Source organism: Phyllostomus hastatus, unplaced genomic scaffold (assembly GCF_019186645.2).
Source record: "Phyllostomus hastatus isolate PE091 unplaced genomic scaffold, TTU_PhHast_1.1 phas_contig_495, whole genome shotgun sequence".
Classification (NCBI taxonomy): domain Eukaryota; kingdom Metazoa; phylum Chordata; class Mammalia; order Chiroptera; family Phyllostomidae; genus Phyllostomus; species Phyllostomus hastatus.
Window position 1 is genome coordinate 2,973,340 of NW_025333895.1, and position 266,765 is coordinate 3,240,104.

The 266,765-nt window shown below is 54.5% G+C and overlaps 1 protein-coding gene across 2 annotated transcripts; it reads left to right on the forward strand.

Annotated features, from left to right (window-relative positions):
* The first annotated feature begins 42,076 nt into the window (after nucleotides 1-42,076).
* On the forward strand, nucleotides 42,077-195,486 carry MVB12B (multivesicular body subunit 12B). 2 transcript variants are annotated; one of them, XM_045846354.1, is made up of 10 exons: nucleotides 42,077-42,246; nucleotides 55,090-55,212; nucleotides 84,879-84,986; nucleotides 90,361-90,457; nucleotides 97,510-97,639; nucleotides 100,958-101,080; nucleotides 125,871-125,965; nucleotides 173,872-173,927; nucleotides 176,493-176,552; nucleotides 193,601-195,486. In XM_045846354.1, exons 1-10 carry the CDS (start codon nucleotides 42,172-42,174, stop codon nucleotides 193,685-193,687), a joined length of 954 nt encoding a protein of 317 aa, XP_045702310.1. In that variant the 5' UTR covers nucleotides 42,077-42,171; the 3' UTR covers nucleotides 193,688-195,486. The 2 variants fall into 2 exon arrangements, with proteins under 2 accessions (XP_045702310.1, XP_045702311.1); XM_045846355.1 differs by lacking the exon at nucleotides 42,077-42,246 and adding an exon at nucleotides 49,609-49,716.
* Nucleotides 195,487-266,765: the final 71,279 nt, after the last annotated feature.

Genomic DNA, 266,765 nt, shown 5'->3' on the forward strand with positions numbered 1-266,765 from the left:
CGATCCACGGTGGTTTTTCTCAAGGCCTGCCCGCCACACCGCTGCCTTCCCATCGCCCCAGCTTTGCCTTTGGCCTTTCTGCTGGGTGTCATTCCCCGCATCCCCGGCTTTGGCAGCTTCTTGATCTCCTCCCTCACTTAGCTGTAGCGTGTCTCCTAGTAGCACCCTGAGAAGGCATGCAGAGGGGCTAATTATATACTGTTTTCAATCGTTCATGTCTGCAAATGTATTTACTCTCCTTGCACAGTTCAGGGATGACTAGGTGAGATTCAGAATTCTTGGTTGGACATTCTCTTACCTTATACTTTATAGATCTTTGAGCCTTGTTTTCTGGTTTCCAGGATTATTATGGGAAAGTTGAGTACTATTCTGGTTCCCAGTTCGTTGCATACAACTTGCTTCCTTCCTGGGAGTTTCCAGGGTGTCTGTTTATTCTTTGCGTTCTAAAGTGGCCTGATAATATGGATGACTGTGGGTTCTTTTTCACTGGGCCGGATTGTTAGCTTTCAGTCTGCAAATTCATGTCCTTTAACTGTGGGAGTTCTCTTGTATCATTTCTTCTGTAATGCGCTCCTTTCTTTTTTCAGAAGAGCTTTAGCATCATTCTCGACTTCCGTTTGATTGGAATTGATTTCATTTCTCCTCTCTTTCTTGATCCCTGGATATTTGGATGTTAGACCTCCTGGATCGATGTCGGAATTTTCTCTTTATTTTACTTGCTATTTTTAAAAAAAAATTCTTTCTTTCATTTTAGTCTAAATTGTGGGTTAGCCTGATTTTATCTTCCAACCCTCTCCTGTTCTCTCAACATCCCCTTGAAAACCACATAGAGAGCATTTTAATCTTATTTTATGGCTGCAAGGCCTTTTCTTATCTTTCAAAGGATATCATTTATAGGTGTGTGTATAAATGATTCCCTGCTCCCTGTGCTGCCTCTCTTTCCTCCTAGTTGCCTTTCCCTCTTTTCCTGCATCTTTGCTCTCTGTCTTTCACTGTAGACTGTCCCGCCCACGTCTGGTGACGGTGGGCTGTCGCTCATATTTCACATGACGTGAAGAGCTGCCTGGAAGCGGTGCACCTGGGCGGGGCTCAGCCAGGGTGACCGGGCAGCTCCTGGCTGTCTCCCGGGAGGGCCATAGATGGTGTCTGTTGAGCTCTTCACCGGTGCCCGCCCGTTCCCCTAGGAAGGAATTCTGTAGCCTCCTGACCTGGAGGGAGAGGAGGACAGAGGGAGCCCCAACGGCCAGCATCCTGTGAGCTGCCTAGGAGGACACCCCGCCCGTGAGTCCTTCCATTTATTCTCCTCTCAGTCTAGTCTGTGCCTCGCTCTTTCCTCGGCTAATGCCCCAAGTCCAGAGCCCCCCCGGTCCGCCTCCCAGAGCGTAAACTTCTCACCTTCAGCTGTGCTGGAAGGTGGCTGGTCCCCTGGCTGAGTGAGGCTCTAACCTGTTCTCTCATGTCCCCCCTCCAGCCCCTTCGGAGGTGCCCAGCCTGCCAGCCCCGAGCCCGTCCCCACTCCGTGGGACACACTGGTGTGCTCCCCGGGGGCTTCTCTCCCTCCAGGCCCAGGTTGCAGCTTCCCCGGCTCTGCAAGTCAGTGACCACCGTCTTGCAGGCTTCCAAAATTTAGTTAATAACACTTGTCCGTTTCACCTCCTCTCCTGTCCTCTTTATCCTGTGGCTGTATACATCCCTACATTCCATTAAAATTCATTTTGATGAGATTTCGGGAGTGCGTAGACATAAACGCGTAGGGTTCTGTACCTTCCTCCCCTGTGTGCTTGAGCTGCATCTGCTCGCTCTCTCTCTGATCATCTTAACACATTGTATGCGGGAAACGTATTTATACGTTTCACGTTGATTGGTAGTAGAGCGCGCGATAAAAACTACCCGCAAACAATGTGTTAAGTGTGCTGTGTTTCTTCCTGCCTCTGGGCCTTTGCACATGCTGTTCCCCCATCTCCTGGGATGCTCTTCCCATCCTTCCCCTGCTCTTCCCTGGCTCCCTGTGACTTTATCATCCATGTCTCCACTTGAAAGTCACACCCTCAGAGAGACTTCCCCAATCCTGGGCCTTCTAACTGCTTCAAGTACCTCCAGGGGCCCCCTCTGCTCACACCAGAGCTGCTTCCTCTGGATCTTGTGTGTCCTACCTGCTCCCTCTCAGACTCAAGAGGTTTTCAGAAAGAAGCAGCAAGGAGAGGGTCCTTCCCAGAGCCCCGAGCGTCCTGCTAGAAAGCCATTCAGGCCTGGCCACGGCCCCATCCACCCTGTGGCCACGTCTGCCCAGCTGGCGCCTGGGCTCCCTCCCCGCCGCCGGCCGAGAGCAAAAGGTCAGAAGTCACAAGGCCTTCCCTTTGTCCCCACAGCCTCACCGCACACGTGGGACGTTCTCCTCGCGCCCCGTCTTTCTCTGTCCTGGCCCTCCCTCTGCTCTCAGCCTTTCTCCGTGTTCCTCTGCCTCCGTCTCAGCGTCTTCGTCTCCCTCTCCCCCTCCGGGCCCCTGCTCTCTCCGCACTGCTCTGTGCTCCTCCCCTCCCGCCTTCTCCTCTCTCATTCTCCGGCTCCCCCTTCACGTCCACCCACCTCATTCTTCCCTTTGTCTGTCTCCACATTCCTCCTGCCCCCGCTCTGGCTCTGGCTCTGGCTCTGGCTCTGAGAACTCCTCTCTCTCCCTGGCACCTGCACGCGCAGAGGGCTCCTCGGAGTCCTTCCCCTGCCTCTCTTCAGGTGCGCGCTCGGTGGGGGCTTTCCCGCAGCAGGGCCCCAGGTGTGGTGTGGCCTGGTGGCCGGCCGGACCGCCTGCTGTCTAACACTCTTGTAAGGTTACTATTTATCTAGTGCAACCAGAGTTGGCACACACATCTGGCGCCTGGTACTTAGTGCAATTATTTATGATTTCCACCAAGATTTAAAAGCTCATCGCCGGCCTTGTAATGCAGTAACTGATTGCGCTGCTAATGTAATTAAGAAAAGATTATGATGTCCACGTGGCGTACCAGATGGTGGCATTCATAGTAATCGGCGTGCACAACTGGCAGACAACTGCACAAGGGCAGCCGAGCAGAGGCAGCTGGAGACCAGCGTCTTCCTCCAGCCACCGAGGAAGGAGGGGAGGCTGCTGGGAGAGCCGGACCCTGCAGGGCGGGAAGGGAGGAGGGAGGAGCCAGCAGCTCTGGAGGGGAGGCGAGGGGCCCATCACCCTGATCTGCTGCTCCTAAGTGGGTCTCCTTTTCATGGCTCCCGCACCACGCACCCCCCGAAAAGTTTTGCTGTACCCAGATACACAGAGACACACACGAACACCAGCTCTCATTCTGCCATAAACCAGGGACTCCTTCCTTCCTTAATTCAACAATTTGGATTAAGCGACTAGTTGTGCTCAGCCCTGGGAATGTACTGATAAATAAAGCAGATGTGGTCCTCTTCCTTGTGGGGCTCCACAGGCTAAGAAAAGGATTAAACACTGACGAAACAACCACAAGAAGAAATGTAAAACTAGACTGTGAGCAGTGTGACACAGGAGAATTAGGTGGCATTAGGGGGGCTTCTACAGCGAGGCGTTTGACCTGGTCTGGAGTTCCGGGAGAGCTGCTCAGAGGAAGCGGCGGCCGAGACAGGACCTGAAGAGGAACAGCAGATCTGGAGACGAGAGCAGGGAGGGGCGGGTGCCAAGGCCCCCCCGGGGACCGCAAGGGAGTGCGGCAAAGACATGCATCTGACAGGAGGCCCGTGCCCAGCAACAGCTAAGGAGTGGAACCACGAAGAAGAGAAATGCCCTCAGATGCCAAGATTGTTTTTTAAAAAGCCACAGCAATCAAGGTAGCGTGGTGTTGGTGCAAGGATAAACAAACTGAGCGACGGAACAGAGGACAGGGGCTGGGAGCAGATCCGCCCACGTGTGATTACCGTAGTTACAGCAAAGGCCACCTGGCAGTTCGGTGGGCAAGGGGTCGTCTTTCCAGTGAATGGTGCATATCCCTGTGAAAAAAATGCCTCTACTCCTGTGTCACACCACACACAAAAATAACTCCAGATGATTACAGCGCAACATGTAAAAGGCAAAACAATAACGTTTTTTAGAGGAAAACATAGGAGACCCGGAGTAGGCAAATATGTCTCAGAAACAGGATGCAAAAGGGCTAACGATGTGAGGAAGAACGCATGAAATGAACACATCAAAGTCAAGAAATTCTGTTTCTGAAAGATACCAGCCAGAGAGTGCAAAGTGAGGAAAGGAGTGGGCGGAGATGTTTGCAATTCACACACCTAACCAAGAGCTCGGATTCAGAATATATATATATATATATGTATAAAAAATGCCTCCAGATGAAAGGGAAAAGACAGGAGATTCAATTACTTTTTCAAGAGGGAGGAAGACTTTAACAGACACACCACCAAAGATCCTCAGAAGCCAGCGCACACGTGACAAGGTACCAGACGTCATGAGTCATCAGAGAAATGAACACTGCCATTACAAGATGCCACTACCACCCCCAGGAGCAGCTGAAAACAGGAAGAGAAAACCTCAGGTGTAGGAGAGGGTGTGGGGGACAGGAACTCGCGCGCTGCAGGTGGGATGCGTCTCGGTGCCTCGGCGCACTGCTTGGCACGGAGCTGGCTGCATCCCTCCCCAGCGACCCAGCGGTTCCACTCCTGCTTGGGCACCACCCTGTTTACCGAAGACACGGACTCGGGTGTTCAGAGTTGTGCCACCCACGACGGTCAAAGACCCCAAACTACCCAGATGTCTACAAATGGTAGAATGGCTAAGTTTATCAAAACAGATAAGTTGTGATATAGCCGTGCATTGGAGTACTATTCAAAAAAGCTATATTCAACATGGATGAATCTCAAGGATGTATTTGTGAGTGAAAGCAGACAGAACAAAAGCGTTGGTATGGATAATCCCACCTGTATAAAGTACAAAAACAGGCAAGACTAACCCCACGGTGTTAGCAGTCAGGAGAATGGTCACCCGTGGGAGATAGTGATGGGAAGGGATGCGAAGGTGGCTTCTGGAGTTGGTGATTTTCTGTTTCACGTTCGGGGTACTGGTTACACGGGGCTCTCGGCTTTTCAGGATTCCTTGAGCTGTGAACTTACGGCATTTTTCTCTGTGTATGTTGTACTTCCATAAAAAGTCAAGAGGAAGAAGAGGAGGAGGCCAATGTGGCCAGCATGTGTCAAGTGAGAGGGAGGGAGAAACACAGCAGAGCCCCCCAGGCCACGTGGGGTGGGGTGGGGGGCAGGGGGCATGCAAGGGCGTTAAAGGGCGGTGGGTTTGGGCGTGGTGGAGGGTGGAAAGGCAGTGCTGTGGCCTGTTTTGCATTTCACACACATCACCCTGGGCCTTTGTTTGCAGGTGACTCATTTCAAGGTGTACTTACCTCCTTTGTCTCCCGAAATGCCACCAAAATGCATGGGAAGAAAGAAACAGCGTACTCACCCACAGGGATGAGAACAGCCAGGAGAGGGGCCGATGTGAGCCACAACCTTGCACTGAGTGTCTGGGAGCCAGGCGGTGTGTGGGAGAAGGGCACCGAGCAGCTGCTCAGAGGGCGCTGCAGCTCCCCTGCAGTCCGAGGGGCTCCTGCTACAAAAGGATTTGCTCCCACAGAAGCTGGGAGAGGCTTGGTTTCAAAGGTGCCGTGTGCAAGGGAGGGAGGGCGGGACCTGCAGGGCTGAAAGCAAGGGGACGACTGGAAAGCCGGCGGATGAAGCCATCGACTCCCTCTGCCCCTCCACCCCGCTCCCACTCAGAGGATGCACAGAAAAAGAAGAGTAAGAAAGGACTCAGAAATTAAACCATGCATTGCTCAAATGAAAAATTCACTAGAACTGAAAAATAAATTCAAAGAAATCTTCCAGAACGTAAGATCAAGGTTAAGAGGCAGAACATAGGAGAAGAAAAACGATTTGTTTAGGAGTTTTAGTAGCTGACTAATGGTACTTAACAGAAAATATAATTCATTTAAGGCGGGGTGGGGGGCGGGTGAAGGAAAGAATTAGCAAAGAAATGATACGGGAGAGTTTCCCACAGCTGAAGGGTGCGAGTCTCCAGAGCAGGCAGACCCGCTGAGTGCTCGACAGCAGTGCGGACGTAAAGATCCACGCTGGTGTCATGAAATGTCAGGATGCCTCAAATAGAGAGAAGCTATTAAAAGCCTCAAAAAAAGAAAAAAAAATACGTTACCCAGAAAGGACCGAGTACCAAAATGGCATCAAATTTCTCCTAGCAACCCTGGGTGCAATCTTTTCAACAGCATCAAAATTTTGAGAGGAATGATTTTCGACTACCATTTATATGCCCAGCCACACTACTGATCCATGTGAGGTTGGAAGAAAGATTGTCTCAGAAAATTTACCTCCACTGCAACCCTTTTAAAGGAAATTACCTGAGAATGTGCTCCAGCAAAATAATAAACCAAGGGAAAGGAAGACATCGTGGCCGAGGAGACCCGGGGCAGCCCGGAAAAACAGAGAGGAACCCCTGAAAAGAAGGAATGCAGCCACAACCAGGAGCAGCCGGGCCCCGTGGGAGGTGGGGTGTCCCGGGAAGGGACAGTGCGCTAAGACACAACTGGATGGGCTGGCAGTGAGTGCAAATAGGACAATGACAAAGCACAAGAGGAAGAGGACAGGTGACAATTCCAGGGAGAAGATGGTATTCGAGGAGGAAGATATAAACAGAATACTCTACTTCGCTCTGTAATGAACAGTATTTAAATTGCATTTCCTAAACCCTCACCTGTCCCAGCAGGAATTCAATCGATGTCTAAGACACATAAATCAAGCAACAGAAATGGAGGCGTATGGTTGGAAGGGACCAGAGATATAATTAGCAAGCTAAAGGAGATGGAAGCTGGATGAAGGGACAGTGACAAAGGTGGGGATCCAGCAATGACGCTTCATGTCCTGCTCGGATATGTGACGGGAGCGATCCACTCAGGACCCTGGCGGAGAGCTGGGTCATGAGGAGAGAGCAGGGAGTTCAGCTGGGCGCATGTTGAATACGAGGCACTTTGGTGACACGGAAGAGGTCAGTACGCAGTTGTACGCACAGCTCCGAGCCCAGATCAACCACCCAGCGATGCGTCCATGCGCATGTGGTGTCCCAGGGGGATGGATCCGTGGCGCTGGAGGGATTGAGTCCACCAGGGAGAAGAAGTAACTGGTGGCGTGTGGTTGACACAAATCCTCACGTTAGATACACCCAGCACGTAGTTCCGGATAGCACAGCTATAACCATAGTCACAGTCACGATGTCCTTTATGGGCACTTTATAACCCAGACACCCAAGGACTACCCCATACTTTGTATTGAAACCTGATAGTTCAAGCTCCCATCCCATGGGCCATGGAAGATCCCCCAATGTCTCCATGGGGCTCCAGGCAGTCTCTCCAGGGTCCATTTGCACTGTAGCTGCCCTCACCACTATTCCTGGCCCCTAACAGTGGCTCTGAACTCCAGTTTCCGCTGTTCTCACCCACCCATGCCCTGTTGTTCTCTCCAGCGAAGGTTTGGGGGCAGTGGGGACAGGTCCACACAACCAGAAGCAAATTACAACTCAGGGGCAGGCGTCACCATCGCTAGGAGTGCGCTTGCTCTAACCACCACAGGGAATGTTGCCCTGGCCGTGCCCTTCCATGGAACTCGTGCCCCATTCCTTGTTGGGGTCCTCTTCCAGCTGCTGGCCTTCCCCCCACTTCCTGTTGTCTTGTCTCTGTGTCCCTCATTGTCACCACTGCTTCTCCTGCCCCGACCCCAGAGCCTCCCAGGCTGTTCTCAGAACTTCTGCTGAGAGACTCAGCCCTCTCTTGCTTCCATCCAGTGCAGCCCAGACCTTGCCAGGCCACTAACAACGCACGCGGGGGCCAACAATGTCCTCTTCAAAACAGAGAGCCGTTTCCCCTGGGATGAATCATGTTCTTCCCCTGGAATGGTGAACTGGCTTCTGTTCATCCCTTAAAAAGCGCTCACACACGTACACTCACGTGCAGATGTGCACACACACCTTGACATTCATTCATGCACACACCTGCTCGTGCCCTCACAACTACAACTGCTGCCTGGGTGTGCACACCCATAACTGCCTGCGTACACTGTATGTACACGCTTGCATTCACAAACCCTCGGGCATGCAGACTTCCAGGCTTTTAACAATAGCACCCAGGGGGCGGTCGGGACCCACTGCCTGAGGCTAGCCCCACCCACCCTGCTGTGTCTGTGAGCGTCTATCAGCGGCGAGTCTACGGTGCACCTGTCCTCCGCTGCTCCAGCCATCGAGCTGTCTTGAGAGAGTCTTCTGTCCTCGGACTGGTGCCTGGCACCTGGGGAAGAGGTGTGTTCTCAGCCCAGAGATAAGAACTGAGCTAGTGAGCCTGAGAGCAGTGGCAGTGGGCTCTGAAACATCACCTTGTCACAGCGTCACGATGGCAGCCCCACCCTGAGCACGCAAGCCAGCAAAATAAGGGTCCCCCAGAGATGTCCCCATTTTAATTCCCAGAACCTTTGACTATTACCTCACATGGCAAAGGGGTGCCGCCGATGTGGTCGGGCTAACAGTCTGAGATGATGGTGGGGCCCATGTAGCCACCGCAGTCGTGAGGGAAAGTGGGAAACGGGAGAGTCCAAGGCAGCATGACAGTGGAAGCAGGGGGCGGAGTGCCGTGATGCTGGCTTTGAGGGTGGGCGGGGCCAGGAGCCAAGGAATGCCGACAGCCTGCAGACGCTGCAAAAGGCAAGGCAAGGGTTCTCCCCCGAAAGCCTCCAGAAGGAACTGCCCGCACCTTGACTGCAGCCCTGCAGCCCTCTGACCCCCGGAACTGTAAAAAAAACAAATCTGTATTGATCAAGCCAGTGAGTCTGTGGTCATTTTCCATGGCAGCATTAGGAAACTCACCCAGGGCCCTGTGGTGTGGCCAGCCCTTGGAGGCCCTGGGTCAGGCAACGTGGGTGGTGGGGGAGGGAAAGTCAGGGTGCGGTCCTGGGGGCGGTCCCTGTAGCGGGAATCAAGGCCAGGCCGTCCTCACCTCACTGTGGCTGTGTGAGGAGTTCAGTCAAGACTCAGGGGTCCCACCACGGAGCAGCCCCTCCTCCAGAACCCTCCCGCTGGAGGTGAGCCTGGAGGTGGCGGCCTCCTTCTGGGACTGGCAGCCATGGGGCTCTGTGGGCCCGTGGCTGCGAAAGGGGCGCAGGCTGCGGTCCTGGAGGCCTTTGGCAGGGACTCCGGGCTCTTCGGCTGACTGATGCCAAGTTGCTGGCCCCCGACAGACCGGTGGGCCCCAGCTAGTGTTTGTGAGCGGTTGGGGCGCTCCTCAGGGGCGGGCGGTCCCTGGCCCACCTCTGCACCCCGTGGCCGGGCCAGCTGTCCCTCTGGTGTCTGTGAGCACGTGCCGAGGCAGCAAGGGAGGGAAGCCCCAGGCCAGGTTTTAAAATTAAAGCTTTTAGACACACAAACACTATTGATAATGTGATGAAGTCTCATGAAACCACTACTCAGCTTCACCCATGTCATCCTTTGATTGAAAGAAAAATTATTTTGAGTTATTTCCCAAAAATGTGTTCATGATTATTCAAATAACACAGAAATCTATAAAATAAAGTCTCTTGTCAATCTCCCTAGCCATTAAATTAGGAAGATTCATTGAAAAACTTACGAAACATGGAAAATATGTACAATATTGTTAGATGGAATTTTTTTTTTCTTAGGAATGTAAAAGTGGTTTTATTGGGGGTGGAAAGAAATGCAGTAAAGGAAACCTCACCTTGAACTGAGCCAAATTCAAAACATAGAAAGGACCGTAACAGACCCACGGAAAGGTGGGGTGAGTGAGTGTGTCCGTGCGTGTGTCGGGGACCCGGGCTGAGGTGAGGGAGCCCATCGGGAGAGGCAGCGGAAGGAGGAAGAGCAGGCGCTGGTGAGGCCCACCTGCTGGCTGACGGTCTCCAGCTTGACTATCTTTTTTGTTTTCTAAACAGTATTTGAAGTTATTGATCTTTATCTTTGAATAAAAATTTGCCCTTGAGCCCTGGCTGGCGTAGCTCAGTGGATTGAGTGCGGGCTGCGAACCAAAGCATCGCAGGTTCGATTCCCAGCCAGGGCACATGCCTGGTGTGCAGGCCATGACCCCCAGCAACCGCACATTGGTGTTTCTCTCTCTCTCTTTTTCTCCCTCCCTTCCCTCTCTAAAAATAAATAAATAAAAATCTTTAAATAAAAAAAAATTTGCCCTTAATTGAAACAGAGGTCGGTAGTTAAGGATGCAGGTGGATGGAAAACCTCACTATAAAAGTGTCCATTCTTCTGACACACGTGTATAAATTTTATGTAATCCCAATTTTAGTGCCATTTTAATTAGATGAAATGATCATAAAGTTTATGCGGGAAAATAAGTGTCTGAGAAGGGCCAAAAGTATTTAAAGGAGTCGGTGTTGCCTGACAGATATTAAAATCAACTATGAACCTGCTGGATCCAACAGTTCAGTGCTGGAACGGGATTGTTGAATTGACAGGAAACTGGCACAGAATAAAGATCCCCAAAATGTATCCCACTATATATGACAATTCAATACATAGTAAATATTTCACCTCAGCAAGAAGAATAAAGGTGAATTAATAAATAATGCTAGAAGAAAAGCACCTTATCCATTTGCAAGACAGTGAAGTTGGAGCCTCACTTCATATAAAACATAGATCCCAGTGGATTGATAGGACTCAAATGTAAAAATAAAATATAAAAACCCTGGAAGAAATTTAAGGTGAATGCATGTAGAATACAGGGATTTGGGGGGACATTTTACCCATGACAGGAAACCTAGAGTCGGTCAAAGAAAGAATCATTTTTTACTACGTAAAATTTAATCTCACCCGGTTAATATTTTATTTGATATTATACATCTTGGTTCTAGAACTCCCCTTTGCTTATTTTTATAGTCCATTTCTTTGCTGAGTTTTTCTATTTAATCATTCATTACTGGCATATTTTCCTTCATGGCCTTGAATGTTATAGTTACAATAGCTGCTTTAACATGCTTGCTTCTTAGTTCCAAGATCTGGGTCATTTTGAGGTTGGTCTCAATGATTACTTTTTTCTTTTTTTAAATGGTTTAATTTTTTCCTTTTTTAAAAAATACGGGTCACATTGTTCTATTTCTTCATATGTCTAGTAATTTTGGACTGTGTCCTGGATACCGCTGATGGTGAGCTATAGAGACTTCTGGATTCTATTATGTTCCTCTGGAAGACTGTTGATGTTTTAAATGTTACCAGGCCGCTCACTTGGCTGAACTGAGACCCCAGGTCTGGGCTCCCCGTGGGAGGCACGGCTGAAGTCTCTGTTCAGAAGGCACAGTTAGGCTTCTCGCGGTTTTCCCACCGAATCCCTAGTTCAGAAAAACAAACAAACAAACGACCCCTGAGGTTTCCGTGTAGTTTATCAGCAGGACCTGGAACCCTTCCCCCACCCCCATAGATTTCTCCTCCCTGTGATTTACTTTCTCCTTCACCTTGCAACTACTGTGGGAGCCCCCAATTTTCCCTCTGGTTCCTCGACAAGTAAGAATTCGGATTGCTGCCCAAATGTTTAGCAGACTCAGGTGGCACTGCCCTGGGCCCGCCCTCAGGCACAAAGATGTGAAAAAAAAACAAAAACCCAAAAAACTTACTCCACATTGTTCCCTTCTCCCAAGTGTCAGTCTCTCCAATTTCTGCCTACTTTGGATCACTTTCACTGCCTTCACAGCCTTGTAAATACCTAGGCCAGAGTTTATCGTTGCTACCTTTCGGGGAGAGCACCTTAGGTGGCACTTTCTGATGACGTACAATTTAAACTTGTTCCATGGCTAGAGATTCCCATAAACCAAGTTAAAAGACCAACACTAAGTTGGGAAAAATGTACTTGCCATGCACTCGATAGATACAGGGTTAATTCCTGTCTCTTACACATTGTTAAGAAAGAGACAAAGGATCTGGTAGAAAAATGTCCTCAGGATATGAAGAGGCTCAAAGAAGAGTGAACCCGAATGGCCGGTAAACACACCGCTCACCCTCCCGGTCCTCAGGGAGATGCAAATGCAAGTAACTCCTTGCCTGTCAGATGGGCAGAAATTCAAAAGAATGTTAACATCTGCTACTGAAGGGGTGAAAGGAAAAGTACATTTTCATATGTTACTGGTAAAAAAGAGAACTGATACTGCCTTGGTGGGAAAGCAATGTGGAAAAAAAAATCTATTTTAAAAATTCACATATACATTCCTTTCAACCCAACAATCTCACTGGTAAGAATTTGCCCCACAGATGTGAACAGGAGCACTGAAATGCAGACTATATAAAGGTGTTTAGTGCAGAAATATTTGCGGTGTCCAAAGAACTGGAAAGAGTCCATGAAGAGGACAGTGTTTCGGTGGCGGCACATTTATGTCGTGGAACAAGATGTAGCCATTAAAAAGAAGAGAGTCACCTGCAAGGGTTTCCACAATATTATTAATTGAAAAATTAAGTATATGTAATTTGATCCATTTTGACAACGACTTCAAGCTTTATATATATAAAGTGGTCTCTCCGGAAGAAGTCCAGCCATTGTTAATATAAGGAGAACAGTTTGCACAACAGCGATGTAACCTGGCAGCCGAGGGAAATGGACTGAAATGCGCATGTGTGAACAATGACGACTTCACTGCACTAGTCAGTGGGGGTGGTAGATGCCATTCAGTGAGCATGTGCACTGTGCGGCCGTCCCATTCAGAATGACTGAGCGAGTAGAGCAACAGATCTGCATCCAATTTTGCATTAAGCTTGAACATTTCTCCGCAGAAACTATTTGGATGATTCAGAACGTTTTCGGGGATGATGCAATAAGTGCAGTGCAAATAAAAATGTGGCACAAATGCATCAAAGGTGGTGGAGAACCTGTGGGAAGTGCCCCACGTTCTGGGAGGCCTGCAACAAGCAGACACCTGAGGATGGTGAACGGGTGCGGGCTGCAGTCAACAGAGACCGGCGACTGACAGGAGGGAACTACAAGCTGATCCGGGGATTCCAGAAACTACTATGTCCAAGATTTTGACGCAGGATCTTGGCATGAAACGTGTCGTGGCAAAATTCGTTCTGCGATTTCTGCTACCAGAGCAGAAGGAACGTGGTGCTGCAGTTGCTAGTGACCTGATTCAAACCGCTACCACTGAACCAGAGTTCCTCCAGAAGAGTCATAACTTTGAAGGGGACTGAGATGTCATTGTCCTGTGCACAACGTTTCTTGTATCTTCTATCTTCTTCAATAAATGCCTCTTTTTCATACTATGTGGCCGGATACTTTCTGGACAGCCCTCATAAATATGAAAGGGCATGGAGGGATTCCAACCAAATTTTAACGTTGGCTGTTGGAATATGAGGGAAGGGCCAGGGAGGTGGAAAAGGGGGTACGATAAGAAAAAAGCATCTGAAAACTGTTTTCAAACGTGTCCGTAAAAACACGCACGATTTGCTCCGTTTATGTGTGCACAGGTGAGTGAAAGCAGAAACACAAAGCGTGTGAAGAGTGATCTTCAGAATGGGAATCGTTACGTTTGGGGGATTGTCGATTCGTCCTGTGTACACTTCCACTTTTAAAAAATCTTTCAAAGTAAGTATAAATCACGTAATGTGACAATGTAAGCCATTTTTTTAAATGAAGAAAGATTTTAAAACTACTGCAGTTGAAGTCGACTTCCTCCCTAGACGATGTCACCTGGCCCGGGGCCACCCACACACTCGTGACCTGCACGTCCGTCTCCACTTCTCACCACCACGGTCAAGCGCTGCGGGTTCACAGACTAAGACGCCTGTCCAACAGCCCCCCTGCGTGGGCCTCTCACGCCTGCACGGCTCGGTGGCCCCCTCCTCGGTGGGCTCCTGCTTCGGTCTTTCCCATCGTAGCAAACGGCACCGCTGGGTAACTGACTGACCAAGCCCTGCATCTGGATGTTTGTCCTGATTCTTCTTGCTCTCTTCGATCCCACGTTCAACCCAATGTCAGGTCTACGTTCAGAATACGTCCTACGCCCTGGCCTGGTGGCTCAGTGGGTGGGAGTGTCGCCCTGTACAGGCTGTGGGTCGGATCCCCAGTCAGGGCACATACCTAGGTTGAGGGTTCAGCCCCAATCGGAGCACATACAGGAGGCAACTGATCAGTGTTTCTCTCTCATATTGATGTTTCTTTCTCTCTCTCTCCCTCCCCCTTCCTCTCTAAAAGTCAATAAATATATCCTCAGGTGAGGACTTGAAAAAAATTCTCAGTTCCTTACCAAGGTCTCCAAGGCCTTCCAAAATCTCACCCTCCCTGCCTTCCATCCCTGCCTCTTGCCCCCGCACCTGCACCCCTGCTCTGCTCCAGCGTCATCTTTTGCACGGCCCCCCCTGCCACGGGCACACACTCTTGTCCCAGAGTCGCACGTGGCTGCCTTCGTCTTACCACTCACCCTGGCGAAGCCCTCTCTGTCCCTCTTACTTAAGCCGCTTCCCGTTCTCGCCTAGTCATACGCGACCCCTGACCCAGCCTCGTCTCCTTCTGGGTGCTGGTTGGCTCTCTGCCTTCCCTGCTGGGAGGTGGCGTGCTCGAAGCAGAGACTTTGTTTCACACTGTATCCTTAGCACCGAGAACACAGTCTAACACAGAGTAGGTGCACCGTAAATACTTACTGAGTTAAAGTGATATTGACATTCACTGATACACAAATGCATAGAGGCGTTTGTACACACAAATGCACACTCACACGGAGGAATGCACAGACATGCTCGTGAGGTACATGCAGCCAGGCAAAATCACATAGGAACATCCATGACAGACATACAGTTGTGGTCCCTGTAGTTGGTACACACAGACTCATACGGGACATACAAACACAGATACACTCACATAACAGTCCACCCTTATCTTTAGACACATATCCACTAATCCATGTACATTCAAACACTGACATGTTGATGTACACAGACACAGACATTTTCACACAGTCTGTCTCTCACACACATAACACATACACAGAAATACATTCAAGCATCAGGGCATAAATGCCCACCCGCCACACTCTTGCACGTGTGCGTGGGTGCACACACTTTGCCTTTGCTTTCCCATCCTTGCTAAGCCTGGCTCGGGTGGGCACTGCTGAGCCACTCTGCACCCCGTGGCCAGGAGAGCCCCCCCAACCCGCCCTGCAGTGCCCCCCTCCCCAGAACAGGCGATCTGGGAGGGGCCGGGGCTGCTGGGCAGGCACCTCCTGATTTATGACTGCTTCAAGGCCACCGTTTGGAGCAGCAATGTCACAGAGGCCATTAGCTCTCTGGGCAGAGCTGTAAAACATGCCTTGCTGGCACCCTGTCCCCCGGCCGCACTCACCTCTGTGGTCACCCTGCCTGTCCAGGGTAGCGCCTGGCAGTGGCCTCTTGCAGCCACACGCTAAGGAGACAAAGGCCTCAGGGAGAGTCCCTGGGCTCCTGAGGTGTCCAGCCACCCAGCTGGGAGAGGATGACCCTGTGGGGTAGAGGTCAGAGTGTAATGATCCTCAGCACTGTGAGGCAAAATGGTTCATACTCTGCCCACAACCAGCTAGAGCAACGGCTGGGTCTGGAGAGGGCACCTGGCCCCCCAGGCGGGCTCGGCTGGGGCCTGGAATGCCCAAGGCCCACTCAGTGCCAGACACTGCGGAGCGGACCAGGCCCAGAACCCAGTAGCTGGTGCAGCCCACCCATGGCCGCCTGCCCAGTCTGCATAGGACTCCAGCCCGAGCTCATGAAGTCTTCAGGGGGCTGGGCGCCTCTGTTCCCTGCCTTGGCAGCCTCCTGTTTATAGGAGCCTCTGGGGGACACCCTCTGCTGGGCTCAGGAAGTGGAGGGGCAGGTCCCATAAGGGCCCCAACCCTATACTTCAGTCTAGAGGCTGGAAAGGGCAGTTTGTCCGGGGACCCTGTGACACAGCCATGAGCCGGCGAGCGCAGTGGAGGGCCGAGGTGGGCGAGGACTGTTGCATGCAGGACTCCAGAGGGACTTCCCATCCCATTCCACAGACGAGAAAACCGAGACCCAGGGAGGGAAACCTCCTGCCCAGCTCCTCACAAAGGGTCCCAGCCCCAGGCAGCAAGGCCTCGGGGAGAGCGAGAGAGAGAGAGCGGCCTGAGGTGCTTCAAGGGTAATTTTCATCCTTGTCTCCGGGCCCAGCGAGTTTCTGAAGTTCCCAGAAAGGATGAGACCCTGGAGAGTTGGACCGAGGGCCCGGCGCTGCCTCCCCCTCGGCCCGTGATTAATGCCTGACAGTCCTTCCACTCACAGGGAACTCATCAGACTAATATTTCCTGATGTGAACTCCGCGTCGCCCCAGAATGAGAAATCCCAGCTGCTCCTCGTTCCGGGGCCCAGATGAATGGGCTCCCGTCCCGGGCCCGTGAGTGATGCGGCGGGGGCTCGCGGAGGGAGGTCGATAAAGGCCCTTCGTCAGCGGGACTGCGGCCTCGGCCTCTCCCGGCAGGTCGCGGGCGGGCCCTGGCTCCCCTGGCCGTGCTTGTCCCCGGGGCTGGCCCTGAACGGCCTATCAGACGCGGGGTCAGAGAGCTCTGGGCGGAGAGGGACAGGCCTTCTCCAGCCCTGCCACTGAGGTCAGGGCCCTTGGGGATCAGAGGGAAGGGGCAGGGCCTGCTAACATTTCGCCTTGACTTTGAAGCCCCAGGGAGCCCAAGGAAGGCTCTAAGCATGTAGTCCAAGGCTATGAGCAAATGCCTGTGTAAGAAAACAAAGGACCTCGAGGGCTGCGGAGGATGCTGGACCCAAGGGATTCTAGAAATAGAAACACTGGTGGCTGTTGCTGTAGCAAGACAAAGACAGAGACAATAACCAATGCCATGCATGGAGCACCTACCACGTGCCAGGCGTGGCACCAACACTGACATTTATTTTTGCATTCAACCCTCCCAGAGCCCCGTGGAGTCAGGTGGTATTAACCTATTTCACAGATGAGAAAAGCAAGGCCTACGGCAGTTACATGATACTCTAGAGGTGTCAGGATTCAGCGCTAGATCTCCCTGCCTTCGAACCTGCGCTTTCAGCCGTCGTCATCCAGTCGTCCCACTGACCTTCCTAAAGTGGCGTCTTCGTCCTGGGCATGGCCAGGCTTCGGAGGGGATGCACCAGCCAGGCCCCGCCCCTGCCCTCTTGGAGTCTGTGGTCTCTTGGGGAACTGACATCAAACAAGGCGGCCGTGTTGCCTCATGGGCAATGTGGGTGGGGACAGGGCGCTCAAGGAATTTCTTGCCCGGAGGAGGGCAAGTATCTTGCTTCCCACAGGGAGAAACCAGTCACTCCCAAGTAGGGGGCCTTGAGGACAAGTCCCCTTGAGGTGGCCAAAGGGGGACAGAATCCAGGGCTGAAGGTCAGAGCACTGACAACCGAAGCCAGAGCAAAGAGGGTGTCCCTCCAGCGCAGCCGTGGCAGAAGCCGGGACTCGGGGTGTGCATGGTGGGAGGAAGCCGGGGTGCCCTGCGCCGTGCAGCACCTGGCTGGGCGGCAGGATGGACTGGCTCAAACGTGGGGTCAGTAAGGACAGCCGTCCACACCCGAGAGGGGAATTTCCTCCTGAGCGTGTCCCTCAACAGTAGGGGACACTTAGGGTCAGGTTCCAGAGCCAGGACGATTGGTCTGGGGGAGGCTGCCTGCCAGCGACCAGAAGCTCAGGGAGCAGTTGTGATTTGGGGGATGGGAGAGGGCATGAGTTGTGCACCCAACCGAGTAGGATGGGTTCAGGGCAGGGTTCAGGGTCCAGCAGGAAAGATGAGGCTGAGGGTGGTGGCCAAATCGGGTGGCCCATCCCGAGTCAGAGCTCGGGCAATAAGGGTAATACTGGAGGCCACCTGCTGGTGGCGCTGAAGCCACCAACCTGCTCTCCAACCAGTCAGGATTGGGTGGGTAGGGAGCTCCAGTGGGAGGGGCAGTGGGCAGGGAGGCGGAGCCACTCCACGCCCAGGGCTGCCAGGAGTGGGGAGGATGGGGAGGGAAGCAGCCTCAGTCCTGGCTGCAGAGAGCTTGTCCTTCCCTACATTTTGCTAGTGATTTGGCCCCAGGACTTCAGCTTCTTGCATCCTAAAGCTTGACTCCACCAGGGCCTCTCACCCTCTCCCTCCCTGAGCCCCACCCCCCACATGGCTCCACCCTGCTTCTGCTCTTGAACTGAACCTGACCCTTGGTTCATCCTTGACCTTCATCCTGGCCTTGTGTCCCATTCCTGAGCCTCACTCCAGTCCTGAAATTTCTTCCCTCTCTGAGCCTTAGCTCCTCCCTGACCCTCCACCCACTGCTCATCCCACTCCAGCCCCAGCTTCCCCTCCCCCCCCATTCAGTTACCCCATCTCTGATTCCCGCCCCACCCTGCCACCTCATAGGCATCCCAGATTCCCCCTCCTCCCCCACCCTGCCTCTGAATTGGGGCCAAAACCCTATGGGAAGATGAGATGGGGGGGAATCTTGCTCATATTCTTTATATATTATTTCAAAAGTGAGAGCTTCCTGTTTTCTTTGGGGGGACAAAATAAATAAGGTGGGAACTTCAAAATGCCCTCATTAAAATGCCACACGCAAAATCAACCCACAGCCTGAGATATCAGAATAGCCGTCACCTTGGTGGGTGGGGGGGGGGTGGAGAAGAGGATGGAGGGAGGGCACAGAGGGGAGGGCGGGGGTGGAGGGCTGCCTTGGGGGGGGGGGGCCTCTGGGGGCTCTGCTCCATTTCTTGACCCGGGTGTGGGGCACACTGGAGTATTCAGTTGGTTACGATAAGTCATGTGATGCACTTATGACATGTGCACGTTTCTGCACGTGTGTCATAGCAAGTGCTTTTAAGGCCCTGCAGCCTGGGTGCTCTGGGTCCTCGCAGCAATGGAGCTGGCTGCAGGGTCCCTGTGTCATCTGGTTCTCGGTGTTCCCCGACAAGCTTTCACCCCAAGGGGATGCTGACAACAAGTCCCCCCCACCCCCCGCCTATACCCCACTGTCCACAGGGACTGCCTTGGTGCCAGCTGCCTCTCCTCCCCTAACAGCTGTATTTTTCAGGTCCAATATGACAGGCTCAATCTATCCCTGTTATATATTTCCCAGTAAATGGACAAGGTGAAAACAGTGTCAGTTCAAATCACTATCATGACACTTAATTCTGATTTACTGTACCTTTTGCTGCAATCTTGAAAGTGCCTGTGTCTGTGCCGAGCTGGATTGCCCAGCCAGGCCCCACGGGGTCGATGTTAAGATCAGCTTCAATAAAAGAATTTAGGGTAAGGCAGCCCCGGTGGGCAGGGGGCAAGCTGGGGCCCAGAGGACGAGCCGGCAGAGACGCCAAAGCTGCAGCTCTCCCACACCTCCCTCCCCGAGACGCTCTGTCCCCAGCCCTGTGTTTGCAGCAGCTGGGAAATTTATGGAGGCCCCATAAACGGGTTTTACAGACAGCTGTTAGAGCGTGTGGAGCAAGGCTGGGCTGTCGGGGGACCTAGTCACAGGCTTACAGCCAAGACACTTAAATGTTATGGCCCCACATATATATAAAAAGTGTGCTGTGCACGTCCTCCGCTCCCTCCCTCCGCCTGACCCAGGAGCATGGGCTGCGGCCAGAGAGTAGCAGCCACTTCCAGACACCGGCTTGCCAGGGACAAAATGCCCACAACCCCTTGCTTCAGTCCCTGCAACCAAGGCCAGGAGCCTCTGGCTGGGCTGGCAGCGGGAAGATGCGTCCAAACAGCAGCGCCAGGCATGCGCTGGCCTCCTTCCCCTACCCTCCTGGCCCGGCTCATCTTACCACCTTCTTCCAGCCTCAGGGCCTGGCTCCAGCTGTTTCCTCTGCCTTGAGAGCTCTCCCTTCCCCCCACCCCCTACTCCCAGCCTTGTCTGGCCCTGGCCAGTTTCTATCTACCCTACCAAGACTCAGCTGAAACACGGCTTTCTCAGAGGCGTCGTCCCATCCTCCTCCAGAGTCAGGTCCCCTGTTATAAATGCTCGGATCCCCCCGGACCTCTTCATAACGTTTCTAACCATTGTAATTAAATAATTAGTGGTGTCGTTATCTGTTTAATGTCTATCTCCCCCACTGGACAATAAACTCCGTGAAAGCAGAGACTCTATTTGAATGTATCCCTAGTGCCTTGCACAGGGCCTGGCGCTCAGTAACTGTGGAAGGAAGGAAGGAAGGAAGGAAGGAAGGAAGGAAGGAAGGAAGGAAAGGAAGGAAGGAAAGGAAGATGCAGAGATGAATCCCATATAACCCTCAGATGTAGCACAAGGCAAAATGTGCTTAGATCCCAAGTGCCAGAGAAAGGTTCAGGAAAGAGAAGCCACTTCAACAAGGGGAAATCAGGAGAGCCTTCCAGGAAGAGGTGCCAACAGACCTCCTGGTATATAATGACTGGGTAGGACTTTGAGTTGCTTGCTTACGAGTGGACAGGTTCTGCCCTGGCTGGTATGGCTTAGCAGATTTAGTGCCAGATGGAGAACCGAAGGGTCATCGGTTCGATTCCCAGTCAGGGCACATGCCTGGGTTTTGGGTCAGGTCCCCAGTAGGGGGGCATGCGAGAGGCAACCACACATTGATGTCTCTCTCCCTCTCTTTCTCTTTCCCTTCCCCTCTCTCTGAATGTAAATACATAAAGTCTTTAAAAGAAAAAGAAGTGAACAGGTTCCACGTGTAGGCAACAAGGGATTGGACATGCGGTGACCCTAAAGGTAGGCTGGTGGATTATGTCATTGGACACTAACACCCCAGCCCTTTGAGGTCAGCCTTGGCCACACGACTTACTTGGGCCCATGAAATGTGAGGGCATGAGCCATATTGCTCTAGGCAGAAACTCTTAAGAGCTGGTATGTGCTTTGCCACACACATTCCTGCTGAAAGGATGATACAGCCAGCGGCGTTCCAAACAGAAGATGCTCCGGAAGCCTGTGTCCTGGAAGGAAGAAAAAGTGTTGCCCAGCCAGAGCCGTTGTGCCTTCCGCCCTCGACAGGTAGCGTAAGCGAGAAGTAGATGCTGGCAGTTGTGAGACCCTGGGATTTTGGAATTATTTGTTCCTGCAACGTAGCTTGACTTATCCTGACTGATAAGGTGCTGTGCAAATAGCTTCGCACAGAGCCTGGCTCAGAATCAGTGCCATCATTATTTTTTTCCTGTCCCTTGAAAGCCAAAGAGTCAGACTCGAAGGCTTGGAGGCAGAAAGTATGATTTTGGTTTGGTAAAGAATTCAATGTGACTGGAGTGAAGGTCACATGAAGGCGAGGAGTTGAGCTGAAAGGGAAAAGGGGAGCCAGATCATAAAGAACTTGGGCTAGAAGCCGTACACCTGGCTTAACCAGCACAGGGGGTATAAAATCAAGTCACCTTTTAACATCTAGCGACTCCAAGACCCCATTTTCCCATCGAAGAAAGAGTGTCTTTCTTCTCTCTTCGCAGCGCCTGCTCCCTGAGTCTCCCCCGCTCAGCCCGAGTTAAATCTGAGGTCCCCAGCGGGTGTCCGTTGGAGTCACTGTTCTCTCGGGGACAGGAGCAGAAAGTCCAGTGCGTGCTCCGGGGAGAGGACCCGCGTTCCTGGCTGAGGTTTCCCTGCGCGCAGCTGCGCAGCTGGAAATGGTCCGACCGGAAGCAAGCAGCACAGCAGAAGCGGTTGATAGATCTCACCACACTCAAATGTAAAACTCCTAAGTGACAACAGACACCATAAACAAGCTAAAAACAAGCAATAGCCGGGGAGGAAATATTTGCAATTTATATAACAGATAAGGGATTAGCATCCAGAATATATAAAGAATTCTAACAAATCAATAAGAAAAAGACAAATGGCCCAATAGAACACTCAGCAAATAATAAAATGTGTCGATTTATGGAAAAGGAAATTCAAATGGCCAATAAACTTGAGGAATGTTCAGTTTCACTAGTAATCAAAGAAATAAAACATTAAAGCACCCTGCACTGCATGTCACTCATCAGGTTGGGACACCCACGAAATTAAAGTTTGATATGAAGCGTCAGTGCTGGCGTGTGGAGAGAGGGACTCTCGCACACTGCCGGTGACAGTGCAGGTTGGCACAGCCGCTTCGAAGGACAACAGTTCCACTCCCTGCATCGCCCCTAGGGAAAGTGTGGGCGCGTGTGCCTAGGGAGACGTGTGTAAAATGGGGAAAGCCTAAACGCCCGTGAGTGGGGGGTCAGCTGCACACACCGTGACGCAGCCAGGCCGTGTAGCGCTGTGCAGCCGTGTGGGGCAGTGAGGTGCACCCGTGACGCAGCGTGAAGAAATATCCCTGTGCGAATAGAATCGGTGGCGAAAATACATAGAGCAGGACACTTTTATGAATAGGCACAGAGCAACAGAAACATGCACACTTATTTCAAAAATTGTAGAGATACAAATGTGTAAGAGATAGTAGGATGGTTCCGAGGGGAGGGAGAGTAGCCGCCTGTGAGAGGGCGGGGACGGGCCGGCTGCGGCGGTGCAGGTAGTGGTGCTGGACAAGGGGGAGAGCGGAAAGGGGTCCAGAGGACGTAGCTTTATTATTGTTTCTGCGGGGTTTTTTTGTTTGTTTGTTTGTTTTTACAGAAGAAAGGAGAAGGCATTTAGGGACTGCTTGCATGATTAGAAGTGAATTATTTATAAAGAGGAAAACAGGCTGTCTGGCTTAGGAGTCCCCTCCCCACTGACAAACCTTGGGGACCCAGGGGGAACACACATCGCCACCTCGGGGGGGGGCAGTCATGCTTCAGGGGCAAGGAGGGCAGAACTGGGCATTGGCACAAGCGGCCAGCTCTCCCTTCCACCACCGGCGTCTCAGCGCCTTCACACGAGACTCTGTTCCTCTGCTGTGCCACATTTCAGTGTGCACGGGGTGGGCGGGGGGCTCCGCTCCACGGAGTCACGCAGGGGCCTGGACCCCTGCCGCGCCGTGGTCCTGTCATCTCATGGTTTCCTCCTCTGCCTTCGGCTGGTGAGTGGGAGAAACAAGAGAGCCGGGAGGATTCCTCAGGAGCTTTTTCGGGGCCGGGCTGGGAAGCAGCCATACCTGACGGGCTGCTAGGCACAGCTTCGTCCCAGGGCCCCGCCTAACTGCGAGGGAGGCTGGGACGGGTAGCCTGGCTGTGTGCTCGGGAAGGGGACGGGCTCCGTGCTGGCGTGGCTGTCGCTGCCTCTCTCAGCTCTGGCATCTCCAGCCCCTATTCACACAGCTGTTTGGGGACACACCTTGGCCCCCTTCTCTCAGCACCTGTCCCACCTCCCCGCACCGTGCCATTTCCCGCAAGGTGCCTGCCTTCGGTCAGCGTGTGAGGGGTTCCCGACTTTGACCCTCCTCTGAATTCACACCCACCCTCCATTCCCCCCTCCCTGTGCCTTGGGCCTGGAGAGCGGAGGAATCCCACCCCGCATCCCATGTCCAAATAAATGCCCACCCTATTTTTAGTCCACAGGGCACTGTTTTTTTCCAGGAGGAAAATGTACTTGGTTACTTAGGGCTAAGGAGTACAGATTTCACCCAGAAGCAACGGGAAGCTCTGGTTCCGAGATTCTGAGCAGGGTACCTGATGAAATCCGTGGTGACTCCACGTTTCAGGCAGGTGGGCAGGGTGGGCTGGGGGAGGAGAAGGTGAGGCGGGCTCCTGCCGCGGTCCTCGTGAGACCTGTGCCGAGGCGGCGGCGGGGACGCAGCGCCGGAGGGAGTGCCCGGAGTGGGTGCGGCCGGTCTTACGGAGGTAGGCTGCAGGACGTGGGGCGTGCGGCTCCCGGGTTTCAGGCGGACAGCGACCCCAAGCACTGAGGTGGGGAACGGGGTTGAGGCAGGAGGTGGGTGAGTAACTCCAGGCCTGAGAAGTCTGTGGACATTCGGACTCTCTCTCTCCTGCAGAGAGCTGGGCGAGCGCATCTGGAACTCAGAAGCAAGGTCCGGGCTGCAGGGCGCGATTTGGGGATTAGAGGTGGCACCGGACGTGATTGGATCCCAGGCGAGTCTGTGTTGGGAGAAGACGGAGACTCTCAGCTCCCCTCAAAACAGGCACAGAACGTGTCCTGGTGACTCCGGCATCCTGGAACTAGGTCAGACGAAGGGATGGGCTTCCAGACACCGAGCAACCCCGGCCCCAGGGCCCAGAGCCAGACCACGTCCGGGAAGCACCTGGCAGCAGAGGGAGTCCTGGGAGGGCCCCAGTCTTTCTGAGAAGGAGCAGCCAGGTCTAAGGGAGAAGACGCTGTGAGCCCAGGCCATCGTGGGTGCAGGAACGTGGCCAGGGCAGGCGGGGCTGGCGTCGCAGGCAGGCAACTCTGCCGTCACACTCACGCCCCAAGGGGCTGTGAGCTTGCTTGAGTGCTTTGCTGTTGTCATTTTAAAATTCTTAATAGTTTTATCTTTTCTGAAGTTGAGACGTAATTGACATATACCATTATGTTAGTTCCAGGTGTACAGCATGATTCCGTATTTGTATAAATAATTCTATCTTTGAACTTGTGTTCTGCAGGTTGAGGTCAGTGGGTCGATGAAGCATGCACACGCACGCTGGGCCAGCCCACTGTCCCTTGCCTGCCCGCTGGCGTGCTGTGTCTGCAGCGTCCCCCGAGCACAGAATTCCAGGGGACCCCAATGCCCAGGGACCCAGTGAGGCTCAAAGCATTTGGACGGCAAGTGTGTTATTTCTACAGCTCAGTGGGGCACCCACAGCCCCAAGAGGCCACACTTCCCCTTCACATAAGAATTTGCTTGGAACTTAGAAGATAATGGTGTTCCAAGACATCCGAGCTGCCAAGCAACCCTATCATCTCCTTTCTTTCTTTTTTTAAAGATTTTATTTATTTATTTATTTTTAGAGAGGGAAGGGAGAGAGAGAGAGAGAGAGAAACATCAATGTGCGGTTGCTGGGGGCCATGGCCTGCAACCCAGGCATGTGCCCTGACTGGGAATCGAACCTGCGATGCTTTGGTTCGCAGCCCGCGCTCAATCCACTGAGCTATGCTAGCCAGGGCTCATCTCCTTTCTTGTTCATGTTACTTCCTGGTAGCCAACCACTCCAAGTTGAAGACCATGACACAGGAGGAAAGAAAATGCGAGAGCAGCCATAGTTCCTTTCCCTCGCGGCCCTTCCTCGCTCATCAGTAAGCCACAGGTAGCAGTGGTCGGAGAGTGTGCATATATCAGGGAGTGAAATAAACACAGCTGAGTTAGTTTTATGCAGCCTTCCCACTGTTCCGAAATACCTGTCTGTGGGCTACGAAATATGTGTGTTTTTGGTGAGTCTGCGTAGGAGTTCAATGCTCTTATATTTGCATTTAAAACTGGCATTGCAAAATAGTAAAATTCATGCCAGTAATTTAAAATTGTATTATTTCTTTACTTAGTGTGGCATTAAATAGCAAATAAAAAGTATTATGATAAGTTGGGAAGGAAACCACTGAAGAAAGGAAAAACTTTATATTATAATATTTTTTTATTGCACGTTTTCCCTGCTTTTCGAACAGGGGATCTGTGTGCTCATTTTGCACTGGGTCCTGCAAATTATGTTGCCGGTGCTGAGTGCAGGGTTTCACTCAAGGCAATTCTGTGCCCTGGGGAAGGCGTCTTGGCTCATTTCCTTCTTGACCAAGCATTTGACCTCTTCTGGAACTTGGCCCTGTCTCTGATCCTGTCGGCAGATTGCTCCGCGGCTCAGAGCTGAGCCCGAGCCAGGCTGCCCTGATTCAAGTGTCAGCTCTGCTTTTGCTGGCTGTGTGATCTCAGGCAAATTACTTGACCTCTCTGGGCCCTGGTTTTGCCGTCTCTTGAATGGGGATTTTGATAACGGTACCTACCTCAAAGGGTTGTTGAGAACGTAAGGTGAATCAAGCATTTTCCTCAGTTTCACTGTCCAGTCAAGGGAATCCCTGGGTGCCTTCTGCTCTTGCCGGAAGAGTGGACACAACTCAGCTGCTGTGCGGAGGCAGGGGCCGTGGGGGAGGGGAAGTGGGGTGCACCGGCAGGCCCCGGGCTTCGGGTCTGTGCGTGGGGGTGCTGCCTGGGGGCTGGCTCTGTGCGAGGCTGCGAAGGAAGCGGTGGGTTGTGTCCCTCGGTCTCCGGGTCTCTATGAGTCCGCCAGGGCTGCCACACACACCGCCGTAGGCTGGTGGCTGAAGCGGCAGAAGTGTGTCGTCCCACGGTTCTGGAGGCTACAAGTCTGAGCTCAAGGTGTTGGCATGGTGGGTTCCTTCTGAGGCCTCTGCCCCTGGCACGTAGATGGCCGTCTTCTCTGGGTCCTCACAGGGCCATCCCGCTGGGCATGTGCCTGCATCCCAGTCCCTCCTTATAAGGACTCCACTCGTATTGGGTCAGGGCCCACCCGCATGCCCATCATTTCCCCTTTGAAGGCCCTGTTTCCAAATACAGTGTCATTCTGAAGCCTTGGGGGGTTAGGACGTCAACCCGTGGGTTCTGGGGGACACAGTTCAGCCCGGTGCCCGTGAGTGCATGGCGGTTCTGTGGGTCCCTGTGACCACGTGATCGTACACCAGTGTTTCTGTGTCTGTGTCTGTGTCTGTGTTCTTCTGACGGCCTGACCTTTGGGGACTTGGTCCTTGTGAGTGACGCCAGGGCTCCTGGGTCTCGGCGCGCCTGTGTTCATGAGACCGTGGCAGCATTCTGTGTCCACCTCACTGGGCTGGGAGGGGGTCTGAGTCGATCTGTCACCCAGGATGTTGCAGGTCTGGGAGTCGGGGGATCTGCTCACCTCTGGTCCCTGTGCATGTGGGTCCTCGTGTGCACATGCCGTGTCTGTGTGTGTGTGTGCGCGTGTGTGTGTGTGCACGCGCGCGCATAAATCTGAAATCTGCCCAGGCATGCGGCTGGGAGGCAGGATTTGAAAGGAGAGGGGAAGGGTCGTGTTGATCTGAGATTTGAACGAAGACAGTGTGTTTACGGAAGCGCGGGAACAGCGGGTTAAACATATGTTGGCGACGGCGGTGAGGACAGCAGCTGAGGCCGGGCTGGCTCCAGTCTGAATTCCGTGGCTCGTCGGTGTCTTTAAAACTGTCACAAAACCAGATACAGAAGCAAAACAGTGAGGCTGAGCGGAGCCCACGGTGGGGGCGGGGAGAGGAGGGCCTGGGAAGTGGCCTCCTCCTGAGAGCCGCTGTGTCCCAGCCCCATCGGAGCATCCGAGGGGCCACTGCGACGCCAAACCTCCTCTCACCCCCCACCCACTTCCTTCCGGCTGACACAGTCTGCACCCTGAACCCTGGAGCGGCGGGGTGGGCGCGACCCTCACACGCTCAGCTCCCAGGATGGTCTCCGTGTTTTACATGGATTTGCTTTATTCTTCCCTACAAGCCTGCAAGAAGGTCATTATCATCTCCAGCTAAGGGTTGAGAAAATTGAGACCCAGACAGACACGGGGGCCTTCCTTGGTCAATGCTCTAGCAGCTGGGATTTGAACTGAGGTCCGCCTAGCTGCTCTCGGGATTCTTGGGATCGTGTTTGGTTAAAAAAGAAAAACAGAATGAATGAATAACAGAACAAATGAAATGAAAAACTATTCCTTGTGCTCGGAGGTAGTCCAGACCCTAGTGAAACCCCGAAGGGCAGCAGCTAACCCTACCTCTCCCCACCTCACACCTATTGGTCCCGTAATAAATGGGGTTGATCCCCTGGACCTGATCGTTTTGGAAAATCAGCGTCATTCGAGAGACAGTAAGTAGATTGGTGGCTTCTAATGCAGGGAGCAGACTTTCCCTTGGGAAACAAACAGGAAAGGGTTGGTCGGGACACAGATTCCTTAGTCTCCCGCCCCTCCCCCATCACACTGACTCTAAGCACCGGCATCGGTTTGGCTCAGCTGTGGACCCGGGTTTGAATGTCCGCTCTGCCCCGCACGAGCTTGTCCATTCTTCTTACACTCTTCACTGTCTGTTTTATTCCTCCTTTTATTTCACTGAACAGATTGAAACACGCAGCTCTTTCAGGCTGTTCTTTTATCTCCAGGTCTTGGGGTACAAATGGCCCCTTGCATGAACCTGGTTTCCTTAGTGCTTTGTCATTGCTGTCCCCAAACTCACACTGAGCAGCGCTGGTTTCCCCGGGGCCGGGGGGGTGGGGTGGGGGCGGGGGTGGGGGGACAAGCCCTGGGTTGCGTCTACAGAGCAGTTTGAAGCCTGTTTCCGCCGGGGGTCCCATCGGCAGTCTCGGGTCCCAGATGAGGTTGTGTGTTCATCTCCCAGGATCAGTCCCCACCACTTGAGGTTCTCCCTGGAGCACATTTTGCCGGGTACAGTCCTGGACTCGTGTTTTCCACCCGTGGCCCAGGTGGATGGCAAATCTTTCGGCCTCTTTTGCAGACAAGTGGGCAGAAGTCCCCCCACCCCCATGAGTTTTGATCGGTAGAATCTCTTTGTTCATTTGTAAGTATGGCGCTTTCTGACTGCCACGACGTGTCTCCTTGGACCCATCGTAACTGGAAGTGTCTTCGTGACTGGCTCCTTCTTCCTTCTCCATTTCCATTGTTTGCGTTCTCTGTTTTCTTGCCTAAGTCCTGCTGTGCAGCCTTATTGGCAGCCTGCTTCTCCCCCAACAGATGTCTTTCAAGGTAAAAGTCCCCCGGTAACCGGTAACTGTGACTTGGGCTCACAATCTACAAATTTTGATAAGGAGTGTTTTCCAGCCCTAAGGACCCTTCACTGATTTACAAGTGCCTTGTTTACTTTCCAAGGTTTCCTTCTTCTTTATCTTCTGTCAGTTCTAACTGACTTCTAGAGGAGTTACCTAGGAGAAAGGACAGCCAGAGGTGTCTAGAGATGGTTTATTTAAACTGTCTGGTGGTCAGCACACGGGCAGGGAGTCACGTGAGCGGGTTGGACCCCGGCCCCGATCCCGACTTAGCCGCGTCGTCACTTGGCTGTTCCAGCTCCGATGAAGGTCTGGAGGCCTCTGGCTGCCCGTGGGGAATGGGCTGCACAACAGCCCTGGGCTGCACTGTCCTGGTGCCCCTTCCTGTCAGCGGGCCCTTCCCTGGCTTTGGGCACATAGCTCAGCTCCAACCCCCTGCATTCGAGGGGCCACTGCTCCCCCGGCCCAGGGAGCCCCTCAGCCTCAGATCCTGGTCACCTTACCAGCGCGAGTTCCCTCTTTGTCTGGTTCCTGGGACATCCGCTTTCTTGGCTTTGAATGCTGCTATGCATTTGCACTTGGGTTTATATTTTATCTAGTATTTTGATGTGTATAGAGTGGGAGAGGGGGTTTCCCATATTGGCTTAATGTAGCACATTAACTAGAAATTTCTGGCATGATTACCTATTTAGACTTTTGAGCAAGACGCTTAAACTTCTCTGAACCTCGGTTTCTTCACCTATAAAGTAAGCAGGTCCTGTAATAGGAACATCTACAGAATAAGTTGTTATATAAGGGTTGGGTGAGACAGGTGTGCGAGGAGTTTAGCGTATATGGAGCCTAGAACACAGCAGGTGACCAATGAATGCTAGGTGTCATTTCTGGTCCTATTTGGCATATAAAGATCTGGGGTGCAGGGAGATTAAGGAGCTTGCCTGAAGTCACACAGCTGATCAGTGGAATGAACCCCAGACAGTTGAGCCTTCCTAGCCCAAGAGCCAGATATGTGAGTGAAGAGGTCTTTGGAGTGACCCAGGCCCCAGCCCCCATCTAAGTGCCCTCACGGGACACCCCGAGTGAGGACTGTCTAGCAGAACCCACCCAACCCCCAGACTCATGAGCAGAGTCAACGACTGCTCTATTGGAAGCCACTGTCGGGGACGCAGCAGGTAACAGGAGCCCCCGTTCCATTGCTTCCCAGGCACAGTTACCCCTCTGGGCAGCCGGAGGGGACCGTGCCGGGCCATCTGTTCATTCACCCACTTGGGCACCAGACACGTGTCCTTGGAGCCCCGCTCCTGCCCCAGGCTCTTCGCTGGGCACTGGAGGTTCCGTGGTCCACCAGACGGGCAAGATGGGCAACAAACACACCGTTAAAGAAAAGGGGAAATACCAGGTCATGATAAGTGCCGGGATGAAAATGAAACGTGATGAGACAGAGGGACAAACGGAGGCCTTCCAGCCTAGGTGATGGAGGAAGGCTTCTCGGAAGTAATTAGGTTGACATGAATGTCCAGAGTGAGAGGGCGTGGCAGCAGAGCACTGCAGGCAGAGGGAACTGCTGGAGGAAGTGCCCTACGGCGGGGGGGGGGGGGGGGAGCGTGGTGTGTTGGGCGTCCTTCCGTGGCCGGTGTGCCTGGAGCAGAGTGAACATGGGAGCCAGGGACAGGAGGGGAACACCAAGGGGTAGGTGGGGCACGACTGGTAGGGCTTCGTAGGCCAAGGAAAAGATTTTGGATCTTTCTCTGAAGGCCCTGGGAAGGCGCTGGTGGGTATGTTAGCAAGGGTGTTTGCCAGTCAGAATAGGACAGACCGTGCTGCAGTAACAAATAAGCACTCGAATCCTGGTGCCTTTCCACAGTAGTTTATTTCTCTCTGTGTCACAGTCTACTGAGTGTCTGGAGCATTCCCTCTAAATAACTCAGGAGGTCAGCCTGCTTCCATCCTGTGCCTCCATCATCTTGTAGCTTCAAGGTCACCCTGATGTCCTCTCCCAAGGGACAGGTAGAAGGAGAAAAGGGAATGGGGAAGGCACACCTGTTACTTACCCACCTTAGCCTGGAAGTAATACAAATCACTCTACTCACATCCCATTGGCCAGAGCTAGTCACATGGTCAAGCTAACCACGGGGCGGCTGGGAAATGTAAATGAGCACGCCGATACTTTGGCAAGCCCCAGTAGTCACCACCGCCAATAGGAATAGAATCTGCTTTATATTTTAAGCTGGCGTTCTGGTTACTGTGTGAAAAATGTGAATCATGCATGACAGCAGCGGGAGTCCCAGCTTTGACGAGGCTGTGAAATTGTAACCCAACTCCTTCCCTTTTGAATCTGTCACTTGTGGCTTTAAATGCTATGCAAATTTTACCTCTTGGAAAAAAAAAACACACACCGAGTGTTACATCCCGGAGGGATGCTCAGGTCAGAGCTAGAGTCCAGAGTTTAGAACTGAATGTTTTATCAGGGAGGCGCTGATTCCCAGACTTGGGGATCGTGGATGGGTACATTCCAGAAATAGTTGGGAAACTCACAAAGAGCGATTTTGTCTCAGAAGTCCACACTGTCATCATCTTTTCATAACATAAAGGAAACCTTAATATTTATAAGCTGGAAGGAAATCAGGGCATAATGAAGAACATTCCTTTCACAGAAAAGACGGTTGTCAGCTTTACGCGGACACACACACGTGCAAACACCAAGCACATGCGTGCACACGTTAGCCGGGCATACGCAGGAGCTATACTTTGGTTGGCTTCCTGGACTCGCCCATGAGCCTCTGTGATCATCATTAACTAAGCGAGTCTGTGGCGTGACCCGCCATGGACCTGTCTTGGGAGTTGCCTGTGTGAGAAGCCGCTTGAGGCAAACGACCACTTTTCATTCAGAGAACAACGCCGAAACTCTCCATTTGGGAGGCACATTTGAAATCGCGGCTTGTCTTCTTTTACTGTGATATGTTAATGCTCACAGCACGTCCCTCTCTATGGGTAGCCACACAGGCCTCCTGTTGTAATAGCCGCTGACCTGTTGGAGGTGTCTCTCCCATCAGCACCCCTGAAGTGGATTTTGTGCTCTCCGGGTAGCTTCGACTCTAAGCCGGTGCATTCCAGGCATTCCGCTCACATTCAGTGTGTCCAGCCCTTCCCCTGTGATGTGGTATCAGGCAGATGGAAATGCAGTTCTGCTTGTATAATGCCACATCGTCCTTGTTTCTCTCACTTGCCTAGTTGCATTTTTTGTTTGTTTGTTTTGCTGACAAGCGTGGGTCCACGAACTGGTCCTTGAAGGCTACAGGACTGGATGAAGCATAGCAGCCAAGGTCCAGAGCCACACACGGAGGTTTCGGGGCCAGGGTGCCTCCGAGCCAAGGGCAGCCAAACTGGCAAAGGGCAGACGTCTGGGTGAATGCAGGAGGGGCGGGCGCACGCCTTGGTGGTTGGTGACATACTCGGAAGGGGCCAACAAGGTGAGTGGGGGACACCTAGAGAACTCCGGTCAGGACCTGCAGGAGCTGGCCAGACTCGGCCTGCTTTTCCATCTTACTTCACCTGCCCCCTCCTGTCACACTGACCTCCCTGCCATCTCCGCACAAGACCCCCTTCTATTTTTGTGTGTGCTTGCTGCCCGGAGCAGCTCCTTCCTGTGCCCCGACCCCACCACTTCCTGCCTGGCCAACTTACACGCGTCCCTCCGGTGGAACATGCTCTGCCTTCTCCCACGGATCAAAATAAACGCGGCGCTCCGTAGAAGCCCCGCCTTCACTGTCCTGAGCCTTGAGGCTGACATGGTAGATACGATGCGTAAAAGAAAAAGGGGAGGCAGAGGTGGGGGGTCCAGGCGTTTGGCTGAGCACCCGGAAAAGAAGGCGTTTCCAGCGGGTGAGCTGGAGAAGACTGAGGGGGGAGGGGGTTTGGGGGGGCATGCTCGGGAGCTGAGCACCAGACGTGTTACACTGGAGATGCCACCAGGCAGTCAAGGGCACGTCAGGTAGGCTATTGGCTGTGCCCGTTTGGAGTCTAGGGACAATCTGGGCTAGAGACATGCATCTGGGAGTCCTCAGTGCGTGGCTGGTATTTAAAACCGATTTTTGGGGGATGAGATTCTGTGGGATGTGGCTCCCAAAGACCCTCACTCTGGGTCACCAGAAGCGTCCGTCCGGCTGGCCCTGCCCACCACTTCACCGCGCTTGTTTCCCTGCCGGCCAGCTATCCTCCTCGCATTTGCACAGCGTCCCTCCCGTGCCTGCTGCCCACTGCTCCCCACTCTTCAAGGGCCAGCGTGTCCATCCTTTCGCTCTGTAGCTGCTCCCTGGAAGAGTGGCAGTTTCTCTTCTCCCCCGCACGACAGCAGTTGGCCTCTGTGTGTGAATACCCCTGAGCGGATCACTTCACGCCCTATTGCAATACCTGTGCCATTCATAAATATTTTGAAAGATTACCCAATGTGTTTTTTTATCCCCCGCAGTTCCTTCTAGCACCTCACCCTGAGCTGCTTGCCTCTTTAAGGCTTCCTTCCTGAGGCTTAGCACCTCGGGGCAGCGATGATGTGAAGCAGAACCGAAACACGAACACACAGTGAACACAAAGGGTGAACTGCTTGGCTTCCCGTTTTCAGGTTTCACTGTTCAACATCCACGGCATCGAGAGAATAAGGACACCAGACTCGGACTGGGAGGAAACCCTGGTGGATGACAGGGCCTCCTTGCGCGTGGAGGGGGTGAGTAGGTGCGGTCTCCCCTGCATCCCAGTTTATTGGGTCCGGGGGAGACCTGACCATTGCTTGGCCTGTCAGGTTCTCTCCCCCTGAAGCTGGGGCGCGGAGATGTTTGCCAGTGTCCGCAGGTCCCTGGCACTGGCTTGATATTGACAGGGGCTGGGAGCACCCTGGGGGCTGCCGGGTTAGGTTGTGGATGGGGAGGAGGAGGAGGGTAAGGGGTCTGTTAGAAAGGCCAGAGGACACAGGCAGACACACGGGGAGCAGGAGCAGCAGGAGGGCATGGGGCCCTGGAAAAGCCCTGGAATTTTCCTGCCTCATGACTGCTCCCGTTGAGAAGCCTGTTTCTTCCACGAATTCCCTTGTGCTCACCCTGGTTTGAGCGCGTTTCTGTTCCTGATGACCGAGTGATTGTGGACCAGCAACATCGAAATCCCCTCCAGACTGAGAGCACCCTGAGGAAAAACGGACTCTGCTCATCCCCCTCCACGCAGGAGCCTGGCCAGGGTCCCTGCGAGCGGCTGAAGGGGCACTGTTAGCTGTAGACTGTCATGGCTCCGCCCACCGGGAGGTTCTCCCCGACTGTGGAAGTCATGACGAGAGTTTTGCATAGCAAAGTTACAAGCCGTCACTTTGGAGTTGGATGCCTCCAACCCTAAATCACCAGGGCGACTCGGGAAGCCCCGATTTCCATAATTGTAGTAATGTGGGGGTCACCCTCCTGCTTCACAGGACCAATGTCAGTCGTGAGTGAACTGATCTCTGCAGGCAGGTCTAGCCCAGTGCCTGGCATGGAGGAAGTGCCTTGTGCAAGGGAGTTACCGTGATTTTTAACAACTGCCGTGGAGAACTGACGTCAGTCACTCAGGAAACGTCTGTCGAGTACCCACTGTGTCCTGGAGACGAGACTCGTGGGGTGCCTGCCCTCACAGAGCTCACAGTCGGGGGGAGAGGAGGTGGCTCGTGCAGAGCCCACGGACTCAGGCAACAATGTGGTGGAGGCTGGCGGTGCGGGGGGGGGGGGCGGTGCTAGGTGGAGGGGGACCCAGCGGGGGCCGTGGGGGTCATCTGTAGTAGTGTCAACGATACAAGAAAAAAGAAAAGAAAAAAGAAGCCACTTTTCTTTAATGCCTTCTTTTTTTAAAAAAAATGATTTTTTATATTTTAATTACAGCTGACACACGGTATTCCATTAGTTTCAGGTGCACAACCCAGTGATTAGACATTACATGACTTACTAAGCGATCCCCCCTGTGGATCCTGCACACGCCTGACACCCCACACGGTTATCACAGTGTCCTGGGCTGCGTGCCCCGTGCTGTCCCTTACCTCCCCGGGACTGTTCCGTGACTGCCCGTGTGCACCTCCTCACCCCTTCACCTTTCACACCCCCCCACCCCCCCACCCCCCGCCCCCTCTCGTCTGGCAGCCATCACACCGTTCTCTGCGTCTGCAAGTCTGTTTCCGTTTCTGCTTGTTCATTTATTTTGTTTTTCAGATTCCACATGTAAGTGAAGTCGTTTGGCGTTTGTCTTCCTCTGTCTGACTCATGTCACTCAGCACAGTGCCCTCCAGGTCCGTCCGTGTGGTTACCGATGGCGAGGTTTCACGCTTTTCGTGGCTGAGTCTCATTCCCTCGTATACACGCGCCACTTCTTCACCCACTCATCTGCTGATGGACACGGGGGTTGCCTCTATATCTCGGCCACTCTCCGTAATGCCGCAGTGGCCGTGTGGGCGTGCGTCTCCGGTGCCTTCTCCCTGCCGGCTCTCCAGGTCGCGCTCCTCTGGGTGAGGGAGGGGATGGAAAGAATTACAATCTGGGTCTGTCATTACGTGGCGTCTCCTGGTCAGGAAGGCAGTTCTGCACGTGGTTATGGTTTCTTAGTTTCAGCAGCACCGTTTGTGGTCGTTCTGTGTTTGCTTTTCACATCTTGCCAGTCAGACGCTCCTGAGAAAGAGCCAGCCACACTTACACACCTGCCCCATGAGCACGCTAATCCCACCCGCCTGCCTCCTGCTCCCGCGGGCGTCTGGGTTCAGCCTGAGAGCACAGGTCGCGTCGGGAAGGCTTCAGCCCGGGGAGAAGCTCTGTTTGGCCGGCGAGGCTGACGGCGGATGGGATTTTACCCTCGCGTCTCAAGGCAGAATCTATCCGTTCTGGTGGCCACGGATCAATACCAGAACGCAGCCCTAGGAGTGAGGACGTGTTTATTACGGGAGAGGGCCCCGCACAGAGGGCCGGAGAGGACAGACGCCAGAGAGGACAGACGTGAGCAGTGGCGATCTCAGGCTCAGGAAGCTGCCCGAGGGGGTCCCTGACCCGCGTGGGCGAGGCCTGGAAAGCAGGCCTGCCCTCCCAACCGTTGGCCGCCCTTACCCACTGTTTTCGGAACAAGCGCTATAAAACAATGTTTAAAATCTTAACTGCCTTCCTCCCTGATAAGGAAACAGTGATTCATTTTATTTTGTTTTTTCTTTTCTTTTTTTTTGTTTTTTGTTTTCAGCTTATTGAGATGTAACTGATACATGACATTGTGTAAGTTCAGGGTGCACAGCGTGATGATTTACTATTGCACCACTGAGATGATGACCACGATAAGGTCAGCTAACACATCTGTCACCTCACTTAGGGACATTTTTAAATTTTTTTGTGGCAACAACTTTAAAGGTCTACTCTCTGAGCAAGGTTCACGCATACGATGCAGGATTACTAACTGCAGTCACCATGCCGCAGGCCTCTGGATCCCACACACCTTGTCACAGGAAGCCCGGACCTTTCGGTACCCTCGCCCGTCTGCCCGCGCTCCCGCCACCTCCACCCCTGGCAACCGCCAGCCTCCTCGCTGTTTCTGTGAGTTTGTTTTCCCAGATTCCACCTGTAAGCGAGCTCCTGTGGTATTTGTCTTTCTTCGTCGGGCTTACGGCACTTAGCATAATGTCCTCGAGGGTCATGCATGTTGTTACAAATGGCAGGATTTCTTTTACTTTTATGGCTGAATCATGTTCTGTGGTTTCTACACCCAACGTTTTCTCTATCCATCCGTCCATCAGCCGACACGAGGTCGTTTCCGTGGCTCGGCTCTTGTGAATGATGCTTCAGCGCACACGGGAGTGTGGGTATCTCTTCTCTCTCCTGCTTTCCTTCCCTGCAGAGATATACCCAGAAGAAGAGTTGCTGGGTCCAAGGGTAGTTTTATTTTTAATTTTTTTTGAGGAACCTCCACATTGTTTTCCAAGGCAATGGTGATTTTTTTTTTTGGCCTGGCAATATGGCCAGACTTAGGAGGTGACCGTAACTGACAAAGCCAACTTCCCAGGCTCCCTTGCAGTTAGGAGTTCCATGTTCCCCATTTCTGGCCCATGAGATGTTAGCAGGTCTGTGGGGAGTTTCTGGGGAAGATTTTGCTCCCCTCCCGCTCCCCTGCCATGGAAGAGGAGGCCATGACTCTGAAGCTGGGGGAGTTACCTGTCCCATGAGGCAATACACGGAAGCATGAAAGATGGGACCATCTGAGGATGTCAGCAAAGGATGGGAGGACGTGTGTTCTTAATGTCTTCATTCTCCTGTGACAAGAAGACTGAGGCAGATGGATGCTGGCCTGTCCAGTCAGTGTCTGTGGTTCAAGCCACCACTGTTGGGTGTTCTGTTACTTGCATTAAAGTTTCTAAGATATACTAAAATGTAGATATAGATATGTTGAAATAGAAGATGAAAGTCTCTACCCTCACCCTGGCTGGTGTGGCTCAGCTGGTTGGAGCTTTGGCCCATTAACTGAAGGGCCGCAGGTTTGATTCCTGGTCAGGGTACATGCCTGGGTTGTGGGGTTGGTCCTTGGTGTGGGCTCCTGTGAGAGGCAACTGATTGATGTTTCTCTCTCTCTCTCCCTCTCTCTCTTTCTCCCTCCCTCCCTTCCCATCTCTCTCTGAAGTCAATAAGCATATATTAATACATATAAATAATCACAATTAAATATAAAATTAACAGGCTGGTAGAATAAATACATTCTGTTCTATAGCCTGCTCTTTCACTTAACAAAATATGTGGTATATTTCTATGCTAATACAGCTTTTTTTTTTAATGACTCTATCTTCTATTGCTAGACATTTAGGATATATCCAATATATTCTCATTATCAGCAATGCTGAAATAATTATCCTTGAACATACATCTGTGTGCACTTGCCTGATTGTTTACTTTGGATAATTATTAGACATGGGCAAAGGGTATGCACATATTACGTGTTGACACATCTATCTGTTAAGCAAATGTTTACTGAGGGGCTAGTATGTGTTGCCCATTTATGCTTGATGAACAGATACCTTGGGGGAGCTTTTAGTCTGGCGGAGAGACTGACAGTTGAACAGATGAACAAATAGTAGGTAGTTACGAACGGTGATGAGTGGTAAGCAGGAAACGAACTCCTGTGGTATGAAAACACCAGGGACCTCCTTAGACAGATGACCAGTGATGGCTTCCAAGGAGGTGACATTGAAGTGGCGACTTTAAGGGTGAGGGCAGGCCCTGTTAGGATGGAGAGGAGGTAAAATTTTACCTCTCTGGGTAAAATCCCCAGCAAAGAAGCAGCGTTGATATTTAAGGATCTAAAAGGAAACCAGTGGGGCTGGCGTAGCTGAGACGAGGGTGGAGTGGCAGGCAAGGTCCAGATAACACGAGATCTTACAGGTCATGTTGGAGCATTTGAATTTTATTTTATTTTATGGAAGGTCACTGGAGGGCTTTAAGCAGGTGAGTGACTTGCTGCATTTCATTATTTTTTAATGATCATTCTGGTGGTTGTTTGCCATTGTTTGGATGGAGGCAAAGCCAGGAGACTAGTAAAGAAATTGAAGTGGTCAAGGCAAGAGAATATAGTTTGGAGTGGGGTGTTAAGAATATATAAATATGCCCTGGCCAGTGTGGCTCAGTGGGTTGAGTGCCAGCCTGAGAACCGAAGGGTCACTGGTTCGATTCCTGGTCAGGCCATATGCCTGGGTTGTGGGCCAGGCCCCCAGTAGGGGGCGCATGAGCCACAACTACACATTGATGTTTCTCTGGCACATTGATGTTTCTCCCCCTCTCTTTCTCCCTCCCTTCCCTTCTCTCTAAAAAATAAATAAATAGATAAATAACATCTTTAAAACAAAGAATATACAAATAGATCAGTGGATAGAAACAAAACATTTATAAACAGGGAATTTAAAATATGATCAAAGTGTATGTTCCTACACATAATACTGCTGTAACAGATCTTAAAATATAATGTAAAGCTTACATTATGTTTTACATTTATTATTATTGTAATCTTACCATAACATTAATATAATTATTCAATTTCAAAAATTTCCTGGCTTTTTTTCCTATATTTATTTATCAAGATAAATTTTAAGAAAACTTTTTGTCGCATTCCATAGTATCCCACCCCCAATCATGTTGGGTCTTTGATTTGGATTACACTCAATTCATACATTGAGTTGAGGAGACAGGACATCTTTGCAACACTGAGACCTCCTGCCCAGGGATTTGTCGTGACTTTCCATCGATTACGGACCTCTTGCTTGTCCTTGTGTAAGGCTTTTTAGTTTCTCTGTGCCCTCCCATTTCTTGTTAAGTTTGTGCCTAGGTGTTTTCTTGTATACATTACTAATGTGAATACAAATTTAAAAAAAACGTACTTTTTTAAAGGAAGTTACTAGTATTTAGTGGCTTATTTAGGGGCTCCTATAAGTAGTACCTTGCTCCCTCTTTTTCTTTTGGAAGAAACTGAGGCATAGATATAGGAAAGAGACATAAGATAAACATGCTTCTTTTATTACTAATAAAGTTGACCGGAAAATGTAGCTTTGGGTCTGTAGCCAAGTGGGCTTCCTATATTTCCCCTTGAATTGGATAGATTTACCTCTATAGTATCAGGCAGTGCTGGGCAATACTATCTTTCTGCCCCAGAAATAGGTCCACTTACCACACGGTGGAGAGTGCATGAAAATATTCGCTCCCTGCCATCAGCCAAAGCCAAAAAGAGAACTCCGAAGCGTCTGTTCTTATCTACTTCCTTCTCCCAAACGCACTAATCGGCAAAGTCACTCATCCCTCCGCGCCCACCAAAAGTGGAGAGAGACCAAGAGCCTTTCTTTGAACTTTATTTTTTTTAAGATTTATTTATTTATTTTTAGAGAGGGAAGGTAGGGAGAGAGAGAAAGAGAGAGAGAGAGAGAGAGAGAGAGAGAAACATCAATGTGAGGTTGCTGGGGGCCATGGCCTGCAACTCAGGCATGTGCCCTGGCTGGGAATCGAACCTGCGATGCTTTGGTTTGCAGCCCGCGCTCAATCCACTGAGCTACGCCAGCCAGGCCTGAACTTTATTTTTATTGTTTACACTGTTACGGTAGTCCCTATTCCCGCCCCCCTTTGCCCACCTCTACCCAGCCTTCACTCTCCCTTCCCTCATGCCATCGCCACACTGTGGTCTTGTCTATGGGTCTCGCATCTGTGTTCTTTGACTAATCCCTTCACCTTCTTTCATCCAGTCCCCCTGCACCCCAGACAGCTGTCAGTCTGTTCCATGTATCCAGCCCGAGAGAAGCCAAGAGTCTCATTCTAATGGAAGTCCTTCTATATGGAGATGATTTTCAAAAACCCTTAGCATTTAGGAAAGCCATTGATTTTTGCTTACCTTATAACTGGCCTTTACCAGAACCTCTAAACTTTTCAGTTAATTCTCTTCCATTTTTATTTTTAGGTATGCACATGAATAAATAACGACACATTTGTCTCTTCCAATATTTGTATTTCTTATTTACTTTTCTTATTGTATTGCATTGGCTTCAGTTTTTAGCAATTATAGTAGGCATCCTTGTTTTGTTTTTTACTTAAATGAGAAAAACTTTAGTGTTTCACCATTAGAAAGTTTGTTGATGGCTTTTCATAAGCTTCGTCATGCTAAGAAGTTTAAATTTTCTTCCTAGTTTACTAAGAGTTTTTTAAAATTTTACAACTGGCTAAAGTTTATTAAATACTTTGAAAGCATCTATCCTGTTAAGATCCTGTGATTTATTTTCCTTTAACAATGTGGTGAATTTACAGATTCCCTAATGTTGAATCATCCTTGTACTTTTGGAATGAATCTTGCTTGATCATCGTGGGTTTTGATTTGCTTTACTGCAATCCAGATTTAAATTGCTAAAATTTTGTGTAGTAGTTTTTACAACTACTATGTGCTTGAGTGGGTTGATCTATAGCGGTGATTTACATATGGGAGATTAATTAGTGGACTTCTTTTCCAAGTTCAGATGCGTTTGAGAAATGCCAAGTTAAACAGGTTGCTCTACTCCTGGGCTTCACATGGACCTTAATCTACTAACACTTATTGCGATTCTCCAAAAGTTAGATTATAAATGGCGTGCAACATTTTCTCAAATTATCTGACTGCGGATAATATGCGATCTAGTGTTCTGTAGAGGTCTGCGCTTCTCTTTTTGGTGTTATCTCTGATTTTAGTATCTGGTTAGGCTAAACTTGGGAAGTGAAATTAAAAACTTTCCATCTTTTGTGTGTGTGTGTGTGTGTGTTTAACAGTTTAAATAACATAGTGGTTGTCTATCCCTTAATGGTTTGCTAGCACGTGCCCGTGAGACCTTTCGAACCAGTGGCATTTGAGTGACACATGCACTTGGAACGGACACCCTTGCCCGGCTTCCCCACAGGACCTTTTCTTCGGCAGCCAGCTCTGCTTGGCCCCGTTTTTCTTTAGGAACAGACAGCTATTTTGGAAAAGCCTGGAATGTGTGAAAAGGAGACTTGATGCATTAGCAAATTGATGCATATTCACTCCTACATGGTTCTCAGCTCCAAATGCTCCAGCCTTCTGAAAAGAATCCTTTCAAATAGCATGCTGGCGTCTGCTTGGGGGGTGCCTTGCCCGGGCTGGGTAGGGTATATGTGGCTTGTTCCTTTCCCTAAATAGTGTAGGGTAGCACCTCTGCTTAAACCTTTCCCTCTGGATGCTTCCCTGAGGCAGACCCCATAACTTTGGCTCTAGGCCTCTGTGGGTGCAGCAGCATATGGGGAAGTGGGAATTTGCTAGGAGATTGGGTCAGTTTCAGAGGCCTGGAACTAGCCGTGGGTTCTAGGGTCTAACCAAGCTTGTATTGGGGCAGGTGGGGCAGTGGGGTCCCCTGAACTGGAGATGTGCAGAGGAATTGGCGTGGGCTTCAGGAAAGCCTAGAAGGGCTGTGTGGGCCAGTGTCCCTGCAAGAGGCATGTGTAGGCGTGTGTGTGCACGTCTGACGGTTAGCCGAGGCTCCAAGAGGCCTGGGGGCTTCCAGGGATCTGAGGCAGTGCGTTACGACTGGTCAAGGATGCAGTGAGGCCTATGAGAGCTGAGTGGGCTGCTGGTCCCTGGAAGAGACCAACTTAGGGGAGGGGATACTGGTGTCCCAGGCTCCAAGAGGCCCGGGGATCCCGGGGGTCTGAGGCTCGCACTGAGGCCGCCTGCAGGCTCCGTGAGGCCCGGGTCGGCGGCGCGGCCGTGGGTGAGGCCGGGGTTGGGGGCAGGCAGGTTAGGGTTAGGTGGCAGCACGGGCTCCGGACGCCAGGGTCTCGGGGTTCCTGCTCCATCCTCTCGCCCGAGCCAGCCCGGGGCGCCGGCTGCCACCCCCGGAGCCAGCGCCAGAGCCAGGAGGCCCGGAGCCCGGCCCGCGTCGGGAGCGCCGCCGCTGTTGTCGCCGCCGCCGCCAGGCCGCGCCCCGCCCCCGCCGCCGCCGCCGCCGCTCTCGGTGAGGCTCGCGCTCGAGCTGCGGCGCCGGCCCCGCCGCCTGGGCCCCGGGCCCGGCCCCTCCCGCGCCGCCCGGGCGATGAGAAGCTGCTTCTGCGTGAGACGGAGCCGGGACCCGCCGCCGCCGCAGCCGCCGCCGCCCCAGCGGGGAACAGTTAAGTGAGGCCGCGCGGGCCGGGCGCCGCGGAGGCTTGGCCGAGCCGGCCCTGCTGCCCCGGCGGGCGGGCGGGCGGGCGGGCGCGGGCCCCGGGCCGAGGGGCGGGCGGGCGGGCGGAGCCGAGCGCGCCGAGGCCTGCGGGCTCCGTGCCCGGCCCGCGCGGCGGGGACAGGCCCGGCCGCTTCTGCCCGGCCCTGCGCGCCGCGGCTTCCCGTCCGGGCTTGGCCTTGCGGCGGGCAGGAGGTAGGGAGCTTGGGGACCCGAGTGCAAGCAGCGCCCCCAGGGCTGGGACAGGTGATGGCCTCCCGAGAGCCCCCTCCGCCTGTCTGAGAGGCGAGGCAGCTCACCAGTGCCCAGGACGCCCGGGCACACACTTCGGACAGACATTTGACTGGCCTGGCCTGGGGTCCAGCTCTCTGTAATCACGTGGGTGCAGACCAGAGTGCACCTGAGCCTCGGGCATCATCTGGGGTGTGGCCTCATCTGCGACCTGGCCGCAGCCAAGAGGAAACCCAGTAGCCAGGGCACCTGTCTGCAAGATGAGGCGCCTGGCCCGGGCACCTGAGACTCAGGATACTCATCCTGGAAGGATGGTGGCTGTGTTGATGAGCACCCCACAGGGACTCCAGCTCAAGTGGGGCTCAAGGGCAGGGGTTGGGACAAGAGCTATGGCCTAGCGCCAGGAGACATCAAATCCTGAGAGACAGGCCCAGGTGAAGAAGGCTCATGAGCATCTTTGTCCTCTTTGTTGTCAACACATAACTCTTCCTAAATGATCAGCCTTTCTCGCCATAAAAAAAAATATGTCTCTTCCGTTCCCTGCTCCTCAGCAGCCTTTCAGCAAGGCACAAGGGAAGGCCACGCCAGGGCAAAAGGCAAGTAGCTGTTGCCCCTTCTCTGCTCCCCACCCCCACCCGAGGAGCAGCGCCCACTCAGATTTCTGCCACAAAAGCAGACAGCAGGCCATGCCTCCTCTGCGGCCTTTGTCTCTGGTGGTTCCTCCTCAGCGTAATCTCATTGTACATTTCTCGACAGCTGGCTGGATCTCATCTCATTGTAACAGGGCCAGAAAATCTTATCGGTGGCACCAGAAAAGCCTCAGCAAAGTTAGGAGATAAGCTCTGCGGAAGCCTAGGCTAACTGAAAAACTCAGTGTCCTCGGAAGATTAGTTACAGGAGGTGGGCGACACCTTCCTTGCTCTCCGGAAATCGTGCAGGGTACTAGGAGATATTGTGCCACGTGTAGGAAGTTTCAATGGGGCCTCTGAGAGATAGGGCCTGTGCTGGGGCCGGGGCACCCAGACTCAGGGAAGCGGTTGGCGTGGCAGTTACTGGTTCATCTGGACCTAGAATTCGTCTTCGCTCATGCACAGTTTTCATCCCTTCCTTCTAGCATCTTTGGCCGCGCTCCTTATTTGTGTGGAAGGCATTCTCCCGGCCCTCCCACTGTCCCCACTGTAGCTGGAATAGTGCACATGGTTGTGAAATGCAGGGGCTCTAGAATCAGACCTCCGCTGAAGCCTTGGCTTTCCCGCTCACTGTGTGTTCTTGGGCAAATGAAGGAACTTTTCTGAGCCTCAGTTGCCTCGCCTGTAGAGTGAGGCTGATGATAACCCCTCTCTCGCGTAGAACTGTGGTGGGAATTCGATGAACTGTTGCAGGAGAAGCGCTTAGTTCCGTGCCTGCCACGGGGGTGAGTGGTCAGTAAAAGTTCGTGGTTATTAAGGTTTGCTAACTGATTCATCAGGAGAGTAGCCTCATTTTTTATTTATTTTTTTAGAGTGCCTTTCTGTGGTTATTATTTAGCTGTTCTCGGGGCAAACGGGAAGGGAAGCTGGAGCAGAAAGAATGCTGGGCTTGAATTTAGGGGCTTGGATTTGAGTCTCACTGAACCTCCTGGAACTCGGGTCACTCTAGGCAAGTCAGGGAGCCTCGTGGAACCTTTCTGATCCCCTACTTCCTTATTCGTTAAAGTGGCTTAAGAATAAATCGTACCCCGTAAGTCCGACTCAGCTGATGTAAGGACATGTGTATGACGTCGTGGAGGATGAAGGGGGGTGGTCCTCACTAAGTTGCAGTGGGATTCAGGGACAGACCCCAGTTTGGTGGGTCTGCCGTCTAGACACTGTGTGTGGGAGGGGTCGTGGCTCTAAGAAAAAGATATAGAAGAATGTCTTGCTTCAGTACATTTCCCAACACTGAACGCCCAAATACGTTCCTGGATCCCTTCTCAGGGCCTTGGAAGGGGTGGGGGCGGGGGCTGAGAGCTCCTCTCTGTCCCTTTCGGAGCAGGTCTGCTCCTGGGGGCGTGCACATCCAGGTGTCCTGGGCCCCTCTGCCCTCGCAGGTTGGAAGTGCCCCATGCCTCACGCTCGGAGAGCGACCTCCTCGCCACACTGGAAAATAATGATGGTGCCGGCGTCCACAGGGGAAATGTCAAAGGTGGTATTACAATGGCGAAGATAACAAATGAGTACATGGCTGGATGTGGTGGGCTGAGAACACTGTACTTAGTGGGCTGCGGCTGAGTGAGCAGAGTCTCCTTCGCTCGTTAAGGCTGTGGGAGGGGAGGCCTGGGTTCCTTGAGCGAGCCGCCCGCCTCTCTGCCAGGCTGTTCTCGCTCGGCTCCGAGGCCCTCCCCGGTGCTCCCGGGTCTCCCGCTCCCCGGGCCGCCCCCTTGGGACTTGCGGTTCCCCTGCCTCGTCTGCTCCGTTTGCAGCGGGGCTGCCTGTGTCAGGTCTGCTCTCCCCGGCTGCGTGGGAGGCAGAGACACTGCCGGGTGCGTCTGACATTGCCTCCTCGCCGGGGCATCCTGCGGGCATGTGTTTGGTTTACTTGACACGCTGCTGGCGAGATGCAGGGCTTGTCCAGGCTGAAACTCGAGAGGCCCGTGGGCCTGGAGCCCAGGGGCCCGGCGTCGGAGCTTTGTAGCTCACACGTCCCTGCGGGCCGGATGGCCTTCTCATGGAGCCCGTGGCCAGAGTCAACAGCTTGGGGTTGTTCCACACACGCATTTTTAAATTAAAAAATGGGCACTTATCAGCAAAGCAGGCCGTTCAAAAGAGGATCCCCTGATCCTCTAGAAGAGACACGTCAATGAATACATTCTTCCCTAGGATGTTGATGAAAATGAGGGTGCCGGGACCTCACACCCAGACCGGGACTCAGAGTATCTGAGGAGGGGGCCCCGGATCTGCATGGTGAAAACCCTCTCGGGTTGCACCTCTGCTTATTGACATAGAACCACAATGGTGGTAGATACTTCTAAAAAAACAAGAGTTGTAAAATTCACATAACATAAAACTTACCATGTTACCCACGTTTAACTGTACGGAGCGGCGGCACTCAGTGTGTTCCTGCCGTGTGAGTAATCTCCGGCACGTCTTCATCTTGAGAAACTGAAACTCCGTGCCCTTTAAATAACTCTCGTTCCCTCCTCCCCCAGTCCCTCAGCCCCTACCACTCTCCTTTCCATTTCTATGAATTTGACTAGTCCTCTAGGTACCTCATCTACCGTATTTTTAGGACTAGAAGACGCACCTAGGTTTTAGAGGAGGAAAACAGGAAAAAAAAATTTGGAGCAAAAAAAGGGTAAAACGTTTAATAACCTGTGACCCCTCTCCACCGCCCGCGCCCCCGCAGCGAGCCAGGGAAGCTACATTCGAACTATAAGACGCACCCCCATTTTCCTTCCAAATTTTGGGGGAAAGTGTGTCTTTTAGTCTAAAAAATACGCTAAGTGGAATCCTACAGTAGTTGACCTTTTGTGACTGTTTATTTCACTTCGAATAATGTCTTTAAGGTCATTCATACCGAAGTGTGCTATGCGCTAGAGTTTCCTTGCTTTTTCAGACTGAATAATACTCCATTGTACGGATGCGCCACATTTTGCTGATCGGTTCATTTGTTTACGGACACTCGGGCTGCTCCCGCCTTTCAGCCGTTGTGTGTCATGCCCCTGTGAACGTGGACATACAAATCTCTCTTCAAGACCCTGTTTTCAGTCCTTTTGGATGTGTGCCCAGCGTAATTGCCAGATCGTACAGAAATTTTATTTTAAGTTTTTTTGAGGAATCGCCGTACTGTTTTCCGGAATGGCTGCATTTTCGTTCCCACCAACGGTGCACCAGGGCGCCACTTCCCCCACACCCTCGCCCACACTTGTTTTTCGTTTTCGGAGAGTGGCCGTCCTGCAGGGTGTGAGTTGGCATCGCGTTGTGGTCTTGGTTTGCATTTCCCTAATGACACCCTGTCTTTCCGGTGCTGGTGGGCCATTCGTATGTCATCTCTGGGGAAATGTTCAGTCACGTCCTCTGCCCGTTTGTCATTTAATCATTTCAGTGTCTTTTGCTGTCGAGTATTAGGGGTTCTTAGTAGGTCTGGATTTTAATCCCTTATCAGAGGCTATCATTTGCCAATGTTTCCCCCATCCCGTGGACTGTCTTTTCCACCCTGTGGATTGGATCTTTCGAGGCAGGTTCTGCAAGTTCTTTACACGCATGATAACCCTGTGGAGAAAATAGTATCATCTCTTATTCCAACGCTACAGGGGTGGAAACATGCGCCCAGTGTAGGCAGCCTGCCTGGGGTCGCACAGCTGTGCTAAGTGTCAGGGCCGGCGTTCAAGCTTGGGGCCCTCTGACTCCAAAGCCTGCAGCACTTCCGCCCCTCTGCTTTCCTTTCCTCCACCCCCCACCCCCACCCCCACCCCCACCCCCACCTGTCCCGCCCCGCTGAGCTGGTGGCGTGAGCAGGCCCCATGGGGGTCTGCAGCGAGTGGCGTGTTGGTCTGAGAAGCATTCAGTTACAGGAGAGGAACTGCAAACGGAAGGAAGACTTGGGAATCCCTCCCTTCCGACCAGTGGGGCGCCCCTTCCTGTAGACCGACGTCGTCGCTCGGCCCTTAGAAAGAGCAGAGAAGTGCAGACTCTTGTGTGTGTGTGTTTGTTTGTTTGTTGAAACATCTCATAAGCTTATCCCAGAACCCGTCTACCACTCACGCCTCTCCCCGGCGTCTGCGTGGTTCCTGCCGCCGTGGATGCTGTGTCTTCCTCCTGCAGCCCCCTTCACCGCCCTGCACCCTCCTTCTTTCCTGGGGGCCAGCCCCAGGGCCAGCTCCTCTCTCAGGCTCAGGGGCTCACCAGGCAGAGGGAAGAGTCCCCTCCCGTGTAGTCCCTTTCTTTTGGGATATGTCCTCTAGCCTCCGAGTTCCACAAGTGGCGGCCATGTCCTGTTGGTCGCTGTGTCACCGGGCACGGTGGCATCATCGCCCAGGGTCGGCCCCAGACCAGTTAAATCAGAACGCAGGGCTGGAGTGGGCAGTGTGGTTCCTACACACTCCTTAGGCGCGGCTTCTGTGCAGCCAGCCTGGAAGGCTGCGGCCACCTCCCCTCCCCCGCAGAGGGCCATCCCCGGAGCGGTGCTGTTTGTCCTGCATGGGGCTGCCTTGGGCGCCCTCCTGAATCCAGTGAAACATGGGCCATTTTGAGAGGATGATAGGAACTTCATGCATTCATCCTTCCATCCATCCGTCGATGGCTACTTATCGAGTACCGCTGTGAGCCAGGCACGCGCATGACCCCTGGGCATAACCCCTTCGGGCAACTTACGTTCTTCTAGGGAAAACGTGCTCTAACCCAAAAGATAGGGCTGTGCGTGCACACGTGTGTGCTAAGGCCGTGTCCTTGGACAACATCAGGATTCTCATGGGCAGCCCCTACCCCGCCTGGCTGGGCAGTTGGGGAAGTTTTGGGGAGAATGGAAGATGCGACCCAGGTTTGGACGGGTAGGGTGAGTGTCGTAGGGAAGGCGCCAGGTGAGCTGTGCTGCGGAGGGAGAGGAGGCTGGCGGACTCACTGGGAGGCTGTCCCTCCTGGGAGGTTGCCTTCAGGTTCTTTCCATCCCTTCGCTCATTCATTCGGTCAGGCGTCAAACATCTAACGAGTCACGGCCGCCTCCTGTTCCAGGTGTGCACGGCGGCCCAGCTGCCTGAGCAGATCCTCACCGGAGCTGGCCAGAAGCACGGCTTCTCGGGCTCCCTCCTAGACCCACTGAACTGTTCTCTGGGGGCGGGTTCGAGAATCTCTGTTTTAACCAGCTCTCCAGACGGCTCTTATCCCTGCGAGGATCTGGGAACTCCTGCTCGGGAGCGTCGGGTTTTCCTCCCTCATCTGTGCGCGCCCGCCCTCCGTGCCCAGCGCAGAGGCTCCCCGTGAGTGTCTGTGGACTGACGGCTGGGCGCCGGGTCCTGCTAGGCCCCGGGAATGTGGGAGATGCTTCGGGGCAGGATGGCAAGGTCAGCGTGTTTGAGGTGTTAATGGGACGTGCAGGTGACGAGAGACACTAGATACACACCTGAGCCTCGGGAGGACACGCCGGGCTGTGGAGGTGTTTTGGAAGTCATCAGCATACAGGTAGAAGGATTAGATGCCGGATGTCTGAAAAGAAACTCTCAACACCCATGTGGGGCACGCCTGGCTCACCCGCAGCCGTGTGTGCTGATGCTTCTGGCCCGGGAGCCCGTTTGTCCAGCGTTGAGATGACACTGGCTTTTTTTTTTCCTCTGTAGACACTGGGGCCACGAGGGCAAGGATATGACTCATCGGTGGCAGTTAACATCCAGAAAGCATTGCTCTTGGGGCCTCCTGGGACGGTTTCATGTGCAGGGCATCTGCCTTCTGTGGGGGTCGTCCTTCTTCCTTCTCTCCAGGGGACAGTATGGCGCCAGGACCTGAGGGGAGTGGGCAGGGATGACCTCATTTACAGTAACTGTGGGCAAGCAGGTGCAGGGCCCACCGTGCACTGGATAATGTTGCACCCCCCCTCCCCCTGCACCAGGAGCCCTGGTTTTGCAGAGTCAGGCTTGCAAGGGGCAGGACTTTGGCCATTGCTGTGCTGTAGAACTTGACCCTGGATTTATTTTTGAAGAGTGAATTCCCGGATCTAGCTTTACACCGTACTGGGTTGCAACCGCCTGAACCCCAGGCCTGCCTCACATGGTTTTGGGGAAATTTGTTTGGTAATCAAATGGTTACTATAAATGTAATTGTAGGTCAGATGGAGTGGATGCATTTGTACTCCAGGTTCTTCTGTTAAAAGCCACAGACCTTTACTGGGGAAAAGGAAATGCTTGCCATTGTTAGTCCCCGAACTGGAAAATCCCTGGTGACCCAGGTGTGCTTGCAGAAACACTTGCCTTCGTTTCCCAGCATCTTAGCAGCCGTCCTGGTAGCCTGTGGCCTGTTGCCACCGGACTGCACTCCACAGTGTTTGTTGGAGAGATTTGGCTTCCGACCGCTCGCTAGATAAGTGGTCCGGACCAAAGTGCAGGAGGTGCCAGGATGCTATCCGATCTATCCTGCGGTCCGCAGTGACACTGCAGCCTGCACACTGCCCCCCCAAGAGCCAGCTAGCCATTTGCCTGGGTGCTGCATGGACCCTGGCTGCAGCTCGAGGTCTCCTGAGGAGGTAGGTGTCTGCACCTCGGCTGCACGGAGGTGGCCGGTTTGTGGGCTGCGTGGGTTTGTGGCATGCACTGGCAAAGCCTGGCTGCGGGCTTTCTCCCGGGGGGACAGGGCAGTGTCCTTCTGTCCCCAGCTTCAGTTGTGTTGGCAGAAAGGTGCCAGTAGTCATGGGGCCACAGAGAGGGGCGTGGGTTCCCGCAGACCACCGCCAGCCCTGAGAAGCAGGAGGAGCCGGGGGCCACAGCAGCAGCTTTTCCTGGGGGGCAGCCATTTTCAGTCGAGACCCTGCTCTTGGGCCGTTTCCCACAGAGTGAAATATTACCCACCGCGTCTTCCCAGCCCTGCAAGCCGGGAGCTGTGGGCCGACCCTTGATGTCTTTTGTGCCTTTGACTTTGGATTTCAAACAAGCTGATAGCAATGTTGCCCTTCTGTGGGGATTTAATTAACCCACTGTTTTTGTCGTTTCAATTACAGTAGCCCAATTTAACCAGCCCCTCCACCAATACTTTGAAATTACTCTGCTGAAAAGTTGTGCTGGAGTCATGCCTTCAGCCTTGGTGGGCAGTGCTGGCTGGTGAGGCTTCCGAGCCGGCAGGGAGGCCAGCTGAGTTGGGGTTCCTGCTGTGCCTCCTTTGAAGGCAGCACCCCATGCCCCCTGCAGCTGTTGCACACCGGCCCCCCCCCCGCCGCCATCTTTAAACTCCACAGCCCGCACCTCACCCCCGCTGAAGGGTCCTCGGTGGAGAGAGGTCTGAGCTCTGTTAGTTGGGTTTTGATTTCAGTAAAGGAGTTGATAAAATGAGATAAACCCCAGGCTCACGGGGCTGGGGAAATTAAACAGAGATGATATCAAAGTTCCCTTGAGTTTTCAACTGTGATACAGTAGCTTAGTTTTCTCCCAGACTGGGGCCGGGAGGCACGCCTTTGATTCTGAAACAATGCTCAGCATCAGTTAAGCCCAGCACAGCTGACTTTTAGGGATTAAGCAAACTGTTGTAGCAATTCTTTGATCAGCTACAAGGGAGCAGTGTGCTGTCTGTATGAAGGGGCTTTATAGTCAAAGTTCATTTCTCTGTGAACCCGCGAGGACAGCGAGGGTGCCGTGCCGCAGTGCCCGAGCGGCCCCCCCACCCCGCCACCCCACCACCCCCACCCCAGGCACTGTTTGCGGCATTGCAGGCAGAGGCAGGAAGCGGTTTTCTACCATCCAGCATTGTTGCATAGTGCCCACCCAGCATGACATGGGAAAAATCCTCCTGGCTTGGAAAACACACCTCACCCCACACTGTACACACGTGCGTGCACCCTCACTCACCCCTCCCACCTTGCAGAGAAATCCTCCTGGGGTGGCACAGAAACAGAGCAAGGCTCTGCAGCCCCCGGGGCTTGCAAATGATCTAGCAGAGGCTGCCTGGCAGCCGGGTTAGAGACTGGGGTGGGCATTGGGACCAGATGACCTCCGAGGTTCAATAAAGAGAACCGGCTCAAGGTCACTGCGCTCGGCCCACACCCAAGAGCAGCCCGACTCCCAGTGCTGCCACCCGCCTTCGCTCCTTACCTGGCACTTGCTGAGAACCCACTTAGTTTGAGTTGGCCCCATCCCATAGCTCGGAGTGATTTCAACATCCGTTATCTTGTCATCTGCAATACTGGGTCAACTTTTGGTTTTTCACTGTAGAGGCGCAGCCACCGCGAGCACGGTGGAAGTTTTGCCAATTGCTCCCTCCCCCCGCAGTTGGCCCTGCGACTGGCTGTTGGTAATGGAACCCCTGTGTGCTGTCGATGGGCCCGCACGCACCATGCATCAACCTATTCCCTCCTGTGCAGTGCTCCGATCTCCCTCATTAGGCCTAAATTTACCTCCGTCCTACACAAACATGGCCTTAGCTCATTTTTATTGTTGTAAATTATTTATGAGGGAAATGTTGAATCTTGAAACTGAGGTGTGAGGGAAATGAATCCCCTGTTACTTTTATCTTTCTGTACTTCTCTTCCCCTCGCTTCACTCATTGGGCTATGGCGACAGAAAGGAGGACTGTGGCATTTTAAATATAATTAGTGTTGAAACTGCTTTCTCAGTCGGATATCGGATCGGATGTTGGCCTCTCCCTGCACAGTGTTGGGGAAAGCAGACCAGGCTGGGGAAGGAGGATCAGAGGTCCTGTTTGTCTGCCAGCTGCATGATGTCTGAGAACTCCAGGCCTCAGGCTTTTTTTTTTCCCCCTGCTAACACAGGGATAATACAACCCAGCCACCTCCCAGGCTTAGAGTGAGCACTGATTGAGACGGAGCCTGAGAAAGCTTTAAAAAAATTTTTTTTTATCTTCACCAGAGGACTTTTTTTTTATTGCTTTTTAGAGACAGCAGTGGGGGAGGGGGGAGAGAGAGAGAGAGAGCAACATCAGTGTTAGAAAGAAACATGAATTGGTTGCCTTCTCTTATGATGTGCGTTGACCAGGGATCAAACCCACCACCTGGGTATGTGCCCTGACCGGGAATCGAACCCGTGACCTTTCTGTCCACAGGATGACGCTCCCACCAACTGAGCCACACTGTTGCAAGGAGGCCCTGGAATTTCGTGTTCCAGACCAGCATCGCCTCTCACCAGGCAGACGGGTTAATGTGGGTTTTAAACACCCTGCCCCCAACTCCACTCCCCTCCCCGGCAGATTTGCTCTGCAGGCCAGCGTTAATGGCCTCTTCTCCCCCTCACAGAGGCCTGGCCTGTGACCCTGGGCAGCTGAGTACCGGGAGGCAGTGCCATCCCGCCTGGCTCCGAGGCTCCACCACGGCCCGGGAAACGCGGAGTGCTAGTTAATAAATGGCCTTTTGTTAGGAAGGTCAATTGAAGTGACGGTAGAGACGCTGTTAAAAGTAATTTGCAGTCAGAAAATATGTAATCCAGGGCAAGCTGCTTTGAGTGATTGCCTCTGCCATGGATATCTTGGGCGTTTCTCATTAAAAGCTTCCTCTGCCGCTGCTGCTGGTGGTGGTGGTGCTCCCGCCACCGCCGCGCTGGCCTCAGCCCCGCGCAGCAGCGAGGAGTCATTTGTCTGCGTTTCACAAAGGCTGCCTTGATCCCCAGGGTACGGCCACTGGGTGGGGGGAAGGAAAAAAGAAGGCGTGCGAGATGCTCTGTGTCCCGCTCAGCTCAGCGCGTCCTCCCGTCCGCAGGCTGGGCTGCGAGCGACCGCGTGCGGGCCCAGGCCGCCGGTCCTTTGTCTGCCCGGGCGGGCGGGCGGGAGGCAGCCCAGCAGCCATCTTGGAGCCTGCTGCTGGGCTGCCTCCCTGGTGCATCCTGGGAGCCGCATCCACGCTTCCGGAGCGAATTCCTCCGCTGCGCTCGAGAGCGCGCTCCCGAGCGGGAGACAGCCGTTGTCATCCGTGCCTCGTGGAGGCTATTGTAACCCGAGGACGGGAATCTCTCAGCAAATAAAACATGTCTTAGTTATTTCCATGCTTACCTCCTCCTCCCTCTCTCTCAGACAGTAGAGGCAGTGCTATCTTAATAAAAAAAAAAAAACTTACCTCGCATGTTCTTTATTAAATTCACAGCGTGATATTTCAGCACAGGCAGAATTCATACATTCTGTTAATGAGTTGTTAATTGCAAAGCATTTTGGTAACCAACAGCAGGTACCAATATTTTGCACACTGCAGCATTGTTATTGTTATGTGACCAATAAGGTTTTCCATGTGAAGGTACTTTTTGATCAGTGTGTGCTTTGGCTCGGGCAGGTGCCGGTCTTTAATTCTAAACCTCCCTTATCGGGGGCGTGCATGGGTATCCGCTCATTAACTTTTCTTTATGCCTACTGTGTGCAAGGAGCCCCAAACCCTGTGCTTTAACGCAGATAAACCCCACCTGGCAAGTGCAATTTGAAAACAGAAGACGAGGCAGGGATGTGGCGTGGTTTCCTGGGCTCTATCCTGGGCTTCCAGAAGCCTGTTTTCAGTAGAATTAAGGAAAGCGATAGTTCGTTTGGCTTTTGTCATAATCAGGTGCCGTGAGCACGGCCGCTGTCAGGCTAAGAAGCGCCTGGAGTGGAGACTTGGCTCCGCTACATCAAGTCTGTTTCCGGAGCCTTCTGTGGGGTCCGGGGAGGGGGGTGCTGATTGCACGAGTGACTTGCACAGAGCAGTTTGGTTGTTCCTATTTAGGAGGCACCGTCATTTTTAATAGCCTCTGCCTTTTCTGATTCTGGGCTGAGGACCGAGAGTGTCCTTCCTGCCTGCCTAGTTAGGCAGGGTGTTTGGTGTGCTCTAGAAGCAGTAACCAGCCTTGAGAGACCTGGCAGACCCGCAGCCGGTGGAATTTAATTGCTGCAGAAGGAGGTGGAATTTAACTCGCTCTTTTTCAAGGCTTGTCCTTTTACAAGTACTAAAAGTCATTTGCATAAGGTGTTACCTTTATTTGCTTTCTGGTGCACTGCCACGCGAGCTGCCCAGACCCGGTGCTCTCCATATACTGCTTGTCTCCTCTGGTCACATCAAGAGGCAGTGAGCTGCAGAATGATAATTCCATTTCCCTCCCTTTCTCCCAAAGTGCCCAGCAAGAATTATGGGCATTGTTAGTGTTCAGCTTTGAGTAAATGCCCGAGACCTGTGGGATTCAGCACAGCCGAGGGGCCTGCCAGTCCTCTCAGGAGGGGCACCCACCACATTTCTGGTCAGTTACACCGGACCTGTGCACCCCAGACTCCGCCAGCGTCATCTGCTTTTCGCTGGGCGCCTACTGTGTGCCTCCAGGCCCTTCCTTCACGTGACTCTTAGCTCTCACAGCAGCTCTGCAACCTTCAGTGCTGTAGCTCCCTGCATGCTCGAGGTCCTGGGTCCTGGGCCGAGCACCGTTCCTTCACCTCTGCGCCCAGAAGACACTCCTCCCTGCGTGTGTTTGCAGAGCCCTGCCGACTGGGCAGTCCACCATCGGCTGCGGTGGAGACCAAGGGTTTGGAAGGCTGCCCCTCCGTAAGGAACTAGAGTAAGGGAGAGACAGGCCAGGTGGTTCTGATCTGTCCTCGGAGAAACCTCTGGTGTCTGCTCAGAAGTCAGGCAGCTGGATGGGAGATTTGAGAACACTTTGCTGTTGGTTTTGAGTTCAAATGACCCACTCAGAGAAGGGACAAGCCCTCATTGGCTGTGTTAGCTCAGCGTTCCAAGCTGCCTGGAGACGAGTAGGGGCCAGGCGTGTTTTGAATTCCTGATCTGAGGAAAGAGTCGGGTGAGGTCAGGGCTCCCGTGGTCGCCAGTCCAGGCACCCAGAGCTGAGCTCAGGGCATTCGCCGAGAGCCTGGTCCTGTCTGTGTGAGACTGTGCACTGTTCGCGTCAAACGCTCAGTTTGAATTTTGTGCTTTCTTTTTCCTTTTCGGAACCAGGACCCATCCACCATGCCTGAAGTCAAAGACCTTTCGGAAGCCTTGCCAGAGACGTCGATGGACCCCATCACGGGAGTGGGGGTGGTGGCCTCTCGGAACCGAGCCCCGACAGGCTATGACGTAGTAAGTCAGGGGGCTGCTTTGTGCCTTTTGTTCACGGGTTCCACAGACGCGGACCTCCTGTGCGCGAGGCCCTCCCAGCCTCGGGCGTAAGACGGGCTCCTTCCCTTTGGGCACCGCAGCGGGGAGGGAGGAGCCCCGGGTGGGCAGGCCCGCGGAGTGTGCTGGGCTGGGAGTCAGGACACCTGAGCCTGTGCGGGCTGTGCCCAGAGCCCAGTCGCTCCACCTCTGGGAGGCTCATTGTCACCTTCTGCAAAATTCAGGGGTTGGGTCAGTGGGTTTCCAGTCACTTCTAGTTGCGACATTTCAGGAAAAGGATTCAAGAGGCGGAAAGACCCTTGGCGTTTGTCACTGGTTGTCCCACGTGTGTCAGTGTCCTGAACGCATCGCCCTACGACCGCACCTCTCTGTGCGGCGCGCAGAGCCATCTCCCACCCCGGAACTCGGGTAGCGCTCACGGTCACTGTGGGGTTGGGGGGCAGGCAGCTTTATTTCCACTTTGCTGATGAGGGGAACCCACGCCCTGGGAAGTGAAGTGGCAGAGCCCCTCCCCCTCCTTGGGGGTGGTGAGTCAGGACCCCCCCACACCCCCACCCCCTGCCCATCAAGTCCCTGCTGGGACTGACCACACCACCACTGCTTATCAGGGACCTCGCCTCGCTTTTCAGCAGACATCCGTGTGTTCAGTAGTGCCGATGGCTGGCATCGGTTATTTTGTTGTTTCAATAGATAAATTCCGATTTGGCTGGAGCTTTAAAAAAAAATGCAGAGTAACATTTGGAGGGTTTAGTACAGTGTTCAGAGATTCTGAAGTGGTCTTATTTTCACTTTCCTCATTTTGTTTTATGGCTGCATTTTATTCTTGCTCATTGCACATGTGTACCGAGAATACATGAGAATAAAAGAATGAGAGCCTTGGTAGCCAGCACAGAACCTGCGGCAGGGATTAGAGTAGTGTTTGATGTCCTGGGCATGGTGGGGGTCGGGGGGTCGGGGACGGGGGTGGGGGACAAGGCCTGGTCCAGGGGGACCCCCGAGGCAGTGCTTCTCAGCCTTGGCACTACTGACATCTGGGGGCAGGTGATCAGACACTTCTGTGCCGTGGGATTGCCCTGAGCTCATAGGCTGTTTAGCAGCATCTCTGGCCTCTACCTCCTGGATGCCAGTGGCACTAAGCCCCCAAGATAGACCACCAAAGACCGGGTCCAGAAATTGCCAACTGCCCCCCAGGCCGAGGACGGGTGTGAGTGGGCAGAACCAGCCCTGCTGAGAAAAGGGCCGTGTGTCTCGGGTCCGCCCAGCACCGGGCCCTGCGCGAGGAGGGAGAGGCCCGCTGAAATGCTCCCCATCACTCTCCCAACTGTTTGAAAGCTCGCAAACATCGTAAAAGTGAAAGAACTTGGGAGTCTTTTTTGACAAAGGTTTGAGTCTTACCTCCTGCCCGACTTCAGAGCACCGCTGGAATGTATAACTCGCTATAAAACAGAATCATCAGGTATGGCTCTGTGCCATAAAACTCTTGGGGAAGCTAATAAAAGTGTTACCGATCGGAGAGGCCAAAGTGTCTCTTGATGAATTGGACACGAAGCGGCACAGCCTGTGTGTGCGGGGCCGGCCGGGCACTCTCGCTGGCTGCGAGGACCAGCCCCTGGGCTGCCCCCCCCCCCGGGGGACTCCTGCGGGGGCTCCCACCAGGGCCTGGGTCTCCCGCCTTCATGCTGTGCTGCTTTCGGTTGATCTGTGTCTCTCGCTTCTGCTTGCACCCTTGGGGTCACCTGGAACGCTTGGCCGGGGGGCGGCAGGTGGCCTCCTGTGACAGCCCGGTTTTCCGGAAGTCTCGGCAGGCCTGACAGGAGCGGGATCCCTCCCCGGGCTATCATTTTCCCCTAACATCTCGCTCAGGGCAGGAGAGCGCGGTGTCAAGCGAGGAAAGTTAATAAGCGCATCTCATGATGCGCTGGGCCGTGCATTACGGTGGGAGGTGAGCAGGGCGGGAGGCTGCAGGGGTCAGCCTGGCAATCACCCAGCCTCTGCGCCGGGGCGGGGCGCGGCCGAGCTCCCCCCGGAAGCCCTTGCAGGGACAGCGCTGGAGACAGCTCGTCGCATTGACCGCTGGACTCTTCCAGATAAGCTCCCGGTTCGCCAGAGGTCTGACCCTGAGTTCAAGGGCCATGGGGGTAGCGGAGGGGTGGGGAGAAGGGCTCCCCGTTCCCTTTATCTGGAGCTCTGTGTGAAGTCCTCTTCACCCTGAAATGTTAGGTGTTTTATGGCGGCTGGGCGCAGTGGTGCTGGGCCAGAGCTGCCGTGGCCGAGGACGCCGTGCTGCGGATTGCGGGGAGACCGCTCTCTGTCACATCTGCCGTGGGAGTCACCCGTCCCCGCGCGCAGCCACAGGAAGCACCGTGACTGCGCAGCCCTGCGAGGCAGGCACCAGATGGACCGCTGACCCTGGCCAGCGTGGCGGCTTCTGAATGAGCAAAGGCCCTGTTGATGCTGAAAGTAAAAGATGCCAAACGTTTGTCTGTAATTTTGTAACTTCTCTGCAGGCCAGGCGCAGCGTCTCAGGCTCGGGGCTGAGGGTTACTGGCGAAACCGCTCCTCCGTGTACGGTCCCGATTCTGCAGTCCTCTCTGGAGGGGCCTCCCCCTCTGCTCCGTGGCCACGCTGTCAGGCCTCAGAGTGGCCGGCAGCCATGCTCCCTGCCGCCGGGGTGGGCGGGTCTCGAGTGTCCTTGTGACGCCGCAGTACCTGGTACAATGGCTGCCGCAGAAGGCTGGTGCTTGCCCCAGGTCGTACCTGCTCCTCCGTCACCTGTGGAAGGTCAGTTTTCGGTGACTCGCAAAGCCATAGGAGCAGTTCACTCTAGAACTCCTCCGCACAGAATTAACCTGTGACTTCCGAGTCACGCTGGGAAGCCTCAGCAGCCAAGGGCATCAGGTGGACCTCACTGAGGACCATTTTGGGTGCAGCCCTTTGTCTGTCCAGTGAAGTACGTCCCGTCTTTAACAGGCCTTCTGCCTTTCTGGAAATTCTTTTGTCTCTTTACAATCCAGAGACTAGAGCCACAGTTCTGTGTTTGCGAGGAGACTCACACTTTCCAGACAGGAGGTCGTCTTCTTCGATGATGCCCTTTTTGGGAACATACTCGCACACGCTAATGTACTTTTGAGGGGGGCAAAAACAAAACAAAAAGCCCACAATACCGAGAAAGAATAATCACACACTGCAGAGCGGTTTGATTTAAAATGTTTAACTCATCCAACCTATTTTTGAGCACCCATTACGCCCCGGCTGGATGCTGGGGAGGCTGCAGCGAGTGCAAGCACGCGCCGACCCCGCCCGCGTGCCGCCCGCAGTCTGGAAGGGGAGAGGGACAGCGGAGCGAGTCCACAAGTAAACGTGAAATAAAATCGTGATAAGTCCCCTGCGGGGAAGCCCTAACAGACCATTTTTATCTCTCACACCTGGCTTTGCAGACCCATCCTTTTCTCTTGCCGAACCCCAGATTACGACGGCACGGCACGGGCCCCCTCCAGCTTCCTCCCAGACACCGCCCCCTTCTGTCCCTGGAGACCGCCCACTGGGGTGTCTGTCCTCCAGCTGCCCCGAGCCTTTCCCAGGGCACCCCCTCACGCGGGCTCAGGCTTCTCCAGCTGCACGGTTTTCGCTGGCGATGTCTGTGAGGTCACCCTTGGCTGGGCAAATGCCCCGCCCCCCCCTCACCTGGCCTGAGCGGGGATGGACACTGCTCTCCCTTCCTCCGTGACCTTTCGTGGGTTCCCCGACAACAGCTGAGACCAGAGGCACTTTTAACGAGACTTTCCTGGAGCTCTGAGGATGATGGGGAAGCGAGAGTAAAACCGGGAGAGCTTGGATGCCTGCTGCTGAGGCCCAGGCCGGCCCGACCCCGCCTTGCCCAGCCTCTGCTGCACCGTCGGCTGCCCTCACCGCCCCCGCCAGAGCTGAGTTCCCAACTGCCCCCCAGAGAGCCCCGGCCTCCGAGGGACTCGGAGAGTGTTTCTCCTTCCTCACCCCGGCCCCAGAGTCCTCCGTTCCCTTCCCGAGGAGCCCTGCCCTGCACACCGGAGTCTTTCCGTCCCAGGGGCCCTGAAGTGACCGAGGGCCCCCGAGTTCAGTGACTGTTCCCGGACGTCCCGGTGGGGGATTCTCGAGCTTTCCATATTGTTTCGTACTTCCAAGTTTCCCGTGCTCCTCTTGTTCTGGTAAAATTGCACTCACCCTTCAAAACCCAGTTCAGACAGCTTCACGGGGCCACCTGTCCTGGCATTACTCATTCACTCATTTATTCGTGCATTTGTGACACAAATGTTTATTGACTACCGGCCTTTGTGCAAGGCACCGGGAATGCCAGTGTTCTGGAAGGTTGGGCCCTGTGAGGTGAACGGTGAGAGATGCGGATGGACAGGAGGACAGGGCCAGGTCCCTGCCGAGCACTGTGAGGTGCCCGGGGGAGTCCGGCCGGTAGCGTCAGCGGGAGTTCCCGAGGACGTGAAGGGGCAGCGGTCCCGAGGGGCCTGCTTTCTGGGGTTTGTGTGTGTTGTGTGCCGCAGGGGCCGTGACCGGAGGGCGCAGGCACCGCGGCGGGCACGGGAGTGTGGGGGCCTGTGTGTGGGCGCTGGGCGGGAGGGTGGCGGCCTAGGCCCTGAGCAGTGGACGGGGAGAGAAGTGGCCGGATCGGAGGGGCCGAACACACGCTCTTTCCCAGAGAAAAACAGATCCAGTGCAGGGGGGTGGGTGCACGGGTGAGGAGAGGGGAGGACCAGCATGACGCCAGCGTGTCTTGCTGGGAAGCTGGGTGGGCGTCGATGCCGTCAGTCAAGACGGGAACGGAGGCCACCGGGCGGGTTGGGGGGTAGAGGGCAGTCAGGCCGGGTTTGAACACGCCGAGGCCGAGGTGTCTGTGGGGCGTCTAGGTGCGGGTGTCGAGCAGCCCTAGGTCAGAGGTCTGGGCACCGTCCCCACGTAGCAGAGACCGGGCGAGACTGACGTGGTCCGGGGAGAGGGTGTGGACCCGGAGGAGAGCAGGCGTCTCGTGTCCTGGAGTGTCCCTGGTGAGGGGTGGGCGCTCGGAAGGCGCTCGGAAGCGACCAGGGCCAAGCATCCAGGGGGGCAGGTGGAAAATTACTAAGAAACTGAAGGAAAAAGATTATTTCTGGAAGAAGAGATGATCCCTCGTGTTCAAAGTTGCCTGAAGGGCAAGTGAAACGAGACCGAAAGGTGGAGGTGGCTGTGAACTTGGTGGCGGGCTCAGCAGCAAGACGGGAGTGGACTTGCAGAGTCCAGCAGGAGTGGGAGGGGACGGTGGGAGGCAGCGCAGGCGGCCTTGGAAGGACGGAGGCGCGAGGGAAGGGGCACCTCGAGGACGACGTGGGGTCACAGGTCCTTGTCTCTCTGTGTAAAGGTGGAGAGTGCTGGGCACGTTCAGTCGCTCGTGGGAGGGAACCAGCAGCAGAGCGAGCAGGGTTAGCAATACAGGAGGGAGCGGCGGGAGGAGGAAGCACAGCCCCTGAGCCGGCGGACGACTCAGCGTCCCAGCCGCAGCCAGAAGCCAGGAATCCGGGCTGGTTTAGTTCTCCGCCTTCCTCTCTCTGCGCGCCGGGAAGCCAGCTCTGCTCATGGCCTCCGACCCCTGCCCCAGCCGCCCCGGGCTGCACGGGGACCAGTCACCCCGGAAGTCTCCACTTGCATTTCTTCTTTTCTTCTCTCTGTCGCCCTCCATCCCCCTTTCGCTCAATACTCCTGTTTATTTCTGACACTGGCTAGGCAGCAGGACATTTCTTAAAGACTGCCAGAGCTGTATAAGTTATATAGGCCCTAAATGTATCCGGAAGTTTCTAAGTTATTGGAAGTCTCCAATAACATGGGAGGGCTCTGGGGGTGCTAGGGGGGATCGGCCCCCCTCTGGACCTGCGGGCTCTGTCCAGAGGACGTAGAGAGGGGTATGTTTAAAATCCCAAACCTGCAAGTGAGGTCCTATAGTTCCCTCACCAAAACAGTAGAAGAAAAAAATCTTCTACATGCAGATTCAAGCAAGATGGTATTTTTCAGTAGCGATCCAGATATTTTAAAGATCACATGAAAAGCATGTAAAGATGGAAACAACATCTTATTTTTTAAAAATAGGGTAGACAGCAAGTGGAAAATGGGGGACGTATTCATGTGTCCAGTCTTGTCACAGCTGTCACTTGGGTGTCCAGAAAGCTGGAGCTGGGGAAGTGGGGGGGCGGGGCAGGGAGACCCCCTTCCTCCTTGCGGCCAGAGGACGGCGGCAGCGGCCCCCCTGGAGCCCTGCCTCTACCTCCCCACCCAGCTGTGCCGTCCAGGGCCGCCTCCCAGTTCAGAAATAGCCGCAGACGACATCCGGCCTCACACAGCGGTTTATTTTCAGAACCAGAGCTTGTTTTGATGAAAGGTACCAGGTGTTCTTCCCTTTAGTTTTGTGAGGAAATGCATTAAACTGAGATTTACTGGAAACACGGAAAGCGGTTTCAGGGCCCGCCCTTTGTGTCCGTCTCTCGTTGTCCCAGCCCATTCCGCTTCGCCCCGCGGAGCCCCGTGCTGGGGGAGAGGAGCGCGCCAGGGAGGATGCACGTGACCGCCGGTGCTCAGGCAGCCCTGGCATCCAGGAGGCAGGCAGGGAGCAAACGCTGGCTGTCCTTAGGGCGACTCGATCAGAAATAGTGGCGAAAGTTGCCTCCTTCTTGGCTCTCCCCCCTACCAAGCAGGAATCCTGGTTCTGACCCAAAGACCGCAGGAAGGACTGACTCCACAGTTGGTTCGTTTGGCAAGTGGAGAGGACCCACGGGGAACAAAGCCGTGTTCCCGCATTTCCTCCTGTTCGCTGCAGCTTCCTGTTCGTCATTGGGAAAAGCTGCTGGCAATGAAACCTCGATTAGCTGGCTTCATGGAAAAGATGAGGGGCCTGCTTTAATTTTACTCTCATCTCTTTGCAGATAAATTTTCTATTTGGAGATCGTTGTGGAATTCACATGGAGTTTTAGGAAGTAATGTGGAGAGATTGCGTTTACTTTTTTACCCATTTCCCCCCAGTGGAACAACTTGCAAACTCTAGTATAAGATCACAAGCTGGGCATGGGCATGCACACGGTGAAGATACAGAACATTTTTGTTTTTAAATGGACCTGGGATTTTGTTGTTTTGCTCAGGTATGGCGAGGCCGACAGATCAGGACACAACCCCACTGGAAAGACAGTTTGTTGTCATGGCCCCCCCGGAGGAGGGGCACAGCGCCCCACGCAGGGCCACAGGGGAAGTGTTGGCCCTGAGTAGGAGGCGGAGGGAGCGAGGGGAAAGCAGGGGCCGTGGCCTGCATTGTGGCATCTGCGGGAAAGTCAGGGCAGGGCAGGCGAAGCCAACCCAGGACTGTCTAGTTGAAATAACCTCAGGGGGCTCTGGGCTACGCAAGCGGTCTCTAATGGTCAGATGCCTGGCCTGGGGCTGATTCAGGGAAGCAGGAGAGTGTCCCAGACGGAAGGAGCCCGATACCAGGCAGCAGATGGAGATAGGCCCTCGGGATTGGTTGGTTTATATTCAAAAGTGCTTGCAGGTAAATTTTTTACTGTCTCTAGGGATTAGCTAACTCCTTTTTAACCACTGACAATGACTAATTTGTTCTGCATTTCTATAATTTTGTCATTTCAGAAATGTTATAGACATGTAATCACACATACAGCCTATAACCTTTTGGGATTTTTTTTCCCCTCAAAAACTCAGCATTATTCTCTGGAGATTCATCTGGAGAATCTGTTGTGCGCATCAATAGTTTTTTCCCTTTTATTGCCGTACAGTGTTCATTGATGAGCCTGTACCACGATTTGCTTAACCATTTACCTGCCGAAGGGCATCTCGGCTGTGTCGTCGGGTGCCGTCATGAGTAAGGCCGCTGTATGTGCTCACAAACAGGTTTGTGCGGCCGAGTCTTCACTCCTCCAGGGTGAGTGTCCAGGAGTAATCAATCGCTGGTCACGTGGCAGCTGCATATTTAGTGAAAATGCCCAACTACTTTCCTGTGTGGCTGTAAACTTTGACATTTCCACCAGTGATGTAGGAAAAATCCAGTTTCTCCGCGTCCTTTCCAGCCTTTGTATTCTTCATTAGCCACTCGAATAGGTATGCGGTGAGAACTCATTTGGTTTTAATTTGCGTTACGTGAGTGGCTGATGATGGTGAGCATCTCTTCGTGTGCTTATTTGCCGCCTCTGTATCCTCAGTAAAATGTCACTTCCTGTCTTACTCATTTTCTGAGTGAATTGTTTGTTTGTTTACTGCTGAGCTTTAAGAGTTTGGTTTTTTTTTTTTAATATATTTCAGTATGAGTATTTTGTTGATTTTGTGATTTGCAAATATTTTTTTTTTCAAGTCCGTACTTGACTTTTTATCTTAACAGGGCTCTTTTCAGAGCCAATGTTTAAAGTTTTCATGAAGTCCAAGTGTCAGTGTTTCCATTTATCAGTCACATTTTTGGTGTCAAATCTCAGCCTAGTCCTAGATCCTGAAGACTCTCACCTGTTGTGCTGTTGTTTTTTCTACAAGTGTGATGGTTTTACATTTAACATTTAAGGCTGCTACATTTTCATTTAATTTTACATGAGGTGTGAGCTTAGGTCAGAGTTCTTCCCTCCCCATCCCCGGTTGAACAACTGCTTGGTACCATTCATTGAAAAGGCAACCTTTCCTTCGGAATTGCTTTCGAACCCTTAGAGGAGCTCAGCCGGGCATACCTGGGTGGTCCTCTGCTCAGCCCCGCTCTGCGCGTCTAGCCTTCTGCCACTACCACACAGTACTGATTACTGCGGCTACGCAGTAAGTCCTGAAATCGGGTGGACTGATACCTCCCACTTTATTCTTCTTTTTAAAAATTATTTTAGCTATCCAGGCTCATTTGTGTCTTTCCATATAAGTTTCAGAATAATGTCATCTATATCTATAAAAAATTTTGCTGGAATTTAGATGACAATTCATATTTAAAAGGGTTCTGGACCCAGTTCCGACAGGGGGGTGGCGCCCCCACCGACACGTCGTAGGTGTATTACAGGTCAGCAGTTCTGACCCTGTCTCCCTGGGGACAGCATCAGAGTCCGCAGACCAAGGGCTCAGTCCCATAAAACTTCCTCCACCTCACTTCAGACGACAATTGCAAGACCAACTTGTCACCTGTGCTTCTGATTGATCGGCTGTAGATCAGGAATTCCAATGACTCCCTGCCCCTTGGGTTTGAGTAATTTGAGTGGCCCATAGAACTCACAGAAACCTTTTACTTACTGGATCACCGGTTTATTATAAAAGAACATAACTCAGAAACTGCCAGCTGGAAGAGATGCGTAGGGCAAGGTGTGTGGAAGGGACCAGAGCGGCCAGGCCCTCTGTCCCAGCATGCCGCTGTCCCTAAATCTCCACCTATTCTCCACCGTGGAAACTCTCCGAACTCTGTCCTTTGGGCGTTTCTAGGTGGCTTCACGACAGGGTCGTGGCTGATTAAAGTATCGGTCCCTGGTGATTGCTGTGAACACCAGCCCTCTTCCCTCCCTGGAACTCGAGGAAAGGGTTGGACTACAAGTTCCAAACTCACGTGCAGAACTATTTGCAGTGTTCCCTCCTCATTCTGTTGATGTCTGCATACTCTCTAATATTCTCTGTTTCGGATACTAATCATCGGTGTCTTCTCTCTCTTTCTCTTTGTCAGTCCTTCTAGACGTTTGTCAGCTTTATTAACCATTTCAGAACAACCAGCTCTTCGTTTCGTTGATTCTTTCCTATTTTTCTGTTTTCACTTTCGTTGATTTCTGCTTTTTATCTTTGATATCTACTTTCTTCTGCTGGTGTTGGGTTCATGTTGCTCTTTTTCTGGGTTATTGAGGTAGGAGCTTGGATTATGCATTTCAGATTTCCCCTGATTTCTAATGCACACTTTGAGTGCCGTAAATTTCTCTGCCGGCCCTGCGTTAGCTATTCCCAACAAGTTTCCATACCTTTTACTGTCATTTTTGTTCCGTTCAATGTACTTTTGATTTTTCTTTAGACTTCTCTGACCTATGGGTTGTTTAGAATTGCGTTGTTTAGTTTCTGAGCATTTAGAGATTGTCCCGCCATCTCTTTGTCATTGTTTTCTAGTTTGAGTTCCTTGTGATTGGAGGACACACTCTGTATGGTTTCAGACTTTAAAAATGTGTTGAGGCCCGTCTTACAGTCCATGAAATGGTCTGTTTCGGCGTACGTTCCGCGGTCTCTTGAAAACACTGTGCACTGTGCACTGCTATTGAGTGAGATTTTTTAAAAATACAGATTGGGTCCCCCGGGCTGGTGGGGTTGCTGTGCTCTTCTGTGTCCCTGCTGGTTTTCTGTATCGTTCCTCTGTCAGCGTTAGAGCAGTGACGTTTCCAACGGTCATTTTGGTATTATCTTTTGTTCCCTTCGTTTTATTGGTGTTTGCTCCCTGTGTTTTTCAGCACTGTTGTCTGGGCCGTGCGCATTCAGGATGGCTCTGTCTTCTTGGCGTGTTGACCATTGCGTCATTATTTTATGTCCCTTTCTGTCTCGTGATTATCTTAGCTTTGGAGTCTGTTTCATCTGGTATCACTATAGCCACCCCTACTTCCTTTTTAGAGTGATGTTTCCGTGATCTATCCTTTGCCGTACTTCTACTTTCAACCTGCTTACACCGTTATGCTGGAAATAAGTTTCTTGTAAACAGCATGCCGTTAGACCATGTAGTGGTTGAACCTGCTCTGCAAATCTCTGTCTTTTCATTGGTGTGTTTAGATCTCTTATATTTAATGTGATTATGGATATGTTGGGACTTAAACCTGCCGTTTTATGTTTTGTTTTCTGTTTATTCTGTGCTGTCTTCATAGTTTTATTTGTCAGTATTCTTTTTCTGGCCTTCCTGTGGGTTCCCTAAACATTTGTTAGAATTTCATTTTGGCTTATCTATGTGTTTTTGGAGTATATTTCTTTGTAGAGCACGTTTAGTGGTTGTTTAGTAGCTGCTTCACACACACAGCATGTGTGTGCGCGAGCACACGTGTGTGTATCACTAGTTAGAGTGAAGTGTGGCACCCTCACTCTTGTGCGCCTGTGCCCTCCTTCTTTCATAATATACTTGCCTTAAATGTTTCCACATCGGTGCTACAATTTTTGTTTCTACCATAAAACATAATTGAGAAAAATTCAAAAGGAGAAGTTGATTTACTCCTATTTTTATATAACGTGTTTTTTTCTTCCTTCCTGATGTCTCAAAGTTCCTTTTTTTTTTTTAATCATTTCTTTTCTGTTTAGAGAACTTCTTAGCAGTTCTTTTAGAGTATGTCTGCTGGTGACAAATTCTCCTAGTTTCCTTCTGTCTGAGAATGTCTTTATTTCCTGTTCATTTCTGAAGGATATTTCACTGAATATAGGATTCTGGGCTGACAGTTCTCTTAGCACTTGAAAAATGTCGCGCTATTTCCTTCTGGCCACTGCGATTTCTAATGAGAAATCTGCCATCTTTCGAATTGTCATTCCCTATAAGTAAAGTGTTGTTCCACTCTCAATTCTTCAAACATTTGCCTGTGTCCTGCTTTTTTCGGGAGTTTGATTATGATGTGTCCTGGTGTGGATTTATTTGGATTTATCAGCTTTGAGGTTTGCTTACGTTCTTGACTTTGTAGATTTATGTCTGTTGTTAAATTTAGGAACTTTTTAGCCATTATTTCTTCAGGTAGCTTTCAGCCTCCCCCCGCTCCCTCTCTCCTGGAACTCTGATGAAAGGAGTCTTAGGTCTTTTGTTACAGCCCGCACCTCCCCGAGGCTCCGTTCATTTTTTGTTTGGTCTATTTTCTCTCTGTTGTTCACATTAGGTCGTTTCCATTCCATCTCCCAGTTCACTGATTCTTTCTTCTCTCTTTTCCATTCTGCTGCCCAGTCCATCCGTTAAGTTTATTTCAGCTAGTGTATTTTTCACGTCTAAAATTTCAGTTTGGTTCTTCTTTACGTTTTCTATTTCTTTGCTGAAACTTTCTTTTGTTTCCGGCATGTTCATAATTGCTCAGTGAAGCATTTTCATGATGGCTGCTTTAAAGTCCCCCCCGCCCCCAATAATTCTCACCTCTCTGTCATCCTGATTCTGTAGATTGTCTTCCTCATTCTGAGACCGTTCTGTCTCTTGGTGTTTTTCCTTGATGAGTGGGTTTTGATCGAAACCTGGAAATTGTGGGCACATCTTATATTACGAGACTCTGGGTCTTATATAAACCTTTTGTTCTAGTTGGCTCTTCTAACATGGCTCTGGCAGGAACAGGAGGGTGTCCCGTCTCTTTACTGCCAAGCAGGAGTAGGGACCAGTTTCCCCACAGCGTCTGTTGACACCCAAGGGGATGGGGCTCCTTGTCCCTGCTGGGTGGGGATGGGAGTTCTGACTTCCAGCTCTGGGGTGGGAGTGCCTCTTTACGGCTGCCCTTGTGGACCCCACTGACGTCACTGGGTTGGCGAGGTGGCCTCGTCGGAGAGCGTGATGCAAGTCCTGGCTTTCCCCAGGGTCTGTCCATTGTCGCTCCCCTGGAGAGAGGAAGGGGCAGAGGGAGGGAAGCCGCATAACCGCCTGGTGGGGGCGACTGGCCTGGCTCTCTAGTTGACACCATCCTGTCAGAAGTGCTGGGATGCCTTGTTGCAGCCTCATGAGGGTGGCTGTCCAGCCCCGCTCCTCTGGTTCAACTGGCACGGTGGGGGGCCGGGGCCACAGTGTTTTTATGGCGTTTGGTCGGCGTGGTCTGTTATTGGCTGAGTGACCTGTTATTGTCTAGAGAAGGCAACCTCTTGTTAGGGCTTCTTGGGGGGACGTCTGGGTCTGCTGCCGTTCCTGGGTGGCTGATGTCTTTAGCTCCAGGTCTGGGACATGTGGGGGGAGAGGAACCCAGAGCGCTCACCCCACTGTTGCTCTTTGGGTCCTGAGGTCCCCAGCTGCCTGCCTTCTTCTCTCACCTTTCAGAGTCCACTTTATGCTTCTTTCATAGACTGTCCGGGATTTCTTGTCGTTTTCAGTGGAAGGACTAGGAAAAAGTATCTCCTATTCCATATTCCTAGAAGCGGAAGCCCCGGCTTGCTTTAATTTTATGTTAACTCAGGGTTAACAAGAGAATCTGTTTATCTTTAAGCCTGTCAGAAATCTTTCCTAAATATTTGTGTTTCAGCCTTATGTATATAGGGAAGAAATGTGCTACCGCGTGCTTGTAAATTACTTGCCAGTTACTCCTTAATGTCTACCCGGCTCATGCTTCAGGCCGCCTTTCTCAATTGTTGTGGTCCACGTTCGCGTATCCAGAGACTGTTTGCATGAGGGGTGGTGCGGACGGGGAAGAGGCGTTGTGGCTGGAGCTGAGAATTTGCGGGGGGGGCTGTATTATCGAGAGATCGAGATCACTGAAGGGGACAGAGAGCCCGTGAGAGACCTCCAGGTAAGGGAGAGGAGGCTAGAAGGAAAAATCTGTTCTGGTTATTACAGTAATCAGACCTCCAGGGGATCTAGCAATCAGTTACATTCATTAATGAGTTGTTTTCTTTTTGTGAAGTAAGGTTTTGTTTTAGTAACAGATAATGATTGTTAACAGTTTGGTCTATATCCTTCCAGTCCCTTTTCTATGATTTTGCAAATAGCTTTATATAGACACATAGGGAGAGGCTGTATGGTTTAGTGATCAAAAGCAGAGCCCTCTTACCTCGGTTCATAGCTTGGCTCTGCCACGCACACGCTGTGTGACCTTGGTCAAAGTACTTTACCCCTTAGCACAGCGTCCGTTTCCTTGTCTCTAAAGTGGAGATTATTCACAGAACTGTCCTCCTAGAATTGTGGGGAGGATTAAATGAACTCACGTTCACAAAGTGCTTGAAACAGTCACTTGCGATACCTTGAGCTATGTGCTATTATTGTATCATTGCTGTTATTATTAATGCATGTGCTCTATGTAATGTTCCTTCTTTCCTTTTTTCCTGAACAATGTTTGTAGGAAATCTTTCCGTACCAACCTCCTTCTTTTTAATGGCTCTTTTTCCACTGTAACTTGTTAGCCACTGCCCTGCTATCGGAAATTTATTTATTTTTCTTTGGTTTTTGAAAAGCAGCGCTGTGATAAGTATTCCTGCACACACGTCTCTGGGTTTGTGTTCCTGGTAAATTTTAGCAGTTACCACCACTAGCTTTTCAAAAATGCGTTACCAGTTTATATATACCCCCCAGTAAATGGTATACGGAAGTTTCTATTTACCCTCATTCTTACCGTCACTCTTTACATCGGTCTTCTTATTTTTAAACTAGGGGCACGTTGTGTGGATTTGCAGTTCTGTTACTGGTATTGCAGTTTTCATGTTTATTGGCCATTTGTATTTTTTCTATTAATTTTCTGTTTTCAAAGTTGACTCATTTGGTTGGCTTTTTCTTACTGATTTCTAGGGTTCCCTTTGTTTTGTTTATTCTTGGGCCGTTGTGTACATTACAGGTATTTTTCTCTCAGTCTATCATTGTCTTTCCACTTGGTTTATAGTACTGAAGTTTGTTGATTATTGTTCATCTTATGAAGTTTTTATGTAGTCATGTCTGTCAGTTTCTTCCTGGTCTTAAAACATATATCGAGGTGTCAAAACAACTAGGTGAAAATTTTATGAGAAGTAGTATATTTACATAGTGTCACAGTGTCTCTCACAAAATACTTATTAGTTGCAAAGAGTAAAAGTGGGGAATCAAACACATACCACCTCAAGCAAGTTACTGGTTAACATTACCGGTAATAAGGAGACAAATGGGTGTCATGTGCCTCTTGATCTGTGTGAAGAATGTAGCACATAAGTAAATGGATAAATATACATATATTCATATTCCATAGAGGGAGAAAGGAAGAGAGGAAAAGGAAATGTGGAAAATGTTAACATTGTAGGGACTCTGGCTAAAGAGTAGTGCTCAGGAATTTTTTTTTATGTTATTTTTGTAGCTTACCTCTAAATCTTAAATTATTTCCCAATAGCACGTTACAGCCTTTCATTTATTTAAGTCCTGCTCAGTTTTTCTCATCAAGTCTTTTTCAGTTGTCCGCGTCTAAGTCATGCAGACATTTGGCCAAATTTATTCTTAAGCATTGCATATTTTTGGTGCTACTGTAAATGGTATGCAGTTTTCCGTTCTGCTCCCCACTCTGTACGCCCCGTGGTTCACTTCTCTTGCCCCGCGGCCCTGACCGGAACACCCAGCGCGCCGTTCCCGCGAACCGGGGGAGCAGACACCTTTGCCTTGTTCCAGATCCCGGGGAGAAGCCCTCGGCGTCTCACCTCCTAAATGTAGCGTTGGCCGCAGCTCTTTTTTTTTTCTTTTGTAGATAGTATTTAATAAGCTTAGGAAGTACGATTCCAGAGAGTTTTTATCATACGTGGATATTGAATTTTGTCAAATGCTTTACCTGTATATCTATTGTGATAATCATACCACTTTTCCCTTGTAGTCTTTTAATATGATGAAATATACTGATTGACATTCGATGTGGAACCAAACTTGGATTTCTGGGATAAACCCCATGTGGACATAATATACTGCCTTTTCATTTATTGTTAGATTCCATTTGCTAAGGTTTTGCTAAGACATTTTGTGGTATGTTCATGAGAAATATTGATCGACTCGTGGTTTTCTTATAACATCTTTGTCTGGTTTTGGAATTAGGTTAAAGGTGGTCTCATGTAAGGAGTTGGGAGGGGTTCCTTCCTCATTTGTTTTCTGGAGTCTTAATACAGAATTGGAATTATTTTTCTTTAAATGTTGGTAAAGTTTGCTAGTGAAGTTGTCTGGGCCTGGACCTAGGTAGGTTTTTAATAACAGTTCAGGTTTTTATATAGATATAGTGCTATTCAAATTATATATTTTTGAATGAGCTTTGGTCATTTCTGCCTGTTAGGGAATTTTTCCATTTAAGTTTTCCAGTGCCTGGGCTTACAGTTGCTCATGGTATTTTCTTATCCGTTTAATGCATCTAGGACTGTGGGGTGTGCTCTTATTCATGCCTGATGATGATCACAGGTGTTGCCTCTTGTTTCTCCTCCTCAGGCTGCCTAGACTTTTATCAGTCTCATTGATCTTATTAAAGAACCAGCAATTAATTTTAATTTCTTTTCTTGATTAATTTTATGTTTTGTTTTTGTTTTCTCTTTATTATTTCCTTTCTTCTGTTTGCTTTGGGTTTAATGTTCTAGTTTTTTTTTCTTAAGATGGAAGTTTTGGTTATTTTTCTTTAAAGATTTTATTTATTTATTTATTTAGTTAGTTTAGAGAGAGGGAGAAAGAGAGGGAGAGAAATATCGATTGGCTGCCTCTCATGTGCCCCCTACTGGGGACCTAGCCCACAACCCCAGTGTGTGCACTGGACTGGGAATCCAACCAGCAACCCTTTGATTCACAGGCTGGCACTCAATCCACTGAGCAACACCAGCCAGGGCAGAAGTTTTGGTTATTGATTTGAGAACTCTCTTCATTTCTAATATAAGCATTTTAATGCTATGAATTTCCCTCTAAACTCTGCATTAGCTGCATCCCTGAAATTTTGTTGCTTTGTATTTAATTTTAATACCATTTACAATACTATTTAATTTCCGCTTTGAGTTCTTCTTTGACTCATGTGTTATTTAGATGTGTGTTGTCTCGCGTCCATGTATTTGGGGGTTTTCTAGGTATATTTCTGTTATCAACATCTCATTTAATTCCATGTCCTCAGAGAACAAACTCAGTTCTATGGCCTAGAACAGGAGTGAGCAAACGTTTTCTGTAAAGCTCCAGATAGTTAATGTTTTAAGCTTTGTGGGGCACATGTGTTCTCTGTTGCATATTTATTTACTTGTAAACCATAAAAACATAAAAACCATTTCTGATTCATAAGCAGTACACAAGCAGGCGCCAGGCTGGGCCTGGCCTGTGGGCTGTAGTTTTGACCTCAGCTGGGACTGTGGTCTGTCTCGGTGAATGTCCCACAGACACCTGAGAGGAGTGGATATTCTGCTGCTGTTGCAGTTGAAAAATGTTGGGCATCATTAAAACAGTTCCCCTAACCTCTCGTTTTTCTGAGCCTCCAATTACAGGTACATTAGTATTAGTATTAGTATTAGTATGTCCAATAAGTATTTTCCCACAGGTAAAGTAGCCAGAAAAACATGTGGAAGGAAATAATAGAGAGAGAATGAGAAATTAGAGGGAAGGGAAAAGGAGGGAGAGTTGTTCATTGAGAAGTGATTCTTTTTTTTTTTTTTAAGATTTTTTATTTATTTATTTCTAGAGAGGGAAGGGAGGGAGAAAGAGAGAGAGAGAGAGAAACATCAATGTGCAGTTGCTGGGGGACCTGGCCTGCAACCCAGGCATGTACCCTGACTGGGAATCGAACCTGCGACACTTTGGTTCACAGCCTGGGCTCAATCCACTGAGCTACGCCAGCCAGGAGAAGTGATTCTTTGTAAGAAGCATAACAGATCAACTTTTCGCCCAAGACGACAGCAAAAAGAAATATAAGCAGAATTTAGATTAGGGAAAGGAAAGTGGGAACATAAGGAGACTGGAAATTTGTAGGAGGATATGATGAATAGCTCCTGTGTGCAGCCTTATGTGGCTAAAACTGAAAACCTCGACGAGCTAGGTCATCGCTGCTGCTACTTAAGAAGAACTCCAATAACAAGCCTGTGTCACGGGAAGAAATCAGAGAAGTCATCAGAGAATTATTTCTGTACTAAAGCCCAAATTGTTTTAATGTCGTATTCTCTAAAATTGTGAAGGAACCGGTAATTCCCACATTCTGCAAACTGTCTTAAAGTTTTGAAAAAGATGGGAAGTTTCTCACTTTTTAGAGAGGAAACCTAATTTTTTAGAAATAAATTTTTCTTTTTCTTTTTTTTAGATTTTATTTATTTATTTTTAGAGAGGGAAGGGAGGGAGAAAGAGAGAGAAAGAGAGAAACATCAATGTGCAGTTGCTGGGGGACCTGGCCCGCAACCCAGGCATGTACCCTGACTGGGAATCGAACCTGTGACACTTTGGTTCGCAGCCTGCACTCAATCCACTGAGCTATGCCAGCCAGGGCAGAAATAGATTTTTCTTCTGTCAAACAACCTCATCGAATTCTGTTTTGTTCCTAATGCCGACTGTGTCCGCACCCCGCCCACGCCCAGTTTCCCGGCTGTTCCAGGACCCTTTTGATCATGGTTTAGGCCGACTGGTGTGCGAGGTTGACGCGACAGGGACTTGTGTGATTGCAGGTTCCCCTGTGTGTGTGGAGAGGGCCGGGTGAGCGGGCGGGACCTTAAGAAGGGATTGATCTGTTGGCTAGGCAAATACACTCCCCCTTGCTACAGCCAGTGGAGCTGTCTCCAGTGCGTCTCCGCAAGTTCATTCCAGCCTCGAAGCTGTCTGAGAGATCAGATTACTCACCTTGTTTTCAGACTCAAAGGCAAATTCGTTGCTGTATTTACTACGGGATGTTCTGCAACGAGCACTCAGGAGTTGTTTATGAAACGGATGGACTTCCCTGGAACCCAAGACTTACTTACATTTGCCTGTGCCTACCTTGTAGCCCTCGTCCCATCCCCTTGAACTCTGTGTAGTTCCTCAGATGTGCTCTTCCCATTCCTGCCTCTGCGCCTCTCCCCGAGGAATGATGTTCTAGCTCTTCGCCTTTTGATGGTGTGTTCACTTCCCTCTCTTGCAGCTCTTACCACTCGTCACCTGCAGTTGTCAGCCTGTGCGTGTCCCTGTCTGCATCGCAGGCCCCCTGGAGGCAGAGGGATGGTGCCTTGCCCCGAGCCGTACCCCACGTCCCCAGCCCCGTGCCTGGGTGCACACGCACCCCACCGGGCCGGCAAAGAGCGTTTATCGGATTGAATTAGCGGGCTCCTTTCCGTTTTGCCTTTCTGTGTCTGGGATGTTGGATGCTAACACCCAGCTAAGTTATGTTTGTGTTAAACATGAATTGAAATGCAATTATAGCTGGCAGTGTGGTTTGAGAGCTGAGTAATAGAGTAAATAGGAAGGGTGACTTAGCCACAAGTGCCAGTTCATCTCCTTTGCTTTCTTGCTCCTGTCATTGAGCGTGACTCATGAGCTCACGAGTTCAGCTTGTCTCCTCTTAAATCCCATCACTTTAACTCTTCCTGTCCGCCCTGTCTCGCTGGGTCTCTTTCAGGGCCCCTTTGTTAAAGCCAGCCGGGAGCCCAGAGCCTGGCCTTGGGGTCTGAGGAGCTTGGCTCCGCTGCAGCAGGAGCCTGTGCCACCACCCCCAGCAGGCAGGCGGCCTTTTCCGAGAGCCGGGGCAGAGGCGGAGCCGGCAGTGTGGGTGGGGGGCCCGGGCCAGTGCACAGGTGGAGTCCTTCCTCAAAGCTGGGGAAGCCAGGGAGGGTCCCCGGATGTTCTGCTCTTGCCAGGGTCGTGAGTTTTTACTGTTTTCTTAACCATGTCCTGAGGGGAAGTTGGTCTCCTCCAGCTTGGGTCCCAGCCACACGGGAGGGGAGCTGCCACCCCCCACCCCCATAGATGACCTGTGCTCAGGCCTCGGTTCTTCACCAGCCCGCGTTTCCACCTGCCTGGCAGACAAGCCCACAGAGCACAGCTGTCTGACGCTCAGCCTGAGTGTTCTGGAACTCAGCTGTCTTCTGTTTCCTTCTCATCCCCCCCCACCCAGACCCCCAACCCGCAACTGCCCCTGAACCATTCCTGCTGGGCCAGAATCACCCTGGGGCTCCTCCGCTCATTCCGCAACCCCACCCCCACCCCACCCCCCTTGCCCCCCCCCCAGCAGGCAGTTTCATGATTCCACCACTGCTTCATGTTTGTGTCATCCCTTCCTGTCTCTCCTCCTACCCCAGCTCGGTCCTCACCATCCTTGCCCGGCACAGCCTCTTCCAAGAGGCCCTGGTCCTCGCCTCTCAGCTTCTGGGGTCTGCTTTAGCATCGCTCGGAACTCCTCCTCCTGCTGCCAGTCCTGCAGCAATGCTCCCTTTCTACAAGGGCAGCCCCACTGCCCGCACCTGCCCCCCTCCACCCACCTCTGCCCCGGCTCTTCTCTCCTGCTGCCGCGCTGGCCGCAGTCCGGTCAGCCCGCTCTTCCCACAAGTGCTGCTCTGATCTGGCCGGTCCGGGCGCAGCTGCCCCCTTCCTCTGCTCACGGCCTTGAGTCTCCTCTCCCGGCCGCCCCCCCCCCCCAGCCCCTTCCCGTACCCAACATGCTTTGTTATTCCTCTCCTTCGTTCCTCATTCCTTGTAGTGCTCCCCCCATCCTGCCCTGCACTTCCAGTCACACTGGGTATCCGCGCTGCCTCCCTCTGTCCCCGTGCCAGCTGCTCTGTACCCAGTATTCACTTCCCACCATGACCCTGCGGAATTACCACTTACAGTCTCATTCTACAAATAAGAAAGCGAAGCCTCGGGGAGCTGGAGCGCGCTTCTCGAGGCCACACCACAGGTGTGGATGAGCTGAGGTCAAACCTAGGAGTGCAGCCTGGGCCCCGCACCCTCCGTGCGACTCGCCGTGCCTGCCGGCCGCCCTCTGAGGGAGGGGCCGCGCCACTCAAACTCCTGCGTGCCGAAGGGCATGGTGCCAGTGCCTCCCGCACTGGGAGTGCTTAGTAAATATTTGCTGGAGGAAAATAAGGACCTGTGGCTTGAAGAGGTGAACTGCACCCTAGTGATGACAGCCCGTGCAGGGAGAGGGCAGCCCGTGCAGGGAGAGGGCGGCCCGTGCAGGGAGAGGGCGGCCCGTGCAGGGAGAGGTCTCTGTGTACAGCCACGTCCTGCCCACCGGGTGTGGGAGGGAGGCCCTGCTTTCGATGGAACGCCAACACCAATATTTACCATCTATCAAGCGATTACCGTGGGCCAGGTGCTGCTAGGCAACGCACTTTATTTGCATCGTCTCTTTTCATAATTGCTGCAACTGTAGGAGACAGAACCTATCGTCTGCAGGTACAGAGGCTGAGGCTGAGGCTCAGAGAGGTGGAGGAGCTCAGCCAAGGTCCACAGCTACTGACTGGCGAAGCCAGGATTTGAATTCACATCTTTCTGATAGCAAAGCCCATGTTTGTTTGTTTGTTTAAGATTTTATGTATTTATTTTTAGAGAGAGGGGAAGGAAAAGAGAAAGAGGGAGAGAAACATCAGTGTGTGGTTGCCTCTCACACACCCCGCACTGGGGACCTGGCCTGCATCCCAGGCATGTGCCCTGACTGGGAATCGAACTGGCAACCCTTTGGTTTGCAGGCCAGCCCAGCACTCAACGACTGAGCCACACCAGCCAGGAAAAGCCCATGTTTTAATGTGCTGCGTTCCCTCCTTCCCTGGCCCAGAAGAGTAGGTATTGGGTGCTGGGAGGCACAGATTGTTATCAGAGACCAGCCGGAGAAGGACTCAGGAACTCGGGGCGTGGGCAGCAGACAGAGGGAGGACTGCGGGAGCCAGCCTCGCGCACCAGCCTCTTTCCCTGCTGTGCTCGCAGACGCATCCCCCACAACGGAACTTTCTCTCACTCCCAGGATCCATGGGGGAGAGGGTCAGTGAGCCCTGCCTTGTAAACTTTAATTTAAAATATCTTCATGACATTTTTAAATTGTAAAAGCTCATTTTCAAATCATATAGAATTATATAAACTAAACAGTGAAAAATTACCGTTCCTCTTCTCTGATCTTACACAGTTTGGAGCTATCCTTCTAGACTTGTTTTTTTTTTGTTTTGTTTTTGTTTTGCAAAAAATTGTATTTACTTTTGATTAAGTAAGGAATACAAAAATCTTCTTATTTTAACAAATAATACAACCAAAGCTCAAGTTCCTTTTGACCATGCCCCTAATTTCTAGTAGCCACTGTCATTGGTTTGCTCTTTTGCCTTCTTTCCCCCTTGCATTTGCATATGTAAATGACATAGAAGCAAATGATAACTGGTGCTTTTAGTATCCGTTAGACCAGGCAGTAGCTCTTGCTCATTCTTACTGGAGGATGCACATGGTCCTTAGACCTTTGTAGGCGAGTATGTCCGGCCCAGCCGTGGGTGGGGCTGTGCGGCCGGCCGGAGGCGCCAGGCAAGCCCTGGGCTGCCACCCCAGCCCAGTATGGTTCCGCTTTTCCCTAAGCTTGGTGCACCCTTTGTGTCTGGGCCAGATTTAGCACATACAAATACAGGATGCCTGCTTACATCCGGAAAGTTTCAAATTCCTTCAGTTTGAAAAATCACGCATTGTTTATCTGAAACTCTGGTGTGACTGGGAGGTCCTGTTTTCTCTGGCAGCGTTCCTCCAGAGACACGTGTGCGGGTGTTCGAAAGCCCCACTCCTTTTTTTCCCTAGGTCTCCACTATCTGATATTTTTAGATTAAATCTTGTCTTACGGAAGAGTGGCATGCTTTCGTCCACATTAGACGAGGCTTGGTGCGAGAAGCCGGAGGGAAGGAAGGCCCTGGGAGGTCAGAGCGTGCTTCCGGCCGGCGGCGTCGGGAGGCCGTGCAGGGTCAGGGTTCCTTCCCCAGGTCCTGAGTGACGAGAAGCTTCCACGTGATGGGGCCTGCGAGGCAACAGGAGCAAAGTCTGGGAGGCAGGAAATCTCCCGGCAGGTACAGGAAAGATAAGCTTGAAGAGTGGTGAGGGCGAGAGCCAGCCCGGGGGGGGGGGGTGCGTAGGGAGGGGTGCAGTGTCCCGCCGGTCCGTGTCCCTGCGCTCTGTGATGGGGCCGAGGGAGCAGCCCGGGCCTGGGGGACAGGCAGCAGTCTCAGGGACAGAGACACCCATGCTTTTTTTTTTTTTTTTTGGCTAAAAAATATTAGAGATTTTCAGCTGAAGCTCGGTGGCCGACTTGAGCTCTCCATTCAGGATGCGAAATGATGGGGTGCAAATGAAATCAGAACAAAAAGAAAGCAGCCCAGAGTTCCTCGACTTGGCACCACATGAGTCGAATGGCTGTTTTCACTCTATCGTGTTTAGAAAGCACTTCGGGCATACCTCCTGGTAGGGACCTAGAGGCCGGCCACTTCGGCTCCCTGCCTCCCTGCTGTGTCCGCCGCACCGCGGTGATGGAGAGTTTCAGCGGCTGCACAGTCGGCCACTGTCTGACCCGGGCCGAGTATCTGCCCCCACAGCGCATGATCCGACACATCCGGGGCCCTTTGAACTTCATTCTCATTCATGGTGTCAGCCAGATATTTCCTTCGGAATGTCTGCAGAGTTTCCTGGCCCCTTTGATCGCTCTCCGTCTGCCAAGTACATCTTTGAACTGTGGGCGGGCTCTCCTAAAACACCGGGGTGCGAACAGGTTGAGGAATCTGGTGGTTTGCGGCGGTATCTTTCCAGAGCTTCCCTTTGGGCAGAGCCCCTGCGTCCGGCGTTGGGGAGCCTCCGGCAGTTCGAAGGGTTAACTGCACGGCGCCTGCCCCGGCGGCTCGGTTGGACAGCTGATTTACAAAGTGTTTCTCAGGCAGATCCTTATTTCTCACCCCATCAAGTGGAGGCTTTTAAATGGTTGTTTTCCTTATTATGAAAGTTATATAGACTCAGAAGGTACAAACTCCCAGTTATAAAATAATTAGGTCAAGGGCATGTAATGTACAGCATCGTCTGCGACCTGTTATTTCCTTTGTGTGTGACCTGTTATTTCTCTCTAGACGCGTTAGTAGCGTTTTTTTAAACCCCCAGGTTGGTGGGATTCTCTGTTGATTTGCTTCAGGGTAGGACTTTTTGGTTTAAGGGGGTAACATTCAGGACCCCTTTAATATGGAGGATCGATTCTCCTCCATATTTTTATTGCTATTTCTGGAGAGGCGGCTGGTTGGATGCTGCATTGATCCTATAGTTTATCTCATCTTTGTATTTTACTTTCTGGAAGAATTCCTCCTTTTTCTCTTCCAGTATTTTATTTTTGAATTTTTAAATTTTACCTATAACTTTTTTGATTTCTAGGCTCTTTATAGTCTTAAACTGTCCCTCTTAAGAACATTTCCACGACGTTCCGCTCTGGTTTTGTGGCTGCCATATGCTGCCTCATCCCTCGGAGGATGTTAATTATAGAGTCCGCTGTTTGTTCTGTGGCTTTCATTGTTTCCCCGCGTCACCTGTGCCACCTGACTTCCCCTCAGTGCCTGCTGGCTCCTCGTTGTCAGTTTATATTTAAGAGTGAGGCGCTACCTCCTGGGGTTGGAGCTCTGTGGGTGGGGGTGGGGTGGGGGAGGGTGGGGGGGACACGGGGGATGCTGCAGGAACGAGCTTCTGTGACAGGAGCCCCCCAGAGTCTGCGTGTGATGGTCTGCTTGCTGGTACTCCTTAGTTTCTCCGGGGACGAGTCCATCATTATCCCGCGTGTAGGGGGTACAACGCCTGCTGAGGCGAGCCTGGTGGTGGCGGGGGGGCGGGGGGGGGGCACCACTCAGAGTGCGCTGTTAGCCCCCCTGTTTTCACTCTGAGGTCTTACTTCCTCCTCACCTCCTTCCCCACCTAGCAGGCTGTGTTTTGGAGTCCTGAGTCTTGCTGGATTCGTTTCTGCAGAAAATACATCTGAAATGAGGGTAGGGATCTGGGAGTTCAGTTACCGCTTTGCACACAGACCTGTTTCAGCCTAAACTCACACCGGCCACCCCCACGCCCTCCACCCTCATCCCCACTGGTGTCTGGTGGCTCTGGGCCCTAGAGCTCTGCGAGGGCCTGCCAGACCCTTAGGTGCCAACCCCTCCTCCGCTCTGCTCAGTGTGCATTCCTTCCACTTCCCACACCTGCAGGGGCGGGGTGGCATCTCCCCGGTGTTGCGCTCCTCTCTTGCTCCTCATTTTATCAGGTTCATACTTTCTCCACTTGGTTGTCACTTTACCAGACGAGACAGAGAAACCCACGTGTTCAACCTACTCCTCCTCAGAGGCAGCTCCTGTACCCAGGCAGGCGCTAGAACGAGAGAGGGGGAGGGTATGAGTGTGTGTGTGTGTGTGTGTGCATATGCGTGTAAGAGAGCGTGTGTGCATGTGAATATGCATGTGTGTGAGTGTGAGTGAATGCGCATGAGTGTGTGCAAGCGCCTGTGTCTCTGTGAGTGTGTCTGTGTGTGAGAAGCCCTGTAACAGACACTGTGGAGGCACTGCAGTCAGCGGCATCACTGGTCACACTCGAGTCATTTGGGGGACAAGGCAGGACACAGACAAGGTGACCGAGAAGATACGCGGCCTGATTGTTGGAACGTGTAAGTGCCGGAGAGTAAATCCCAGAAATTCCGCGTTTACAAACTCTTCCCTCTCTTGGGTAGCTGACACGGCCTGGGGCTTGTCACGCGTGGCTCCTGACTGAGTGGCGACCTCGTTCAGTCATTCGTTCAGCAAACTTGGATTGCACACAAACGTGTGCCAGGCTCTCGGCCCAGTGGGGAGGGTGCTTGGCGGTCAGAGCAGGCGCCGTCCTTGTGCACAGTAGGGTGGGTGAACGTTACCGCACAAGTCTGTCATGTGCAGTGGAGGACTGCTGTCCGGGGGTGGGGGGGGGGAGGGACCCCCGAGGACCGGAGGTTAGCGCTGAGCCCCAGCTGATTGTGACGGTTCCGGACTTTCCGACTCCCGCTGTAGCATGGCATCGCTTTCGCTATGCGGTTCCGTGCTTGTCCTCATTGTTAGTCCGCACGTGGCAGCACAGGCTTTGTGGGTGCTCCCGGCGAGCACGGAGGCAGGCACTCTGCACGCTCGTGGGCTCCTCCGACCCCCCTGTGCTCGGGAGGAGCCCCCATCCCCACGAACACCCGTGCAGTTCCCGTCTCAGGAGCCAGGACCAGCTGCCAAGTTCATAGGGTCAGAGTTCAGACGTGAACTTACGCAGGGACGCCCCATGCCGATGCCTGCCTTCCCCGTGATTTATCTTGTAGGTCGTTTGCTCATCTACCTGGGAGTGGGGAGAATTTAGGTTAGGGAGCACCTTACGTGACTGGATTGGAAAGAAGTTTCTCTGGTATGTTGGATCGCCGCAGGGAAGGCGAGGCTGGGAATGTCCAGCCCCCTGACACCGAGGCCTCTTTGCTGGAGCTGCTGCTGAGACAGGCCTGGGCCTTCTCACCGCGGCTCCTGCTCGTGGAGCCGTGGCCCCTGCACGGGTCCAGCTCCCATGGCCCAGGATTCCGGTGTCTCTGCATTCTGCCCAGGACCCCCCCCACCCCCTCCCCCACACATATTCTCCCTCCCTCCCTCCTCCTCTCCTCCCCCTTCCTTGCTTCCCCTTGACTGGGGGCGGAGGGCATCACGCATTTTTACCTCACTGCACACGAGTGGCGGGCTCAGGGCGAGGCTGGGCCTCGGTCCGGTTGTCCGTGTACAGTGCCCCTCAGCTCAGGCCGGAGACGGTGGCTCCCAGGAGGGAGGAGGGGGCTGCTGCCTGCACCAGGCCCTCACGCGCCTCTCTATCACGCTGAGGTGTCCTCTCACGCAGAAAAAGAACTCCAGCAGGGGTGCGCGGCGGGAATCGTCCTTTTCAAACCCCGGGAACAATCGCCTTGACACAGGGCGCACACCCCGCTCCGTGGACTCTCCACATGTGCGGGGGGCCCACGGGCCTCCCTCCCTTTCCGGTGGGAGGCTGGACACAGACTTCTTCCCCCCGAGGCCCCAGCCTGCGGTCGCACACACTTCGAGTGTTCTGCAGGCTTACTTTTAAAAATATTTTTTAAATAACGCATTTATTATAGAGAAGCCAAGTAGGTGTCCTTACTTCTTTGTTCCTGCACATTTTTTATTTTCCCATTTCTGTGGTTCTGAAATTGGGATGCCCCTTAAAAGAGATTTGTATGCTTCAATATGATACTATTTCTTTTTTTTCCTTAAAGGGGTGTTTATTAAATACAGGGGTGATTCCCAAATGACTACACCCCAGAACCTAGGAAAGACAGTGAAAGTAGAGTTTGGGAAACAAACAAAAAAAATTTTCTAATACCTGGGACCCGAGGGAGAAGACAAAACACAGGGATCCTTGGAGGTGGGGAGCTGGGCCCACCGCCTAAAATGCTGTGTTTTCCAAGGAACTGTGTGTGCAACCATCACGGGGAAAATGCTGATGCGGCCTCACCCTGTACCCCCACGTCGCTGTCTGCGGGGATGATGTACTTGGGGCGACTGGTGCCTCAGTTTATCCCCATGCCACTCCTACTGTTACAGAATGCACAGGGCCGGGGGTGGGGGGGGTACGATATACTATTACCGAAAGGACCCCCACTAGGTTTGCTTGTCTGCGGCCATAGGAAAGACGTCTCTCAATGCCAGAGATTTGTGAAAAGGAAAGGAAATGTTTATTTAAAGCTATACAGACTTAAAGTAGTGACCTAGTGTCTTCATTAAAATATCAAAGTCCTTTTGGATGCCCACAGGCGCCCACAGTGCTTCCTTCTCCCTCTGCCCTAACCCGGGGCACCGTATCTCAGGAAGAGCAGCAAACGTCCGTGATTCCGGTGCTGGCACCATCAGCTGTGTTGCCGTCCAGGCAGGAATCTCTAATTAATCCAGAGCCATGGGGCACCTTCTCATGGCCTACTGGCAAGATTCATTTTCTTCCAGGCAAAGTCTTTCCTGCTTCCTAAGCCACGTGGCCAAGGAGCGCACCCCAAAGCCATGGGGTCCTCACTCTTGCCAAAGCTTCATGGTTCTCTTTTCACCAAAGCTGCGGGGGTCTGCACTCTGGCAAAACCACGTGGTTCTTCCCTCAATGGCTGCCGTGTCCGGGTTTTTAATCCCTGAGCCAGTCTTCCTCTGTGCCCCGGTTTCCAACTCCTCCTACAGTCAGTTACACCTGCCAGCACTCCTGTATTATTCCAGGTTTCCTGGGCTGTCATCGTGAGTCTGGGCAGGCATGGCCGCATGTCGTGGAGCCAGTCTTCTCCAAGCTCTCTCACGCAGGCGCTGTAACCCGGGGGACCTGCCCCCAAGTTACAATTTGGGTGGAAGTCCCTTTCATCCCCCTGGCTCAGAGCATGGCCACAGCTATTTAACATACCTGTGCAGCCAGCTAAAGGTTGTAGGTGTGCTCAATGGCCGTGCCATGGGTTAGCTGCAAAGCTGTGGCTGCACAAAACATGTCCCTGCTCCATGTGTCCCTTCCCCCAACCCACACCTGCCGGGGGAGGGGGTGAGGACATCTCATGTGTCTTCCTAATATTTCCTGGACACTCTGAGTTCTGGACCCCTCTCCAAATCCCTGTTGGGGCCCCCCCTTGGCTGCACCCTGTTCCACTGCTGCAGGTTTTGGGTGGGACGTATTTGTACTCTTAGCAGAAGGGCCTTTCTTCTCCCTTGGTGGCATTTGCTCGTTTACAACCGCTGGGTTTGGGAAAAGAAACGCTTTTTTCTTTGGCCTCGTGGCCTGTGGGCTGTTCTGAGGCAGCCTCGGAGAACGTGGCCGTGGGGGCTCCAGGAATGTCCTCGTGGAGCCCCTCCGCCCCCGTGCGCCCCCAGCCTGAGTACGTGACAGAGCCCGCTGTTGTGCCCCGTGGGCGTGCTCACGGGATGGGGCCGACTCGGGCAGTTTTGGGGCGTGAGGAACGGAGACGCCTCAGCAGTTTGCCAGCACAGCAGGGAGCTCGTCAGGTCGAGGCCTGCATCCCAGGTCCGCACCTCGCGGGGATAGGCAGGTGGGCTCCAGGCGCATCCCCAACGGGCCGCGGCACCCTGAACCTTCCCTGAGTGTCCCTCGGGGTGCCGGCCGGCTGGCTGTGATGCTGGAGGCTGAGGGACCCTCTGGTGGGATGCTGGGGGGCTGCCATGGGGCGGGGGGCTGCCGGTGCGAGGGCAGGCCCGGCCCCGACAGTCCACCCGGACCGTACCCTGGAAGAATCGGCGGGAGCACTGCCGCGTCCGGCCTTTTCTGTCCTCCTCTCGTCTCAGCGTGAACTCTCCCCCACGACCGGGGGCCTTCACGCCCGTCCCCTACCCCGCAGTCCAGTCCACGGGCCCTGTCGGCCCAAATCCAGGCCGGCCGCTGCCTCCTTGAACCTTTCTTCGAGGAAAAAAAGTCTACATCTGCCCACGAGAAAATCCTTCCTAGTGAGACTGTACACCAGGCACTGGACCGTCCTTATTTTTCTCTGACGATACAGTTTCTGACCTTGAGTACCCCTCGCAGAGCTTGTACCAGGAAGACCCGGCGAGGAAGGAATTTTCCTGACAGCTGCCCCCTGTCGCTAGTAGGCTCCCATTGGCAGAAGCACCTTGGCTGGCCCCGGGGTCCTGGCGCAGGGGGCCAGCCAGTGTCCCCACCGGCGTGCCCCTCTCAGTTGGTATTTCACACCCCACTGAACTTTTTCCTGCCTCCCCCCCGCCCCCAGCCCACCGTCCCCCGAGTACGTGGTAATGAGCAACTTAATGTGCTGACTTCTCCGATCCCTCCTCGGTCTGTACAACAAAAGTTGCTCTTCTCTCATTAGAACCATTTTTGTCAGGGTGTCTTTAATCAAGGGCTTCCCCGGGGACCGTATTTTTAGAAGTTGTATTTTTCACACGCTCCCTCTACCCCTCTTGGAACATCTCTTCCCCGGGCCCCGGCGAAACTGACTAATGAGATGCCAGGAGGGTTCGGGCTGGTGGTAATTGGTGCGGGTACGACGCCCGCCCGCGCCTTTGGTGCCATCCCACCTTACCCGCGGTCCTCCTCTGTCTCTCCGGTGTAGGTGGCGCAGACGGCAGATGGCGTGGATGCTGACCTCTGGAAAGACGGCTTATTTAAATCCAAGGTTACCAGATACCTGTGTTTCACAAGATCGTTTTCCAAAGAAAATGTAAGTCCAGTAGCGCCGTTCCTTTTGCTGAGTGAGCGCGCAAGCCGCTCACGTTCTGCCCGTCTGAAATGTCCTCGTGTTTTCTGTTGTGGTTTGTTTTCATCGCCGTGTTAATGTATCTGTGGTTTTAGCGAGCTGGGTAGGATCGGCAGCCAGCGCTGCGCCTCGTTGATGAGCAGCATCGTCGACCCTGCGCCCAGGCGCGCCGTGGATTCCGCCCGCGTGCGTCCTCGGGAGGAAGCCAGGAAATGTCTCCCGCAGCTCTTGTCTGCCCACCTTTCTTCCCAGTAGCACATCACAGGTGGGGTGTGGACGTGAGAACCTTCCAGTGAGGCTGGATTGAAAGCCGACCCCCCAAGGGGGGCACAGCTGGGAAGGTGCTACACAGCCACCCCTCTGCACGGACACAGCCCCGTTTCCAAAGCAACTCTCCCCCCCTGCGCCTCTCTGTGACAGAAGGCGTTTCATTGTTTCTGCAGGTGGGTGTGTCCACCTAATAATGTGGGTTTCTTTTTAGTGTGCTGTTTTTCGTACGCAGGCCCATCAAGTAGGACATTTTTGAAGATATCTACTAAAGCTTTTCCAATAGGGTTTTAACGGGCAGCTTGAAAAAAGGGGGAAATAGCTTTCCTGAATCCCTGCTTTGTGTTGGGCCTGCCCGAGTCGCCCTGCGGACGTACCCCTTCCGTCCAGGGACCCTCTCCTGAGCGCCAGCTCCTTCCTCACATCAGAGGGTCTGGGGGCTTCTCCAGGTCAGCGGCCTTTCCCAGCCCCAAATGGGGAGCAGATTTTCATTTTCAGGGGTGTCATTTCATTTGGGGCCTCAATGTTACTGTCTCTAATACAAAGTTTTTTGGAGCTATTTTCATTAATTTATTTTTTATAAATTCTCTTATAACAGTGATATATGTCCATGATTTAAAATTTTTTTAAAAACCAACAACTTTGACCATCTTCATTCAGAAGCCTGACAGGGAAAAGGAATGGTCTTTCTCAGCCCCCCCAACACACCCCCCTGCGGCCCCGTGGTCCTGTCCGGGGGTTCTCGCCCGTCCCTTCTGCGTTTTCTGGGTGCAGACAGTCGCACGATCCTCCGGCTCTCACTCTCTTCCCCCTGCCACTCCTGTGTTTATTGGTAAGTCTGTGGCGGGAAAGTTATTTCTAACACATTCAGGGCTGGGGGAGAAGTCCGTGCTTTAATTTCCCCCCTAATTACGACGCATGCTCGTTGGAAAGTGCAGTTTCTCAGGGAGTGGGGGGTGTCTGGGGGCGAACACTGGGAACCTCCTCCGTCCTCCAGACAGGCCGGACGGCGGCAGCTGCGCCTCTAATGAGTCTGAGCAGGTCCCTGGGGCTCGTCCTGCAGCCTGAGCCTGAGCAGCCCCCCGGGGCAGGTCCGGAGGTCGGGCTGCCTTCGCAGACGTGGGGCTCAGGAAGTCAGGGGCAGTGCCCCGTCACCCCAGCTGCCCTCCCGCACCCACGCGGTTCCAGTGCACTCCCCGCCCCTTCGTCTCTGGAGTTCACCTGAACGCTCTTTTGAGACTATTCATGCTTTTAGCTTTTGTGCCCTCTGTTCGTCTCCTCTGTGCAGGTCAGTGCGCTCACTGCCACTCGGGGCGAGGACGAGCTCCCGGGCTTTGACACCCGAGTTTGTGTGCTCGCTCGGCTCTGCTCAGCGGCTCCGAGGCTCAGTGGTTTCACAACGTCATTACTGACCTCTGCTCAGGCCTCACCCGTCCTGACTGAAGAGGCTTCGCTTCAGTTCAGAGCCCTGGCCTCCCAGGACAGCCACGATCTCTTCTATTTTTTTTTTTTGGTTGTTGTTTTAAGATTTTATTTATTTATTTTTAGAAAGAGGGAGAGGGAGGGAGAAAGAGAGGTGAGAGAAACATCAAATGTGTGGCTGCCTCCTGTGCGCCCCCAAATGGGGACCTGGCCCACAACCCAGGCATGTGCCCTGACTGGGAATCGAACCAGTGACTGTTTGGGTCGCAGGCCAGCACTCAATCCACTGAGCCGCATCAGCCAGGGCTCTCTGATCGTTTTTGATTTCTGTTTTTGTTGCATTTCCCCTGAAGGCCGTGGGTTGTTGGTACTCTAGGCCAGAAGAGTCCTCCATCCCTTGGTGTGGGGACACTGACAAGTCTAAAAAATGACAGAGGAGTCACCAGAGCTTGGTGATTCTGAGTGTCATAGGTAAACGTACTATAGAAAATGCATTCATTCGGTCCACATTTGTTGAACTTTAGAGAGCTGTCCGTCGCGTGCCCCCTTTGCCTGTCTTCCCCCACGAGGACCGGGGTGGAGGTGGGCTGTGATGAGGGCTGTCAGCTGGGGACCCGGGCGGCGGGAGAGACCTCCGCCTGCCTTTGGAAGTGGTATAGGAAGTAGGTGCGTTTTGAGCGGGTCCTGTCGTGAGATCCAAAGGGATCCATTTCAGGGGGGCAGCCGGGCCCACTTGCCGGGCCTGGAGCAGGCAGGAGCCAGGCATATTTTAATCCGCTGCCGCCAGTCTGTGCCCGCCTGCTGTCAAGGCCCAGGCTGGGTGGAGCGTGATTTTTTACAGCCGTGAAGCAGGGGTGTGGGGCCTCCAGACTGGACAGGTTCTTAATTAGGCGACTTGAGACTCCCAGCGTAGGAGTTTTGGGAGACTCCTTCGGAACCTAAATTTCTTTCTCCAAATAATGCTGTTAACACAGAAACCTGGCTGTGGAGTGACGCTGCTTCCCGGGGAAGGATCGAGATTAATTGCACTTTTCATGCCCTGTACTTTCTGCATTACCTGTAATAATAATGTACATAGATTAGGTAGGGAGGATATTAAACAGAAGGATTTATGAACATTTGAATATTAAGTTGGTTATCTGTGGCTACCTTAAATGCAAGGTTGTCAAAAATAATTACAGTATACTAGCAAATACTGGCTACCAGAGGCAATATAAATACCCTGAGTCAGTGCATATTGGGCTTTTGGCATGAATCATTTGCTCAACAAGGATTGGGAATACGTTCTTCATATTTATGAGGAGGAAATGAAAGGGAGCGCGGGGTGGGGGAGGGGAGAGGAACACGCGAAATTAATGGTGTCGCAGACCCAGTGTATTACGCCCGGCGCGGCGCAGCCCCCCGCGCGGAGGGGCCCCGCTCAGGCTGCAGGAAGCTCTGGCAGGGCAGCCTCCCATTTCGTATGCATGGGAGGGTTTCCTGATGCTCTTTTAAAAAATGGCCACGCCGCCAGTGTTCTGGCTTTACGACCAGGGACCTTCGTAGAGTGTGGAGGGTGAGGTCGCGCTAAGTGGTTTGCAGTTGACTTCTGTAAAACCCGACTTGTCAAGCAGGAGACACTTGAGAAGGATAGTGATGAATGCCCTTCCATCCCCGGGGCAGGGAAACCTACCCCGCTGTTAATTTCTCAATGCAGAAAGCAGCGATGACATGGAGACGCAACTGCCGTGAAAAAAAGAAAAATTGTGATAGATTAGATGAGGCGACTCTGGAAGCGGCTGACGTCTGCGAGTGAGGTTCACGGTTCAAACCCCGCCCACAGGGTCCGAGCGATCCTGCGTCCCCGAGGCTCCACCTTCCGCTCGCTGCGTGGCACCGCCCCACGTTTCCCGGGGCCCAGCCCCCTGAGGTGGACCCACAGGGAGTAGATGGCAAGCAGGGAGAGAAACGGTTTCGTGACAGCAGGGCCACCAAAGCACCAGCCATAGCTTGCACTCGGCACGTCAACCTTTAGTTACATTTGGAAGAATTCATTTCATTTGTGTGCTTTTGTATTATGTGGTTATTCATTTATGATGTATTTATTAAATACACTTTTAATGTTTTTACTCACATAGTTTAGATTTGTCATTGCAGCCAATCCAATCTGATTTCCGATTGTGAGCTGTCCACCCAGTTGAAAATGTACCAGAAAACATTAATTTATGCAGCAAACAATGACCGAGCACCAGCTGTGTGCCGAGAACTGTGCTAGGCTTGGATTTACAGTCGGGACAGGTAGTTTTGGTCCCCATGGTTTTTTTTTTTTTTTAGTTTAATCTTTATTGTATTTTTTTTCCATTACCACGTAGTCCCCTAAAGTCCTCATGGTCCTTAAACTCTAGTGGGGAGACAGATGTTAAATAACCTCACAAATGTGCCATCATAAATTGGTACGCAGGAAAATGGACAGTGCCAAGAGAGAACAGAACGGAGAGTTTAGATGGTAAGAACTCCCTGGTTGGCCTTCAGAGGGAGTGTTAGTTGGCACTGGGCAGGGGCAGGGGGCTGGCCCGCTGTGTGCAGATGAGGAGACGAGAGCCCTTCTCCGAGCTGGACGGAAACAAGGCCTGAGGCGTTGCTGCAGAGGCCAGAGTGGTGGGCTGGCTGTCTGGACGCTCGTCTGGGCGCAGAACGAGGAAGCTAAGAGCGTGATCGTGCAGAGCTCCGGGGAATGCGGAGCTTCTGGGGAATGGGCGAGCAGAGGGCGTGGCTAGCATCCTAGCAGGAGAGGTTTGGGATCAGAAGCCATAAGTCTTTCCTTAACTGGATCTAACCGGAGAAGGGGGGAAGTAAGCTGCAAATTACTCCGAAGATTTTAATGAACTCTCTGGGGTGGCCCCACGTATTTAAGTTGTAGGATACAAATCTTTAGAGCTCGTTTGCAGCCTGAAATGAGGGCCGCAAGTGCCGGCGCGTTTGCAGAGAATTCTCGCTCGCCGTTACAGAAGGCGGCATGCCGTCTTCGGAAGATATTTTTGCCCTGGTTACGGAAACTGCGCGCTGTGGACCCCCTACACCACCACTAAAAAGGGACTTTAAGAGGCCCCGGTGCATGTCATTTTAGAAGATGTGCGATATGGAGGCAGCAGGGCCTTTCGCTCTGTATTTTATGATTCTTGGGATTTTATGGAATGCATCTAGCAACCAAGATGCGTGTCGATATGCAGACTGGCGATCATTCAGGAGTGTGGTTGCTTCTCTGGTTTGGATGCAGCTCTCTCCCCCTCGGCTGCCCCAGGAATTTGCTCTCTAAAACCCGCTGGGCCCGAGAACTGGGACATCGGGCTTGAGGGCGGGCCTGGTCCCGGGACATGCGCTCAGCTGCCCTTCACTGGGTCATGTCGCAAGTGTCTCCTGGCTTGCTCACCCACTGAGAGGCCATGTCTGAGTGAGTGACTTTGAAATTCTGCAGAGGAAGCCGCTGCCTGGGGGCCACCGCGTCCCTGTGTAACGGCTGGGGAGCATCAAGTGCCACCTCCTCTAATTCACCTGCTGTCATACAGCTGTACGAGTTGTTGTGTTAAGTATGCATCTTAAAGCCAAGATGGCAAACCCACCACAGGCGTGTTCAGATTAATAGTCTGTGTCTCTTTTTTTTCTCCCCAAGAGTCATTTAGGGAACGTGTTAGTGGACATGAAGCTCATTGACATCAAGGACACTCTGCCTGTGGGCTTCATCCCGATCCAGGAGACGGTGGACACACGTGAGTCACCCTTTAGTACCACTCATCTCACTGGGAGTTTCCTTCCTCCAGGTATATTTGTAGATGTTTTAAGGTGCATTTTTCTTTGGGAACATTTTAGGAGTCCTCACTGCATGCCCATGAATAAACCCCGCAGCGTTTGACACGTGTCTGACTTGGTTCTCCCAGGGGTTCGTCGTGTTCTGGTTAGCGCCAGGTCGGTGAGCAGAAGGTCCTTCTCTCCCAGGGCGGGGCTCCCTGCGGAGCCGGTCACTTGGGAGTGGACGGAGAAACTGGCGGTGGTCCGTCCTTAAGTGCATCCTGTGTGTTGCTGAAGCAAAGCTTGGCACAAGACCCAGAAGCAAAAGGGAGAAAATCGGAAGACGCCCAGGGAATACAAGGGCAATAGTGTCCCTGTTTTGGGCTCTTAGAGCTCACGAGAGAGGCCGGAACCAGAGAGACTGCAGTTAGAGTGCCAGGGTCCAACCTGGGCCCCCACCAGAGCCGGGCAGGCGAGAGGTGCTGATGGACCGGGACTTGGTCCGGGTCCTCTCGTGCATGTCGGTTACTACCTAGTGCTGGCCCGCCTCTGAGCATTTGAGCCTCCTCCTTTTGATGTAAAAGTGCGTGTTCTGTTTCTCCTTACTCTCACCAGCCAACTTTAGGACGCACACACAGGGAAGAGTAAATAAAACAAACCCAGAGTCTCCTTTCCTGGTGACACACGACTTCCTTTGAAGGTCTGTCTTATTCTGTGTCACACTTACTTGATTTTTCCACAGTTAGCCCCATTTTGGACCAACTATTTTTGCTGGTTTTCTTTTTGGGTGCTAGCATTTCATGTAGACCGCACTTTTCATCTCTGCATAGACCCCATGTAGCTCTGATTTTAGCGAAGCCAGTGGACTCCATTGCCTAGTCTATTTTCATTCTTTAAAATAATCTCCTTACTTTTGGATATTTTGCTTTTACTTGTTATTATATGTATTAGCTAATAATTGCAATAGCTCATATTTAGTATGTATTTACTGTATGCTAACCCTCATGATAAATGCTTTACATAACTGATACCATTGAATCTTCAGAAGACCCTCTACTTGGAAATGGATAGTATTAAACCCACATATGCAATATATGCAATGAATGAGGTGCAGTAACTACTTAGGGATTAAAGAATTTATCCAAGATCATGCACCTGGGGCAGGGAGTAACCAGAACACACACACACACACACACACACATGCCTGACACCAGCCCCACTTTTAACCTGTGTCACTGTGTAAAAGCATGTGTTTAAGCCCCTTTTACAGAAAGATTTTACATACTTCTGTATCAGGGGTTTTTGATAACAGCTTTATTGGATATAATTCACATACCATACAATTTACTCATTTGAAGTATGCAAATTAGAGGTTTTTAGCATATTCACAGAGTGTTGCAACCATGACCACGATCAATTTTAGAGCATTTCATCCCCCACCCACCCACAAAACCCATTCCCAGTAGCAATCACTCTTCACTTCTCTCCAGCCCCCTGCCGACCCTAGGCAGTCAGCCACCAGCCTGCTTTGTACGCGGCCTTGCCTATTCATGACATTTCACTAAGGAGCGGGATGCAATAGGCGCTCTTTCCCGCCTGGCTTCTTTTACTTGGCGTGAGTTGTCAAGGTTCATCCGTGTTACGGCGTGTGCCAGCACTCCATTCCTTTTTATTGCCGAATAACGCGCCATTTCTAGGAACGTGCTGCCCTCTGTGTATCCAGGTGGTGGACACTCGGGCTGTTTCTCCTTCCGGCTGCTCTGAACATTCGTGCACAAGGGTTTGTGAGGACCTGCGTTCGCACGGCTCCTCGGCACACACCTAGGCACGGAGCTGCTGGGTCGCCTTCTCTCTGTGTGACTTCCTGAGGGACGGCCAAGCTGTTTCTCGAAGGAGCAGCGCGGGAGGGTCCCCGTGTCGTCACGTCCCTCAGCAGCACACGTCGTCACGGTGCTTTGTGGCCCCCCTGTCCTCTCAGTGGGTGTGAGCGGCCCCTCGCTGTGGTTTTGATTTGGGTTTCTTGTTTGCTAATGACGCCGAACACCTTTTCCTGTGCTTGCTGGCCACGTGTGTGTCTTCTCTGGAGAAACGTCTCTTCTGATCCCTCGCCATTTTTAAGTGGCCGTCTTTGTGTTACTGGGTGACAAGACTGGTTTAATATACAGTGGCCCTTGAACATGGGTTTGCCCTGTGCGGGCCCAGCTATATGCAGGCTTTTTCCAATAAATGCTGAAACTGTGTTTTCTGTCCTTGATGATTTCCTTAGCATTTTCTTTTCTCTAGCTTACTTTATTGTAAGAATACACTATATAATACATGTAACAGACAGACTATGTGTTAATTGACAGTTTATGTTATTGGCACGGCTTCCATCAACAGTAGGCTAATAGTAGTTAAGTTTTGGGGGAGTCAAAAGTCTTACCTGGATTTTTGGCTGTGTGGGGGGTCAGTGCCCCTAACTTCTGCATTTTTCAGGGGTTAACTGTGTTTTAGATGTTAAGTACTTTATCAATGGTGTGATTGGAATATTTTCTCCCATTTAGGGGGTTTTCATTTCACTTTCTTGGTGTCCTTAGAAAAGTTTTTTTTTTTTTTTAATTTTGATGGAGTCCATTTATCTATTTTTCCCTTTTTTTGCTTGTGTTTTTTGGTGATACACTTACGAAACCACTACCTAATCCATGGTCACCAAGATTTATGTCTGTGCTTTCTTCTGAGAGATTGATAGCTTTAGCTCTTACATTTGCGTCTGTAATCCATTTTGACTTAATTGTTGTGAGTGGTGTGAGACAGGACCCCACCTTTATTCTTTTGCATGTGAATAGCCAGTTGAATCACCATCCCTCCCCCCACTGACTTGTCTCAGCACCCTTGTTGGACACCAGGTGACCGTAAATGTGAGCGTTTGTTTCTAGACTCTGGGTTCTCCTCCGTTGGTTGATCTGTTTGTCTGACTTATGCCGGTTGACTACTGTGGCTCTGTAGCAGGTTTTGAAACTAGTTTTCCAATTTTTCAAGATAATTTGGCCATTCTGGGTCCCTTGACTTTTCATATAAATTTTAGGACTTGTCGGTTTCTGCAAAGAGGCCGGCTGGGATTTCGATAGGAATGGTGTTGAATCAGTGAGTCAGCTCGGGGATGTGTAGGTTTTGAGTGACTTCCTTGTCGTAGGTTTCCCAGCACTTGAGGCCACTGGGCCCTGGGTCCTCCCCCGTGGTCTGCCGCCAGCCTTCCCCTGCAAATGTGGCCCTCATCTGCCAACACCTATGCTTGACCCAGATGAAGCCACCAACTTAACGCTCTCCGTGTCCTTTCTTTCCTGACTACGTATTTGCTTTGCTCTTTTCCCTGCCTGCAGTGCCCTTTCCCTCAACCCTGAATGTCCACACCCGTCTCTTTCAAGGGTGAGCCTGAGTTCTCCGACCTGCACCAGACAGTCCCTGGTGTGAAGCAGGCCAGCTAAGATTGAGGCGTGCCTGGTGGGCACTGCGGGCTTTGCAACGTGAAGATGACTAAGATACTGGCCCTTTCTCCAAGTCTAGTCTCCTTAGTCTAGTGGGTGGCCTGGACACAGGGAACAGCATTACAGCACAGTCATCGCACCTGGCATGGCACACATTTATGGCAGGGAGGGAGGGAAGGAAGCCTGTGCAGGTGACAGTGGTGGGAAGCCAAAGGGAGTGATCGATTCTGTGTCTGAAGTCCTGGCTTTACCTCCGTGAGGACAGAGTGCAGCTTGCGTTGTGGAGAACTTGGGCTCTGGAGTCAGACTCGCCTGATAGTGAGTCTGGCTCTGCACTTACAGCTGGACGGCTTCACCCTCCTGGGCCTCAGTTTCCTCATCTGTAAAGTGGGGAGAATATTGTCTACCTCATAATAATGTTTGCGGCTTGCATTTCAGCCATTTACATGTTTTCTTCATGTCTTTGCTACTTATCTCTTTCTTTGAGGGCAAGATCCGAGTTTAATTCCTCCTGGACCCACCCAAGGGGTGGGCTCCATAAAGATAAGCTTTATTATTCTGTTGCCAAATTAACTTCCAGAAATGCCAGTTCACAGTGCCACTGGTGGTGCTGGCTTGCACCTGTTTGACACAGATCTACCAGCGCAGGTTTTAAATTTTTTATTTACTTTGGCTCTCCTAATTTTATTTAATTTTCACTTCTCTATTTATTAGCAAGACTGGACGCTTCATAGCATTGGCTTGCTACTTCCAGAGGTACCACTGCTAATTCTTCAATGGCTGGTCTGCTGGAGAACTAAAATTGTAGACTTGTGTCAATTTCCCACTTCCCCCCTATGTTTTCTTTTTAGTTTTAAAATTCGCATGGGTATTCGTTTTTGACAACGAATCGACTTATAATATCTTTATATTGACACACTGTAGAGCCATAAGGGACTTCCCGTTCTGCATTTTCCTCTCGTGGAGCCGGCCAAGCAAGGGAGGCCGGAGTGGACGGCTGTCTGGGCCGTGGCCTCGCTGCTGTGGGTGCTCCTGTGCAGGGATTGGGGCGGGCAGCCTCTCCCCGTGCCCGGGGCACGTGGGCTGCCGGGCCGTGGGCTTTCAGAGGTCGTCCTGGCATCTCCAACAGGCGTCTTATGGCACGAGGAGGGCGGGTGTAGGGCAGCCTCTTCATTTCGCGTCACGCGGTCATTTCCCGGAGCCTCCACCCAGGGGACAGGTGAGCCCAAGCCGACCACAGAAACCTCTGGTCCGCTCTGTGCGGGCGGGGCGCCCGTAAGGCCCTGATTTTACAAAGTCAGCCAGAAAGATGAGGCTCCTGTAATTAATTTAAAATCCGGTTTGTCGCAATCCATGTAGCACTTAAAAACTGGAAGACTGTTTGCTTTAGGCGAGTGCCGTGTCCTCGCTCCGTGTTCACCAGCGTGACTGAGCACACTGCCGCGGACTCTGGGTAATGTGTTTACTTACCATTAGGCCTGGTTAAGCGTGTGCAATTAGCGGCTCCGTCTCTGGCCCCGAGTCTGCGGTGGAGAGAGGAGCAGAGCACAGAGCGGCCAGGCAACAGCCATTGAGAGACCTGCCTTTTTCTTGACTCCGGGGACAGGTCTGGCCTTCTCACCCCGTCAAAGGCCTGATCTTAGCAACTTAGTAACGGTTTTCCAGGGTGCAGGGCCTCGTGGAGTGGTTTCCCCCCAGGAAACTGCCCTGCCTCTTGGGGACCATGTGGGGGTCTGGATCTAGGACGTTGTCGCTCTAGCTCGTAGGTCTGATCTGGCCCTCAGTTTCGTCACCGGGGAACGGAACCCACCAAGTCTCCATGTTCCCACCTGGCTCTCGTAAAACAGCCCCCCAACAACAGGAGAGCAGCGCCACAGATTCTGGTCTCCCCTCGGGAAAGTCACGACCAGCGCGGGCCTGCCCGTTCCCCCTGAGTTCTGCCCCCTGGTTTGGGCGTGCTTATCTCCTGCCCTGGAGCTGGAAGGTCTTGGAGGTCAGCGCTAGACTCTGGTTTACGTGGCGTGCCCTTGCAACAGTGATGGCCACTCATGGCTGCCGGGCACTGGGCTAGCGATGGTGCCTGTCGCCCGCCCCCTTTCACCTGCCCTGTGTCCGTGCCTCTGTGCGGTGGGGTTCTGTTCGCTCCCTTCATGGATGACGGAACTGAGGCTCAGACGCACTAAGGCCCCAGTGCAGGGAAGTGGCCGAGCGGGGATGCCAACCTGCGCCCTCTGACTCTTACAGTGGCGGCTACAGGGGATTGGAACTCGTGTTCAGAAACCACGGAGGGGCGGACGGACCCCCAGTTGGTAGGCACTGCGGGCTGTGAGGGCGCCGACCCATCACTCTAACACTTGAGGAATAAAAGAATCACGTATTTACCTGTTTTTCCTATACAAAGCATATTTCGGGGAGACCAAGTAGTGAAGGAAAGTTGTTTGTTTAGATAGAAGAACTCCAGCTGGTAAATGCAGAGGGAAGGACGGATTTACCGAGTCACCCCTTTGACACCTGCACTGAAATGGTGGGCCTGGGCGACAGTCATCAGGGGAGGTAAACTCTGCTCGGAGATCCGTTGTGGGGACTTTAACGTGCAGGGGCAGCGGCCGACACCCCTGGAAGCCAGGGGGGCAGAGCTGGACGCCATGACTCATGATATGACGTCACAGGCCCACCCGTGAGGCGTTTTTGCCTAAAAATCCCTAACCTGAACCTCGTGGAGCCTCTGGCTGAAACCGCCCGTTTCCAGGAGGAGCAGGGAATGACGCCATTCCTCTGACTCACCAGTGCCCTGACGGCAAAGGGGGGGGCAGGGGAGAGGGTCTCACGGGGTCAAAGGGGCTTATGAGACCCAACAACCAATTCAGACGGACCGACGATGATTAAATGACATTTTTGAGATAAGGGAGGAAACTCGAATATAGACTACTTATTGGATGGTATTAAGGAAGCATTGTTGGTTTTGTTAGGAATAACGGCATGGTGGTCGCGTTAAAAAAATTGTCTGCCACGGCTGCGCACCAAGCCATCAATGGGTGACAAGACACACAGCGTTAGAGATTCCTTTTAAATTCTGCAGTTGGCCTAAAGGGGGGCGGGGCGGGGAGGGCGAAACCAGCCTGCCCGTTTCCGGCAGCGTCGAAATGACGTGATGGGAACCTGTGGATTCATGCGCTTGGGGGAGTGGTTCAGATTTTCTACAATGAAGAGTCAGAAGGAAAAGACTCCGTGTGGCAAAACGTGTTAACAATACTCAGGGCGTCCACGCGCGTGGATCTGGAGCAGGGAGCGGGTTGTGGTTGTGGCTTTTGGAAGCTGCGGACCGGTTCATTCCGGGCGGCTTCTCCTTGCAGAGGTGGGCGGCCCCTGGCAGCCCCCCGCTTCCCAGCGGCGACTGGGTGCAGCGACTGGGTGCGGCGGGCCGGCCATCGCCTGCGGAGGGCGGGAAGGGCGCACTCCGCCCCCTCTGCTGGGCACTCGCGCCGCCAGGCCTGGACGTGACGGGAGGCGCGGTGCTCCCTCCGAACAGAGACTCAATCGCTCTCCCCTCTCCTTGCCCTCTCCCTCAGAGGAAGCCGCTTTCAGAAAGAAGAGGCTGTGCATTAAGTTTATCCCGCGGGACTCCACGGAAGCCGCCGTCTGCGACATCCGGGTCACCGGCCGGGCCAAGCAGGCCCCTCCCCAGTACACGTTCATCGGGTGAGTCGCGGGGCCTCGGAGCTCATCCCCTCTCCCTGCCCAGCATGCTCGGGCCCCTCGCTGGCGCCGGCGGGGACAGGCGCTGAGGGTTCTCGGCCGCCCCTCCCGCATGTGCCGCAGCCAGTGCCAGTCGCCACACTGTCGACCCTTCCGCGTGTTTGTTCATGCCGCCTGCTGCAGCCAAGGGTCTCCCCGTCCCCTCCTCCCGTGTGTTTATCCTTGAGGCTCTGCGAGTCTTTCCAGATGCCCAGGGGCCCAGGCGTTCTCTCCTTTGCGACCGCTGGGCCTGAGCTCTCCGCACTGTTCATTCACCCCCCACGTTGGTTCCACGGGGCCAGAGACCCTGGACAGGTGGTGACTGAGGCAGACAGAGAGCCTGCTCTCACAGAGTCTGTGTTCGAACAGGAGGGAGCAGCAACAAATGGGATTAACAATCAGATCATTTTAGCGAGCGAGGAAAATGACACACAGAAACGGACAGGGGCTCCTTCCCTAGGGGTCGGGAAGGTGAGGTGTGGGCAGAGCCCTCAAGCTGGAGGAGAAACCCGCCCTGCGGAGAGTTGAGGGCAGGGCCTTGTGGGCAGAGGAGAGGGACAGGGTCCCGTGGGAATGGGTGCGGCACCTCTGGGGAGCAGCGTGGCTGGGTGGGCCAGCGGGCGGAGTCTGGGTGAGGGGAGCCGCTGGCAGAGCCCCGCAGGACGTGGGGGCGGTGTGGGTCTATTCCAGTGCAGTGGGTGCCGCTGGAGGGCTCTGAGTCGGGGAGACGGGGTGTTCGTACACGACCACGTGGTAATTCCTTCCGTGCAGAGTTTTGGTCTGATGTTCCTCCTCCCTGATGAGCAGAGGGCTGGGCCCCCCCGTGCGGTGTTCTCCCAGTAGCCTCAGCCCTGGGCACAGGCCTGACTCTGAAGCTGCATCATAGATACGCAGTGCGAGGAATCTCGGGGTTCCACTCTGGGCTCTTTTGAGTGTCAGAGACAGGAAACCCACCCGCGCTGGCTGAAGCAGAAGGAAGAATTTGTTGGCTGACGTCACAGCAGAGTCCGGGGGCAGGTTGGCTTCCTGTGGGGCTGGAAGGAAGTGCTGGGAGGATGTCACTGAGGGCTGGTTTCCCCCTCGCTCCTCCTTGCTCTGATTCTGGGGTGAGCGGACCCCATTCCTGGACACGTTCTCCCCAGTGGGGGAATGGTGGCCTGGTCCGTTTACCTACTTTTCCTCCAGGTTCAAGTCCCAAAGCAAAGAGCAAGTCTGTGTGCTCGATAATTCAAACAGGAGTTCTAGAATTCAGTCTCGTTGGTCTTGATTGACCTCACTGGGGTGCTGTGCACCCTGAACCCATCACTGCTGTCTGGAAAGTGCCCTTCTCTCTTCCAGGCCTGAGCTAATGGAACTCGGGGACCAGGAATGAGGGGACCGAGATACAGAGGGGAGGTAAAAAGTCCGAACGGGGGAGTGGATGGATGCCAGATGTCCTAAAGACAGTGTGTGTCCATCCTACTCAGTCAGCCGAAGTTCGGGTCTTCCCAGGGGATCAGTGCGGGAGGTGGCGTCCGGCCTCCCTCCCCAGCTGGTTTTGCAGGCACCTCGCTCGACCCTGTGCGTCCCACGGAGGAGTTCTCCTGCTTGGCTTTTGAGGCCAGCCCCCTCAGATCTGGTTTGAGTTCTGTCTTGCTCCGTGTTCGTGTTAGTCCAGACCCTCCTCTTCAGTCTGAAAGCCAGGGCCTGTCCCCACAGGCCTGACACGGGCTCGGCGATCGGCGCGAGCTGTGGTGTTTGCCGCAAGTGCGTGGCGAGCCGGCGTCACGGAGACTGTTTCCGTCCTGGTGTGGAGTGTGTGTGGGCGCTCAGCTCTGTCTCAGCCCGTGCGTCCTGAGGAAGGGCTCCGTGGTCACTCCCTTCCTGCGCACTCACAACCCTGTAAATGCTGTAAATTCATTGTGTAAATAGGAATAGCGAATGGTTGAGAATAACCATGTTCAGTTGCCTTAGAAGCAGCCCTTTACATAGAAATAGTAGAGGCCAACAATTTAATGATGAACTTTGAAAGTTTAATTTCGATTAACTGTGTATTTTTAATTACTACACAACTTTAAAAGATTCCATTATTAACCAATTTTAAAAATTCTAAAGAATAGACCCTTGCCAGGTATGTATGTTTTAATAATTGAAACGAGAATCTTCTGTCTTTTATATCATTTTGAAAAGATTGCTAAATAAAGTGTATTTTTGTTCCATCTTGGGGCAAAAATTCTTTTCTAGAGGCAGACAATCTCAACGTTATTTTTAAGTAAGGAAAGAGAATCCGGTTCAGAACTCGAGGTCACATTTTCTTAAAAACGTGCACACTTTCACACACTCCCCCTCGAAGGTTGGGTGGTCGGCTGGGGGAGACGGAAGCCTCAGAGCGGGAACGGCTCCGCCACGGCCTGACCCCGGAGCCCCACCGAGTGGCGGGCGAGTCGGCGCAGCCGGCAGGAGTCAGCCACCCGTCTAATGAGGTGTGATTGTGGTTTCGGGTCCTTCCTGGAGTGAACGGAGGAGCTACTAGAAGCATCCCCTGGAATGCATCTGCTCTCATTGTTTTAAGAGGTGGTATTCCCGTATATCCCGAGGAGCAGTTCTGGGGGGCCGCGAGAAGGTGTAAGTTGGATGCGGCTGAAATAATCTCGTCAACAGTTCCTCAGAACACACCCGTCTCATAGCTGCTCGTGGCTATGGTGCGCAGCCAGCCGCGCCGGGCAGGCCTGTGAAGTCCCAGGCCCCGTTGTGTCCAGGCTCAGGGGGCCCACACCTTGTGGTTGCACGGTGTCTCCCAAGCTGACCCTAAGAACAAGGCCAATGGCCAGTGACCCGCCGGCAGTAAGGAGCTCCACCCTGAAGCCAGGACCTGTCCAGGAGGCAGGGGTGCTACGTCTCCGTGTAGTTACAAATCATTGCCCTCTGTCTCACCCACACCATACAGGGAGTTGAAGTGGCTTGTCCAGTAAACACCTACAATTCAATGACAAAACAAGAAAAAGTGGTAAAGACCGAGAACCAAGGGAAATGCAGTGGTGCAGTAGGCAGGCCCACTCCGGGTGGTGAAGGAGAAGGCCATGTCATAAAGGCCTGCCTGGTGGGCACGGCTGCCCTCACATTCGGCTCTGAACCGTGCCCCCCCCAGAGCACAGAGAGAGGTGATATCACCAATCTGTGGGCAAGAACCGATATTCCCTGGTGCCTGAGGCTGTGATCCTTTCGAAGGGGCGGGCTGGCTGTGTCACTCGGGTAACGCCGTGTGCTGAACAGTGCCGTGATGCTCTCTCTCTTCTCCCCAAGGGAACTGAACAGCATGGGGATCTGGTACCGCATGGGCAGAGTGCCACGGAATCACGACTCCTCGCAACCCACGACGCCTTCCCAGTCGTCGGCTGCCTCCACCCCGGCCCCCAACCTTCCCAGGTGAGGCCTTGTCCGCGGAGCCCTGCGCTGCCGTGCGTGCCGCGAGTCACTCGGTTCGGGGTCCCGCGACAAGACATCTTAGAGCACCCCCACGTACCTTCTGCTGAAACAGTGCAGAAGTGGCGCACCTCTTGGTGGGGGCGGCTAATAATCCAATTAGAAGTCTTTGCGTTACTTGAACGTAAAGGCCATTCTGCGTTCTATTCTGCGCGCATTCGGGAGGCTCTGAAAGTGGCAGAATGTGCAGCTCTAAACGGGCTGGCCGCTCTGCGGAGCTCCTGCCGCACACGGACAGGCCCTGCAGCGGCGTGGTGGGGGCCGCTGGCCGGAAGGAGGCGGCATGCCTCCTCTTCCTTGGCCGGCGACTCACTGGAAACCCGGGAGGGTTGGTAAGTAATTACGTTCATTTGTATATTGTTTCTTTTCCCAGTGAGCTCCAACTGAGAAATGAGTAGTTTGGGTATGAGACAATAGTGAGAAAATTTTCAGGGGATGTTAGTTTTCTGTTTATTTTTTTTAAAATAAGATTTTATTTGTTTATTCTTAGAGGAGAAGGGAGGGAGGAGCTGAGGGAGAGAAACATCAATCAGTAACCTCTTGCGTGCCCCCAAACGGGGACCTGGCCTGCAACCCCGGCAGGGGCCCTGAGTGGGGATCGAATCAGCAACCTTTTGCTTTGCGTGGGACATTGCTCCAGCAGCTGAGCCACCATAGTCAGTGCTCGGGGATGTTAGTTTTAGCCATTGCTTCCACAAAGAAACTTGGGGCAGTGAACGGGCTCTGTGCAACCAAGTTCAGTCATCACAGAGGTAGGAATGGTCTCCACACTTTCTCTGCAAGAAGCAGGTGGGGAACAGAATCCCGTCGACTGGAAAAACTTCGACACCACTGGCAGTTAGTTGTCTGAGGACAAACGGCAGTGACGGGTTAAGTCTGAGAAAGGGATTGCGAAAGTAAACCGAGAAAGGATTGGTGAGGCAGCATCGTTGGGGGGTTGATGTCACATAAGTGAGAGTGCATCTAGAAGCTTCCACACGGGTGACAGGAGGTGAACAAGTTCTGTCGGGAGCAGGACAAAAGTGTCACTGGCGAGCTCGCCCTGCCGACCTCCACAGCCCCCGCCTGGCCCGCCCAGAGGTGCAGGGGTGCAGAGGTGCGTGGCCGCCGGCTCTCCTCACGCTTCTCCGAGCTTGCACCTCTCTCAGAAGAAGGCGCTGTCGGGAGCCAGCAGCTCGGAGGGCTCTCTCATCCCCCACAGAGATGATCTGGGCTTTCTGCCGACGGCCTCGCACACCGAGAGAGGGCCTTAAACCTAACTACCCCTGGAATCGCCCGAGACCTCGGAAGCAGTTTCGTGGTTCCCTGTGGTAGGGAAAGATACGAAAAGCTAATGAGCTACCCAGAGTTGCAGGTGGAGCAGCCGAGCGTCTGCTTGGTTTAGGCTCGTTTGGTTCTTTGTCACTACCCAGAGCCCTGTCACGGCTGTGATCACTGTCAGCTGTGCCCGGGGTCAGCTCAGGCCCATCGCCTGTGGTCAGGGTCAGCTCAGACTCATCCCTGGAGTAGCTAACAGCTGCTCCCTGTTGACATGATATGGCTTGGAAGGGCCTAGAAAGGATGAAGAAAGAGCACCGATTCCCCCCGTTGAAGCAGGAGGCCTGGTCCCCCCAGAAGCGGGCGGGCCGGTGGTGCAGCACAGTCACGAGCCACCAGAGTGAAAGGCCCAAGAACCCAGGCCGTGGGGCTCCGGGCGGAACTGGAGGTGGTGTTTATAAGGCTTGTATATTTTATAACCTCTTGTTGTACAGTTTATGGTTTACAATGGTTGCAAGGAAATTGGATCAGTTTTGTTTTACTTGCCAAATAAAACAAATGTCAAAATAGTCAATATAAAATGTATTCTAATTTGGTTGAGTTAAGTCAGCCAGTATGCAGTGGGATAATTGAATGTTACATTAATGCTTCCCAGTAAAAACCACTTGTCTGCCCCAAGCTCTGCTCTCGCCGTGCCGTGATTTGCAGGGGCATGCGCACCTGCGGGAGCCTCCTAATTCATGGGGGGGGGGGTGTGCCTTTGGTTTTTATGTTGTTTTCTTATCTTTGATTAAAAAAAAATGAAATGCTGACTATTCAAATTTTCCATGGAAGACTTATGAAACGATGAGTATGTTACTTTATTCCTTGAGGCTTCAGGCCTCGCGAGTCTCGCCAGCCAAGGACCCTGACGGCTTTCTCCCCGGCAGTGGGCCGGGCGGTCCTCGCATTTCCGGTGTGAAGGCTCCCATGACATCTGCTCTTCTCTCCCGTCCCCGAGCCTCATACTTCAAGCTGAACTGGTAGCCTCTCCCTCCCTTCCTGTTTCGTGCGTCTGTGTCTTTGCTCGGGCGGACACCTGTGCGTCAGCTGTCTCACCTCCCTGCCTTAGATAGCAGCTCAAATGCCTCCTCTTGCGGGAAGCCTTCCCTGAACACGACAGTGCTGAGCCTGTGCCTGGACTCTCTTCTGAGCGCCTCTCCACCGCTATGCCTTCCCTCTGTGTTGTGGCCATGATGTTGTGACCTTCCTGAGGAGGGGGGGCACCGTGTCCTGTAATTTCCCAGCACTCGGCTCAGGCCCGGGCATGTATTCAGTTTTGCAAAAATGCTTCTCCAACAGCCTAAGACCTCGCGTTGCCCACCCCCCATGACGCCCAAGCCCCTGAGCCATCCTGGGGATTTTTCTGGTTATGAGTGTAATACAAACTTGTAGAAAACTGACAGGGAATAGAAAACAATGGACCCACAGAAATCCCATTTCCAGTGACCTAAGGTGCATGACTTTAGATGTTATTTCCTTCAAGTCATTTTTCTGTGTACTTTTTACATAGGTGGTATCACATAAGAGCAAGTTTGTGTTTTGCTGCTTCTTTCTCGTGTAGTATTGAACCACAAGAGTAGGAAATACGTCTTCAAGCATGGTCTTTGTGTGGACGCAGGGATCAGGCTGCAGGGCGAGGGCTAGAGTAAGAGTGTGGTGATGCAGCGCCCTCTACTGACCAAACTGGGGGCGGCAGTGGGGACAGGCAGGCTGGTTCCTGAGCAGGGGGCGGCAGGCCCTTTTCCCAGCAAACCCCTTGTGGGCACTGCAAGGGGACAAGGGGGCAGGGCCAGGAGCAGACCTGATTGCTTTCTTGGGGTCGAGCCTTCGTCTCAAAAGCTAAAGTTGTGCTCTCTGCCTCCATTTCCTGTGTTGTCACTCATGGCAAAAAATTCCCTGCCAGTTTGAGGGGGAGCTCTGATCCCCAGCTCCACTCAGACAAAAGGGACAGTTGGCAGCCTTTTCAGAGATCATGGGTCGTCGCCTGAGGACCTCCTGGTCTCAGCAGAACTGCCTTCTCTTTCCGGACAAGCACTTCCTGCCCGTGTCCCTCCTGTCGCTGCAGAGAGTGCTAGCTGGGGGCTGGAGACCATGGTGTCCCTTCCCGGTGGGCAGGGCCCCGGAGGCCGAGGCTGCCCCCTGGCTGCATCTGGTGAACCGGATGCAGTGTTTGGTGGCGTTTGTGGCAAAAGACAGGATTAGATGTCCCTTTAGACATCGAACTAGATTTAGCTTAGAGCTCCTCTTCCTCACTCAGCGAATCTTTATCTCACACACCGACATCCCCGCACACTTATCTGAGTTTCCGAGTGGAGAAGGTTCTGCTGCTTCTTCCAGGAGCTCGGAGCCTCCGTCTTCTCTCTGGGCCTCAGTGCTGCTCTGCCCTCTGCCCCTCCGCCGCCTGCAGCTCGGTCAGCAGGATGGCGCTGGCCTCGGGGCTGGGGCACGACCCCCTCCCCGTGGTCACCTCACCTTCTCTCTTCTGGGCTGGTCTCAGCTTTCCTTTCTTTTAAAGAAACGATTTTTCAAAATTCTTACCTGAGGACATTGTCTTCATTGCTTTTAAAGAGGGAGGAAGGGAGAGAGAGGAACATCGATGCAAGGGAGAAGCACCGATTGGTTGCCTCCCATATCAGGGATCGAACCCACAGCCTTTTGGTTACGGGACGACTGAGCCCCACCGGCCAGGGCTGGCGCAGCCTTTTCTGATTCTCCTCCGTGCCTCTGCCTTGGGTCAGGGTGCAGGTACGGAAAGCACCTTGCAGCTTCAACCAGATCAGCCCTCCACTCCTCTCCCACGCACGGGATCGCGCAGATGATTCTGCTGGGAAGCAAAGGTTCCGCTGCTGCCAGGAGCAAGGTTTGGACAAGTCCCGGGAGGCAGGTGGAGTCACAGGTGACGATGCGCCGGTAGCCCTGTGGACGGACGGACGGGAGGCCCGTGCCGTCCCGGCGGGGGCCCCTGGTGGGACGTGTGTGAAGGAGACGCTCCCCTGGCCTGCTCCACTGTAGAACCAGTGGCCTGATAAAGACATCAGAAGCGTGCTTATCGAATTTGCAGATGACACGCAGTCATTAGGGAGAGCGGGAGTTCTGAGCGGCAGAGTCGATCCTCCCCGGCTCCTCCACAGCTAGGGTGCCCTGCGGGAGCCAGGAGATGGGAGGTGCTGGGCTGGCAAGGGGTGGGGCCTCCTGAGGCTCAGACCCCCGGCTGCACAAAAACCAGAGTGAGGAGACTTGACTGAGCGCTGGTTCATGCGAAACGACGGGGCGTGAGCGTGGGCTGTGTGGGATGCAGCCTGGTGTGCGCGGCGGGACGCGTCCCCTCGGGCGGCATCCCACGCCCGTGAGCCCGTTCGAAGGGGTCACGTCCATTACCATGTACCACCTGGTAAAAGTTGCCTGACTCCAGCATTGCAGGTGAGCAGGAGACTTAAATAGTGTTTCCGGGTGGGGACGGGTCATTGGAAGCCCCAGAGACAAAATTAGATCAGCTGGACTGAAGTTATTAGGAGGCAGATGTGGGTTTAACCTTTTAAAAAACGAGCAAGAAAATTTCCTGAAAGTAGAAGGTCGGGGCCTTGAAGAGGCCGACTTGAGAGGTCACGCATCCCCAGCTGCCGACAAGCCGCGCTGCGTTTGGATCCCTCAGACTGGGAGAAATGGGTCGTCGTCCCTGCCCCCACCCTCAGAAGTTTGGATTCAGGAGGCCTGCGGGCTAGAGCGGCAGACGCCTTGCCAAGGGTGACTCGGGGGAACTCCAGGGGGCGGTAGCGTGCAGGGCAGTGGGCCCCCGTCCCCGAGCTCTCCCCTGTCTGGTAGCCGTGGCCTTCCTCCGTCCCAGCACCCCCAGCACCCGTGTCCCGCCTCAGGTCCCACCTCGGGCCCTGGGCACGTCCCGTGACCCTCTACCGGCATTGCCCCTCCTCCGGGAGAAAGCGTCACCTTCCCTCCCGGAGCCACAGAGCACACAGCTCCGTTCGCGGCTGTCGAGTCCTCCGCAGCAGCCTGCGCCTGCGCGGTGGGGCCCCCCTGGGAGCCTGTCCCAGGAGTCGGTCAGGGAGCTCCCCTCGCAGGGTGCGCGGCGCCGCTCCGAGTTGTTCCATAATCTTCCAGCGATTTGTCAGCTTCCAGCAAGATGTCAGTCACAGGTTCCGAAGTATGTTTCTCAGTGACAGACATAATTGTACTTAACTTTTTGCATGGATGTTATCAATCTGTGACAGATACTCTGGGAAATGGGGCATTTTGATTGCAGAGGATCTGTCACATGCATTTAGTCTTCCTTTCAGGGACACCGGGATTCAGTCACAACTTTTGCATGTTGGTGTCAGGTTTTGAGAGCACAGATCCTCGCTGACCTCAAAAATCGTTCCGTCATCCCGGTCCCAGGCTGTCATCTAAAAGGTTAATGGCGCTTCCTGACGGAGAGGAAAACCAGGCCGCGCTCGAGAATTCAGGCCACGCACGCCCGGCTCGGCCCTGTCACACCCGTTGTCAGAAGCCCGGGAGCCGCTGAGCTCCGTCCTGGCCTCGCTGACCCCACCTTCCTGGGACGTGGGGTCAACTCTGCCACCGGATCAACCTGCAGAATGCGCCGGCGGCGACGGGACGGAGCCCTCGCTCAGCGGCTGGAGTCCTGTTGTCCAAGCTGACACCCTGAAACCCTCAGGCCGCCCTCTGTCACTGTTCATATATAAGACGGTCTTTGTACCGTAGGTGACATGTCACCTGCTGTTGTTGCAGGGCTACAACAAGAGGCCCGGAGTGGCACAGATCAGGGAGGCCGAGTCCCCCTTTTCCCGTCGAGGGGACGCCGCCCATCCTGAGTGGCAGGAGGTTTGGCGCAGGTGTCATTTGCCTGAGAAGCCCCAGCCAGCAGTTCCCCACCCCCCCCCCATTGGTTTCAAAGCAGAAGGCTCATCCCCGAGGACTGGAGGGAGTTATATTTTAGGCTGAAGGCTGTCCTCTGCTATGAGGTTCGTCATTTCCGAGAAGGGCTGTCTATGTCCTGCTTCAAGGTTAGATGGGAAGGCAAGGCCCAGGGCTGATGCCAGTGATTTTTTTTCCCTGACAGTAAGCAGATAATGACTTGGACCTGTGAGCTCCGCTTTCACGGTAGCAAGCAATGGTTCGGGGGCAGCGGAGCCAGGGGGAGGGGGCGCTCTGCCCCGCCCCCACCCCACCCCACCCCATTAAAGGAGGGCCTGGGGACTTCTGATGTCTGCAGGGTGGGTCCAGGCACAGCTGGGTCTGGTGTCTCTCGGAATAATTTGCCTGCCCTTTCTTCACACAGAAACCACACACACTTATTTCTTTGTGTAACTCTGAAGATGGGACACGCGTTTTCATATCCTTCCTCAATGTGACACCCCGTGTGGGACAGACCATAACGCGGGCGTTTCCCCCCACGGGGGCATGAGCAGGCACTGTGCGTGAGTGGTCCTCACTCTGCAGGGCCCCCTCCCACGGCTGCAGTCGGGGCTCCCACCGCCGGGGGTGTCCGAGAAGAGCCCTCCGCAGGGTGGGGTCTGAACGCGGCATTTAAGTCAGGCTCCACGCTGGGCCCCGGGGCCCGGGTGTCACTTAGCCCACGTCTGCGTCCTTTGCCTGTAACTTGAAAGCCCCGGGTGCCCTGCCATCCTGTGAGGGTTTCAAACACACACGCGTCCTTTTTCTGTGTGGGACACTGGCTCCCTGTTGGCTGACACGCCTCCCACATGGTCTCGCCTTGTCAGCCAGGCGGGTCCCCTCCTGTCCCCTGAGCATGTCCCCCTCACTCCAGAGGGATGTGTGCCGCGCCTCGTGCCGGCCCCTGCCCTCCTGGAGGCAGAGGCTGCCCTGTCCACCTGCGCACCCGGCGCAGCCCTCGCCCCTTCCAGGAAGCCTGGCCCCTGCTGCTCGCCCCCTCCCTCCCCTGCGGCCGCCGCCTGCTCAGACAGGGCGGCATCGCAGGTGCCCTGCCTGCAGCGCATCTGCGTTTGGTCTATCAACTCGACTGGCTGCTTGCCGAGGACAGGGGTTCTCGTGTTCCTTCGTCTCCCGCAGAGCCAGAGAGAAGGCCAGCCACACACAAAGCGCAGTGATGGTGACACTGCATCACGGTGCGTCAGAATTCGGCAGGGAGTTCCACTGTGTCCTCTCACTTGCTGCGCACGGTACGCGGTCAGTGAAACAAGTGTGGCACCAGAATGGTTGGGACCTTTGAGTTCCAGGTGCCCGGCACATGATAGACACTCAGGAAGTATTTACTGAATGTACAAAGTGATCTGGTTCAGGTACATACGACCAGGTATCATGTATTTATTTATCCGTCGCCCCTTTCACCTATTCTCCCATCTGTCCGTCCATCCTTATATTTCATTTTCTAGCTGTCAGACTGTTCCAAGTGCTTTAGAAATAATAACTCATTCAATTCTAATGACAGCTCTTTGGGTCAAGCACTATTATCACCTCCATTTGAAGAGGAGGAAACGGAGATCAGAAAGGTTACAGTCCTTCCCCAGAGACACACAGCTACGTGTCAGCGCTAGGATGGGAGCCCAAGCAGGGGAGCTGCCTTTGGATGACAGACGGTCACAGGGTCGTCCCTGGCTGTGAACCACCTCCTCCGGGAGCTGAGCCTGGGGCCGGTGGCCGGGGCAGCCACCCAAGGGCAGCGTCCCGGCTGCCTTCACGGGCAGCTTCTCCAGGCTCCCGCCCCGCAGCCGGGCGACGAGGACTTTCCTGAGTCCCCCCTGCGGGTGGGCGGGGGAGCTCATCGTCTTCCCCCGGGTTCCCCTGGCTGGCAGCCGCTGCCAGAGCTGTCTGCGTTCCCACTCTTCCAGGGAGACCCGCAAACGCTGGCGGGGGTCCAGTCACCCTGAGCCGTGGCGGATGACGGAGGGGAACGCGCAGGCGTGCTCGGCGCGGTCCCAGCACCACGGGCCCTCGAAGGGCTTCCAAGCCCACGAGTAAGCAAGGTTACAGCGGTTTGATTTATTCTGGTGATTAGCGGAGTGGTGTGAAAGAGACCGACAGAGGGCAGTTACTCGAGTCTCCCTCAAATGCCCGTGTCGCCCAGTGGCGGCTGCCTTTGCAACAGGATCCGACTTCGTTTGGGCGTCAGGGTAATTCTGAAGGCAAAATTTCATTAGAATGCAGTTTGGTATTGTTAGATATGAATGATGAGTTTAGGCTGAGCAATACACATTTTGATATTAATTTTTAATGTGGCTTCTTGGGAAGTCAGAGCTTCTGTTTAATGAAGAATGGACTACTCGTCAATACAGCTCCCACCTCTGCGCGGCCTTCTCGGCTCTCGCCCTCACACTTCGGATTCCAACGAGGCGTCTGCTGCTTGTAAATGTGGCATCTTGGCCACGTGTGCGACTTTATGAACGTCTGATTCGGGGGGTAGCCCTGGGGGTTGCTCGGGCCTCCTTTGGCGGTCCTGAAAGCTGGGCTGTGAACGCAGAGCGACCCCCTCCCGCGCCAGGGCCTGGGGCCCGGGAGCTCTGCGTGCAGCGGTTAGGCTCTGGGGTTTGGAGAAAGACCTTTTTCAGGATTATGAAAATAGTTCTCCGTGTGTCAGAACAGATTTATCAGCTCACTTCAGGGTCGGTTTTGTGAGCCAGACCATTTAGAGGAGGATATTTTACCTTTTATCAGAGTGGAAGCTGACAGTCTATTTGCAGGTAGCTCTATGGAATATTTCACCCGGGTGTCTCAGCGTAAATCCAGCCGCCAAACAAAGTAGAAATGGGTGTTAAACAAGTGGTATTTCCTGAGACTTTACCACCCACCGCCGCCCCCCCCCCACCATGCTGTTCTATGTCAAGGCAGGGTTTCAATTATTCATTTGGATATTTAACCAAATTCTTTGCTTGCCGTAACATTTCACAGGCCCTTTGGATTTACTTGGGCCGGGCTTCTGCCTGCGGGGAGGGCAGCACTGAACTTGAGGAGCAGATGTTTTATTTCCAGTTGAATAATAATATCAATACTTATTATTATGAGAAGTACAGTTATCACCACCATCATCGTTATTTCGGCTCCAGTTGTTTGAGCCTCTTGTGCCAGGGCACCATGTAAACATTTCACGGACATTGTTTCCCTCTTTGTGACCAGGCGGCGAGGCGCGCCGCCGTGTTCTCACGTCAGCAGACGGGGAGACGGGCGCCTGGAGAGATGGCGGCTGACTCCCCCGCGGGCGGAGCGCCGGGGTGTGGCGGAGGCAGCATCGCAGCCCGGGTCCCACCACCACCGCGTCCTTCCCCACCGTCAGGGAGCCTCAGGGCCTCCTGAATTTGGAGCCTCTCTGCCTCTGTGCATGCTGCACCCAGTGGGTGCACCAAACGTGGGCGCGAACTATTGCAGACGGTGGCCCGCGTTTCACCTGTCAGTCATCGCTTTAGTGGGCGGAGCAAATGGTCTTCCCCAGACATCAGGGGTGGGCCCGAGGAGAATGTTGCCTCGGGTTCCTCGTCAGGGTGTGTTGTTTCGGGCCTGGACGCCCGCTGCCAGCCCTGCACGCTCACGCACGCGGCCGGCTGGCTGGCCTTTTATGAATCTGAGCTTGGCAGCGTCGCTCCTCTTGGATTTAGGAAAAGCGGATATTTTAGCAGTCTGGAAGGAGATGAAAAGCTAGCTGTGCCCATATGTTCCTTGTTTTTAAAAGTCGGGTCAGTGGGGTTTAGAGACTCTTTAAATATTTCAGTTTATAAGGTTAGGCCGGCTCATCTGGAATGGAAGTGTGCCCGCGGCCCCAGCCGTGGCTTTTCCCTTCTCTCCTTTGATATGGAAGGTAGGTGTGTTGCCGTTGCTGAGTTCAAGTGTAATAAAACCTAACTGCGGTGAGCAGATACCATGCTTCGGAGTGTTGCTGCAGCTATGAAAGTTAGTTTCCTTTTCTTTTTCTCGTAAGTAATTGGTGCCTTGAAAAATAGCATATTGGTGCAAGGAGGGTAATTTAAGCAACCAAAAACTCCCGAGCTTTAACGGAGCCCAGTCCTTGGCGTTTTTCTAAGGAAGCGTTTTCCTTCGCTCAATCCGGTCTTCCCGGGCTGGTCGTAAACGTCCATCCTGAAATTTGAATAGTTGGAATGCAACACTAGTGTGTGTTTTCAGCGAAAGCAATCACTGGCCCCCACTGTCTCCTGAATTACGAACGGGAAGTGATGTGGTTGTGTTTTGGGTTGGTTTTGTTTGATCCCAAAATAGTTGTAGAAGCCCAGTCTCTCGACTCCGGTGGGGGACCCTGGGGGGTGACTTGATGCCCTGCAGGTGGGCAGAGGCAGAGCTGGGCCCCGGCTGGCCTCCGGACACTGCACCCAGCATGTACAATTGTCGCTGTGAGGCGAGACCGGGGTTGTTTTTACTGCCCTTGGTCACCAACAGGAGCAAGCTGCCGCCGGGAGCTCCCTGGGGGAGGAGTGGCTGTGGTCACCGCCCCTGACCCTGATGGTCTTCCCGGGTCCTGCCCTTCTCTCACACGGAGTGCTCGGGAACTGTGTGCCACTGGCATTTCCTGTCACGTCCTGTGCACTCTTCATACCTCTTCGAGCCTGAGTTTCAGATGCAATTTGTCACTTCAGAGGAGGGAGTCATTAATAACCATTATTTAGAACTGTCGAGCCTTCCTCTCTGTGTGTGAGTGTCGGAGTTAAGCATCCAAAAAATTGGCCTTCTTGGTGGCAAACAGGACCTCTGTGGGGACAGATCCGGACTGCCCCACCCCACCGGCCTTGCTCATGTGCTCGTTACTCCAGGTCTGTCTTTAATCACCGAGGGTGGGGGGGGCTCCAGCCCGTCCTCCTGGAGCTCGTTAGCATTATTACCAAAGACTGTGTTGTAAACTGTTGATTTTTTTTAAGTACTTGGAAAAAATTTCTCCTTAACTGTTCCATTTTAATATATGTGAAAAAAAAAGATTTTTTTTTCTTGTCCAACATTTGAGACAGAATAGTTCAGAAACCCCGGGTCCAGTGTCCACTGGGTGTGGGCTCTGAGCCGCTGGCCTACAGGAAGCTGGGGTCCTGTCCTCCCCTGCGGGCTGGTGGGGGGCACAGAGGAAGAACCCCCACACCTTCTGATGGTGGTTAAGAAAAAGAATCGGCATTCAGTGTATATATGTTCATGTAGGTTGTTATTCTTTAACATTAAAATTCCACCAAAGTACTAATAATTACTGTTAATATCTTTCCGTGGAAACTTACAGCGAAGGAGCCATAGTAGAAACAGTGTTTAAGGGAGAGCTGCCGGCATGATAAGAATGCAAATAAGCGTTATTAGCCTAATGATTTTGCCGTCGCCATGGCTGTGCAGCGGCGGTGTTGTGAATATGTCATCCGGCACCCGTGAATTCGGAAAGTGTGTCAAAACACAACTTCAATTAGTTTGCTCTAATTACGGCTCTGGAGAGTTTGTAACTACATCACTCCTCATTAAAAGAGATTTTCTTATATGGATTAATGTAATATACAAAGGAAAAGTTGCGAAGTTCCTGACGCCATTTGCTCCCGCAACGAGCAGGCACGGAGCGCCGCTGACGGATTCTGGGTCTCCGTCCGCCAGCCCGGCGCAGGCAGGGGGCCGGGCCCGGGGCTGCATGGGCCGCTCAGTCCTTCTGTCCAGGGATCAGCTTCCTGCTGAATGTAGTAGCCATTGCAGATAGAGCGTCGACGATTTTCACAAGAGGGTAATTGAACCCATCTCAAGCTTTTGAGAGAAAATTGCTAATCTGAAACTCTCGGGATGTCCCTCCTCCTTAGCACCTCAGTGGAGACGGGGAGCAGAAAGGTCTTTAGGCCCACCACGGCCAAGTGCAGCGTGCAAAGTCTACCTCCAGTCCCTGGGAGAGATTGCAAGGGAGAATGTGTTCTTTTTGGTCACGCAGAATCGCATGGTGTCCATGAAATGTCAATAAGACTCTTCATACAGTGAGAAAGAGGGCTTTAAGGAAATCTTCTCTCTTGTCTGAACTGTTACATTTGTTCTAAATGCTACTGTTGAGCTGTTACCAGATGGAAAGAAGAAAAATAAATTCACATTTTCTAGTCCTGATATTGGCATTCCTGTTGCCTTGGACACCAGCGGAGCTCCTGCCCATGGGTGCCTTGTCTCAGGGTGGCTGCGGGGGTCCCTGAGCCTGCTGCCTCTCACCTGCCCACAGCATCAGCATGCCGTCCCCCACCCCCTCCCCCGGACCACCGGGGAGCTCGGTGGTGCACTGTGAGCCCGAGAGTTACACTTGAGGGCGCTGGTTGAGCAGGCCTGCATGTGGCTGCCTGTCCCTGCCATTTGTTTGCACAAGGCCAAAGACCCAAAGTACAGCTTTGGGTGTGTTTTTGCCGACCTTTAAGTGTTCTCCTTGTCATTATTTTTAGTAAGCACAAGGGTGTGTGTGGGTGTGTGAGTGAGGTGAGGCACTTGGCCAGCTTTACACCTCACCACCACTGTTACCTCGAGCAAGATATATCCCTCTGCTGAGCACCCGTTTCCCCTTCTGCCAAGTGCAGGCAAGAAGCCCCTCTTTGCAGGATTGCCGTGAGAGCTGCGTGGGGGGACATGCGGAAGTGCCACGCCCGGCGCACCACGGGTGCCCGTGCACGAGCTCTCGGTCCAGAGCTCATGTCGGAGCAGTGCACGCCTCAGACCTTTCTGTTGTCATCTGTGGGCTCCTTCCTGCCCCAGCGGTGGCTTCGGTCACTGTTGCACGGCTCTAAGGGCTGCAGGTCGGCCTGTGGGTGCAGGCGCCCCTCGCTGCAGAGCAGGGACAGAATCGCCGCGCTCACAGGTGAGCAGCTGGTAAGGGGTTAAGGTAGTAATTGTGTAAGTCTTCCAGGCTTTCTCCCAGTCCTGCGATAATTTGATGAAGAACTTCACCCTAATTAAATATTCAAATTAGGAATAAGTGTCAATATGGCTTCCCATTGCCTGGAATGATGATTTATTGTATTCAAAACTCTGGCGGCTCACTGTAATCTAAACCAAACCGTTGTTCTTGATTATTTCTGCACCGCACTTGCCATGTTTTTGTTTTAAGATTTAAACTAGTAATTGATTTGCCATATGCTGCCGCGCTGCACACACTTTAAAGCCCTGCGTTTGGGAACTTGGGGAGTTTGGAATTGTGATTTCCTCGGTCGTCCAGTGCAGAGTGAGTGGTTCGTTTCGGGGGTGTGCGTGTGTCTGTGTTGGCCATGAGGAAAACTCATTATACAGTCAGGTTGGTAGGTTGAACTGACATTGATCGTGGCAAATGGGTTGCTTGAACGGAAAATGAACAAGTCTGCATTTATACTTACTCTGTGCCTGCGTTGTCTGGGCAGAGTAGCATGGCATCGTGGAAAAAGCCTACACCCAAATTCCAGCCCAGCCCCTTTCCTTAGCTTTGTGGCCTTGGAGGTGCACACGCTTCTTAACCTCTCTGACCCCCTGTCCCCCCAGAATAAAGCTTACTTTGCTGGCTCGTGAAGGTGGGAGGTGAGTGTGAAGAATAGTGCGAGTGCCCAGGAAGTGGGAACTGTCGTGGTCCAGGGTGGCTGTGGGAGCAGAGCCCTCAGTGCCCCCTCCCCCAGAAAGCCACCCCCCAGCCATCGGGGTCAGAAGTCACTTCTCATTTGTGACTCCGGAAGCCCTCGTTGCCCGTATCCTGCGTTGTGACGGCTCTTAGGTCTGTCTTGACTCGTGAATTGCCGTGTCATTGCTCAGGCCTTTGCTCCCCCGCGGCAGCCTTTCCTCTCAGCAGGAGAGACCAGGGCTCCCTGTCCCTGGGCGTGCACCACCGGGCCCGGCGGAGCGTCCGGGTGCGCGGTCCGCGCTCAACGGACGTGCGTTGTGTCCTCCTGCTTGTCGCCGTTGCTCCGAAATGAAAGCCTGTGACCTCACGGCCTTTTGTTTGCACATCTTCTGACACTTAGAGCTTTCTACCTTACGATTTAGGGGATTTATGCTTGTGTTTGAGTTTACTTTCCTAAACAGGGAAGGACGTGTGTCTCGTTTGTTTTGTTTGTTTGTTTTTATGTTCTTCTGGGGGGTTTTTTTTGCTTACATGTTTTATTCTCTTAGAGAAGTTTTAGGTGTGCATCGAAACTGAGAGGAAGAAGGTACAGAGATTCTGCACGCACCCCTGGCCCCGTTAATCAGCCTCAATCACCAGAATAGTATATATATATTTTTAAAATCAAGATGAACCTGCCCTGGCACGTCATAACCACCCAGAGTCCACAGTCCCCCTCGGGGTTCACGCTCGGTGCTGCCCGTTCCGTGGGTTTAGACACGTGCACAGCAGTATGTGTCCGTCATGGCAGTACCGTGAAGAGGAACCCCACTGCCCCCCCCCAATGTTCTGTGTTCTGCCTGAACATCATCTTCCTCACCCGCCTCTGGCAGCCTCCGATCCTTTTACTGTCTCTGTAGTTTGGCCTTTTTCAGAATGCCATGTAGTTGAAATCATAGTCTGTAGCCTTTTTTCAGTTGGCTCCTTCCCCCTTACTAAGAATACATTCATCATCCAGTTTTTTAAAACCACCTCAGCGCCGAACACAGTGCTGGGCGTCCAGTAGGAGCTCCATGAAAAAGTGGTGGACCGAGCCAATCGCAGCCTCTCGTTACAGCAGCCTGGCGTGCCTGCTGGCACCGCGGTCCGCCTCCCCTTGGAGGGCCTCGTTTCACTGGGTCAATGAAGTTTCAGGCCTGGGCTTAGAAAGTGTATGAGCTAATGAATGTCATTGTGGAGGAAAGAGGTATGTTTCACGTTTTACAAAAACCTCACTTGATTTTCCTGGTGTCGATTACAAAACAAAAACATACAAACAAAAATCTCATCACGCCCTGAGAAGTGATAGCGAACTCCGCACATGGAGATTTCTGTCTGAGGTCGGCTCCAAAATCAAAGAGAAAAGGAAAATTGCCACGCCTAAAAATACCCCAGCGCCCGGAGTCCTTACAATCACTGAGTTTCTGTTTTAGTAGCGCCGAGTTATGAAACAAAAATGGCAAGATTTCCTCGCCTCTCCGGGTCTTCAGAGACCTGAATCCTCGCTCAGAGTCTCGGTGGGGAAGCGCTGGGGCCCAGGAGTGGGAATCCCGGCTGTGAAGTGTTTGAGGAGGGTGCTAGTCAGGCCCTTCCAGCAGAAAATGATTCGTTTCAATTGCCTTCCAGGGCGCTCCAATACCGGAGCAGATGGTCCTTGAGAAATGAGCGTCCCTCAACTGTCAGCGAGCGCGGGCGACGGTCAGGGACCTCGCTCTGACACTGCTGACCAGCCTCGGAGAGCTGAGGCTGGAGAAGGCGCTTATTAAAATGCCAGCAGGTGTAGCAGAGGCCCCTGGCCCGTGACTCCCTCGCCCTGCTCGTGCCAGGTGTTTTATAAGAGCCTTTTTCTTCATTAAATGGCATTCATTAAGCACGTCCTTACACCTGGCACAGAAGCTGTGTGTCACAGATGACTTCTTCCCAGTGGTGGTTTGCGGGGGGGAAAAGTGGAATTTCATTCAGCTGTTTGCTCTGTGCTGTTTCTCCCCCTGACCACCTAACTCAGTCGTCGTGGCCTCTTGCTGCTCCCAGCCCCGTTCCGTGACTTTCCTTTGCACGTCACTGCTGGTCCTTGTCCACCAGCAGACGCGTTTATCTAGAAAACAAGATGTCCCTCTCGCACCAAGAGCTGGACGCCTTCCTGCACCAGCTCTTCTGACGCTCCCAACAACTTGGAGACGTCTCCTCCTGGTATTGCCGTGTTCTCTTCTTCCCGATAAATAGAGGAATGAGTTCTCATGGAAAGAAAATGAACACATACAACAATATGAAAAAGCAGGGGTGGGAAATTCACACCGTCGTCTCAGAGACTTCTGCTGATCACACCGCGAGCGCCACTCCTAGTCACCGCCCCACCTTCAGCACGGGGACACCACTGCGGGGTGGCTGAGCCTTTGGGTCCTTCTTTGTGCTGTGGCCTGTATTTTTGTGTGTAACCACAGAAATAGATTGTTTGTGTGGTATTTAAACCCTGTATGTAATTCTGCCACTTGGTTTTGGAGTTGGTTGGTTTTTTTGTTGTTGTTGTTTTTTTTCTTTCTTGACCTGACAGCTGTTCTTTGAAATTTGGCCATGTTGATACAAAAACATCTGGCTCATTCTTTCTCCTTGCTCTGCCCCAGCTTCGTATTATACGGACATTTCGCCCATCCCTGGCTCTGAATAAACACTGGCCAAGGACCCAGTTCCTGCCTCTTCTGCCCACGTCACCCTCCCCACATGGCCTGTGTGTGTCCCACGTTCCTTACTCAGAATCACGTCATAAGCCCCCTCCTTCAACCCCCTCCCAGAAAACCTGTAAACATCATTAGATGTTTGCAAGATATTCTGAGTCAGACATAATGTTATTTCCAGGTTCTGAGCGGAGCCTCATGCTCCAGAGCTGAATTTTGTCATTCTCCCCATCGGGGTACAGATCCAGGCTGTGCCCCTCAGGCGGGCTGCTGACCCTCTCTGAGACCACCTGTCAGAGGAGCGGGTCTGGGCGCCTCCCTGGAGGGTCCAGGTGGGGAGTGCGTGCTGCGAGTGCAGGGTAAGCCCTGCCAATGTCAACTAGGGTTATTTTGGCCTTACATCCTCAGGCTAGATCCCGGAGGGAGAGAGTCAATGACGGTCCTTTTGTCCCGCCACCTCCCCATTCTGAAGTCTTAATTCTGAGTCACCTGGAGCCTGTTAAACGTCTTTCTTTCAGAGAAAAGGACACACATGATCTTCTCTTGTTGTCGTCTTCACATAGGAAAGACAGCCGGCAGGAGGGGAAACTTTCTGACACATGACTGGCTTTCCCGTCCACATCCTGTGGCCCGGCTGTCTCCGGGCAGGTAGTCTGGTGGAGGAGCGGTGCGCCGTCACAGCGGCAAGGACACATCTCTCGGTGGCGTCTCCCCTCCTCGCCTTCTCTGCACGACTGCGCACCCTGCTGGCTTCCTCACTTATGGTTTTTCCAACAGTTTTTTAGAGCAGGGAAGTATTTAGTCACGTATATCCAATGTACGGTAAACTGCAAATATTTAGAGTATAACTTGATAAGCTTGTATAGTTTGTGCTTTTTTGTGTCCTAGTTCAGAAATCTTGGCCCAAACTAAGGTCCCAAAGATTCCCTCCTATGTTTTCTTCTGGAAAGCGCCATGGCACACCTGTTAAATGAAAGTGCACTTAAACAAGGAGCATCAACCCCTAAGCCTTCTGGACTCCACAATTCACTCCTTCCCTTTTTTCTTTTCCAAAATAGCCCCACGAAGCTCTCGGGTCCTTTTTTCTATACGTGTGTATGTATGGTGTGAGGTAAGCACCCAGATTTTTTTTTTTTTTAACATGTGGCTATCCAGTGTTCCAGTGTCATTTATTGAAAGGATGATTGAATTGCCTTGGCACCTTTGGTGACATTCCATGGGTCACGTATGTGTGGCTCTGTATCTGGAGTCTCCGTCCTGCTCCATCAATCCTGCGCGCCGCCCTTCCTGCCGGTGCCACGCTGCGTGGATTACCGTGACGTTACATTAAGTCTCGAGGTCAGGGTTGGCTTCATTGTGAGTCACTTTACTGATTTTGCTTGGAATGCTGAGAGCCCCGTCAGCTTCTATATTTTAGTTTTATTTATTTATTTAAGATTTTATTTATTTGTTTTCAGAGAGGGAAGGGAAGGAGAAAGAGAGGGGGAGAGAGAGAGAGAAACATCAATGTGCGGTTGCTGGGGGTCATGGCCTGCAACCCAGGCATGTACCGGGAATTGAACCTGCAACACTTTGGTTCACAGCCCGCACTCAGTCCACTGAGCTACGCCAGCCAGGGCGTTTAAGTTTTATTTTTAATCAGGGACATTCTAAACTTTTTTATTGTTACTTGTCTTCATTGTTCTGCTACCTTTCCAACACCTGGAATATTTAGGTTGGTCTTTTTTCTCCATACTCTTGGTCATTGTTATCATGTCTGTGTTCTTTGCATTCTGGAAAGCCTTTGGGGGCTTCTCTGCTATGTTACTAATTCAGATTTTTAGAATTTTATTTCTACGTTCTTTCTAACGCAGGTAACTTTTTCTGTGTCCGACAGTAAATATTTTTCCCAGAGGTAATGTTCTTCTCATCTTGCCCTGTGACCTTTTCCACGCGCCTTTGTGAGGATACGTACTTCTAGGCTGGTGCTGGCCAACAGGCGGGCCGTGTGGGTTGCCCTTCCGCTTCCCTCGCCTCCCTCGGCAGGTGGTCTTCTGCACCTTCGTTCCCTTCCTCTGGTCTCATTGGTTTTTGCAGAACCTCGGTGACAAGAGGCTGCCGGAGCCGTCACTGGCCGAACAAACCACAGGGACCTGGTTTCTTTCGAGGGCATGTACCACTTGCTCCTCCTCCTCTGAATTTTTTCAATCTTTTAAGTATTTTCAACTAGTGATTTTTTTTTTACACCTGGGAAGGTAACTAAACAAATGTAATTCCTCATCACCTGGGGGACACGCTGTTTTGACAGCGAGTCTGCCGCCATTCGTGCTCACGTTGTTTCGTAAACACAGGTGTGCTCTCTTAAGGGGCCCATCGCTGCCACTAAGAAAAGGGGGCCACCGGCTGGTCGGGCAGCCGCGGTGGCTGTGTCCCAGGAACATCACGATCCCCAGTCAGGACCGTGTCTGTGCTGGGGGGGTTTGGGGGGGCGGGGGAGTACGGGGGGCGGGCACGTCTGACTCCTCTCCTGCCTCGCTGTGCTCTTTCAGCTGGGATGAATTTAAACAAAAAGTATCAAACCCTGGGTCTCGGGACTTCATGGTTTCACCCCCTTCCTTTCCTCTTCTCTAGAACAGGCCCATGAATGTCTTGGGCCATTTGATATTTTTATTCCCGCTCTGGTCTTTTTTCCTTCCCGTACGTGGACACGCATTTTATGGCTCTGCCATCCACCCTGGCGTGGGTTCAGGCAGATGAACAGTAGGTCAGAGCAAAACCCTCAGATGCCTCAGAACTTCCGACGCAGGCTTTTGCAGAGTTACATTTAACACATTGCCCTGGAACGACGGCCTTCAAACTCTTTCATCTAGGACATTTGTATGCTCAAAAATCAAGGATTCCGAAGTTTTTGTCTGTGTGGGTTATGTTTATCTACACTTAGCCGTATCAGAAATTAAAACAAAAAATGGAAAACGCAAGAACACACAAGCAGACTTCAGAGCAGTGGCATCATCCTGTGGCGTGGCTTCTGGAGAATTCTCCCCTCTGCCTGTGAGAGGGTGAGAGTGAGAGGGGCCAGCGGCGTCTTCGTGTTGTGATGAAAATAGTTGTGGTCTTACGGTCTGGGGAGCCCTCAGGGGTCCCTGGGGCGCACACAGAAACCCTCGCTCCGGGAGGTAGTTTAGCAGAGCCATCCACCCCGAGAAACTGGATGGGAGTTGTAATCTCAGGTCACGGAGTTTGTTTGGGGGGGGGTGCGTGTGTGTGCACATGTGTGTGCGTGTGTGTAGGGGTGGGAGATCAAAGCGACACCCATCTCTAACCCTGAGTGTGTCTCGACGCCCCCCTCTGGCAGCCGGAGACACAGCAGGCGTCCCTGGTTCCTGGGCAGCGGCCGCCTCCATTCTATGCGGCCACTGGGTCTGGAAGATTAATGGTCACGTTTTAAAAATTCACACCGACCTGGAATCAGCACGAGAAAATACAGATTTAAATTAACAAGGAAAAAGCAGAATCCCATCAAAGGAAATAAATCGTGCTGGCAACTATTGTCACGTAATAAAATGCATTCCGTAACTGAAGGGCTTTTCTATGGAGCTGTCTGCAGCGCAGTGGCCATGTTAATTGAATCAGGTGCCTAGACTGACTCGGAGGAAAAAATGAAATTCCCCTCAGCGTCTGTTTAGCTGGAGCTGTTGTTGGCAGCTCGTGGGATTTGCTACAGGACAGCCCGTCCCTCCTGCAGAGAGAGGTGATCGCTCAGCGGGGTGCGCCCTGTCTCCTCTGGGCGGCTCCATGGGTGGGGGGCAGAGAGGACAGCTCAATGAAGGGCCCCGGGCATCCAGGGGCTGTTCTGGTAAGCATTCTCCGGTTACCCGACCGATTTCAGAATAATAATCCATCATTTGAGTCAAGCGGCAGACACAGCTGGCCTCCGGTGGTCAGTCCCTCACTCCATTGGCCCAGGACCTGCTGGGGGCGGTGCCAGGAGGCCTGCCCCCCCAGGTGCCGGGCAAGGTGGAGTCAGCCTGCTGGAGGCTTACCCCTCTCGCTCCTCTGGCATCGCCCAGTGCCGTGAACGTGAACGGGGTGGCCTTCTTTTCCTCTGCGTCCACCGACGGTCACGTGACAGGGAAGCCGCTAAAGAGTGTTGGGTCAACAGTCCCAATTCCCAGTGTAGAAATAAGGGTTTTACCATGTATCTTTTCTCATTAGACGCTATGGTGATAGGCCTGGGTTCTGCCATTATCGGCTGCTAAAATATTTCAGATAGGTGTAAGATATCTTACCGGACAGTCGTACTGTGATCTTTAACCAGTCCCCAATTATTTGATACTTCATTTTATTCCAGTTTTTGGTTTTATAAGCAATGCCATGATGAATATATTTACTGTTTATGGAAAAATATCCATGAATCAAAAATAATTGCACTTTCCAAACCGTTAACCAGCCCGGTTCCAGCGGCGAGGAGGAGATGAGTGTGAGGCCTTCCTGAAGTTCCCCGAGAGTCTGTCTCTCTGATTAGAAGAATCATATTTGTTCCCTTGCTTAACAAGCATTAGGTGACATTACAGGGTCTCCCTCATATTTTTGGACGTGCCCAGGGTTTGGAGGGCACTGTTCCAGGCCCCGGGGCTACGGAAAGAGAAAGCAGGAGGCAGGCCGTGCTCTGGAGACACGCAGACCAATGAGACAGCCCTCTAGACTGGGAAGGGTTCTGCGGGAAGGGGAGAGAGCTCCGAGAGCGAGCCAGCTACCAGGCTGGGCACTTCATCGGGGGGCGGCCTGGCTGGGGAGGGGAGCCAGCTTCTGGGGGTTTGGGGAGGAGCGTATCAGGCAGCAGGAGCAGCAAGTACAAAGGTCCTGGGGCAGGGATGAGAGTGAGGGAGGCCAGAAAGCAGCCAGCAAGGTTGGAGGGTGCGCGTGCAGGAGCCGGACAAGGGAGAAATGGGCAGTGACAGGAGGCAGAGACTGGGGAGCCGGGCTGGTGTGAAATGGTAGAGAGACCAGGGTGTGGATGGAGTGAGAAGGGAGCTAAACCAGAACCCTCGAAAAGAGCAACCCCTAAAAGGTTGGAGGAGGAGCCAGAGAGCACGGAAGAAAGAGAACCAGGCCAAGGGGGCGGGCCTCAGAGTGTGGCCCGCCAGGCAAAATCTGATGGCCGGGAACTCAGGCCGTGCTGGGCCTCGGGCAGCGAAGCAGCCAGGCGCCTGGACCTCTCTGTGTATACTTCTTTAAGTCCGAGTGCCGTCAAATTACCCCCAGACTGTTCACTCGCCTTAGAGCATTGCTGCAGGTCATTTTGGCAGTATTTGTTATGGCTCCATACGCAGTAGGTGCTGCATAATTGTTTGCAGGGTCATGGTAATCTCCGTCATAACTTGCTGCTCCATTCCCATCACCCAGGGCATCGCAATCTTTTTTTTCCTCACTTTCCCACAGGCAGGCAAGCTTTTTAAATTGCAAATTGGATCTTGTCACATCCCTGCTTACAAATCCTTCCGGATAAAGTCAGCTGTTGTGCAGGGTCCTGAGTGTTGTGGCTCAGTAGCCTCTCCCTGGCCTTCAGGCTCCGGCCGTCCCGGCCTCCCTCCAGGGCTTCCCTCAGCCACCCTACCGGCCACTCAGGAGGCCTGGAAGGCAGCCCTTCCCCTGCCCATCCTTACTGCCCCCCCGCCACGGTCCTGTCCTCGGTCCGGGGAAGCCTTGCACAGAGCCCCGCACGGCACAGTAGTTAGTGTTCCTGCTTTCCACGTGTGACTGCATTTGTGAGCATGTGTCCTGTGACCTCGTGGGCGTTTTCATGTCCCCTGCTGCAGGGTGAGCTCTGCAAAGGCAGGGCCCTGCCTGTCCAGCCACTGCTGAGTCCCCCCCAGGTCTCTGTTGATGCGTGGCAGGCGCTTGCTAGGCCACCGCATGGCTGGGCTGCCCCCTGTTCCGAGTCCTCCTTGGCCCCACCTCCTCCGTGAGCCTCCCTGAATGCACCCTTTTAGAGCTTTCAAAGCTTGGAAATCTCAGAGCATGGCAGCCCTGAAGCACAGTTCGTCCCGGGGAAACGCTGGAAACCCCCTCGTTGGTACAGCGGGTGCAGTTACAGCACCCACCCCAGCCAGCGCCACAACTGTGCAGCCAGCCAGTCCCGCGGCTCCCTGTGCCTGCAGGGGGGCGGGCTGTGCTTGCTTAATGCTCTGCCGTCCCCATCTTGAAATTCTTAATGATATTTGAACCCGAGCCCCACATTTTTGTTTTGCACTGAGCCCTGTACGCTGGGCAGCTTGCCCTGTATCTGCCTTGTAGGGCAGCGTGAGGAGCCGTAGGAGAACGCGGGAGACCCGCGTCATACCCCAGGGCCTGGCCCGTGGCAGGCACTCTCCGCAGGGTCACCTGTCATCATTTCAGCTCTGCTCAACCACAGCCACAGTCAATAATTCATCCTCGTGTTTGCTCAGCTTCATTGACTAAGTGCTGTGGTCAGGGGCATTGATCAACTGCTTACAGCCCTTCCGCAGCTGCTCCTCGCCCTCTCAGGTTTCCCGAACCTGGCCCGGCTTCAGAGTCGCTGCTGGAGCTCGTTAAAAATAGACTTCTGGACGGCACCCCGGGCCCTCTGAACCGGACTCCCCCGGGCCGGGGCTGTGAATCTGTATTGTTAGCAAGTTCCCGGGCAGCTCTCCTGCCTTCATCCCCGCGCCGATGAGCGGGGCGGGGTTGGGAACCGTCCGCTTGGGGCCCAGAACCCAGACATCTGTCCCCTCTGGCCCTGGCCTGTCTTTCCCGTTTCCTGTCCCCAGCGTGCCCTCACCCTGCCCCTGCAGGCTGTCCCTGACCGCCCAGGGAGCCCCTTGTACTCCTGTAACACCCTTGCCCTCCTCTGAGAACAGGACAACGCTCTGTCCCCTCTCTCCGAATATGTTGTTCCTTCCTCCCACGCTCGCTCAGCGCCCAGTTTTTATTCTCCTCCGAGCATGTCGTGTTGCAGGGGGGTTTGTCCCTGCACCTCTGTCCCCTGCGGCCTGAGAGCCCCTTCGGGGAGCTCACCCTTCACCGTCAGTCAGCATCACGCACATTCACTGCGTGCGGGCCCATGCCCACGTGGTTCTGTCTGCTGCTTCCGCGGCAGCCCGGGGGAGCGCACGGTTGGTGCTCCGTGAAGGCCCTCAGCCCGGTGAGCCGGGCTGGTCGGCAGCATGGCCCTCGGCACCCGAGGAGTCCCGGGAGGCTCTTGCTGGCTCCCGGCTCTGCGGGAACAGGCCCTGACTGGCCAGCCTTTCCTCCAAGGGGTCCACATGCACGAGAGTCATTCCAGCCATCACCCACGCGTCCGCGAAGAAGGCAACCTGTGAGACGTAAAGTTTTCCTCATGTAGCGAGCGCTTCCTCCCTTTCGGGAATGATGGAGTGTGGCCAAAGCTCAGGCTGCAGACCTATTTCACACCGCCCCCCGCCCCCCTTCATGCCAAGAAGAGGTATTTTTGTTGTTGTTTTCCCCCTCAGACCTGTGGGATTTTAAACATTTCTCCTATTATTTTGATCTTGTTTTTCCGCCTTTGCTAACGGCCGCTGAGGACTACACCAAATGGACTGTTTGCTTTGGTTGAGTACTCACCCATCTCCGTGCGCGTTGTGGCTTTAACGCCGACACCTGTGCCAGAGGAGGCACGCCGGCCAATCAAAGGTGCTTTCCAGAGCGCCTACTGTGTGCTCCGCCGGAGGGGGAACGTGCGGACCTGCAGTTCCGAGGGGCGTGCCCTTCCCATTCTCAGTGGTCGGCAGGCCGCTGGACTCACAGGGTAGTCATAGCCGCTTCGCTCACAAAGTGCTTCCTGTGCTGTTGCCCCAGCGGCCCTGCGGGGACGTATGGACGCCAGTGGATGGATGGATAATGGAGCCAATGTGGCAGAACCAGTGAAGGCCCATGGGCAAAGCCTGCGTGTTCTGGCGGCGCTGGGGTGTTCTGCCTGGTGGGCAGAGATCTGGACTAAGTTGCCCACCTCCCTGGAGCACCTTGGGCATGCTGTAGGCTGGGGAAACCGTTTCTTTCTCTCGGACGTCCTTGCCAGTGTAGACAAAGGTGGCTGCCGAGGTCTGGGCACTTCTGAATCCCTTGGGGGGACTCGGGCTGGCGGAGGACCGCTGCTCGCCAGGGGCGCCCACTCCTGCTCGTGCTGCGGTGGGCCGTTCTGGGCACTGGGGGCTTTCGGGGCCTTTGGGGGGTTGCTTCGTGCACCCTGTAACCTCCTTTTTCTCCTCTGTCTCTTTCCCAGGCACATCTCTCTCACTCTCCCCGCCACCTTCCGGGGCAGGAACAGCACTCGGGCGGATTACGAGTACCAGCACTCCAACCTGTATGCCATATCAGGTACGCGGGGCCCCTGCTCTAGCAGCCGGCGACCATGATGGTCCCACACTCGTCCTCCCCCCCCCCAGCGCGTTCCCTGGCTCTGCTGGCATCCGTCTTACCTCGTCTCTCCCTGCCAGGGGCCTGGTCCCAGCAGGGGCCAGGCCTCCCCTTCCCTCTGTGCCACCGCAGCGCTTAGAGGAGGGCCAGATACTCAGCATGTTTTGAAACTAATGATGAAAAACAATGTGTGGATTTCACAAGCTCGAAGGGAGGTTTCCAGAGAATAGTCGCCGCATTGTTCACCTGCCAGACCGAGGGCGGGTTTCCTGGGGGGCCCGGGGGGCTGGGGCAGCACAGAGCCGGGGCCTGGTCCGCTCGCCTTCCCAGGCCTGGGTCTGTCCTCGCCTCTCATTTCTCAAAGCCTCTGGTCTGTGGCCAGAGGTTGCACTGGTGGTCCGCCCGTCACACCCCCGCCCTGTGAGTCTGTGATTTCTGAACTCGGCCTTGAAATTGATAGTGTTACCTTGGCAGGAACTTCATCAGTCCTCGTTTTCCTTTTCACCTTCAGCCGGGGAGGGGAAACGTACAAGCCTTATTACGGAATTGAGATTCATTAGGTGCCTGGCAGGGCAGGTGACTTGCTAAGCGCCGGGGAAACCCGCAAACTGGCCTCCGATTATCCTGGGCCTCGAGCAGGGGCGCCTGCATCTGCGGGGGAAGTGGCAGATCGGTGCCCCTTACCAGCGCCCGCCCTTAATGGTGAGTGACACTTGGAACACGGGAACATGGCATCCACTCATGTACCATAATGAATCAGTTATTTAAGAGGTAATCTTCGTTCTAAAAACTGCAACTTCAGGTTACTAAATAGATGAAATAGAACAGTGGTATAATTCGTGTCAGTGTTAGTTTTTCTCGTTATGATCGCTCCCTAATAGGTTTGGAAGTAAAAGCCAAAGCCAGTTGTTCCGTTTCTGGGTGGCACACCTGCTGGGGAGCGGGGAGGACAGGGATGTCCCCCGAGCCCTCCCTTCCCCAGCCCTCCTGCGGGAGCCAGACGCCCCCAGGGCGGAGGGAACACTTGTGTGAGGAAAGCGCCCCGGCGAGAGCTGCTTCTGTGCCGCGGCTATATCAGCAGAGCCGACAGGGAACCTAACAAGTGTGGAAAGATGACCTATTTTGTAGAAAAGCTGACCATTTCCCCAGATGCTCAGTGGCAGAGCGATGCAGAACAGGTCTGTGAAACCCAGCAGGGCGACCCCGTTCCGAGTGCGCATAAGGAAGGCTCAGTCAAAGCAGATGACTTTTTTTTTTCCTCCAGCTTGCAAATCTTTTTCCAGCCGGAGTGTTCGGCTGCCCCCCCCCCTCGCCCGGGCTCTCTGATGGCTTTCCCAGCTGTTGACGTGCCTGCAGAAAAGGGCCCACGGAGTGAAATCTCCTCGCGTTTGGCAGGAATGCGCCTGTCTGCCTCTGGACCACTGCTTCCTCGCCCCCTGGCTTTGATGAGGTGTTGTCTGGGTTCATTTCAGCTGTTAGTGTAGCAGTACCGAGGTAACAGCCTCAAGACACAGGGGAAGCCATTCAGAAACTTCCTGTTACATTTATGTAAATGGCAGCCGGTTGGATTTTATCTTCCAAACAGAGGTAGTTGAGGCTGCAGCCCACACGGCAGCAGGCAGCTTGGGCCTCCTTGGCGGCTGCAGGCACCAAATTGCTCTGCCAGGGTCCAGGACTGCTTGGCTGTGATGCTGCCAGAAATACCCCGCAGGACCCGCTGGCTCCATAAGGCCTGCAAGCTCAGCATTGGGCAACCATGGTGCAGCTGGGAAGCCTGCCCGCCTACCCACCGGCAGCCTGCCTGCAAGTCGTTCTGGCTGGAAGGGAGCAGAGACCTCCCCTCCCCCGTACGAACAGTATCTGGCACTGAGTGGCACGCTCGGTTCAGTATTAGGAAGTTAAGGTTTCGATGGTGTCTTCCAAAAACAGCCAAGGCAAAGTGTGCCCCTGGCCCTAGCCCTTGCCCAGCGCCCGATGCCATGGTAGCCGGAGCTCTGCTGGTAACGAAACCGACCATCCCATCCCACCGCTCTCCTTCCGGACGGCGCTGGCACACGCCCACTGCAGACTCCAGGGGCTAATCCCTCGGTGCGGACTCCTGGTGTGCCCTGGTTCGCTCCTGAAAGTATTTGATTACTGAGTTTGCAGTCCTTCGGAAGATAAGTCGCTTCCCAAACAGTGTAATTAGAATTTGGAAAAGCAGCTCACATTTAATTTGTATGGTTATTAAAGCAATGTTTACTTTTACGTGTTTTCCCAAGGGCATACCTGCTAACATATCCCTTCTCCTGTGCCTCTCACTAAGGCATCCATGCCGCACCTGCTCAGGGAACGACGCGGCTCAGAGCCGCTGGAGAAACCGGCGGGGAGAGAGTGTAGCTCCGTCCCCAGCACCTGGGCGCTCGGGACATGTTCAGGGGAGGGAGGGGAGCCTTTAGCCCAGGGTCTGCCTTGCCCAGGCACGTCCTCTGTGACCTCTGGGGAAGCCGATCAGCCTGACTGGCTGCTCAGCCACCTCCCACGAGCCCATTCCCTGTCTTCGAGGTCCTCCCTTGTCCGACCGGGCTCTGCCTTCCCGAATGTTCTTACCCACCCAGCCTTTTGGGGTCCTACACGTTGTCTGCCAAACGTGACAGCTAGTTGACGTAGTCCAGCCAGTGGTCTTCTCTTGCCCCGGGAAGTGGGTGAGGAACGTCTGCGGACTCAGAGTCGAAATCCCAAGAAGCCACGCCCCTTGCTCCGCCCCCGGGCGCCCTGATCGAAAGGGCGTGAGGTGTGCCACTGATCCTCACTCTGCTGCTTCTGGGAGTTTCTTCTAGGAAATATTACCAGGGTGCAAAAAGATTTGTCTACAAAGATGAGCACTGATGCTTTTCAAAAATAATCTTCCAAAAAAAAAGGTTGGGGGATGGGCTTCCTAAATGCCTAAAACCAGAGGCAAACGGTGAAATTCTGAAACATCTGTACAATGTCCTTAACTTTTCGGGCATCAAAAAATGATTTAGATGCCCTAGCCAGGTGGCTTAGTAGTGGGAGCGACGTCCTGTACCCCAGAGGGTTGCGGGTTCGACTCTGGGTCAGGGCATGTACCTGGGTTGCAGGTTCGGTCCCCAGTCGGGGCGCGTGCAGGAGGCAGCCGATCGATGTTTCACTTTTTCTCTCCACCCCCTCCTCTCTCTCAAAATCAGTAAACATACCATTGGGTGAGGACTTCTTAAAATGATGATTTTGACGAAAAGGTGTGAGTAAATATAAGTAACAAGTCACAGAAGCAGCGTGTGAGCTCATTTAAAAATGTGCATCTGTGGGTCCAGAAAGGCGCACCCCACGGCGCTCACAGGGGCTGCCCCTCAGGCTGTCCTGCTCTTTTCTTCCTTCTGCTTCTCTGCGGTGCCGCCTCTTTCTGTGTCGGCACGTGCTGCGTCTGGAATAAGAAAAACGACAGACCTGGTGTTACTTCGGCACATCCTTGTGCGGCATGCCGGCCCCCCGCGGTCGCCATCCCCTTTCTGTGAGCTCATCCCCCGATTCACAGCGTGGTTTCAGGCTCGACTGGAAATCACCCTCAGGCCCAGATCAATGGCCCTCTTGCTGCTCCTCCCTGAGAATATTTTTCCCAGTGTCCAGTCCCCTGGAACCTCCTGTCCTCTGGCATTCCTCCAAGACCATGGATGGCCGTTCCACCAGCGCCTCACACAGCCGGTGGCCACGTGGGGCTGCACCTGCTGCTCCAGCCACGCCCTCCCCCACCCCCCCGGCTCTCCGTGTCCCGGGTCGCCGCGTGGTCCTGCTCCCCGGGGCGTGAGGATGGTTTTCCCCGACAGAGGAGACAGAAGTAACACGGCGGGTGCCTGGTTTGGCTCACGTCGTCTGTTTTAGGGTCGGCAAGCTGCGGCCCGCGGCCAGATGTCCCCCACCGCCTGTCTGTGTGTGTCCTGTGGGCGGAGGATGGTTTCATGTTCTTAAACGGTTGGGAAAACATAAAAAATAATATCCAGTGACGTGCAGGTCATATGGAAGTCAGATTTCAGTGTCACAAGTAGAGTTTTACCAGAACACGTCCGTGCTCGGTCCTCTACAAACTGCCCGTGGCTCCTGTCACGCAGCAGTGGCAGAGCCGAGCCCCTGTGACGGGCTGGGAGGCCCACCCACCACAGCTGGGGTATTCCCCGTCTGTCCCTTCGCAGAACAAACTGGCCGACCCCTGGTCTTTGTCATCCGTCCTGTGCCAGGGGCACCCCCATTCTTGCTCTTCGTCCTCTGCACGTAATCTCAAACCCCTGTGTCGATGGTCCGTCCTTCTGTGCGTGGTGGCTCGGCCGTGCCGGCGGCGTTCTGACTTCTGTGGCCCCTCGCTCTGCCTTTAGGCTCTTCCCTCCGGGAGGGCTGTCTTCGGGGCCGTGGGGGCCTCCCCAGTTCCTACCCCAAGCCCCACCCCCTGGGTGTCCTTGCCCGGCCTCTCCGTGGCTGTTGGTTTTCCTTTTAGGAGTATCTTCTCCCTCCTGAAAAGTCTTCTGTTTTCGTCCCCAATGATGACGTTCTGCCTTTTTTTCCCCTTAGAATTATTTTTTAGATGTTTAGATGTCTGACCATGTATTCATTCCTGTTTCACCCGTTCCAGAAAGATTTAAGGTAGCTCCAAAAATACATGTAACATAATAAAAATGGGAATGAAGAAATAAGAGTGGACCAAAAATGGGACAGGAAAGTAGGGTGCTGCTGGGGGTGCAGGGGCCCCCTGGGTTTGACTCTGAGCCAGGACAGCTTCCGCGGGGCCGGCATGAAAGCCAGCAAATGGCTCAGTGAGAAACCCACCCAGTCCTCTCACTGAGTCCTTCCGTGTAAAGGGGGTGCTGTGAACACCCCCTTCTGAAAGGTCCAGTTGTATGACTGCATGTGGCGGGGAATCAGCTCATGTTGGGACCCCAACAACGTATGGGAGTTGGGTGAGATGTTCCTTAAGAGATAGATGTTCATGTGCTGAGCGTCACGGGCCTCAGGGACTGGGGACCTTAGGGTGTCAGGAAGGAGGAGCACCCCACCTCCTGTCCAGCCTGAGGGACACCCCATACTGGAAGCTCCCTGCAAGGGACCCTCAGCCGAGAGGCGCCCCCGATTGCCCCTTCTGACCTAGGAGCGTCTCTCGTCAGCTCGTGACGGGTCTTACCTAGCGAACACGTGGCCGTGGTGTGGGAAGCCAGTCTGTGCCAGTCTTTTGTTTCTGTGCTGGTTGCCACAAACTGATTTATATCCCCAAGGGCAGGACTTCTACCAAAGCAAACTTCTCCCTTTTGAAAAAACCGACCTGGTCGTATAAAATAGTAGAATCAAGCAAATGCACATTAAAACAGGCACGTAAGCGAAGCAGACGCCCCAGGAGCTTTGGAGGAGCCCCACAGAGCAGGGAGCCGTGGGTCTGGGTTCCCTCCCCTTCCGGACGCGGGGACTGCCGTGCCGACACCTTCGATTGCCCATCCGCGCCGGGCTGACCATACCCTCTGTTGCTGCGTCCTCACGTTTAAGAGTGAATGAGGCACACAGTTGCACCAGGACAAAAGCCATCACCTGGAACCGAGCTGGGGGCGGGGTGGGGCGCAGTCACCCTGGTGTGAGATTTTTTGCTTTATTTTGTTTTCCCAGTTTTCTTTTTGCTTGCTGGAAAAGCCAGCCTCTTGCCTCCTACAGCTGTTCCCTCTTAAAAACCAATTCCCTTTCAAGATGTCTGATACCAGGAAGCCTGTGAGTGTGGACAAGTGCGAGTCCACCAGCTCATCAGCTTGGCCCGAGACTCTCCACAGAGCAGGGGAGGGTTTTATCTGAAACAGAGCCGTGTATGAGCCATGTAACTGACATCAGACCGGGAGAGCGCAAAGCAATTAAAAATAATTAATGATTTCTGAATATCAGCCTTCTCCATGCAGTTTTAATCTAGTCCTCATTTAAACTGGAAGATGGACATTTAATTATCAGTATTATGAAATTCATGATTTATATATTTCATCCAATTGGATAAAATTTCTGCCACCAGCTCTTCATCTTATTATGGAAAAAAAAATCTGTGTATTTTAAGATAGGGTCCTTTAAAAACTCGTCCGCAGCATCACGAACAACTGTAAACATATTTTCCTTTCACTTGTGGTGATTACATTGTTTATACCTTTTAATTAGGGAAAATAAAGCTCACCTGGAAAATCAAGACTAAATGGGGATGGCTGGGGCAGGGGGAGCAGTGAGGGAGTAAATGCAGACAACTGTAATCGAACAACAATAAAATAATTGAAAATAAATAAATTTTTAAAAAATAAACTTAAGACATTAATGTTCGTAAAGCATGGCGGGGTGGGGAAGCACAGGCTGCCAGACGACCACGCTCGCGTGCCTGGGAAATGCTGTTCCCTTCTGCGGAAGGCGTGCTCCCCAGCCGCTGCTCTGCGTGTCCTGCGCACGGTGTCGCGCTGCAGAGTCCGCACCCGTGTTCTGTGTGTGTGCACATGGCTGTGGGTTAGGTGGCTGCGTTATGGAGAACCTCGAATGAGGGAAAGCCGCTCCTTCCCGGGCACGCCCTGCGTCGTCTTGCTCACCCTCCACATCCGCAGGGATCCCTCTGGCCTTTGTGTGTCATGGACATGTGGCTCAGGTGGCCTTGTTTTTCAGAACCCTCTTTCTTCCCCCCCTCACCCCCCACTGAGGATTTTCAGCATCACCCAAGGCTGGTGGAGAGGCGGCGGGTGGACACGGGGGAGGGTGGCCAGGACCCGAGACAGGGACATCCATCTGACGCGGCCACGGGTAGGGAGAAGCAACATGGGAGGAGAATTCCTGAATGAAGAAGCGCAAGAAATATTTATAATAATGGCGCTCAAATCGAGGAGGAAATAAGTCACTGGAAAGGCGTATAAATTTTTATCTTCACCTCCAGCAGCCACCGCGCCCCTTGTCTATCCATCTATCCTTGCCCTGACTGACAACAAAATCGAGCGCCAAGAAAAATATAATAAGAAAAGGAAGAAATGAGTCGGAGCGCGCGGGGAATTGATCGCACGGCGTGTTTGTATATCCCGATGCAAAGGTGGGCTTGACAGGTGGCCGGGTCCGCTCCGCACACGGCCATGTGTGTGCTGTCAGGCGCGCGCACGCCGCCTCGTTTCGATTGATGAATTGCCTGCTTTCTTGATTAAACCTTCCGTCACTTAAGAAACAAAAAGCCTGTGTTTAGATGGCAGAGTGGGACATGTCAAAAAAATCTGTCTCCTTTACCTTTGTGCAGATGTTGGGCACAGACTGTAACATGTATTATTAAAATGAATGTGGCATTTACTGTGCATTATTCCTTTCCTGGGAGAAAGGGCTGTAAATTATATGCTAATAATAAGCTTTAACCCTTTCGGAATGCGGAAGATTTAAGAGTGCAAATATTCATGCAGGCCCGGCTAATTGGATGTGCTTTTGTACATCCGCGGTGGCGGCCGTGTCACTGAAGTTAATGAATGGCGTGTGCGGGCCGGCACGCAGGGCGCCGGGGGAGCTCTCGCCTCCTTGGAGGTGTTCCTCCCTGCAGGTACCTCCTCCAGGATTTCTCAGAGAAGAGAGGGGGTCCCCGAAACCCCTGAGCCGGGCTCTGGATCCTGTTATTGTGGATTAAGTCCACAGCCGCGTCCAGTTCCCCCAGCAAATCTTCTGGAGCTGAAGGTCACGGGTGAGCCTGTCGTTACCCCGCGGCGTTCCCATTTTCAGGGCTGGGCCCACTGGGCGGGCTGGGCTCAGGCCCGGCAGGTACCGGGTATCGGCGCCTCCACTTAGTTGGCTGGCTTCCTCAGCCAGGCTTCTCTGTCCGCAGCCCAGTTGCCCAGGCGGCAGACTTACCTCCCCAAATGAAGCACAGCCCCTCAGGTCACACCTTCGTGTCCTGTCCCAGCCCACCGCCTGCTGCACTAAGTCAGGCGGCACCGGCCCGGAACCCCCGGCCCGTGTCCACCTGGCCGGTATCTTCCAGCTGTTTCTCTTCACCTGTGCTGTGAGTCCAATGGCTCAGGTGCCCCACCTTCTCCCCTTCTCTGTTGACCCGGCTCTGAGGGCTGGCTCTGAGGGCCTGCTCCCAAACTGCCTCTCCCACCGAGCTTCCCTGATTCCCCTGTCGCCGGGACACTCCCCTCCTACTGCTCTGTGATGCAGAGACTTCAAGTGTGAGCAGCTTGAGAAGGCAGAGACCGTGTTTCGACAGGAAGGAGGCTGCCGTGGACCCCCTGCGAACCACGGGCAGTGCAACTAAACGAAGACAGAGGTGGTTTACGCCTCGGCTCACTTGGCAGACACAGAGCTGTGTGGGGCCGGCCGTGTTTCCTCCTGTGGGCGCAGGAAGCCTGCGGAAGAAGGCTCCACCCATGACTGACGGGGCGTGTAGGGTCAGAAGCACGGGAGGCTGTCCCACGGAGCCGCTATGCGTGGCCACACGGGTCACACAGGTGAATGGCACCCCATTAGAACCCTGCCAGGGCCCTGCGCCGTGTCACCCTGTCAGGCCAGTCACTCAGCGCTCGTTACTGACACCTTGTGACTAAGGCAGCCGTGGCCCACCACTTTCCCAGGATGGCTGGGAAGATCCGGCAGGTGAGGACATTTTGTAGCTGGGGAGCAGTGCAGGGAGGTCACTTCTGTCCACACCCACCTCCCCTGCTGGGCTGCGGTCAGAGCAGGAGCCCCAAGATCCGTTGAGAGCCATCACTCGGGACGCACTGGCCCCTGGCCAGCGTGGTCTCCATCTTCTCGGAGCCGGGGCCGCTTTATAATTTCATGTGTGCAGTTCCATCTCGGGAAGCAGAGCACCCTGGGCACTGAGAGGGAATTTCGTCCTCGGACCCGAGAAACTGGCAGTGGGCTCTCTGGCACGGCTCAGCCCGGCACCCCGGGGAAACCGAGACGTTCTGTCACGCACAGTCACTTAGAAGTGGGCTGTCCTCTGTGGCGAGCAGCCCTTTCTCGGGAAGGTGACAGAGCGGTGGCTTGGCGGCGGGCAGGAGAGGGTGCCAGGCAGAACAAGCCGAGAGTTCCGCGAGCTCTCCCCGCGTGCCTCGCTTTGATTTTTGGGGGGCTGTGCAGTGCTTAGTTAGGGGCTGCTTTCCGCCCCGGCTTCATTTCTGCGTTTGATGCTGTGCGGTTGGAGAAAGTTAAGACTTTTTCCAGTTTCGTCATCGTGAAAAATAATAACATTATTAGGTGACAGACACTTCAGTGCTCTTAAAAGGGTGGGCACCCTCCCGCTGTGCTTTCCTTCTCTCCTGGTGTTCCAGTGTGGAGGAGTTTAGGCGGGTTGGTTTAATGGGCCACGCCCCCTCTTAAATCCGAGAGCAGTGCAGCCTTGGCGGGTGGGGGCGGGGAGGACCGCGGCTGGAGCCGGGAAAGCCAGGTCCGTGTTGGGCACAGCACCAGGCCTCCCCGGACCTGAATCCCCGCATCTCTCAACGTCGGTCATGTAAACACAGTTCAGCTAACGTTCACGGGGGGCTTCCTTTGCATCCATCCGGCATCGGCCGGCGTCTCAGGTGGCGGGGATGACCCCACCCTCTGGGGCTGGGGGTACCTGGGAAGGAGCCTTGTGCGTGCTGCAGACCGGGCGCCTGGTGGCTGCTCGCAGATGTCGCAGACGTTCCCTGCAGGCACCGCTGTGGTGGTAAAGAACGCCGGGCAGGGAGGGGAAACCAGCTGTGTGACACCATTCTCCCTGCGTCCAGTTTTTACATCGGAAATTTGCCCCCAGACCCCCACCATGGTCCCTGACCCAGCAGGCCACACAATCGGGGATGAGCAGCAGGGCCCTTTCAGGGAAATGCGGAAACCAGAGCGAACACACTTAATCCCGGGTCTGCGTCCTCTCTTCGCTCCTCTGCAGAGGTTTGCTCCGTGGGCGGGGGTGAAGTCTGGTTTACCAAACACGCAAGCCTGGGACAGCCTGTATCAAATTAGCCTTTTGTTTCTTTTTCTGCCCCTGTCTCTCCTGTAAATACACTATCAGCTGAGAGGGGAAAAAATGATATAATGAAGGCGAGTTCTTTAATTTAAATACATTTAGGGAGCTGAAGTTGTCTTTGCCGGTATTAAAACTGATCATGTTAATTTATTTTAATAACACCACCTTCCTTTAGCACTTACCACGTGCACGACTGTGTGGTGAGCACTTGCCATGCATTTATCATCTTCCTAGTCCTGGTAAACCCTTACCAAGACAACCAGGCAAAAAATCTTTAGGCTCTGCACTGTTACTCTTAGTGCCTGTATTGTATAGCTACAGCACAGCTGCCCGTGTTGCTGAGCTCCCGTGCTCAAGCCTTGTAAAATAAACATTCTCTTATAAATATATTTCATCTTTACAAATATTTTTCTTCGATAGGTAATAAAAAACTGAGGTTTGGAGGGATTGTAATCTGCCCCAAAGTCACACTGCTAGTAAGTGGGAAGGTGAGACTCGAACCCAGGTCTTTGACTCCAGACCTAAGCTCCAGGTCACTCTATGGAGGATGCCACCGCCTCAGGGTGTGTGTGACCGTTTCCCTGCACTTGCCAAATTGAAGTGGAAAGTGGCACCCGCACCTGGAGTGAGTTCTGCTGGGACTAACTTGGCCAGTGAGGTCTCAGCATTATTTAAATCTCTATGGATTCCTGGCCCATCATCTCTGGGACCCCATGAGAGTGAGGCCTTGGATGCTTGACCCACGGCAACTCCCTAGTCCGTAGGGTGGCTCCAGCAGTGGCTGTGGCTCCCACGGGCAGTTGCTGGGCGGAACACTGAAGGGCGAGCAGACAGCCCCCTCACTTAGCGTGGAGTGACCTTAAGCAAGAAGCTTAACCTTTCTGTGCCTTAGTTTCCTTGTCTACTAAATGGGCAGCAGTGGTTTGTGGTGAGGGTCAGAAGCGGGCTCGGTCGTGGGAGGTGCTGTAATTTGTGACTGTGACTGAAACTGCCCCGCAGGTCCTCCCGCCCTCGCCCCCCCCCCCCGGCAGAAACCCCAGGGAACCTCCTCTCCCGCAGCAGGTGGGACAGCCACCCAAGGTTCAGAGACGAGATGAGAAGTTGTCCTGTGTCTGTCACACAAGATGAGCTCCTCCCTTTTGTGCCAGGACAAATGCACTGAACTGCCCCCATTGGGACAGAAGGACGTCCAGTCTGGTTCAGAACGACGCAGCCACCCTTCCTGCGGACACAGCACCCGAATCCACCCGTCGTCGTACACTGGGTGTTCGTGTCCCGAATACCCAAGGCTTCCCCCCCGCCTCTTTTTATTAATGGCCAGTGATGGTGTTAACCTGTTTGTGTTTAAAAAGAATTCAGTGCCCCAGCCTAGGGTTTGGATGGAATATATTCATCACCCGTCCCAGAGAACGGGGCTCCTCATTCCCCAGATTTGTCTTTCGATTGTCGCTAAGACAGTGAGTGATGCAGAGCTCTCATCCAAGGTTGAGATCCTTTGTCAGCGAGCGGTGTCTCCTGCCTGACTTGTTTTATAGCACCAGCGATCTCATGATCCACTGGCCAGGCAACATCCATAATTTTGAATGAGCGAGAAAAGCTAGCCTCGTTGGCCCTAAGCCTCACTTCCGGGGACACACTGAGAAGCACTGAATCGCTTCTTACCTGGCGGCAATAAACGCGCCCATCTTTCTGTCCCGTTGCCCAGTGTGTTTATCTCAGATACGCCCCGTGCTAACAAAACGCCAGTGTCACTCCTGTCAGAGGTCGTCTCACACATGACCTCCACAGTTGTCACTCAGCCGCCTTCTGCCCGAGGTGGTTGTGGGCAGCGTCTTTGGCCATAAGCCTCTTGGCTATCGATGCCTTTCGTGAAACGGCCATCTGACTGGCTTTTCATTTCTAAGAAAGTCGATTGCCTTTGGTTATCGCATCCCCGGTCGGGGCCCAGGCCTCTGCTGGAGCTCAGGGAGGGTAGGACACCATGCAGGTGTGGGCCTCACGCCCAGCCCGGGATCCGGCCCACAGGGGCCGCTCAGTGATTTTTGCTTTCCGTTGACTTTTGAGATCTGCCCTTTTCAGCCGTGTGGCTTTGGATAACATTTCAGCCCATTTTGTCTTCTGTGGTTTTGAGGGTTAGAGACAGTGAACACGAAGCTCTTAGTCCTGAGTGGGCACCCCAGAAGTGGTAACTGGGATAGCCGTCATAAATACGTTATTCCAGCAAAGTGCTTCCTGTCATTCCAGGGGGCACTGATCGTACTCGCCATCCAGTTGGACACCCCCCACCTCATCTAAAAATGCCGTCGGGTGAGGGGGCAGGGGGCTGGTCCACTAAGGCGGAGCCAGGAGGCGCTCACCTGGAGGGGCCCTGCCCAGCTCAGGGGGCCTTTCGGCATAATATAAAGCAAACCCTCCGTTCTGGTTCAGGAGTCGGTGATTGCTTGAGATGCCAGCGTGCCGCTGGGTAGCACGAGTTCAGAGAGAACGTCTCCCCATGCGAGTTGGCCTCCGAGTTCCCCCTCGTCATCAAATCCGCTCTGATTGGGAAAGGATCTATCTGTGCTCGGTGATCTAAATGGTTTGGCTTCTCTCCCCTTTGCCTTTTGGTTTGTGGCTCTTTCTTTCCCATTCCTCCCATCCCAGAACTTTTAGGAGGAAAAAAAAAAGAAGAAGAAGAAGAAAAAAAACTCCTTTCCTTGCCCCAGAATCCTTACACAGCTGTGAGCCAGGGCTTGGTTTAAGGGTACGTGAAAGTCACACCACCCCCGAGCATGTCACAAGGTCTCTGCTCCCGAGCTGCTGCCAGCCCACAGATCCCCGGCCCTCAGGCCTGTGCTGAGGCCGGTGCAGCAGCCCCAGGGCACGCCATGCATTGAAGGCGTACTTCCTCGGGGTTTAAGAGAGCAAATTAAACAACTTTCTTAGAGGCCCCTGTCTCACGGGAGGACACGGGGCTGTGTTTCCATGCCGAGGGACTGCTCCTTTCTTCGGGCTACGTTTTTAAAAAAGATATTGTACATTTTATGTGGGCTTAATGAGGACAGACATTTTAATCAGAGGTTAGTCATTTATTTTTGCAAACTATTGTTTTGATTCATCATTTTTGCAGATAATTAAATGGTTCAGTTGGCACAGTGTGTCTACTTATTAAAACAGGTAATTTTGAAAAAAAAAAGAGAGAGAGATGCTGGTTTTTGGATCACTGCACAAGAATTGCTTTTATCCTCCATCTTCAAGCATAGTCGCTGGTTGTTTTGCCAGAATGCTTTCTCCTGTTCAACTTTCGGTGTCCTCTTCGCTTTGGGTGGGGGGGGGGGTGGCGTTTGCCCTTGGATGATCAGGGTGTTAGCCGCTGCGCCCTCTGAAAGGGGAGATGAAGACTCAACTCTGTGCTGTTGTTACCTTTCAGAAAGACTCTCCGGTTTTAATTGGATTGGGGAAGAGAGTCAAGTTATGAACTTTGCAGAGCTGCCGTTCTTATGCTAAAAACAGATTAATTGTAGCCCTCACAGTGGGTGGAGTTTAAAAGTCAATGACTGCTTGTCCTATTATAATTTGCACACCTAGGATTTGAAAAAGTCTGTCACCGAGTATAAAAAATGAAAAGGTTACATGTACTAGTTGGAGGATACCTATGACTTTCCATTTGTAAATGCTTTAGCTACATGTATTTGTATGTATGCAACTTGTAGCTGCAGCGCTATATAATATGACTCCATCTGTGAGCAAGATCCCTTATGAAGAATAACCTTTAAGGTTCCGTTCTTTAACTCCATAATGGCTTAGAATCGAGCCCTTTGTGTGGCGGTTCAATCCACTTGTAGGCACCGTGGCCAGCCCCCACAGAGCCTGGGGACCACTCCACTCCCAGGTCATGAACCAGTAAAGAAACGGCCCTTCAGGGGTCAATTTTTTAAAAAAACAAATTGCTCGCGACATTTGCTTTCTTTGATTTTTCCATGTTTGTGTCCTGAATCAGTTAATTTACTCATTAAAAGGATTTATTTTAGGTGGACCAATTAAAACTTTGGAAGCTAATTTTTTGCTGAGCAGCGCAGACCTCTGAAAACACAATTTATAACATGGCTTCTGCCCTTTTCCACTGAGAGCTGTCTGATCGCGTGGCAACCCCTGGTGCTCAGGGAAGTCGAGAACTGCTGTTCTTTGTCCTCCCCTCTGGGCTCGGCCTCCGAGTGGGGAGGTTTCTCCCAGCTTCCATTGTTTCAAGGTGAACCGGCCAGCGTGAGAAACCCGGCCGGCCCAGCCCGGCCCGGCCCAGGAGTGGCACGCTGTATTTGTTTGCATGAACCCTTGGTTTATTTTTTTTTAATAGGAAGCTGCTGTGTAGTTTGGATATTTAAACAGTTATTAACCGAATGACAATTAACAGATTGCATAGACAGATTTTCTTTTGAAAACCTCTGAAATTGAGTACAGTTTGCAAAACTATCACGGCACAGTAATGACAATGAATTTTGATTTCCCGGAACTGATATTAGACTCCTTATTAAACTATGTGCATCTGCTTTTAATTTACTCCAAATAATTGGAAAATGCAATGAAGCTTTCCAATTAAAGCACGGCTTTATGCTGTTTAATAATACCCCCATAATATTATAGCTTATGAAGTGACAGGTGAGTTGGTGTATGAATAAAACATAAAGGCAGCAATAAGGGACAGAAACCCGGAGACAGTTGTGGGGATTTTAAATGCTGGATGTAATTTGCATATATTAATCTCTTCTTTTCAGCCTTATCAGGCGTTCTTCAGTATTTGAAGTTAAAATAGCGTTGACAGGCGGGAGTACGCTTAGTTTTTTCAAGGATTTATTACTTGTATAATTTCTGATCTTTAATAAGCAGATATGACTGATCCTCATAGTTCTATAGAAATCGGTTAATTGTTCCAGATGGCGTGTACTGATTATGCAAAATTACTTTTCACACCATTTTTTTTGTGATGGAGTTTGGAGTAAAATTAAATTTTTTATAGCCTTCTTATCATGCTGTTTTACAGTGGTTTTTCCACAGAAGTTGAATTTAATCTACTATATTACATTGACCAGCACAGTTATTCTAACGTAGCATTTTGTGATTTGACAAAGAATAATAGAACACATTGCTCATTGTTCATTACTGTGTCCCTAATAAAAAGGAGCTCCTGTGTATAGAACATAGCTGTTATTTATGAAGAATGCCTAATTCATGCAGTTAAAAATGCAAAATTGTACTCTGAACTAGTTCCTTTTGGAGAGAGACTATCTGGGCGAGGCGAATGGAAATAGGCTTGTTGCTACCAATTTTACGTGCTGGGGGAGGGGGTCTTCTGTCAATGGCCAGTGTTGAAATTGTGCTCTTTTCTTCTCCTTTGAAGAAGGGGTGGGGAGCTCGCTAATCTCATTCTATTAAGAGAGGTGTCACCAGTTGAGTCGTCTTGATTTACATAATCCCAGAAGTCTTTCATAATTGAATAGCGTTTATAAAAGGTGGTTACACTTTGATGTAAAGTATCAAAAGACGCCTAAAAAGCTTCAGTGATGATTCCTCTCTAACATTCTCCAAAGTGTCGATTTTTTGCAAAGCAAGTCGCGCTGACATCAAACCGAGTCCACGTTGTTCAGGGCCCCCCCAGGTGACGATTACCCAGGCTCGCTCTTGTGCGGGTTCTCAGGTGACCTTCCCTCCGCAGCTCAGCTGGTGGGGGACGTGCAGGACTCAGCAGATTCACCCCGAAGTGCAATTGTGGGGCTGCTACCTTGACGCTGGGCAGAGGCAGTCTCCCTGGGGGAGAGGGTGTTTTTGTTTTCGTCATTGTTGCTGTTGCCTCAAAAATTAAATATGAAGAAAAATATGTCTGTGTATAGCATCTGAGGTTTGACCTGTTTTCAAAAAAGACTGCCGCATACTAAGTCTTATTGGGCCTGGGATATATATTTCCATTTTAAATAGAGAAGGTTCCCATGTGCAGAGAGACGCAGCTCTTTCTGTGGCCGGGCTGCTGGCTCCGAGCAGCGGCTAAGCACTGCGCACCAGCCGCTTCCCGCCCACGCCCGTCGCCCCGCGGGCCTCCGGTGTTTGAACAGACTGGAGGCGGATTTGAGTCTGTGTAAAGGGCTCACCTCCCCGAGCCCCGGGGGAAGCAAACTTTTTTTTTTTTTTAATATCCTTCCAGCAGCAGCACTGATTGCTCTTCACAGAGGGTCCCTGGGGTGGGAGCATGACCTCACTGAGGCCTCCGCGGAAACAGGCAAACAAACAGGTCCCAAGCCTGGGAGCTCAGAGGACCGTCTGTCTGTGTCTGCTGCGGATGGGGGCGCGGGGCGGTGGTTGCTTTCTGGGAGGTGGGATTTCCAGGGGACCCAAAAGGAGTGGGTTCACAGAGGTGCCCCTAGTGGCCGCCACCGGTGCCACGTGGGTTGCACTGTGCGCATTGCGCTGTATTCTGGCCCTCAGAACAATTTTGGTTAAGTTCTGTTTTGCATCTAGTCCAGTCTCGAAGGAAGTTTAATGGTCAGCTCAGTATGTTTGGCCGCCTATAGCGCGAGAAGGACCGATCACACCGAACCTAACGGCAAGTGCCTTGGAGGCCAGAGCACTTTCTAGAAGCAGGACCAAGTACATTCCCTATGCTCTTCACCTCCCTAATACTTCAGAAATCTGAAACCTTTCACATACTCTTTCTTGTAAACTCAAAATATATATTTTTTGTGGAAATAGACATCCTGTGAAAAACAGAACGCGTAAATCAGACATGATTAAAAATATTTGTTCTAATGCAGTAATAATTTGGTAGTAATGCTTTCATCAGTATAGCTTAAGGCTACATTAAGTGGACAGACTTTATATGGATTCTCTCATTTTAATCTTCAAAATGCTATCTAATGTCTCATTAAGACTTGCATATAATGTATCTTAAGTACAGTCATTAAATATAGTTTAGGGAGATTTATGTTCAGATATTGCTTAAAGATGTTTTAATAGGCCCATTTACTCTGATGATATTAATGAGCTCTTAATACAGACTAAGCTTCTAAAACTAGTGGTAAAGACTCCAGCCTGAACACAACAACTTGGAATCAGTGCCGGTTTGGACGCGCGCCCACAGGTTAGCCCCGCTGACACCCCGGGGTCAGCGCCGGCCCCCTCTGGTGGGCCCTGAGCCCCGACTTTTGGCGGAGGTCTCCCTCGACATGGTCGGCCTGCTCACCCCAGAGGATTCCATTTTTCTGCAAGACTGGGTTCAGTCCTTTTTCTCGCCTGAAACCATGCACAGGATATATGTGTTGATTTGGCCAAACTGTACATCTCCAAGGGCATTTGACTGGCGTTGCTGCTCCTGGCGGGGGCGCAGGGGGGGCGGGGGCGCGGGAGGTTGGAGCAGGCTGTTGCTGCGCATGCGTCAGGGAGAAGGGTCTGCCGGGAAAGGTGTTCTCAGCCTGGCACCGTGGGGTGATCAGCTTCGATCTGCCACCAGTGGGCTGCAAAGGGTCACACGGTGCGCTTTCATCCTGCAGGCATTCCTAGTGACCGAAATATACGTAATCACGTGGCCCTGCTGATCAGAACTGGAAGGGGAAAAGCCAGCCCCGCGGGAGTCTCTGTGTGCGCCCCTCGCTGGAGCGCGGGCACGCCCCCAGGCCCCGCTCGTAAACCTGTGGCGAAAAACCTCCGTGTTGGTATTTCCTCTTCTTTCAGAGAAATATCGAAAAGCAGACTTTTTTTTTGTTGTTTCAATTGTTTGGGGTGGGGGGAGAATCTATGAGTTCCGAGACTTTTCTAATTACTAAATTGGTTTGTTATAAAAAGATAATAGCGAATTTCTTCTCTTCATAATTGGACATCTCTTCCCTGTAGGCTAATGCAGGCACGGCCCATGCATGCACAATAAGTGGTGCTTTTGAAAAGCCGTAACTGGCTAATAACAGCCACCGTGTCATCAGAGAGTAATGGTGTGCTGATTAGCATAATTAATGACAAATGGTGGTGCGGAATTGGTGGATTGGTTTAGCGGATGATGAATGCGGCCGGCCCGGGCCGGGGCCTGCCAACTAGGCCGCGCTGGCTGTCGGCCCTTCTGTGCTCTCCCAGGCAGCCCTCATTAGTCACGATGGGAGGTGCCAGTTTGTGTTGTGTTTGGAGCACAGAAAACTTAATAATCCTCCGAACGAGCGCGGCTTTCCCGTTTTCCTCTGTATTTACTCACAAAAATCGCTTCCTGCTCATTCCCATTGTGGCCGAGCCCCGAAGACACAGCCGTTTCAGAACGTTCCCGCGGCGGGTGAAGGGGAAACAAAAGGCAGGATGGCAGAGAGACAGAGGTGTCGTAGGGCTCCCTCCGCCCCGCCCCGCCCGCAGAGCAGCGGCTCCCATGCCATCGGGGAGACCCCTGCCTTGTGAACGGTTTGTCTGAGCGTGTGCTCGGGGGACAGAGATGGACTCGGGAAGCCGTACATTCTGTCCTGGAGTGAGGCTAGGACATTTGTCTTTGACTTGATTAATCAGACCTCATTTGCATTCTCAAATGAGACTGATAAAAATGGATTTACCTTCTAACCTTTAGAGGGGGAAAAGTATTTCCAGGCAAGATTTCTGGGCCTATCTTTCCTTAACTGATAAGAAACGACTCCTTTATCAATAAAGATGAAAATCCTTAATTTGCATTAGTGAATGAGACTAATTATTATATAGTTAATTAGCATCTGGAAATGAGGATTATCTTAATTACAAAGCACAATTTCCCTAATAGCTACAAAACTGTAAGTTTGATCCGTGTGGAAATTGGTAACTATTATTATGTAATTAGTGATAACATTAATAGTACAGGGTATTTAGACATAATTTGCATATGCAAATGTAATTTACCTGAGCCAAACAAGTGGACCATTAATGATTGGAGCACAATAGAACTCACTGAAAGTTCTAGAGAGCTGAATGGTACCCATTTTATGCCAAGTCCATAAATAATTAAGCAGTGGAGTAGGTAAGATCTTTCATATTTAGGTGGTCAGAGTGGATTTTGTTTTAAGAATTAATAGCTGTAGGTTAAGTAATGAAGCAGCTGGCCACACAGTCATCTCCTTGACCTTGATTTCCCCGTGCTTCCCCATATCCCCTGGGTCTTCGATGCACTTTCCCTGCACATTTTAACATTTCCGAATAGTGGATGGGTCTTACAATTGAAGTGTACTTTTAGAGCAGTAATATACACACACGAGCACAGCAAATTATGAAATTGATGGTGCGGCTTACAGCTCTTGAGGGAAAATGCAGAGCTTTCTGAACTGTATCATACGGCCCCAGAGTCTGCACCCTTCAGAGCGGCTGCTTTATCTACAGCTTGTCTGCTAACCCACCTGCTCCCCCCTTCAGGCCCCAGCCGCATTTCCCAAACACAGGGCGTGTACCCAGGAGGGAGTGTGACGTTTTAATGTTTTTAGTTCCCCCATAGTAGAACATCAGCAGATAGCCTTGTTTGAATAAGACCAAAGTAGTTTCCGTTCATCAGTCTTGGCCGCGTTCTGCAGCAGTGACACACGATCCCTTAAACCGCAGCGGCGACACCCCCAGCATTTTGCCTGTCATTCAAGCTCCGAGTTGGTGACTGCAGATTGGCGGGGTCCTGCTCTGTGGGTCTTCTCGTCTGGGATGCAGGCTGAAGAAGCAGCCCTGTACCTGCAACACACTGTTCTTAGAGCGGAGGAAAAGGGCAAGAGGCGCGGAAGCCTCCGGGCACACAGGGCCAGGCCGCCAGCCCAGCCAGCCCAGCCCAGCCAGCCCAGCCAGCCCAGTGCGCAGGGGCGTGGCCTGTTCCCCAACAGCCCGCAGTCCCCGGCGGTGCACCGGGGTGGTCAGATGCTCACGGGAAGGGGGAGCACATACTCAGGGCAATTTTGAGTTTTAGAGAGTGAGTTTCAGAAAAAATTAATAATAAAAATAACATTTTTAAAATTAAAAAAAATTAAAATGTAAAAAGTGAGAATTCAGCTGTAAAGAAAAGTATGCAGTCCACAGTTACACTGTCAAAGTAAAAAAGTGAATCTGGAACAAGACTCTGTGCCCTGAAGTTTGGGACACGCTGGTCACAGCGTCCGCAGGCTGATCTTCGAGTCGCCAGGAAGCTGGATTCCCCGGGGACAGTCAGGTGTTGGCTCCGAGACTTGCGCAGGCGCTCCCGTGTGCTGGAGACCGCGCTGCGTTCTGCGGCTGACGGCTCATTGGGATCACCTCCAGCCTGGAGAAAGGCTCTTCTTTTCGCTGGGATTTGGTTTTCCCAGCTGCGGAACGAAGCCCAGGTGGCCCAGGTGGCCCTTCTTGCTTGCTCTGCCCTCCTGCCACCCCTTCTGAGCATCTGGCGAGAGCCTGGCACCTCACTGGGGCCGGAACAGAGGGGCTCTAGAAAGTTCTGCCCCGGGGCTGGTGGGACTCAGCAGTTCCTATAAGATCCTTTAAAAAAATTTTGCTAGACCAAACAGTACAATGATACATTTTACATGATCAAAAACAGACACAGACTTTACTGAATTATAAAAGTAACATGTTCATTGTAGAAAAGTTGGAAAAGACATCAAAGTATGGGGAATAAAATAAATATCATTCACAATCCCATTACGCTAAAGAAACAATACTTTAAGGTAATTCTTTCAACTTATTTCTATACCATATATATTGGTATTGGTATATATGGGGTTTTTTTCTTTTTGTCAGATTTATTGAGGTGTAATTTACCTACAACCAGATTCACCCCTTCAGTGTATATAGTCCACGGAATTTTGACTAAAGCCTCATCACCTGGTAAATGTCCTGTACCCACCACCAGAGAAGTGAGATGAAGAATTGTTGTACCCCCTCCCCCAAGAGTTCTCTTGTTTCCCGTCGTTCCCTGCGCCTCCAAGAGTCCAGGCCGTTGGTCCCGGTTCCTGTTTCCTGAGTGCGTTCCCACAACATGCAGCTTTGGGCGCCAGGTGGCACCCAAATGGTTTTGAGGTTCGTCCACGTTGTTGTATATATGGGTGGCTTGCTCCTTTTTGCCCCTGAGAATGTCCGTCCTGTTTGAGACCTGGTCATTCAAGTCTTCCGGGGGCGGAGGGGATTTAATGGTTGTATAAACCTTCCTCCTGGATGCAGTGTACTTCATCTAACCAATCCTCTAGGACTGGATACTTACATTGTCTTCACTTCTAAAAGGAATACTTTGGTGAGCATTCCTTTAGACAAATCTTGTTCCTTAGGGTCAGTGGGCATTTTTAAGCATTTTGATGTAATAACACATTGACCACCAAAATGGTTGAATGCATTTAACTTCCACATGTGCAGAAGGGGTTTTCCCCCACGCAGCCTCACCGACTCACTGCTGTTTTGTAAAAGCTGTGTCCCTTGGAAGGATGAGGTGGCAGCTTACTATTGGTATGCATCTCCCTGACGACTGGCGAGGGGCCACCTCCCCGTCTCCCTGGCCACTTGTACCCTCTCCTGTCCGCTCACTCCGTCGCCGCTTCTCTGTTGAGGTCTGGCTTTTTTATGGAGTCGCAGCAGCTGCTGAGGGGAAGGGCCTGTTTTTGTTCTCATGTTACTGCCACTTTTCTGCCAGTGTGTACTTTTACCTTCAATTTTACTTTTTTTTCATGTCGTGTGCCTTTGCCATCACAATTTAGAAAGGCCTTCTCTATTTCATCGTATACTCTGGAAACTTATCTTTCCCTTTTTTAAAAAACATTTAAGTGTACAGCTCATCTGTAAGTTGTTTTGATGCGTGGCACAAGGATCTGTATTTTTTCAGATTATTGATCGTTGTCCTGGAACCACTTACTGAACGATCTTACGTTTGAAAACCGTCTTATTAACCACCTTATCTGCTGTGATACGTCCTGTGGCTGTGTCCTGCTCCAGCCACTTGAATGCATACTCTCCAAGGGGAGGGCCACTTTTCATTATTATAAATGTATGTGTTTTGATATCCTGTCTTATTATTCCTTGTAGTTTTTCAAGATGTTTCTGGGAATTCTAGTTCAATTTTTTTACCCAGCTGAAATTTAGAATCACTGTAAGTTCCACGGAAAATACTTCCAAGATTCTGATTGGGAAATTATTGAATTATAACTTAATTTGGGGAGAATGATCAATTTTGAAGTGCTTGACTTTACCTTCTAGAAATCCAGCGTGACTCTCCATTTATTCAAATGTCCTTCTCTACCACTCAGTCAAGTGTTACAGTTCACTTTATTCTAGGTTTACGTTTTTTTTTCTCTGCCCCTTTGGTTTTAACTGGGAATTGTTGATATATATATAGTTTTTAAAACACTGTTGAATATTCATTTTGTAAGTGGCCAGCTCTTCGTATGCTTGTTATTTCCAGTAACTTCCAATTGATTTACTTTTGTTTTCTCAGTAGACAACAATATCATCTGCAAATGCAATTTTAGCTCTTTGATGACATTTTTTTTTCTTGCTTTATGTGATTGGCTAGAACCGCTAAAGCAGCACACGGTAACGGCAGTAGCCCGCATTCCTTCCTGCCTGGTCCCTGGCTTCAGAGGGGGTGCTCCCAGGGTTCCGCAGCCAAGTCCGAGATTGGCTGGTAATCAAGAACAGAGAGTGTGGTCACGCTAAAGAAACGATTCTCCTATTTCTGTTTCCTGGGAGTTTTTTAGAAATCAAATTTAGGCACTAATTTTAATTTCATACAAAAATAACTTCAGAATCTCCCGATACAATATTATATTCTTTCTCATTTAACTTACGAATATAAATCAGTTTATTTTGGTAATTTAGCATTTAGAAACTCATTGTTGTATGTATTGAGTAAATCTGACTTTACTGTGGGACATTATTCTTTAAATATGTACTAGATTTGAGCCGCTGCTCTTTAAGTGAGGCTTTTGGTATTTTATATACATGACATTGAGCTTGATGCTTAGCAAGATATTACTTTTGAGTGGTCTGAGAATCAGAGTTTTTCTTTCAGATACAAGAATATTTTTAAGCGTCGCAATGTCTATTCCTTGGGGAAGAAAAGAAAATGAAAAAAGTTTCCCTGTAAAAGCGAAGTGGACCTGGAACACTGGGAGGCCTGGGGGACTTTGCGGGCAGAAACAATACTTTCCATTTCTTTTACAACGATTGGTTTTCCTCAGGCTTTCTGCTTTTTCTCGAGTCAATTTTTGTCACTTGTATTTTTTATGAAAGAAAAGTCAGCCCCTACATTTACATTTTAAACTTCAGTGGCATAAAATTGTGCCTCAGTTTTTTCATTTTAAATTAATATTCCTATGGTCAAATATATCCCTAATGTTATTTTTTTTCTCCTTTTTCCTTGATTATCTTTGCTGAGGATTTATTATTCCTTTTACTTATCTTTTCATGGAACTTTTTTTTATTTATGTATAAAGGCATTACGCTTTTGCTTTCTATTTCATTATTTAATTGTATCGTTAGTTCCTTTTTTCTAATTTGGTTTTGCTTATTGTTCTTTGTATCTTCTTGGGCTTAATGGTCACTTCATTTGTCTTCAGTTCTTTTTTTATTTTTAATACAAGTATTTAAAGCTAAATAATTTTCTTGTATTTTTGATAGTATTCTGATATATAGTACTCACATTTGTAAATATGTAGTAATTTTAGTTTCGATTGCCTGCCTCTCTGACTCAAATGTTAGAAAATACTTTTCCTGAGTGATTGACATTTTGTTCAACTTTTTCTTACTAATTTCTGATTTTATTATGTGGCGGTCAGAGACTGCAACCTGCATAATTTCTTTACTTTTTAAAATGTATTTGACTTTCTCTGTCATCTACTACATGATTGGCAGTGTTCCCTGACACCTGAAAACGTGTCTTCCTCCCGTCAGCTACTGGGCAGGAGGCAGGCGCAGGGCCCTTCCCTGCTCACATCGGGCTGATGGGCGTGTCACGTCCCGTGTACGTACATTACTCCGTCCTCCTTGGCCAAAGCAGGGTAGCTTTCACTGCTTTGCAAGTTTCTTAAGTCATTGCCATTTTTGAGCATTAGCTGTGTTTGTGTCAGTGTAGCGTTAGGCCATGAAGGTTTATGACTGTGTATTTTACTCTTCATCGAAGTAAAATTCCCCCTTTTTGTTCCATTTTGTGGTTTTGGCCCTAAGTTCCATAATGATCTTGTACCCCGCTGGCTCTCGGGCACATTGCAGGGGCCACGCGGCGCTGATCGTGAGCTCTGGCCAAGTTAGGCCCCTCTTCAGGCCTCCCCTCCGCGCCTAGCCAGCGCCCCCTGTTCCTGCCCACACCCTCACCAGCCTCCCAGCCATCGCGGTGACTTCTCTTCTCCTGGGGTCCCTTCTCTGAGCGCCTGCAGCCTGCCTGTGCACCCGAGCCCCAGCCCCCACCTCCGCCTCGGCCTCCGGCGCCCCCTCCCTGTGCACGTGATCCGCCCGCCTCAGCTCCGCCCTCTCCGTGCAGACGGGAGCTCCGGTTCGGAGCAGCCCCAGTCCCAGCGGCTGGGCGAGTCCAGCCCTGCGCAGTCTTTCTTTGCCACACAGTTAGTTACCTTGTTATCAGGGGGACTCACTGCCGCTACTGCACAATCCTGTTCTTAGAGTTCATCGTGAAACACCAACTAGTTCGTTCATTTTTTAAAAATTACTTCAAGAGCCTTATTCCAAGACTTTGACCATTGGAAGTGCTATTCGAAAGCTTTCCCGAGTTCCCTGGTGACACTCCGGGGACAGGCAGCGTGGCCTAGAGAAGGGACAGGGGCTTCGGAGAGCCCCGCCTTCCAGGCCGGCGCAGTCCAGTAACCTGCAGGCGCCCTTATTCAGGCTCATCGTCCTCCTGTCTGCGGCTCGGCCCCTCGCGTCTCTCACTGGGGAGGTGGGGGAGGGCTATGAGAATTCACCTGGGATACCCTCGCACTCAGCAAACAGTGACTGCAGAACTAACAGTGTGCCCAGCCCTGGGAACCAGTCAGGTTGGTAACACCCACTGTTCAGGGCAGAGAGCCTGGCGGCAGTGGCTGGGTGCGTGGAGAGCCAGGGCCCCCCCCCACACACACACACACCAGCTGGATGTGACCCGCCACCGTAAAAATTCACATACAAACTGGAAGTCAGACGTGCTCGCCTCAGTTTGCAGAGATGGGTCACTGGAGAAGGCTCGGTGGCCGCAGACACGCAGCACAGGCGTCTGCAGGGCGGTCGAGGCGGACGGGGCTGGCCGCCGACACCCGCAGGGCCCCCCCCCGCCCAGTCTCTCTCTCTCGGGCTGTCGGCGTGACAGACAGGCCCGGCCTCCCCGGTTTCCTGTCATTAGCGTGGTTTCGGATGCGAGCGAATATGCCCGCAGCACCTCCTTGCTCAGGCTCATTTCCAGAGGAAGGCAGGGAGTCATTCTTCATGGTTAAAAGTAAGGACAGCCTACAATTCGGGCAAATTTAGCCACTTCCGACCCCGCTTGCTCACAGACCTAGGGATCCTTCCGCAGCCGGAAGGCTGGCCTGGGCCCAGCACGCCTCGCATCCCCTGGGCAGTGGTGCTCGGGCGGGGGTGACGGCCGTGTCATTACCTGCAAGGAGAAGGTTGCGAGCTGGCTGCTGCCATCTCGACCAGCCCTGCCTTGAAGGAGCAAGTGACACCTGCGTCTGTCTGGTTCTAGGAATGATAGCAGATGTTTACTGAGCGAAATCACCTTCACGTATGAACTGATACCATCCTCACAACCACCCTGGAGAGCAAGTGGTGTAGTTATTTTTATCAGTGAGGAAGGGAGGCTCGGAGAGGTTCAGGGAGTTTCCCCAGGTCACACAGGTAGATGGTGGCCGTGCCCCCGGGGGGCCTCCGTTGTGCCTTCCACAGAACTTGTCCTGGCCTTGCACACTCTCCCGCCCCTCGTTTTAGTGCCTTTCCCATTTCCTAGACTGCGCGCTCCAGAGGGACCACTCACTCGCCCCATCGGTCAGTGCGCCCAGCCTCCTGATGCAGATGGCATCAGAGTTGACTGTGAGGCCTCTGCATCGAGTTCCTATCGCCATCCACGCCCCCTCTGGGACGGCCGGGGCCCCCGTGCGGACTGCAGAGCAGCTTGGGCTGGGGGCTCCTTGGGTGGCGAGCGCTGCTGGCCCCCCCCACCCCCCCGCTGTGCCGAGCGCAGACCCTCTGCCTCCCCAGGAAGGGAGGCCTGGCTCCCAGGGAGGTGGTGGGCACATTCCACTTCCTCTCATTAGGCAGCCGAGCTGATGGCCGGCTGAGCTTGCAGATCTGTCCAGGGACCGGTGGACCTGCCCCCGGGTCCCCAAGCAGCCTGGGAAGCCAGCCCCCCTCGCGGTGGCACAGATGGCAAACCCAAACGACAAAGTAAACTCCAATATGTCTTGGAGACACTGTCAGCCTGCAGCTTATTTGTCATGTCACGGCAGTCTCCTGGATCAGGGACACCCTCCCTCCCAGCCCTGCTCCATCCCCTGGGTGGGGATTGTCTCCAGGAAACTGCTGAGCATAGGGGTGGGGGGAGGGCACAGAGACGAAGGGTTTCCAGAACACACCCTGGTCATTCTCTACCATGTGTCAGAAGTGCACACTAACTTAGCATGTACGGAGTGCCAGCCCCTCGCGGGGCCCTTTACCCAAACCGCCTCTCCTACTCTCCTAACGTCCCCAAGAAGTGTAGGTCTCGCCAAGCCCCGCTTACAGGTGCAGAAACGAACGCACGGAGAGCTCGGCTGGTTTCCCCACAGCCACATAGCTCAGGCAGGCTGGTCCGGCATCTACTCTTACCCTCCACTCTGTGGTGCGCTGTGTGGGCGAGGCTGAAAGAGTACTTGTCCCTTGCTCAGGGCTGGCACCCGAGCAGGAGAAATGGCACCTGGGATCAGGGCCACTAGCGCAGCTGTGGAGTCCCAGGAGCATCCGTGGGTCTTGTGGGTGAAGACCAGCCGCTCCCCTCAGCCTGAAATGGGGAGCACTGAGGCAGGGGGTGTCTCGACTGCTTGGCCTGTTCCCACCGGGGACAAGGCCCCATGGCGACAGGCTGGGGCACTGCTGGCAGAAACGCCTGCGTCTGCCCTGGGCTGCAGCCCAGTCCCCAGTGGTGGCATCTTGGCGTCTTTGGAAGGACAGGGGCTGGAAGCAGAACGAGAGAACTGGGAGGCTGAGCATCCTCCCTCTGCCTTTCACCCCAGAACTGATGAGGAGCCGGGTCCTTCACCGTCCGGGCATCGGTTTCCTCAATCGTGGAAACAGAAACGGAGGCAGGGGAAGCCTCCGAGAAGAGTGCGGTGAGGATTCGGTGAGGTGACACTTGCAGAGGGGCCTGGGCCACGGTGGGTGCTCCCTGGCACAGAGTCGTGGGCTGGGGAAGCAGTGGTGAGGGGGCTCGCTTAAAGGGACCCACCCATCTGCGTGCTTCCAGAGCGGGGGTGGACTCGTGGAGGGCGCTACTGAGGGGGTGATCCTGAGAGCTAGCTGCCCCCCCGCAGTCCTGCAGTGCCCCAAGGAGGAGCCTGCAGCACAGGCCGTAGCCAGGCTCTGAGAGAGGTGAGTTCAGTCAGGCCTGCACCCTGCGCCCCACGGGCTCAGTAGGAGGTCAGACATTCTGAGGGCAGAAGGCAGAGGAAGGAGCTCGGGGCCCCAGGGAGCTCGCGCTGGGACTGGCCTCGCCCCCTGCCTTCCAGAGGTAGGAAGAGCGAGCGCTGGGGCTCCTGGGCCAGGCGCCCGGGACACGTGTCCTTTGAAAGGATTTATTTATCTTTCTGATTTAGCTTTAAAGATGCGCAGGAACTCACAGCCTGTGGTCACAGGTAAGCAATGAAAAGCCAGGTGGCGTATAAAGAGCAGATTAGGTGCGTCGTGTGATTGATCCCGGGCTGTTTGCTGAGTCTCTGTGTAAATGCCATGCAGGTTGGTTGATTGAGGACACCTGGAATGTCGTGGGTTTGGCGGTTATGAAAGTCACACTATTTCATTCTTCTCACGGGTTATGCGGAACTTGTATGGAAAAAACCCATCCCAGCAGTACTCACCCATACAAATGGGAGGCAGGGGGCTCAACCTGTCAAAGCCTCTTCAGGTCTGTGACCAGCGGAGGTTCCTCCTTTGTCAGATGAAAAAGGGAAGGACGTTACCAAGTGCCCTGGAGGATCTTCATTTCGTCTCCCCACGAGCCTCCCCAGTCCCTGGCCATTCTAGGGTGGCCAGGACCGCAGGCCCGGTGAGGGCTGGGGCCGGGAGGCCAGGAGAAGCGCTGGGCCGGGCCTGATGAGGGCTGTGGAGGGGTGCGAGGGCTCAGAGGTGTGGCAGCGGGGTCACCACTTGCCCCTGCCATGCTGTCAAGCTTGGACTTTTATTTTCAACTTAGAGGTTGGGAATTCCAGTGACTGTTTTCTCTCTGCCCCCTGGGACTTTGAAAGAACCGCATTCCCAACCGTGCTGGCTTGTGCGTCCCCTGGTGCTTTGCTTCATGGAAGGGGCAATTGGTCACACGGGCTGGGCCTCTGCTCACCTATGGGGCTTACACGGCTGTTTGAAGTTGTTTTCTGGTTGCCGTGCCACCTAGTCACACACCATGTGTACATGCACCACACAAGTGCATGCACCCCATGCGCGTGCATGCCTCTCACATGTGCACACACTGACATGTGCAAACAACACACATGCATGCACCACACATGCCACACCACATGCACATATCCCGCACGTATGTACACATCTCGTGTGTGCTACATACATGTACACATCACACAGGCACATGCCCTACACATGCTATACACCTTTCATGTGTATATGTACCATGCACATGTGTGCATCCCACACATGCACACACACCTCTCTCACACACCATATATACACACACGGCTTCCTTCTCCGTGAACCATCATTACCAACCAGTCGCCGTCCAGGCCCAGGGTGCGGGTTCATCAGGCCCTGCCCAGAGAGCCCAGAGAGAGAACTCGAATGTCTCCTGTCTCATCGGGAAACTCCCAGAGAGGAAGGGGCCAGCGTGCAGAGTCCACGCCTGCGAGCCGGGGCCACGCAGCGCCCACTCGCTCTTTCCATCGGTCCCTTCAGCCGTTTGAAACCCTCTCTCTGCACTGAGCAGTGGCCTTCCTGCTTTAATGTTCAAACTTCAAAGATTACTTTCGAAGTAAAGTTTTTCCAGTGAAATTCCAAAGGTTTTACACATGTGTGAGAGGAGGAGTTTGGCTGTTAAACCACGTTCGCTGGGCCCCCCGGCCCCCTCGACTACAAAGGCTCTGCGCCCGCCTGCGCTTTGTTCTCCTAAACGTTACACCAGCTCGCGCACCGCGGCGCAGCACGCTGCCGCGGCCCCCGCGCCCGCCCCCGCGTCTGATTTCTGTTCAGCGAAAGCCTGGTGGGGCAAAGTGGGTTTTTTATTGCTGGAGGAAAATTTCTCTGTTTGGCACTGTTCACAACTCTGCAGCTGCTCGCCCGAACCCCAGTCTCTGTAACTGCGAAAGTCACAGTGGCCCGAGGCTGGGGAAGGGGCTGGTGGCCCCAGTCATGGCCAAAGGGATTTATTTTATTTTTTTATTACAGTTTGCACTCAGTGCTTTTTGGTATTAATTTCAGGTGCACCAAAGGGATGTAAGAGTAGGGGTGAGTTTGCAGTGGCTGGTGGCAGGGGCGTGGTTGATTTTCATCAGGCCACAGAGCCCTCCAAAGCCTCCTGTTACGGCTTTGCTGTTGTGCATGGTTTTAGGACAATAAACTTTGATAAGCCATCTTGAAAAATCTCTCCCCAATACAGTAATTAGGCCATAAATGTTTTCGTCGGATAATTTCCCAAGATAGTCCCAAAGGCCCATAATTTCTCCCACAAAATGTAGTAACTAAAAGTGAAACATTTTGATGAACCTGTGGAACTAATGGTTCTATAAATTTAAAAAATCGACGTCATTTATAAGTTATTTAAATAAATTTGGTCACGAAAATAAATTCCTCCCTGTATTACATCACCGTTAATAATTTTAACTGTGAGTTTGCTTATGTGAAAAGGAACTGGGCTGAGACCCAGGGTTCCTCTAACCAGGCTGTCCTGTCCTTGCTGAGGTTCCCATGGTGACCCCTCTGACTCTCTACCTCGGGGTGCCCCAAAGGTAGGCAGGAGCCCAGCTGAGTCGTACAGGGGGCTGCAGAGCTAGGGAGGAAAAGGACCAGTTGTTCTTGGGCCACCTTGACCCTGAAGCCCCCTCTGCTCCTGAGAAATGAGGTTTGCTAGGACAGCACCTTCCGACAGAGGCTGACTTCATCTGTGCTGAATGCTGGTGGGTCTGGTGACCGCCCTCCTCCGCAGTGTCTAAGGCTGTCAGGGCTTGCTTCCCCCCAGCAGCGGGGGCCAGGAGAGCCCCTCTTTAACACCCACTTATAGAAAGTAGGAGGGGGGAGGCCTCTTAAATTTCTCAAACCACCTTTACCCTTGGAAGTGCTCCTGGGGGCCCCCTGCTTCTCCTGAACCATCCAGAACCCTGTGCTTCCTGCCTCCACCCTCGCACTGCAAGTTCACCGGCTCTGCTGGGTCGGAGCCCTGCTGTTCCGCGCTGGCGAGTCCCCGTTGTTCTCCATTCCCTCCCCGCTCTTCATCCCGCCCTGGCGGCGCAGGGGGCTCGTCCGCGCCCTGCGCCGAGCAGCAGCGTCCAGCTGCGACCGCATTCCACTCTGTAATTGATCCCAGACTCCTCCGCACCCCCCCTCCCCCCAGCTACACCTTCGTTTTCTCAGAACTCGGTGACTCCCTCTTCCCTTCCCTTCCAGCACCGGCGGCTGGTTCTTTGGTCGGGTCAGTTTACTTCAAGAAGCAGTCACTTCGAGAAAGTGACGGCCTTTATAAGAGGGAAGTGGTGGGCGGCCCTTTGGGCTGAAATTCCGGTGCTGTGTGTCTGTTGGGGTTACTGGCCGGCTAGACGCCCACTCACGGCACCCCGGTCTGACAGATGAGAAGTTATTTCACGTCCTGACCTCCACGTTTCCACCAGTAAGGGACACTTCGAGGCCCAAGGACACAGCTCCCTCCACTTCTGCCTTCTCTGCCTTTCGTCTGCCCTCCGAACACCCCCGGGGCAGACTCCATGGAAATGGGGAAGTGTCCCATCTCATTCAACAGAGCGCAGAAAAGCGGGGTGGTGGAGTAGCACCCCAGCTCCTTCTGGTCCTTCGGGGTTTTCCAGGCAGAATGTTTAAAGCCACGTTGTGTTTTCATAGCCTTGGGCGAAAATGAAGTCACGGTTTGGCCCTTGTCCAGCCTGGATGGAGTCGAGCTGAGAGCCCGAAGGTCAGGCGGGCGCACGCTCCGCCCGAGCTAGACGGTGAAGACGAGCCCGGAGAGGCGTGCTCTCGAAGCGCGCCCTCTACAGGCCGGTTTGGGAAGTGGGTCACAGCAGAGACTGAGCAGCCTGTTGATGACCCGGGTCCTCTGGGCACCCACCAGCAGCCCGGAGCATCCTCCCACCGAGGGGCCGTCTTTGACTTTGGGTTTTGGGGTCCCTTCCAGGCCTCCACTCAGGCGGTTTTTCCACTGACCCAGTAAATGATTACATGGCAGCCGGGAGACGCGTATGCAACACCCGGGCCCATTAGCGGCCCGCCGGGTGCCCTTGCGCAGGCCAGGACACCTCCGAGCCCGGCGTCTTCATTTTGAAACTGGAACAGGGTCAGCCCCGCGGGCGCAGGGTAGGAACGAGGATGAAGGAGATGATAGATGATCGGCCACGTCGGAACGTTGCGAGGCACCCAGATGTCCACGGCGTGGTTCTTACAGCTCCGGGCCCTGAGCTCTGTCTCCTCTGGCGTCTGAGCCGCTCCCTGCCCGGCCCGCGCCCCTCCCCCCTCCACACCAGCCAGCCTGCGGGACCTGTTTCCTCTGAGAGGTCTGGGGTTTTTTGTGGGTTTTTTTGTTTTGTTTTGTTTTTAGTTTTTAAAAATGTATGGAATACTCCCTGGAGCATTAAAGAAAGGAGTTTTAAGAAGAGGCTCCTGGTTTCCTATCGGGCCTTGCCTTTCACGATGGTCCCTCCATCCTAATTCCGAGGTTCGCTGCTCCCCGCCGCCCGGGCCCTGAAAGCCTCACGGTGGAGAAAGCACTTACGGTGTCTTTTTAAGCCGTGAGGTTCCACTGAATGTGTCCTTTCACTCTTTGTTTGGACTGAAGCATCTTTTAAAAAATTCAGGGCAGATTTTCAAGTGGCTGGAAGTCATTACCCAGAGAAGCACTGGAAGGTTTAAGGAGGAAAGTCAAGAATCCGGTACAGCTTTGAATATGTTCGTTCCTTAGCTTCAAAACATGGAGAGCTCGACCTGAGTAAGGTCGCACGAGAGAAAGCCTTCTGTCTGAATTCTAGAAAAGACAGTCACTAGCTATCTGGATTTGTTACCTTTTTTTCCTGCCATCGAAGGCAAAAACCACAGAAACCCTGAGTCCCCGGGAAACTCACTGCAGGCAGAGACAGACCAAGGGCCTTCTGGGTTCCTTTCTTGTGAACCCCAGGGGCTCAGTGCACGGAGGGTGTGGGCTGCAGGGATGCCCAGGGTCGGGTCGCACAGTAAGTGATCAGTAATTGGTGAGTGGAGTGCCCAGTTGTGCCTTGGCCCCGGTGTCGCTTGACAGCTTGTCCGAGAGAGTGTCGGCGCGCCCGTGGCCTGGCCGCCTGCCCCTTCGCCTCTCGTAGCCATAAAACAGGCTGGTCCCATGGGCCCGCAGGGTTGTGGCACAGGGAAGGGCCCAGCTCGGGGCCTGGCCCAGAGTCCAAGGCTTTGACCAAGTGGCAGCCGTCACGGGCGCCACAGTGCTGCCTGCCCCTGCAGAGGCCAGTGCCATGGGTGACGGAGGGTCCCGCCTGTGCAGAAGAGCGTCCCAGAACTGAGCCTGTGAGGCCCCTGACTCCGGGCACAGAGCGGAGGTTCTCGTGGTGCCGTCGTCCCGGAGTCCCTCAGCGAGAGTCTCCAAGGTTTGGGGCTAGGAGTTTGTGTTTTTCATGAGCATCCCAGGCCCATCGGGCACAGCTAGAGGTTTGGGAACCTGTGGTTTGGAGAGAAAGGATGCGTCTGCTGGGGCGCAGGGGCTAGCTTCCAGGATCTGTCTTTAAAGCACTAGCCAAGGCTGCACTTATTAGTGCCCGTCCTTCCACAGGGGCGCCGTTGTCCCCTGTCCACAGGGGTGCCATTGTCGTCCAGAGGGAGGGCTGTGAGCTCAGAGCTGATTTTCGGTGGCCTGGCCTCATGGGAGGAGTTGCCCTGGCTGAGAAGTGGTGTCCTCAGCGATTTGGGTGGTCTGCCTGGGCTTTCCACGTGGGACTCCTACTTGAAACCGTTCCTGGGGAGAGACCCGAGTCAGGGCCCCCTGCCCTGAGTTTGTGCCTCGGTTCTTGCCTCGCTCGCAAGAGGTGAATTCAAGTGGGAAACAACACGTGTCGTGGAAACGAGATAGCAGGTTTATTTTTGAAACGCACACGAGCACGAAGCTGCAAGCAGGCACCCAGCTAGTCTGACACCCCACGTGCAGAGGAAGTAGAGTTGTCAGTACGTTTGTTTGCAAGTTTGTTCTATACCCTTGAGCCAAGGCTGCAAGTGGGCACTCGGCTAATCTGAGTGCACCAACTATCGGTGTTCTGGGGTTAATAGTTGACTCAACTTCTAGGTACCCCTCCTCCTCCCCCTTCTAAACCTTGGGAATGGTGTACAGCGACAAAGGCCTTCTTTCTCATCTAGTAAAGGCTCTTCGTCTCAGTGAAATTGCTACAGTGGCCCCCTTGCCCAGCGCAGAGTCTCAGGACTCCCCTCCTCCCACACGATCTCCGCTTGTGATGGTCGGAACGGCCCTCGATCTCATCAGCCCGGCTCAGGACTGCTGAGTCAACGGTGAGACGGGTCTCCCGCCTCCTCCCTGCCTGAGTTTGCCCACGTAACAAAACCACCATTTTCTCCCAGCCCATGGCATCTGCGGGCTCCTGTGCCTCGGCCTCAGCCGCTCTGGAGGGGGCCCGCCTGTCTCCCCGAGTTGGCCCCCTAGCCCTCTCCCAGACGAATCTTCGACACACCCCGTAGCCTCTAAACTTGGCACAGTCCCACCTGGCCGCCTGGGCTTGCCTGAGGCTCAGCTCTCCGTGCGGGGGCCAGGCCTCACTGCCTAATGAGCTCTGACTTGGCTGCCACTTGCTGGAGATGTCCCTGGGAAAGTCATGGGCAGCCGGGCCCAACAGCCTCCACCCGAGAAAGGAAGGCAGTCCACAAAATAGGCCACCGAACTTCTGGCAGGGGCCTGCCCGTGTCCTTGGATTTGTTTATCCTCAGAATTCTAACACCCCCGTGTTAATTCACAGCAGATGTGTTTCCAGTTGTGCCAGCGGAGTTCCCGCGTGTTCTACTTTGCAGCGTTCTGCTGTGCAGGCAGCTGCCGGTGCCCCATTTCTTTCCGAATCCTCTTTTGTAGGATGGAGGGGTCGGAGGGCTGTGGAGCCAGGGGCAGCCCGGCAGCTGAAGTCCGGGCCAGAGCGGTGGGCACCCCCCATCGTGTCCAGGGCAGCGGGGCGGGGGCAGGACCAGGCGCCAGAGGGATTTGCCTGAGCGTCCTCTGTGAAACAGGGGTGACGATGATGATGGTGCAGACACACATGCCTCCCCTCGAGGGGTGATCATGAGAAACCAGTCCACACACAGGCCGCCCCTACCTAGAGCAGGGTCCTTACAGGGTAGGAGCTCAGATAAGAGGGACCTGCCGCCACCACCGGCCGCTTTGGGATTTAAAGGCCTGGTGACCAGTGAGGTGTGGGGACAAGTCCCTGTCGCTCCAGGTGCCTGGACGGAACGGCTGCGTGTGTGGTAGAGCTGTGTTCTGGGGGCAGGAAAACAGACACAGGGAGTGCGTACGGGACGAGAAATCCACCCTTCTCCCTCCGAAGAGGGTGGGAATGGGGCCCTGCCGCCTTTTCCTTTGCATTGTCCCGAGTGGGCTTGTGTTCTGGCAGCAGAGCCTCCCTCCACCCCCCCACCCCGCGACACCCCCGCAGGCTGGTGCTGTGGCTCTTCAGGGAGCACCGTCTATTGTCTGCGAACGACACTGCTGGGGAGTAGTTCGCCCAGATTCCCAGGTTTGTAATTAAAACAGCCGAGGAGCGATCCTCACCATATATGTATAAAGAAGGGTAGCTGAACAGGAAGTCTCTCTTAAGCAGATGTTGTGCTGTGAGCCGTGGAGAAATGCTGTTTTGTCATCAGCCGCGCACAGTTATCTCAAGACTTGAAAGAGACTAAGAGAACATCTTTTCTACTAACCCAGCGTTTTTTAGCACCTAATATCATTTCACATTTAAAGGTGACAGCAATATCTTTAACGTTTTTCTATTGGATTAATAACATTTAATGTTCAAAGCAATAAAGCGAAATGTTTTCGTGAGGGTGCTTTATATCACTAGTGGAAAATTCAAGTTTAAAAAAAAAAAAAAAGACCACACACACAAAGTAATAGACGTCGAGAGCCATAAACTCCAAAGGGAGCCAGGCGCAGAGGTGGTTCTGTGGGGCCCTTGGGGGCGCACGGCCTGAGCCGGCCCCCAGGGGGCGCCGGGCGGGGCGGCGCGCTCCCGCCCACGCCCCCAGCCATTCATCTGCACCCAGCAGCGGAATATGACAATGTTAGCATTTTTCATTTCCCTGACGTTACCATTAATAAAGCAATGATCCAAAAGGGGCTTTGCTGAGTCTGTTCTTTATGCTCCCATCACTCACGACTAGATAATTTCACACAGGATCGTTTTAAAATTAAATGACGATAAAAACGCTCTGCTGTTCTGTGTTCACCAGTTCATAGAAGTCTATCAAGTCATTAATGTGTCATGACAAACTGTTCGATGGATACAAGAGTAATTAATTATTTGAATAAATAACAAGTTGAACTTGGGGCTTTGAACCACGATGACACACGCATCCCATTAAGGGCGTCTCGGAACCTTTTCGGGGCACCGGTACGGAGAGTTAAAACGCAGGCCAGGCGGCTGGAAATGAGGGGAAACGATTTCGCAGGCACAGGGCGGTGTTTTGCAGGGAGAAAGCCGAGGTGTCACGTTGCTGCCGCCGCCGCGCCCGCGCGGAGGGCGGTGTTAAAAGTTCCCTGGCAGCGGCCGTTTCCAGAGGCACTTGATCAGTGATGATTTCAGGGGACAATTAGACAGATTTTCATAATCACCACTAATCTTCGCATATTTTTCAAGATAATTACCGCAATTATTACTTAGATTTCTCTTTTATATGCCCGTGGTGGAAAGGAACAAGTGCTTATTAGACTGGATAGTTCAAAGAGCCCGGGATTAAAATCCTTTGTCATCTCCGCGCTCGCCATTCCAGCTCACGCGGCCTCCGAAAGTTCATCGGCTCCAGAAATTAGACTGATATTAGCAGGCTCTGTTATTAAGTGTTAAGGTTGAGCCTAGAGTGCGGCGAGAGCGGACGGTTGAATTGCTCGCTGGGGGGACCGCTGAGTTCGGCTGGAATTGCTGTCATGTGGCGGGAGATGCCCGTGACAGGCGCAGCCAAAGACGGTGGCGGCCTCACACCTATTTTCCATAGTAGACTCACAGAGCGAACTCAAAACCAATATTTGGAGACTGTGTTTTTCGTGACATGCCCTTTAAAGGTTAATATTAAGTCTGAAATCTCGGTAATTTATGGCATGGTGCTTCATACGCGCGGCAACTAGATAGAAGGACGCACACTCCCTGGTATTTCCGAGTCGGAGTGGGCACCAGGTCCGACGCCAGCTGTCTCGGGCTGCCCCCTTTTGCTCATGTCGAGTGTGTCCATGGGAGCCGAGTTTTGGAAAGTGGTGTGCTGCTTTCAGGAGAAGCCATTTGCACGGGGAAACGTTTCTTGGAAATTCTGCTCTTTGGAAACATACCTGTGTTCGTCCAGTGCGTGTCCTCCTGTGTTCGTCCAGTGCGTGTCCTCCTGTGCCCCATCCCAACTACGGGCATGAAGCCTGCTGTCCCACACCCGCTGTGGGGACCGTCAGAGCCTACCCACCTCCACCGGGTCTAGCTTCCCACAGGGGAGGACGGCCAGGCCTTTGGCCTTGAACTAGGGAGTCCAGTGTTAGAGCTTTCTATGAAGCAAGGAAAACGTAAAGCATCGAAATGGCTCTTTGAGTGATTAGTTTTATTATTCAGTTATGGCCTGGTTCAAATGCACACGGTCTCACGCTAGCACAAGCCAGGTTGAGAGTGCGCAACCTCCCGTCTTTACCTGCAGGTCCCTCTTCCTTTGGCCCTTAGGTCTGTCGCTGGGACCTGTCTTCAGGAACCCCCGGCAGCTCCAGGTGGGATGAAGCTCGGGGTCCGCTCAGACAGCGCTTCCCGCGGTGGCTGCCCCTCCGGGGCTCACGCCCCACCCCAGGCTCGGGCCTCAGCGCCAGCCCTCGCCCTGAATTCTTGTACTCACTCGGGGGTGCCCAGGCCCCGGGGAGCATGACCCCACGAATCTAGGTCAGGAGATCTCTGTGCTGTGGTGCCATCACTTTTGGTGCCATTTTTAACCTGTGGACAGTCTCTCTTCGAATCTTAAATGAAATTTACGACAAGTTTGTCCCTCTGCAGTGTGTGTGGCACTTCAGCCACCTGCCCTGTGACTAAGGTACTTGGGCAAGTAGCCAGGGCAGGAGACGTTGACTCGTCGATCCTGGAATCAGAGGAATGGAGTTGGGATGTCCCTTTTTCACAGGGTCCTAAAGACTCCCCACCACAAAGCCACACCTTTCTTCTAGGCGGTGGCCTCTTTTCACCTCCTCCTAGTCCAGCATGGAGCATGTTGTCGGGCAAGGGCGTTGGGACATGTGATCAGAGCGCGCCCTAGGCGAACAGACCACCGATTTGATGCATCTCAAAGGGGTAACGTCTCAGCCAGTTTCAGGGGTTCCTGAGCAGGAGTGGGCTCTCCACAGCCAGGAGGGGGCGTGTCACACGTAGAATGCACGACTCGGTCAGAAAAGGGTGCATAGTGCAGCGTGTGGGTTAGGACCTGTGAGGGCCTGGATGGTGGCCCTTGGACGTCACCCTGTGAACCTCAGGAAACAGTCGAAGTGACTAAGGAAAGGAGTGAAGGAGCGAGACCTGCCTTTGAAAGCTGGCTCTCTAGGTCTCTGCAGTGGGCACGTGGTCTGGGCCACGAGCAGTATGGCCGAGTGATGGCCCCTTAACATCTTCCAGGTGCGTGCAGCTTCCCGTCCCCTCCGGATTCTACTTTCCCACCCCCACGTTCAGATGACGTCTTCGAGTCCTGTGGGAAGGTGTTCCCACCTCACGCTCCGTATGGCAGGAACGCGATGGGTTTTATCTTCACTTTGAGCAAAATGCGGTCGGTCTCTGCCCCAAGCCATTAAGTACTTAGGGAGTTTGAAAAAGCGTTTCTGTCGCAGAGGGAGAATGTCCTTATCCCTGGACCGTAGTTCCTCGTGGGTGAGGAATGTGGGGCGGCCACTGAGAGCCCTGCTCTCTGGACTCCCGTCCCCCCTGCTCCACAGCACAGAGACCCACGCTGAGCTGAAGGGAGGCTGGGGTCCTGTCCAGAGCCCACCCTCCACCCCCGGCCACTCGAAAGAAAGACTAAAGGACTCTGGGACTGCGGAATGGTGGAGTGGCCCCACACAATGACAAAAGTGGCCGTTCCTGGCAGGCGTTTTGTGTAGAGATGAGGGGACTAAGAAATATGGAGGGGGGGCCTCCTGATTAGCCACGCCAAACAGAAGAAGCTCGGAGAATATTTGTGGTGTGTAGGCGCCTCTGTTGTAAAGAGTATGGCTTTTCCTACTGACATGGCAAATTAGTTCTTGACGGGGGCAGTTTCCTTCCCTTTCTTTGGGGGATCTCTTCCAGGGGATATTAAGTGGCCCGGGCCCACCTGGGGCCTTGCTCCTACCATTGAGCTTGACCTGGACCACCAGAGAGGGCAGGCGCCAGGGAGAGCTGTGTGGTCCAGGGCCCCCAGTGAGGTCCTCCTGGGCAGGCCCTGCTTCTGCCCCTTCAGAAGCCTTGGATCGGGGCTCACAGCCCACAGGCTCCGTCATTGAATGTGGCCGCACTTCTGTTTGTGTGTAAAGGAGGTAGGAAAAGAAGAAGGCCTCCTACCTTAGAAAGGCATTGACCTCTAGTGCGGTGGTGGTGATGATGATGATGATGATGACGATGACAGTTATTTAGCATTTGTTTGTACCTGGGGCTTTAGGTTTTTATCTCATTGAAATGCCACAGAAATCCAGGTATTATTGTCCCCTTCCTTCTACTGTGGAGGACAGAGAGGCACAGAGATTGAGTGTGGGTCCTAAGTTGAAGGTGGGGCGGAGGACCTGACCCGAACCCGCTCCTGGGAAGGAGCGCTGCTCCATGAGACTTGGCCGGAACAGCAGCGGGTCGGGCTGGGCCGGCCCGGCCCCTCCTCAGTTGCCGGTTCACCCCCCACTCCCAGCAGTGCTGCAGAGCAGGCACGATTACCCTTCTTCGACAGATAAAGGTCCGAAACTCAGAGGCCGAGGGACTTGCCGGGAGCCCCCTGGCCAGCCAGGGGCTGAGCTCACCCCGTCCGACTCCAGCGCCCGCTCCTTCCTCCCCACGGGGCCGCCTGCCACGTGTGGGACTCAGAAGGGTCTCGACGCGGCTGATAAATCACTCCTTTTGGCTTATGAATAACGTGGCAAAACAAATGACCTCGGGGATCTAGACGGAAGCTGTTGGCCTTGTGTAAACTCAATTGGAATGTCACCGCGTAGACAGCTCTGGAGGCGTCTACAAATATCTCCCAAGGAATGTCCCCAAAGCGAAATCACCAAGAACGCAGACGATGCTCAGTGTTTTTGGTTTGCAAATGAGTTCTGAGAAATGGCCTTGAGATCTCGAGTTGTTGGCATTTTTCCCCCGTACAAATTGTGGAGGACTTTTGAACCACTGCGGGGAAAGGGGAGAAGAAAGGGCCGGGTTGCTGATTATCTGCAGCACCGAGTGCCGAGCCCCAAGCCGGCACAGAGCTAACGGCCTCCCACCACTCCAGCGGCGTTTCGTTTTATCCTGAGAAGGACGGCCTGCCAGGAGGCATGTGGCTCACCACCATCTCTGCAAGTGCTTCTGAGGTACCAGGACTCGAGTTCACTTAAAAGTGCTCGACAGCCGTAAGCAGGTAGCCATTGAGATGCTGGTAATAGTCTTTTTTTCATTTTACATTTCCTACCACACGATTTTGTGACTCTGGCATGCATGTTGAAATCAATGCATGTGTTGATTGGAGCATTGGGGTTTTTTTTTTAATTGTTGAATAGGTTTTAAAAAAAAATTTTTTTTTAGAGAGGGAAGGGAGGGAGATAGGGGAAGATAGAGAAACATCAATGTGCAGTTGCTGGGGGTCATGGCCTGCAACCCAGGCATGTACCCTGACTGGGAATCAAACCTGCGACACTTTGGTTCGCAGCCCGTGCTCAATCCACTGAGCTATGCCAGCCAGGGCCTGGAGCGTTGTGTTTTTTTGAAGGGGTTGGCAGCCCTGAGCACCTGTGGGTACCCAAGGTGATGGGGGGGCCCTGGGTCCGGAGCCCTTGGGAGCTGCTCAGCGGGGGGGTTTGGGTTGAGCCTATGGAAGCCCAAGGTTTGTGTGTGTGTATTTGGAGGGGGAAATGCAGGGGTGTTTCTGAGGGACTGCCTGGGCAGGTAAAATGAGAGATCTCCTAGGAAGGAAGACGTAGGAGCCGTAACCCTGTCTGTTGCCAGGCCAGGTTCCCACAGATTCACGGCAGAGCTGCCCGTGCGAGCAAGAGTCCACGTTTCTGTCTGACCAATACAGCACGCAAACCAGACGACCTCCCCAAGAACAGCAAAGGCAGGCCTCCGGGTCAGTTGGAGAAAAAAAAAAATCGCCCCCGCCCGCACCTTTCCCTTTTTTAAGGGGGATGCTATTCACACAGGAGCAGATCGGAGCTTTATTTGTTCGAACCGCGCAGATTCCGCGAGCATGCCCAGTCCCCCGCACTCGCAGCGCCCGGCTGTAAAAAGAACAGTTGAATGAGCTCATTGTTTCCTGGTTTTTTTCTGCAATGTATTTTACAAACACGCCGGTGACAGCCCTGACACGCTGATTCCTATGTAGTCGCTCTTCAGTTGGGGATTACAGCATTAATAACAGGGTTCCATGCATCATGCCATTTCTAAGCATGATCGTTATGATAAAGGGCATATACTTAATTACAGGCCTGCTTAATTACAGCTCTGTTGAAGCTCGTTTGTTTAGGAGAATGCTAATTGTGCTACGGAGCCCGCGGCACTGCCCGGCTCGCGGCGGCTGTAGGTGGCTCACTGGGTGCGCGCATCAGCGTCCTGTCGGAGCTGCCGCCGGAGAGGAAACTGGAGAAGAAAAGGAAGGAGACGCCGTCCCGGCGCTCCGAGGACGCCTGCCTGGCACACGCCCCTTCGCTTCGCCTCTCCCGTCCCGTCGCCCTTTCTTTCACCCCACAACAGCCCCCCTGAGAGGGTGTCCGTTATCCCCCCTTGACAGGGCGGGTCACTAAAGCTCAGGCCGGCGAGGCGGCCTGCCCGGCCCCGCCTCTGCCGCCGCCACCTGCTCGGTTGAGGAAAGGCCCAGGTCTGGGGACCCTGCCACATGCACGCGCATGCCACCTCAGGCTGGGCTCCGGGCTCGAATTCCGGCTCCCTTGAGCTGCGTGACTGCTCCGAGCCTCCGTTTCCCGAAGTGTGACTTGCAAGGGATCACGTTGATGGTTATTCGGTGCGTGACCACTAGTCTGCGGTCATACGTGCGGGTTTCCGTTCCTTTTCTCCCTTTAGTAGGACGGGGCGGGGGGAGACGGTGCACTACCTCTGAGCTTGGGGAGCCCTTGTCACGCCCCTCAGGGAATCGCCTGGGTGGCGTGCGTCCCTGCCGCGTGCCTGGGAACGCCACGGGAGGCACCCACAGGAAAGGGCAGGCTCCGTCCCTGCTTCTGGGTCGCTGCATCTGTGGTCAGGCCACATCTACGTGAGAACCCTAGGGAAGCCCCAGGCTGACTGGGAGGGCAGGCCGGGGATGAAAATGGAGCCGCCACGGCCCAGTGGTGGCTCCGTGAGAGCAGGGACCCCTCCCTCCTGGCTCCGTCTCCAGCCCCCCCCCCCCCGCCGCGTGTCACTTGGAGTAGGACTCGGCCACAGGCGATGCTGGAACAGGGATCAGCCTCGGGGCTGAGAGCAGTGAAGACGAAACCCTGGCTTCGGCTAAGGGCGGGAGGGAGGGAGGGAGCCTGCCTGCCCCCGAGACGCCAGGGTGGAGGTGATGTATGACCGCGCCTTTGGAGCACGTGAGAAACGTGTGCTGTTGGCTTTGAGAATTACGTCTGGCAAACCTCTAGATGTGTTAAAATACGGAGAGGCTGCCCAGATAAGGAGGATAGGAATGCATGTTGCAGAATTAGAAGGGGATTCAGCGGTCCCACAGATGGGCTTTGTACCCAGCACACACGGTCCCTCCCCAGCTCCACGCCACAGGGCCGCCTTCCGGGCCCCTGTCATCCAGCTCCGCTAGTCAGTGCTTCCCCACGTCTTCCCCGAGGAGGGCAGCCGACCCCGCTGAGCCGCACCGCACCTCTGCAGCCCCTCTGCCCGTGGCAGCTCTGAGGGTACGTGCAGACGTTCCGTTATGGCCGCCTTCGGGTCTCCTCCTTCTGGACCAGAGTCCCCATCCTGCTGAACTTCCCATGTGCTGGGCACGGCGCTGGGCTCTGGGGTCCCAGGGGGGCAGCGATGAACAAAAACAGACAGTGTGGTGCCTTTCTGGAGCATCAGGCCTGACAGCCTCCTTCCCTCCTGCGGTCTGGCTCCGGGTCCCTCCCCATCCTCCGCCTCCAGGGCCGCCGCTGGGTGGCCCTCTGAGAGTTCGGTCCGGCACCGAGCTCCAGACCGAGGCGGCAACTCCCTGGCTCTGGCACCAGGGCGGTAGCGCTGGGCCTCACGATGGCACCGCCCCCACCCCGCTTTTTAAATGGGGACTCGGGGCGTTCGACCACAGACGAGTCTGTGCTCCTGTCCTCCGCATCTCGCCCCTTCCATCGAACACCATCGGCGTTTGCACCCAAAGGACAGGACTTAACGTTGACCTTTCTTCTGTTGAATTTAGCCCGTAATCCCGACTTTCTGAGATCTTTATTGGATCTCTCTGTTGCCAGCTGGTGGACCGTCCTCCCCGACTGCCCCCCCGGCCACATCCTGGACGCGCACACTGTGCTCGTCTTCGTCGCAGTGATTGCTGCCGTCCCGGGCACCCTCCGGAGAGGTCGCCCGAGGCCAGCACCAGTCCGTTAACCTGCTGCTTGTACATGAGTCCAGCCGGTTAGGGGTTCCCCTACCCTTAACGTTGTCCCGCCGTGTTTACCCGTCTTATCCACTTGGGTAACGTGAGGTATTTTGTCAAATGCTTTGCTAAAATCCACACCCTTCCAGCCTACCATAATCGTTGGCATTTTCGATTATTTAAATAAACGAAACTTGGCTCGAGGATTATCTGTTTAACAGACTCGCACGGGCTCCCTGGGACCCTGGCCGCCTTGTCAGGAACCCCACACGCGGATGAAAGAGTCTAGTTCCTCTGGAGTGAGCCCCCCGTCCCTGGTCCCCGCCCACGGGATGCTCTCCCCTCGCCTCCTTTTCTTCTGTTTTCTAGAAGAATGGGAAGAGTGTCAAACTGAGCCTGGGTTCCTATCGTAAACTCTAAGATGCCGTGGTGTCTTGTCCCAGATTTCCTCCCTTCTCCTCACACGGCAGCCTTTGGTGGGGGAGAGGGGGTTGGGGGCACAATGACGGCGCGTCTGGCCTCCCGTCCCCGCCTCCTCAGGCTGCCTCTGTGAGGAAACCGCGCTGGAGCCCACCTGAGGGCCAGAAGGTGTGCTTTGCTCCCCAAACCCCTTGTGGCCCCCTGGGGGGGTTAGCCCTGCCCCGCCCTAGCCACGCCCCACCGGCCGCCAGGGGCCCCGGGTGGGGGAGCAGGGGCGTCACCCCGGCAGGGCGGGTGCGGAAGGCCGGCCGGCCGGGCGTGTGGCCGTGCGGGTTCCTGCTGCTTTAGGTCTCCCAGAATGTGGAGTGTGGGTGGGCATTTGTGTGTACGCGAGTGTTTGCAGATACAGAATGTGAACCTGCATTGCACATTCCCTAAACATATAAAACAGACATACGTCGTACGTTTACCTACATAACAGTTTATTTACACAAAGTATGATACATGCATATAAAAATGCTATTACTGCTAATACCCAGGTTTTACAAGTTCCTTTTTTCCGAGTCCTTTTATTTTTCTCCTCGGTTTTGACTTGCAGCCTTCCCAGGCCCATCGGCCAACCCGGGCAAACCACCCTTCTTCCCATCTCGCCGGAACGGGAGAGGCAGGCGCGTGACAGCCAGCCAGGGGTCGGGCGAGCACGGCCCAGAAGGCCAGCCCTGGGTTCCTAGACCTTTCTTTTCAGAGGCACGCCTGCCGGCTGGAAGAAGGGGTAAAAACCCACTCCTGGGGGGCCCACTAAGGCCCTGGGGTGGGGGGCTCCTTGAGTGAGCCCGACGGAGGTGGCGGCCGCGTGACATCGAGAGGGCACCGCATGCCAACCCTGTTCACTCTAAAGTAGTGAACTTTATAGCACGCAAACGTAACCTCAATTATCAAAATGAAAAAACAAACCAATGCACTCCTCCCTGCTCAGATCTTCTCCATCCCTGGAGGGGACTCCCAAACTTCTTGAAACCGGGGGCTTTGTGCCTCCCCGCCAGCAGGGTGTGTGGTGGGCAGTGACTCACCATCTTTCAGGGGGGTTGGTATGTGCCCCAGGCTGGAGCCCCCCCCCCACTGCCCCCCGTGCACGGGGACACTCCCGTGGGGAGCAGCTTCCATCACTGTCCCTGCACGAGGCCCTCTGGGCTGTGCCCTGTGCCCTGTGCCCTGTGCCAGGGACACGGGAATGCGGAGGAGATTCACAAGTGGGCCGCCAGGAGCGGAGACGTGGTGCTGGACATGTACGGGGTGGGGGGAGGCCCTCGGGGCGTTGGCTTTCGCAGGAGGGGCTCTCTGGGCAGACCCCAGAGGGATGGCCAGTGAAAACATAAGGGGTGAAGGGAGGAGGCATTCTGTGAAGATGGACAACTCAGGGTGCAGGGCCGCATGTGCCAGTGAGGACCCCCTCACTGGGAAACTCGCCCTTTCTCTTCTCTTTGGAGGGCGGGTGTGGCTGGGCCCGGGGCTGGGAGGAGCCTCCGTCTCCCACCCCAGTGCCTCCCGGCTCACTTCCCCCGGGAGCAGTCAGGCCTTTGCAGGTCACCTTACCACCTTTTCAGAACATAAGTTCTCTAAACACGCGTTGACATTTAGACAGAAAGAACTGTCGCCAGGGAGAGGGCGTGTGTCACTGTATCTTAACAGAAACCCCCAAATGCTAATAAGGCCTCTAAAACGCCGGAGGCAGAATGCCTAGTGAAGGCGGTGGAGGGGGGGTGCGGTTCTCAGCGTGGTGAGGGTGCTGAGGGTGCTGTCGGGAAACCGCCCACCAGGCGGGCAGTGGGCGTGCCCCCTGAGCCGGGAGGAACTGTGTGTGTGTAAAGAGGTGGCGTGGCCACAGCAGGTGACAGCAGGGGGCTTTGGGACTTTACAGGAGGAGCAAAGAAGGCCGTGGCTTCTAGCGCTTGACTTGGAGTGGCCAGGAGGAGGGCGGCGCAGTAACGGTGGGAGGGAAGGCCAAGGAAGAGCGGGTCTGGGGAGAAGGCGACCGTGGGTCTGTCTGCGTGTGAACCGTTCCCGCCCACGGGCCCTTCCTGGCCCGCAGGCCTGATGGGAAGAACTTGGGGAGGGCGTGACAACGGCCGTCAGAACCCTGACGGGCCTGGTGTGGGCGAAGCGGGAAATCTGTGTGCAGAAATTCCACTTCTACCCGGGGCACTTGGGAGTCCCTGCTTGCTGCCTGGGTGACCCTGGCAGACCTCGACCCGTCTGAGCTTCTGACCCCTGGTCTTCGTGCGGAACGACCGGAAGGGCGAGTACCCCGTGCCCACCTTTCTCCATGCCCAGGGAAGGGGCAGGCGGTCGGCGCCACGTGGGGTCAGTCCACATCGGGCAGATGGGGGGGTGGGGGCAGGAGCTGGGGAGGGAGCGTGCCCTCCTCTTGGACCTCGAGCGGGACCTGGTCCTGCCCCTCCCTGGAAGGCCTGGTGGCCCGGTCACCGGTTTCCCAGCTGTGGATGAGCACGCACACTCAGCTCTCGCTGGCGTGTTTGAGGTGACCTGCTGTGTAAGGTTATCCGGGGCTTCTCCCCTCCTCGGGGGCAGCGTGGCTCTGTTCGCAGTCCTCAGCCGGTCTGCGTCCGGCTGGCGCAGCAGGTCCTGGGATGGGAGACCGCAGGTGTCTGTCCCGGCCGGCGGCCGCACTTGGGACAGCAGTCTTCTGCAGAAAAGGCGGGGGGGGGGGGGCGGCTCGGGGATCCAGGCAGCTGCTGGGGCCAGGTGAGCTGGTTCTTCCTCTTCAGACTTACCAGGGAAAGTTTCGGGGTTTTTTTTTTCCTTCCCTGAAATAAATTATGAATGTGGTTTAAAGTGAGCCATTTGGTTCATTTGGCTGCTCAGAGAGGATTCGTCCCAGATTTATTTTCCTTTCTTTTATTTCCTCTTCTGTGGCTTTTCTTCATTCTGCATCAGGGACTCTTCTTTCTCAGGACTCAGAAAAACTGCCCACCACTCACAGATCCCAGGAGTCCCCGTTTCAGATGTTGGGGGGAGCAAAGAACACATCTCCCAGGAAACTGACTCACCGTGGCTTTTGTTCCGTCGCTTCATTTCTTCCCCAAACCAGAAACCAGTCTGCCCGCCGGGTGAGGCCCCCACGCCAGCCGCTGGGCTGCAGACCCCAGCCCGCTGGCTGGAACCAGCGTGGGGCGGCAGAGGCCTGTTCTCAGCTCTGATGGAGAAGCTGGGCCCTCGGACCGACGCTCCGGGGCTGGGAGCCTCGCCCTGGGCATGCCCCTCGTGCGTGCAGCCCTGTCAGACGGGACCTGTCCGCCGTGCCAAGCTTTCCGGCACAGACGTGCTTCCAGTCCTTCTCTGACTCTGCGTTCACGACGTGTGCCTGTCCTGGGAGAGGACACGCTAGTGGGGGCAGTGCCGGGTCACGGTTTCCTCCACGTGCGTCTGATGGCAGCGACCTGGGGACACAGCAGGAACACACACACTCTCCCCACACGTGTCTGCAGACCCTCCTTGCCCTGTCTGTGCCGCCCTGTGAGATCACGCAGGCCGGCCGGTGAGCTGCGCAGGGCTGGGACCAGGTTCACGGGGGTGGCCGGGCCGCCCCGCAGCTGCTCTGTGCCGGGCGCTGGGCAGGCACCGCGTGCACCGCCCGCTCACACGCACTTCTACCGCAGGCCGTGCGTCCTCCTTTGAAACCCCGCTTAAGGAGCTCATCCAAAGCCAGTCTGTCTGACTCCAGAACCACTCTGTCCTCCAACCTAGGCATCTCCTGTGAGCCTGGCAGCCCGGGAGGTGATGCTGTCAGCTGCGAGAGTATCTGACGCGCCCGCCGCGGCCCGCCTCGCAAGCACGGCGCTGCCCCCTCTCGGTCCCCTGCACCGCTGTCCTGCGGGCAGCCCTCCGTGGCCCCACTGCTCGCAGGCCGGAGGCCTGGCTCCGGGGGTGGACGCCGGGCCCTCCTCCGCTCCCACGGCTCTGTCCCCACAACTGCCTGGTCTTCAGGGGAGGTGCGGGCGCCTGTCTCCCGCACCAGCTGTGTGTCCCAGGAGCAGGGACGGCCCCTGTGCGCATGTCCGCCCCGAGGCCCGCTCACCTGCGTGCGGGGCGGTGGCTCCAGCCACCCGCTGGCTTGTGCTCTGTCGATGTCCCAGTTGCTGCACACGGTGCCTACAATGCCATTTTCTCTTTTTTTTCTCTTCTTTTGTAGCAATGGATGGTGTGCCTTTTATGATCTCAGAGAAGTTTTCTTGTGTTCCAGAAAATGTAAGTTTTACGCATGACTTCCCTTCCCTCCCACCGCCCCTGCCCGGTGGCCCGCAGGGCTCCTGGCGGCCCCCGCACCCCTGGCTCTGCGAGAGTCACTTCTGCAGGCGCGTCCTCCCGGGCCTGGTGGGAGCTCAGCCCTGCGCAGGCTGCCTGAGGACTGGGAGCGGGTCAAGGCCCCTCTGGGCCTCCCCTCCGAGCCCCTTCGGCTAAGGCTGCCCACTGCAGGGACTCGAGAATGAATCAAAGGGGGAGTGAGACAGACCCGCAAACCCGGACGCAGCCGAGCCTTTTTGTTTCAGATGTGGTGGTTGATTGAACCGAACCTCACTTGGTTGCCAAGTTCAGCTTAATTCTTGTTCTTTTTTATTTAACGACGACGGTGTCCTACAAAAGGGAGGCCACCGCATTTCTTCCCCTGTAATGGGAGGCCCACGCAGGGCTGGGCTGGCCCTGCCATGCAGGGTCTCGCAGCGGTGGGTTTCCCGCCCAGCACCGGCCGGCCCTGGCACCACGGCACACGCGAGCAGGCAGAGGCCCCAGCAGGCCCCCCGGCTGTCTTTAGCGGCCAAGGTGCTGAGAAAGCTGGTTGGGCCCGAGGGCCAGAGCGCAGCCCTGAGAGGCGCCACCACGCAGGAACTGGGGGGCTGTGGGCTGGGACTGCAGGCCCCGCCGGGCACCCCCGGGGGCCCTCGCTCTGGTGGTGCCTCCCCCCTACCCCCTGATGGCAGTGGCCCCCCCCTCAGTTCTGCAGCCTGGCCCACGCTGGCTCGATAGACTTGTTTCTGGGTTGTTGTTGTTGTTTTGTTTCTTTTTATCCTTTCTGAAGAAGTTCGCTTTGAGCGGCTAATAAATGTGCAGGCCCTGGTTTGGGCACCAGCTAAAGAATCCTTCAGTGTTTTCCTTGGATCCAGCTTAAAGCCACCCGGCTTGCGATTTGACCTGCTCTGTAGTTTCCATTTTCATGAAATATAATAGGCCTCCTCTGAACCCTTCTGGTAAGCAGCTTAATCTTGAAAAATGCTCCTGACGCGACATGCGGAGCATGAGTAACTTCAGCCGACTCCACTTGGCCGCGTTGCCATGGCGACGCTGGCGCCTCTCCTGCCCGCTCCCCGGGAGAGGCTGTTCTGTCCTGCGCACCAGCTCCAGTCGGGAAAGTTTAGCGGGGCAGCTAGAGCCTAATGATCCAACAGCTGGACCTCCGCTGGATCCCGCGCAGCGCGGGCAGGCGGCCCCGCGCGCACCGCCCGGGCTGGCAGCAGGTGAGAGCCGGACTGTTTTCTGGCTACTGGCAGCGCAGCCCCGGGAGCCGAGTGCCTAATTCGGTGGCCCTGTCCCAAGATCGCCCTCGCTAATGTGCTGCTACCAGGGCGCTGCCGACTCAGCAAGTGCTCGAGGCGCGCGGACCCGCGCCAAGCCTGGTGCCAAGCGCTTCCCTGTGCTTCGCTCGCTCGTTTAATCCTCGCAGCAGCCCGGCCAGGAGGGCCGCCCACGCCGCTTTTTAACAGGAGCGGAAACGAGGAAGTGATTTAACCTGCGGCTGCATCCGCCAGGAGGCGCGGGGCCCGGGTTTGAGTCCCGGTCCTTGCCGGCCTCTCTCTAACCTCGCCTGGCAGGCCACCCCACCGGCCAGACTCAGGTTCTGCCCCCTCCTCTGGGCTGCAGTTCCGAACCACGAAGGCCCTGGGGTTTGTAGGAGGCGCTCAGGTTCCGCTTGTTCACCCCCTGCTGCCAGCCGCCGGCCTGGGACTACAGCACGCCAGGGCGCCCCAGGGGACCAGGCGGGGGCCTCGGAGACAGGCCCCTGCGCCCCCACCATGCGTTTCAGCCCAGACTTCTCTGGGCCTCCAGCTGGCTCTAGTGCCATGTGTGTTTGATTTTTCATGCTGTTTTGAAAAGCCAGCATCTTTTTTTGTTGTTGTTAAAGTCATCTCCCATATTCATGAAATTACAGAAACACCCATGGAAATGCAATACTATTTTTCACCGCCATTGATTCCGCACATGATAACTGATGGGCAGTTGTTTCATTCACCTTGCCATTTTCAAAGGCCTGGCATTCCCCCGGCTCCTTCCCCAGACACCTGGAGCCCCCGACAAGCGGTTCACTCCGGCCTCCTGGAATTCCTTAGGAACATTCCACCGCGTAGACTCAGCAGTCAGGGCGGCCTCTGGTGAAGCCTGGGGCAGCTCCAGCCCCACAGCTGCCAAAGGAAAGCAAGCTGGCTTTTCACGTGGGCAGGGAGCAGAGGCGGAAGTTACTGGTGGCAGTCACTGCCTTTCAGGGCGGCCGTGACCCTCCTGGGTGCTGAAGGCCGATGACTAAGCAGGGGTCTCTTCTGGAAGGGATGGACCCCACGGACAGGGCTTCTGGACGTATGTTCCCCGGGCCGTTTGCCCTCACTCACCGCCCCAGGGCCACGCTGACGGGTTTCCGTGGGGAGGGCGTGGAGAAAACACGAGGTCACACACGGTGTGGGCTTCACACGGTTGTGCGGCCAGCGTCAGTGTGAGGGAGCGTTTTGCAGCCCTTTGACGGGAGGACTCGGTCTGTGTTCGCAGATGCAGCCCTTCGACCTGCTGGGAATCACCATCAAATCCCTGGCGGAGATTGAGAAGGAGGTAAGCAAGTGGCTCGGAGTGGGGGAGGGGGCCCGAGCCGTCCCTCGCTCACCCCTGGGTCTCTCCTCTCGTCGGGGGCCGTCCCAGGGGCAGGAAGGACCCGGGCATGGGGCACCACTCTGAGAAACGCGCTTCTGTTTCACTCACAGATATTGCTTGGGAAAAGAAACACATTCAATGTGGTTGTGACTTCAAGTCAAAGATGACCAGCATCTCCTGGTCCTCTCTAAGTCAGAAGGTTTCTAGGGACAGACAGAACAATCCCTTGCACTTTATGTTTAAAAATGTCTCAGCTCGAAGAAGGTGGAGTTGGGGGATGGGCATGGAGTCGACTTTTCCGCCACCTTCTGTTGCAGGACGCACCACCAATAGGGGCTTGGGGACGTGTCCCAGCCCCTACGTGGTGTGCAGGGTCGGGGTGCACCCCGCCGTGTGTGATGAGCCCCACCCCATCTGGCAGCTTGGGTTGGAACAGTCTGGGTGCTTTCCTAGTAAAGGAACCCCAGACAGGGGCACGCGTGACAGCTCGGACGAAAGGGCGCTGAGATACAGGAGTCGGACCGGAGGTCAGGCACGCCCGCGTGCCCCCGCTTCCCTGGGACAGCCCGGGCGCGCGCGCCGTCCGCTGTGTGGGGCCGCGGCTCGGCCGCTGCACGCGTGCAGCCGGCGCTCCTCGGAGAGGGGCATTTGTCTCAGAGACGACGGAAGCGGTGGGGCCATTGCCGCAGCCCGGCCTCCCCTGTGGGTTCTCCCCTGTGCGCCCCGCCCGCAGCAGCAGGCCCCGTTATCGAAAGATGGCTGGAATCAGGGAAAACCGAATCGATGTGGGACAACACATTTCCAAACCTGTCACAACAAAAACAAGACAAAAAAAGTCCCCTTGGTCTCTGACTTGCAGTAAGTCGTAAAAACCGACTTGACTGTCATCTGTAGATTTTGCGGGGCGGCGGGGGGGAGCGGAGTGAACTGAGGGAAAGGGACGGCTGGCTAGCGCGTCAGAGAGACGCGCACAGAGTCCCTCGTTCGCCCCTCTCGGAACCGGGAGAGCCCGCTCACGGCCTGCCCGTGCGTGGGGCCCCGCTCCCCGCGGCACTCGGGGGTGCGTCCTGCTCCGGCTGCGGGCGGTGGAGCAGGGGCACACAGCCTGTGGCCTGTTGAGCATGGTCAAGTTCATAAAGCGGTCTAACCCCGCTCCACACTGATGGGGGCAAGTCACGCCCCCTCCCTGTGCAGAGCCCGAATCTCGGTGGAACCCATCTCCCGGGTCTTCACGAATACAGAGGAATGTTATGTCAAAAGCGCTGGCACATGGGTGCCCCTTGCCGGGGGCTGGGTGTAGTGAGTTGGCATGTGCTGGAGACGGGGCCCCTGTCTGAGTGTTGCCTTCTCTGCCCGGGGTCCTCCGAGGCCCACTGGGCCATGGCAGTCACCCCACGCTGACCAAGTGGGCGTTGCTCCTCCCCATCCCGTGGGGCGGAAGTGGAGGCTCAGCCCGGGCCGAGTGTGAGACCTAGCGTGTCAAACTCCAAATCCTCTCCGTTAGGAATTGAAGTCTGTGGCTCCATGAACCTCTGAGGGGCTGGTGGGGACAGTGGGGTGTGGGGGGCTGGTGGACCTGTGTTCTGACCCTGGCCCTCAAGTCACAGGATGAGGTAGGTGACTCTAAGTCCAGGATGGAGTGAGGTAGGCGGGGCCCGGGGCAGGGCCTGTGCCGGCGGCAGAAACCACTGCCGGCCCAGCCCTGTCCCTGCTCTAAGGACGGGAGTCCGGCCCAAAGCCGCGTGCGGTCGGACTGTCCTGTCTGAGGTCGGACGCTCTGCCCTGGGCGTGAGTCCAAGCTCTTCCATGTCAGTCTTCCGGGCCTCAGTTTCCTCTTCTGTGAAATTGGAATAGTAGCAAAGATGCTTATTACCCTGTGGCATGTATGGGGTTTGACTGAGTCTTGTGAATGGCTTAGGACAGTGCCTGCCTGGCTGCTGTTCAGTTCGCTGCTGCTGTTGTCACGGTCACAGTCACGGCCATCACTGTTCTCCCCATCCACGGTGGGGGGCGGGGAGCGGGGGGGTTGTGAACCTGTGTGAGTCCAGCCCATGCCACGTGGCACACTGCTCTGAGCTGGTGGCTGAGCAGTGACACCCTGGTTGGCCGAGCCCAGCTTTATTTCTGGTTTTTGGTGGTGGGCGGAACCACACGTCTGTATTCTCTGTGGAGGGAAGTTAAAGTGGCGTTTGAAATGCGGGGAGGTGGGGAGAGGCCAGAAATGCTAAATAGGGTGTGAAACCATCGCACATATCCCGCAGTCCAGAACGCTGTGGAGTCGGGCATCTAATGAGGGCATTTGCACGTCGCTGACACCGGCCATCCGCGTGCACGTAATGGTGATTGGTGTGTTGATACCCACACGTGTTGGCGGGCGGCTCCGTCTTCTGCAAAGTCAGAGGGTTTTCTCCATAAATGAACCTGAATTTGCCCCTTTAGCCTCTGAACCCACATTTGCGGGGGGAGCTGGAGACCCGGGGAGGTGGGCGGTTTCTCCTTTTTATTCCCAGCAGGTCTGGCGGCCCCCAGTGGGGCAGGGGAGGGCCCGGGGCAGAAGAGCTCTGCTGGGCAGCTTTCTTTGCCCGGTGAACCAGGGTGTCCAACATTTTGGCATCTCTGTGCCATGATGGAAGAAGAATTGTTGTCTTGGGCCACACATTAAATACATTGCAACGTGTCACCACAAAAAAAATCTCAATGTTTTGAGTAAATTTGCGATTTTGTGTTGGACTGCATTCACAGCCATCCTGGGCTGCAGGCTGGACGCCCCGGCCTGAGTGGAAACTAGTATTTTGCCACATTTTACACTGTTACACCAAGCCCCCCACTCACTGTTCACAGGGAAACCTGGGCCAGCGGCCCCAGTGCGGAGGGACGTGGAAGGGCCTGCCCCCGAGGGCAGCGTGGTGCTCACGTCCAGACCCTGGTGGGCGTGCTTTCCTGCCCACTTGAACTTGACTCGCCTGCACTGCCCGGGAGGTTTCTGAGTTCACGCCTGTGCCTGTCACCACCAATGGGCCCTGGGGCAGGTCACTCCATGAACGAGCCCCATTAGCCTGTCAGCCTTGAGCTTGGTGGTTAGGGACCAAAGGGGAACCTTCCAGCAGTGTCCCCGGGTGTCCCCCACCGTAGTGTGGACCCCAGCCTGCCAGCCCAAGAACTGCCTGCCGTTGAGCACCAGGTGGAAGGAGGTGCGGTGTCACCCCGACTGTGGGCGGGCAGGGCACCTCAGCCCCCCAGAGGCCTGGCGAGCTCCAGGAAGAGGGTGACGCTGGGACGGGGCTCTCCAGCAGCGAGGCCCAGAGCTACCTGCCCCGTGGGCACTCGGACCCCAGGTGTTTGCAGAGACGCTGGTGGACTCCAGGGGCAGTGGGGCAGCAGGGAGGCCACTGTTTGAGCGTGGGTGCCTAGGACGGCATGCCAGATCTGCCACCAGGTCTGACTCTGGGGCACGTCCCCTAGTGTCCACCTCCGGCTGACCTACGGGCCTGATGACCCTGCCCCCAGGACCCAGCCCTGGTTCGTGGTTTAGGATTTCCCCAGGGGTCGTGGCCAAGGCAGCACTTGGGTAAGTTTCATGAAAGACACCCAAAAAGGTTATGTTTTAGGGTCATGATTAAAATCAGTGTACATGCTATCGAGCAGATTTCGAAGGAAAAATATCATCAAAAGGCGAAACCTCTCGCAGCACAGAAATACGCGCAGGCAGTGTGGGTGGGTTGTTGAAAATGAATGAAGCCATGATTCATAAATTAAAATCTGACCGCCCCTGGCCCTGGACGGCTGTGGCAGGACCGGTTCTGGACGGCTGTGGCAGGACCGGTTCCGCCCGGCCGTGTCCCTCCGCGGCTCGTAGCAGGGGCTTTGCGGGGAGTAAATTAGTCCCAGGCTTGAGAAAGTGAGGTTTTGTTCATTTCCCCTCGGCCCCCCGGGGCAACCAGGGGGCCGGCCCAGGGCGTCTGTGGCAGCACTGGGGAGGTTCCCCGGCCCCTCCCCGCGGGGCTGGGCAGCAGCTGGGCCAACGCGGGCCGGGACCCGGTGAGGGCCTTATTGTCCTCGCCGCTGCCGCCAGAACAAAAGGTTCTCTCTAGGCGAGAGTCGGGAAAGTGTGGTTTCGCAGCCGACCCCTGTGATGAAGCATCTTCTCTCTGAGTGCGGAGATGGGCATATAAATATTCTCTGTCTCTGCCGCTCTTTATTTCCCTTGTAAGCAGTCGCCCCATTTCTCCATCTGATGGATTCCCCATCCTCACCGCCGCCGCCGCTGCGGCGGGAGCGCCCGGCCGGCCCTGCAGAGCCGGCAGCAGCTTCTGCAACAATTCCCGAGTCTCAGGTACCTTTCCCGCCGGGTTGTGCTCCTCCCCGCCCACTGCCCCACCCTGCCTCGCTCACAGACCAATCTGTCCCGCGTCTCAAGGACTGATGGCCAGGAGACAGTGGCCTTGATGGTAGTAGATTTCATGCTGTGTGCATGACGACCTGCAAGCCTTTTAAAAATAGGAGCCAGCAATTCCCGTGATGGACGGGCACCCGGCATGCCCTCCAGCTCCGCGCACAGCCATGTCCCCACCTGCCGCCCACCGCCACGGAGAACCACGGAGCTCACCTCCCTTCAGGGGGTGCCACGCTCAGACCCAGTGAGGGAAGCGTCGTTAGCCTACCCCGCTTCCTGCTGGAGCAGACAGCCTCCATTTCACTCGATGCTAAAGCCGAAAGACAAGGGAGAGTCTAATTAGTGAAAGGACGATCTAATATTAATCACTCCTTTAAAATTGACAAGGGAGGCAGTTCATTTAACCACTTAATTGCTACAGGTTTTTATGGGCTGCTGTTTGCAGACGTATTTAATGAAGAAGTTATAAATCTAAGGGAGCTTAAAATTTTAATTTTATACCTAAATATTTTCCTTGTTCTCGTGTTTGTAGTCAATCCTCCAGAGCGTAGTCACGTGGAATGTTCTTTAAATGAACATATTTGCTAACTGGCATGATTTCAGTTTTTAAAACATTGGTTCCAGCAATTAGGCATTTTTTTCAGTTCCCAAATGACTAGAGAAATTCGTCTTGATTATAATTGCTCTTAGCCACGCATATCTAATTTGTGTCTTTTTAAGTGTTAATTAGTAAACAGTTTGAGCTGACATCTTTATGTGTTTGTGTGTTGAAAAATGGGGCTTATTGCTTATTTAGCTTGGGGCCGATTCCACCAGCATTTACGTCACGACATCGAGGTGAAATTAATGGAAATGCATTTGGCAGCTCGAAGTAAAAAGAATTTTTGAATTCAACTTTTGGACGTTCCTTTTCCCTGGGTTTCTGCCGGCCCCGTGAGATTTAAGAGTGGATTTGGGACCTGCATGTGGTGGGAAGAAAGTGAGACAGAAGATTTTCCTATCAGTAATGAAATGGCAGAGTCCCAATTTTATAAAAGCAAAGTGCTCATATCCCAGCACAATTGTTCATTCTCTCGACTTTTGGAAAGCTTTCATTGTGCTCGTTAAGGGGAAAGAATTTTGTGCAGGGAGATGTTGTGAAATGTGTGGTCCCTTTGCACCATCTAGTGGTCAGGTCGTAAACTGCAACAAGAAGCCAGCTGCCTTCTCTCTACCTGGGAGATGTAACATTTTCACCACCCAGAATCTTTTTTCTCTATTGGTATTTCAGTAAGGAAGCTGGTATTTTGGAGGAGGAAATCTAGCTACTTTATTTACTAAGTAAAAATTAGTGAAGTGAATAGTTAACCTATTCTGCTCCCCATTTTTATGTCTTTGCTCAAAGACCCCAGAGCTGCCTGCCACCAGATTCTGCAGAGCTATCACACTGAGTGCAGACCATTCCAGCCCACAACAAAGAAACCTAATGGATTTGTTTAATGGGCAGCCTTTCTGGAGGCACAACAGACGTGTTAGCCTTCCTCTGAAACGCGGCAGTAGCTTGGGGACCACCCCTCCAGGAGCCCGCCCACAGCTTAGGGGCCGCTGCTTTACTGCCCAGGCGAGATTAGCTCTCTGTCCATACATTCTGGTGGATCTCTTGGGCAGCTTATCATCTTAAGCAGCTACCCTGCCAATCAAAATCAATTTTCAGTATTTCGTGTTTTCCCCGGGTTCAAAGGTGTGCATGTTGATAAAAATGAAGACATTTCAGACACGTGACGTTCCCCACAGTCCCCTCCTGGGGGGGGGGCGGAGGGACACACACACACGTCGGAACAGCACACTGGCTCACCGTGCACACACTGTGCATGCCTCGCTTTCACACTTAAACAGCGTATCGCGCACGCCCTTCCGCGTCTCTTCGCGCAGATCTGCCTCCTTCCCGTCAGCGACTGCACGCCGTTCCCTTTGATGATCGCGCCAGGATTTATTCAAGCAATCCACTATTGATTGGCTTTTGAGTTGTTCCAATTATTCGCTATTACACGGCTGCAATATATTTCCTTGTTACATGTGTCTTTGCTCCCCTGGGCCTTTCTTTAGAAAAGCATATGTTACCAGTTTGCCTTTTTTTAAAGAAAGGTGCGCCCACAGAACACCCCACCTCCAGCAGGAGAGGGAGCCTGTTTCCCACGTCCTCCCGTCGGCTAAGCTTCCCTGGGATTTAAAGGTGAACATATTGTCATGTGTTGGTTGGCTATTTGTACTTCATTTGCAAATGTCTTCTGTTTGTAGCCTTTGCCTAATTTTTTCTCTTGGCTTCTTTGGCTTTTTTCACTCATTTTTAAAGAGTTCTTTATACTCTTTATCACAACCGTCTCTCCCTTCTGTGTTCACACACACACACACACACACACACACACACACACACCGGTGTCTTTTCGCTTTGTTAATGATGGGTTTCACTAAATATTTTCACGGGCAGTTTTGTTTATGTTTGGCTTCGGATCATACTTAGAAGATTATAAAAATATTCGCTTTTTATTTTCTCCAGCCCTTTTGTATTTTAATATATTAAAAGTATTCAATGCTCTTCAACTACTTAATCCATGTGAAATTTATTAGAAGGTGAGAACTGGAACCATATTTGGTTTATCCTAAAATGAAGGCCAGTTTTCTTAACACTAATTACTTTCTTCAGTACATTTTACATACTACCTTTATCAAATACAGTCACACACCACATAACAACGTTCGAGGCAACAGTGGACTACATATACCACAGGGCTCCCATCGATTGTGGTGGGACTGGAAAATCCCTATCACGTAGTGACGTCATAGCTGTCCTGACGTCATTGCGCAACGTGCTGCCCACATGTTTGCAGTGATGCTGGTGCAAACACACCTACTGCGCTGCCAGTAATACACAAATATAGCAGATATAATTACGTAGAATACATAGAACTCAATAACAAACAACTATATTACTAGTTTATGTATTTACATATGATTTTTTTTATTTTAAAGTGTATTCTTTCTACTTACAAAAGACCACTCACTGTAAAACAGTAGCCGTGATATCGCGGCAGCAGCCTCCACACCTCTGACATTTACGAGTCTCTTGATCGTGTCATTTCCTCTTGTGCTTGATTTAATCTCGCGTTGTTTTGCACAGTGACGCGCTGCGCAGGTGTGTGGCTTGAGCGCAGTGGGCTAGACCGCGCAGCCTCAGTGCGCCCTCCAGGTTGACTCAGTTCGCTCAGCAAGGGCGCCTCGCGACAGGGGTCTCGGAGCCGTTGCTGTCGTTCGGTGGCGCAGGGCTGTGTAGTTCCACATGTAAGTAGATTAATGCGCATTTACCTTGACTCGTCTTTTTATGTTGCCACACTGTTTTGAACCTTACAGCTTTATAATAAGCCTTAATACATGATAGGGTTCATTCTTCCCCCCCACCCCCCAGATTTTCCTAGTTATATTCACATGGCTATTCTTCCAGCTAAACTTCCAGCTAGAACCGTTACGGTGAAGGGGTTCCCAAAACCTCACTTTCAGTGTTTATTGTAACTGTGCGGAGCAGCATATAGACAGCAGGGGGCGCACTGCCATTTCCGGTGGAGAGTCTGCTCGGCTCTTTGCTCGAGTCCTCCGCAGAGTAGGGTGGGGTTCTCTGCGGAGATCCTGCGCATTTCTTTTAGGTTATTTCTCCGTGTTTGATGTTTTTGTGGCCCTTGTAAGTGGGATCTGTCCTTCAATGATATTTTCTGTCATTTAAGTAGCAAGACAATGTTGGCTTTTGCGCTGTTTCTGGAGTGGGCTCTCTCACTGACTCCCTGTTTCTGACGGTTTTTCAGTTGCTTTTCTTAGGTGCTGCAGGCAGACAGCTCACCTGCAAAGCCCCGCCCCAGCCCCGGCCTCCTCCTTCCCAGTGTCTGTCCCTCGTTCCGGTGCCTTCGCCTGGCCGGCACGTTCGGGTCACCAGGCCTCCAGGTCCAACTCGTGCTTTTCATGGAAGTTTCTAATTTCAACATTAATCCATAATGGTACATTTTTACTTACCATGTATATGGATGCCTTTTTTTTTTATTACATTAAGGGATTAGCCATCTATTCTTATTTTCCTAAATGTTTTTATCAGAAAGGAATGGTGGCTTTTGATAAGTGTATTTTCACCACCTATTGAGATGATATTTTTCCTCCATGGGCACATTAATATGGTAGATTATATTAGTAGTCTTACTAATTTCGAGAGTCTAAGACTCCCTGCGCCCCCCCCCCCACACCTGCCTTTTTGTTTCTGTCAACAGCAGTGTCCACGGAGCGGCAGCCCCCACCCAGGCTGCTCCCACAGCAGCCCGGGGCATTCATCACGTAAATGAGGGAACGGGGCTGGGCCCGTGGGGGTGGGGCTGAGGCCAGGATGACGTTGTGGGGCGGACAGGACCGCCCGCCTGGACACCATCCGCAGTCATGTGTCTGCTCATGCAAAACTGAAGTCGAGGTGAATGTCTGGTCTTATGCAAGTCTTTCCCAAGAGGATGTTCGTATTCCTGTGGTTTGGGGGCTTTCATCTCCCAGGTCTTAAGGTCATCGCCCCCCCCCCGCCCCACCCAAATTGAACTCAGGAGACCTGGCACACAGGTAAAAGGTGAGCCCGCAGATGAGAGGAAGGCGGGCAGGCGCCTTCCTGGCGAGGCCCCTCAGCGCCTCCTCTTCCACCCGGAAATCAGTGCCAGGAAGCAGTATGATATTAAATATTTCCCGCAAAGAACCTAGGAGAGGAAAAATACAAATATCTATTTTTTTAGGTGATAGGTAGATTCCGAAGTGCTGTCTCTGGGGGGAGAGCCGCGCGGCTGTTGGTGGACACAGAAATGGTGTTTGTTTAGCAACCACAGCAGGCGGGTCCCCAGTCCCGCCAGGTCCTCACACCGAGCAGACAGGCTACACCCCAGGCGCCTGCCGGGCCTGCCAGCCCCGCCCAGGGGGAGGGGCCGGGGCAGCGAGATGCCTTCTGTGTCCTAGTTAATCACGCAGCAGTCTTCAGTTCCCCCACAAACGTGCCTTCCCTGATTTCGTGAAAGAGCTGGCCTCACCAGTCTTCCATTTTACTACTTCCAGGGGTTACGGGCACATGACATCTTTCACTTTCTCGCTTCCTTTGTCCCCATCGCCCCGCATGCTCGCAGTGATGAAAAATATAATCACAGCGGTAAAGTGGCAGCTGACACCCTGCCTGGTCGGGCAGGTTATAGGGAGTGGTGGGGACTGTGGCAAAGCAGAGGGCACGTGCCTCTGCACAGGAAGCGGCTCCGTTTAACCTTACACAGGCCTGGAGTTGCTGTGCAGGAAGGAAGGTCCGGAATTGCCACAGCCCCTATGTTTCTATCCAAAGTCTCTAAACTTTTCAGTGTTTGTAACCATTTTTTCAACACCACACGTGCCAACAGAGTGCGAACCTCCCGCTTGTACGTGGTCTGTGTGTAGGGCTACAAACACAAAGCATACCTGGACCCACAAGGTCACCATTCACGGGGGTGACGTGGAGGAGCCCTGGGCCCAGCACTGCCTGCACGACTTAAGCGGCACGGGGTGGGGGCCAGCACCCTGTCGTGCTGCCAGGGCTGTGGGGGTTCTGGGTACCCAGGGCTGCACCCACTCACTGCTGCTTCCACAGGGACTAGAATCGAGAGTGACCACCCTCCCGCCCACTTGCTGACCCCCTGCCTCAGCTGCCTGCTCCCCCTCGCATTGAGCTTGACCTTTCCCTTCGCTCGCCCATTCTCTCCTTATTCATTTGTCCATCCATCCATCTCTTCTGGGCCACGACCTCCACCAGGCTGTGGGGTGGCAGAAATGGCCGACCCTTTCCTGACACCGTACCTCAGGTGACTGTGGGAGGTGCTATGGGGCAGGGGAGGCCACTTCCCAGAACAGAGGCCCCTGTCGATGGGCCTGGAGGGACAGGCAGGGCTCGGCCGCTCGAGGGAGGGAGCGTGCCCACGAGAGAATGACATGAGTGAAGCCCAGAGGCGGGCCTGGCCCCGGCGCACTGAGGAACAGTACTCGGTGGGGAGATCTCAGAGACCACGCACGGGACAAGGTTTCTGCCCAGGTCATTCCCACCTCGCTCCGGGGGGAAGAGGGGCTGGGCCTCCACCACAGGGCGGGGACGTGGGAGCCACTTCCCCACTGCCTGATGCTCCATCTGGATGCCAGGCAGAAGTGCTTTGTGAGCTGAGGGTGCCCCGAGAGCAGAGCAGCAGGTGTCACTGTCCCTCTGGGGTGTCCCTGGCTTGGGGCAGGGAAGGGGGTGACTGGGGAGGGTGCAGGAGGTGACCTGGATGCCCCGGACGGAGTAGGAGGAGGCAGGGCTGTGCCGGCAGGTGGCGGGGTGCTGGAGCAGCAGCCACTCCCGGGATTGGCGCTGGGCCCTGAAAGGTGTGGGTCCTGCTCCTTGAGCAGGTGGGCCTCGGAGGGGCCCTGGTCCCACCCCTCCCTAAGGGCGACCCAGCGGTGAGATGCAGCGGAGGCCTGGGCTCCTGACTCCGGGTTTGCTGCTCTGAGATCAGAGCTCGTGAACCCGGCGGGGAGGGCCAGCTTAGAAACAGAAGCGGCTTCCCTGCGGGCCTGCGGGGGTGGTGAGCGTCCCCGTGTGGGCAGCTGTGGCACTGGCCAGAGCATCCTTGCCGGCTGTGGTGGTGGAAGGGGCTCCTCCCAGCTGTTCCCGGAGCACTGCTGGCCCCGTCAGGTGGATCTGGGCCCTGGCTGGCTCACCTGCGTGGGCAGCACAGTACCAGCTTCATTCACGGGACGTGAGGAGTTGGCCCTGACCCTCTCACTCAGGACCCGGCGGCTCCTGCCACCCCGTCACCTTGTCAGTGACCACTGGCTGGGTCATAACCATGTCATAACCTGGTCCTAACCAGACTGTGACAGTCCGAGAGCCCGAGCCCCAGGCCCCTTCTCACCAAGTGAGGGAGTTGAAGGCGGCGTTCTCCCCAGCTCCGGGGAGCTCTGGCTCCTCCCCCGCGTGTGTCCAGGCCCCGGTGCATCGCCCTTCCCCAGTTTGTCAGGGGTCTCTGTGGAGCCACAGCCCAGTACGCACAGGACTCCCACGGGGAAGCGAGCAGGCAGCCCAGGGGAGGCTGCGCTGCGGGGCCCGGGGCCCTGCCGAGCCGGCTTCTCCCACTGCCGCCTGCCTCTCTCCTGCCCCGGGGGGGAAGGGGGGGGAGTCCCAGCAGCCAGGCTTCTGAAGACAGCTGGCAGGACACTGCCCGGAGTGAGGCGAGTGAGCTGCCCGTATCTGAAATGCCCAGAGGGGCTGACCCACTGGGGCCGGGGGCACCAGACCAGCAGGAGTCATGGTCCAGGCTCTGGGGCCAAGGCAGGTGCCGGCGGGGCGGGCTGTGGGGGAGGCAGGCCCCTGCGCAGGGCCTCGCCCCTCCCTCTGACTGTGCAGGGACCCTCCCAGCCTGCTGAAGCCCCCGCTTCAGTGGGGTCGACCCCTGAATCAGACTCCTCTCCTTGACCTGAGTCTTGCCCCTTCACTTCTCCGCACCTGTCCTCACCTGGCCGCGGCCTTCCAGGGCCCTCTGTCACTCACCGAAGTGCCCACCTGGTCTGTTCTGCCCCACGTGCACCTGTATGAAGAAGTGGATGCAGGTGCGTGCCAACTGCAGTTGCCGGGCCGGAGCTGCGCCGTCCCCCGCCGCCCCTGTGGACCAGCCCAGCCCAGCCCAGCCCAGCCCAGCCCAGCCCAGCCTCGGCTCAGTCTGTGACCTGGTGATGGGCAAGGCCTCCTGGGCCTCGCCTCCCGCGTCTGAAAACTCGGGTGCTGGAAACAACCCCTTGCCATCTTTCTCACAGGGAGCTCTCTGACTGGTGTGGTCGCCACTGGGCCCAGCGAGGGAAGGGGGCCTGTGCTGGCCTTTTTCTGTTGTGTCTGGTAAACGTCTCAAGGCGAGCCCTGACGCCCGCCCCACCCCGCGCAGGGCCCGGGCACCCCTGGCTTTGGTTAAAACCCTTGGGTCTGACTCTCAGGAAGACTGGTGTTTTCACTCTCAGGTGCTTCACGTGAGTTGTCTTAGGTGGACCTCACGACACCTTTGTGCTTGGGCCTGGCGGCAGGCTGTGGGGGGGATTGGCTGCCTCCTCTTTGCCCGTGAGGCTGGGCAGTAAAGGGACTCGGCCTCCGAGGTGAAGCTGGAAGCTGCGGTCAGCACCTCCCACTGCGAGGACTCGGGCCTTGCGGTGAGAAAAGGCTTTTGGAAGTTGGGACCTGTGCTCTGTGGCTTGGGAGATCGGGTGTGTCAGTTGCAGGTCTCGAGGCCGGAGCACCCACCTCCAGGCCCCGGGGAAAAGAGCCCCAGATGGAGCCCCTGACAGTGATGTCTCTTTCCCAGTAAGGCCTCCGCGCCGGCTTCCCATGCTGCTGTGATGGCGGCCTGTGCCCACCAGAGGGCGCCAAGGCCCGGCGCCGCTCAGGGGGCTGGGCTCTACGAACTCAGATTCTTTTTAATTGAAAATTTTTTTAATTCAAAAAGGATTTGCTGTTTGTACGCGGGCGCAGGTTTTCCTTATGCGGGAGACTAATGTCTTGCGTAAACAGATCTGGGCCCAAATCCGCCTTCAAAGGTACTCGCTGTTTGCCCGAGGGAGTGAAAGGGCTTCCAGAAGCGGCCCTAGTCTCTTGGGCAAACACTCGGGGGCCAGCCATCCCCGGCAGGGGACAGCGTCTGTGGGAAGAGTTATCCGCAGCCTAAGGGGGATTATGTCAGGGGACATATGTTGAAATTTCATTTGGGGAGTTAGCGAAAACAAGGGCGGGGGGGGGCAGCCACCCTTTTCTCCAGCCAGTGCAACCTAAAAAGGGGAAAATCTCAAGGGCAGGGGTGGGGGCGGGAACAGCAGGCTGTGCTCCGTGCCCAGGTCCCTGGAGCTCTGGGGGGCGGCCGTGTGCTTGGGCCGTGAGTCGGGGAAGGCAGTGTGTGCTCCTCTCCCTGCCCCCCACCCCCTACCCACCCCCCCCCGCCCCAGACCTAGAGAGACAGGAGTTCAGCCGTTTGTCCTAGGAGTCCTATCTGAGCCCCCCTTCCTAGGGACCCTGTCCCTGCACTGCCACAAAGACTGGCCTCAGTTCTCCCCACTACGGCCTGGTCAGCACTTGCATGCCCAGGCTGGGAAATGTCCTGTCCCTCCCCCCCCCCCCCCACCACCCACCCTGCCATCAAGAAAGCTGCAGCACCCTTCACTGGGGCCTCTCCTGCCGGCACCCAGGGCCGCAGAGGGCCCAGGCCCCTGGGTGCAAACAGTTGGGAGCTGCCACCTCCAGCTCCTTTCACGGGCCCTCTGTGCCGACCAGCCCCCAGCAACTCAAGGCAGCCCGACTGCCCACGTTGGCCCCGCCGCCCCAGAGCCCGGCACAGAGGCTGCATGGTGGGTCCCCCAAAGCCTCCCAGAGGGGAGGGGCCACGCCCGGGGGGTCTGGGCGCCTGGCGTGGGTTGCTCCCTCCCTTGAGAGGCACCTCGCCTCTCTGCTGCCCCAGGCAGGGTCTCCCAGGCTGGTCTCAGAGCAGCCGGAGGGAAGCCCCCAGCCCCCACCTGGCCCCCCTCAGTCTCTTGGTGCTCATCCCAGGTGCCAGCCCTGAGGCCTTGCGTGCGTGTCTTGAAACATCGCCACACCTGTAAGGCCGGCTGCCCTGGCCCCAAGTGCTTCCAATTACCGTGCCTTTATCTCTGGTTCCGTGTCTCCCAGCTGAGTGGCTCCCCCCACCCCACGTGCTGCTTGGGGACCACTCCCAGCTGCTGGCAGGAACACTCTCATGTTCTCCCACCCAGCCTTCTCTCCCTCCTGTGTTGCTCGTTGGGTTAATGGGTCGTGCCCAGGTCTCTCCCTTGCCACCTCATGCGGCTCTCCTCTGGCCCCAGCGCTGGGTGGATGTAGTGGGTGCTGAGGGAGCCGATGAGGGACTGCTTCCTGCTGTGATGCACCCAAGCAGCCACGAGGTGGCGGTATTGTCCCAGGCTTTGCCCCCGGTCCGCCGCCTCCAGAGCCACACTGGTTTGCCAGCCCTGGGAGCTGAAATCCCCGGGCCCTGGCCCTGGTCACCAGAGAGCAGAAAAGTGACCGGCTGGGTGCTGCTGTGATTCTGCCCAGTGGCCAACAGATGAGCAGCAAGTGTTTGCCTGGGGTTGGGGTGGGTGGGCCCTCGCCCTACTGAACCTCGTTGTGACCCCATTTTTTAATTGAGGTGTAATCGACATGACACTGTATTTTCATTTCCGAGGTACAGTATAGTCAGTGTTCGTATGCATTACAAAATGGCCAGTCTGATTAACATCTGTCACTACAGTTACACGTTTTTTCTTGTGATGAGAAGTTTTAAGATTGACTCTTAGCGACTCTCAAACGTGCAGGACGGTGTTACTGCCCACAGTGAGCTCTGCGTTGCTGCCCTGGGACTTACTGTAACTGGGAGTTTGGGCCTTGACCCTCATGGCCCAGGGACCCACCCAGCCCTGCCCCCTGCCTCAGGCGACCACCGCCCTCTTCTGTTTCTGTGAGCTTGTTGGGGGCTTTCTGTGTCTTTTTTTTTTTTTTTTTTAGATTCCACATGTAACTGAGATCATATGATGCTTTTCTGTGTCTGCCGTATTGCACTTAGCATAACGCTGCCACAGATGGCAGGATTCCATTCATCTTATGGCTGAACAATACTCCCCCTGCATAGACCCCGCTCTTTCTCTACCCGTTCACCTGCTGGGGGCGGCCGGTGGTCTCCCGCTGGGCCACCGTGAGTGGTGCTGCCGCCATGAGCACAGGGGGGCTCGAGTCCCTGTTCTCTTTGCCTCTGGGTGAGAACTCAGCAGTGGGGCTGCTGGATCGTGGGGCAGGTCCGGCGTGGGTAGTGTACGGGGTCCGCGCTGCCTGTCCCAGCGGCTGCACCCGTGCACGGCCCCCCCAGCAGTGTGCATGGTCTCCCCCTCATGCACGTCCATGCCAGCGCCTGTCACCTGTCGCCGTGACCCTGCTTCTCCTCAGGTGGGGCCACCAGGGTTCACCGGCAGCAGCAGCTCCTCCTCCCCCACCCCACCTGGCGACAGAGGCCGTCTGTAGGGACCACAGCCCCGTCTTCGGTGTCACTGGGGTCTGTGGCTCCAGGGGCCACTGGAGGCTGCTCCCTCCGCTGTTCACGCAGGGACAGGGTCCGCCCAGGCCTCACCCGTCCCCAGCTCAGATCTGTGTGTGTCTGTCTGTCCTGAGTTGCTGCTGTGGGGCTGTCAGGCAGGGGGTTAGGGACACAATTAAACCTGAAACCCTCAACTTTCAGCCGTTCCCCTTGCTCTGTGTGGCCCCCAGAAGTGCCTCCTGGTGGAAGGCAGCCCACGGTGGAGGGGGTGCTGGGCAGGCTTGGCCAGCATGCCGCAGGAGGAGGGGGTGGGGCATTTGGAGCACCCTCTGCAGTAGATGCCCCCCTGCTGCTGTGGCTCCAAGAGTCTTGCTACCAGCCCCCTCCCCCCCAACCGCCGTGTCCCGGAGGAGGCGGCTTCGGGTGGTGGCCAAGTCCAACCTGGCAGCTCCGCTTGGCTGATTTAAGTAGGGGGGCCCTTTTAAAGACAATTCTAACGGCTCAAAAGATTCCAGATATTTTAAATGTTTGACAACCAGTGATCTGATCTAGGCTCCTCATTCCCAAAACCTGTGAGACCACGTGGCTGCGTCAGCGTCCTGTTCCAGGCTCTTCCCCTCAGCCCGCCCCCACCCCCGCAGGCCCGTCTCTGCCCGGCCGCACGCCTTACCTGCGCCCCCTTCTGCCTGCCGTGCCCTGCTCGGTATGGAGATGTGGCGATCCCACCTGGTCTTCGAGGTGACCCTCAGGTCCCCGGTCCCCACCCTAGAGGCACCGCCCCTTCTCTGAGCTGCCGTCACACTCAGAACCTGCCTCTGCGCGTGCCGGTGACCCAGGGTCTGGCAGATGAGCCCCCCAGCCTGAAGCGTGAGGGCTGAGCTCTCCTTCAGGGCAGGCAGTTTGGGGGGGGGGGCCGTGGGGCGCCGCCCTCCAGGAGCCTCGGGTCCTCCCAGGTTCGTGAGGGCATCCACACACCCTACGGGGAGTGGCCGCGGGCCCCAGCCAGGGAAGCGTGGGCGGGAGTGTCCCCCAGAGTGAGTGTCGCGGGCGTGCTCAGGGGGCACTTGAGCGGAGCGGCAGACCAGGGTCCCGAGCCTGGTGGCCGTGGCCAGCCTTCGGTTGGATCCGGGATGGAGTCCCGGATCTGCCCCTCCCCAGTGTGGGACTCCTCCCCCAGTAGGACGAGGGCCACCTGCGGGGTCGTGGGAGGCAGGAGGGTGCTGGGCGTGCAGCCCACACGTGCTTGCCGCCGGCATCATGGCTTCGGGCGCCGCTGGTGCTGAGGTCTCACCCTGTGGAGAGAGGGGCGGGGACTGTGAAAGGTCCCGGTCGTCACAGACCAGCCAGGCACCTGCAGTCACAGGGCTGTGTCTGCACACGCGCACTCATGCGCTCGCACAGTTCACGGGCACGGTCTGCGTGCACAGGCGGGGCCTCGACGCGGGGACCCCCCCTCCCCCCCGCGTCCCCCGCACTGACTGTGCTTCTCTGCCCCGCCCCCGCAGTACGAGTACAGCTTCCGCACGGAGCAGAGCGCCGCCGCCCGGCTCCCGCCCAGCCCCACGCGCTGCCAGCAGGCGCCCCAGTCCTGAGGGCCGGACGCCGCCTGCGCCTGCGGGGAGAAGACGCGTCGGCCCAGACTACTGAGCGCCCCGCCCTCGCCCGCTCCCTCCTGCCCGCCCTTCGCAGCGCCCCGCGGGGCTCGTCTGGGAGACCGCGGGCAGCTGAGCGCCTCCATCTCCGGTCATCGGCTGGCCTGAAGGGACAGCCCGTCTTCCCGGGGCTGTGGTTCCTAACCTCGACTAACCCGTGTGCTGTAGTGACCAGCAGCTCCTAACATGTCTATGATGAGCGGCCGCCCTCGAAACAACCCCACCCGCACGGGAGTCGCCCAAGGGCCTGGACAGCTGCTCGGGATGCCCGGCGACACCACCAGCTCCCTTCACTCCCGTCACCTGCCACTAAGCCACCGCCATCCTCCTGGAAGACCCTGAGCGGAGGGCAGCTTTGCACAAGACCCTCCCGGAGCCCTGGTCACCCGGACCCGGGCTGCTGCGGAACGAGCCCCTCGTGCCAACGGCATCGCGTGCCCACAGCGTCTCACGCAGCCCTAGGGGATGAACACAGGAGGAGGAAGCCAGCGGCCCGAGTGGACCCATGCCCGGCCCCTGCTCCACTGTGGATGTCCTGTGCTCGGACCTGTGACCGGACTCACACACTGGATGTCCTGGGGTCAGGGGGCAGCAGGCCCCAGCTGCCAGCACAGGCGGGACTTGCTCTCTGGGCAGTAAGGCCGAGTGCCCGGCGCTTGCTGCCCAGGACGCCGGGCTCACCCACGTCACACCCGCTTCCCCCCAAAGGGCTCGTTTCTGCAGCACCCACGTGCCATCAGCAGTGCCAACGGCTCTGCCCGGTGCTGTGAGCCAGCGCCCGGCCCGGAAGGGCCGCGGCAGGTGCTCACCTGGCTTCTCGGGGCCAGGCCGTGTCCTGACGGCTTGTGCGCCTCAAAGTGGTGGTTTTGACAAGCTCATCCAATCCCAGTCACCGACCGGGGCCGGCACCGACATTTCTGCCACTCACGGCCAGTGGACACAGTGCCAGCTGCCAAGCTCAACTCCACGCACATTTGCCATGAGAACAGGGGTTGCTGCCATGTGTGGGGGCTTGGGCCCTTCCCCCATGGCTGTTGGCGTCTCCCATCTCGGGGGGTCACCAGATGGTCGGAGCTATGCACAGGTTTGGCATGGGGGGCGCCGTGGAGAGCAGTGAGGTTCCCTCACCAGGAAGGTGGCACAGGAGAGCCACAGCCAGGGACAGGCCCCTCCCGCCTGCAGCCCCGGGATGGCACGCGGTTAGCTGGGTGGCTGGGACACAGCGGGAGCAGCCAACAGTCTGGGGAGTGGCCGCCAGCTGAGTGGCAGGGCAGGGCAAAAATACCTCACACACCTGTCAGCCCCGCCCCCTGCAGGCCCCTCTACGCTTGCCCCTGGTCACCCCCTGGTGCGCATGTTGATACTTCCTGATTGCCACGCTTTAGGGAAATGGGGGCCTCGCCTCCCCTTCCCCGGAACCTGAGGGCGTCCCTGGTGAGACTGGCCTCCCCCTGCCTCCCACGCCGCGAGGTGGCAGGAAAAGACTGTTCCTACCAGGGCCCGGGAGACTTTGGGACAGAGACAGCAGTCCCCTGAGGACCTTTGGGACTGGTGCTTAGCCAGGAGTAACGACTGGTCTCAGAGGTACCCACTGAAATAAGCTAGCTGTTTCTGGGGAGGCCCAGAACACGTGTCCGCTGCTGCTTTATGGATGTGTGGCTGGTTCAGAACCAAGCGACCTGTGTGACTGGAAGCCCAACAGCCAGAGGTACTGCCCAGCTGGGGGGGGGGGGGGGCGGGGGGAGCCCTGATCCGTCTGTCCAGCTCGCTGGATCGGGCACTCCCTCCCTCCATCGTCGGTTGTGAGCTTGTGTCTGACTGGTAGCGCCGCAGCCCTCCTCCCCTGACTGACAGCCAGGCCCTGCAGCCGCTCTGCTGGGCCAGAGAAACTTCAAATACAACAACGTGGGGCCCGGTGGGGAGGGTGGTCGTCAGTGAGAGGAGGAGGGTGTCCACAGCTCCCCACTCACGCCCCGGGGGGACTCCGGCGAGCCAGGAGACCGCCCCAGCCTCACAGACGAAGTCCAGGTAGTAGCGTTGGCTGTGAGCGTCGAGATGCTCGGCGGCCTGAGGCAGGCCGGCAGCGCGGTGTCAGCAGGCTGGCTGCGTGGTGCACGTTCGGCTGCCGCTAACCCTGTCTCTCTGCCTTGTGAGAGGGCGGTGAGGTCCAGCAAGGGCGCGGGCAGCAGCGGGCTGGGGCTCTGGCTCCCCCTGCACACCGCATGGCCTGTTTCGCTCTGGGAGGGCCCCTTGCAGACCGTCCGGCCAGGTGGGGAGGGAAGGGAGGGTTTTCGTGGAACAGCGAGCGGCCTTGCCCTCAGCCCTCCAGCACCCTCTGTCCCCCCAGAATACCCCAAGCAGAGCACAGCGCCCCATTGCCTTCACCTCCCTCTCAGAGCTCAGAATCGCCCCCAAAGGCCTTGGAGGTGGCACCGCGGTGACAGGGAGAGCGCACTCTGCTCCGGGCTCACTGGCAAGTTTATGACAAGGCCTTTCCCCGCCCCACGTCCAAGAACTGATCCTGGCTGCAACCCCTCCACCTGGAGAGGAGAGCGCCCCCCAGTGGGAAGAAACAGCGCGTTAGCCCCCAGGCTGCCTGAGCCTCCCCCACCCCCGTTGGGAGGGTTGCAGCCTGTCTGCCCACCTCGCTGGTGACACGCGGTTGGTGGTGAGAAGCCACTCAGGTTGGTTGGGGACTGTTGTCCCACCACCCGGCGTCCTTCAGAAAGGCGGGGGCAGGACAGGAAGAACCAGCACACACTCTGCCCACACTCCGTGGCATATTAAGCACATTTTTCTCCTGTCATTCCCCCCAAAACCATACCCACCCAGAAGTGGATGTGGGTTGCCCCGCATCACAGATGGGGAAGCTGAGGCTTGTCCGAGGGCACAAGGCTGGTGAGCGGCAGAGGCAGTTTTGGACCCGAGTCCCACGGTGCCAGCCATCCCAACATAAGCACATGCCTCACGAGGGCCTTTCAGTCTCTGGTCCAGGAGTGGACGTCCCGGCCGCCACCGCTCACGCTGCTGTCGCCGGGGCGCTGTGAAGTGGGCGGGTGCTGAGCGCGGGGCGGAGCCCGCCTGCCCGCCCGCTCGCTCCACCCAGACGAGGGCTCCCCGGGCTGCTGGCTGCCCCATCATCGGGCATTTGTGGGGCGGCCCGGCCTGCAGTTCCTCTGAGAACCGGGGCCCCGAGGACGAAGGCAGGGGGAGCCCTCGGCAAAGCAGCCGCGTGCCTGCACGGTGCACAGGAAGCGCCCGCACCCGTGCTCCCACCCCCGCATCGCCTGGCGCCCCTAGGTCAGCCTGGCTTCCGTCACGTGTTGTGGGCGTGGCCCTGCGGCAGCTGCTGCTGTCACCACCGTGAGACGGGTCCGTTCCCCCAGCAAGGGGCGCACGCTGCTGTGGGGCTCCCCCGACAGCCACTGTGCACTGGCCGTGGGAACGGTGTCCTTCCTGCGAGTATTTATTTGAGGTGACTCTTGTACTTGGCAAAGGGAAGTTTCACTGTGTGATTGTCTGTCTTCTTAATATAATTTGTTAAATAAATGTTTGTTTTAACCTTTCCCTGGCTTGCTGCCGTCTCTGAAGCCACCCAAGATAGCGTCCCTCTGGCCTCCAGCTTGTCCCAGACACTGGCCGGGCCAGCCAAGGGCTCAGGGAGCAGATGGCCACCACCCGCCTGCCCTGCCTCTCCTGAGAGCGCCGGCGGGCCGCTGCGCCCCGCTGAGCCCAGAGACCTGGTCACAAGCCAGCAGGAGGCGGAGGGGCCAGCCGAGCCCTGCCCTTCTCCGGCACCAGCCCTCAGGAATGCTCCTGAAGGGGAAACACCCCAGTTGCTGTACAAGCCTGAAGCGCGTGCATTTCAGCGGGTCACCGGCGAGGAATGCGGGCTCTTTCATCTGCGCCTGCCCCGGAGCCGTGTCTGGGCGGGTCCAGGGGGTCCGGCTGCCGGGAGGACGCAGCAGCTCCGTGGTTTCCATCCTGCCCCGACCGCTCACCTGCTCGCAAGACGCCGCCCCAAACGCCAGGGAGGGGCTGCAGGGCCCCGGGACACGCAGAGGCTCCCGGGAGGGTGAAACCCGCCAGTTCGTGTTTCACCATCAAAGTGCTATGCCTCCACAGGTGGCCTCTGCATTTTGGGGCCGAGCTGCCACTGCCTCCAGCCCTGCTTCCGCCAGACGCCCGCGAGGCCGGGGCGACCCTCGGCTCACGGGGTCTCAGCTCACTGGGACCACCAGAGTCCCCACAGAGTGTCAGCACCCCCCGCCCAGGCCCCAACCGTAGGCGCCTCCAAGAAGAAAAGCCCCCCGAGATTTAATTCCATGAGAAACCCCCAAAGAAGTCTGGCTCTGCCACTTACCGCCCACGTGACCTTCCACTCGTGACCCAGCGCCTGTCAGAGTGGGGACTGTGCCTTCCTTGGGCAGATGGTGCGAGGACGCTCGAGGGGCATTTAGCAGGAGCAGAGCCCAAGGGCCCGTGGCCTCTCTCCGGGGCCTGGGTTCTGCGTGGCCATCCAGAGCACCTGCTGGGGCACTAAGCAAGTGCGAGTGCGGCCTCTGACACCCGGGGCCCAGGGTCTTGTTTGCAGGGGGCCTCGGGCACTGCTCGGGAAGGCAGGCAGACGCATGGATGCAGGGAGCCCCAGAAGAGGCACCTCACACACTGGCCTTCGGGCAGGAAGAAAACCAAGGCCCATACACGACAGCCAAGGCCAAGGCCAAGGCAGGGTGAGTAGGTAGACCCAGAGGATGCCCAGAGCCCAAAGTGGGACCCAGCGGAGCCCCAGAGAGGCCAGAGCCAGTGGCCCCTGTTTCCCCTGTCCTGCCCACACTGCCTGGTCTGCCACTACCTGGGTGTCTGCTTGCTGCTCATCCTCTCACGCTCTGGCCCTCTCTCTCATGTGCTCTGTACACCAGCATACATGGCACACGCATGCATGTGTTCACACAGCCACCCAAATTCATGCATTCTCGGTTCAGAATTTCCAGAGGCAAGAGAACCAGGGCAGACTCGGATTGGCTGGCCCGGGTCAGGTGACCCCTTCTGCCCCTGATTGCTCTGGCCCAAGTGGGAGGGGGAGTATGTGATCACAGAATATGATCTGGGTTTGGGTCCTAGAGAGGCATCTGCTACAGAGGAAGGCAGGACCACGGGTGGAGGGATGGGAGACCTTCCCAGGGAGACAGAAGAGCACCCCGCCAGCCCCTGTGAAACGAGGGACGACGGTGAGGTGAGTGACGTATCATCCCCTCTTTCATCTGTCCACTTAGCCGTTCAACACCGGTGAGCGCCTTCTGTGTGCAGGCTCGGAGCCGGGCGCTGGGGATTCGCAGTGACATCCCTGTCCTCGTGCAGCTGATGGTGTAGCCTGTCCCCGCCTCCTCGCGTGCACACACCCCAGCCATGTCTGTCCTGTCTCTCCCCCTGCTCAGCCTATTTTGCCCCAAACTGGCTCACCCCTAAAACTCTGAGCTTCCCCAAGCCCCACCCTCGCCTCTGTCTCCCGTTTCTGCATCCTTCCAGCGGCTGGGAGCAGCCCATGCCTCTAACTGTGCTGACCTCCTTCACTGGCCCACAGTGACCCAGCTCCAGCAGCGACCTGGAGGTTCCCCCTTGACCTCAGCATAGCCCGAGCTGAATGTGCCGTCTTCCCCCAAGCCCCAAACGGCTCCCCTTCTGACTGCTGCATCTCTGGAACAGCTCTGCTCCAGAACAGCCCTGCCAGAGTCACCCACGCCACCACCCGGAGCCATCTGCGGTCACCCCCATTGCCAGCTGGACAGCTCTCTCATCTAAAGTTGTTTTCAAACTCAGTCACTCTCTTCCTGATGCTCCTTTAAGTTCTGGCCCTGGAGACTGTTTACAGCAGCAACCCTGTAGCCACCCCCCCGCCGCCGCCCCCCCCCTCCCGTCTTCCCTTTCCCACCCAGCCAAGCTCCCTCTGACCAGACCGCACCTACTGAGTGAAGTCTGGGTCAGGTTCCCACACCCGACTGCCTGCACCGACCTCACCTCCCTCCGGAGCCCAGCCGAGCCTCCCCCTGACCTCCCCACTGCACAGTGCGGTTCCTCAAGCCCTAACCTCTGTGCTTCTCTGCCTTTGCATATGCTGTTCCCTCCGCCTAGAATGCTTTTCTGAATTGAGAAACTTGCAGAACGCAAAATCAATATACAAAAATCATTTGCTTTCCTGTACACTAATGATGAACTGTCAGAGAAATTAAGAAAACAATCCACTTACAATTACATCAAAAAGAGTAAAAGACCTAGGAGTAAATTTAACCAAGGAGGCGAAAGGCCCGTACACTGAAAACCATAAGGCGTTGACGAAAGACATTGAAGGCGACAAATATGGAAGATATTCCATGCGTGTCGGTGGTTAGGATTAATCCCGGGAGGATGAATAGTGTTACAAAGTCCATCCTACCCAAAGCAACCTACAGACTCCATTCAATCTCCAAAATTCCAGTGGCGTTCTTCACAGAAATCGAACAAACAACCCTAAAATTCATACAGAACCACAGAAGGCCCCAAATAGCCGCAGCGGTCTTGAGAAAGAACAAAGCTGGAGACAGGATGCCCCCTGATTGCAAACTGTATTACAAACTACAGTAACCTAAAGTATGTGATATATGGTGTCGGCACAGAAACAGATGCATAGATCAGTGGCACAGAACAGAGGGCCCAGAAATAAACCATGACTCTATGGTTCAATTAGTTTATGACAAAGGACCCAAGAATATCCAATGGGGGTAAAGACTGTCTTTTCAATAAATGGTTTTGGGAAAACTAGACAGTCACATGCAAAAGAATGACACTGGGCCACTATGTGATACTGTGTGCCAAAGGGAAAACTCAAAAGGGAGACTGAAGACTCCAAGGTAGGTAAGACCTGAAACCATGAAACCCCTGGAAGGAAACATAGGTGGTGAACTCCTTGAGGCTGGTCTTGGTGGTGAGTTTTTGGATCCAACTCCAAGAGCAAAAACAAACAAGTGGGACTACGTCAAACGAAACGCTTCTACGCAGCAAAGGGCATTTAAACAAATGAAAAAACAGCCTACAGAATGGGAGGAAGTATTTGCAAATCATACATCCGATAAGATGCTAATATCAAAATTATATGAAGAGCTCATACAACCCTATAGCAAAACAAATAGACACCCGATTGGAAACGGGCAGGGGGTCTGAGTAGACATGTCCCCAGAGAAGACATCCAGGTGACCGGCAGGTACTTGGGAAGATGCTCAACATCACGAATCTCCAGGGAAATACACATCAAACCCCAGCGAGGTACCACCTCTCACCTGTTGGAAGGGCTAAATGATTTTTATAGAAGACAAGAAATAACGTTGGCAAGGATGTAGGAAAGGGACCCTAGTGCACTGTTGGTGGGAATACAAATTGGTGCAGTATGGAACTTCCTCAAAAAAATTAAATACAGAACTACTATATGACCCAGTAATTCCACTTTGGATATTTATCCAAAGGAAAACAAAAACACTGATACAAAGAAAGGTATGTGCACCCCTTGGTTCATCAAAGCATTATTTTCAATTGCCGAGACACAGAAGCAACCTAAGCGCCGCCTAGAGGGTAAATGGGTAAAGAACACGTGGCACATACACAGTAGAATATTACTCGGCGGTAAAAAAAAGAATGACATCTTGCCATTTGCAACAACGCGGATGAAACTTGAAGGCATTACACTAAGTGAAACAAGTCAGACAGAGAAAGGCAAATACTGTGTGATCTCACTTATATGTGGGAATTTTCAAAGCTACAATTTAAAAAATTCTCATACAGAGATTGGTGGCTGCTAGATGTGGTGGGGGTGGGGGACAAAAATGGATTAAGGGGGTCAAAGGCACAGCCTTGCAACTATGAAACAGTCACAGCATCGGGGTGCACTCACGGCGCGGTGCAGGACTACAGTTAAACCCTGCCGTGCGCACGTGGGGGCTGCCGCGCCCGGCGCCAGGCGCCAGGCGTCTCATGGACGTACTGTCGCGGTATCTCACAAGTACCGAGTCATTGTGTAGTACGCCTGAAACTCGTGTTACATTTCAACCATACCTCAATAAAAATTCATTTTTACATTAAAAGTTACTCATAAATGTAGTCCGATCATCAGTCTTTTCCTTGATGGGTAGTGCTTTCTGTGTCTTAAGAATCTTTGCCTGTCCTCCCAAACCCTTTAAAAATGGCTCTTCTATCCTGCAGTGCCGCCCCTTGGAGACGAGTCCTGGAAGAGGGGAGCGGACACCCCCGGGGGGACAGGTGTGCACTGGGCTCTGGAGGGCGTGGGGCTGGGGTCAGCAAGGCTCCAAGGGGCAGGGGAAGAATTGAGGGGAGGGGAGCACTGCACCTGTGCACAGGGCACAGCAAACATTTGTGGGGGACGGCAGCGGTACCCCTTGTGCATTACCACCACAGCCCTGCCATCAGGGACCACCCCCCCCCCATTTAACAGATATGGAAACTGAGGCTCCAGAGAGTCTCGGGAGCTCAGGACATCCAGTCCAAGCGTGCCTAGCTCCAGAGCTGTGCCCGGAGGCAGCCCGACTTACGTCTACTCCAGAGGAAGTGTCCAGTCATGCAGCAGCACCCCCTGCAGTCAGAGGGGCCCAGCTCCAGGCCCAGCTCTGCTGCGGCCCCAGTCCGTGGCCCTGAGGTCCTGTGACCATAGCAACTGGTCACAGGGGCTTCCCGGAGAAGAAACTGAGGTCAGACCCAGGGTGTAGCACAGCATTGGGGGGCACCCAGCAGAGCGCATTTGGCCACAGGGAGGCCCTGCAGTGTGGGCAGGAAGGGAGACGGGGTCCAAGGTGACCTGTCCACCCGGCATGGGAGCCCCTGGCCTAGTGCACGCTTGTGCTTCATCCATATTCCTGGGTAGGGGCTTGCCAAAAACTCCTAGTGCCCCGGGCTAGTACCAGCCCCACCGAACCCGTCACTGCATCCTGCTGAAGTCTGGGGCCGCCTGGGGCTTGGCCAGGGCGGCAGGGCTGGGCACCCAGCACCCCACCTCACTGACTAGACTAGCAGGGCTCCCTGGGGTGAGCCTCTTGCAGCTCCCAGGGAGGAGGCACTTTGCAAGGAGGCAAACCACCTTTGAGTCCCATTTCCCAACTGGGGGAACTCAGGAGGTCTCTTGCACTTGTCTCCGGCCTGTTTTCTCCTCTGAAATAGGGGCGTCCTACTAGCTCCTGTCAAGGTGACTGGATCTGCTATAAAGTGCGGATCCTTCTCTGAGGGCAGCTCCGGCCACTGGTGCACACACCTAGTCTGGCCGCGCGGGGGCGCTCTTCTGCGCCGTCTCGGCGCCGGCTCTGCCTGGGCTCTGCGGGGACCCCACCGCATGCTGTCGGTTCTTCCATCTTGCAAAAAGAAAGCAGAGCTCAGCGTGCTCCTCCAAGAGTCTGAAGATAAATCTATAGCTCCATGCTGTAGACGTTTGTTTGGACTGAGTCCAGCCTGCACTGGGCCCCGTCCACGACCCTCGGGGGAGGGGGTGGGGGGGTTCCACCCCTGCTGCACCCGCAGGCTTGCGGGGAGCTTGTCAGGACTCCGAAGCCCTGAGGTTGGCCAGGCCAGGGAGCCGCCCTCGCTGTGCTCCGGAATCCGGATCCGCTGGTGGAGCCTGAGCCTGGGCTGTGGGACCGCAAGCCCTCAGCTCCACCCTCCTGTGCGCGTGGGCGCAGACAAGTCACATCACGGAGCCTCAGCTCTGAGCCTCAACTGCCACAACCATAAACTGGGGGTGCCCACAGTCCCTGCTCTGAAAAGTCGCTGAGGCTGAAGGAGACATGTCTTTGTTGTTCGGCGCCCGCGCCTATAACCAGGCGCCCGAGCCTCCGCTTCCCCGGCAGTACAATGGGCATGATAGAAAGTCCTTACTTCCCAGGGTCAGCGAACAGCTGAGCTTGCAGCAGCTGCCTGGCACCCCGAGCTCTCAGTAAGCAACCCAGCCTGTGTCCCAGAACCCCACTGTTGTCTTTTAGGGGCCCAGGCCGCCCAATTTGGGAGCTGCTGGCTGAGAGCACAGCTGGTACTCCCTGTGGTTCCTGGCTGGAACTGGGGCGCAGTTGCCTTTCCCACAGCACCTGGGAGAATGGAGGGGATGGGTGGGGAGGCAGTGCCCCCCCCCACTGGTCTTCAGGACCCTCTCTGGTTGAGTCACCTGGCAAAAACACTCAGCTTTTGACACCATCCAGAAAATGAAAACGTCCCAAGTGTCTATTTCCCTTCCTTCCCTTCCTTTTGGCAACTTAAATCGCCCTGAAACATACCCAAGGCATTGAGCACAGTGCGAGCTTCCATGCTGGAGTGGCGCCTCCCAGGCCCAGGGAAGCAAAGCAGCGCCTCGGTGAGACTCAGGCTCCCCAGCCATGGAGGGGCACCCACCCCCAGTGGCCCACATCCCAGTGCGCCTCCGAACCAGCCCACCTGAGGGGCACGAACCCTTCCTTCCTAAGTGGGGCTGCTGCCTACCCTCATGCCCCTTCAAAAAAAAATATTTGAAATGGTCTTTGACTGAAGGGAGATTAATCCTCAGTTCCCCGACAGTGTCCTTGGGCACGTGTTTTTATAACCTCCCTTTCAAATGAGAACCATTTGTCGCAGAGAAGCTGGGGAAGCCCAGCCCCAACTGCTGGGCCAGACATCACCGGCACCTGATTGAATGTCAAGGACAGTGCGAGGGGCCAGCGCCGAGGCGAGAGCAGGATGGAAGCTGTGATAACCTGTCCTTTGCTGCTCTCGGCCTGGACCTCGGCTCCAGCCAGTGGCACAACATGCAGGAGGATCCTGACTCCAGCCCTGCCTCTGCCACACACCAGCAGACACCCTCGAATGGCTGACTTGGCCTCTTGGAGCCTTACTCTTCTCATCTATAAAATGGGAGCAATAATGGCCGCTGTCTCCCAAGTGCCCAGAAGACAGGAGCCCCTCCATGTTTCATGAGGCTTTTAAACACAGTCTCAGCTCCCTTGGGGCACGTGGTGAATGGACGGAGTAGGCCAGGCCAGGGCCCTCCAGACCGCCACCAATGTCCATCCTACACGTGGCCCGAGTCTGCCCCTTCCAGATGCACTCCCAGGTAAGAGGGTGTCTGCACAGACCTGGAGTGGCTGGCACTTAATATGCAGTTTATAGGTGCTACAACGCAGTCCCTTTAATTAACTCTCAGCCCTCTGTCGGTGGCCTGCCTCCCCAGCACAGACTCCCCACCACCCCAGTCCTGTTTGAAGTTTGCAGCCCACCCCCCCTCCCCCACCCGCCTTTCCTGCCCGTCTCTGCTCGCTGAACCAACTGCAGAGCCTTCGGGCTCAGCTGGGAGGGATTTATTGGAGAATTTCAATCATGGGCTTCTGGCTCACACTTGTGGCTTCCCCAAAGATCGCCCCAGAAGTTTGTTACGTGTGGAACTGAGGCTTGAAGGAGGGACGCTGATGATCTCCGGACTCAGAATTGCCCTGGGCCTGTCGGAGAACTCGCGGCCCCTGACACGGAGGAAGGGGGTCCAGACAGCCACACAGACGCGGGCTCCTGAGACAAGGTACCGGGATCCGCTGGCTTTTAAGGAGCTGCTTAGAAATGGCGTTTCTGCCCTCAGCACCCACCTCCCTCCCCCCTGCCGTGCCACATGCGTGCAGGTGTGTGGTTCTCTGTGGTGTGAGCCCCAGGTGGCCTTGGGGCTGGGGGAATGATGGGAATCTGAGGCGTGAGTCCCAAAGGGTGGCTTGGGCACCAAAGCCACAGAGATGAGCCATTTTCTGCCGTTTTTCCTAAGCCACGAGGCTCGCCTCCCCAAAGGCGTTCATTCCCTCCACAGTTTTCAGCCGGGGGGGGGGTGGCGGAGGGGCCCACGCCTGTCCGCGGGAGCCACGCCAAGAAGGTCCTGGGACAGGGGCCCCGTTTGCCGCTCATTTCTCTCCCCCTCGAGCAGGGCTGACTCCGTCCCTTTCCCGGAGAGATCTTTGCAATGATGGATACGCCGTGGCCCCGACTGCTGGGGCCCTGGGGAGAAAAAAAACATCTTTTGCAGCTTTGCGTAAAGCCTCCCACTTCTTGCTTAATAAGTGCTGAAAGCGGCGCACACAGACAGACCCCGGGCTTTCCATGACTAACAAGATGACCACATCAGGCAGCCGTGCCCTCGTCCCCAGAGCGAGGTGTCCGATTCCCTCCCCGGCCTCCGCCAGCCGCGCTTTGAAGCCCCGGCGAGGCTGCCGCAGAGCTGGAAGCGCGGGAGGAGCCGCCGGGGGGAAAGGGCCGGGCTCCCCCCACCGGCTCCCCGGGCGCAGATTGCCGCGATAAAGAACCGCAGCTCCGTCCAGCTTGTGCTGAATCGCTCTTTTCAAAAGCCCTTTCAGCTGGTTTCACTTCTCCGCCCCGCTTTGTTGAAAGATGTAAAAATTTCAAGCCACCGCAAAGTAAACATTTCAAAACTCGCTTTTCAGAACCCGTCACATTTCCAAAAATCCCTTGAATTCCATCTCTCTGCTCCCCACCGCCCCCCCGGCCCGCCCCCGCACCCCTCTTGCTCTCCCCCGGGCTCGGGTGTTTTTCATTAATTTAGAAACGGTCCAGGTAAAGCTGGTGTTTTCGGGCCGTGTTTTACGGGCGGGAAGTAGCTTTGTTATTTAGGAGATGTATTAGATAAGTCGATGTCTTGTCAAAATCAAGCAGGTTTTCTTTATTAGGGTGAAATCGTAATGAACTCATCTGCTTCTAATATTTATAAAGAGAAGAGAGGCCATTAATTCTGCTGCTTGTGAATAAAACCATCTGTGATTTTCTTTCCATTTGATGGGGCTTTGGTTTTAATATACATTTTTCACAAATAAGCGCAGAGATTTTTTGGCGAAAATGTCACATCCAGGATCTCATAAAGAAAGAATGCGAAGGGAGGAAAACGCAATGTTTCGTTAGCTAAGTAATTTCTCACCTTGCAGAGCGGGGAGCACGCGAGCCAACTCTGGCACATTAGGTGACGGGATCGCCCGTCCGACGCTAATGCAAGCCGTGACATGTTGTTACAAGGCGGACCGCGTCCGTTCTGAAGTTTGTTTTCCTTGGGGAATTACACAGTTCGTTTAACCTAATCTGTCCTGACACTTGAATTATAATATTATGAGCTTCTTCAGGGAAGTAAAACAGTAGTCGCCTGCTTAAAAGCAAAGCAGAAGTTAATCAAGTGGGCAAAATGTCAAGGAAAAGGGGCTAATCGAATCATGGTGTCATTCTCTAGAGAAAATACAGTCAGGTTGTATTTTTTTTTTCCTCCAGTGGAAATCTTGGACGCCTGATGACATATTTCTGTCCAGGAAGAAAGCTGAACTCTGAAACCCAACTTGATTAAACCCCAAACCGCACGACCTCGCCCACTGGGGACTACTCGGGGACTTTGACTTCTGGGTGTCAGAGCTTAATTAAAATATTCATCCAGCTGCTCTCCCCTCGCCAAGGGGGCCCAGAGGAATGAAACCAATAAGCTTAATTCTATTAGTTCACCTGCCTGGGTACACAGGGATGCGGGAGACCATCGACTCGTTCGGAGAAAAAGCGTCGGACTCACCCTGCAAATTCAGCGCAGGCCCCCCAAACAGAGTTCCACATGGCACTCAGCATCTCCACGCCTGACTCTCAACACGCACAGCCACGTTTAACCTGCCATCCCAGAAAACGAAAACGTCAGGCGAGTCGCTATAAGGATCTATGTGCGCGGTGTGACGTATACGCCATCGATCATAACGTAATATTCACCGAGTCCCGTGTCACTGTGCTGAGCCCGTCCCATTCACGTCTCGGGGGAACCGTCACTTCCACTCTAGGAAGCCAGCACCGTTGCAACCCCACTTGACAGATGAGAAAACTGAGGCTGTGTGGGGGCGAAGTGACTTGAAGCCCAGAATTCTCGGCCTGGAGTCTGAGCGCTTCACCCCTAATAGTGAAGGCTTCATAGACATCCATTGGGAATCTTAAGTAACTTATTTTAAATCTACCCTGTGCACAGGGAATATAATTCAGGAGGTGCAGCAGCTGTAAAGGGTGGAGGGCTCTCACCCTTCCTCAGCCCCCCCCACCCCTCCCCAAGGCAGCCACTTCAGACGATTTCTAGTGTCTCCTTGCAGCGTCAAGGCTTATACCAGCAAGTCTATGTGTCTATGTCCTTTTCCAAAAACACACGTGCAACCTAACAGGTACGCTGTTCTGCAGCTCGCTTTTTTCATCTCTTAATATATATGTTGGAGCGTTTTCCATCTCATTCCTTGAGCCTGCAGGCCATGCCATTCAACAGCTACAGTGGATTGAACCATACGAGATCGTCAATATCCAACCACCTCTGACCAGTAAAAATGCCGATTTAATGTCGTTCTGCCTAATACCAGAAGACCGTTCACCTGGTCTCCTGTGATGGGCACGCAGGGGGCTCCCCGCCTTTTGCACCGACAGATAACGCTGTGCCGAGCATCCTTCTCACCCAGACGGGTGTCATCTGTAGGAGAGATTCGTAAAGGTGCCCCTGCCCGTGACGTGTTTAAGCCAAGTCCCTGGCCTGGACCCGAAGTCTCCCTGGACATGAAGCAGTTACTTTGGGTGATCTCTGAAGCCCCTGGCAGGCTTTGTTATTCTGCAAACTCTCGTGCCCATGCTTGCGATTCCATATCACGGCGGGGGATTGCCCCCCAGCTCCTCGTGGACAGAGGCACAGTGCCAGCTCGGGGTCCCCCAGATCACTGTGGGACAAACATTTCCCACCCAACACTAACCCCCTCCCTGCGGGCTGGACACAGCCAGAGAATGAGACGTTTCCCCGTGATCGATACAAAGGGGGTAGAACGCCATCCTGGGCATTGGCGGCAGGTCTTGGCGTTTTATTCAGGGGGCTCCCAGAGGACACTGCATTCCTGTGACAACGGCCGGCAGGCCTTGGTCTCCGTGTCAGCATTAACCTGTTTAATGCACGGGTCTGCGGCGGGGGGCCTGGCCGAGTGCGGGCTGAGCCTCTGGGGCCGGAACCAGACGTGGATGGAGGCGGCTGCGGGAACCAGCCCGCTGCCCCCGGCGGGGCCACCTGTTCGCAGAGGCGGCCGGCCGCCTGCCTCTGCCAGCTGGGCTGCAGCCGAGCCCGGCCGATCCGCAGCCCCAGGCTGGTTATTTACGGCTTGCCCAGGGTCCCCGATGACCAGGCAGCTCCGGGAGGACGGCACTTCACCCTAAACAGGACCAGGTACCTGGGCCGAGGGGCAGCACGTGTGAGTGACCAGGCAGGCAGCCTCCTTCCTTGCTATAAATTAATCCGATAAGAGTGACGCGAAGAAACACCCTGTGTCGGTTACTGTTTGAACAGACTCGGGAAGGGCCGGCTACAGACTGTCCCTGACGAACCGAAAGGTTCTGAAAACACGGTTCTTGCCCAGATGGCCTGGATGCCTCTGGGCTCTGTCTCTTGATTCTTCCGCCTCTTTTTAAATTATCTGCTGATGCAGACCAGGGCTGAGCAGGCAGGCAGAAACGGAAAAACAGCTGGCGTGTAAGGAGATAGAATCGCAGTGATTTATTTCCAGGGATTTGATATTTTAAGTTATTGTTGATGTTATGTGTGGGCAATAAATCATATTTTAAAGGATCTGTTAATAGACTGTTTTATTCTTAAAAAAAATAATCATCCTTTTCTTCCCCCCCTCTTTCAAGTGGATGGGTTGTTTCTTGAGGCCGAATCCTCGGGTTTTATTAAGAGATGTAACAATAAATAAGAACGCGTCAATAAATTTTTCCACTGGGAAATCTCACACCCAATCACATCATCTAGGGAAGGTCTCCTCCTTCCAAAAGTTAGCAGGAGAGAGGGAGGGAGCCTCAGACGCTACTGCTTCAAATCCTGCCTTCAAATATATGGAAATGTCTTTAGTCCTGGGGCTTTTTAACCACTGGATTCATGTTTAGGAATTTTAAATACCATGATGGGTTCTCTCTCTGAGTTTCAAAAGGCGAGGCTCACAATGGTATCCACCAAAGCCCTGGAAAGCAGGCGCCGGAGCCCCCCAAGCAAGGTCTTGAAGGATGAGGACCACATTCCTTTGTGTGACACAGTATCGCCGCCGCTCGTGGGCATGCTCCGACCGACCCTCCGCGGAAAGGGACTGACTGGGCTGCCGCTTAAAACTCATCTTGCCCTTGGCTCCCGGGCCAGAGGTCAGGAGGAGGAGGCCCCCAGAATACCGTCTCCGAGAGAGCCCGAGGGCTCCGGGAACATAACGCGTCAGAAAGGGCGGGGGAACAGGGACAGAGGGAAAGGACGAGAATAAAAGCAAAATTAAATTTTTACAATTAAGCATATTCCTTTTTTTTTCATTTAGTTAATTTCCAGCCGCTCACGTTTATTACACATTAATTATGCATACAGCTTTTGTGCGACTTAAAAAGTGAAGAATGTGATCCTTATCCTTTCACGGAGGATCCGGCTGCGGGAGAGGCCCTGGGTCAGAAGGGGTGGGTGCTGCCGCCCCCCTCCCCACACCGTCCCCCTCCCGGCAGCAGTGAGGCGGGCGGAGGGAGGGGGGGGACAGGGCCGCTCCCCCTCCCAGTCCAGGGCTCTCCGATCCTGCCACCTTGACTTGAAAGCATTCCCTACAGCAGGGGTGGTGACCGAGGGACCCGAAGGGCTGGCTGGATGTGTTTCTGCGTCCAATCGAAGAAAAAGACCTCAAGCTAGCCCCTGACTAGCCCCCTCCCCGTCCAGGTCGTCACAGCCAGTATGTGTTCAAACCCACTGGCCCAGGCCTGGGGGCTAAAGCAGAGTGTGACAAGGCAACGGACTTGGGTGGGCGGGCATGTTTCCTTCCACCCACCCACCCACCCACCCACCCCTACCTGCCAAGGAAGCAGAGGGGGTGGAGCCCGAGATGGGGCCAGCCCCTGCAAGGACCTTCTTCCTGTCCCACCCAGCCCCGGCCACAGCGCGGCCCCCTGCAGCCCCCACAGTGGCCTCAGGGACAGGTGGGCAGGTGGCCCTCTGCCAGCACGCTGTGTGACACCAGACCAGGGCCACAGTCTCACTGCCCTCCTCTCAGAACCTGCGTGGAAACCCCTGTCTGGCCAGGACCTCAGGCTCTGTGCTGAGCCGGCCTCCCTGACCCACGGAAACCTGCGTTTCCTCTTCAGTCCTGACACCAGGTGGCAGGTGGCCTGGTGGGAGCTGAGCACCCAGCCCTGAGCCAGCTGGAGCACGGCAGTCGCCCTGTCCCCTGCACAGGCTCTGGGCCGACAGGACCCAGGACCCGAGCCCAGAGCCACCCTCACTGCCCAGTGATTCTGGCCTCAGGGCTCCCTCCCTCTGACCGCAGACCCCTCATCTGAAACACGCATCGGAACTGGTCACAGGACTCCCGGGGGTTGGGGTGGAATGTTTCCTCCAAAGCCCCACCCTGGGTGAGCACCCAGGAAATGGGAGCTCACACAGCCCCGAGGGGTGGGCATGGAGACCCCGTTTTACGGTTTAGGAACTGAGGCATTGGGAGGGAAGGCACCCAATCCAGCCGGCGGCATGACCCTCACAGCCTCCTCCCAGGTCCCGCTGCCCGCAACTCCTGAGGGGCCGGAGCCGGACCCCTCGTCTCCATGCACTGATGGTGGAGACGAGGCGAGTGGACAGCGAAGGCACGGGACTGGTCCCCCTCTGCCGAGGAGGGCTTGTACGGCAGGAGTGCAGGAAAGGGGCCTGGCACGTGGCTCTTGGTCCCAGCTCTCTCCGAGTGCAGCCAGAAACCAGGGACTCGGACATCAGCCGGGGAACAGAGGCGGCAGACAGAGGCAGCTGCGCTGGGGCCTCGGCAGGCCGGGACCGCATGCCTGTGGCACCCACCGCCCGCAGCCCACCGCCAGCAGCAGCAGCAGAGCCGGCCCACCACGCCAACCCCTGACCGGGCTGTGGGAGGGGGCCTGGCCCCCGCACCGCCCCCCCCCGGCCACCCCTTCTGCTTTGTTGTCTTAATAAAAACTGCTCCCCCAGGAGCCCCGCGGGGACAAACGGTGGTGGAACACCTCTCCCTTCTGTCCTGGAATCCCCACCCCTGCCTGCCGGGACTCTGCCGGACTTTAAAATAAAATTGTCATCATAAAGAAGTCAGCCGTGCGCAATAATAAACAACATGTTTAACATTTATTACTCTGCCTTCTGACAAACTGCAATGTGAAAATATGCCAAAATTCGGGTTTCATAAAACAATTTTTCATCAAGTTCTTGCCTCTGAGAAAATGCCTCCGTCTCGCTTCAAAGGCCACGGCGTTTGCAGAAACAGGTCCCGGGTCTGAGACCCCCGAGTCTCTCTGGCTCCGTCAGACTCCGAGCGACCGTGTCCCTGCGTTCCCAGCGAGCCGCAGCCGCACCGCGCCGCCCGCCGGAGGGCCGCCGCCCTTCCGAAACCGAGCCTCACCGTGCGGCCGGTCGCAGGGCCCACATCCCCCCTTTTTTATTGCGGTAAAACACACATAACATAAAATTTACCAGCTTAACCGTTTTACGTGTACGATTCGGGAGCATGGAGCACGTTTACACGGCCGTGCAACCTCCGCCACCCCCTCTCCGGAGGGAGCTCCTTTCATCTCGCAGAACTGAAACCCCTTCCCGTGAAACCCTGGCTGCCCGTTTCCCCCTCCCCACCCCACCCCCCGCCGCAGCCACCCTTCTGCTTACTGTCTCCCAGTCGGATGTTCCCGGGGACCTCGTGTAAGTGGCACCACGCGGGATTTGTCTTTGTGTTTCTGGCTCAGCTCGCTTAGCTCACGTGCTCCAGGCTCACCCACGTCTCAGCCTGTGTCTGCAATTCCTCCCTTTTTAAGGCTGAATACTATTCCTCCGGACCCAGCACTGCTTCTAACAGGCACACGGTCACACACACGGGTGCACCTCAGAACACTTCCCCTCAGCAGCGGTCAAGGAAGAGGCCCCGAGGAGGGCTAAAGGTCAGGGGGTGCCCCACTCTCCCCGCACACCCCTCTCCCCTGGGCAGGGGCAGAGCTGGAAGAAGAGTCCCCCGGCACTCGGGAGCATGAGGGAGGACCCAGGGGTGGGTCCTGACCTTGGATGCATTCAATCGACAAACACCTCCTAAGCACCTACTGTGCGCAGGCGCTCTGTTCCTGCGGAACTCACGGACTTGGGGACCGAGCGTCATTCCACCAAAGAAAGCCTAAAATAGTAGTGTTCTGCCCACCGTGTGTTTGCTGAGGTACCAGCACCTAAGTCTTGACTAATCATCAAAGCTCCTGCCTCTCCAATTACTGCTAATTTTTGTCACAGGGTTGTGGTGTTACAGCAATGGAGAACAATGGCCATATCCTTAGAAAGTGCACACTGAAATATTTAGAAATGACACCCGAACGTACTTTCACACTTACAACAACAACAAAAAAATCCCATAGGTACTGATGAGTGCACCCTAGATAAAGCAGGTGGGGTAAAACCTTTCCACGGGTGGAATCCAGGGGGCGGGCACGCGGGCATTCCAACGTTTCTCTGAGTTTGAATATTTTTATCGTGAACGTTGGGGGCGGAATCCTTTGCTCTCAGCATGCCCCCCCCTTTATTGCTATCTCCCTCTGCACAAATGTGGCCCGGAGGTCCGAGGGGACATGTCAATGACGGGACATGGGGAGGGCATTCTGCCAGGCACGTGAGCAGGGGGCGTCACGTGGCTCCGCCCACACGCAGCTGGAACCAGGCACAAGAGCCTGACGGTGCGGTCCAGCGGTTGGCTCCGACGTCCCCAGGGACCTGCCGGGGCCCCAGGCGGCGCTGTCCCCAGACCTCCGTCCCCACGGCAGGGCATACACCGCAGTGTCCTGGTCAGCGGTGAGATGTGTGTCGCAGAGTCCAGTGCTCATTGGAGACCCCTCCGCGAGTACAAGAACCATGTCCACTCCGCCCGCGTCTGTCCCCACAGCGCCTGCCCGGGGCTGGCACAACGTGATGGAATGAATGAATGAAAGCTTCCAGTCCAGGTTCTCTCTTTTTTATTTTTCATCCTCTTCTGGGGACAATTTTTTCACTGCTTTTAGAGAGAGAAGGAGAAAATGGGGGAGAGAAACAGATTTGTCGCCTTCTGCACACTCCCTGACTGGGGATCGAACCCCTGACCTTTTGGTCTAGGAGAGACTCTCCAACCCTGAGCAGGGCTGAGGTTCTCTTTTCCCAGGTTAAAACAAAGTTGAGGTCCTTCCTCGCAGCCCAGCCGACCGTAGGGATCAGCAGTGAATGCCTGGCGGTGACGTGGCGTGCGGGCACACCAGCTCCCTGCCTTTCTGGGCAGCCGCCGCCGAGGGTGAGCGAAACTGAGGAGCCCTGTGGGACAAGGGCAGGAGGAGGCAGCCGGGGCCAGGAGGTGGGGGTGGGGCGGGCAGGCCCCTGGGCCACGGACAAGGCCGGCCTGGTCGGAACCAGGTGTCCGGGTGAGCCTCCCCAAGGCGGCCTTTGAAGCCAGGGCCTCTGCCTCAGGACGGCCCAGGGTGGGCTGGCCTCTAGTTCCCGTCTGCAGGCCAGAAAGGGGGGCCTCCCTCTCTGACAAGGAGGAACCACCTGAGAGGGTGTTTTTTTTAATCATCAGAGATCAAAGACAAGTCCCGCTGGGCTGGGAATCCCCCAGGGGTCCCAGGGAGCCAGCAGGCAGCCAAGAAGGGCTGCTGGGGGCCCTGGGGCCCTTTCCTTCCCTCCCGCCTGCCCGGTGGTGCCTGGCTCAGCGCCCCCATCCAGAGCTGCTGCCCAGGGCGGTGAGGGCCCAGGGCCCTCCACCCTGGGGTCTGGCTGACTTCAGGCTGTGTCCTTACAGAGAGCTCAGAAATGAGGGAGGGATTGTGCAGCTGAAACACTGGTGTGCCCAAGGGGCTTGAGGGCCAGCGGAGGCCCTTGCCCCCTCCGGAAGGCCAGCGGTTAAGAGCTAGGCCATGGGGTTGCAGAGCCAGCTCCGTCCTGCCTCTGACCAGCCAGCCACCTAACCCTCGGAGCCTGCGCTCTCTTCTGTGCTGAATTGTCCTCGTCAAGCGCTTGGCTGGGCGCCGGGCCCAGAGGGCGTGCTGCCGGGGCAGCCTGAGCCCTCCTCGTCACTGTGTGTGCTGGGTGATGCACTGGGGACCAGAGACCCAGCCGAGTGCCCTCCTCGCCCACTGCCTGCGGCCTGGGCCGGCATCGCCTGTCCTGGGCCTGCCAGCCCCCTGCCCCCCCAGAAGGTGGGATGACCTGTGTCCCCCAAGGACAGAGGCCAGAGACTTTGGCCTCGCTCTGTTTGCCATGAAAGAGCAAAACCACCGCAGGGTTCAAAAGGAAAAAAGAGGAAAACCTGGTAACTCGTCCCAGACGGCCCGCCCGCTTTATCAAAGCTGCGTCCAGGGAGCCGCGTTCCCACCGGGAGAGGCCACAGCCTCATTAGGGAGTTCTGGGGACGATGAAAAGGCCCGGCCGCCGCGCCCATCCCCGGGACAATTAGGCCTTGTCCCCTGCCTTCAAAGGCCGGCTTCCTGAGCACGCGTGCGTGAGTGTGCGTCTCTTCCCTCTGCCTTCGTGTCGTCCTCCTCCTTCGCTCTTTGTCTCCCCGTCCTGCCTCCCCCCTATCTGTTCGTTCACCCCTCTCGGCGCGTCTCTGGTGACCCGCCGTCTGCCCACCGGCTACCACGGATGCCCCAGACCAGACAGCGCCCCCGCCACCCACCCCCGCTCGGGGAGCCCTTGCCCTCCCGGCCTCGGAACAGGCTCCAGGAGGCCCGGCCGTCCCCAGGACACCCCGTTCAGCCAGAAGATGGGACGGGCGCCACGCCATCCCTTCGGACGAGTCCTTCTGAGGAGCTCCGCGGTTCCGCCGCCGTCACCAGGACAGAATGCGAACTATTCCCCCAGAGCAGACACCGGCTCCGGTTTCCGGATGCCGCCCTCGGACGTGGCCGCAGTCTAAGCCGAGATTCCTCTCCAAATCCCCGGGGAGCACACCCCCCGCCCCCCACGGGGTGTTTCTTACCAACGGCGGGAGTCCCAAGCAGGGCCAGGCACCCCCCTCCACACCCCTGTATGCTGAGGGGGCCTTACTCCAAGAGGCATCCCGCTCTCCCGGGACGTGGATTCATTTTGGGAGCGCCCCCCCCCCTCAAAACAGATCCAGGCCCCTAGAGCAGCACAGGCCTGCCCAGCCCTGCCCAGCCCGCTGCCCAGGCCCCTGGCACCGTGGACGTTTCCTGGAACCGGCGACGCCCCTTGTGACACAGATTCTGACATCGGGCGATCATTTCAGGGCATCCGCGTGTTGCTTTAAGTGCAAAGGCAAATTCTAGATACTTGTTTTTTGTCATAACACCAGAGGAAGCAGGCACAATATTTGCAAAATTAGAAACAGCCTGGGTCTCAGCCCCTGGCCGATGGCACGCAGGTATTAATCCATTAAGGCAATCAAAAGGGCTTAAATAAAAGTCTGAAGCCTGCAATATACATGTCCATGAACAAGCGGTAAAACTTCCTGAAAAGGTGATTTCAAAGCCATATTGCCCACGCTTGGCAAATTGCATATTTAATTATTTTGTCAGTCCCTCTTTCTCCTCTAATCTTCGGGGAAAATGCCTTCGGACATACGAAACCAGTTAGGATAATTAAGGTGCGGTGGAATTAGGTGTCGGCTGATTTCCCAGAAAGATGGCATCCCCTAAGCTGGTACGAGATGTGTGCAGACCCCGAAAGGCAGTAACGTCGGCGATGTCTGCCTTTCCATGCAAAGATCAAAGGTCTTTTGTCCCTTTCAAGATGTTTGTAGAATTTGTTTCCCAATTACCCCACATTTGCGCACTGGGACATCCTAGTTAACTCTTTGATGGCACCTCTGGAATTGGGCCGTAATTGACATCAAGCCGCACCTCCCAGCTCCAGGCTCGGGGCCAAGACTCCACTCTGGGGTCTCCCCGTGCTGCTCCTGAGAGGGTACAGGCCGAGGCCGGGACCCTCGGGTTTCCGCCGGGCTCCGCTCTCGCTCGGCCACTGGGCTGCGTGCTGGCCAGTCGCTCCCCTGCTGGTGCGGCTGGGAGCTGGGATTTTGCCCTCGCAAAATGTTGCCGTCCTCAGGCCGGGGCCGACCCCCTTCGAATGTCGTTCTAGAGAGGAAACAGACGGAGTACACGGTTTCCCCCACACTGGCAAATGTCTCCTGGTCCAGCGAGATGTTCCAAAGAAGAAAAAGCCTTCAAATGTTTGGAAAAAGTGAAAAAAAAAAACAGCCGCCGAGATTTGAAGTTTTCATTAGGACCTTTTGAAACTCGATGGGACGGGGGTGGCGTGCCCAGGTATGAGGTCAGATGTCAACATTTTCCCTCTAGTGTCCAGGCTTTTTTCTAGTGTGTGTTTTATTTGCTTTTTGTCTTTCCTTTTTTCACGTTCTGTCCATCTCTTTCTCCTGATTGCTTAGTTCAGATCATTTGTAACAACTTTGTCTTAGCTTATGAAAAAGAGAAGGAGAAAGAAACACAAATAGAGACCTTTCTACGTCTCTTCATACACAAATGCGATGGGCCTTGAGGAAATAATTTTTTTTTTTTTGGAAAAGCCTGCCACAATCTGAAAAATGAAATTCTACTGATTTAAGCAATCAGATTCCAGGAGTTGCCTCGAGAACTTTCGCTTGTACGGTGTCCTGTTCCCGTCCCCTGCATTTTACCCTTCTTTAAGAAAATCCACCTGTATCCTCACAAGTTTTACACTGGGGAGAGGGGCTCCCAGAAGCATCGGAGGGCAGAGTCTCCCTCACGACACCAGCTGTTTTCAAAATCCTTCCAGAGACACCAGAGATCAGAGGCAGCCGGCCGGACAGGCCGCGTCCCCTTCAAACCACAAGCTCCAGAATGCTTCATTTCCCTGAGAACCATCTTCCCCGGCCAGGAATGCCTGGCCCCTCTGAAAACGCACACCGAAAGAGAAATGTCCCCCAAATGTATGTTCCGTTCTTTGCAACAGTACAGGGGTGATCGTGGCACCTCTCAGGGCTCAGAGCAGCCTCCAGCTGGGGCTCCTGCTGCCAGGGAAAAGCCTAGAAGGTTCTTCCCCCCCACCCCGTGGCAACAAGCACCCCAACAGGGGGAAGGGAGCCCTCCGTAGAGTTGCCAGATTTAACAAATCAATACACAGACCGTACCATCGATGGTAATTTCAAATAAACAAAGAATCATTTTTTTTTAGTGTAAGTACATCTCAAATATTGTGGTAGACAATACTTACACTAAAAAAAAATTAAAATAAAGATTAAGAAGTAAAAACCCTGCCGGTTATCTCAAATGGCCACGGAATGCAGCATCCCGTTCTCGAACCCACGGCCCTGGGCCCCCAGGGGAGCAGAGAAGACGGAGCAGGGACACCCTCATTGTCCGTCCGGCAGCGCAACCAGGCCCACCACGGGCAGAAACAGTGCTTCAGGGTGGGGTCGGGTCTGCAGGAAGGAAGGAGGCCGACCCAGGTCTGTGTCAGCCCCGGCGGGGCTTTCCAGGTTCTCCCCCCTCCCCCTCCGCAGGCCTCCCAGGGTGGTGACCGTGACCTGAGGGAGGAAGTACCAGGCTGAGTCGCCAGTGAGCAGACGGAGCCGTGTTAGGGCACCGGCACCGCGGGTTGGACCCCGACACCGGGGAACGCTGGCTGCATTGTCCTCGGGCACCGCGGTGCTGGTGGTGGGGTGAACCGGGACTCTGCCCGCCTTCCTAACACTCTGCAGCGCACTGCTGTTTATTCTGATGAGGGGTGGGCATGGGGGCATCATGACATTTTAGGGGCTTTGGCCGCTGGTTTCTGGGTCTGGTTGTCCCTGACCTGCACGGCCCCCGACCCCTGAGTGCTCCGTACGTTGGGAAGGGACCTCAGAGGCTCCTGTCCCAGGCCTGAGACCTCAGACCACCGCTGAGGTGGTGCCCACGAGGCAAAGCTGGGTGGGTGAGGGTGGTGAATTCATTCAACCCACAATTGCAGAGAAAGAGGGTACAGTTCCCCAGGTTCCCTTTCTCCGGCCCCTGGGCACCCCCATCGGGAGCTGTGCCCCTGCTTCTTATAGCCGCTCAGAGATCGGGTCCCCTACTCTTCCCACCCCGGTCGGTCACTGCCTCAGCCAGTTCTTCCCCCTATCCCCCCTAACTCCCTCCTGCTGTAGAAGCGCTTCTGGTCACGCTGGGCCTCCAGGGAGACGGAGAACAGCTGGCCAGCATCTGGTGCTCTCCATTAGCCAGGGCCCCTGCCCCCTGGGCCTTCCGCTCCCCAGGCAGAATAATCCCGCTTCCTCTAACCTTTCGGCGGGTCCCGTGCTCCGGGGCTTTCATCATGTCCATCGCGGCCTCTGAAGCCGCCCCAGGCTCCCTGGGCCTCCCATGGCTTCTGCGGGGCCAGGCCAGGCCGGCCGGCAGGGGTGGGGCAAGGGGTGACTGACCCCTCTCTCCTCCCAGCCACAGCAGTGGGGGGTGGGGGCGGCCGTGCCGAGGGAAGGAGGCAGATGTCAGGGCCATGCCGGCTTCCCCCGCTGCCAGGTGAGCCTCGTCTTGAGTCGGGAAATTGGGGACCCTATGCCCTGCCTTGAAGATTTGGTGGGTGGGTGCCAGGGGGTGATGGGGAGTGTTAGGACACGTGTCATCGTGGGTGCGGTGCCCAACGGCTGTCCCACTGTTGTCATTCGCCATCCCAGACCGGGGATGCGCGAGTGCAGAGGGCTCGGCTGCCCAGGCCCAGCTCCACCTGCCACCGAGGGCCTGAATTCTGGGCCCCCCGGATCGTGCCCCAGCCCCGCCGGCTGGGAAGGAAGGCTCCCGCAAACACAGCTAGTTACACTGCTCTCCTTGGTGCTTCCAGAAAGATCTGGGGAGCCTCCCCTTTCCAGAAGCCTCCGTGGCCCCAGTGCAGGGTGCCTGCAGCACCTGCAGGGTGTCAGCAGAAGGGCTGACTACAGCGGTCCTTTCCCTAAACTTGAGCAGCACCCCGGGGCAAAGCGTGCATGCCCCGAGCTGGCCCAGGCACCGAGCGGGCCGGGCCAGTGCCGCGGAACTCCAACGCTCAGCGTTTACAGATCCGAACAAAGCCAAGTTCACAGAAACTTCTAGCCCCACATGGACCTTGGGCCACGTCCCTCAGAGACCCGCCACCACGGAAGTGGCTAGAAGCAGCATCAGCTGTCTTTGATTTAGAAGCTGGACATCCCCTCCTGACCTTCGGTTCTTAGAGACCCCTCGTCCTGGAAGGAGCAGCAGAGCCCCACGAGTCCGCCATGCCCCGCCCCTGGGCCTCTGTGAACCCCAGGAGCTGGGGGCTCGCTCCTCGAAAGAGCCCTTGGGGGCACCCCCAGCTCCCCCTGCCACATGTCACCGTATCTGCAAACAGACACCCAGCACGTAACCTCACGATTCATTTCCACGACTTGGAAAGAATCCCGGAGACCAGAGAGATATTTATTAAATGCAAACTTCTAATTACTTTGCGGAACGCTGATGCAAACTGCTCCTTAAGTAATCTTTTTCCTAGTGACTGAGCTCCGACGTGTTTTTCTAGCAATTATTTTTAACATCCCGAAAATTGCCCTGCAGATATGCAAAACACATTTCCTACGAGTCGCACTGGAGAGAGGCGAGCTCCCTTTTCCCTCCCTCTCAGTTATTAAGAAAACGGGAAGTCAAATTTGTCGCTAATCACATTTCCGCAGCAGATTCTAATGGGGTGACTCCCCCACAGTGAACAAGGAAAGGAGACCGAGAAATCAAGCGGAGTAGCTCGCCGGCCACCATCCTTTGTGCGTTTGCCCTTCCCGCCAAGGTGTGTGGGTTCCGGGGCAGACTTTTCCCGGCTCGCCCACCCTCTCTCCAAGTGGGTCACTCGGAGCTGTAAGAACTTACCTGCAGGCGTCCCGAGGGGCAGGCTGGTCTCCGGAGCTGCCCGTGCCAGGGCTGGGCCACGGAAGGTGGAGGTGCGGCATGTGGAGGGCCTTTGTGGACAGGTGCACGGGCCCATCCCTCTCCAAGGCGCTACCTGCGGTTTACTGGACATTTATTAGAAGCCCACGCAATATCATGAAGCACCTGCAGGCAATAAAACCCCTTACATGTGTGAGGCCTTGAGGAAATTAACGGCTCCTCCCTGGGGATGCATATTTTGTGAAGATGTTTATTACAGATGAAGTGCTCCCGGGGTGGACCATTAACAAGTTGTAGAGTGATAAAAGGGTTTTTATCCTTTTTCAGTGACAGAAGTAGGAAGAAGGCTTTCACAGAATCTATAAAAGGCCCACTTCCTAATGAATTTTCTTAACTCTTTATTAATAGGGTTGGCTGAGTGGGGTTGGGGGTCCTTGGGCTGTTGGGCCACGAGACAAGGGGGCCAGGGCAGGACAGGGAGGGGCCTGGGGGCTCGTTGCTGGACCCAGAATGCCCCAGAAGGGTCTGGGTTCGAATTCCAGGCCTGGACGATCATTCCAGAACCTGGGCGCGTGATGGATGCGTTTTGCCCCAGGAAACTCATTTTTGCAGGCCCCTCCAGGTGATGGGGTGAGTCGGGCCAAAAGGCAGGTTCCAAGCCCCGCTTTTTAACCCCCTGTTCCCCGCGCCGGCCTGCAGGCCATTACCGAGATGAAAGCCCAGAGAATGCCTTTGGACCAGGACTGTGGAATCTAATTGAATTATATGAACGCAGTTAAACGTCTGCTTCAGAGAGGCAGGGCTCGCTTTCAAGACTGGATGCTTCAGGAGTTAATGGGCTATTTGAACAATATAGGCCAAGAGCCGAACACAGGTGGGCTGTGTTAATAACTTTATTTAGACCGATTTTTTTCCCCCTTTGAGGCGCACAAGCCTTCCATTAATGCATTCATTAGAGTTTACGGCCGGGCTCTGGCTTTCCCCTAATGACACTGTCCAGACCCGGCTCCCCAGCTAATTGAGGCCAGCTGCCCCGCGGCCGCTCCCCGGCCTCGGGACCCAGTGTCACCAGGGCTGGGGCTGGCGCTGGACCTGAGCCTGGCTGGGCGGGGCTGGGGACAATGGCAGTTTGGGGAGGGGACCCAGCTGTTCTCCCCCACCCCAGGAGCTACAGGAGAGGAGGAGTCGAAGGGGCCTCTGGACACCCCCAGCCCCACCCAGGCACGGGGAAGGAGCCCAGCCGGCAGACTTGCATCACCCCCCATCGCCACAGCCGGTGCTGCCTCCCAGGCCTCCTCCCCGCTGCGGTCACACCGATGTCCCAGGAGGCCGGTCTGGTCACGTCAGGCCCGGGCGAACAGCCTGCTGTGGCCCCCCACTGTCCTCGGAGGGGAGGTCAGACTCCGTCTTATTGCCTCCAGCCCCGCCTCTCACTCTCGCCTTCCTGCATCCTGGGTCCCTCCTCTGCCTGTGGCAGACCCTCAGCCGGGAGTGTCTCACCCTAATCCCCAGGCACCCCCGGCTTCCCAGCCTGCCAGACCCAGTTCACATGCAGCCTCCTCCAGGAAGCCCTCCTTTCCTGCCTGCACTGAAATCCTGTGAATGTGTCTATGTCTTATCATTAGCCCTCCCCTCCACCAGACCATGAACACCCTGAACAGGATTCCGTGTTCATTATTATTTTTTAAAGATTTTATTTATTTATTTATTTATTTATTTTTAGAGAGAGGGGAAGGGAAGGAGAAAGAGAGGGAGAGAAACATCAATGTGTGGTTGCCTCCTACACACCCCCTACTGGGGACCTGGCCCTTAACCCAGGCATGTGCCTTGACTGGGAATCAAACTGGCGACCCTTTGGTTTGCAGGCCAGCACTCAATCCACTGAGCCACACCAGCCAGGGCTCATTATTATTATTGAAATAACCACAACACACTCATGGTTCCCACTGGTCAAGAGCACAGTGCCTGACCACCTCGTACTAGCAGGCCAAAAAAATCAAATGTATACACATCATCTCTCCTATCATATATTATAGTATACACTATAATAATATAACGTAGGTGTGTATCTGTATATGTGTAAGTGTGTGTGTGCATAATATCAGAAGTTTTTACTAGCATGGAGGAATATAAAGTAAGGACAGAGAGTAACTGAGCAGTTGTTGTTTTCCTGAATTTATTTTATTTTACTTTATTATCCTCACCTGAGGACATTTTTTGTTGCTGTTAGAGAGACAGGAAGGGAGGGAGAGAGAAACAGCTATTGGCCACCTCCTGCACACACCCAGACCAGGGATCAAACCCACAACCTAGGCATGTGCCCTGACTGGGAATTGAACCCACAACCCTTCAGTTATGGGATGATGCTCCAACCAAACGAACCACACGGGCCAGGGCTGGTTGCTGTTTTATATAGGGGCTGAGGACAGCCTCACGTTTGAGCAGAAACACAGAGAAAGGGAGGGTGCCGGTCTCCGGGCGGAGGAAACAGCCAGTGCAAAGGCCCTGGGGTGGGGCGGCAGTGGCTGGGACAGAAGGATCAGGTTAATTCAGAGAGACACAGGGGCCGGGTCACGCCGGGCCTGGTTCACACCAAGGACTGTGGGATTTATCTGAAGGAAGCTAAGGAGCCATTAGTGGGTTTTCCACGGGGGAGCGATGTGAAGTGCTAAGAAGTGACCACAATCATCCTGAGAAGACGGGATGGAGGCTGTGCTGGTCGTCCTTGACCCACGGCACCCTTTATCCTGGAGTGACCTGTCCCCACTCCTCATCATGCAAGTCTAAATCCAGCGCCCCCTCCTCCAGGAAGCCTCCTTTCCGGGTTGAGTCAGGTGGCCCTTCCCAGTGCTCCCACAATGCCCATCCCTGCCCGCCTCACGGCAGTTACCTCACTGTTCATAAGGTCTGTTCACTTACCTGCCTCCCCAATAGCCAAACTGCAACAGGGACCCCCCGTTGGGGTGGGGTTCTTTCTGCCCAGGGCCGGCACGTGCCCACACACAAAGGAGATGCTCAGTGAACACGTGTTGGCATGAACTGGAAGACACAACAATATTACCACAATGAATGCTGTTCCGCAAGAATTCAAAGCAGACCTCGCAAAGGGAAGTTAGGTGTGGCCAGAGTGGGAGAGAGGGAGGGGGGTGGTGAGAGCGGGTGCAGTTCACGCACACTGCACCTCGGATGTCAGAGGGTTTGCACGTTCTCCTGTGACTGATGCGTAGCCATTGGAACGCACGTGGTGTAGTGGAATTTCAGTTTTAAGAAGATGACCCTACAATGGCATCAGGCCCCGATGGTTTTATGAGATCTCACAGAGAATAGATCATCGACATGTAATTACCACTTTCCAGAGAAGAAGATGGACAGTCTCACCGACAATTCTGACGCTAGTACAAATCTAATGCCGTAACCCACCAGAGGTGGCAGCACAAGCCCCGGAGAGCAGTCTCATCTGAAATATTGGTGGGAAACACCGAACCAAACACCATCCCAGGGCATCCAGGAGAACATCAGAAGCACAGTCCACTGTGATGAAGCAACACCTGTTCCCGGAGTGCAGCTCCAACCACGCATGGTCAGCAGGGAGAAGAGCAACAGATGCAGACCCTCACAGCCAATGCCCGTGATCGATGCAGCTACTAGGCAGATTGACTTTGTACTTAGAATGGAACACCAAGCTGCAAAAACTCTTCTTCTCCAGAGCATTTGAGATCTTATTTCCCAGCGCATGCTATTAATTGGGCTCAAATAAACTCTCATAAAAATGTGAAAACAAAAGAAAAGATAAAGGGAAAGACCAGCAGTAGACCTATGAGCCCGGATTACCGACAAGGATGCCAGTGACGGTGGCCATCCTTTTCCTTGTGTCTTCGTGACACAGACACACGTGCACCCACCCTTCTCGTCATGGTCACCCGAGGGGTTGAAGTAGTGCCCGGCATCGCCAAGCCACGCCTGGGGTCACTCACGGTTCCCGGACTACAGCCCACTCACTCCGGACAATCGTGACACACCAGTGCGCTAGGAGGGAGTGTCAGGACTGAAAAAAAATCACCGTTTTCAAATGAAGATGCTGTTTGCCTATAAAATGCAACACAACTGAATCAAAAATGATTAGAGCTAAAAGGAGAGTTTGGTCAAATATTTAGTGGTTAGACAAGTAGGAAGAAATAACTGCTATATTTCAGTAGCAGGCAGTTAGAAAATCTAATGGGAAAAAGTCCCATTTATAAAAGTTATTTTAAAAAGTACCAAGTTCCTAAAATTAAGCAGAACCAGACATGTGCAGGACTTCTGAAATTTAAAAACTTTGTTGAGGGACATAGAAGAACTTTTAAATAATTGTAGAGACAAGGAGTTTTATTGGATGGGAAGATTGATTCCTATAAACATCTATTTTTAAAATGACTGTCTTGCACTGGCTGGTGTGTTTCAGTGGATTGAGCACGGGCCTGGGAACCAAAGGGTCAATGGTTCAATTCCCAGTCTGGGAGCATGCCTGGGTTGTGGGCCAAGTCCCCAGTAGGGGGCGTGAGAGAGGCAACCAATTGATGTATCTCTTGCACATCGATGTTTCTCTCTCCCTCTCTTTCTCCCTCCCTTCCCCTCTCTCTTTAAAAATAAATAAATAAAATCTTTAAAAAAAGGAATGTTAAAAAAAAAGATAGCGTGTTTTGCTTCTCAGATTGGTCAAGGTTCGAAAGAATGGTAACGCCCAGGGCTGGTGAGGACGCAGGGGAGGCGCTCTCTCGCACTGCGGGCGAGGGTAGCGCTGGGGCAGCTTTCTGGAGGAGCCTATGCAGACTGAGAGCCTTTAAAATACACATACAAAATGCACCTCTACCCGCATTCCTGCTTCTAGGTCTCTGGCACGGAGAAATAGACGGGTTCCACGCACAAGAGTATTCAAATGAGGCGCTGTTTACACGCACAGGGAAGCTGGTTACGGCGGAAGTTTAGGGAAGTGGCTGAATCCACGGGCGCACATCCACCCTCAGCAGCACGAAGCAGAATCTTCGCCCACCGGGGGCGGGGCCATCCCAGAGACGATGGTGAGGTCAGAAAAGCGAACGTCAAGCCGTAGGTGTAGTATATCTGTAGTTGTGGGAAATAATATATTTCCATCTGCATGCATAACAATTCTGAAAAGATGCCCCCCCCAAAAAAAAAACCTGTGAGGGTATAACTGTAATTTTAAAATTTTTATGTTGCTTTTTTAATTAAAAAAAATGGGAAAGATATGCTAAGTATGTGCATATATCTTTTCACACAGCAGGGCTGTCAAAATGGTCAGGTTACTAAACAGCACCAATACCGCGATACCATCTTTCCAACAGGAGGCGTGCCTGTGTGTGTGTGTGCTGTCCGTAGTGGCTTATCTGGGTTCCTTCATCTCACGACTGGGCTCAGTGAACGTTCGCTGGGTAAATCACAATGCATCTTCCTGGGAGACAGATGCTAATATCTCAAAGACTGCCAGTCCCCAGGTGATAGGATTATGAATGGTTTTGATTTTCTTTTATTTGTCATTTTCCCCAGGTTTGTTTGTTTTTTTTAACAAATAGGTATTGTGTGTTACTTTCACAACTTTTTCAATTAAAAGAAAGAGAAGCTGATCATTTCTCTACAAAATGCGTGATTCACGGGCTGGCCAGGGGGCCAAGCAGTTGAGATCTGGCGACACTGGGGAAGTGGGACCGGGGCAGCCGGATGTCCCAGCGCAGTCCGCCTGGGGCGCGCCGCCCCCCTGAAGACCCGGCCCTCACGCCCCTTCCCCACCGTCCTGGCTCCCATCCCAAACAAGCATCAGGCTCACCTGGAAGTTTATTGACCGTAGCCGTTCCCTGGCCCCAGCCCAGACCATGCACCGGCTCCCTGGCAGGGACGGGGGCACTGCCGTCTGGAGCCTGCGGCAGAGCGCAGAGCAGCGCCAGGGCGCGGAGGAGTGGACAGACAGGTCAGGGCTCACGCCCCTGCCCTGGTGACCTCTCTGCTTTCAGTCCTCTCGTGACGCAGCCTCAATGTACCACTCCAGGGTCCTGTGGCATCTGTCTCCCTGAAACCCCATTCCCCTTCACCCCCCCCCCAAAGCTTGTCTCTCTGCCTGGAACAGGCCTGGCCCCTTCACCCCTCACGCCCCCCACTTTGCCTCCTGGCACGCTCCCAAAATCACATTCAGAGATACCCCCGTGGACGAGTGGGCCCTGGCAATAGCCTGCAGCTGTCCTGCGCTCAGAGTCCCAGGGTCTCAGAACACCCCCTCGCCAGTCTGGACTCTGATCTCCGCTCCCAGTCCCCAGTCCACCTCTGGGCAGCCCAGCTGCAGCCCGGAAGCGGCTGCTGGTGCGCCATGTCCACCTCAGACCCGGGATGCTCAGCGGAACGCTCTAGAACCATCCCCTCTTATGGATGGTTCTGTCTTCACCCCTCCTCGGCCCCACGGCTTCCGGCTCACAAAGGATTCTGCACATTAATAAGCAGTAGTCAAGCACCCCATTAGAAGAAATGCCAATCTTCTTCCAGTAAGCACATGGGGTGGGGTGGGGGCTTCCTGATTTGCACAGAACCTCAAATGGCTCAGGAACCTCCTCTTGGATTGGGGGTGGGTCCTGTCTCGGTCCTGGCCCGTGGGGGCTCTGGCCCTCCGCCCTCGCCCCCATCCCAGGCTCCTCCAGCTGGGCTCAGCACCGGGCGCCCCTGCACACAGGTCTCATAAGCTCCCATCATCCCCTGCACCTCACCTCATTCCCAGCTGGTGAGGGCCGAGGCCTGGATGTCCAGGCGACCGGACTGAAGAAAGGGTGACATTTGCTGGGGCAGGGGTGGCTGAAGGCCCCAGGGGTCTCCCTTATTTTGCACAGCCCTGGGGCACGACCTTGCTTTCTGCCCTCCGCACCCCCACACCGAGACAGGACCGGCAAGGTAAACTGAGGACGCAGGTCTGGTCCCTGGGGCTCCAGGACAGCTCCTGTCACTGCCTGTCGGTCCCTCTGGCTCGGGTCTCAGCAGGTCCGGTGGCGCAGGGCCTGGACACTCGGTGAGAGCGTGGAGGGTGTCCTGCGGCATGCGTCTTGAGGGAGGCGGACCTACAGTGGGCAGGGCCAGAGAGCAGGCAGGGGAGCCGGGGTTCTGGAGGGGGGGGCTGCCCTTGTGATGTGCCCCCACATCAACGGGCCCTCGAGTCCCTGGGGCCGGTTGGGACGCTGACGCCCTCCTCTGTGACTCCTGTCCCTGTCTCTGCTGAACTCGGGCTCCAGGGATGGGAAGACCAAGGAGGGGGCAGGTGAATGCACGGGGGTGGGGGCCAGCGCAGAGGGCCGGGGGCTTACAGGATCCATCCCAGCTGATGCGAGCCCGTCCGAGGCCTGGCCTCGGGTGATCAGATCCTGGCCCTGCAGCTGTGTGGCCTCAGGCACGCTGCCACCCTCTCCAACCTCAGTGTCCCCCTCCGTTCTGTGGACATAATGCCCGTGCCTTGTCACTGGGGTGCCGCACAGACTAAATGGGGGTGTCTGCTCAGTGCCCCACCCGTGCTGGCTCTGCCTGAGTGCACAGGATCCCCCGCCCCTCCCCCCTCCCTCCTCTCCCTGATCTTTCTCCTCCTTCATCTCTTTGAAGGAGGAGGAGGAGGAGCGGCTCTGAAACCCACTCGGGATCCTCTTTGTTGGCTCCCGCCCTGGAGACGGCCTTACCCAGGAAGCCCATGGGATGTCACAGTGGGAATGGTCTGGAATGAACAGCCCCTGGCCCCGGGCCCAGGAGATGAGGAAAGAATGATGCTCAGAGCCTGGTGGGGAGACAGAGAAATGAACAGAAAGGGGGTAGTCGGGGCAGGGGCGGGGGTCCAGCTCCGACACCCTGTGAGCTTTATCTCCCTGTCCCTGGTCCCTGAGGGGGACCTTGCTATCTGCCCCGTGCTGTGCCCGTGGCAGCCAAGCATCGCCGGGGAGACCTCACCAGGGCCCCCCACTCCCTCCCAGCCCCTCTTCCCCCACCCCTCAGAAGTCCCCTTGACATCTTAGGGCCCCAAACCTAAGGCCCCTCCACCGGGCCCACCTGGCCTGCAGCCAGCTCCTTCCGCTGGGCTCTGCCTCCAGCCCCCTCACCGGAGGCTTCTCTCTCTCTGTCCAGCTTCCCTTGGCCCACAAACATGCTCAAGCCTCTCCCCAGTTTAAAAAACATCCTCTGACTCTGACCCCCAGCAGGCACCCCCTCCCACTGCTCCTCGCCTACACAGGCCAACTTCCCAGCGGGGGTCCTAGGCAGCCCGGCCTGCTCCCAATGCCCCCACCAGCTCCGCCCACCTCTCCCCACAACTCCCAGCCCCCTGGCCCCAGGGCCGTCCCTGTCCTCCTCTCTCAGCTTCCTGATCCAGCCTTCCTCTGAGGCTCTCCCTTCTCTTGGCCCCCCTCTCCCCGTGCGCCCTGGCAGCCCCCACTCTCTGACCTTCGCAGGTCTGGGCACCCAGCGCAGTGTCTGGCACAGACGAATGAGAGCGTGAATGAATGAACAGAGAGTGGCCAGCACCCAGAGAGGGAAAAGGGGCTGGGAGGATCCGGAAGGCAGAGCGGGCAGAAAGTCCCCTGTGGCAGGCAGAGTGGGTGTCACCATGCTGACAGAGACCCCCACGAGGCCAGAGAGGGTGGTGATTGAGAGGAAGGACCGTGGAGCTGAACAGCATTGGATTCCAGCCCTGGCCCCGCCTCCTGAGCCTCCACTCCTTCCCTGGCGGAGTGGGGCCAGCAGCCACTGCTGCTGGGAGGGGCTGAGCGAGCACGTCATGCCCGCTGGCTCCGGTCCGTACTTGCTCTGGGGGCCTGAGCTCCTCTCTTCCTCACCACAAGCCTGGAAATAGGTCAGACTCTCGTCCCCACTTTTCAGACGAGAAAGCCAAGGCCAGAGAGGTTAAGTGGTTTGCTTGGGCCACAGGGCTCCAGGGCACTGGGGAGAAGATTTGAACCCAAGCGGCCTGACTCCAGAGCCAGCGCTCCCCAGCACAGCCCAGCAGCCCAGCACAACTAAGGCGTGCCAGGCGAGGGTGCCCACCCACCATGGGGCTCACTCTCTGGAGTCACCCCAGGTGGAGCCTCCAAGAGTAGGTGAGGAAGTCCGAGATGGAGAAGGCTTTGGGAGGGAGCAGAAGGACGTACCAGGCTAGATGAGAAAGGACAGGGAACCTTACACTTCATGATGGGGGTCAACAGGAGCCCGTGGCCACAGGGAGCGAGGACGGGTTCTGGAGGGCAGGGGCCCCTCTGGCAGCAGAGCCCATGGAGTAGACACTTAACGCTGTTGGAGGCGAGGATCGGATCTGGACCACACGGCCCTCTATACCCTGCTTAGTGCCTGGCACACAGCAGACAAACATTGGATGGATGGATGGATGGATGATGGATGGATGGATGGATGGATGGATGATGGGTGGATGGATGGATGATGGATGGGTGATGGATGGATGAGGTTGCTGCATAACAATGGGTTTCACCCTTCAACCCCAAGTTCTATTCTGGGAATTGTTCTCCCGACAATCCAATGATGCGTTTATGAGGTTCTTCCGCTCAGCTGTGTTCATAACAATGAGGACCGTCCGCACAGTGGAATACTACGCGGCTGTTGAAAGCAGGGCCCCATCCACAGGGACAAGGAAAGGCGTTCGGGAGGAACCGAACGAAGGGAGGAGGGCGGAGACCCGGGACGCGGCGCTGTTTGGATCCCGCCTCCTGCCTCGGCGTAAACCTGCACATGCGCAAAGAAACTCAGGCCGGAGGCGCATGGAGTCGGCGGCAGCGGTTCCGGGTGGCGGTGGGAACTGGGACTTCACTGTTCTATCTGTAAATAACTTTGAACCATGCGAATTTAAACATACTTCAAATAATTAAATTTCTAAGATTTTGTCCTGGGTCCCGAGATGAGACAGGGTCCGGGGAGGAGAGGACAGAGAGGAAGCCGCACTCGCCTGGGCTCTGCGGTCGGGCTGGGGGCACCGAAGCCTGGGCCCCCGGTGCCGGGCGCACCCTGGGTGGGAGCACCCGGGGACGCCCCTCGGGCCCCTGCTGAGGGGCGACGGGAGGGTAGGGACAGAGGCTGACACACCGGCAGGGGTCACACCCCCTCCCCGGGCAGGGTGGGCCACCTCCCTGGCTGCCCCTCGCGAGCAGCGGGGGAAACCGTAGCTCAGAGAAGGTGCTCGCTGCCGGCTCCCGGCCTGGTGATGCGTGAAGCTGGGGTGGGGCGGAGCGCTGGTGCCAGGCTCAGGCTTACACGTCTGCGTCATTCATCCGTGCATTCATTCAACCATCAGGCGTTCCTTGGGTCCCTGCTTTCTGCCGGGACTGGGTGCTTGGGACTCAGAGGAGAGCAGGGAGGGACACCTCGGGCTGGGGCTTGAAGGTGGGAGTCGGAATCTGAACCGGGAGCCTGGGCAGAGAGACCCGCACAGCAAGGCTGGGAGGTGGGTGGGAGCGGTGCCACTGAGGACACGGCGCCTAGCCGCACCCTCTCCTACCGGGCAGCCTCGGAGCAGAGCAGAGACTGCCAATTCCAGGAACACCCACGCGGGGCGCCCCAGCCTCCGTCCCATACACGGGAGTGGCAGGACACAGGCAAGGGCTGGGCAGCGGGACCGAGGGAGTGGGTGTGAACGCCAGGCAGGGGCTCTCGGTCCAGGAACACTGCAGCCCTGCGGGGGGAGGGGGCAAGGGATCCAGAATGGGGGGGTGGCGGCAGCTGCCTCCCTGGCTGCCACCCCTCTCTGGCGGGGCGATGGGCAGGGCTGATAGCAGCGGCGTACGGCCAGCCGAGGGGGCTCACTCGGTCCCTCCCCACAAAGTTCTTTATCGGCAGGATGCGCCGTTGCCAGGGAGCCTGCTTCAGGCCCTGCTCCAGCCGTTGCCGGGAGGATTATCAGAAAGATTTGAGTCTTTTTAATTAAATCCGTGCCGAACGCAGCTCTGCGCCCGCCCGCTCGGAGAGGCCCATTCAGCATCCTGTCGTCGTCTCCGGCAGCTTTGTCTCGCTGGCCCTGCTATCAGGCCGCCTATCTGCACAGCAGCCACCCAGTCCCCGGCTGTGGACAGCGGCGGCCACCTGGGGGGTAAACAGGTGGGTGGGTGGGGGCCTCCGGTTGCCGGGTGCAGGCCTGAGGTGCTCCCAGAAACTCTGCCCAGAGCCAGGCCAGAAAGTGAGGCATTGTGACCTCTCCACTGAGCCTTACAGAGCGTTCTCATGGGCTGCCGCGCCCAGGCCCACAGCATTGGAGGTCACTCCGTGCCAGCATGCGGGTCCCTCCGGCTGCAACCTAGAAGGAAGGGGCTGTTCTCCTTCCCATTTCAGAGATGAGAACACAGAGCCCGGAGGAGGGAGGTCGCTCACTCTCCTCCACACAGCTAGGAAGTGGCAGAACCAGGATTCAAACCTGGATCCTCGGCCTCCAAAGTCTCCACTCTAAATTGCTACATCTACGACTTGGAGGGGCCGGCCCTAGCCTCCCTCTCGCCCAGGCCTCCTGGGCTTTGTCCAGAAGCTCCCACCATTAGCGGTCACGGTACCGGCAAGAACAGCAGCCAGCGTTTTCCAAGCACTCGCTGCCTGCCTCACCCGGGCCTCGCGCAGCCTCAGGAGGCAGCCTCAGCTTCTACGCCATTTCACGATGCACAAACAGAAGATGGGGGGGGGGGGGGCGTGAGCCACTTGCCGGAGACCTCAGAGGCAGGCAGAGTCCAGGCCAGGTCTCTCTCGTTTATAGCCGGCATCCGAGGCCTCGCTCTTCCCCAGAGGAGGCTAGTGTGTGCAGGGGCACAGCCTGGGAGGCAAGTCAGGGTCGGGGCTGGGGGCTCCGAGTTGGTTCACGACGCGGCCAGAGGACAAAATTAACTCGATAAATAACGTGGGCACGCAAGGGCGGGGGTGTTCTTTTTAGAAAAGCCGGCAGCTCCAGGCACCCACGCCTGTGCGCTGACTTTATAGAGCTAAGTTTTAATTGCGAGCCCCACGCCCTGGCTGCAGCTGCCCTGCAGAGGAGGACGTGTGTTCTTTTTAATTAAATCTGTCTGTTATCACGGAGTATTGTTATGAAGGGTGGCCCATTAGTGGCGCGGCGGCTGCTGGGAAACCGCCTGCTGCGCTGGACACAGGGGCTGGAAATCCCCACCAGGGCCGGGTCCCTGACCCCTCCCCATCCACGCTGCATGCAGGACAGGGAGACGCTCTGGGCAGGCCCCTCTCCCATGGAGCCCTACTACGCTCCAGGAAGGCACCTGCCACCCAGGGCTCTTGCGGAGCTTAGGAGAACACCTCACACCAGGCCCTGGAAGGAGCTGGGCTCTGGGGTGGGAGAAACCTGGGTGGGACCGCAGCTCAGCCACTTGTTTGCTGCGTGACCCTAGGAACACAACGTCACCTCGTTGGTAATGGTGATGGGCTCACACAGGTGGCCCATCCTCGCTGGAAAGCTATGAGCTTTTTTGTACAACCCCACTGACTTCACACAACACCCCAAGACACAGGGACGGTTATTATCCCCGTTAAACAGACAGCGAAGCTGAGGCTCAGAAACCGCTTGCTGTGGAACACACAGTTTGCGTTTTGGCTGAGCTAGGACTTGAACGGACCGTGGTCTCCGTGTCCCCACCCAGAAAAGAAGGATAATCGTCCTCAACTGGGAATGGAAGGTCATTCAATAGGCGAGCAAAGAGCATGGAATGACTCTCAATAAGTGATAGCAGTTTTCATTGGAACTTTGTATTTTAAGTCCAGGAAAGCCTATTAACATGATTTTCTAGACGAGGAGATGGAGGCTTCGCCCCCCGCTATGCCTGGTACACACACCCCTCCGACCCCACCCATGCCCAGGTGTCCCGGCGGCCTCCTCAGCAGGGGTTTGCCCCAATGTGCCTTTGAACCCTGTCTCCTCCACGCGCCCAGAGCTGTCTCTCCTTCTATGGTTAAAATAACATATGTTTGATTTTTACTTGACTATAAAATAAAATCAGGATAAATGTGTATAAAAATAAAAGTATAAAAAGAAAATCAAAATGACCTATAATCCCATACAGTTATCTGTTTGGATTCATATCTTTCCACCATTTTCCTGTTTGCTCATTCATTCCTTCATTCATTCGGTTTCCGGTGCGTCCCCGCACTGTGCTACTGTGCTAAGCCTTGTGCGTGGTTCGAAGAAACGGTGGTGAGCCAGACCCCCCTGGTCTCCTCCATAACAGGAGGAGATTAGTATGAAATGGATAAGCAGGCACAGCTATGACATTGAACCTGGAGTGTAAAATGGACTGCACCACATGTTTAAAGGATGATATACCACAACCGCATGGGACTAATTCCTGGGATGCAAGGATAATCTAACATATGAACATGGATCAATGTAATTAATGGACCATATTAACAGAATGAATGGGGAAAAACCACATGATCTCAGTTGATGCAGAAAAACATTTGACTACAGTCAACAGCCTTTCATGAAAAAAGAAAACACTGGCCCTGGCTGGTGTAGCTCAGTGGATTGAGCACCAGCCTGCAAACAGAAAGGTCACCGGTTTGATTCCCTGTCAGGGCACATGCCTGAGTTGTGGGCCAAGTCCCCAGATGAGGGGCGTGCGAGAGGCAACCGATTGATGTTTCTCTGCCTCTCTTTCTCCCTCTCTCTCTGAAAATAAATAAATAAAATCTTGAAAAAGAAAACACTCAACAAACTAGCAATAGAAGGAAACTACCTCAACATCATACAAACTGTAGAGGAGAAACCCACAGCAAACGTCATGCTCAATGGCGAAGGAATGAACGCTGCTCCTCTAAGATCAGGGAAAAGGCCAGGGGGCTGCTCTTGCCACTTCTGTTCAGCGTAGCCCTGGATGTCCTTGTCGGACCAAGTAGGCAGGAACAAGAAACAGAAGGCATCCAAGCAGGGTGGAAGAAGTAAAATTACATCTGCTCATAGGTCATATGAACTTACATGTAGAAAAGCCCCAGAATTTCATGGCTGGAATTAACAATCAAATTCCAAAAACCATGGTTAGACTTAATTAGCAAACTAGCAGGATATAGAACCAACACACAAAAATATGTTACGTTTCTGAACACTATGAACAATCTGAAAAAGAAATTAAGAAAATTTCATTTACAATAGCATCACACAAAAAAATTAAATCTGCAGGAATTAATTAACCAAGCAGGAAAAAAGACTTGTAAAATAAAAACCACAATACATTTTTGAAAAGAAATTAAAGACAAATAAAAGGAAAGACAGCACATGCTCATGTACTGGAAGAACTAATGTTTCCAAAATGTCAATACTTCCCAAGACAATCTATATACTTAATGCAATCCCTATCAAAATCTCAAGGATTTTTTTTTTGCAGAAATAAAAAGCACCCGAAAATTTATAATGGAATCTCAAGGGACACCAAAGAGCCAAAACAATCCTAAAAAATAAGAACAAATTTGGATTCACACTTCCTGAATTCAAAGCTTACTATATTAACCAAAATAGCGTGGTGCCGGCATAAATGTAGACGCATGGACAAACGGAACAGAGTGTGCAGAAATGAACTCTCACGCGTGTGATCAGATGATTTTGGAAAAGATGCCAAGACTCGTTGGTGGAGAAAAGACAATGTTCTCAACCAACGGTGAGGGGAAAGCTGGATATCCACCTGCAAAAGAGTGACACAGTATACAAAAATTAATTCAAAATGGATCCTAAGTGTAAACCTGAAACTCTCAGACTCTGAGAAGAAAACATAGGACAAAAGCTTCCCTGAACTGCATTTGGCAATGACTTCTTAGATGTGACATGACACCAAAGACACAGGCAACCAACCCACGGAACTGGTGGAAATATTTACAAATCAAATACCTGATAAAGAATCAATGGCTGCCCTGGCTGGCGTAGCTCAGTGGATTGAGTGTGGGCGGCGAACCAGGCATCACAGGTTCGATTCCTAGTCAGGGCACATGCCTAGGTTGCAGGCCATGGCCCGTAGCAACCGCACATTGATGTTCCTCTCTCTTTCTCTCTCCCGTCCCTCTCTAAACATAAATAAATAAAATCTTAAAACAAAGAATCAATGGCCGAAATATGGAGAGAACTTCTCCAACTCAACAACAACAACAAAAACCCCACAAACAACCCCATTGAAAGGACTTGAATAAAAATTTCTCCAAAGAAGGTCCACACAAGGCCAATAAACACATGAAAAGATGCTCAACGTTGTGTATCGTTAAAGAAATGCAATCAGAAAACTACACCTCACACCATTTCGGCGACTCTTATAAAACTAGCAACACCGATAACAAAGCCAGTGCGGGTGAGGGCGTGGGGAGATAGGAGCCTCGTGCGCTGTGCGTGGGCACGCAGAACGGCGTGGCCACCGTGGCAAACAGCGTGGCAGTCCCTCAAACAATTGCAAGCAGACTGACCACATGACACCCAGCAACGCCCCTCCTGGGCACGTGCTGAAACGGATAGAAATCGGGGCGCCACGGACAACAGGGGAGGGGAAAGGAAAGCATGATTTTCAAACTTACTTTATGTTATACCACCTTTGAATGTTTCCCTATATGCCTTTATAACTGATTTTTTAAAAATAGATAATGTTCAAAAATAAATAACATGTGTTCCAAACAGTACAGTTTAAAAAATGTTTTTCTTTGGGGTAGAGCTTTGTCACCTGTTCACCTGGGTTCAAACCCTGACCCCATCACATCCTGATCGTGTGATCTTAGTTAGCCCAGGTGACCTCACATCTCTGAGGCTTCGATCCTCATCTGCACTTTTCAGACGGGACCTGAGAACAAGGCCTATCAAGTGCCCAGCACGTAGTGGGTGCTTAGTTCTCCCCACCTGGGCTCGACCAAGGTCCTCACACTTGGCTCGGCCTGGGGTCCCTTACACCCTGCCCCCCCAGGACCACCTCTAGCTGTGGCTTCAGCTGGACTCGCCTCCCCACCCCCTGGGGTTGGCCCTGGGAGAGTAGAAATGGCGGCCCCCTAGAAAGGGGGACCCCTCCGGGGCTCGATCCCGGCAGCCCCCGCCGCCTCCTGCCAGCTGGCCAGCGCATCTGAGGCCCATGTGTTTGCTCCCCGGCCAGGGGTCTGGGTCCCTTGTTTTATGGCCCCCTAATCCTCACTTGGCAGAAAGGAAGCGGTGGGTCTGCCCGGCCGCATGGAGAGTGGCCGGAGGATCCGGAAAGGAAAGAAAGATTCATGGACCATCAAACGGGACTTGTGCCTCGGAGGCCGCCCCAGCCATTCACGTCGAGATAAATCACTGCCGGGAGAGGCAGATAAAAGGTGCAGGGATGCAGGGCCCTGTCTTGTGGGAAGAAACATGTCGCGGGGGGCTTTTCCCCGGACCCCTGCAGAGCCGGGCGGCTGACCTCCCAGGGGCTCCCGAGACCTGTCTCCCGCACGTCTTCCCCAGACCCGAAGGGACTGGCTTCCCAGGCCCGCGACCTGGGAGTCTCGCAGCACCTTGCACCTGGGAGAAGGGCCCTGAGCTCACTGCCTTGAAATACTTAATGTTTGAGTAGGGGGCCCGGCGTTTTTATTTTGCTTGTGTCCTGAAAATGACGTGGCCCGTCCTGCCTGGCCAGGAGTGGCCTTGGGCATCTGATGCTCCACACCCTCTCTGGTCAGTGACTATTTGTCACAGCTCGCACACCTCCAGAGATGGGGAACTCACCTCCACCTAGGTGGCCCACTGAGTGTGCTGAAAGACAGCTGGAGCTCAGCAGACCGTCTGATGGTGCTGCGAAAACACTCCGTCTACTAGTGCCGGCTCCCCCGGGGCGACGGGACCTGGGGCACGGTGTTGCACCTCACTGTCAGAGAATGAGGTTAATAAGAAGGCTTTTCTGAGAAGGCAGTGAGATAACGCAGTGAGGTGCCTGGCACATACTGCTTTTGTAGTTCATCTGTGATAACTGTTATTATATGCTGTTGGAAAAGGCTTCCTTCTGCCCAGCTGGGATCTGCAGGCCTACCGTGGCTAGGAGGACAAGGTGGAGGAAGGCACAGGCCCACAGGCGGCCAGAAGCTCCTTTCCCAAGTCAAACCTGCGCCTTCACCTGGGCTCCACCCATCAGGTACCTTGTTCTCTGCTGCCATCTTCTGGCTGGAATAGGGCACTGCACCGCCACTGACGCAGCTGGACACCAAGCTGCATTCCTTCTTGCAGTCTTTAGAAGATGATCGAATCTTTGGACAGTTGTTCACAGAGGGCCTGCCTCGTGCCAGGCAATGCAGATGTTGCCGCGAACAGAAAGACAAAGTCTCTGCCCTCTTGGAACTGGAATCCTCGTGGGAAAAATGGATAATAAACAAGAATAACAACAATTTGATTTCCGCTAGTGATAAGTACAAAATAATAATAATAATAATAATAATAATAATAATAATAATAATAATAATAATAATAAGGCAGAGGGTGGGGGATGGAGGCTGTGGGCTCTTGCTCAGTGGAGCCAGAAGGACAAAGTCCACTCTGGGGTGGGGCCCGGGGGACAGCAGGCTGGAAGGCCGTCAGGCAGGGAGACGGGTGGTCTCGGCTGCCTCCCCTGGGCCAGGCGTCCTCTTCTCTGACCTCCCTCCCCGGTCTCCTCATCTGGAAAATGGGGAGAATCAGAGCCGCTCTTCCGGTGAGCGCTGTTGCGGGGATTCCGTGGGGCCCTGGAGGGAAACACGTTTTGTGGACTGTAGCCTTCTCTGCGTGACAGCCCTATTGTGAGCCGATGTCTGCCGTCCATCTACTAGAGCAGGAACTCTGCGGAGCCCTCTCATAAACTGCCTCACTGAATGATGGGGAAAACCCTGCCCGATCGGCGATCGCTCCCCTTTTCCGGACGAGTCATCGAGGGTCAGGAGATAAAGTGGCTTCCCTGGGATGCACAGGACAGGGACAGCCGAGGGGTTTGGATGAGTGGGAGCTGGGGACTGACAACGCCTGATGGTCACAGCCCACGTGCTCCCTCCTTCCCCAGTCACCTCCACCCATGCTTCCGCCTCCCCCGCACCCAGGCCAGATGGCTCCCCTCGAGGCCGGCAGACCCCGGCAGACCCCACTGGTCCCCACTGCCCAGGAAAATGCCGTCTACTGACCACGACCCTCCCATGACACGCCACCCCCAGACTCAGGGCTGAGTCCCCGTGTCCCTGGAACTCAGTCTTCCACGTGAAGCCGGTCCTGTGCCCACCCTGTCCGACCCCAGATGGGCTGCCAGTTCTCTTCGGCCTCAGTTTGTGCATCTTCAAAGCAGGAGACAGAGCAGGGGCGCTGGGAGAGGGGTGGGGCTGTGCGAGCCAGCCCCGGGGAGCAGAGGGGCCCCGCCTCGGCCGCCCTCGCCAAGCCTCACGACAACCCTGTGAGTGACCCGCTTGACCTGTTTTCCTGGAATTTTCTAGGTTTTAGCACTACAGCCCAAGAAACCCCTCCGTTCTGGGCAAACCTGTAGGGTACAGAACATTTTCTGCATTTTCCAGGTGGAAACTGAGTCTCTGAGTGGATGCACCCTTTTCCCAGGTCCCACAGCCAGGAGGTGGCCCGGGTCCGGCTGAGGTGCCTGGCTGGCCCCTGAGGACAGTGGGCGCCATGGAAGGTTCGGGGCGGTGGCAGGTCATGCCCAGGAGCTCCCTGTCCACCCAGGTGGGTCTGGGCCAGGAGGCCATTGGGGTGTCAGCCGATGACATAATTCAGAGCAGGACAATCCGAACGGACAGCAAAATGCCCCGCTCCCCTCCCTTCCTTGTTTAGGTTTTAACTTTGAGGACACACACCTCAGAGAAACCCCACACGGGCTTGTGGCCCAAGAGTCTCGGGCTCCGTCCCGAACTGTGGTTGACGTATGCACGTGGTTTCAGACACCGGAGGGTCTTTGGCAAAGCAGGTAGGGCCCACGGGTGTTCCAGGAAAGCCGGGCCCCAGAGTGCGGGGAGAAGGTCAAGGCCAGCAGATCCAGGCCAAACCCCAGCCCGAGCTTTTACTGTCAGCCACCATTTCTTGAGTGATCACTGAGTAAGCCTCTAGAAGTTCCTGAACTGTCGCCGAGGCTCAGTGAGGGAAGGCCCGTGAGGGTCCCCATTTTACAGACAGGTAAGCTGAGGCCCAGAGGGAGCACGGCTTGCCTCAGGTCACCCCGTGGGAAGCACCTGAGCTGAAGAGGACCCAGGAGCCTGAAGGCCCAAAGCCCCCTGTCGGCCTCCTTGTCTTATCTCCCTGCCCCCGACTGTGGCGCTGCCTGCTTGAGTCCCTGCCCTCTGCGTCTTGGCCAGCTCGCCTGGAAGACGGGAGTCAGAGACCACCTCTCCACATGTGCTAGAAGCCCCAGACCCACTCGAGAGGCACCGGGACCAGGGCAACAAAAGTGATTGCTAACCACTATTACGGATACACAGTGAGGGAGAGCTTCACGTTCAAATCCATGACTGACGTCTACATTTCTGTTGCCAGTGCACGCACAGCGTCGGGGAGCCAGGAGCTGAGCCCTGGCTGTGCACCGGGTCCAGCTGCAAGCTCCTCCTGCACATCAGTATTCGACGATTTAATTCTCACAACAGCCCTGAGCTGGGTGAGCACCTCGTCATTCTCCTCGGCAGCGTTCAAGTGAGCCCCAGAGAGAAGGAACTCACCTGTGGTGTGCTCACTCGGCTACTAAGGGGAGGACTGGGACTGGGTCCAGCAAGGGATGCGTGGCTTTGTTGAGGGGCAGGAAGCCAGAGGGTTCTGTGGGCGGCCCGGAGCACTGTGCGCACCTGGGTTGGGCCACTCTTGGGTGCCCTCGGTGCCTGGGAAGATGAGGGTGTTCCTATCTGTTTCCTCTGTGAAGTAGAAGGTGAAGCCCCAAAAGGGGAACTCGGAGTGCGTGCAGGTGTGGAAGATGGGCGGGCCGTAGGGGTGGGAGGGAGCCAGGTTAGGGGGCGGGCAGGACAACCTCGCCGAAGGGGCCACGCTGACGCTGAGCCCTGAAGGGGATGGAGGAAGACTTGTGCAGAACTGGAGAGGGTGCACCTGCTCACCCAGCCTCAGTTTCCCTGTCTGTAAAGAAGGCAGGGTGGAGTTGTCCCTGCCCTTGAGAGGGTCACAGGCTAGAGTGGAGGCAGAGCCCCAGGCAGCTGTGACCCACATGATCCAGGAAAAGACCAAGGGACACACTGCACTGGGCAAGCTCAGAGAAGGGAGGTGTAGCCTTTTCTGGGGGGGGGGGGAGTCAGGAGGGCTGCCTGGAGGAGGGTCCCTGGGATCTGGCCTTCAGGTTCCTACGAGGGTTGACCAGATACCTGAGGGGGTCCAGGGGGCGGTAGCCTGCATTTCTAGTGGAAGGAAGGAGGACCAAGGACAGGCCTGGGGCCCTGGGCACGCAGGAGGCAGGGTCCCAACCCACAACTCTGGAGTATCCCCCTGGAGGGGCAGGGACGGGGTGGAGCCGGAGCCAGGCTGAGAGGACGGGACGGGAGCAGACAGTGGCCATCGGGCGGCGAGAGTGGGGAGGGGGGATACAGATGGGAAGCAGGTGGGGGGTGGGTGGGAGACAGGAGACAGATGAGGCCTGGACAGGGAGGAAACGGAGAACAAGATGAGAGATAAGATTTCAAAGGCGCGTCAGCCGGTGGCAGGGGCTGCGGAGCACGAGGAGCAGCCTGGCCCTGGGCCAGGGGGCCGGGGCTGGGCGGGGCGGGGCGGGGTGGGGCTGCGAGCCCTGAGGCGGGGAGCGGGTCCGAGGGCCAGGGACAGCTCTAGGCCGGGCCCTGCAGAGTTCTGTCCACGTGACTGTGTCCCCAGGGACTGTCCCACTGTACCTCTGGTCCTGTCCTGCTGTCCCCAAACACAGTCCACTGTGTCCCTGACTCTGTCCAGTGGGGACTCATACCCACTGTTCAGAGGTGTGTCTAGTACTGTCCCCCGTGTCCCCAAGCCACTGTTTGGTCCCCTGTTCTATCTGTTTCCCTGCTCACCAGCCAGCCGTACCCTTTCAGCCCTGCCCTTGCCCCAGGACGGTGCCCCTGCTTGGAGCGGTCGGCACCCCCGTGCTGTGGCCAGGGGACCCGAAGGGAAGGGCAGGAAGGGCACGGAACAGCCCGTGCAAAGCTGAGTCCCTGGGAGCATCTGGAAGGTCCCGGATGAGCTGAAAAACCTTCACCCCCACCCCAGCCTCTGGCCACACCTCGTCCTCAGTGGCCCGCCTGTAGGTCTGGGGACAGGAGGCATGCAGATGCAGCAGTCACCCCTGCCCTGAGGACAAGGCCAACCCCCACCCCCATCTCTGCACCAACAGTGTGGGCACCGGGCCGCTGGGGCCCACACCCAGCTCCACCTCACACCTGCCATCCATCCGGCAAGCGGTTCGGCTCTCAGCGGCAGCAGTGGTGCCTGCGTGCTGCGGGTCGACCTTGGAAGCCAATGAAGGGAAGATTCCATTTGGTCCTTTCCCTGCATGCACTGAGGGCAGCAGGCGGGGGCTGTGGAGGGCAGAGCCGTGTGGTGGGTGACACCTTGCAGGGGAGTCTGAGCGTGTGCGGCCTGGGCAGCGAATCACAGCAGATCCTGGATCCCCGGCACGAGCACAGGGGGAGTGTCTCCTTGGTGCGGCCAGGGTAGAGAGAGGCACCCAGAGGAGCAGGGCTGACGGGTGCGCAGCGGAGGCTGCGCCGGGCGGGCGGGCGGAGCCAGCAGTGCAGGTGTGAGAAGGGACAGAGGGGGCGGCTCAGAGCGCTCCGGCAGAGCCCCGGGGCCCCTCGGGCCAAGTGGGTGGCGCGTGGCAGCCTCTGCAAGCGGAGCAACGTCCAGAACTGGAGCCTCACGGGTCGCAGCCCCTCTGCCTCCCAGCGGGAGGCCTCTCCAGGGCGAAAGAAATCCCAGGCTCGGGGACGCTGAGCTGGGGGCAGACACCAGCCAGCTCACGCCACTCGGCCCAAGGTCTCCCCAGAGGTCATGACCGCTGAGCGCCAACGCCACGTGTTGTTTTGGAAAGGTTTCCTCACAGGCCACTCAGCACAAGTCGGTCCCTTCTCCTCTCGGGTCCCAGCCCACATGTCACCTCCTCGGAGATGCTGCTTTGGACGCTCGAGCACTTCGGATGCCACCAGTGCTGTCTCTGTTGCAGCCCCACACTCGCGCGAGGGGACGATGCCGTGCTCAGGCCGGGCCTCGCTCTGCGCACCTGCTGCCCTTGGGCTCCTCGCTGGACACGGCTCGGGGGCAACCACGCGGAGCTCAGGCATCGGCGGCCCAGACGCTCAGGAAGAGGGAACCCCAGTGCGGCAAAGCTGCAGCCAACGGGACGGAGGCCCGTGGGCAAACGCTTACCCCCCTTGCCCAGACAGACAGCCCTGAGATGTGTCCACATGACACCCCGCCCCCGCCGCCCTGTGGGAGGGAGTCGACATCGTCCCTAGATGGCAGTGGGGTCCCCAGACAGCAGTGTCCCACTTAGTGGCACATCCTCACACTGGCTCCTCCCCCTCTGGGGCTCACACTCCCCTCGGCCACTTGCCCTGAAGTCCTTGCCTCAGGCCCCGCTTTCGGGGGAGCCCGGCCAAGGCAGCGGCCCTCCCTGGGCACCTGTTCCCACCCGGCCATCCCCACCCCCACCCCCGCCCCCGCCCTTGCCCCTGACAGACCCTCATCCCAGCACTTCCCTGTCTCTCTTCGCTGTATCTTTCCTGCTCTGACGGTCACGTTCATGGGCTTGCTGCCTTCGTTTTCCTCTCTCCCAGCTAGACTGCAGCCCCCGTGAGGGTCCCACCCCGAACCCCTGAAACGGCCCCGTAGGGGCCTGGAGCTCAGTAGACACTAGTCAAGTGAAAGGAACGGCCGCCCCTCCTCCAGAACATCAGACGAGGAGCCGGACTTCCCGAGCGTGGGCTGGGATCAGGCCTGTTTGCACCAGACTCTCTAGCAAGCAGTGGGTCTTCGTCCTGGGGAGAGAGGGCTGGCTCTCTTTGAAAACAGAATGTTACTTTTCAGATCCACCCAGATAGGACCTTGCCCTTGAAAGGGACAGAGGTCAACCAAGAAGCAGGTGTTGAAATCTACCAATCGGAGAGCATCATGAGCAAGTCCGGGGACAGGTCCTCCACTCCAGGCGGCTGGATTGTGTCTAAATCACCCGGGCTATCACCGAGTCTCTCCAGGCCCCGGACAGCAGCCCAGGGGGCTCGAATATATGGACTTACTCTTGCAAAGTGGTGAAGGTGAGCTTCTCGGGTGCTAAGCGGGTGTTGGAGCTGCCGGGATCTCATTCACCCCCCCCCCCTTGCAGGGTGGGTTTCCCAGGGACTCGGGGTAGGGGACAAACGAGACAGCACATGCAGGATCGCCCGACACGTGCACTGTCATCGCCGTCACCTTCCTTTTTCTGCCCACCTATGACCTGGAACCTTCCTCCTTAGGCCTGAGAGGCCAGCCCCAGGCCTCCCCCACACAGACCACACCTGCCCTCAAAGGAGGCAGGAACACAGAGCAGGGGCTCCCCACAGAGGAAGCCGTCACCCCTGCACAGGGGCTGTGTGTGCTGGAGCAGATGGAGCTTCCCCTCTGAGCCTCAGCGGCCTTGACGATAAAATGGGGAGGATAGCACCCACCGCTCTAGGGTGGGGGAGGAGTAAATGAGATAATATATAAAAAGAGTGCCAATTCGTTCCTCACAAAAAGCCCTCAGGCATGGGAGCTCCACTGGGCTGAATGGCGCCCCCCAAGTTCACGTCCCACCAGACTGTCAGGCTGTGACTGTATTGAAGGTAAGTCCTTGCAGACGTAATTGGTTAAGCTAAGCTGAGACCACACTGGCTTAGAGTGAGTCGTAACGTCAGTGGCTGGGGTCTTTGCGGCAGGAAGGTGAGGGACACTGAGACGCACACAGACAGAGGAGACGTGTCCAGGCAGAAGGTGGTGTCCCGCCGAGGCCGAGGCTGCGGTGGCGCATCTACAAGCCAAGGAACGCCCGGAGCTGCTGGGGAGCCCCGCAGCCAGGAGAGAGGCGGACCCTCCCTCCGGGCCTCGGAAGGACCCAACCCCGCACACACCTTGACTTCGGGCTTCTGACCTCCAGGGACTGAATTTCTCCGTTTTAAGCCAGCCAGTGTGCGGCATTCGGTCACCCAGCAAGTCCTTCCGCGCTCATCATGCCGACTCTCTATGGCACACGAGCGGATGGATCCGGGGCGCAGAGGTCTCGGCACCCCGACGGAATGCGCAAGCATTTGCTTTCCAGCATCCCACCGGAAACTCGAATGCCCAGGACGCGTCTGGAGCGTGGGGGTTCCTCCACGGATCCGGGAGAGCGCCTGTATGTACGGCGCCCAGGTGTATTTAGACTGCGGCGTCTGTGAAGCCACGGAGGCTCTCTGGAGCCTCTGGGATTTACCTACAGTGCATGGTGTACAGCCGGCGCCGCCCGTGTGCGTCACCCCCAGGGACTGTCCAGGGCGGGGACCTGCTGACAGCTGACCCCCTGTGTCTAAGGACGGGCGAGCACCTTTGCCGGACTCAGGCAGAGCCCACACACCCACAGGAGCCTCTGTCACACGTGTGTAACGGAGAGGACACCAGGCGTGGCCACAAACGGCACCCCTGGCAAACAGACGGCATTCGCAGCTCCGAGCGAGCCTGTGGGACCCGGGCTGCGGCCGCGCGCCGCGGAGACCTGCAGCCTGGGAGGACGCCTGGCCCGCGGAGGTGGCTCGGAGGAACTCGGAGTCGCCGTGGCACATGGAAAGCAGAGAAAGAGGAAAATCCATTTGGGGCCAAGAGCTCTGTCTGAACTTTGTCCTTTTCTCAAGCAAAAGAAAATATTATTTCACCCTCTAAAGAACCACACATAATAACAGGCGAAATGTCAAGACCAATGTTGATATAAACCCCCAAGGAAAACAAACATCTCCGTACCTTCTCCACGGCCTCCCCACCTCACCCTGCCCGGCTAGTTTAAACAGATCTAGCGGTGGGCAGAGGGCAGGCGAGGGGCGGGGGCAAGGCTGCCTGGCTGGGGACGGCGGCCGCCCGGGAGGCTGGGCCTCTCCAGCGCCAGCAGCCCTCTGTCCAGGCAAGGCCGGCCCGGGGTCCACACACAGATAGGACCAGCCGTTACGAGCTTGGTCTGATTTCAGCCCCAGCGCCTCTTGCTGGCTCCGCGACCTTGGGCACGTAGCCTGACCTCTCTGAACCCGAGTTTCCTCGTTGGCATAGCGGGAGGATGGGCACGGGGTAATGCAGTTCGGGCACCAAGCACGGTGCCTGGCACACGTGTTAAATAAAAGCAACTACGATTATGGGCCCCGCCAGCTCTCCCAGCAGGGAAAGCCAGGGTCAGGGCCGGCCAGCGAGGCCCCTGGGCTGCATGACTGCATGAACAGGGACTTCCGGAGCGCCCACTGGGCAGCCAGCGCTTGTGCAGCCACTCCATGGAAACCACCCAAGTGCACCCACGCAGCCCGCAGAGATGGTCCTCCCCACGTTGTAAGGGGGGAAACAGAGGCCTGGAAAGACGGAGGGACTTGCCCAGGGTCACACAGCTGGGAAGAGGGGCCGAGATGCAAAGCCAGGCCTGGCCAGCTCCAAAAGCCCCGGGCGGGGGTGACTCCCAGGCCCATCCAGGAAGCGGGAGCCCCAGTCCTGGTCCCAGAGTCGCTGGGACGCTCTGCACCCAGCGTGTGTGTTGGGAGATGTTGGATCATATAGTGCCCGGGCCACCCCCAAGCTCGGCTCTGGCTTGAAGCCGCAGCTGCCCAGCCCCTGGCAACTGGTTCTCCCAGCCCCACCCGGAGGTGATTTTCCAAACTTTCAGTCCAGTTGAAGACAATCCAACAGATATTTGTGGAGCCCTGTCTCTGTGCCGGACCTGGGCTGAGCCCTCGAGACCCAGGGTTGAATCCTCTTCCAGTCCAACCCTCAAGGAAGTCCCACTCCAGTGGGCGTGGGGAGGAAAGACAGACGGAACAAGATGACGGTTACGATACAAGAAATAACTGCGTTCGAGGGTGCCTGTATAAGTCCCAGCAGGACCATAGGAGAAGGGGTACCTGACCCTTCCAGGGGACTCGAAAGAGGATGACATGTGAGGAAAGACTTGAAATGAAGAGCAGTGTGCCTGGAGGACTAGAGAGGAAGGGACAGCTCTTGTTAAAGCAGAGAGGCGGGCCCTGGCTGGCGTAGCTCAGTGGACTGAGCGCGGGCTGCAAACCAAAGCATCGCAGGTTCGATTCCCAGTCAGGGCACATGCCTGGGTTGCGGGCCACGGCCCCCAGCAACCACACATTGATGTTTCTCTCTCTCTCTTTTTCTCCCTCTCTAAAAATAAATAAATAAATCTTAAGGAAAAAAAAAAGCAGAGAGGCGGGGGAGCCTCGAGTGACGGGCGTCGGGAGTGGCGGACTGGCGGGGGGGCTCTCGCACTGATCCAAGATCCCGCCACGAGCAAGCAGGACGGGGGAGCTGGCAGGGGCCACCCTGCGGCGGGCGTCACCGAGGCGGGCTTATGGCGGGAGCGGCAGGGTGCCGTTGAAGGTGCAGAGCCAGACCAGACTTGCATCTGAGGGAGACTGGTCTACGTACAGTGGGGAGACGCGTTTGCGGGGCCGGCGGGGTGGGGGCTGAAGGAGGACAGGGGCCTGGGGGATGCCCAGGAGGAAGGGGCACCAGGGTTGTGCACGAGGTGGACGCAGGGGCCAGGGGACCCAGCAGGAGTGCGCAGTGGAGAAGAGGGAGGGGTCCACAGGATGTTTGGAGTTCACACCTGGTGGGGGCTGAGTGTGGTGCCTCTGGGGAGACGGGCAGCCTGGGAGGGGTTCCCCCTGGGGGAGGGGTTCCTGGGGATGTGCTGAGTCTGAGGGGGCTGTGAGGTGTCCCAGTGAAGACACCCAGAGGCAGTGAGTGAGGAGATAAGCGGGGGGGGCGGGTACAGGTGTGCTTGTCGGTCCCCCAGAGAGTGTAGCTGTGGGCCTGGGTGGTTGCAACGCCAGGGCGCAATGATACTCGGGACATGGAGCAAGTATGAGACACCAAGGAGCAGCCAGAGGAGGGACAGCAGAGGCAGGGGGTGAGCCGGAGGCAAGAAATGTTAAGGAGGCAACATGAAGAATGAAAATCTAACAAACCGGCTAGGCCACGGGAAGGGCAGCGGTGGCCTCGCCAGGAGCCGTTTCCAGGGAGCGGGGAGCAGAGGGCAAGTGCAAGGAGCCGAGGGCTGGCTGGAGGTGAGGAGGGGGGCAGGGGCGGGGAGGGTGGGGGCGGGCCACACGCTGGTCTTTTACAAGTTCGGCAGGAAGTGGAAAGAAAGATAGAAGATGGTCGCTAGCAGGAGGCTCAAGGTCAAGGGAAGGTTTGTATTTCAAAATGGGAAATTTCAAGAGCTGCTGGCGATTCAGAAGTTCACGTCACAGGAGCCAATGGGTGACGGGAGGCAAGGCAGGGAGGTCCCGGGGAGGACACTGAGACGGCGGGGCGGTGGGGGGGTGGGACAGAAGTGGGGTGCTGGGAGGGCCAAGCCAGAGAGGGCAGAGGCAGCAGCAGTGTGGCATGAGGGGGTGGGGGAGAGGGGTGTCAGCACCGGGCCATGGGGCTCCTCAAGGGCGGGCTGTGGAGCCGAGCATCAGAGGGGTGGCGAGGCACAGGCCCCGGGTTCAGACGGACCCGGGTCTGCATCCCCGCTCCGCCGCCACCAGCTGCGTGACCCTGCCGTCCCCCCTCAGGGCTGTTCCCTTACCCCACGGGGACCCATGCACGAAAGGCATCCAGCGCCGGACCCAGCAGCGGAGGGCCTGGATAAATGTTAGCGAATAAGAATAATAAATAATGAGGAGCTATCGAAGGGTTTTGAAGCCGGGAAGTGACAAGGTCAAATCTGTGTTTTAGAAAGACCCCGCCGGAGGAGGAGGTGGCCTTGGGGAGAAACTAAAAGGTCGTGCACTTCTTGAGGTATTTCTCTGAAGTCTGTGGGAAGTTTGTAGTGTCAGGTTAAAGACTTTATTGGTTCCACGTTTGGTTTTGATTCGGCGGTTTCCTCGGGTCCTCCCGCGTCGGAGGCCGGGCTCGCTGGCTGTGCTCAGCACCGGCCTGGTGAGTGGGGTCCGTTCGGGGCTTCAGGATGCGGTGCAGAAGGAAGTAAACGGACGGGGAAAGTAAATACGGAAACATAAATAAGTCACGTGGAGGGGGGACCCGGGGGGAAGCTGGGCGGGAGCTGGCAGGGGCTTGGGAGGCCCCGGTGGCCCCAGGGGGAAGATGCACCAAGGCCAGGGGTGGTGGCCCAGCTGGAGAGGGGCGGGGGCGATTCCTTGTGAAACCTCCAGCCTGTTCCGCAGGACAGACCGGCAGCAGGGTCCCGGACACGGCCCGCTGTCCTCTCACACCCTCGGGGCCTCGGGGGAAACGGTTTCCCTTTGGGTGCCGCATCGACCCGTCTTCCGGGGCCCATGGCGGGGCCCCAGGGCCTGGGTGAGCTAGAAGAAGGGCGGTCATGGTGGTGTCAGCGTCATAGTGGTGTCAGCCATGGTTATCACCGAGTTCTTCCTCCTCGTCCCCCCACATGGCTCTCGGGTGAGACCGACGTGGTGCTTAGCCCCGTCACACAGAGGAGGAGAGTGAGACACAGGGAACTAGCTGCTCAGCCAAGGCCTCGCCTTGGGAAGACACCCACACGTTACCCATCCTGCCGCAGGGGCCCCGGCCGTGCGGAGCCCTGGGCAGCACTTCCTGCACAGCACCCCAGGGAGACCCAGTTCCTCCGACTGCAATTCAGGCACAAAGTAGGAGGAGCCCGGAAGGCAGGTGGCCTTGCCTTCCAGCTCTCCGCTCACTGCTGTGTGACCTGGGGCAAGTCGCTTCCCCTCTCTGAACTTGACTGCCTCCTCCTCAGTCCAGCGCAGTTCTGTGTCTAATCCCTGGATTTCATTGGCTCCCGCCTATGTTGGGTCTAGCACGTAGTAGGAGCTCCACGGAGGCCACAGCCCTCTTCCCAGGGCGTCCCTGTCAGGGATGATTATCTCCATGGAATCCACACTGTGAAAATAAACATGAACTCAAGTGGCCCCAGTCGCTGTGGCAGCCAAGGGGAAGCTCGGTCCCCAGCCTGTGTCTGTTCTGGGCAAGAACAAAAGTTTCCCTGTGAAGTTGCCCCCACCCCCGCTTCCCCTCTGGAGCCAGCTGGGATGGGGAGGTGGGAGGGGGCCAGGGCTACAGCCCTGTGAGCTCAGCTGCCTGTCAAAAGCCAGCCTCCCTCCTGCCCAACTCCTTCCCAGCTCCAGCAGGCCAAGGCAGGTGAAGGGCCTCCCAGCTCACGTGCCCCAGGGGCAGAAAGCTCGCCTCGTAGTAGTAGTAGCAGTAGTAGTGGGACTCGAGGGACAGAAGAGGTGGCCTTGGGCACACAGCGTGCAAAGACTAGATTCCAGGGACATCCCAGGATGGGGACTCCCTCACCTCACACAGCTTCGACCACTAGCCACGCTGTCCACAGTCCCTCAGATGGCGGGATTCAGGAGCCAGAGGACACCACAAAACCAGCACAGAACCTCATGTTAGAAAGAAATGGTGCCGATTCCAGCCCATCAGAACTTGCCATCAGGCAGGTCAAGTCCTCTTAGTGCATCTGTCTCTGCATCAGGGTCACAGCATGGGACACCCCCCCCGGGTGGGGCCAAGGGACAGCCACATCCAAGTTCAGTAGCAGCTACTTGCACCCACTGGGGAGCAGGCGCCATGCTGGGGCTGATCTGAGACAGACGTGCCTCCGCCCCGTGGGTTCAGAGCTGGGGAGATGGGAGCAGGCTTCAGGGAGGAGCAGCAGGCCCCCGAGAGAGAAAAAGAGCCAGATGCAGCCCAGGGCCAGAGGAGCAGGACACGGCTGCTCCGGGTGGCAGTGTGGCCATCACAACACCAGTGTGTACACAGCTCTCCTGACAATGAGGCGGTTCCCTGGCGACAGCGGGGGCTGTGTGGGAGGGAGCCCCACTTCCCTGCACTCTAGCCCTTTGTGTGCCAAGCAGCCCTGCTGGGGGCGGGGGTGGGGGGCCTAACCAAGCAGAAGCCAGAGGAGGGACCTCGCCTTCCCCTCCAAGGTCATAGAGCACAGGAAGTCCACAGGGAAGATCAGCTCTGCACGGACAGTGGGTCATGGTGGCGACTTTGTTCTGTAGCAGGGGGCAGCCAAGGGGGGCCCCAAATAGGGCTTTGTAATGGGGTCCAGCACTCGGTGTCCAGGAAATACTAGAAAATATATATAAGCCCTGGCTGGCGTAGCTCAGTAGATTGAGCTCAGGCTGCGAACTAAAGTGTTGCAGGTTCGATTCCCAGTCAGGGTACATGCCTGGGTTGCAGGCCATGACCCCCAGCAACCACACATTGATGTTTCTCTCTCTTTCTCCCTTCCCTTCCCTCTCTAAAAAATAAATAAATGAAATCTTTAAAAAAAACATGTTGAAAAAAAATATATGTATAGGATATCCTCACCCTCACAAGTCTGAGCTGGAGCAGGGCCATTGAGAATTGTTTTGAATAGCAGCAGTTTTGCAGATAACCTCTAGAATGGTTACTTAACATATCTGTAACCTTTAACTGGTTGCATAGATAATGTTAAATAGCAGTGGCCCTGCTTTGAGCCAAGGGGATGGGAGTGACTTCAACCCATGATGTAACTGGGAGGCAACTCCCCCTGGTTACAGAGCCTGCGTAAGAGCTGGGAGATGATTGGCTCCACACCACGGGGCCACACCTGCCTGGACTTACTATGGCAGCCCAGTAAAGCTGGAAAAATACGGGAATGCTGGCAGCTGTGGCCAATTGTGGGAGGGGTCAGAAATGCTGTGGCAGACGAAGATTGGTGCTGGGATTTAAAACCGGGCACGGCAGCAAAGCAGAGTCTTTTTGGGACCACGCAGCTTGGGCAGAGAAGAACCATGGACTTCTATTTCTTTTTCTGAGATTCGGTGCCCCGGACTGGGCAGAGGGGCAAGGAAGAACTGGGCGTTTGTGGGTATTCTAAAGGACTTTGGGATCTCGGCGAAGACAGTGAGTCATTACTCTTAAGTTTGTGTAACTCTTTAAATAATAATCCCTTCCCTTTTCGACAATCTCTGGCATTAAGATGTCTTTCCCTAGTGACGGGCAAGACGAACCTAGTACAGGGTGAGGGACCCCCCCCGGAGCACGAGGGTGGGTCCATTCAGTAAAAGCATATTGTTCACCGCCCCTCCCCCCACCCCTGGTCTGTTCTGTAACAGTTCCGCAGTGCCGTGGCATAGGGATTGAAAAATGACTGTCAGGACGTATGTGAATTATATCTCAATAATGCAGTTTTCAAAGACTTACGTTGTGATTGTTCATTGCTAGTGTATAGAAATGAATTTGATGTTTGTATTTTGTATCGTGCAGTTTTATTCAACTCACTAGTTTTAGTAGTTTTTCTGTACGTTGCATTGGGTTTTCTGCATAACCGTGTCCTCTGCATGCAAATGCCACTTGCTTCTCCCTTTTGAAATAAAATGACAGCCGGAATGTACCTGCAGGTGCATGTCACATGCCCCTCGGGTCTCCCTGACTCACCAGAGGAACGGGGCTCTGCCAGGCGCCCCGCCTCCTGAGCGAAGGGGCCGATGCGCGAGACCCTGCCCGCAGTGAACCGGCTGCCTTTATGGAAAGAGGGAGTGACCAGTGAGACAGGTGAGGTTCTAGCCAACTCCGAAAACCTCTTCGTCCACAGAAAGTTTGAGTTTATGTGTAAATGTATACAGGTGATAGGTGTGTTCCTTTTAAATTGGATCTAAAATTCCTTACCATAATCTTTTTTTTAAAGATTTTATTTATTTATTTATTTTTTAGAGAGGGAAGGGAGGGGGAGAGAGAGAGAGAGAGAGAGAGAGAGAGAAACATCAATGTGCAGTTGCTGGGGGCCATGGCCTGCAACCCAGGCATGTACCCTCACTGGGAATTGAACCTGCGACACTTTGGTTCGCAGCCCACGCTCAATCCACTGAGCGATGCCAGCCAGGGCTTACCATAATCTTTTTATAAAAGATCCAGCTTATTGTCATTCTAGGCTGATGATGTCAGAATAACGGTGATCACAGTCCCTTCCCTGTGGGGGATCATGGGAATTCGTGATATCAGAGCTGTAACGGTGTCTGATGCAGCGACATTTGGAGCCTGCAGAACTGGTTTTTGTGTTGTCTGGAAAATACATTGAAACGTGTAATGACATGTTGCTACGTGTCCCGCCAAGCGTGTATGTTGGAGCCTAACCCCCGGTGGGATGGCGTTGGGAGGCGGGGCCCTGGCCGAGCCACTGGGCCCCAAGGGCGCAGCCTGGTGGATAGGGTTGGTGCCCCTAGTAAAGGAGACCCTGCTTCCCTCGCCCTTTGTGCCAGGAAGACGCAGTGAGAAGGTGGGGGTCTGTGAGCCAGGAAGCGAGTCCTCACAGGACCCACACTGACTCTGCCAGCACCATGATCTTGGACTTCCCAGCCTCCAGGGCTGGAAGCCGCAGATTTCTGTTGTTTGCGAGCCTCTCAGTCTCTGGTGTTTCGTCGGAGCAGCCAGAAGCGACCAAAGCATGTACTGCATTCAAAACTTAAATATTTCAAAACGATTACAATGTGGGTTTTTGTATCTGTAAAACTCTTTGATTCTACAAGTCTAGCCTTCAAAACTGATCATTAGAAAATTACGAAATGCCCAAATATGCAGATCCATCGGTTGGTAGAGAACGTTCTGTCACAGCATCATTTATACGAAAGTAACTAGGAGATACCCGGAACATGCAACGAAAACGGAGAGTGCCGTGCGGCGGTATCGCTGTAATTGCTGTCTCAGTGAAGCAGGTACGAGACAGTATTAGATAATAATCTCATTTTGCTTTTAATAAATTCATATCTATAGGAAAATGGCTGGGGGGGAAAAAAACCTCCAAGTATTTGCCTGAATATCCCTAAGAGGTGAAATTAGGAATAATGTGCACATTTCCCAATTTTCTTTTTGTTCTGTCTGCGTCTTCTTGCTTTTCTACAGTTAAAATGGTAACGACGACAATATACACAATTTATTAAGCACTCACTTCGTGCCAAGCAATGCACCGGGAGCTTTCTATACGTTTCCTTATCTCCTCCAGTAACCCCCCGGGGGAGACGGGCACTGTTGGCTAAAGACTCAGGCAGGAGTCTTTCCGTTGAACGTGAGGGAAGATCTAACCCAAACTGGCTTAAGCAGAGAAAGAGGATGAATTAGCTCGTATCGATGGAAAACCGTGATCGGCTCCATGCACGGGACTCAAAGGCTGTCCCTCACAATGGGCTCCAGTTGACCCTGCTCCTCCTGGGCAGCCCACGCTCAGGGACCCAACCCCACCAGAAGCAGGATGGGATTCGTGGCAGGGCCTGGTCCCGCCCTCCCCGCTGCAGGGCTATGGGAAAGAAGTAGTTCCAGCAAAAGCCCGATAGGACACTCCATTGGACGCGCCCGGGTCACATGACCCTCCATGAACCAGTCACTGTGGTCAGTGATGAAAGGCACTGATTGGCTTCAGCCCGGGTCTTATGCCAGTCTTGGCGGCAGGGGATGAAGTTACAGCTCAGAGTGGGACAGAACTGGTTCTCCCGAAGCAAATGCAAAAGCCCGGTAATGGGTGCTGTACGGGAGGAAAAAAAATAAGGCGACCACCGCGGTTATCTCCAATTTACTGATAAAGAGGCCGGAGGTCAGAAATGGGAAATAGCTTGTTCAAGTAACGGGGTGAGGATTTGAACCTCTGTTGTCTAACTCCAATGACAGTAAGTTGATTTACTAAACATTACTTGTATAGTATTTTGATTAATTTAAAAATAAAATCATAAGCTCCATCAGTGGGTTTGTGGGACCTGGCTGCTTAAGGTGCAGTTGGGGTCAGGGCGCACCTGAGACAGCTGTGCCCAATGCTTCCTTCCCAGAAGGTGACCACCCACTTGCTTTGTGTCTTTCCTCCGGGACAAGTTGCCAAGAGCAGCCCTGACACCAGCAAATGGCAAGAGCAGCTCAGAAAAAGAAGACGCTCCAAACAGACGAGTTATAATAACAACATCTGATATTTACTGGCGGCTTATCGTGTGCCAGGCATTGTGCTCTTGATTCCTCGTGACCGTGGGGACAGTGGCTGCCCTGTGTTGCAGACCAGCACCCGGAAGCACAGAGAGGTGACCTCTTCCCCAGCGTCACGCAGCCACCTCGGGGAGCAGGGCTCAGGCTGAGTCTGGCTCCAGAGCCAGGCCTGCATCACCCGCTCTGAGGCCCGTGTCGTAGCCCCTCTGTGGCCAAGAGAGAATTTCAGTGGCACCTACAGAGGTCAGGGCCGTGGAATGTGAGGGTGTTAATAGCATAACTCCGAGTAGTAAAGGGGGTGAGAAAGGCCGATGCTGCCGGTGTGTCCCCCTGGCACGTCCCGGGGCATTTGCTGGGGAAAGACGGTGTCACTGGGGCCAAGACACGGAGCACGACCTAGACACCTGCTCAATGCTCCCCCTGTGTGGTTCCGGGCTTAGTCTGGAGTGGGTAATTATTTTATATGGTAAAGGGTGTTGTCACCGATGAAAGTAAATCCAGCCTCTAGGCAGACACAGGTTTAACGCATGTTCAATCAGGGAAAAGTTCATGATACATTGCTAGGGATATATATTATATTATATATTTATATATTATATTTATTATATTATTATAATATATATTAATTGTGTCATATAATTAATATATAATTAAAATATAGTTATAATTATACTTTAATGAAATATTACATATAATTAATATACAGCATAACATAATATAATACATATTATATTATATGTATTAATATTCTATCATATTATATATAGTATAATTATATATTATATCTAGTATATATTAGATATATTATATTTATGTGTTATATATATATCATGATCCAAATGTTTCTTAAATATATATATACACACACACACAGATTTTTAAAAAAGGAATATACAAAAGGCTAATTCTGGGGGCTAGTATTATGGATTATTTTTATTTTCTCTTTTCTTCTTTTCTATACTTTCCAAATTGTCTATAACAAAGTATATTGTATCCATAATTTAAATGTTAATAAATTTTTCACGAAGGTTTCTGAGTATAAGAAGCCTAAGACTTCCACAACAACCACAAACTTTGTTTTTCTTTTGACCTCGTCTCTTCATTTACTTACTTCCTCTCCCAGCAAATGCCCTCCAGTTTCTGCTGTGCGGGGCTCCTGCGCAGAGCGGGCCAGATGCAGGTGCCTGGAGGGTTCCCTGTGCAGCTCAGACAGGGAGGACCCCCGGCTGTGAGCCCCGTGAAGGCGGGCCCCATCTGGCTCAGCCCTGTACCCCAGTGCCTGGGCCGGGCCTGCAGCAGAGCCAGGGGCTGCGGAAACACCGATGAACAAGTGGGCGACACCGGGGAGGCCTGAACTCAAAGTCCAGGTCCTCGACTTTCCAGTTCCCACTTCTGCAAAATGGGGGCCTAATACCCGCCTCAAGGGGGCGCTCAAAAGTCTTCTACACACTGCCTGGGAATAGCGCTAGACCCTCAACAAAGAGGAGAAATCATTGATTTCATTCAGTGCACAAGGCCTGGGGTCAGGCCTCCTCTGCAAGTGTTTGGGGCCTCACTAGAAAGAAATCGGGCTTACCGTTTGGATGAGAGTGTGTAGAGCACGCCCCCATTTGTCTAAGAAAAGAGGAGGTATTACATTTTTAAATGACAAGACAAACCACAGAGTTGAAGCAGCAAAAGTTACGGCAAGTAAAGGGACAGGAAGGGAACCCGCCAGAGGGGCAGAGATAAAGGCGGGGCCCCTGGTAAGATCCCGGGTCTGGTAGAGCTGACTCGGACACCAGGCAGGTGTTTCATGTCACCATAAAACAATGTAAAATGTTCCAGAGAGAAATTCCAAACCTCAGAAAGCAAAGCCGACAAACACCAAGCTAACGTGGGGCGTCATGGTGATGACCAAATGGTGTGGAATGACTCCCAGTGACTGGAGTGCAGGGATTGTGACCAGCTCTCCCTGGTGAGATGTCCCCCAAGGACAAAGCAAAAGACTGATAAAGGAATAAACTGCAAAAGAAAAAACCGATCATTATATTGGTGGTGGTATTAGTACTCTTATCTGAGAACGTCACGTGGAAGTGGGACTCAGCGAACAAGCGTATCCTCCCCTGGGAACTGGGGGGAGGGGACGCAAAGAGCTGGAGAAAGAATGTACAGGTATCCAGATGGATGAGGCTTCAGGAAAAGTGCTGTAGCCCTGAATTTCAGTTACAAGTGTCGATATGAACTTGGGATATATTCTTCCATGAAGTAGTATAATTTTTTTGAGAGGTTTTAGGTCCATAGAAAAAATGAGCAGAGTATAGAGAGTTCCCACATACCCATCTGCTGGCCCCTTTCCCCTAGTTTCCTCTATTATTAACCTGTTGCGTTCGTGAGAGATCCATCTGTTACGATGGATGAGCTAAGACTGATACATTGTCATTAACTGAAGTCCATAGTGTTCCGTAGGCTTCACACTTGGTGGTGTACATCCGGTGGGTTTGGACACAGGCACATCCCAGTGTGGTGCAGACTAGTCTCACGGCCCTCCCTAACCGTGCCCCTGCCCCACCTGTTCATCCCTTCCCCGCCCCAACTCCTGGCAGCCACTGATCTTTTCACTGTCTCCACAGGTCTGCCTTTTCCAGGAGGTCCCAGAGTTGGAATCACACGGTGTGCAGCCTGTTCAGACCAGCGGCCTTCATTTAACAAGATGCATTCAGGTTTCTCTGTCTTTTCATGCCTTGATGCCTCATTTTACGTTACCACCGAATGACGGTCCATCGTGTGGCTATAATGCAGTCTGTGTATCGACTCGCCTAGTAAAGCACAGGTTGGTTGCTTCCAAGTTTGGGCAATTATGACTCAGGGTGTGTTTTCTAAGTTAAAAAAAAATAGATAAATTTTTTAAATGTATTCCCTAGCGCTGTCCACTAAACATGCCCAGAAACGACAGCCCACTCAACAACCATAAGCATCACGTAAACCTTGGCTGTGGTCTCTAATTACCACTCCCCATTCAAAGAGGCCAGGGGTCCTTGGGTAAATGGCTGGCTCCAGTTTGGGGGGAGAAGATGTATCAGCCACGTCTGGGGCATCTCACTATTCCAGAAGCAAGGAGGTTACTGAAGTTCTACCGGGGTCAAAAGGCCTTGGCAGCCAACCCAAAGAGGTTCTCCCTGGCCAGATGGGATCATCTGAACATCAGTAAGAATAATAGTGTCCGGGGATTGAAACACACGTCAGATAATATTAAATCCCTGTGCTCATAATGACACTTAAAAAAAAAAACCTCGCCATGACTGGTGTGGCTCAGTTGGTTGAGCATCATCCCACATAGGGAAAGGTTGCCAGTTCGATTCCCAGGCCGGGTATGTGCCTGGGATGCAGGCCAGGTCTCTCGTTGGGGTGCAAACAAGAAGCAATTGGTCGATGATTCTCGTATATCGATGTTTCTCTCCCTCTCTTTCTCCCTCCCATTCTCCCTTCCCTTTTCTCTAAAAATAAATAAATAAAATCTTTTTAAAAAACTAACTTCAAGAGTATTAGGAAATGCCATGGCTGGTGTGGGTCAGTGGATTGAGCACTGGCCTAGGAACCAAAGGGTTGCAGGTTGGATTCCCAGTCAGGGCACATGCCTGGGTGTTGTGGGTCCTGTCCCCAGGAGGGGGCGCGTCTCTATGGGAGGCAACCCCATATTGATATTTCTCTCCCTCTCTTTCTCCCTCCCTTCCCCTCTGTCTAAAATTTAAGAAAGAAAAAGAATGTTAGGAAACCACTCATTACTGAGAACTGTTAAAGAAGCGAGTCTTTGTACAGCCTGTATTTCTTATATCAAATGACCTTGAACTGTCAGTTCCCTTGTACAAGTACTCCAGCTCATCAGTGAAGGAGGCTAGAATTAGAATAGCATCATGTTGCAGTCCCTAATGAAACAATGAGTCTAGGCAATGGACATCAGTGATGGCTAACTGTACAAAGAGAGACAGCACGAGACATCGCAGGCCTCCGGATGCCAGGGCACGGCACCACCTGTGATGTGTGAGCCCCCAGACTGAAGCTGAATCTATCTGATTGAGCCCCCAGGTCAGATCTGGTTACCAGAAGTACAGAGGACAGAGGAACATGGTAAAGAAAGGACCACAAGGGTCTGAGCAGCCCGACCCAGACTAGGAGAAACTCTGCGGGATGAACAAGCAGGTCCCTTCAACAATAAATGGCAAGAGTGGAAAGGAGAGGAGGGACAGAGAGATGGAGAGACAGAGACCTGAGAGACATGGACGGACTTTTTAATAAGGTACCAACACCACTTAGGAGACAATCAAGGATATGTAAACACTGACCAGACAGGTGGGATGGTAATAACTTCTCCCGGTGTGGCAATGGCATTGTGGCTGTTGTTATTTTTTTAATTGCCTTGTCTTTTAGAAAGAGATATCAAAATAGTTATAGTTGAAATGTTACAGTGTCCAGGATCTGCTTCAAAACAATCCACTGGGCTAGGGGAAGCGGGCGTGAGTTGTCATTGCTGACGCTGGGTGACGGGTACACTATTGTCTCCACTGTCGTATACATTTGAAATTTTCTGTAATAAAACAGGGCTTACCAAAAATTAAAACCAAGGCTTCTTCTAACCAAGGCAGAGGCAGCCTAGGCTCTCTTACGCCTCTGCTGTTTTTATGTTGTCACCTCTTTGTATAAAATGTGGTCCGAGTAGCAGTGACCAACTTTCCAATATGCTTCTTTCGAGTGCCTGTTGGAGAGGCGGCTCCAACCCGCAGGGGTGAGGAGGGACGCCGGTGATGCCCTATCCCCTCATTGGCCTGCGCCCTGGGAAGGACCATCAGCCGCCAGGCGGAGGGAAGGAAGCTGGGTTTGGACCCCAGCACTGTGGGCACCTTTGCAGAGGGAGGTAAGAGCGTTTTAAAGCCACCCCACCTGATCCCCGGTGGGCCCCTCTCCAGGTCCTGGGCCTGGCTGGTTGCTCCTAGCCCAGAGGGCGACCGTAGGAGTGTCCTCCTCGCAGGGCCGTGGGGTGGACCCTGTGTGGCGGCGGGAAGCTCTGAGCCGAGTACCAGGCTGGAATGGTGCCCAGGAATCAGTTTATTTCTGCTACTTTTGTTATTTAGCCAGAATATAAAGTAGGGCTTTCCCCCCTCAAAAAAGATTCCTTATATTTGCCTCTTTACAGAGCATGCTGTGTGAGGAGACACTTTCTCAAATATTTCATTTTGAACAACAGAATGTCATTTGGGGAAGATGCATTAGCCTGAAATGGCCTCAGCTGGTGTTTGTTTTGGATGTTTAATCCCAGCAACCTGACAAATGGGCTGCAAGAGAGAAAGTAATTTTGCATAGTTTTAGAATTTCTCACCTGGCTGGCGTAGCTCAGTGGATTGAGCGCAGGCTGTGAGCCAAAGTGTTCCAGGTTCGATTCCCAGTCAGGGCACATGCCTGGGTTGCGGGCCATGACCCCCAGCAACTGCACATTGATGTTTCTCTCTCTATCTCCCTCCCTTCCCTCTCTAAAAATAAATAAATAAAGTCTTAAAAAAGAAAAGAATGATCAAAAGGCTAATACCTTTAAAAAAAAAAAAAAGAATTTCTCCTGGGAGGGCACCCTCGCACCAGCAGGGGTTAAATATTGCTGCGAGACGACCCCACGGTAAGCTTCATGACACAGCGGAGAAGCTGTGCAGGCTGTGGATTTGTACGAGAGGAGTAAGTCTAACCTCGAGGTGTCATGTTTGGCAAATAGGTGCCTGTGGCTGGGGGTCATGACAGCACCCTACGTGCGCCGCCCCCCGCCAAACAGTGGAGAGAGACGTGAAGATGAGTGCTCTGGGAGATGAGACTGGCCGTCCTGAAAGGTGGCTCCGGAGTGACCAAGGACACATTCAAAAAGGCAAGGGAAGCACAGGCCACAAAAGCAAACCCAGGTCAACTGGCTTTCTGAATCCAAGGCTTCTGGGCATCGAAGGGCCCACGAGCAGAGTGAGAAGGCAACCCACCGCAAGGGAGGGAATATCAGAAAACCACGTGTCTGGGAAGGAGTCGATGCCCGGAATATGCAAAGACCTCCCGCAACCCAACAACAGAAACACTGCACTCGGGCAGACGTAGATGTGAATGGACATTCCCTCAAAGAAGATACACAAGTGACCCATGACCACGTGAAAAGATGCTCAACATCGCTATTCGCTAGGGAAATTCAAATAAAAACACCATGAACTACTACCTCACACCCACTGGGATACGACTAGCAACAACAATAAAAAAACACAGACGACATAGGGAAATTGGAACCCTTGCGCACTCTTGGTGGGAATGTACCATGGCGTGCCTCTGGGGGGAAGACAGTAGGGCGGTCATCAGACAATCCAAGTGGAATTGCCATACAATCCAGCAATTCTGCTTCTGGATATACACCCCAAAGAAGCGAAGGCAGAAGTCTGATGAGCGGTTTGCATACGCGTGTCCACAGCGGAGTTCGTGACTCCCGATAGCTGAGGGGTGGAGGCGGCTCGTGCCCAGGGACCGGTGGATGGATACACAAAATGTGCAGCAGCCATGCTGTGGGACGTTATCCAGTCTTAAAAAAAGAAGGCGTTTCTGACACCTTCTACAACATGGGGACGTTAGGGGAAATAAGCCACTCGCAAACGGACAACCGTGTGCGATTCCCCCGGCACGAGGTCCCCCGAGGATCGAATTCATAGAGAAAGTAACACGACGGCTCCCAGGGCCTGGGGTGCAGAAAGGATGGGGAGCGGCTCCTGAATGGGGGCAGGGCCTCAGTTCCGCATGAAGAAAAGCATTCTGGGCATGGACGGGGCCGGTGCCCACGCAACACCGCGAATGCACGTGATGCCACGGGACGTCCAGTGGAACACGGCTGAGACGGCAAATTCTATGCCATGTCATTTCATCACATTTCAACATAACAATGAAGAAGGAAGACATGCGAGTGAAGAGGCTGAAATTAAACCACCTCAGAAACGGCAAGAAATATCAGTATTTGTGCCTATTCTCTCTTTTCCACCCATGTTTCGGGGGACTGTCACCAACATCCAAAATTACAATCCAACTGTGATTGTAATTGGATGGGTCATACCCGACTCATAAGCTTAGTATTTGCAGGAGGCACTGGGGCGGTGTCATCATCTTCCGTTTATATGGTCACATTGGCCGGAAACACTTGGGGGGATCTTCTCTTTGGGAAAATGCAAGGATGCTTCCCAGCCTTCTCAGGTGTGCAGGGCATGCCCGGGATCACCTCCCACCACCGCCATCCCTGCCACCCCTCCCCACCACCGCTGGCTCTCCTGGGACCTGTCCGATGGCCCTGGACTGTGTCAGGCTCCCACGCAACCTAGAACCCAGAGTTCTGGGCCCCAGGATGCCCACAAGACCTGCCCCCCTCCCCGATGGACGCGGCCCCAATGCAGAGAGCATTTAGGGTCTAAAAGGCTCACGTGTGTGTGCGTGCTTTTTAATATTCTTTTATTAAAAAGTAATGAGCTGCTCAAAGAAATGACTAGAAACAATTTTTTTCATTCTTCCTACATCCCAACACCTTGGAAAGAGTGCTCCTTTTGCAGAGGCCCCTCAGGCTGTCACCCTCTGGGTGCCCCCACCGTGAGCTCCCTGCTGCAGAGCCTCTGCTCCAGGAGCGGGGACAAGGGCTTGAGGCCTCAAGGGTGGACTCCTGACAGTCACCACTGCATGCTTATGACAGAGACCAGGCCACAGGGTCTTGTCCCCTTGCAACGTGTGAGACCGTCATCACGCCCCCACACGCTGCCTCTATGAATGCCATCAACAGTCCCCAGAGAGCTGAGACCAGTGTGGCTCGGTGGGCTGAGTGTCGTCCTGCACACCAAAAGGTTGTGGGTTCGATTCCCAGTCAGGGCACCTGCCTGGGTTGCAGGCCTGGTCTCCAGGCTGAGCGCGTGCGAGAGGCAACCGACGATTCATGTTTCTCTCTCATGTTAATATTACTCTCCCTTTCTTTCTCCCTCCCCCTCCCCAGAACCAATAAAAGAAAAAAAATTTTAAAGAATCCCTAGAGAAGTGTCTGTTTAGGTCCTTTGCCCATTTCTAAACTGGATTGTTTGGGGGTTTTTTGGTGTTGAGTTGTATGAGTTCTTTATACACTGTTGATATTAACCCCTTGGGAAGTGTGTCACTGGCGAATCCTTTCCCCCAATCAGTGGGTCCTCTTTTCATTGTGTGGGTGGTTTCCTTTGCTGTGCGAAAACTTTTCAGTGTGACGCAGTCCCCTCCATTTGTTTTTTCTTTTGTTTTCCTTGACCGAGGGCATATATCAGACCTGAAACTAAAACAAAATAATGTTGAATATACACTGTAATTGAAAAGAAAAATTTAATATTAATAAAAATAAAATAAAATCTCTGGGGAAAAACAAAACCATCTCCTGAGAACAGCCTCTCCTCTCCTGACCCACTCCCCATCGCCACCGCCAAGCCTCAGAGCTCCTCCCCCTCCCCAAAACCCTGCTGCCTCAGTTTCCCCAGACCACTCCACCCTCCCCGAGGACCTAGCAGGCCCATCTTCAGTTGCGTCTCCTCCAGCGCGGGCCGTGAGTCCAAGCGTTCTCTCCTCTCCCGGCGTCAGTGCTCCTGGGAGAAGGAGAACGGGGGGTGGGGGGTGGCGGGGGGGGGCGATCCCTCGGTACGGCAGTCAGACTCACGCGGGGGCAGCCACGTCTCGCCTGAGTCCTCAGCAGTTCTACGTGGCAGAGGCGTGTTCTGAACCACGGAGCCCGCGCAGCGTGGACCATGTCTCACTTCCCCTCCCCGCCTCGCAGGACCCCTTCCCTGGCCTTGGCACTGCGGGGTGCTCTCCGCAGGGACGGCACGCAGCAGCAGGGTGGGCAGGGAGACAGATGATGCCGTCTCACCACGAGGGAGGGGCACGTGTGGCTGAAGATACGCATCCCGTAGGAGGCAAACCCGAGCCGATCAGGGAGGTCAAGGAAGGCTTCTGGGAGGCGGTGACACTTCCAAGGAGACAGACAGGACGAACAGGAGTAAGCCAGAAAGAGCGGGTGGGGAACACCTTCCCCACAACCCAGCGGGAACCGCCTGTTCAGAGCCTGCTGGCAAGAGAGAGAGTGAGCTCTTGGAGAAGCTGAAAGAAGGCCAACCCAGAGACAGCAACCGGGAAGCAGGCAGGGACGAGGCTGGGGCTGGACGCAGGCCAGGAGGCCTGGGAGGCCGCTGGGAGAATGCTAGACTTGGAGGCTTTTCCTGGGCTTGGAAGAGTCTGAGTTACCCGGTTCTTCCAGGGAGACGGACTCTGCAGGGCAGACTGTGCCGGCCGGAGCGGAGGTGGGAGTGGGGATGCAGGCATGGCATTCTCTGGCTGTCCTGCGTGCTGGGAGCAGGCGCAGGGCCATCTGGATCCCACGGAGCTCCGGCACGCCAGCTCGCCACCCTTCTGAGGCTGCCTGGCACCCGCCGGTGGCCACACTCTGCCACTCCAAAACTGTGAACCAGGGCATCCCCCTCTGAGCCTCCTCGCCTTCTTCCGCTGTGCAGCGGGAATCAATACCAGCTACTCCTCGGGCATGTTGCAGGGTTCCACGAGGTCGCAGACATCAGCGGCTTCACAAAGGGCCCGGCAGAGTGAGTCACCGATAAAGGGTAATCACTATCCCCATTACTATCATTGTCACTGTTGCTGTTTGCAGCCTGTCCCAACTCCAGAGTGTGCTCCACCTGTGGGCTGCGGGGCTGTTGCGGGGACAGACACTGCCAAGTCCCAGAACCAGGGTGCTCTCTCTTTTTGCATAAATGTGCATCTTGCATTCAGAAGAGCTCCTTCTTCCAAGAGGGTCGAGCGGGGTTGCTCGGGGGACACATTCCAGAAAGAATAACTCTGTGTAACATGAAACCCTGAATCTGGAAACACAACCTCTCTGGGAAATTAGAGGATAAGGCCTGCTTTGCGGACCGCCCAGCCTCCCGCCATACAAAAGGGACATTGAAACCCCACGGCCTGGTCACTTGGCCTCCTGCCTCTGGTCTCACCCCTCCCCACAGCCAGGGAGATCTTCCTAATGAACAGACTGGAGTGTGGCCCTACACTGTTCAAACACTCCCATGGGCCCCCGCTGCCCTCAGGTTCCAGTCCACACTCCTCATCTAGTCCCACAATGCCCTGTGGTCAGGTGCCTTCCCACACCTGTGGCCAGGCCCTTGCTCTGACCTAGCCATCCGTGCTTCCTACGGATCAAGGTCTTTCCTGCCTCAGGACCTTTGCACATCCAGTGATTCTCACGCCTCCTCTCACAAGCCCCCTCTCACAGGCCACAACCACTTCGAGATTCAAAAGCCCACAGATCTAGTTGAACCCCCACAGAGAAGTAATACCATCCCCATTTTCCAGATGGAGAAACCAAAGCCCTGAGAACCACCATGTGGCTCCTGAAACCGAGCCCCCCAGACTATACCGGCCACCTCCAGGATTGATCAGTAAGTAGCCAAGAGGAAGCACCTGGCGGCACCTCTGTCCTACCAGGAGGGCGCAGGCGGCTCAGGCAAGAGGGCGAGCCAAGGAGAAGCAGGGGCCAACGTGGCACTGAAGTCACGCTGAATGCACTCAAAACTCAGCGTGGCCGCTCACCCAGCTGTGGTCTGCGACAGAACATCTGACCTATCCGAACCTCAGTTTTCTCGGCTGCAAAGTGGGGCTGAATGGTAACACCTCCCTCGGAGGCACATTGCCAGCACTCAGGAATGACAGGTAGGGGCGCCTGCACGCGTGTGGTGGAGCCTCAGTGGAGGGTGTGTGCCGCCCTCCCCTGGCGTATCCGGGGAGCCGCGCAGGTCCAGACCAGCTCATCTCAGACCAGCCTCGCCCTAGGTCAGGCTGCCGGGGCCTGGGAACCGTCCCTGCCCTGCTCTCGGCTTTGGGTTTTGTTTCCAGCCTTTCCTTTGGAAAAAGGCCAGCGTCCTCTCTGCTAGAAGACGGCGGGAGAGGAGTTGTTCACGCCTTGGCCTGGATCCCTGAGGAAGCCACGTGTGGAAATGACGAGAGCCCGGGGCCTGGAGTCTGTCTGATCTAGGTTCAAATCCAGGATCTGACACTTACGATGCTGTGTGACCCCGGGTAAGTCACCTCACCTCTCGGAGGTGCTGATTTCTTCACCTGCTAACGAGTCTCGTGATGTCTACCTCGAGGATACACTGGAGGCAGATGGAGGGACTGGGATGAGAGAAGATTCTGGAAGTGCTTCCCCGAGTGTACAGACGGTGATTCCTCTCGGGGAGGGACTGAAGACGGGGCAGAGGCACAAGTTTACAACAGGAGTTACCGACACAGATGCCTCTGGCTAACTGCAGAGGGCAGATGGCTGGCCTAGGGCGGGGGTGTTGGGGTAAATTGTGGGGGGCGGGGGTCGGCACAATCCAGCCCCGGATTACCAATACCCAGTTGGATGAGGGTCTAAGAGCAGGCCTATGATCATTCAGAAGAAAAAATTCCATATTTTCATGTAAAAATCTCATGAATAAAGCGTGGTAAGGAATATGTATTGTATGACTCCATTTCTATAAAATTCGGAAACAGACAAAACTTGTGTGTGGTGACAGGAACCAGGGCCGTGTTCTCCACGAGGAAGGCTGGGCAGTTAGTGGCTGGGGGGGCAGGAGGAGGGATTCCGGGGGGCAGGAGGAGAGATTCCGGGGAGCCGGAAACTCTCTCGTGGTCTGGGTGTTGGGGGCCTGGGTGTAATTTTACGTCTGTGCACTTCTCTGTATGCACAATAGATGTCAATAGAAATACTAAAATCACTTTAGAACAAATAAGTCCGGACTGTAGTGCCGGGAAGAGAGACAGCCAGCACGGGCCGAACCAAACAGTCCTGCTGGTGGCATCCCAGGTGCCAGTCGGACCCCCGAGACAGGGGCCTGGGTGCTCCCGGCTGCCGACACCCTGGCCATGCTCTTCACCCTTGCAGAACACCCCTGCTTCCCGAGCCGCACAGGAGGAACACCCATCCCGCCCAGAGAGGGCCGGGAGCCACGTACTTCTGAG

Coding starts and splice junctions, on each gene's coding strand:
- MVB12B (XM_045846354.1), top strand. CDS start 42,172: ATGAGAAGCTGCTTCTGCGTGAGACGGAGCCGGGACCCGCCGCCGCCG. Junction 55,213..84,878: donor CCCCGACAGGCTATGACGTA/GTAAGTCAGGGG, acceptor TCTCCGGTGTAG/GTGGCGCAGACGGCAGATGG. Junction 90,458..97,509: donor CCAGGAGACGGTGGACACAC/GTGAGTCACCCT, acceptor CCTCTCCCTCAG/AGGAAGCCGCTTTCAGAAAG.